Source organism: Pecten maximus, chromosome 7 (genome assembly GCF_902652985.1).
Source record: "Pecten maximus chromosome 7, xPecMax1.1, whole genome shotgun sequence".
NCBI lineage: Eukaryota > Metazoa > Mollusca > Bivalvia > Pectinida > Pectinidae > Pecten > Pecten maximus.
In genome coordinates this window covers 17,249,430-17,537,787 of record NC_047021.1, presented here as the reverse complement: position 1 = coordinate 17,537,787, position 288,358 = coordinate 17,249,430, and the positions used below count along the sequence as shown (strand labels likewise).

Here is a 288,358-nt window from a genome sequence, read left to right as displayed (position 1 = left end):
AAATTTTGCATGGACACCAATCTATTACATGTATCAGTACTCTGTAAGGAAGCACTGTATGAAGTTTGAGTTTGATGTGTCCAAACTCACCAATGACAAGATACTGATCCTTTGTTCAACAAATGGACGACTGATGCCTTCATTACCTTTTTAAGTGACATTCTCGTATTAAGACTTCTGTAACAATATGGAAACTATCATTCAAATTATCAATAAGCAAATAAACCACTGACTGATGCTGACATAGAAATCCCTCTGAAAATTAAAATGTTTATACAGAGTCTCTCAGTTAGATTCCAAGTACTACCCAAACATCAAAGTTACAACATTCATCAGCTGTCCAGATTCCAAGTACACCCCACCCATCAAAGCTACACCACCCATCAGCTGTCCAGATTCCAAGTACACCCCACCCATCAAAGCTACACCACCCATCAGCTGTCCAGATTCCAAGTACAACCCACAACACTCATCAGCTGTCCAGATTCCAAGTACTCCCCATAACACTCATCAGCTGTCCAGATTCCAAGTACACCCCACACCACTCATCAGCTGTCCAGATTCCAAGTACACCCCACAACACTCATCAGCTGTCCAGATTCCAAGTACACCCCACAACACTCATCAGCTGTCCAGATTCCAAGTACTCCCCACAACACTCATCAGCTGTCCAGATTCCAAGTACACCCCACCCATCAAAGTTATAACACTCATCAGCTGCCCAGAGATTATGGCACGAACAAGCCTAACAATAGCTTGAACATTGACCCCCCACTCTCCCCTTGCTTTGACTTTGGAAATATGAACTTTGAAATTGTGCCATAAACCATAGTCATTTAACAGTTTATATATGGAGTTTCAACTACTGAGTCAGTCAGACGTTCTATTGGGTTATTGGTCTGTAACACACAGAGTAGCATTTAAACAATTTCATTTTGTACCTTTTCTTATTTATCCACCTCCCCATCAATTTGTACTCTACCTTTGTCTATCTGAGACAGATGTACATACCCAGGGGTGTAGCTTTGTCTATCTGAGACAGATGTACATACCCAGGGGTGTAGCTTTGTCTATCTGAGACAGATGTACATACCCAGGGGTGTAGCTTTGTCTATCTGAGACAGATGTACATACCCAGGGGTGTAGCTTCCCTCTTAGCCAACAGCTGGGCCAGTCTCTCCTTGCGTTGCTGCTGAGATAAGACAATCACTTCATCCAGAAGTTCTCGGTTAGCATTCTCCAATAACAGACGGTGAAACATACCATGTTCATCTCTGTGTTTCCTTTCCAGCATCTGTACCACATTGCCCTAGTGATCCAGAAGATTTCACAGTAATCGTTACACATGATTGTTGCAATCAATTGGTAAAATTAGAAAGACGAATTAAAAAAATATATGAAAACAACTTTACATTTTCTAAGAATAGTGAAATTTCCAAAGACCAATCTGAACTCTAGACTAGATTTTACAAGTGATTGCTTTCAATTACTACTCTTAGCATTTCAAGAAATTTCTTCCTCATATGAGAGGGTGACCATTAATGTCCCGATGATGGACAGTTTGTTAACCTACCATCTGAGACACCTTCACAGTGCTTTTGTTGATTTCATCTTTCTGTTCTGGTGATTTTTTTTGACCAGAAGACAAAGCCTCCATCTGTGTTTTGGCTAGTCTACTATAACGGCCTCTGTCTCCAGCCAGCCTAGGGAATAATAACAACACATCCATCATTAAAACCAGCTATAATTCTCTTTTAAAGATGTACAATAGCCACATAAATGACAAATTGCAGATATATAATTTACAAGAAGACCACATGGCTTGTATTGGATATTTCCAAGTCAAAAACGTTCTTGTTTATAGTGATATAACAAAGATTTTCCTATTCTAGGATCATCCTCTCAGTACCGTGTTACTAGATAAGCTTATACCTAGAAAACATATTTAGCAGACTGTTCAGAGTTACATCCCTTTAATATTCTTTAATTTTTAATTTAATTTGGTCATGTAAATTTTATGAGCTATCATCAACTTAGGTTATTTTTGGACATGAATATGGTAAAAAGCATTAGAATACAAATTATGTCAGACGAGTTATACATAAACAATGTAAGGCTTCTTTACCGTGGTTTCCCATGAGGATTCTGTCTCTCAGCCAGGCCTACCAAGATGGCCGCAAAAGAGAAGTTGATGTCACGGCAACCAAGAAGGTATTCCCTGTGGAGCCTCACTAGATGTAGTTCCTGATCCCTCTCCTCCATATACTCCTCTTTTAGTCCTACACACAACAGACAGTATTAAGTAACATGAGATTCCTCTGACCTCAAGATCTTCTTTTCTTGCATCTTCTCTTGAATCAGATAGTTTTTTTCAGGAATTTTCTATTTCTTTTAAAAAAAATTTATTCTGTACTTTGTTCCCTTCATTTTTGCAGCACTTTTTAAACAAATAACCATAGCGCACGAACTTTGTAATTTTGTTTTTTATTTATAATTTCTTGATACAGGTAATAACAGTGTATCTGCTTTTCCAACCTAATGGTGTTTATATATTTGATGTAATATTTAGGCTTATCTGGTAAATATAACAGTACTAGCATTACTATATGATACTACCGGTTGACTTGTTTCAGCTGGCACTCTCACACAGTATCTATATATACTGTTCATTGGTTAGCTTAACATGCTGTTACTTTTGGTTTAAAAAAATGATTTCTTCTTCTAAAAATGTACCTAGTTTATCTCTTAATCATCATCTTAATCCTTGTATACTTTTATTTAAAGGTAGCTTAATGTGCATGTATTTTTATTTTATTTTAATAGCCTGAAGGGGAATATTAACTGGTAACTGTGCTTATCAGAATTTGATCTATTGGGTTTTGGTTTCAACACTCATTCACCTGAACTAAAGTATTTTGTCAATAACTAAATTCTAATTTGAATAAAGGTAGCGTTACAAGGCTCTGGTTATATGTCTCTACAATCTGCCATTCTATACAGGTTATTCTATCATTGCTTTTAGTAGCAACAGTATTAATAGATATTATTGTAATAAATCTGTAATCTATAATTTCATTAACCAATAACGACAACTAGAGTTACAAATACAAGATATATCGATCCATTCCAAAGTTTAAAGGAAAGTCCTACCAGGCCCTTTTGGACCTTTCTAATGTCTACATTACAGTGTAATAAGAAAATGACTGTATCAATCATCAACAAGCTCCCTACTTGAGTGTAAACATTTCAGCATTAAACCTAAAATCTGATTGCAAAACGTTATATATATATATATGTATATATTTATAAGTTCCTACAATCTGTATTTTGTAAAAAAATAATTTCCACAGACGGATTTAACTTCATAATTTTTTTCTTAAATCCCAAAGGAACATTCAAGCACTGGAACACTATTTTTGAATGAACCATAGACCTTGGAAGATAAAAAGAACTAAGAGCAAAATTTGTCAGGAAATTAAAAATGTCCTATTTGACCATTAGCTGGACGAATGGTCTGCCTTATTATGAACTAGTCTAACAGAGAAATTGCCTTTAACTGAGTTGGTAGGAAGTGACTTCACCTGGGCTTCATACTCCTTGCAGCATCAAAGTTGTTGGAAGGAAAATCATGTATGTAAAAGAAAAACCATCCAGATTATTTACCATACTGATATACTAATATGTCTCCAATCCATTTTTTCAAATTCAAATTTCACTTATTAGAAATTTTACTCAATTTTAGATTAGAGTAAATAATATTATAAATGAAGTTAAAGTATACAACTTGATAACTATATATATTGATAACTCTTGTTCACCCAGGTGAAGGGTGCAGGGGACTTTACAGTAGGAAAAAATAGTAGTAGTCTGGACAAGATATGTATCATTAAAGGGATTCTTCTGGAAACACCTGATGTCTTACATCATATGTCTTACATTATATATAGGCATTGATAAATGACACCAGTTGACCAAGTTTGAACAAGGTGGCTCAGTAGCTAGTCCTATACCGAGTGAGCCGAGTACACTAGTCCTATACCGAGAGAGCCGAGTACACTAGTCCTATACCGAGTGAGCCGAGTACACTAGTCCTATACCGAGTGAGCCGAGTACACTAGTCCTATACCGAGTGAGCCGAGTACACTAGTCCTATACCGAGTGAGCCGAGTACACTAGTCCTATACCGAGGGAGCCGAGTACACTAGTCCTATACAGAGTGAGCCGAGTACACTAGTCCTATACCGAGTGAGCCGAGTACACTGGTCCTATACCGAGTGAGCCGAGTACACTGGTCCTATACCGAGTGAGCCGAGTACACTGGTCCTATACCGAGTGAGCCGAGTACACTGGTCCTATACCGAGTGAGCCGAGTACACTGGTCCTATACCGAGTGAGCCGAGTACACTGGTCCTATACCGAGTGAGCCGAGTACACTGGTCCTATACCGAGTGAGCCGAGTACACTGGTCCTATACCGAGTGAGCCGAGTACACTGGTCCTATACCGAGTGAGCCGAGTACACTAGTCCTATACCGAGTGAGCCGAGTACACTGGTCCTATACCGAGTGAGCCGAGTACACTAGTCCTATACCGAGTGAGCCGAGTACACTAGTCCTATACCGAGTGAGCCGAGTACACTAGTCCTATACCGAGTGAGCCGGGTACACTAGTCCTATACCGAGTGAGCCGAGTACACTAGTCCTATACCGAGTGAGCCGGGTACACTAGTCCTATACCGAGTGAGCCGAGTACACTAGTCCTATACCGAGTGAGCTGAGTACACTAGTCCTATACCGAGTGAGCTGAGTACACTAGTCCGATACTGAGTGAGCCGAGTACACTAGTCCTATACCGAGTGAGCTGAGTACACTAGTCCGATACCGAGTGAGCTGAGTACACAATAAATTTGTCCTACCTTTTAAAGCCTGTAACACATTGCTCTTCTCATCCTCAAATCTTTGCCAAATGTCAATCAGAGGGTTGCATTTCTCTTCTTCAGAATCTTTCTCAGTCACCAGGCCAACATCTGAAGCCAAAGGTGTCATTAAGTCTCAGTTCATTAAATTTAAAAAAAAACAATTCTGAGTGAAGGTAAAACTTCAACAGGACTTTAACTTTCAGTTAAACAAAGTTATATATATATTTTGTACATATATCGATATTATTTCTATAGAGAGAAATTCAAAAATGGTCAGACAACAAAATTTTCAAATAAAGTCAAATACACAAGAGTAATATGAAAACATCAAAATAGAATTCCTATTGTTAATGCCAGCACATCGACTTACACTCTATATTCTAGTTAGTACTGGATGGTGGTTCGATTAGGATGCTGCACTCCAGCACATAAAATTTTGCCAGGTGTCAGACAACGAAAAAAAAAAAAGGGGGGGGGGGGGGGGGGGGGGGGTATTACTTCATGTATAATTTCTGATAATTCTGTTTACCTGGATCTTCAAGGTCTTGTACGGCAACGACAAACTCATGTCTCATCATTCCCATGAGAGCCAGGATTGTCTCCCTTGAGGAAATGTTTCCCAGAGATTCCCATAATCCAACAGTGTTACCTGTAAAATCATATCACATACAACTAGCAACCTTTTTTAAAATGTTTTGATTCAGATTTACATCGCTTTATTCTGTAAGTCAACATGTTGTGACATTTTAAAACTACCTTCAACTCTTGTCACTAAATTTATGTTAGGGAGGTAACTGTTGTTAAAAATCTAAAGTTTTTTCTACTTTGTTAAAATCGAAACTACCTGGTAAACACAAAATTTAGCCAATGTCTAAGATATGTCAAAATGGTGAAAATTTGAATTCACAGCATTGACGTGTGGCCACAAAAAGCATATACAACAATTCTGCAAAACTTTATAACTAAAAAGTCCAAAACATGTCAAACTTTTAGATAAAAAAGTACATGTTTTTTGAAAATTTTACTGCAAAGCACCGATTATTGGACCTAAAATGACTTTCATGCAAAAAATAAGCTTCCTTTCACAATCAATGTGTACATGTCATTGTGCAATTTACAAAACTTCTTAACTAAAACCTCAGTGACCAACAAGTCTTAAAAACGAGAATTCCACTAAAGTGGATGTGTCGCTTGTGCAGAAAGTTGAGTGATTACAAGAGTTATCATAAGGAAACAAATTTTCTATTTTGAGTAACAGTGACCTTGACATTTGACCTTAGAACCTGAAAAGCAATCCCAAGCAAGCACTATTGGTAAGACAGATCTGCATGAAGTTTGAGTTAAATTGGCCCAGGGGAACTCAAGTTATCGCCTGGAAACCTGTGTGTGGAGGCCGCCCACATAGTAATATCTATATGTTGCCTGCTTCTTTGCAGGCAACACAACAACTATTATTAAATTTTCTTTTTTACTGCTGAGCAGTAAATTTTGTACCCCTCCAAAAAAACTCAAATGCAAAATACCTGTATTTGTATCCTATGCACTATTAATGAGCACATGGTGATCTGCAGAACTTCATATTTTGCAAATTTGTCATATCACTCAGGACTAAAGCAAGTTTGTTCCCACTTTCAGCTCACAAAACAATAAAATATGTGTAGGCAGGCAAACAAATTTCATATTGTCTTTTCTGTGCTATATAGAGACAGCAAAAACCTATACAGTTTGTTTACTTTGGTTGGTTGCAGGTTTATTGTCCCTTTTCATGGACATAGGTGTATGTGTGCTCAGGCAGCGCGAGAGGTATACCCATCTGGTGATTGCATTTACTGGAACTGACAGAGGTGTGGCGGGGTCTTCTTTGGTCCAGTGTCAAACATTATATGCTGTTTGTTTACATCATAATAAAGCTATCATTGGTTAAACTAAAACTGACCTGTTGCTCTGTAGCTGTTGACTTCCTGCCTAAGAGCGAGTTGTTTCTGTTGTTTTTCCTTGTCCGACATTTTGTCCCAGTTGGCCTTCCCAGACCTGTGGACCAAACACTCCAACAGGACACATTCTTGAAGCTGGTTGTATTTGGCCTCCAGAGCCTACAAAAATAGGGATTTAATGTCTGTTTACACTATACAAATCTTCAATCCAGTCTTACATCTATAGCTAAGCTATAACCCATCAGCAACTTCAAACAGATCCTGATGATAATAACAGTAGTACATGTAATATGACTAATGTTGAATAGAATGAAAAATCTACATCATTATTAATGAAATAAAATAAGTTTCATTACAGGCCACTGTACTACACTCATGGATACTCTTTCTAGAAGTATACCTGTCCAGTAACATTTTGAAATAAATCTCATTTGATAGATAAAAATTTCATACCATAAGTGTTGCTTATCATGACACAAAACACCTTAAGAGTACCAACTTTAGACAAATGTATATTTTTTCAATCAAATTAAAAATTTATCAAATGAAATGTACAGAAATTACTGAGCACCGTTCTACCTTGACAAGTTCTGTTTCGTGTGCCTTCCCCTCACTTTGTGTCAAGATGACAAACACATTTCCAATGGATTTTAGCCGTCTCTGCTTCTCCTCATTCTCATGCTGTTTTCTTAAGTCAACTTCTTCCTACAAGATTCAAAATAATGTTGCCAAATAAAATACTTTGTCACATCACACCTTTAGAATTTGCATAAATGTATCTTGACCAGATTTGGAATCAAATGTCACTGATTATCTCAAAATAAGTGATCCTGACATTACAACTAACACTACTGTACTTCTATTATCTGATGTCACCTCAACTCATACTTCAAATAATAAGTTTGGCTATGATGTACATGTATCACAACTGAAACTATTAACATTCTGGATATTAAAACAGTAAAACAATGGAATCTTTTGTTGGTACCAGTACAGCCATTGTCAGCTTTTTAATAAAACATTTTAGAAAACCATTTTATTATTAAAATATATCAAAACAAACAGAAATTTCTCTTTAAGAACGTTGCAGAGATACTAGATATAGTATAATGGCTGCATCCAATTAAATAGTCAATTGATGTATTATTTGTTTTCCTTTTAACATACATGTTTCACTTCTTACTTTGTAAACAACATGTGGTAAAGAGCTAATCAATCTCTGTATTAGATAATATCATCTTATACATAAAAGCTTGCTTTACCAAATCCAAATCTACCAACAAAACATGAACAAACATAAAAAAGGACATTTTGTTTGATCTTGTATTTCCTCACTTTGTCTGTACATGTGGTACAAATTAAAATAAAATTTAATCTTTACATTGAAATATATACAACATATAAGTTATTATCAAACATTGCACTCACCAGCCTCCCTATCATGCCCAACAGTGTGGCCAGTTCTCGGTCCTGTTCCTCTTGGAGTTCTGTCAACAATGTTATGGTGACTTCCTCCATAGATACCGGTTTCCTTGACGACTGCTCCATTTCTGATTTTTTACACACTGCCCGTATGGCTACTGCTTCCTCCAGGATACAAGTATGCTCCTCTTGGTCACCTGTTGTGTCAAAAGATTCATGAAATCTGAAGTTTTGAGCCACTCATACTTAACAATTCTTGAATCTCAGGAAAAATAAAAATAAAAAATTAACTTTCATAGTATCACAGACACTTATTATCAACACAACAAATTAAAACATAATGATGCATTTAAAATAATAACAACAACAATTACACGTAAATATATATGAATCACCTGTCCTGCTTTGTCAATATAATGAGTTTTAAGCAAACTCCAAAATCTACCAGAATTTCAGTATTTTTTTCCAAAAACAACCCAAAATCCTCAACATAATAGTATGGAATCACCCTGTATAAATTGTGTAAATATTGATACATTGCAAAACAAATGTCAAATTTTGCAAAATCAGTAATTCTCAAAATTAATCTAAATATGCCATTTCTACCTCAAAAATTACTTTTTCTAAAAGTAAGAGGAAAATACATCTGATATACAACAGAATTTATTCAAATTTGGCTATAAACTAGTTTGTCAACCACGTTTGGTTAAAGTTAAACTAAAAGTGAAATGTTGACGCCACCGCCTTCAGCCAAAAAGTAACATCATAAGTCTCACTTTGCAATAAAAAAAACGTAAGAACAGAAGACAGAATACACATTAGAGAGAACAGTCATTCGTACCTGGATCCTCCAGGTTGAGCTTTCGACGTTTGCTGTGTAGCTCAGCCAGCCTGGTCTTCTTTTCCTCATCAGAGATCCCGGAGGCAGCTTCTGTTAGGTCCTCAAGTTCTGGGTCCTGGAGAAACTGTAGAAGTTGTTCTCTCTCCTCACTATGGCGCAGCATCACCTCTGACAGGTACACCATCTGCCAGCCGGATATGTCACCTACGTATGTACATGTAAGATATGTCACCTATGTATGTACAGGTAAGATATGTCACCTTCGTATGTACAGGTAAGATATGTCATCTATGTATGTACAGGTAAGATATGTCACCTACGTATGCACAGGTAAGATATGTCACCTACATATATACAGGTAAGATATGTCACCTACGTATATACAGGTAAGATATGTCACCTATGTATGTACAGGTAAGATATGTCACCTACGTATGTACAGGTAAGATATGTCACCTTCATATGTACAGGTAAGAAATTTCATTTGGTGAAATGTTTCACTACACAAAATACACTTAACCTTGCTGAATAGGACAGAAATATTACACAAATGAACTGCTTGTAAGTGTCTATAACAGCAAATTCTGGTAGCTTTTCTTTACATATTTATCCTATTAAAATGTTGTGTACACAGTAATCAAGATTCAGATTATTAGATTTTTGCAGGGTGCACATACAGACCTGGTTGAGCTGAATTCAACGTCTTTTTCAAGGCCCCATTTCAAGTTTTCAAGAATTTTTTTCACAGAATAGGACCTTTTACATAAAATTTTTTGTAAATTCTAAAAGCTTCACACTTTTTATGTAGGATTTCAGTGCTTATTCATCCATTTTCTTCAGATATATCAGCTTGAGACTGGATTAACAGACACAAAATATTACCAACTAAGATTTTCCAATCTTATAGATTGAAAATACATTACCCCATAATCATGTGTATTTACATACATGTATATCAAACAATGATCAGAAATGCTTTTCGATATTTAAAGGCTTTTTAAGGTCAGAGACAAGGATTCAAGACTTTTATGGTCAAAAATTAAATTCAAAGAGTTTTCAGTAACCTGCTCCGAGTAATTCAGCTTTTCAACAATTCTATTTCCACTGATTGAAAGAAAAAACTACAACTAAAGACTTTGGATGAGATCAGCTGGGACCAAAACGATCTGACATTACACTTGTAAGGGTGTTTTCTCTGGGAAATGTTCTGGCAAGAAAGTTGTGACATGTATGGTATGATATATAGGTGGAGCTCTGTGTTTGAGCTTCAGTTTTCTGTGGTAACATAGAAATATTTGATTCCTCAGAATTTCCCCCACGACAATAAGACACATACCAGCATTAGGCTTGCCTGAAGTCTCCCTGGGTTTCTTGTAAAGCTCATGCTGTAGTAGACGTTGCTGTCGGATCTGTACACGCCTGGTAGCTAGTAACTTCTGTCTGTCTATATCACTTGTATGTCTGATGGTAAAGGAACATCCAAAGCATTTATAAAACAGATTGTCTTTTGTTTAAATGGAACACTCATTGACAATACCTGGTAGGCTATTTAGTGTTGTAAGGCTCTATGCATATGTACTTTACATTCACAGATTTTCTCACTTTCAAGAATTTTGTCTAAATGCATGATACACACTATTTGTCATATGCACAGGTGAGAAGAAAATATAACTATTCTGTTCTGCTATGTAATACGAATGTTTTTTAAAATTTCGTAAGACACATGTATACAAACACTTTAGTGAAGTCAGATAATTTACAACATCACAATCACTACACATGTCTCAGTACCATCCGAGAAAAATTCGCTGGTACACAGAAATAAAGTTGAAAGTTTTCACTTATATTCTTATTAATATGAGTTATGTGACAAAAAGAATCTTATACGCATGACTTAACCTTGTTAAAAATATGTATATGCCACTCACCAAGACTCGCGACATATATCAAATTATTGATCCATCGGACACATCCTATATTACAATCACTCATATAAGACACTCTATATGAATTAAATCATATCTAATAAATCCTGTATTATGATCAATGATACAATAAACATTACAATCTCTGTAACATCGGTACCTTCCGTGAAGTGATGCCTCTATCCTCTCAAACAGTCCAAGGAAGAGTGCTGCCACTTCAAACTTATTCTCCATCTTAACCAGAAACTCTTCAAGTCTCATTCTAAGGATCCTTAATCTCTGGATCTTCTTCGGAATTTTACTGGTTTCATCCGCATGTAACCATGACAACAGAGCTTCTTCCTCACCATCGTATCGTGGGATCAAATCAGCGAGATGGTTGGTAGGGATAACACGCCCTGCAGGAACTTCGTCTACAATTGAATTAAAGAAATCTATAAACAGTATTTGAGGAGATGTAATGGTAATTTAGTGCTATAAAATGTTTATAATATGGCAAGGATGTTGTTTGGTTATATTACTATTATTATATACGTGTATGTATATTGAGTAAATGAAGAGACAAACTGCTATCCTGAATATCAGGAATATATCACTATAAGTTTAGAGCATTTAGCAGTACATGTAGCAGTACATTTAGCAGTACTTGTGTTTTAACTTTATAGCAACTTTTACAGGTTTAAATGATTTTTTCTTTTTCAATCTTAAAGATCCTTTGAAGTTTTCGTAGAAATATGTAGATGTAAAAGATGTAACGTCACATTTCAGAATCCAGGCCCGCAAAACCTTGTTATTCATTAATTCATTCACCTCTGTGAAGGAGTTTTGATTTAGGTTTGACTTACCTTCAATTTGACCTGTTGTTTTCTGTCTGGCAAACCTTGCTTCAAATTGAGATTTATCTTCACCAACCATTTTCCTTAGTGAAGGTAGCGTCTAGATATGTAACAATATACCAATATACATTGTATTGTGGCTGTGATTTATAACCTGTCATAAAATATAATTCTTGTTTTGTTACACTATCTGACATCTGTAAAGCATTCCAAGATTACTGATGATAAGTATGCTGGGTTTACTAAAGCAATACATGTTCCCTACTGGCCCCCACTAAAAATAGTAACAGTGACCTTGACCTTAACCCAAAAACCCTGAAGCTCGAACTTGATCTGAAGCTTCTCATACTGATGTTATATACCAACTACCTTGAAGCATGGCTGAGAAAAGTGCAGAAAACTGAGTGGACAGACTGACAGACGAAAGGACGGACCGGGAGGAAACCTAAAGACCCCCCCCCCCCCCCCCCCCCCCCCCCGTTTCACTGGTAGGGGACTAATAAAGGTATTTTGTATTTGGATATTTTACCATAAAGCACTAAGAAGACATGAAATATCTAAATCTAATGGACACAAAAGAGATAAATACTGTTACACTCAGAGAATTTTATGTACATCTATTTACCTTGCTTTTTGGGCCAATGAGTGTTTCCATTTCCTCAAACAATCCTTCTCCTCGCAATTTTTTCTCCTCTCTCTTCTTTTTTTTTAATTCTTCTTTCTTTTTGTCCTCAGCAAGTCTGAAATAAATATAAAGTTTTACTTTCTATTAATTTTTTAACATGTTTTATAAAATATAAACAGAACAAATCTAAATTTACTTTAACCATAATTTTTGAATTGAATACTATGCAACATAAAATCTCCAAATTTGGCTCAACCTTGTTTATTTCAAAATCAAATTTCAGATATAACAAACTATATGCTCTGCCCTGACCAGTGAATTAGTTATAAACATTTTTTACTGTATGACTATGTAATATAGGACTTGAAATACCAGACAATTATGTGATAAGATAACAAAGTGACATCTATTTATCTAGGTAATGCAATTGAAGTAAAATCTTTTTATAATGTTTTTGGTTGTTACATTTTCTCTGCATAAAACCTTTCCATTTTTAATCCCTGATTAAACGTCTATATAACATATATTAAAATATACTGATATAACATTTCTTAATATAACTTTTTTCTGCATATAACGTAAGGATATTCCTGGCCCAGTCAAAAAAAACTGTTGTCTATAACGTTTTACCTGGCGGACAAGGTGTGAACATCTTGTTACACAAACAATATACATTGTACATGTATATATCTACAGGCGTACATATGTACAGCCACCCATTCCAATTACTTGCTTCTCTCTTTACATTCTATTGGCATTATGAATGAATAAAAAAATCATACACGCCCCACATCAAAAAATCTGAAAAGTCTGACATCAATAAAGCTTGCCTTTCTTCCTCCAAACACCATGTCTAAACTTCAGCCTTGTGATCAAGGAATAATGAACAACCTTAAGTGTAAATACCGGCACAGGATGATCTGTAGATTACTAGAAAAGAACGCTGAATGCGATGTTGATGTTTTAAGAGCGATCAACATGATTCATGCGACATGGAACGATGTCTTGTCTGCATGCATACAGAACTGTTTCAGAAAAGCAGGATTCTGCAGAAGCAAACTAAGGCCTAGAAGATGTGGACGCATAAGACAATGTCCCCTTCACAATGTTGATAATTAAAAGGCAAGAGCTGCACGCAGGCAGACTCTGGAAATGTGTGCAAGCGATGTGGAGGATTATTTGTCCATTGATGAAAATGTAGAAACTATTGCAGTGCTCTCAGATACTGATATAATAGACCCACAGAAAACAAAGTTTGATGAACACCTAGAGAGCAAAGACCATCACCAACCTTTTCCATTCACTGCCGAACTGGTCTCGAAGTGCCATGTTGAACACCTTTTCACGTACTGCGTTGTATTTTTTCTCCAGGGCTGACAAGTAATCCTTGTCATCCTCTCGTACCTCGACTTTACCAAGTATCACAAAGGCTACATTATCAAAATGTTGATGGACTCGAGCCTTGTTTTCCCTAATCAAGATAGCCAGCAAAGCTTCTGGTGTCTACAATTTATACAAAGTCTCTTCTTATATGAGTTTTCATAAGTTTTATGTAACAAAAATATGTTTTTAGTTTTATTGAAAATTCAATTGATAATCAAACTATTTTTATTTAAAAAAAACATAGGCTAGATAAGACAAATTATTTGATTCATTAATGCAGATGATGAATAATCCAAACATGAAAAAAAATTGCATGTGCAAACTTACATCAGCTTTTGCCTGCATATCTGAGAGTTTCATTTCTACTTCCACTTCCTGTTGTTGTTCCAGATCTCCCAGAATACACTCATTGACATCTGCCTCGGAAAGTTTGTTGTTTTGTTGACGCATTTCTTCAAGTCGATTTTCATAGCACAATCCAACAGCTGTCAGAAAGACAGATGTAGCTATACATTGTGATGTAACTATGCACTTTATGATGTAACTATATATTATATGATGTAAGGTTTTGGCATTCTTAGGGGCTGCTCATTCTTACAACTAAATAACATCAACTAACAATATTACATAATAAATTTTTACTCGCTACTCAAAAGATACACCTAAACAATTAAGATACTAATTATACTATAGGGGCATGCAACCCCCAAGCTAGAGCGATCATAGCTTAGCTAGCTATGACTAATAGAGAGGAGAGAAACCTAGCTTGAGCGACCTCAAGCCACAGAGTAAGCAGTTGGTAGCTAAAAAGCAGGCAGTTCTGCTAAGACTGTTTCAGATGGGGCGACCCCCGAGCTTGGGCGATCCCAAGCATATCATCTACATAAGAAATAAATACACAAAATATGATATAATGAATTGGGGGCAAGAAATTCCCCGAATTTAAAAGCCCCTTCATTACTGTGAGTGATATCCTCTAACTATTCCTTACTAAGAAGAGCAGCCCAAAATAAAAATAAAAATGTGACAGCTTGCATTGTAACAAAATAAAGCTTATAATTAACCAACACAGATGTACAAAAAGGTGCTGCGAGCCGGCTGCCCCAACCTGAATCAGGGAGGTAGGTTTATCCAATGCTCAGACCAGCTTGCCAGGTGTTGTCTCACCATGAGGCCTTACTTACCCCTAAACAAATGAGCCCGAAACAAGTAATAAAGACATGTAATAAATATAAATATTATAAGTAAACACATATAATAAAAACAACATATACACATGAAAAGTACAGGCAATCAAAACAAAACAACAGTATATAAATATTAAAAGGTAATTATAATATAATATAAACAATTATACACAAACCACAGTAAAGAAAACTGCAAATTATCAAAGGTGGAGGTGGGGCGGATGGTGGATGATGAATAAAACACTGCAGCTACAAATAATCACGCTGCTTGAAAATGAATGCAGGTGGCGCTATCCCCTGACGTATTTCCATTGGTCAAGAACATCACGTGATCAAAGGCGCGAGGTTAGAAATAGATATTTACTAACATGAAGACTGTGACGGGGTTTTTAAATGTTGTGTACAAACAACTATTTAGTAAACAAAATATCATTTTATACACAACACACCAAAACAGTATGAAAGTCAAAAATTTATTGAATGGAACCAAAAAACTTGTTCAGGCTCATATTAAATATTATCTAAAGGTTTTGGCATTCTTAGGGGCTGCTCATTCTTACAACTAAATAACATCAACTAACAATATTACATAATAAATTTTTACTCGCTACTCAAAAGATACACCTAAACAATTAAGATACTAATTATACTATAGGGGCATGCAACCCCCAAGCTAGAGCGATCATAGCTTAGCTAGCTATGACTAATAGAGAGGAGAGAAACCTAGCTTGAGCGACCTCAAGCCACAGAGTAAGCAGTTGGTAGCTAAAAAGCAGGCAGTTCTGCTAAGACTGTTTCAGATGGGGCGACCCCCGAGCTTGGGCGATCCCAAGCATATCATCTACATAAGAAATAAATACACAAAATATGATATAATGAATTGGGGGCAAGAAATTCCCCGAATTTAAAAGCCAAATCGAAGAGGTTACAATAAAGTAACCGAATGAGAGCCCCCAAGAAAGAAATTATGTGTAAGAAGGATATGACAATGTAATATTTTTAAGAGTGTAGATAAAGTGAATCGATGATGAACTAGAAAATTATTGATTATAATCAGTACAACTAAGCACAAATTTGCCTATAGAAATTAATGCACCGTATTACATATATACACACATAATTATCATATGCTCTAAAATGAGACATTAAGAAGTTAAATGTGGTCAGTGGCACAGTAACTGGTATAAAGCTTGCAGATAAACCAAGTAATGACAAGAGTTCAAATGATTGAAAGGTTATATCACGTATGGAATAAAGCTGAAAAAGAGAGGAAAAACATACCTAATACTATAAAGTGAGATAGTATTTAAAGGAGCACTAGATTCTGCGTCTGTGAATGAGACAGATGCAAGAACTACATCCTTCTGATGGAGGTCTAATTAAGGAAACAGTGCCAATGATAAAGTGTTAAGGATGATAATTAGGTACTGGGAACGCACCCTGAAGATGTAAGAGGATAACAAGCTCCGTATGTCAACTATATCTACTAATAATAGACAAAGAAAGGGTTGCAGATGTCCTAAGAAAGTCAACAAACTGGTTGCCAAGACTAAGGAACTTACATACACAGAACAGGTAGTTATAATGAACCTGCCAACACTCAAACTGATTACGATGCATAAAAGGAGATACGATTAAAGTTATAAGTACTTAATGCAATAAGGATACTGAATGTAGTACAGGGCTTATACAGCTAACTTAAATAAACAAGATGTGAGTATTCCGAGAAACACCCAGAGAAGAGACTTGACTCTGTCGGACTCCAGAGAAGCAGCTTGACTCCAGGTATTTCACAGTGAAGAAAGAAAATTGAGTACTCAAAACTAAAGAAGGGGCTTGACTCTACTGAACAGCAGAAATACAATAAGGATACTGAATGGTGTACAGGGCTTAAACAGCTAACTTAAATTAACAAGACTTGAGTATTTGGAGAAACACCCAGAGAAGAAACTTGGCTCTGATGAACTCCAGAGAAGCAACTTGACTCCAGGTATTTCACGGTGAAGAAAGAAAATGGAGTACTCGAAACTTATAGAAGGAGCTTGACTCTACTGAACCGCAGAGAAGCAACTTGACTCTAAAATGCCTGACTTAGAGAAGAAGCTTGACTCTACTTGACAGCAGAGAAGCAACTTGACTCTAAAATGCCTGACTTAGAGAAGAAGCTTGACTCTACTTGACAGCAGAGAAGCAACTTGACTCTAAATCATTCATACTGAAAGGTCCTACTAGAGAAGAAGCTTGACCCTACTGAGCCATAGAGAAGCGACTTGACTCTAGTACCCCTGTAGTGACAAACTTGACTCCTATGTGCTACTGAGAATACCCTTGGCTCAGAGTCGCAGTGACTCATGAGAAGAGACTTGACTCGCAGACACAGCTGAGAAGACCCTTGACTCTTGAGTTGTGATTACTCATGAGAAGAGTTTTGACTCATGATTGGAGAAGCGATGACATGACTGCATAAACTAACGAATCAAAACACAGCGAAGTAGTAGCTGGTGGCATGACAAACTTGACTCCTAAGTGCTACTGAGAAGACCCTTGGCTCAGTGACTCGTGAGAAGAGACTTGACTCGCAGACACAGCTGAGAAGAGTTTTGACTCTGAGTGTGATTACTCATGAGAAGAGTTTTGACTCATGATTGGAGAAGCAAAGACCTGACTACGTAAGCTAACGAATCAAAACACAGCGAAGTAGTAGGTAGCTAGTGCGGGACACTCTTGACTAAGTGCTACTGAGAAGACTACATACTTGAGTCGCAGTGACTCATGAGAAGAGACTTGACTCGCAGACACAGCTGAGAAAACCCTTGACTCTTGAGTTGTGATTACTCATGAGAAGAGTTTTGACTCATGATTGGAGAAGCGATGACATGACTGCATAAACTAACGAATCAAAACACAGCGAAGTAGTAGCTGGTGGCATGACAAACTTGACTCCTAAGTGCTACTGAGACGACCCTTGGCTCTGAGTCTCAGTGACTCGTGAGAAGAGACTTGACTCGCAGACACAGCTGAGAAGAGTTTTGACTCTGAGTGTGATTACTCATGAGAAGAGTTTTGACTCATGATTGGAGAAGCAAGACCTGACTACGTAAGCTAACGAATCAAAACACAGCGAAGTAGTAGGAAGCTAGTGCGGGACACTCTTGACTAAGTGCTACTGAGAAGACTACATACTTTGAGTCGCAGTGACTCATGAGAAGAGACTTGACTCGCAGACACAGCTGAGAAAACCCTTGACTCTTGAGTTGTGATTACTCATGAGAAGAGTTTTGACTCATGATTGGAGAAGCGATGACATGACTGCATAAACTAACGAATCAAAACACAGCGAAGTAGTAGCTGGTGGCATGACAAACTTGACTCCTAAGTGCTACTGAGAAGACCCTTGGCTCTGAGTCTCAGTGACTCGTGAGAAGAAACTTGACTCGCAGACACAGCTGAGAAGACCCTTGACTTCGAGTTATGACAACTCAAGAGAAGAGTGACTTGATTGTGGTTGAAGACATGACCTGATTACCCACAAAATAAACAAATAAAACATGGCATAGGTTGGTGGCTATTGTAAGGAAAAACTTCACTTCTTATGGCTGCTGAGAAGATCCTAGACTTTAAGTTGTGATTACTCATGAGATGAGTGACTTGACTCGTAATAGAAGAGGCTTGATCTGACTGATAACTAATTAAACCTAGTACATGATAATAACAATCTAGTAACAGACTAAATAAAGTGAGGAAGAAACATCATCTCTATATATATCTATGACAAAGCTCTCCTTAACAGTTGCATAATATATTCCGCACAAGTATAAACAAGAATCTGTGACAAGTACAAGGAAAACAATAATGCTAGATACAGATAAAAGGTGTGACAGCTATGCCGTAAACCAATTATTTAGAAATATCTGTGACAAGTACATAGAAAACAGTAACGCTAGATACAGATAGAAGGTGTGAACGCGAAGATATAAATGTTTACTAGAGTAACAAGTATCGAGAATGCTCCTCTGATATCCACGCTGTAACCAAAGTCTGGTCAGGTACAACAAGTCAAAATAGACAGATTGATGAGTAATCTCACCGCTGAAAAGTCCAAGACAACTGAGTTGGAAGCATAGTAAGCTGATGCTACGATTTCCACTTTATCTGCATGTCGCTATCATCGGGAGATGGAAACGCATAATGTAGTTCGGTGAGTTTCCGAGTCGTCTGTATGTAGTTATCAAAGTTGTTCGTTGATTATCCGAGGAGTCTGCATGTCGTAATCGTCGGGAGATTGAAATTCCGACTAGTTAAGTTGTTCGGTTAGTTCCGAGTACACTGCATGTCGTAATATCGCGAGATGGAAATCTAGACTAATAATGTTGTACGTGTAGTTCCTTAATTATTTTTCCTTAAATCAGATAATTACCCCTACAAAATTAACCGTAAACGCCAAAGAAGACGATGCAATGCCCTACAGTGTTCGACAAGACATGGGCGCTGCCATCTTGAATCCCGCACGGAATCCTGGGATCGCGCACCAAGCTGCTGGTAGTGACGCGTTCCTGACCTGCTTGGCCGCCATGTTAGATGACCCGAGACGGTTTACAAACTGATGTCTTTCGATTTCCACTAGCACGAATAAGTCACACACAAAGTTAGATCCCGATAGCAAAGAAAACACATTGTGGTTGCAGAAAGACTGTTAGGATCCAAATAGGAAATACACAGCTCGATGACGAATGACATTCGTCAATGTAAACTAAAGGAAATGTCCTCGACACACGTCGATAAAAAATGTAAACAAACACAACACACGTGTAAATACCGTTATTGGTGTGTACTTCACTGTCGTAGGAGACGACAACTCCAGGCAAAACACTCGTAAGTTCAAAAGTCAATAGGAGTTGTTGCGACGAAAGTAAACAATAGGAGAAAATAATGATGAATAAAACACTGCAGCTACAAATAATCACGCTGCTTGAAAATGAATGCAGGTGGCGCTATCCCCTGACGTATTTCCATTGGTCAAGAACATCACGTGATCAAAGGCGCGAGGTTAGAAATAGATATTTACTAACATGAAGACTGTGACGGGGTTTTTAAATGTTGTGTACAAACAACTATTTAGTAAACAAAATATCTTATACATTATATGTAACTACCGTATTTGACCTAATAAGGGCGCAGGGCGCGGGTAATTGACAGTGGGGGTGCCCTTATTAAGATTAGTTATTCTGAAGTTTAATGAAACAGACTATACCTTATGGCAGAATACCCAAGGCTGCGGAAACGGTAAAATATTCAGTCATAAAAATATTCCAGATGAAGATATCTATTCATTATCATATATTAAGCTTAAACATCACTTGAATATTCCTGTAAATTTGTAAACCATGCCAGCTGATCTTTAGACCAGAGAACTTGTGTTCCACCATTTATGTTCAAATGGAACTCTTTTGTGTTCTATTTATAGACACAGGTGATTTCCCAGATCATATCAGACATGTTTTCTTTGACCTAATAATTGATTTACAATGTCTTTAACTAACTTTTTGTTCTTATAACAACAGTTAGTTTACAACATGGATGAAGTCTTTTACTTTATCTTCAAATAAAGATGGGAAGTTATTATTTGTATGTGTGTTTAGTTTTGGGTGCTCTTTGCACTGACATGTCATCTGTAGGAATAGACAAAATGTGGCGAACTTGTGTTCCAGTTACTTAATTTGCTGAAGAAAATTGAACACATAAAGTAGCAAAACTTTTCACATGAATTATTACTTTTGAACACCATTTTGACACTCAGTCAAAGATTAATTTCCTTGAAAAAAGGTAGGGGCGCCCTTATTAGGGTCAAATACGGTATATATTATATGATGTAACTATACATTATATAATGTAACTATACAATGTAACTATACATTATATAATGTACATTGTAACTATACAATGTAACTATACATTATATAATGTACATTGTAACTATACAATGTAACTATACATTATATAATGTACATTGTAACTATACAATGTAACTATACCTTATTTGATGTAACTATACATTATATGATGTAACTATACCTTATATGATGTAACTATACATTATATGATGAAACTATACATTATATGATGTAACTACATACACATATGTAGATCAAATAAAAATACTTAATTTTGACCTATTAAATTGAGCAACAGGTAGGAACAAGAATTTACCAATATTATGTAGCAGAGCTCATGATTAATTAAATTTAAATCACTGCCTCCGCTAGGGATCGAACCCTGGACCTCTGGCTTACTAGTCCTACACTCAAATGATCGAAGATCTCTCTAGCCGTGCAGTATATTGCTGCTAGTATCTAGGGTTACAATTACACAATAGCTTCAATAACGACATTATAAAGGCAGAAGCCTGGTGTGGTAGGGAAAATGATAGCACCTGGGAATGTCTTTTTGAAATACATGTACTACTCCAAATTGGAGAACAGTTAGCTATGGTACTGTATGTGTAGAGATCTATAGGCCAAGAAAACTTGAATTGTTTAAACATTTAACCCAAGTTATATACCAACTTATTCTCCTCCTGTTCTTATCAAAATTGCCTGAAATAGTCTACCAGCAGTTAATGAATCTGTCCTCACCTTCCTGGAGAATTTTCTCCAGCACGGCTACATCACTATCTTTGTTGTCCTGCCAGCTCTTGTGTTGGTTACGGAGAGTCTTCAGGCGCTTGGTCCTCTGGTCCACACCCAGACGTTTAGCATTAGTTTTGTATACAGCACTGTCACGCCCCTGTAGCATGTTGATCAGCGCCTCAAAACAGAACATGTAACAACGATAACATTGACTTTACCTTTTAAATACTGGTATATTATATAGTCTTACATGTACATACATTCTTATGTTAATTACATTATTATTAGTTACTATTGGAAATACCTTTTAAGATATTTTGTACACAGGTGGCAAAAACTTAGAGAAAATAACCTTTTAAATTTATCAAAAAATATCAAAACAACAAAATTTTACCTTTGATTCAACTACCAGAACAGATTTAAGGGCTGTGTGACATCTTTTTATACTTTGTACACTCATTATGTGAATTATTGTATGACTGACCTTCATTAAATAATAAGTTACCTTTTCAAAAAAATCATCTAAATTAAAAGCTCCTTGCAAAATGTGCATAATGGAATATTTCTATCCTTTAAATATAAAAGAGTGGGAAGAAAATTCCACACAAAAAAAACCCAGAAGAGCACTTAAAAATCTGGATCTAGGTTATCTCCCTTGAACTGTTATAAAATTATGTGTACAATAATTTTTAAAACCAATTTGATCAATTGAACACAGAACAAAAAATATATTTAAAAAAGATAACTGGAAAAGACGATATTAATGCACATTTTAAAATTTTCAAACAGGCTGGTGGATAATGAATTTGAAGTCGGGCTGTTTCGTTACGTTTAAAACAAAGTTTCTAGCATAAACACAGAATGTCTGCTATATAAACACCCTCATATTATAAACCTACAACACAAAACAAGTTCTGACTATATAAACACCCTCATATTATAAACCTACAACACAAAACAAGTTTTGACTATATAAACACCCTCATATTATAAACCTACAACACAAAACAAGTTTTGACTATATAAACACCCTCATATTATAAACCTACAACACAAAACAAGTTCTGACTATATAAACACCCTCATATTATAAACCTACAACACAAAACAAGTTCTGACTATATAAACACCCTCATATTATAAACCTACAACACAAAACAAGTTCTGACTATATAAACACCCTCATATTATAAACCTACAACACAAAACAAGTTTTGACTATATAAACACCCTCATATTATAAACCTACAACACAAAACAAGTTCTGATTAATCTTTGGGTAGCAAAATTTTCTGCATTTACTTCAATACAGTTTGATATACAAATGTAGATTTTGCTGAATGGTTGAATGGGTCTGACCACATATTTGGAAACAGGTTCTGACAAATTGTAAGAATTAATGCATCAACTTTCCCACTGTATTATGTAGATTTAGCAGTCCCGTTCTGCTTGCAAAATCAGAGACAAACAAGTTCTGACAAGCATAAAAATTACTGCATTTACTTCGATACTGCACGACAGGTTTTGCAAATCGACCTTAAACAGCTTTGCCGAAAATCATGTAACTCCATATTAATTGATAAAATATCAAAGTACAGGAGTACTGTATAGGCAGTTAAATAAATATGATTTCAGAATAAAGATTTTTTTTTTCTTTGAAAATACAAAATGTATACCTACCTCTCTTTCATAGGAGTGTTTCTTGACGATTTCTGTGATTATCTCCCTTTGAGTGCCAATGGCCCCACTAGATTCAGCCTGGTCAAAATCCAACAAGTCTCCCCCACTTCTCAGCTGCTTATGTCCTTTCTTTGCTAGCAGGCGTAACTGGGCTAACCTCTCAGCCCTGCTGCGGTCCCAGTCGGAATTACTGGAACAAGTCACCCATACAATTAGATCATTGTAATGATAGATTAATACTGTGTTACGGTCCCAGTCAGAACAAGTCACCCATACAATTATATCATTGTAATGATAGATTAATACTGTGTTACAGTCCCAGTCAGAACAAGTCACCCATACAATTAGATCATTGTAATGATTAATACTGTGTTATGGTCCAAGTCAGAACAAGTCACCCATACAATTATATCATTGTAATGATAGATTAATACTGTGTTATGGTCCCAGTCAGAACAACTTACCCATACAATTATATCATTGTAATGATTAATACTGTGTTTCATGTTAGAAGGGCCTGTGCCGATGAAATTTTCTTTTGTAATTAAGATTCATCCTTCATTTATAAAAGATTAAAAAAAAAAGTTCCTTTGAATGTTGATGCAAGTTCATCTATTATTTTGTTGTAGGCGGGCATGACAAATAAATGAAAAAGAAATCCTTTCCAAATGAAAAATACTGGTATGAAACTTTCATTACAAGGCTGAAAAAAAAATCCAAGCAACTTGCCCATTACTATATATATTTCAATAAAATATATAAAAGTCCAAAAGTCCATATCAAAAATCATTTTTTTGAATACTTCATCAATTAATATTAACCAAGCTGAAAACATTTAAAATCAATAACTGAAAGGAAACAATACTTATTGTAATTTAGATTGCAGTCATATTTTGTATTATTTTCTGTTTCTTTCTGATCTTTTGTTTGTTTTTGTTTTTTGTATATTCCTGAATTCTGGGTCTGGTTTTCATTTCCTCTCCAAAAATTAATAAAAAAAATCACACTTCCTATTTTGATAAACAAAGATACAAAATTCTATCCTCCATGAAAATTTGATATACAAAAATGGAAAATAAAGATAATAATTGTTTAATATATTTTAACATACTACAGAACTATACTCTGGTAAATTCCTTTACCCATGGAATTCAGAAAATTGAACATGAAAATCATATTTTGAGATCTTACTTGTCCTGGGCAAGTGTATGAACATTTTTTACTTTACTTGCCCAAACTAAAAATTTTGGTTGCCCAAGATATCGGACAAGTATATTTTTACACAGCTAGGAAGGAGCTAAATCAACATAGCCTAATTTGTTCATTTTCATGCAGAGCATACAAACCTACTTGTTTTGTACTGTTGTGGATGTTCTGTAATGTGATGGATACAAACCTACCTGTTTTGTACTGTTGTGGACGTTCTGTTATGTGATGGATACAAACCTACTTGTTTTGTACTGTTGTGGATGTGATGTGATGGATACAAACCTACTTGTTTTGTACTGTTGTGGACGTTCTGTAATGTGATGGATACAAACCTACTTGTTTTGTACTTTTGTGGATGTTCTGTAATGTGATGGATACAACCCTGCTTGTTTTGTACTGTTGTGGACGTTCTGTAATGTGATGGATACAACCCTGCTTGTTTTGTCTAAGCATTGAACGGCTTTCAGTTGGCATTCATATTGACTATGAATGCCAACTGAAAGCCGTTCAATGCTTATATTTACCATCTGTGATTTTTTATTTGTCGTGCGATTTTTTTTGCAGTTCATAAGCTGGTGAACTCGCAACTGAATTGGTAGGGTTATATAGTGGCAGTGCCATACAATGGTAAATATACTGTTGTGGACGTTCTGTAATGTGATGGATACAAACCTACTTGTTTTGTACTGTTGTGGATGTGATGTGATGGATACAAACCTACTTGTTTTGTACTGTTGTGGATGTTCTGTAATGTGATGGATACAAACCTACTTGTTTTGTACTGTTGTGGACGTTCTGTAATGTGATGGATACAAACCTACTTGTTTTGTACTGTTGTGGATGTTCTGTAATGTGATGGATACAAACCTACTTGTTTTGTACTGTTGTGGATGTTCTGTAATGTGATGGATACAAACCTACTTGTTTTGTACTGTTGTGGGCGTTCTGTAATGTGATGGATACAAACCTGCTTGTTTTGTACTGTTGTGGGCGTTCTGCCAAACCCACGGCTATAGATGCTCCAACAAACTTCCCCTCTTCTCCCAGCAATAACTGTTGCCGTAACAACCGATTGTACTCCATGGTTACAGAGGAATTGGCAGTAGACCTCAGCCAGGTGAAAAGGCCATCCTTCTCCTCAGTATACCGTTTCTTCAAATCAACTAGTACGGCTCCACATGTTGTGTCTCCTTCACAAAGAAACAAAGAAAAAAACTGAAACCTTTTGCTTCAAAGTGAGATAAGTATTGTTTCCAAGAATTAATTTTACATCCTTTACACAACATGAGCTTTCAAATAGGCCAAAATTCGTAATCAAAATCTCAAAACAATGATGTCACTCAATTCAGAAAGAGTGGCCTAATAGGGATGAGACACAATGGTACAGTAATGGATATATAAATATATTTTGTCTGAATCTTTAAGAATTTTAGATGTTTGTGCAGTAAGGACTATTCCAGTACAATATCTACCCTCCATGAGGACACCTTGATTGTCAAACAGGGAACATCCTTAGAAATGATTTAATTCAAACAGTATTGTATAATAACCTGCATTTTTCTAGCACACAACCATGTACAGAACTTCTATTTTTCTAGATTCCTCCTGTTAGGTATACATTTTACTGCAATAGCCTAAGTCAGATAACAGATTTTCACCTTGAATGACCTTCTGGTACTCTGCCTGAATGGCCGAATCAATATCTTGATCTGACAGACCTTGACCTTTCAAATCTTTTCTCATTTCATTCATTTTCATCTTCTGTTTATCGTTTTCCATTCTGACCTCTCCCATCAAACCTGTCAGAGTAGCATTCAGAGTGACCTTGGACCCAGGTAGTGTGTACACCTGTTCTTCAAAATGGCCTTCCCTGCGGAGTTGTCGTTCCTGAGAACACAGCTGTTGAAATATTTCTGGTTGGTCTCCATCAATGGCTAAATATATAGAAAAAAATATTCGTATGTTCTAGAAACAAATACAATTTGAAAATACATACAATGTATTTGAAAAACAAAGACCTATACTGAAATGCAATTCTTTAATTCTGATAATCATTTAAACCAATATTATTATTCAGTGGACGAGTATGCTCTATTAAGATATTGCTATGTACTGCAGCTAGGTTTCATACAATATAACCAGCCACCTCATCAAACATATATATATCAAAAAGAACAATACTGTACCTGAAGATAGAGAAGCCATGTCATACAAAAGTTTCTCTCTCAGCATCTCATATTTGACCTCCAATGCCTCGATCAGGTCGTTCCTAGTCACATGATCTTTGGGATGTCTCTCTTCCACTGTATCATCTGCCTCCAAGCCATCATCATTCAACATGGCCTCCAGTCCATTCCTCTTCCACCTTGTATAGTCACATAAAATTCCATTTTATGATAAACAATCATGTACAAAAGTCACCAAGGTATTGTAAAAGAGAAGTGAATTGGTAAGAAGTTTAAAGCTTCTATATATAGAGATTATGGTTTGGTAGCATTTATGTTTTGAAAACAATGGATGACAAATTATTCTATTTATAGATGCAGTTGCAATGTGCTAAGAAAAACATTTTTTCTTTAATAAAGATTTGTAATTGGTACACTGTCTGCAAACATACATATATTCTTCAGTGTTCAAATTTACCTGAATTACAAAATTAAAACTTGTTAGAACAATGACAAATTGGCAAATCCACAATATTTGCTACAGAAGCAATATAATGTAGATGGTGCATCATATATCACAGGGCACCAAAATAAGATCATTTAACCTGTAAAATACACTCACAAAGAGTATTATTTCAGACTATTTATAACTTCTTCCTGAAACGTTGAATTAAGATTACAGGGTAAGCTATCTTTCACATTAATATGTATCATCTTCTTTGACATTGTCCATACTTACTTGTTAAGCTTGCGTTTAACATTGTAATTGACAGAATCCCCATAGTTTTTCATGTCTTCTGTGTTGTTCTAGTCAAAAACAATAATGAAATATCAGATAAGTATATCATGAATTTGCCCTCAGTATCACTGCAAGTAACTTGTAATGGTTATTTATAATATGGTCTATAATATTTGGATATGTAAATAAACTAGACAACCAATCTACAATGTCTCAGTGAGGATCCAATGATGTTGTTTAATTATCATGCAGACTTTATGGAATCCCATTTTCCTCCCCTAAATCCAGCCACAAATCATGATAATAATTTACTGGGATTAAGCTTTTTGTTTTTTACATCTGAAACATCCCAACAACATCTTCAGATTATTGTCAGATTTTAATTAATAAACTTTTTCCATGGACAGAACATATTTTAGTAAAACAAATATTTCTACACTATTTCCATGGACAGAACATATTTTAGTAAAACAAATATTTCTAGAGTTACATTTGTTTTATCATAGGATTAATATTGTTCTTGTGAATTTGCATATTTCACTTTGAGATCCTTCACAGGTCTTATAAATATTTTTGACAATTTACATGCATTCAAAATTTTGCAATTTTTGACTATAATTATAATGCCATTGTCAAAGTGTTATGAGGAATGGTGTTATACTTTCTGAATAATTATCTTAAGATATCTTGAGATCAACAATGTATCAGGGGATTTTTAAATAAATGTTAAATGTATGCTAATCATTATTGTCTTTAACAAAGAGAGCATGAATATTTATTTACTCTAAGATTAATAATGGTAACCTTCATTTAGTATTGATCAATATAATACTATGGCAATTTTTCGGTTAATATATACATCCATATCAGACAAGGACAACAATTGTAAAATAGTAGTGTTGATATTATTCTTTGTACCATCATCTTCTTGACAGATTCCATGTTGTCCAGTTCATGTTGTTCCTGTTGTCGATACAATCTCTCCTCCTCCTTCGTGATCGTTTCCTCTGATGCTGGATCTCCAGATGGATAACAACAGAGCCACATCCGAATCTCATCAAAATATACATTAGCTCCAGGGGGTTCCTCACGAGATTCTATAAAATCATACCAAGTTTTCATAGAAAATCTTTCACCATGGAACTCCCTGAAAAGCAGCAGAGTGTCAGGAAGGGAGATTCTATTGGAGCCTCCATAATCAAACGCCTGGAAATCCCAGTAGGATTGCTGTTCCACAGATTGCCTTCTGGAAACCTCTTCCAAGACAGCCAGAAAAGATTCTCTAGAGACACGTCCTCCTGCCTGGTAACCGCAGACATGAAGAACCGATGCCTCAACTTGGTCAAAAGTGATGACTTCATAAGCCATGTTGTCATAGTAAGCATGAAGTTGCTCTATGGTGATAAAGCCTTTACAGGCTGTGTCAATGTTGTTAAAAATTGTATTGAAATTTTGGATACCCATTTTGTGAAAAGAACTTTGATAAAAAAAATTGATATTATGTTGTAAATTCCTTATCTAAACAACTTTCCAAAAGACCAGCTCTGGATCATGTAGTATCTGAAATAAACAAAAAATCTTCATTTTATATACTGCACAGTACTGTAACTGACGTTAAATGATACGATGGATCCACATTGTAGATAAACAGTAAATATGTGTTACCCGTTTACTGCTGACATTACTGTTTCTGTGTACACATGTATTTCTTATCTGATGAAAAGACCACGAATATGTATGGCTACACATTAATGTATGAAGATGGATATGGATTATGAACAATAACAGGTAGCCATTACAACGCGGGAAATGAACTCGTGTATACAGGTGGATTTTGATACCATTTTCGTTAGATCAAGAGTTCTGTTGTAGATTATATTTACCTTAATTACTGTAGAGCGTTAGCACGCCTGCCTTTTAACAAATAACTTACCGTTTAGATCACACACAAAGGTCCAGCCCCGTGATTACAATTCTCAAATAATTCGGTAAATTACATGACTTTTTGGAAGGAATCAAAAGAGAAAGTGATCTAGGTGTTTATGGCGGCCATATTGTATACATAACCACCAAGGTGTTGGGTCAACGTCATTTAAGTTTAAACCAATCGTAATCGAGCTTTCATAGACTTCTTGGCTCGAGCGTACAGGTGATTAGGACTTGTCTTGTCCGTCCCTGTCTGCTCTTAACTCAGTCCGAATCGGGACATAATTGCAACAAAATTTATTTTTCGGTGTTTGGAATAGTGGCTAACTGGGGTAAGTCTACAAAATCGAACCCTGGGGCGATCTTTTATCTACGTTAGATTCTACCTCTTGGAATTATTGAAAAAAAAAATCATATTAAACTATCAATCATATATATGATTCAAGATCATTTTTATAGCTTGACGATGATGGCTTTTATTGTCTTTTAAATGTAGAAAATATCATTAACTTATCTCATAAAGAAAATAAGTTTGTATTTTACTTCTAAAAATAGGCATTTCCAGTGACATACATATACAATTAAATGTACGTCCCTGGTATTTCATTTTATTTTCTAATATGATGATGGCACAATCACCAACAAAAATAAAACTGAGCATTCAATTTGACCAATTTTATTGGGTTTTTTGTCCATATTAATGTTATACCTTTTCCCTACAACCTGTAATGGGAAGCAGATGCTCTAAAGCTTTTTTTTATATCCATTTGTGTATATTTGAATCGCTTATTTGAAATACTTATTTTGGTAAGACAGACATATACATACATTGTATGTGTCGAAAATCTAACAGTAAAACTATCTTTCTAAGTAATTTTACATTAAAACAAAGCTAAGTCCGCTAATTTTGAACAAATATCTTTGTTTATGGAACAATGAAGTTTTATCCTATAACTAGCTAATGACTTGGCAAGAGAAGTAATCACAAAAGTAATGTTTACATTAAATAAGTTTGAAGCTAAACAGTATGCTTCCACCCACTCTGTACTATTGGCCGTAATGGCGGGGAAGAATATACATGTAATATAATTGTTTGCAAAAACAAAGATATATCATTTTAACCTAATTCCCATAATTATAAGAACCACATTATTGTATTAATTCATGCCAAAATATAAAACAATCAGATAAAAAGCAAAATGTACAGTATATACCCATTTATGTTGTTCAGAACGATAAACTTAGCCATTTTTAACGGTTAAAATCACATTAGACGAGAACTGGTATTTATCAACCTGACTTCTTTCACGTTTTCCAGATATCTTAAGCAAGATGTCATTTCATAGGAGAACATGCAACTTTTTAGCCTCATCCTTTCATGTTATTCAAATGCAAACCACATAAATTGGGAAATCATTTAATATGAACTTTGAAACAGTTCCAAATTCGCCTAACTGGCCAACTTGCAAGGTTAATAAATTTTATTGCATGAAAGCAAAGCCTATTGTTTAAGAAAATTAAATACATATACCAATTTCAATACATTTATTCTAAGCTGGTATTTTTAATAACAATCATTAGCTTCCTTAAAATACAATACAAACTTTTATGTTCAACATTTGAATGGCTTTTTTTTTAGTAATATTCACGATGAATGATTTTTTTGATGCAATAGTTCCAATATTTTTTACCTAACCTGTATTATCCATGGGCTTGTCTTGTAGCATAGTCACTAACCGCATATCCATTATTATCCCAGAATCAAATATTAAACTTCAAAGTTGGTCAAGTAAGCAATTATGGACCGAATTTAAAAATAGATTTTGGTAGATTTTTTCTTGTACAACTTACAAAATAATAATTATATATAAAAGCAAAAAGCAAAAATAAATTCTATTTCAATTATTTCCGGGTTAAAACCTAAATTGATTTGACTACTTGGCTTATTACCTGGATAATTTAAAAATGGATATATAATATAATTATGTACATACAATGGACCTGGATCCGAATAACAACTCGCCAATTCATTTCACGTTTTACATTTTTTTTAATAAATCAACATATTCAACAAAAAACATAAAACATATTTACGCAACAATAACACTCGCGCTGTAAACAAACATGATAATCTTAGATAATTTATTAAAGATAAGGTTGATATTCATGAGACACAAATGAACTGCTCCAACTTCACGTATACCAGTAATATCCGTGAATTTTTCTTACAAGAAGTCCTTCCTGAGTTTTGCCTGTGTGTGTTTTCAGCGCTACCACACGCAAAAACGATAGCCAAACATTATAAGGTACCACGTTGAGATGATGTTGCCAAGAAGCGATTCCTAATTAAGCGGTTTGGTTCATCGTTCAAGGTACGTGCTTAAATCCAGTTCGAATTTAGCATATAATTTCGGAACGCGAAATGAATAACCTGCTTTGCAGTTTCTCTCTCCACCCGTGTTAACTGAACTCATCTCACTATCTTTTTGTATTATTGCTATTTATTCTGTCGATTTCATTGTATTTTACTCTTAGGGGGAAAAAGTTTGATGATGATGACGACAACGAACTTTCGCCAGCTATTCCGGATACTGCAAATCACTAAAATCACACAACGAACTATCGCCAGCAATTCCGGAATACTGCAAATCACTAAAATCACACAACGAACTTTCGCCAGCTATTCCGGAATACTGCAAATCACTAAAATCACACAACGAACTTTCGCCAGCAATTCCGGATACTGCAAATCACTAAAATCACACAACGAACTTTCGCCAGCAATTCCGGAATACTGCAAACTACTGCTTCCGCACTAACAGTCTGTCACATGTAAATGGCAGTGATAAAATAGAACGCGGAACGAGAACTACCATCAGTCTAACCTCACGAATGACTATACTTTAAATATTAAGGTAAATACTAAAAACATAAATGTTCTAAATGACCTTTTGATTCCAATCACACAATCCATATAACTTATAAACAATATTATACATTTCTGCCACATGAAATATATTTTTTACATGTACAATTATCATTTCAATTGCAAATGCCAAACATAAGTTGATACATGTATGTAACAAGCAAATGTAACTAATGACCGTTCTTGTAGACAGCGAGATTCTATTCTCATTTAAGGCGAGCTTCAAAGGTTCTGGTCACAAGAAATATACAAATGTTGTATCTTATAAATTATTCATCTAAACGACTTATGCATTTGTTTTAGAACAAAAAACTGAAAAATAACCTTTCGCCCGATAATCACCTCTGCTAGGTATCACGCTGAGCTAGCGTGATCACAGTTTATGCATATTAGCACCACATGAGAGCTGAGTCAGTTTTAAACCATGATACACACGAGTGTCTCCACGTGGATTTTACTTTTTATATTATATCACCAACTTATTACGCAGATCCAGACGCATCGACACCATCTTAATTTAGCCACTAGCCTTTGACTGTTATAGGTAATATGTCAATGTCATCTGCCCTGGTAAACTAACCGATGTATTGCATTGTTTTGTTTTATTTTCTGCGGCGTCTGGAATCCACATACTACTTCTGTTGTCTTCATCAAAGCTCGCCATTGAACTTGTACATGTATCTGAACGTTTCACGATTCGATTGGGGGGTGGGGGTGGGTAGGGGTGATATATACACTTCGTCAAGGTGATACGCATTCCTTGAAAGTTCCGAAGTTATCCTGAAAACAGATAAACAGAAAAGTCATTAGTTAATAAATACAGAACAGATCACATGACAGTAATATGCCGTCATTCACACGAAATTGTTGCCCCAGATACCACACGTTTATTGGTGATGTCAGGGCATTTTTCGGTAATGTAACACACAGGAATGACTTTTATAATTAAAGAAACAGACAAGATTTTTTATTTGAGATAACCCCAAAAAGGCAAATATAACTATGTATTAAAATCAGAGTGTATTTGATTATGAATGTAATCTCGGCGACAGTAATTGTAATTATGAATGTAATCTCGGCGACAGTAATTGTAATTATGAATGTAATCTCGGTGACAGTAATTGTAATTATGAATGTATTCTCGGTGACAGTAATTGTAATTATGAATGTAATCTCGGTGACAGTAATTGTAATTATGAATGTAATCTCGGTGACAGTAATTGTAATTATGAATGTAATCTCGGCGACAGTAATTGTAGCAATGGTAGAGACGACCTACCTAAACAGGTCAACCACTACGGCTCAGTTTTGGATACATCACTTTGACCAACAATTATGATATCGGGGACAGCTGTTGCGCCACTGAAAAAACAACAACAACAACAAAACAATAGAAATGGGTATTGTCCGGGGACCTGCATCGTCGGATACCCACGGGTGATTGTACTACGCTTCACCTATTCTCCGGGGACCTGCATCGTCGGATACCCACGGGTGATTGTACTACGCTTCACCTATTCTCCGGGGACCTGCATCGTCGGATACCCACGGGTGATTGTACTACGCTTCACCTATTCTCCGGGGACCTGCATCGTCGGATACCCACGGGTGATTGTAGTGTAATCAACCGTGAATATCCGATGATGGGAGACCTGATAGAAAAGAAATTAGGCAAACTCGACTTTCAAACGTATATAGTCTCTAGCTAGACCGTTAGATACCACATCAATCAAACACACTAATTGGAGTATAGGATTGAAGTCCTCAATTTATGGATAGTTGTAAAACTAATCAGTTCGTATTATCTTACCCTTGTATTATAATAATAAGTGATCTAGGAACGTGTCAAGCCCCTGTGTTGACAATATATTTGCTCAAGACCAGTTAGATAATACAGTCTAGAAGTGTACAGTATAAGAATGTATACATGACCACTATGTAGGTTACATGTCATATATCCCTGTATCTAATATAAGTGGTTTCATCGTATACTTACAGGAGTTTTTGATCTGATTCCTGTAACTTCCTTTTCCTGATTTTGTTTTGAGTCCAAAAGCACAACCACGACAAGATGAAAGCGATGAGAAGGAAAATCGAGATAAAAGTAGCCAGTCGCCAAAAGTCGATAGCTTCTGAAATATAGACACACAAACAATCCACATATACAAAATAGAAGTTTACCAGGTAGAACAAAAAATAACGCAACGCAGGTATAGGCGCACAACTATATATAATAACACTTACACTAACGTAGGTATAGGCGCACAACTATATAATAACACTTACACTAACGTAGGTATAGGCGCAACACTATTATATAATAACACATACACTAACGTAGGTATAGGCGCACAACTATATATAATAACACACTAACGTAGGTATAGGCCCACAACTATCAAATAATAACACATACACGAGGGTATTTCTGGCCAGGGGCCGCGTTGGCCGAGTGGTTAAGGTGTACCGACACTTTAACACTAGCCCTCCACCACTTGGTTGCGAGTTCGAAACCTACATGGGGCAGTTGCCAGGTACTGACCGTAGGCCGGTGGTTTTTCTCCGGGTACTCCGGCTTTCCTCCACCTCCAAACCTGGCACGTCCTTAAATGACCCTGGCTGTTAATAGGACGTTAAACAAAAACAAACAAACCAAATATTTCTGGCTAGGCGATTGGCCGTAGATCGTGAGTTCGAGGCCCGGTCAGGGCACGAGTCATAAAGATGTCCTCCTTCGTCAATTGTGTTACTATATTATATATCAAATAATCAGCACAATGTATCATATACACTATGTGTTGGTGATCCGAAGATAAAGATTTGAAATTCCTGTCGTAGGTGTGCCCGCTGAATATTTGTAATATGTGTACAATTCGCATCCATGTATGTACAAATGTAAATACATTGCGATCCAGGTATTCATATCATCTAATAGACGACTTCCATAATGATCATGTCAGGATATCGGGCCGACTGTCATTCCGCCATTGAAACGTTCTTTTTAAGAACGCCGATGTGATGCAGTGGTGTAAGATGCCGGTATTTCTGACTAGGCGATTGGGTGCCGTAGATCGTGAGTTCGAGGCCCGGTCAGGGCACGAGTCATAAAGTTGTTTTCCTTCGTCAACTGTGTTACTATATATGATATATAATAGCACACATACATATATAGATGAAGCGTGGGTCGAGAATTCGTGCCAAGTACATGTGGGTAGGCGGTAGTTGTTAAATATGCCAACAATCCATTTCCCACCTCACCTTCCCAAAAAATCACACATTTTTCATTAATTCACAAATATGAAATATCTTTATTTATTAAATGGGTCCACGACGACCGTAAATATATATTAACCGATTTCATAATTAATGTATTCTACTTCAAACTAATTAGTGTTGCGGATAAAAAAAGGTGAACAAACATGTATATGGTTATCAAAATTATCTATAGTTTCATTAGTAAATTCAAGATGGCCGATGTCGAAGCTCTCTCTCATTATCACATCACTTACAGCTGCCATATATACATTTATATCTTATTAAGAAACCAAATCAATACATACCCATCATCTTATTAAGAAACCAAATCAATACATACCCATCATCTTATTAAGAAACCAAATCAATACATACCCATAATCTTATTAAGAAACCAAATCAATACATACCCATATCCAACGAAGTGTCTTTATGTTAACTAACAGCTATGTACAATGTACCTAAATTAGAGAAAAAAACAGCCTGATGTTACTGCCAACTACACCACTAATGCTACCGGAAATCCGGGGATCCCCTCTTGTTAATTTACTCCATTATGTTTAATAAAAAAATCCGCAAGACAAATTGCATACATTTTATTTTTAAACTGATAGATGTCGCCTTTCAAGATTTATTATAAATATATCACTATTTTACAAACTTGGAACAGTCTACACCGGATCTGGACATAGTCGATTCGATTAAGTAGTTAGTCTATAAGGGGGGTAAGGACAATCACACGCCGAACGCATGATACAACGTGATGTACGCTCTGTGTGTTTATAAATTATGACCTGTTTATAAATTAGGAAGCAACATTTTTACAACGTAAATCGAAAGCAATGGGCTACATATGTATCGTAAATAGAAATGTTGATGGCCATTCATGCTAATAAATTATCATGTGGTGTTAGGCAGTAAATTTACGGCATATTATTCACGTAGGTAGAAAAGATGGAGAATGTCCTGATTGATAAATGAGCATGGTACAGTACATAAGCAGATTATGTTTGATGGCCTCGCTGCTGGTTACCTAAGGTATCAAATTAGCAGGTTAAACCATGTAGTTAATTAGCAGGCTATCTTGCGTAAAAACCCACACAGGTATCAAATTAGCAGGTTAAACCATGTAGTAAATTAGCAGGCTATCTTGCGTAAAAACCCACACATGTATCAAAATAGCAGGTTAAACCATGTAGTTAATTAGCTGGCTATCTTGCATAAAAACCCGCACAGGTACTGTATAAAATAAGCATGTTAAACCATGTAGTTAATTATCAGGCTATCTTGGTAAAAACCCACACAGGTATCAAATTAGCAGGTTAAACCATGTAGTTAATTAGCTGGCTATCTTGCATAAAACCCCACACATGTATTACATTAACATGTTAAACCATGTAGTTAATTAGCAGGCTATCTTGCGTTAAAACCCATGCACAGGTATTACATAAGCAGGGAAACTGAGGTATTAAGTTAGCAGTTCTTTTATACATAGTAAAATGGTGGCCGATTATCTATCTTTGGTAGTAAATTAACGCTTATCAAAGGAAATAAATTAACAGGCTATATGAAGAAGTTTTAGTATTGTTTAATGTCCTATTTAACGGCTAAGGTCATTTAAGGGCGGATACTACAACCATTGTACATAATCACTACATGCATCATAATTATAATGCATTAAGATAGAAAGTAGTGACAACCGGTTTTGAATTCATCAACAATGATTTCGAGATGCACTTTCAATCAAAATTCATAGGAAACCCGCAGCATGTACTGCCCATCATGTACGTCGAGGCGTAATTATATTAATGCAAACATAAGTTCATATGGTGTCGACATTCTAAACCAAATTGCATCTATTGGCGCATTTGGGTAAAACAGTTAAGGGTTTAAACATGGTTATGCTGATATTTCTACTTACCTAAACTAAAATGAACGCTCACCTTATATCGGATGTCCTGAATATACACCAATTCTCTTTCGTCCCTGTCCGTCAAGTGAACCAATTAACTAAAAGTCATCTACCTTTTATAATAACGCGTAGTACAAAGTCCGAACATCGCACGGGGACCACGCGCAGACAGTGAGGTGTATCTAAAAGTTTTGGGTAAAACCGAAACTTTATATAGATCCAGCAAACCTTCCGTATGACGCCCTCACGCGAAAGAATCTACATATCCTTGAATCATGGCGAGATAATCGACAACATGACAGTCGGATTTCGAAATAACAATGAAAGAACATTGAAATACTAATTGTTTGAGAGGTTGGCCTATTAACATTTATTTTTGAATCAGATAGGCCAAATTCATTCGATAGATAGTATTTTTATAAATTAAAAACACGAATAGACTCATATGTATTTTTCTTCAGGAATAAAAGTTACTCACTTGACATTATTACCACCCTCGGAAATTTTCATCTTCTTATTTATCTTTAAAATTAAGCTTCTTGGCTTCATTCCGACAATTTTTGACGTTATAAAATTATCTTTTTTATTTGTAGGTCTTAAATAGGCATATATATATGGACTAAATGTCATTTTTTGTTAAAATAATAACAATTTATTACACTCTGTCGGAGGTGTATCATCTTTAAATGTATTTATATGTCTGTTATACAATAATTCATTTCACTCTATACACTTGCTAACTATTTCATTACGAAGGTATGTACCAAAGGCAAAAAGGTGAGCAGTAACCTTCTGAACAATATCCAGCGACATCTGTTGTCAATGACTTGATTATCACGCAAGGTGGGTGGTTCGGTTGACAGTGGTAACACATGTACACTTGTCTTTCAACTAGGCGTTCGGGGTTCGATTCCACAAAGGGTATGGGTTCATTTGCCCTACCACGTGGGTTTTCCCTGGGTACTCTGGTTTTCTCCCACAGTAAGACCCCTCGCGCGCTTCTATCCGGGCCAACAAGAGTGATTAACATAAGTTGACATAACGTGTTTGGCAATTGTTCTACAATACATAAAGTTTCGGTATAGTAGCGATGTAACTCTTTCGGTCATATAACCTGTCATCTCGATAGTTTACGTGATATTCTTGAGGAGGTTATGATTACTCTACCACAATAATGAATTGTAATATGTTCTGAATAACTATTGTTTGTGGCATTCACACATTTCTGCACGATGTTCTTATTTAATTTAGAACACCTTATTTATGACGACATAATAACTTGTACATAAAAATATTGTACATGTAAGGAATTTCCAGTTTTCTGTTCGGTGATTTTTATCGGCATGCATTGGTTAATTCAAGGATAATAGTGATCATTTTACTGGGAAAAACCTATTCACAATGGAAACCTATATCTTCTTTTGTCTTGAGTTAAATGTCAGATATAATAAGGGCAGTAATAACGCAAGCTCTATAAATATGTCTAAGGAATAACTGGACTTTGCCCCCTGATTCCAATACGGCTATATTAGATTAACACGTGACTGACACTTCATAAATGGCATTTGTGTCATAGTTGAAAATTTCACAGAAGCATGTTTCAAATAAAAAAACTTTTGTGTGGAGCCAAAGTACTTTATCATTATCTCGCTTAGAAATAGCATTTGTTTGAATATTGGAATCCGTGTTTAATAAATACGTTTATGTAGACTGTTGTGGAAACGATTCATTATGAGCTAGTTTGACAATTCACAGTGCTCTTGTCGCAGTTTAACATCATTATCTCTTTGTTTAAAATAGAGAGCTAGTGTAGTTGGAAAATCTTATTAATTATGATAACGATATATACGTTGATGTTTGTCACACCTCACCACCGACTAGCTGACCTGTACATTGTTCTCACTTCTACTAATGAGGAAGTTCAGCAGTTTGTCATTGCATGACTAAATCCTTTAAACGATTTGAGAAACTAATAATCTGTCGAACAAAGATATTTTGGCACGCATTTTGATGTTCTTCCAACCCCGCCTAAGCGAGTGTCTTTGATGAAACAGAATATCCTTATCCTTTCGGAACACCTGGTCAAATTCTACTTAGTGCTTTTTATGCATATTTGTGTAAATATGAAGGTTTATTTTGTTCATGTTTTGCCCCTCGAGCTATCAGTTATGTGCAGGTAGTCTCTTGTTGTTCTATACATATTGTACCTTCGGCCAATAGACTGATATATTTGTGGCGATTGAAAGTACGTGATTAATCAATTTAAATCTTCCATAGACCCTTTTAACAATGTGACTGTCGCCTTTAAATATAACTACATGTATATATACACGTACACTACTTAGTACATGCCTAATTATGAACGAAACTCACATCGGATATACAGCTAATTAATGTAATTAAATATATTTGCTATTCCTCACTTTGGAAGTTACTTTTCACCTGTCTACTGTTTGTACTACCCTTTCCTGGTTGTTTTCTCGGCTGATGACTTTTGTTTCGGCAAGCCTTTGCCTTTACCTTGTACTCCATGTTCTTATGAATTGTAGCACCAGCTCAGCTGTAAAGGCGTCTTTCATGTTCTTTTTAAATCATCGAATATAAATCACCCAAACTACCATATTGATCAAGTTAGTACACGCTCCCGTGGGTATTTAACAATTGTTTATGCATGTTTTCAGTATTTTTTAACCTTTTTCTTTCGAATTTTGTCGCTTTTTGTATTTATCATTCGACATATTTACACTATTCACATCTGTGTCTTTAGTACACACATTGATGATCTGTTTACAGACAGTTCTAACATGTCTACTCACCTTTAATTCCTTAAACAAAAATCATATTTTATCATTGGGACAAGAAAATGAATTGACAGAGGAAATGACTTTGAAATCTATATAAAAAATTGCGTAAATTATTACGTTGTAACAAATCCACAAAGAGCCTATACTATGAAATGGCTATGTGATGTCCAGTAGGCTTAAAAAAAAAAGTCTGTTGCCCGAAATATCTTATTTCAGATGATTCGTTATGTCTCGCTCACCTGACATTCTTTGTTTTGTTGTCAGTGTCAAAGAAATAGCGTATGGATTAACAATTGCTAGTAGTAATGCAAGGGCACTGTTTGCATCTTTTGGCTTTACGAGCATCAGCTAGAATTGCTACTGGACATCTGAATTATACCAAGAAACCAAAGACCGTAATATCTGCGGAGTTGCTGAGAATGAAGAACACATTTTCTCTCATTGTCCTCTGTATGAAATACCGAGGGGTCACTGTTTGTCTAGATACCTGATGAGTAATCGTGCAGTAGATTTTTATTTGTTGACGTCAATCCTGTCTTTTAATACTATGCAGCTTATATATATATGCATTGAACATTCTCTGAAACTCTCTAGAATGGGCTTGGGAAAGTAATAGGGCGTACTTCTATCTAATACTGTTCGTGAACTCCTTAATTATAGTTCAATGATTGTTATATTGTTTGTTGTATTTTTAAAAGGTTGCAACACAGGCGTCTGGTTAGTATTTATAGAAACAAGAACCCAGAGGGCCTTTATCACTCCCCTGGACATTTCAGTGATTATGGCAAACACCTTCTTTAAGTTATATAAAACTACTTTCTCCAGTTTGGGATCTGCCATACAGTACCATGTATTGTTGTAAACACCTTATTTAAGTAACATTTAACTTTCTGACTATATTTAAAAAAAACACATTAAATAGAAAAGCAATCAACATTAATGACCAGTGGGGCCCGCCCTTCAGGCAACCGGAGATCAGACACCCCAGCCCTTTATCAACATATTTGACTCATGTGACCTTGAAAGTAGGCCACAGCAATTCCTATTAATAAACTTGGTAGCCTTTCATCGCAGAATGCTACTGGTCCCAATATCATGACCCGAGACATACATTTCAAAAGTCCATAACACTTATAGTCAGATTGGTCCCATTGATAGAATTATTCAAGATCTTATTGATATAAAGCTCATATCATACCAAAATCAAAATTCATTTATATTTACTCACAAAGTATAAATTGCAAAGTGCAAAAATCGTTGTAACAGTTTAATCGGCCGGATTGTCGAAGTCGTCCGATATCTTGTTGATCGTACGTCATGGTATGGCAGCTGATATTGGTCCTTCGGACTAGGTGAACTAAAAGACACATTAGCTTAAGGGTTGAAACAAACGAGCGCACGCTGTTATCACTAGCCTGATCACCGGAAACGAGTGAAAAATTCGCTGATTAGTCATGATAACAAAACCTTCGTTTGTAGTATTTTATGACTGTGACGCAAACTAAAAGTGGTATTGTATTATTTATCATTATTGCCAATGTTCTATTTTTAGATTAAAGATTAAAAACCCACGCTGTGAGAGCAGTTATACTAGAGGATATGACGGCAAACAAGGTACTCTGCATGTCTAACTTTTAAGGTAAGGTATGAGTCCCTAAAGAGCGAATTTAGCTAGCAAAGGTCTTCAATACGATACTCTCCTTTTCACAAGCCAATGGTGTTCAACGTGATGCTCTCCTTTTTACAAGCCAAGGGTGATCAAAACGAAACTCTCCTTTTAAGGTTGAAATTGAAATCCTTTGTTTGCGAAAAGGAGATAATCGTATTGAACACCCTTGGCTAGCGAAGTTGCTAAAGAGCAAGCATACATACTTTGTAGTAAAGATGGAATTAGAGAATCAATTCTGATTCCAAAATCTTGTTTTGGTATACTGTTTTGAAATAAATATGATTCATAATAACATAACCATTATATCACTAAGACATTCATATTTACAAAATATCTAGAATTGCCTTTCACAGAATGCCACATCTGTGCCAAATTTAATACATGTATGCATTGTAAGCATTGTCAGACGTAAACAGTATTATCTACTGTACATTAGTAGATCACCTGGTCTACAGGGGTGATATGCTATACCATATCGTCCGTCGTCCGTATGTAATTTCTTCTTATTAACTCCCTGAATGGAATTCAAATTTAGATTTAAATTTGGTGCTTCCTTAGTTTGTTAGGATTAAAAATTGTACAAATGGTGGGGCTGCCCCCTCCCCAGGACCTAAGATACGGTGCCCAATAAGGTTAGTACAGAAAAATCTTTAAAATCCTTCGTTTCTGTTGTGTAGATAAGGTGAAAAGCTATTTGAATTTTGTACAGGCAGGAAACAAAAAGGAATGTTAAATAAACCATTGAAGCACCTATTTTAAATAGCCTGATAGTTTTTGGTCAAGTGTTCTCTAGATGATTATTTTGTGAAATAACTGGTTCCCAAGGCGCTGAAGGGGCATTGCCCAATAGGGGAAATACGAATTCCTTTGAAATCATTCTTCTATACAGATAAAGGTATTTTTTATCAAGTTCAGTGTACAGCATCATAAAGCAACAAGAATTGAATATGGTTTCACTTTAAAGTCTATTCCCCAGGAGGCAGACAGGCGAGTCCTAATAAAGGTAGTCAAGACTAGCTAGGTGAACGATACGGTCCCTCTTGGACACTTGTATGATTTTTTTCATAACCCTGTCCAAAGGTCTAGATCATTCTCACTAACAATTCATGCTGATATATAACAGCTAAAGAATTCCTGACGTTCTTGGTTAATTAATCAATAATAATATATACTGATAATGATGTATATATTGATTCCTTGACAAGCGTATATATATTGCATAATAAAACACTGCTACCTGTAACACATAATGAGTAAATATTAATCTCACCACGTCTTTATTTCAAGAGTCTATTTTTAGATTTCACGATAACGTAGTTTCCTGGAAACACTAACGTAATACCATTCTAATCAGATTTGGAAGCTGTACTTCTGTACAAGGCAGTATATTGATTGGTTACCAATTATGTCTATGTTGTACTACTCTATAAGGTGGTTACACAGATTTTCAAATATGTTATCTTGTGCCATTCTTTGAAAGGGAGACTGAAAAATAGTATATTGAAATGGATGAAGAAATATGATCCGAAATATCTGCAGTGAATGTTTTCTATCCAGACCTGAAGACGATGACGTATCTTGGGATTAGACACAGTCATACAACTAATATACGATGTGTTATATATAACACAACAAAATAATGTGTGAAGTAAGTATTTTTTTTAATTATTATTCGATCATGTGATATTTTTACATCTAATAAGCTGTACAGGACTGTAACTGTTCAATTATCCTAGATTAATATACATGCGGATATCTCGAATTGCATATGTAATATATTTTATATTGTTGTGCATCCTAATTCACACCTTCGTCTGAAAACAAAAACTGAAATGTTTGCCATACGGAGTAGGTCTATTGTAGTCATTGTAACAGTCTGTGTAATCTGGGTATAAGAGGCCTAGAGGGTCTGTATAGCTCACCTTGAAGTTGTTGGCAGACCCGCTGTTTGCACAGGCGTTTGCTTCTTCTAAGTATAAATATATATTTTTTAGCCCCTACTCCTACTGTATGTAATCCATGTCCTTTATACAGTATTAGAATAAAACAATGTCATCCCTACAAATGAAAGGGAGCCGCATTAGCTCAGTCGGTTATAGATTTCAGATTTCAGATTATTTTATTTCCTTGTGTTACAAGACACATTGGAGAGTAGACATATACATATACAATAATACAATAGTACAGAATAGTGATGGACAATCATATCATTATATCAATCAAGAATATATGTATCTTGATATAGAAGAACACATTACATGGTATATCATTAAAAAATAGCACAATGCATTACATTTACTTAAATTCATATTAAATGATAATCACAGTGTTTATGCACTGATATTTTAACATTCATTACGTTGACCACAAAATTTTCAGGATTTTTTAAAAGAAATTCTTCATACAAATCCTCGATATAAGCCCCAGGATAAAATCTATATGAACGCTGACATATTTATTAAGTATAGATAATATTCATATACATTTATCATAAATGCATAATAAAGTGATATAGTATACAATATGTTTCATTGATAATACAAGCATGATATACTAGTACTATAGAAACGGTAAATAGTGCCAATCCTTACTTTAATTATATACATATACGATTTTACATATTAGCTTTATAAGGACCACTGATTTGTAGACAGGAAGTACACTGATATATACCTTTTATCCTATAATTATACAATCTCAACCATTCGACATGTCTTTTAAACTGATATAAAATTTAAATGAAAGTACAGCTCTGGTATGTTTGTATCAACCTATCTTGAGGCAAAATTATATATAATTATTTCGGCGCTTAAAACACAAAGATATATATTTGCCTAACTTATTTAATTCTCCAATATTCCGGGTATTTAATAGAAGGATCAACTTAAAAACACTGGGACGTCTGTAATAATATGACTTAATGTACTTTTGCCTTAAATCAGTATAACAGTTGCACCTTAGAAGAAAATGAAATTCATCCTCAATATCATTAGAATTGCATACTTCACATATCCTATGATCTCTAGGACGGTTTCTATACCGTCCTTGTTCAATATTTAAATTGTGTGAACTAAGTCTAATACGTGCTATATTCTTTTGGTAAGAACTACTAATAGGTTTAATTAAATAAAATTGTAGTGTAAAATTATCGATAAGATGTCGGTATAGATAACCCTTTGGAATTGCTTGTATGTTTGATGAAAGTTCTTGACGATAAACGTCAGTCACGTAACCTCAGGTGAAGATCGAGGTGCGTGGTTCGACACATCTATCCGAATTGGTTTGTGTTTCTTGGGAGCTGTGAAGCTAATCCGAGGATTACTGATGTTTTATCGGTATTTTTAATATCTGATATTGGCCGACTAACATCAGAACTCCTGCCATAGTGAAAATGGAAAAAAAGGTCGCCTTACCCTTAAATCGGCAACTCGTATGTTTTCATCTATCTTACATCGCTGCGATGATAGGTCAGGTAACATGAACGCGGTCAATACAAATGTTCTACCGCCTTTATAAGCTCTCCTTGGTCCTTAATAAGGTGAGTTAACAAAGGTAAATCAGTTTTGATGTTTTAAATGATATATTCTGTAATAGTGTATGTCTTGACAAGGTCCGATGGAAGGCGACATGTTTTATACATTGTACTACAATATACATATTTAAATCGAGATATTGGTCCAATAGATAAACTGTATAAGATATGTTCCAATTTAAAAGGACTGATGCAAATACAGGATCATAAACATTGTCATGTCTCACGTTTTACAAAACGACTGCTACCATCACAAACCTATGTGTACGATGCATGTCTTAATAGTCACATTTTTGAATCACGACATCATATGTAAAAAAATCCTTATGGTAATTGTATGTAATCATATACATGCACGGACGCATTCATAATTCTAAAGAGCAAGATAAATATAAACGTAAACATGCCTCCTTTTAGCCTGTCTGTACTTGTAATAGGTACGCAATTGAAAAACAGTGACGCAATCGGGGGTAACTGAAGTCGTTATATGTACCATTGAAAAGCTATTCCACAATTCAACTTCACACAAAAGACATTGTATCGTATGAATATTGTTACTAAAACAGTGTTTTACACTATGTCTACCAGCTGAATTAATTTGATTATTAAGTGGTCGCAGGTTTGGCAATGACCAGCCATACTTGGCAGACCTGTTTCAGTTATAGTCCAGACATCCACCGGAAAGGAAGCAGTCTCCATGACTCCGTATCTTGCTAACCGACCTATAATGTAACATAATAGCCGTAAACATTACTATGATTCAGAGGAGCATCCTGCAGTGGGGTTGCTGGGATTTTCTTTATAAAAAGTAATAGTGAGATTAATATACAGTACCATTTCTTTATTCCCTTTTCTTTGATATTTCACAGAAACCAGCAATAATATTCCAGTCATACCGGCTAATTGATCCACCCATGGCGGCGACTCCAATAAGGTAACGACACTTTTTATTTTGTTATTTAAAATCTCTACACTTTTATCTTTAATCTCCTTGAGTGGTTGGATGACATAGAAGATAGTACTTACCTAAGGCGAGGGTTCGTTTACAAGTGTAATCATATGAGGTTACCAGGAGGACCACATGGGCTGTTTGGGGTATTCCATTTACTTAAGTTTTCAATCAGTTGATATTTGATGTCAGTTAGAGATATAGATGGGGATTTTAAATGAACAGAGTTTAGAGGACAGGCCTCATTAGCCTTACTCAAGTCCGAGATATTGAAAAGAGGCGTTTGGTCTATGGAATAAGTTATCTAAACTGCACAATAAGAAACGGGTGGTAAATTTGCTCTATCATGAAGATGATTTTTCTAAAATAAATCATGCATTATTTTCCTGTTCTAGACTGACTTTTACTTTCATTTTCTGTTATTCATTTATGACGTGTTTTTCGAGGAAATTGTAATTTATATCGCTATCGAAATAACCGTTTTTTTGTTCGCGCGTTGAGCTAGATATCTTACATTCATTACATGGGTATAACGCTATGTGTCTTTCAGAAATGGCGGGTGTATTTATAACTATTCCTTGGATTATCGGACATTGTGAACAAAGTGCGGAATTACATTACGGATGGATTATTCACATTTACAGACGCAGGTAGGCAAAACAGAAAGTAAAATATCCTAAATTACTGATTTAGACATTAGGAAGGAGAAATAATGGCGAGACTTATTTCTGTTACACAGATTTGGTTTACCAAAACATCTGGAAAGGAATTCAAATGTACATGAACAGTACTATCGATTCACTCATGGCCGTTTGAAAACAAGGTGACTAATACTACTTCTCTCATTCAGATATTGCTCTCCGGCAACCAAGTGTATTTATTTCCTGCTGTCTATATGTGTAGGGGAATGGCGTCTAAACATATCGTGAACAAACCCAACTGCTTTTAGAACGATACAACATATGCAAAGTATAACAAAATAGTCAGATCGTTCTATCAGAGAAGTAGGTTAATCATATGTAAACACCACTTACATGCATACAAAGGGAGGTAATTTGTGGATACGTTCCCGTTATGTATATTTGTTGTTCGATGTGTTGTAATATATAATATGTCACTTAATGTGTAATAGTCACCGCCATCTATATATATATATATATATATATATATATATCCAATTTTATTTAGGTATAGCCCCTTTCCACAGCCACAACCGCGCTTTACCTATAAAAATAAAATAATGGTAGTAATTTTCACTTAAAAAAAATACAACCGTACGTGTATTTCCCAGCTTATCTCAGTTGTTTTTAATGAAAAAGTCTTGAATATGCGATTTGCACGAGTCACATATTCTGTATGCATTTTGATGGCCATGAATTCTCGAAATGACGATACTGATGTATCAAAATTTCGCGACTTTTTTTTATTTATCACCCGACTGACGCGACAGACACATCGAATGTCATTGTTTAAGTAATAGTATTTTCTGTGAACACCAATTTTGACAGTTCTATTCAACAGCTGTTCTTGTCAATAATATTTAGATGCTATACAAGTAAATACAAATACTAATATATATTTCCATGTATGAAAGTTTTTATTGACAAAAATGGCACACCTACTCTAATAACTTGTTGATATATGATCAATAAAGTTCAAACACACAATGAAGTATTATAATAGTATTATATATGTTGTTTAAAATACATCCATAGCATGTTATGAAATACAAATCCTATACTAATTTACAGCTATAAGCTCTTTGATATCCAAACAGTCCTGACACAAAATACTTTGGAATGCAGTTTTACATTAAGTAATATTTATTTATTCACCTTTGTTTCGTTAATTATGTTTCGTATTAACTGAAAACAACTTTATACATGCAAAGGAATTGATATAACAATGCTATATGGAATTTCATTATTGGTTTTACAAACACATTGTCTTTTGTACATTCATGTATTTACAAATGTTTTGTTCCACGAATAATATCGATTTGCAGAACAGAAGGTACACATTACCTTAATACTGACATGATCGACTACACTCGGATGAGGATACAGAGATATAGTATCCTGGTCAATGTCTTGTCAAAGATTCAACAGTGATGGTAAAATGATAATGGTATACAAAGTTTGTACTACTGTCTAGAAGACAACACAAGTTTTAAAGCACATACGATATGAATATTTAATGGTAGATTCAACATTATTTGTACTTAAGTATGTGTAAGTTAAGATTTTTTTGTAAGAAAAAAATGTTTCTGTGCTCTACCTCATTAAGTATTACAATGATGTTTTTATATGTGATGAATTATGACACCTGATATACAAACTGAAATTTATATAGTATTGTTAAAGACGTTACATCGCCGACAAAGACTAATTGATCGGTCAAAAACAAGGATAGGCTATTGTAAAGTTTTATATCTTACAGACGTTACGTAATTACCACCCTTCAAACATTTGAGCTGCTCTCTATTTTTATAAAGTGCATTACACACAAAGAAATTCTACCGTGCGCTCTCTATGTATTTTGTATGTAACTTTCGGCCTTTTAAGCGATCAATTTCTTGTTTTTGTCATCTTTTTTTAAATTATGTATTCCTTTACCGTGAGTCACACGGATGCTATTTTGTGCATTTAGCAACAAACTGTATACGCTGTCGGCAATGTAACATCTTTAAACATGGTTTTTGTAGATATATCATGTCATTGTTGATACTTCTCTGATTGATGTTGTTAAAATAACCTATATATATATATATATATATATATAATACTCGCGGTAATATCAAAGACTTTTTGACCAACGATGTTTTTGACCAATAATGTAGTACATTTTTACACACACCAACACATATATTTATTATACATGCTTCCTATGTTGATTTACATAGATTTTGATGTTGCCCAAGAATTCAGCTTTTCTGGAATCTCCTTGCTTAGTATCATATGAAGCGAGACAGTTTTATTACAGAGACCTAGCACGACAAAACATATATGAAATTACCATAACGTTATAGTAGGGGTGCTACATCGGTTTTACTAAATGGTAATATCATAGTATTTGTACATGAGTTAATTCTGAGGCCGTGTTGATTATAGAAAAGTACATAATTAAATTGCTAAATTCCAGTAATTCCAGTTTTTTCATCTTTCATTCTTAGGTATCAAAACCACATTCTCTTTGAAATATACAAAGACATTTCTTTTCTATCTTGACGTTTAAATCAAGACTCGTAAATATAATAGTCAGTCAATGGATGAAAAGTATTTTGGTCATCTTATAATAATGATAACTACGGTAAGATACAATACAAGTTTGATGTAAAAAAAATTCCATGAAAAAATATAACACATTAAAAGTAATTAAAATAAGTACTATCTTAAAACCACATACATAGTTACATAATTTTGAATTTAATTATCAAACATTCAACCAAAACACGTTATATGATTAAAATTTTAGAAAATTCATGCTGGTCAATTTGTTCCTGATCGGCTGTTAAGACCACTGAGTGAGCACTGTTTCTATATCGTGCAAGTCGGCAAGATAAAAGATAATTTATGATCTCTTCTATATAATGACTGATGAAACCTTAATTTGAATGGCAAACTGATGTATAAATTTGTTTAAAACACAATGAATAATATTTCTTTGATCATCGTCAAGATAGTACATGACTGCAATTGTATGAATGTATTGAAAATGTACTTAGCATAATTTTCTTGTTTTAATGTTCATGAGATCTAAAAAAAATACCTAAATGATATTAAGTAGCAGAACCATTTAACGAACATCACAATAACATCTTTTGTCCTATAGTTACGATTGTGTTTGTTTTGTATTTTGTTTTTTCCCTTTCAATTTAATACTTTTATATAGGACTCTTGCTTTAATATTAGCTATATTGTAAAACTCTTCCACATAAGGCGAGGAGACTCGTATCATCATTAAAAATGTTCCCTCTGAAAACGGTATATTTCAACTACTGCATTCTTTCCTATCTGTCCCTCCTTCTTCAATATGTCTCCTGACCTCTTCAGTGCCTGATGTGATTGCAATTGCTGTCCTGCTCTCCCTTGTGGTGTGAGGGTCCTCATGATTATTCTGAGGTGGAATCATAGAGTATTTTTCTGAAAAGAACAATATTTCACTTATATTGCGTTACCCCATTGAGTTGAGTTATCTTCGGATCAATATTTTTCTGAATATTTACTGAGATCTATTTTTCAGACAGGTAATTTTACATGTTTAATCATGTAATTAAATATGTTTAAAAACCCCAATATGCGTGGGGATGTGAGAACACTAGTGATAAACATCAAGGAATTTGCACAAATATTCAAACCCATGGTCTATATCAATGTATTAAATACTGTAGTGTATATAATTATATGGCAGTGGGTAGAACTTCGTGCCTAATCCATGTGTGAAAAACACATTAAGATAAGCAGATGTTAATATATATATATTTAAATTAGTTTAAACATAAGAAATATTACGTAATTTCAGAGTATAGCGTTATCGATATATTATCTGCTACATCAGGGATGACACTACTGCTTTGACTATATTTTGCCTGTAAACGTTTATAAAAATAGTACTGAACCTTCAGTCATATTAACATAATTGAAATGGAATATATTAAACTGTACCTATTGATTGCGATGTGGAGGAGCCAATAGCACTGTCAATCTCAGCTTTTGTACTGACAAAATTGGAAAGAACATGCTATAAGATACATCATTATTTTAAAAATCGAATTGTTATTTTCATTCTTATTGTATTATATATTAACGTAAATACCTTTTTTGTCATGCATTATATTAATATAAAAAAAATGGTTTATCCGACATCTGACAATTCAACTCCAACTGAAATTAAGAACATGAACAGTGAATCATGACATTAAAAGAACCGTGATTTTTACTTCTTGTAGGGCACCGCGTATCACCGCTAATTAACGTAACGCTATATAATACATTCATGATCACCATGCTCTTCAAATCGTACGTAAACATATGTGTTATTGATAATAGTAAAGTTAATCAACTATAAATAAAACTTACTTGTTATCACCGATAAAAACTTTAGTCTCTTCTGGGTCAGCCTTTTCCATGGGTTTGGTACAACATTTAGTGACAGGAGGAGTAGTGTTCTTTTTGTGGTTTTTACAGAAGTATGCTATCACTCCGCAAATCATTACACATACTATGGCTACCAAGACCCCTGTCATTATCTTCCATATAAAGACCGTTCCCTCTTCCTGAACTGTCGGACAATTTACTCCTGTGAAACAAAACATTTAACATTACAAGATAATACAAGAACTATAAAAGGTAGAGACATCATTTAAGTGTGATTATGTAACCAGGAATTCTCCTAATACGGTAAGATACCACACACTTCGGAGTAACTGTGAGACAATGTGGAATCCCGGGAATAATAAATGTTGGAAAGACAACCAAATGAGTGCTGATGAATACTACACCAAATGTCAACTTATTTAAAACCGAACTTAAATAGTGCCGGATCTGATTAAACAGGCAATTTCCTAAACAGATCATAATATTATTTAAAAAAGAAGAAGATAATATGAGAATGGATTTAAGCTCTTACCATTATTGTCCCCACAATAGAGACTGCATGCCAGTCGTTCCCATTCTGCATCTCTCATGAAACAAGCTGAAGGATCACACCGACCAACTTGTCCATTCATTTTACAATATTGCTTGTATGGATCATAAAGATACTTGTTAGGTCCACAAGGAAACATGACTTCTCTGAAATACAAACAATTTATAAAATAAACCTACAACTAAGTATGATAAGTACAATAACTGATGTGAAAGATTAAATCTCACAAATTATTTGCATTCATATATATTAATTAATTCGCTTAATGTAAAGCAATTATTTACAAATAATGTACTTGTTAAACGGTAATGACTTCTTTATGGGAATCTCGCAATAACAACAATTGGGTATATAATAAATTACAAAATATACCTATAAAATTTGTCCATACCTTGTCAATGATAATAAAACAGTCAAATGTAGATTATAAATAGAAAAGGGGATTTCTTATTTAATCTATAAATACATGTAGATGTCTTTTGCGTATTATTCAAACAACATGGCAATCATCTAGTTACGTATTTCTACAAAAGATCTTCCTTGAGAATACAATATTATAAAAATTACATAATAATTATCTGAATTAAATAAAATCTATACGATTCTATTTCATATAAATGTTACATTAGTCCTCACTGCGGCGTCTGACTGAGGGTATGTGTATGTCTGTTTGTGTGTGTATACGCCGGCAATCCTGTTTGTGTGTGTACACGCCGGCAATCAATATATATATGTAAGAGATAGATAGGTGGTTATCGAAAAGTAACGTTGCGTGGTTAAAGGGTTAAAAAATGTAGGTAAGAATGTAGACTTACCTTATACGTGAGTACGAAATGGACAGACGTCAGGTTGAGGTGTGGACTATATAAAAGAAATGTAAAACAGTTTATAACAGACTGTCTAATAATAGACCTGACACACTACAGTATTTCGGAACTCCTTGCGCGATATCCGGTCTATGTACTGTACTAAATACAGATATAAATTGGTGATCCCAACAATATAATATAGCAAGGGGGGTTCCCAGTCTGCTATATAAAGCTTGCATCATCATGATATAAGGTCATTTAATGTAATATAATTATTAGACCTTACATTTAAATGTATTTCAGACATATTACCACTTCTATAAATCACAGTCCTTTTCTTTATTAATAATAAATTAAAATGTTAAAATGTTTAAATGCACAATTCTAATTACACAAACAATTTGGTGGCAGTGCATATACAAACATACATAACGGTTCAACAATATAAGTAGACTGCCCCATGTCTGATTGTAGATTCATCCTCAGTTTCAAACTAAGAGAAGATAATCTAGTATTAATAGCCGAGCAATTCTTAACAAAAAAATTAGTGCTGGTGGCTAATCTACAATATAAGCAAGGTGTAACTCCTTGTTCACGCTACCGGCAACTCGCTGTGTATCTAGAACATGTGTGGATTTATAATTCTGGTTAGATTAATAATTACATCGAATTATTTCGACAAGGACATTGTAATAACTCGATTAGATATATATGCCTGTGAAATACATTCTTATTTACTTACTCTTGTGGTGTGGAACGTCTTATAACACCGTGGCGGGAAGAGACACTGTCTAAATATAGATCTGATGAAAGAGTATAAGGATCGGTTCTCGGCAATATTTCCCAGAGTGCATTGCTAAGTGTTGTCTGTTTGAAACTGTGTTTGTATGCTATATTAATGAATCAGGATATGTTTTCGTTGCCTAACACCAAACGGCAATAAATTAAAATTGATAAAAATTTGAAGTCATCCAATATCGATCGCTTGTCGTCCATTCTGATGTGTCAAACATTTCACATGCATTATTGATGATATGATCGCTTCATTTCTATTTTTTTTTTTTTGAATTTCCATTCAATATTTATTCTTATATATGATTCATAGATGGTAAACTAACTTCGCAATGTTAACTAGAAAGTTAAGATGACTATACATCTTAGTCCCGATATATCAGTTTTAATATTAATTAAGCTACGATATTAACACCTGTTTACAAAACACAAAAAAATTAACCACTACGATATCATATCAGGAAAACTAAAAATGAAATTAAAAAAAAATCTTAAAGAATATTGTACTACTGCGATATCATGTCAGCTTTACTAATAACAATCACCAAACAAATAACAACAATCACCCAACAAATAACAACAATCACCAAACAAATAACAACAATCATCCAACAAATAACAACAATCACCCAACAAATAACAACAATCACCCAACAAATAACAACAATCACCCAACAAATAATAACAATCACCCAACAGATAACAACAATCACCCAACAAATAACAACAATCACTCAACAAATAACAACAATCACCCAACAAATAACAATCACCCCAACACATAACAACAATCACCCAACAAATAACAACAATCACCCAACAAATAACAACAATCACCAAACAAATAACAACAATCACCCAACAAATAATAACAATCACCCAACAAATAACAACAATCACCCCACAAATAACAACAATCACCCAACAAATAACAACAATCACCCCACACATAACAACAATCACCCAACAAATAACAACAATTACTCAACAAATAATAACAATCACCCAACAAATAACAACAATCACCCAACAAAGAACAACAAGCACCCAACAAAGAAAACAAGCACCCAACAAAGAACAACAAGGACTGCAACAAATAACAACAAGCAGCCAACAAAGAACAACAAGCACCCAACAAAGAACAACAAGCACCCAACAAGAACAACAAGCACCCCACAAAGAACAACAAGCACCCAACAAAGAACAAGCACCCCACAAAGAACAACAAGCACCCCAACAAATAACAACAATCACCAACAATAACAACAATCACCCAACAAATAACAACACTCACCCCACAAATAACAACAATCACCCAACAAATAACAACAATCACCCAACAAATAACAACAATCACCCAACAAATAACAACAATCACCCAACAAATAACAACAATCACCCCACAAATAACAACAATCAACCCACAAATAATAACAATCACCCAACAAATAACAACAATCACCCAACAAATAACAACAATCACCCAACAAATAATAACAATCACCCAACAAATAACAACAATCACCCAACAAACATAGACATATACGAAGGGAGGCTACTCTTACTTGTATTATGGAGTTATATCTTTCATATCTTGAATTTTATGTAGATAATCACCACAACAAGCATAAACAAATTTTAAAAGGGAAAAAAGGTTATGTGTTTAATTCAATACTGTGCTGTGTGTTGGGAGAAATAATCTGGTAGTAGTTTTTGTTTGTTTTTATTTTTGACAATTGTTTCATTCAATTTTCTACACGCCAATTTTACAATTAAAACCTGACATATTTGCACACTCATTCTCGTTCGAATTATACTTAATTCTTGTTGACATATAAACCATAATCTATACTCAAATCGGAAGTTTATTTAATTCTATATCAGGTTATCATGACATTATTTATATACTTTTTATTTGATGATACGAAGATGATGTGCTTATTCCTTTACACTAACAGTCATCAGAGGTTTAGAACTAAGGACAATGGGCTTTATACAGTTTGATTTTGCAAGATAGTCACGTATAAGTTCTGTTTGTTACCAGTTTTTAGCCATCAAATTACTAATGGAGCTTATATATGTGCCAATAAAGTTCAAATGAATTGAAAAACAAATAAATAAATAAAATAGGTTTTTGTTAAGACCAGATTAAATGACTGTAGTTTAAATAGAAGGATACATTTATTCCTTGTGAACGTAGACATATGGAGCACTTCGACGTACCTGAATATCTACTACAAATTAACAATGAAATACTTGTATCAATTATGAAGCCTAACAGTATTCCAAACAAAAATTAATCCAATTGCTAGCAAAATGAGTCCATAGACATGTATTAGTATTGGTGTGATAATATGTCTTAATAATGGTCTGTTATTATTCATTTATTTTTGAAGAAGTGATAATTAGTTTCTTATTGTTATCATTTCCTTCATGTATATGCTGCATTCACGTTTTAGTGCAAATATAGCTTAATATTGAACTTGATTTTATTGGTTAAGAAAGATATCCCTTTATAAGAAAAAGAAAGTGATCTTCTGGTTAAAGTGATGAACAAATTGATCGAAAAGACTGTTCCACTATCAATATAAAAACAAAATGATGAACGAGCATAATCCTATTGAGATGTAAGTTTTAACGAAAATGTCATTGGAAGAGATAAGCTTATTGGTTGTTGGGCAGTATTGTTTAATTAAGCCATTGTCAGCATTTTACTGCACAGTTCTCTATTCATATAGGGTATGGATAGAAGGGAAATGTAATGTTGATATCAATAAAACTTTGATGAAATATAAATCTGTTATATGGTAAAGAAGATACCAAATGTTCTTAGATCTATGGGCAAAGAAAAATATGTAAACTTGATGAATTACAATTAAATTTGTTATTGAAATTAATGATAATGACTTGTCTGTTGAGTCATCAACTATTCCCGCTGTTTACCTTTAACAGGTTCAAAAATATTACAATAATAATAAAGGAAATTACCTTGACTAACTTATTTACATGTAAAAAATGATGATCTAATTATATTACAGTTTCCATTGCAGCATGATATTAGGGATGCATATATTCTTATTATGAAGCATCAGTATCTTGAACAAATGACTTAATAAACATGTATATAAACGTACCTACATTGGAAATGATACAAATTAATTTCACAAAAGGCTGATACATATAATGCTATGCCTCACCACTACTATCAATGCGTATGACGCGTTCTATAAATAGAATCGAAAGACACAACAGTGCATGATATAACTACAGTAACTTGTTTCCCCATCCCATATGAATGGACGTGTTTTGTTTTTTTGAGTAATGAATAAAATATCGAAGAGGATATAAAGGTGGGGATCAAATATATTTCATTTAATCTGATGTGAATGCTAATATAAAGATATATGTATGTTAGTTCAATTAGATTATTGTTGACCTAATTTCGGGTGTACTGTTTATTTCTTAAATCTTAAATCCTACAATACTAAATCAAAATTATGTTCATATATAAGTGGCCATACCTTGATATTATTAGGATGTTTGCCTCTTCATCGATAATCACACAGCTAACGGAGTTGGCTGTGTGACAACGATTTCATGTATCGGTGTTTATTTATATTCAATTTGCTCGTGTGCTAAAATGGATTTCAACTAACCAATAGGCATCCTTATTGTGGGCGGTACAGAATTACGTACATACACTCTAGAAAATTCTAGATTATCGTACTGACTCATGTATCCGTTGTAAACAGCCTTGCGTAATCATCATTTGCAGCTACGATTCGGTGTTTGTAGATTTTGTTTTTGTTTTTTACAACTCGATACTCTCTTTTATTATTTGTCTCGAAAATTATATATTCTTGTCTTATACTATAGTTAGACGTTACAGAATGTAAGATAAGTTAATATGAAAGAATGCTGATGTAACACTCTTAACGCTTTTCATAATAAATCTATATCAATTGTCGAATAGGCACTCTTCGCATCACAATACGTGTCATTTCAGAATATCTCAAAAGAACGTCGGTGTATGATCGACTTATTGAGTAGGGTAATAAACACTGTTTTTGTTTAACTACAACAATACGGTATATTTATATATAATACAGTATATAACGAATCATGGAATTACACGACTTAAAGTGTTAATGAATTTATCGTTACCATGTATCAACATTTCCATATATATTTAACGTGATTAATAAAGTTTTTCCTCTTTTCATGTCAGGTTATTGCAATGATCTTAAGTTTTAAAACAACAACTTTTACGCCAATATTTTGTAAAGCTCTATCAGCAAACACAAACGGAGCAGTGTGACCCCCACGCTCTTCAACAAACAGTACATATATAATAATTAATTATATGTATTATAACATAATATAAATGGACCAGGTGCCAAGTCCCTGTGACACAGAACACGTGTATACAATTATAATGATCACACATCATGATTATCATCATTATTAGGTATCGTTTATCCTTCATATATTAGAACTTGAAGACTAAACTAAATTGAGTTTTCATTACAATTGTCAAAATAAATTTCGTTCTTGTTGTGAGTCGAAAAAAAACTTAATTTACAAAATATGTTTCCCTTAGCGTTGCCAAATTAAATCTTTGCTTTTGAAACGACTTCCATGTTAAGTACAGAAGATGGCGTCAATAAAACGATCATCAGTAGACAGTATATATACTGTACAAATGACAAATTATTTCAATCGTCAAACAACGTAAGAACGGCCACATCAAAGAAATCGCCTTAGTATATATCAAATTTAATAAAATAATACGTGATATTCATTTTTTTTTCAATTAGAATTTTTGATAAAAACGTGAAGGGAAAAAAGAAAATGATTTAATTCACAAGACAAAACTGATTTTGACAGAATTTCGAAATCATCAGAGAAAAATATAGACTCATAAAAACAGTCATTCACGAAACCATATTATTACGTTACCTGATTTAGGTAACCAAAGATCACACACTTGTGCTTATTCCAATAGTTCATACCATTGTCAGCTCTACTATCGTTCTGGTTCCTTCAACCACTGCATCCACGTATTAATGAATATGCATATAAAAGATAAATACTGTGTGTATTATATATCTATCTGCTGTAGAAACACTTTTAGTATTTAGTCAAATTGCATACTATACATTTAATAGTCATGGATGCGATATCAAAACGCCAAAATAGAAAAAAAAAGGAGTCATCTTTGAAAAAAAACCCAACTTGATATAGTCAGATTGTCAAAACTATGATATTGTACTCAGGGCAATTGAAGACAATGCTAAATGATACATACAAATATAGGCTATAGGACAGCATTATCAGCAGGTAGAATAGTTCCAAGTGTCATTGTTTATCAATGAAATAAGTACATCGAACGACTTTATGATATTGTCTCGCCGTATCACTTTGGCTCTCTCAAACTCTCAAAACATACACATACTTGTACCCTCTTTTATACGTTACTGAAAGGTAGTAAACATAGAACGTATAGAACTCTTAACAATTCCATCTACACTTATAAAATTACATACATTTTCACGACCATCTAAAACATTATGATTACGTTCCATTCCTCTAAAATATCAACTGCTGGGTTATTATTGAAGTAATTGTAACTTTGATATAACTTTTCCCCGTAAAATACTGCAAACAAACTTATTTTCGCGTTATCATGCCTAACGACTTTTTCGTGGTAATCTAGTTTCAGGATTTAGAGTAATGAAGACCTGTTGAACTGTAGTTGAAATTATTTGGGGTCAGTTAAATTCGCGAAATTTAATTGCCCTCGATTGCAGATTTTGTTTGGTGTTATATTATTCCTTTCTTTGACGAACCATTTCAGCAGCATCTTATATAAGTTGTTTGGAGCGACAGGTACTTTCTTTTTCAACATCAGTTGGTTTCACCTCATTGAAGTCATCGCCTTCAATGCAAACCGATTGAAGCTATTTTCTTAGCGAAGTTGTTATTTTACTCAGTAATTGCTTACATGTATTACATTTTGCAATAAGATATAGTAAAAATACGAGCAACTGTTATAAGTTATTATATTTCTCAAGATTTAAAGAAATAAGAGGCCTATCGTCTTAAAAGGTATTACATTTTTTGTATTATAGGATGATTAGCTTGTTAAAGCACCATTTTAGGTAAGTTCCAATTTTTGGATCCTGTCTTTCGGTCCCAAAGGGTCCTAACTTTCTGTCCCCAGGGGTCAAAATGAGTTCATTTATTAAAGAAATGATAATAATCTCCAAATAATGTCAACACCAAAGTTTGGATATATAATACTTGGGCCCCATCTTGCTATCTCCAGTGGCCAAGCCAGCCTCATTTATTCAGGAAATGACTGCCATCTCCGATCAAATGTTTGAGGACAAATTTTGCTGAAATCTGCCTAATGGGAGAAGAATATTAAAGCTTGATTTCTCAATTTCTCCTAACATGCCTCGCGTATTGGCTAATAGGGGCACATCAAATGTCGTATGACGACGGACGAAACAGATGGCTATAAGTCATCCTGATCATTCGGGTCAGATGAAGATGTATGTATTATACCTATCTATCGGTTAAACCCCTGGTCACTATGTATGTATTGTTGACTATTATGCTTTCATGGTCATTTTTAAACAACTCGTTGGTATGATATGCATTAAAAAGCATTTTGAAACTTTTTAAAACCAGATGACTAGCAGTAAAAGTTACCTTATTTGTAATAGAAATCTATATATAACGTGTAATGGTAAACAATTATGTAACACAATACGCGAAACAGAAAATATGAGACAAATCTGCAGTCGTCTAATCCATCGAGAACGTGACCGTTGGATTTCGAATGTAAGTGTAAGGTGATGGCGCGCGACACTACAGAATATCATTATAGGATATAAACCTTGTGTGTATAGTTCTATAGATGGCAGGCGACACTACAGAATATTAATATAGGATATAAACCTTGTGTGTATAGTTCTATAGATGACAGGCGACACTATAGACTATTATTAGAGGAATGAGCCTAGTATTGATAGTTATATAGATGGCAGGCGACACTACAGAATATTAATATAGGATATAAACCTTGTGTGTATAGTTCTATAGATGGCAGGCGACACTACAGAATATTAATATAGGATATAAACCTAGTGTTTATAGTTCTATAGATGACAGGCGACACTACAGACTATTACTATAGGATATGAACCTAGTGTTTATAGTTATATAGATGGCAGGCGACACTACAGACTATTACTATAGGTCATGAACCTTGTGTGTATAGTTATATAGATGGCAGGCGACACTACAGACTATTACTATAGGATCATGAACCTTGTGTGTATAGTTATATAGATGGCAGGCGACACTACAGAATATCATTATAGGATATAAACCTTGTGTGTATAGTTATATAGATGGCAGGCGACACTACAGAATATTAATATAGGATATGAACCTAGTGTTTATAGTTATATAGATGGCAGGCGACACTACAGACTATTATATAGGATATGAACCTAGTGTTTATAGTTCTATAGATGGCAGGCGACACTACAGAATATTAATATAGGATATAAACCTAGTGTTTATAGTTCTATAGATAGCGGGCGACACTACAGAATATTATTAGAGGAATGAGCCTAGTATTGATAGTTATATAGATGGGAGGCGACACTACAGAATATTAATATAGGATATAAACCTTGTGTGTATAGTTCTATAGATGGCAGGCGACACTACAGAATATTAATATAGGATATAAACCTAGTGTTTATAGTTCTATAGATGACAGGCGACACTACAGACTATTACTATAGGATATGAACCTAGTGTTTATAGTTCTATAGATGGCAGGCGACACTACAGAATATTACTATAGGTCATGAACCTTGTGTGTATAGTTATATAGATGGCAGGCGACACTACAGGAAAATTTTTGGATAAATTTTTGATGGAGGCACACAAAATATTTTTAGGAATAACCCGTGTTTAATTATAATGAGGCGACCAAAAAATTTTTATAGGGAAAAAAAAGGTTGTTTTAAAAGGGGCGGGAAAAAGAAATTATTAAGGAATACCTTTTTTTTAGTTTATAGATGGAGGGGAAAACAATATTAAAAAGGATATAAACCTTGTGTGTAAGTTTATAGATGGCGGGGACACTACGGAAAATTTAAAAGGATATAAACCTGTGTTTTTTTTTAAAAGATACGGCGACACTACGATATATAAGGGAATGACCTAGTTTTATGTTTATAGATGGAGGGGGTACGAATATTATAGGTAAACCTTGTGTTATTTTATAGATGTCAGGCGAACCCAGATATTTTATAGGATAAACCTGTGTTTAAATTTATAGTGGCAGGGGGACCCACAGAATATTAATATGGATATTTTAAATTTTTATTTAAAGAGGGGCACACTACAAAAAATTTTGGGGAAGGTATAAAAATTGGGTAATTTTTTTTAAAGGCAGGGGAAAAAATTTTAAAAAGGTTAAATTGTGGGGAAGTTTATAAGGAGGGAATGATAAATTTTAAGGGTTTTAAAACCTTTGGGTTTTTTTTTGATGGGGGTATAGCTATATTAAGGAAAGCAAATAGTTTTTATTTTTTAATGGAGGCGCAAATACAGATATTCTATAGGTATGAACCTTGTGTTTAAATTTATAGATGGCAGGCGACACTACAGAAAATTTAAGGATTAAACCTTGTTTTTATTTATAATGGGGGCGAACTACCCCCAAAATTAAAAGAAAAAACCCGTTTTATAGTTTATAGATGGGGGGACCTACAAATATATTAAGGGAAAACCTGTTTGATAGGGATAAGAGGGAGGGACACAAGAAAATTATATAGGATAAAACCTGTGTTATAGTTCTATAGATGGAAAGGGGAAAAAAATTTAATATGGATATAAAACCCAAATGTTTATGTTCTATAGAGCGGCGACACTAAGATATTACTATAGGTATGAACCTTTTTAATTAAAGAGGGAGGCACACGAATTATTTTGGTATAAACCTTTTGGGATTTTAGATGGCAGGCGACACAAGAATTTAATAAGGTAAAAACCTTGTGTGTTTTATTTATAAGGCGGCACACTAAAGATATTATTGGGAAAGGCCTAGTTTGAAAATAGATAAAAAAGAATTTAATTGGTAAACTAAGGTTTAAGAATAAAAAACAATATTATTAGGGAAAAGACCTGTTTGAAGTTATTAAAGGGGGCAAACCCGAATATTTAAAAAAAAAAAAAAAAAAAAAATTTTTAAATGGGGGGAATAAAATAACAAAAATAAAATTGGGTTTTTGTTTAAGATGAAGGGGGGCACTTTTTGATAATTAGGATGAAACCTTTTTTGGTAAAAGTTTAAAGGGAAAAAAAAAAAATAAAAATATAAACCTTGGTTAATTTTTGGGGGGAAAAAAAAATAAAATAAACCTTGTTTATAGTTTATAGATGGGCAGGGGACCCGACTTTAATATGGATAAAAACCTTGTTTTAATTTTTAAGGGGGGGGCACCAGTATTTTGGTATAAAAATTTTTGTTTTTGTTTTTAGATGCAGGGGACATACAGATATTAAAGGTTTAACCTGGGTTATTTTCTTAATGGAGGCGACCTACAGAATATTTTTTAGGTATGAATTGTGGTAAGTTTAAAAGGGGAAAACCCGGGAATATTTTTTTAAAAAATTTGAATTTTTAATTTAAAACCCCAAATAAAAATTATAAAAAAACCTTGTGTTATAGTTTATAGGGGGCGACACTAAATATTTTAAGGAATTTAAAAATTGTTTTTTAGTTATAGGGGGCCCCCGAATTTGGGGGAATTTAAAATTTTTAAGTTTAAGAGGGGAAAGGCCCTAAGATATAAATTGGTTTAAAATTGTTGGGTTTTTTTTTGGGGGCCCCTACAAATAAAATTAATATTTTTGGCATAGATCGGGGGAAACCCATTGTATTTAGAGGAAGGCCTAGTTTGATGGTTTTAACGGGTAAGTTTATAAGGGGGAAACCTTGGTTTTATATAGATACAATAAAAAAAATTTTTAAAGGGAAAAAACCCCTTTTTTTTTATAGATCAAAAATTTATAGATAGCCTAGTTTTTAGTTTTGAAGGGGGGAATAAATTTATAGGCATGAAATTTTTTATAGTTTATGAAGGGGGAATAAATTTTTTTATAGGCGAACTGGTTTGTATAGTATAAATGGGGAAAATCAGGGGAAAACATTATAGGAAAAAATTGGTTTTAGTTTGATGGAGGCAACACGAAAATAATAAGATATAAACCTTGTGGTTTTTTTTTAAAGGGGGCGCACAAAAAATTATATAGGAATAAACTTTTGGGGTTAATTTTAAATTTGGGGAAACAGAATATTTTAAGAATAACCCCTTTTTTTGTTTATAGATGGGAGGCGACACACAGAAAATTAAATAGGATAAAACTGGGGGGGTTTTAGTTTTTGTTTTGGGGACCCCAAAAATTTATAGGATTAAAAAAATTTTATTATAGTAAGGGTGGTATTTTAAAAGGAAAAACCTATTTTATAGATTAACGGGATAAATATTTAGTCAGAAACCCCGGGGTATTAAATAGGGGGAAAAAAGTTTTTTCTATAGGTTTGAAACCCTTGTTGGATAGTTTTTTAGTAGGGAACCACAAACATTTATAAATAAAACCCTTTTTGGTTATTTTTTTTGGGGGGCACCCGAAAATTATATAGGATATAAACCCGGTTATAGTTCTTAGATGCAGGGGACATACAACTATTATTTAAAGGGGCCTTTTATGTATTAGTGGAGGGGGACTCAGCTATTCTAGGGCATGAACTTGGTTATAGTTTTTAGATGGCAGGCGACACACAGAATTTCTATAGGTATAAAATTGTGGTATAGTTTAAAATGGAGGCGAACTACAATTATTTGGGGGAAAAAAATTTTTTTTTTTTAGTTTTCAGGCGACATACAATATTAAATATAGGTATAACCTTGTTGTATAGTTTTTGGGGGGGGACACTTGGGATTTTTTTTATAAGGCCCCAACCTTTTTGTTTGAATAAAAAAAAAATTCATTATGGAAAAAACCTTGTTTTTGTTCTAATTGGGTAAGTTTTTTAGAAAACCTTTGGAAGTTAAAAGGGGGAAAAAAAAAATTTATAGGAAAACCTTTTTATTAAAAGGGGGGAACTAAATTTTTAAAGGGAAAGAGCCTAGTAGAATATTAAAGGGAAATAAGAAAAAATATGGATAAAAAATTGTGATAGTTTTAGTAGGGAAACCCGTAAATATAGGAATTTAAATAGGTTTTTTTGTTTAAGTAAAGGACAAAGACTTTATAAGGGGGAAAGAACCTGGGTTTATAGTTTATAGTGGCAGGGGACACTACAATATTATAAGGTCGAACCTTTTTTGTTTTAATAGGGCAAAAAATATTATTAAAAAAACCTTGTTATAGTTATTAAAGGGGGGGCAACAGAATTCTTATAGGAATAAAACCTTTGGGTAAGTTTTAGAGGCAGGGGGAACTACAAAAATATAAATTAAAAAAAAATTGGTTTTTTTTTTTAAAAACCGGGACATTTTTAAAAAAAAGTTTTTAAAATTTTTTTGGAAGGGACACTAAGAATATTATAAGGATTAAAAGGGTTATAGTTTAAAAGATGGCGGGGAAAATACAGAAAATTATATAGGATATAAACCCGTGGGATAGTTCTATAAAAAGGCGGGGGGGACAAATATTTTAAGGAAACCCATTTTATAGTTTTAGATGGGAGGGGAAAAAAAAAAGGAAAAACCCGTTGTTTTGTTTTAGGGGGGAAAAAAATATTTATAGGTTTCTTTTGTTTATTTAAAAGGGAAAACAATTTTTTACCCTTTTTGAATATTTTTAAAATGGGCGGGCATACATATAAAGGTTGAAGTTTATAAAAAAGGGAAAAAAAACGAATTTTTTGGAAAAAACCTTTTTTTTTGGGAAAAAAGATGGGGGAAATAAGAATAAAATATAGGTATAAACCTTTTTTGAAGTTTTTAATAAACACAAATAAAAAATAGAATAAAAAATTTGGGGATTTATAAGGGGCGCATATAAATTTTTTGGGGAAAACTAGTTTAAGGGTTTTATAAATAGGGACATAAATTTTTAGTTATAACCGTGGTAAAAAAAAAAAAAATTCATTTAATATAAATTTTTTTAAAATTTAAAAGGGGGGGGACAAAAACAAATATTAAAATTTGGGAAAAATGTTTTATACAAAAAGGGGGGGGCATAAAATAATTAAAATGACCAATTAAGAAAGGGAGGGAAAAACAAAAATTTTATAGGAATTATCTTTTGTTTTTTTTCTTAATCAGGGGAACTACGGTTTTTAATTGGTTTCCCCCGTTTTTTTGTTTTAAAAATACCCGGGGGCACTAGATATTACGTTCTAATGGTAAAGAACAAGGAAGTATTGCAATTGCTATTCGACATAATAAAAATTCCTAACGGAACTCGAATGATATTATGTAAGGAAATGTCATATGCCATAGTCTTACAGGTAAAAAGGTATTGAATTGGTAACATTACTACAAAGACAAGAAAAAAGCCTATAACGATACCGCAGGTATTTTGATACTCTTTATGTATTCTGTAGAATAAAGACTCGATTGTTTGATAGAATGCAAAAGATGTAACAATAACAAATCATGTATACAATTGAAAATTAAAGATTTCTCATTTTCATTCAACATATATGAGTTATATGACAAACATCAGCTAACCATAGTGTAGAACATTATAAGTCATTTTATAACAGAGAAAATGCAAGCCACATCAATATCTTAGAATTCCCCCGATCTATATATACCACAGGGAGTGGTATCTATAAATAGTGATGACGTAAAAGTTATTGTTTCAGGCATCAAAAGGTGTAAACAAACAATAAACAGATAAAATGATATTCATTTAAATGATAAATTTCCTTTAAAACATTTACCACGTCGATAAATCTGAACACCGTACTTTATTGACAAATCTAATACATGAGTAATTTGGTGGCAATACATATACAAACATACATAACGGTTCAACAATATAAATAGAGTATTATATTAGACAGATGCACAGACAACAAAGCTCGTGTTTTCAACCGATTTTATATCATGAGTGTAATTATTTTTTTTTTTTTTTTTTTTCTTCTTTTTATTTTCAATGTGAATAAGCCTATCTGTGTTTGACTTGTCTGGTTTGTCCTGTTTTTGTTGTTGTCTAGTTCAACCTTGTGTATATGTAGGTCCATAAGTGATATATAGATAATACGTAATTGTAGATATTTATTTCGATCATCTTTAAACAATTATGTTTTATTATACGTAAGTAGGATTCATTTGTATGTCTATGTATCTGTGTAAGTTTAACACAACTGTTAAATGCAAGTATAACCCCCTTGTTCACGCTCCGGCAATTCGCTGTGTATTGCAAGCATGTGTGTGGATTTAGAATTCTGGTCAGATTAATAAACGATCGAATTATTTAGATGATGGTAATGTAATCACTGGATTAGATATGCCTGTGAAATATATTCTCATTTACTTACTTTTATGGTATGAACGTCTAGGCGGCAGCGCGTAACAGCGTGGCGGGAAAATAGAATTTCTGAGTGTTCTCTGACGAAGGAGTAAGGATCGGTCTACGGCAATATCTCACAGAGTGCATTGCTAACTGTTGATTGGCTGGCTAAAATAGTGGTGTTCAAAAACCTGCTTGAAACTGTGCTTGTATGCTTTACTTATGAATCACAATATGTTTTCGTTCCCTAACACCAAACAGCAACAAAAAATAAAAGATAAATATTTGAAGAAATCCACTGGCGATCGCTTTTCGTCCATTTGACATGATCGCTTCTTTTCTATTGTTTTGTTTTCATTCTCAATCAATATGCATAATTGTATGATATTCATAGATTATAAACGGACTTTGTAATGTTAACTAGGAAGTTAAGATGACTACATCTTAGTCCGCATTATCAGTTTAAACATTGAACATCTGTATTTACAGTGATATCAATGTTTATAGCGGCATTACAGTGGTGTAATTCTGTTCTAAATTATAGATAACTAATTACTGACTTTTGTGATTCATTTTTAGCTCACCCGGTCCGAAGGGCCGGTGAGCTTATGCCATGGTGCGCCGTCTTCCGTCGTCCGTCAACATTTGCTTTTAATCGCTACTAGTCATAAAATGCTGAATGGTTTTTAACCAAATTGGGTCAGAAAGATCCTTCGGGAAGGGGAACAGATTTTGCTTTAATTACAAATCTGACCCCCAAGGGGCGAGAGGGGCGGGGCTCAATAGGGGAAATAGAGGGAATATCTTTACATCGCTACTAGTAATAAAGTTATTGATGGATTTGAACCCAATTAGGTCAGAAACATCCTTAGGGGGGAGGGGAAAAGATTTTGCATAAATGATGGCTCTGGTCCCCAAGGGGCCAAAGCAGCTGGCCCGATAGGGGAAATAGAGGTCATTCCTTTAAATCGCCATTTGTCATAAAGTAATGAATACATTAGAACCAAATTTGATCAGAAACATTCATAGGGGAATGGAAACAGATTTTACATTAATGACGACTCTAACCCCAAGGGGCCAGAGGGGCGGGGCTATATAGGAGAAATAGAGGTAATTTCTCAGATATGGTGGAATCAAACACTGTTCATAGATGGAAGGGGATTTCATGACCCTGGGGTCTCACATTTGCCCCTGGTGAGGGGGGTAAACTTTACTATAGCTTATATAGGGAAATCACATATTTTACTATAATGTGCTTTGATTTCTATTGGAAATTATTCTAACTTGGTTAAGATTATCAGCTTGTGATGGCAGTATTATGGTATACACATGTTGACCCTGACTGACCCCCAGGGCTGGTTGGGCGGGGCTAAAAAGGGTCAAATTGACTGACAGTTTCCAAAATCTTCTTTACTCTCAGACATGATGGAATCAAATACTCTTCATAGGTGGAAGGGTCTTAAGGTGCTTTACCAAAATTGTGAATTTCATGACCCTGGGGTCTCACATTTGCCCCTGAGGAGGGGGGAAACTTTACTATAGTTTATATAGGGAAATCACATCTTATGACTATGATTTGTTTGATTTCTATTGGAAATTATTCTAACTTGGTTAGGAGTATCAGCTTGTGATGACAGTATGATGGTATACACATGGTGACCCTGACTGACCCCCAGGGGCTGATGGGCGGAGCCAAAAAGGGAAAATTAAATTAACTGAATATTTCAAATCTCAGGTGACCGTTAAGGCCCATGGGCCTCTTGTTTATAGTCGACAGAACAATCATTTCATCATCAATTACAACAATACGGTATATTAATATCTAATGCAGTGTATCAAGAATCTTGGAATTCCATGGCCAATGTTGTTAATGAATTTTACAATACTGGTTATCAACTTCTTCATATGCATTTATGTTGATAAATAAGTCCTCTTTTCGTGTCAGGTTATTGTAATGGTGTTATGTACGGTCTCGTGCAGTTTAAAATAAGTTTACTGTAACTTTATTAAGCGCACTGAAGTTTTAGCGCATTATTTTAATAGATAAGCACATTGATAAATTCGCGCGTTAAGTCAGCTATTTTAAAAAATTGAACAAGTTGTATAACTATGGATCAGGATATATTTATGTAGATACAAGTGCCACATTATTTTAGATTGACGTTTAAAGCATGTTTGTTTTCTTTCAAAACTGGTTTGTGGCAGGTGTTTTTACATTGAATTATCTGATTAAAAATACTGATAATTTAACATTTTATTCCTTGGAATTAATTGTTAGCAATCAAAAGGTTTTTAAGAAACCATGATATTGAGGCTGAAATAGTGCGACAGCCTATAATACCACTTGCTTTAGAAGTTATTTAAAGAATAAAAGAGGGGCAAAAGACTTTCATAATTTTTATTAAAGCTTCACATTCGATGCATATTGACACCAGAAAATGAAATCAGAAGTTTTACTTCGATGATGAAAAAGTGGTCTAAAATATATAAACTTTCCTTTGCAGTAACTCAAAATTCCAAGTTGGTATGGTTTCAAGTCGGAATCATACGACGTATCTTGGTAACAAATACTTTTTTCTATAAAATAAACTTAAACTCCAGTCCATTATGTACTTTATGTAATTTGGAAGATAATACAATTATACATTGCTTATGGGAATGTAAAGAGGAACAAGTACTTCTACAGAAATTTGAAACTTTGTAAGAAAATATTACTTAAAATGATTTATGAAAATAAATCTGGTACATTGTAATAACCATCAATAAATGTAACGTACATGGCGCCGTTTAACAATTTATAACATTTAACAAAAAGATGGAGCTTCCAAAGGAGTAAAATATTACCTTTATATCTGGCGAAACAATAATACTGCCGCACAGATGACTGAGTTGATGAAGACTCCCCGATGCCGCTGCTGAGACAACAGACATGCGCATCTGAGGTCTAGCGTAAAACCGACCGACCAATGACACGACGCGATAAATACAATCAACCATAGCTTAAAACATCAGCAGATAACAAAGATGTCAGCGCCCAGAAGAGGACGTATTAAATTACTTCTGACAGCATTAGATGATACTTAGACGTACACATGACCTAGCGATTGTTGTTATAACAAGGTTTAGATACTATTCTAGATATAATACATAGGAATAGCGTAAATACTTAATAAATAATTAGTAAAACAACAATTTACATAGCGAGCTTCAACCAGCTGATATAACAGTAGGCTAACATTACACATATGTTCGTAACAATATGAATACCTGGGTTGCAATGTATATATATACATGGATGAATTGTTCACACATTACATAAATTTAACACAGTACAACTACGGTAGGAAATAGCAAATCTTTACCTTCGGATAAACACATATACCATAACAACAAAAATGACGAAGGAAGTTAATTTGATGTCTAGCGTGGCCTCGAGCTCTAGCTGTGCGTTCCTTTATTTGGTTCGTACTAGTTGTACAAATATGAATCTGATGTACCGTGTACCAGCAGAATAGAACTGGTTCTCGTAGATCGTTTCCTGAAACACACAACATGGATCCAAAATGGCAGAACTGTGATGCTTCATTTGTCACAAGTATGCACGTTTAAATAAAAGCGAGACGAGGAATCTCCATTTGCGGTGAAAGTGTATAAATTTTACGTGTTAAAATATGACGGAACTATTCAGGTATTGATTTCACATTGTAAAAACAAAACTAATCGCATTTGATGTTTGAAGCGTGTATTTTGTAGAGTTGGTCGCCATCTAGGGAACTCACCTGGGATTGAATTGCATTCAATTATATGGTACCGTACTTATTCAGTACAAATGGTACGAACCAAATAAAGGAGCACGCGGCACCTAATACAAATTATACCACCGTGCCATATCCCTGTTCTTACAAAGAACGTTTCAATGGCGCAGTGATGGTCGGCCGGATACCCTGACATGATCAAAGTGATAAAATGTCTATCAGATGATATGAATACCTGGATCGCAATGTATATACATACATAGATACGAATATACACATACTTCATACATTCATCAAAGTAAAACAAAGACAGGAAATTTAAATATTTGCCTTCAGATCAACATAGTACGTGTATATGATACATTGTGGTGCTAAGAATTATAACATAGTAACACAAATAACGAAGGAAGACAACTTTGATGACTCGTGTCCCTTACCGGGCCTCGAACTCACTATCTACGGCACCTTATCGCCTAGCCACAAACACCAGCAGTTTATACCACCGCGCTACACCCACGTTCTTAAAAACAACGTTTCAATGGCGTAGTGATGGTTGGCCGGATATCCTCATCTCTCGGAAAATAGTTCCGGATAAACAATTTGGAATGGACACTATGTAAATGGCGTATTTCTCCTTTCATGGCGGTACACAGTACAAAAGTACATACAATCTGGATGGACTAGCGATATGGATTATTGTTTGATATCTCTACATAATCCCTCTTGGTTCTTCAAAGTACAGTTCCTGTGGGATCCTCTGTAAATCGTTGGGAACGACAGGGGCCATTTTTTCAGCATCAGTTGGATTCACCTTATTCAAGTCATCGCCTGTAATGCATACAAAACTAATTCAATCGGGAGGTAGTGGTTTTACTCTGTAATTGGTTTCAGGGATTTCATTTTGCAATCAAATATTGTAAATATTAAAGTAATCGATTAATGATATATTACATTTCTACACCATAACTCAAAATAAACAAAAGGTCAACGGGACTAAATTACAGCAGGGAGAAAGATTACCTTCCATTTTCAGTACAATCCCTGTAATAATTTTTGGTCAGCAGCGGGAAGGTACGTTTCAGTAGTCATCAAAAGTATTTAAAGCCAAATTTGAACTACATTTCTTTCCTTTTGGGGCCCTAGGTATCAAACTAACCTTGATTAGAAATGACTACCCCTCTTTCAGTCATAAATTTCTCAAGCGGTCTAACCAGAATAATTTATTGATGGAATTATGGCCCTGAACGACTGTCGAACATATAGGAAGAGGTGGAAAGTTCTAAAAATTTCCTTACGGGCCTTGTTTTAATTAAACTTGACCACTTAAAGATACGCAATATATCCTGGTTTATACTGGTGCAATTTTCATTTGTTTATTTTGATCTGATGTATTTAAAACCTCCCTCATTAAGAGCCATGGTCATAGACAGAGATCATCTTTGTCTTTGAACTTTGGACCCAAATGACCTTGACGTTTAATCCAGTGAGGGGCTATAATAACTCATATCAGTTGGAATGTTGGCTATATCAGCTCAAGTGAGGATCCCAGGTGAGTTGTTCGATACTCCCTACCCATGTTGTTTCTCGAGAACTAAGAAACAGACACTTCAGAAAGACACTTAATCCTTATTGCTCTGGATTGCATGCGGCAGGCCTCAACTATGTTGTTCAGTGAGGTTGACACTATCTACTTAACGGAGTCTCTGCCTCAACGTAACACTAGCTGTTCACGAGGTGATAAACCCAACAAACTATAATCCAGTAACCTTGATCTTTCGTCAGTTGACTTTTAATTCAGACTAAGTTTCATAATGTCAGAACAAAATGTCCATCTCTAAAACGATACAGACCTGGACGTAGACTCCTTGTTTATTTCTACGAAATATCACTAAATAGTGCCACAACAAAATACTCTTCAGTGAACGCTATAAAATTTGACCTTTGAACCCCATGACCTTGACCTTTGGTCAGTAGACGCCGTCTTTAATTCCAAATAACTTTGCTTCATCATGTCATAATAAAATGTTAATCGGTGAAAAGCTACAAAATGTCATCATGACCTGTGACCATGTGACCTAGAACTTTCGTCACCAGAATCCTTGTTTCTTACAAACACTGCTACATAGTGTCACAGCAAGTGTGATTTAATTAAAAGCTACAAAATTAATATTTGACCTAGCGAACGATAGCCTTGGCCTTTTGTCAGTAAACTCCTTGTTTAACTGTTCACATCGTTGCTTTCTCGTGTCATAACAAACTGTTTATCCACGAAAAGATCTTTACCTGTGGCGTTGAACTTTGGTTAGTTAACTCCTTTTTTAATTCTAACAAAAATACTTCAAAGTGTCATAACAAAATGTTCATCAGTGAAAACCAACAAAATTCGACCTTGAACTTTTACCTTAATCTCTGATCCGATGACCTTTACATTTGGTTAGTACACCCTTTTACATATTTTAACACATTTCCACACACTTTTTACACATATCAAACCCAATATTAGCATGTCAACATGATGATTAGCATGTTAGTATGTCTAACAGCACGATAACCTGTCAAAACTAGCATGTTAGCATGTTTATACATCGTACGACAAAAAATAATAACGTGATTAAAACTAACCCGTTAAGCCATAATACATGCTCAGTGTCTTAAAATATAAGCTGTATTTTGGCGAGGGTTAAGAAAGGCAAAGTGGCGAGCCCATGGCGAGCCACTTTTGTCTTTCTGTCCGACCACGTATTCTATGATGTGGCTATGGGCCGTAGGTTTCTACACTGATGACAAATGATAAATCTTACATTTGTGGTCATTATCGTTGAACGCGCTATCTGCTCCATCTCCAGATGTTTTACTAGAAAATTAAAATTATCATAAATGTAGAAGTGGAATAGTCTAACAATTTGGCTGAGTTCAATAAAAAAAATTCTTCTCTTGCACAATGGTCTATACTTGGTATCTTATGGCACTTCAAAGGGAAATTCATTATACTGTTTTGTACTTCAGCACCCCTATCTCCTTTAGGAATGTCAGCAATGATTTAGCATCTGTTACTTCAAAATTATAATTAATCTTAACTTCCAACATTAAAATAATGACAATTTTATTGGGCCAAATATTTCACATAACAATGCTTTTTTATAAGAACAAGTGACAAAATTACCTATTACCCTGACGTAAGTTTTTATGTCAAATATAATATTTACATATTTCATTGTTTATGGTTGAAAAAAACTTACTGTATAAGAGGTTTCTTTATTCCCTTGAGTGACTTCTTAGACTTTCGGTGGTGTACACACTGTGTTCTTGTTAGAATTATCAGGATTAATACGCATACCAGTATCATAATGCCAAAAACAATAACCAAAATCATGAAAATCTTCCTCTCATCTTTCAGGTCTCTATTGCGCTGTTTTTCGTCAGAAATGGCTTTGTTCATATTGGCAAGACTTATATTTTGTTTATTTATTTGATCTTTCAGTTTTGAATTCTCTGTTTTTTGTGCTGCTATCTTAGCAGTTGATTTCTTTTGCACTGTCCTTAATACTGCAACTACAGAAAATAAATAAATAGATAGATTGGATTACAATACAGGAAAAGAAAAAACTTATAGTACACTGTACTAAGCCTATGAATGCCATAATACATTACATAAGTATATATATATACTGATATAACACTGACAAAATACAATACATTAGTATATATACTGACATAAAACTGACTTATTACAGTACATTAGTATATATATACTGACATAACACTGATATAATACAGTACATTAGGGCGACATGAAATATTTATTTGTCACCCAAACTGTATTCATATCGACTGTATACTACCATTTGGTAACAGTTCAATGCTTATATTTACATTCATAAAGTTTTTTTTTATTTACTGTAGGTTAGTACGCGTTTAACTTTGCCGCTTACACTATCACTGACGTCATCAAGTTCAAATACTGGAACAGCCGATTTCCAGAAGGAATAACATAGTCCCTCGTGTCGTTATTAATAGCAAACACATAAATAAAATGGTTTTGCACAAATTTGGCTTTATTTTCTATTTCATATATGTTTGTAGATATCAACAAATTATTCACAATTGCAGAATTTCTTATTGTTTAAAATCTAAAGCCTTTTTTCGGCGCAATGCTATACGGTTAACATTAAGAAGTAATGCAGATTTGAACGGGTATTGCACAGGACAGACTCGATTCCTCGGATACACTAAGTTTCTATCGATTGGATTTACGTTATTTTCAGAAGAATATCAGTTCTTAAATTCTAAATGAAAGTCGTATTGACAGTAGGTGAAAACGATTTCAATGATATTTCGTTCGAAACAGATCCCAGTCAATGAGTCTAACCGGTCACATCTTTACAGACGATTTTCAACTTCACAGGGGCTCGATTTTGTAAGGTAAGCCTTTGACAGTGAATAACCACAAAACTAAAATCCAATATACATACACAACCGGAAACCATGTCGATACTCCCGATTTTTATAAGATTTTTTTTTTTTTTATAAATACTGGACTTTTAATGTTGTCGTGTCTTACATTTCTGAAAATTCGGAAACAAGCCCCTGTGAGTGTGACGACATTGACAATTTGATAATTCCTAGATCAAGAACTGCGCTTATAGTTATTTTGTGTTGACTACATTTTAATTATAAATATTACTCTCATAACTTGTGAAGTTGCATTATTTTTTTGTTGTGGATTATAAATGCTAGCATTCGAAATCTCAAGGCCGAAAGTAACTGGCGGCCATTGTTTTGACCAGCAACACCTGGGGCTGTATTCCTACTTTGACCGAATCACTGTGAATTGTAGTATACAGTCTCATGAATACAATTTGGTTTACTAACGACATATAGGCAAATGCAACACAGAATGTAAATATACTGACATAGCACTAATAAAATACAGTACATTAGTATATACATACACAATAAATACACACCTTCTTTCGGTAGTTGTTCCAATTTCAGCAGAACTGAAAGAAAAGTGAATATATATACATTTCAAACATCAAATTGTAAAATATATATAATTTATATTGTAAAAATATTGAAATGATATGTTTTAAAACATACATGTTATAAAAGTACTATTGTATGGTTAAATATACTATCCTGTATTGAGCGAACGTTTTATGCAGTGTATACTACAAACTTTGTCCCAATGCATGTGCTTCACTATTCTATACAGAATATTATACATTGTATTATGCTGTTGTAATTTTTGATGACCTCTTGTCGCACATAATAGTGTGCCTGAGTGCTGATAAAGATCTCTCTCTCTCTCTCTCTCTCTCTCTCTCTCTCTCTAAATAAAGTCATTCTGATTGGTCAATACTCCATAAAAATTGAATTAGAGTAGCATAATACTACATTTTTAGGTTCCCCTTGGGGCCTAGTTATGCATAACTAGGCACCAAGGGGAACCTATATATGAAATTTGAGAAAGATCCCTTCAGTACTTTCTGAGAAATAGCGATAGCAAACTTCAATTATCAAAATCCAAAAAGGGATCTTTCTCAAATTTCATATGTAGGTTTCCCATGGTCCCTAGTTATGCATATTGCATTTTGGGACCAGTCAGAATACAACATGGCCGACAGGCAGCCATCTTGGATTTTGACAATTGAAGTTTGTTATCGCTATTTCTCAGAAAGTACTGAAGGGATCTTTCTCAAATTTCATATATAGGTTCCCCTTGTTTGAAAAGTACTTGAGGGATGTTTCTCAATTTGCACAGATTAGTAAGAGGAAGGGAAAATAGAGAAAAGATCAATCTGATATGGAACCTATAAAGATCATTCAATGGTGGGCGCCAAGATCCCTCTGGGATCTCTTGTTACAATAAAATATTACTCATTATTCTATAATGAACATTTATCAATATGCTAATGACAGATGAAATTAGAAAGATTTTCATATTAAGAGTACATTTATGTGAGGAATATATATTTTTTGTATAAATCCATGTTATGTTATAATTGCACGGTATTTTTTTTATATATCTTATCTACCCAGTAATTGTAGGGTTTTAGGACGATACCAACTGTCGGAGTCCCCGGGACAAAAATACGTACACTGTAAGCTTTTGATCGATTCCGTCAGAACATATTTCTTTGTCATTCCATCAATTTGAAACCTAATATTTTCAAAGAATGATGTTTTTTTCTGAATAAAAATGACATCAATTTGCTTGATCAGTGATTCATTCATATATTTCAGAACACATCGTTTGCAGTGTCCCTAAGGCAAATCCCGTGAATTGTTACATGATTTCTAAAGAAACTATTGCATCCAACATATGGGGAAAATTAGAGGAATATATTTTATCGCTATAAATTAAATATCATTTCCTCTATATACAGGACTGGATTCAAACACATGCGTTGGGTTCACGAAGGGGAGACTAGAAACTAAAAAGTAGGTTAAAGTATATATTACTGACCATACAATCGTTCACAGCTGTATATCTTTGAGTGATCAGTTAACAATGGTGGGTGAAGAAGCCGCATGAGGAGCTGGCATAAATCGTCGATGAAATAACTCGTATTATGACAATTCACAACAATAATGTAATATCATATTTAATACCTTCATCACAGAAGAGTGCACATCCGATCCTGGAGTCTTCCACTAGACGCTCCATGCAATGGCTCTCGTCGCATGGGACTCTTATTCCATCCCGACAAAAGAACTCAAATGGATTGATTTTGTGTTGACCACATTCTATCCGAAAGTAGTCTCCAATTGTGTTATTCTCCTATATAAATGTAAAAGACAAGAACAACTTACTTATTGTTTTACATAAGTAGAGGAGATATTAAGCCTAGGTGTTCAAGACTCCATTATCAATAAAAGAATAAAAATCAAATATCAAAAATCTAATTTCGAAAATGAATTTAATAATCACGAATACAAAATCCATACGATACATAGCTTGAGAAAATCACGTTCAAGCTGTAAATATTTCACGACTAAATTATCTCTAAAATGTGTTGTTTTGAATGACCATATACCTGGGTATCTTGGTGCTTATATTTCAATGACCATGGGCCTTACTATCTCTGTGTTACTATTAAAAATGACTATGGGATCAAGGATCTTTGTGCTTCTATGTTAATGACCACGGGTCTGAGTATCTTGGTGATACTATTTTAATGAACAATGGCCTAAGTATCATGATATTACTAGTTTTTAATTACCATGGACCTAAGTATCTTTATATTACAATTTATAATTACCATACGCATAAGTATCTTAATGTTACTATTTCTAATTAACATACGCATAAGTATATTTATGTTACTATGTTAATGACCATATAACTGAGTATATTGGTGTTACTATGTTAATGACCATATACCTGAGTATATTTGTGTTACTATGTTAATGACCATATACCTGAGTATCTTTGTGTTACTATGTTAATGATTACTTTACCTGAATAGTTTGGTGTTACTATGTTATTGACCATATACCTGAGTATCTTTGTGTTACTATGTTAATGACCATATACAAGAATATCTTGGTGTTACTATGTTAATGACCATATACCTAAGTATATTGGTGTTACTTATGTTAATGACCATATACCTAAGTATATTGATGTTACTATGTTATTGACCATATACCCAAGTATCTTTGTGTTACTATGTTAATGACCATATAGCCGAGTATCTTGGTGTTACTGTGTTAATGACCATATAGCCGAGTATCTTGGTGTTACTATGTTAATGACCATATACCTAAGTATATTGGTGTTACTAATGTTAATAACCATAGGCTTGAACATCTTGATGTTACTATGTTATTGATTACTTTACCTGAATATTTTGGTGTTACTAATTTTAATGACCATGGGTCTAAGTATCTTCGTTTTACTATTTTTAATGTTCATTAGAAAGGTGGGTGAGGGATATTGTGGTGACAGAATTGTGCCCATTTTCCATGTTAAGAAAATGTAGACATGATTATATCACTTCACAATATCTAGATTGGTTCAAGTTCTTCTAAGCGGTTATTGTAATAAAAGTGGTTTAATCATCAAATACCTCTCCTTTAAGTCCGTTTAGAACACCTAGTAGGATGCACAGCATCAACACCAGCTTCAATTTGAAGTCCATGTCTGCAACTAAGGAATACCTGAGTATATAAGTGTAAGAAACAGGTGTTTATTGACTATCACATACGGTTAACAATATGTAAGTAGTAGTATAATCAATGGAATGATGACTCTTTAATGCCAGTTGATACGTCACTGTCACATGCTCAATAATACTTACGTTCAATAAGTCACATGTTCAATACGTCATTGACGCATGCTCAATAAGTCACATGTTCAATACGTCGCCGCCACATGCTCAAAAAGGCACACGTTCATTACGCCATTGCCGTATGCTCAATAAGTCTTTTGTTCAAAAAATCACATGTTCAATATGTCACTGCAATAAGTCACATGTTCAATCCGTCACTGCCATATGCTCAATAAGTCACATATTCAATCCGTCACCGCCATATGCTCAATAAGTCTTTTGTTGAATAAATCACATGTTCAATATGTCACTGCAATAAGTCACATGTTCAATCCGTCACCGCCATATGCTCAATAAGTATTTTGTTCAATAAATCACATGTTCAATATGTCACTGCAATAAGTCACATGTTCAATCCGTCACCGCCATATGCTCAATAAGTCACATGTTCAATCCGTCACTGCCATATGCTCAAAAGTCACAAGTTCAACCTATCACTGTCATATTCTCAAAAGTCACAAGTTCAACCTATCACTGTCATATGCTCAAAAGTCACAAATTCAACCTATTACTGTCATATGCTCAATGAGTCACATGTTCAATCCGTCACTATCATAAATATTATGTTCAATAAGTCACATTTCATATAAGTCGTCACCACATGTTCAATACATCTCGGACACATGCTCAATAAACCAATAATACATGATCAAATCACTTATACATAATCAGTTCGTAACTGGTTTCTACCAAAATGATGTGCCACTCGACGCCGAGACTCTCAAGTTTGGATCATACCTACATCCCTTTCCAGAACCAAAATAAGTTGAAAAACAGGACTCTATAATCGCTACTTAGGTCACTGCGTTCGAGAGGAAAACACACAGTTTATTCTGTAGATTAACACATGAACACGCCTGCAGGCTGAACTTGGTCTATATAGAACAAGGAGTGGTATTTATAAATAGTTATACCATAACAGTTATTGTTTCAGACATCAAAAATGTAAAAATGTAAAAAAATAAATAAATGAATACATGTAAATAAATTAATAAATATATAAATAAATGTGGTAAATGATACATCAACTATAAAGTAATAGTGTACAATATTTTAACACTACGTGTATAAAAAGTATTACAAACGTGAACCATAAACTAAGATGAAATTGAAATTAAAACTAATCATAATGACGTATATCCATTAAGTTGTTAGCGGTCATGTTACATGAAAGATCGTCGTAAAGAATATAAAAAAAAGTCGATATATGAGATTGCTATAATGAGATGTGGCAGCTCATGTTATCTTCCACCAAATGTAAGATTGTTTCCAATAAACGCACTTTACATCATGATCATGGGCAAAATATTTAGCAGCCAGTACACTAGTGCACAAGATATTTCAGGCTAAATATTTTTGTTTATCTATGTTTGATGTTAACTTTGTAAAGGAACGTGGATTTATTATCAATATACCTTTCGAGGAAATATTCATTTTATGACATTTTTGGTGATTATAAAATTTTGATCTTACCAGGAAAGATGCAATGAAAACTTGTTTATAAACGTATTTGATGAATGGAAATTAATTTTTAAAAACTAACGGGTCTTGCCCCAGGGGCTTTAAAAACGAACGGGTCTTACCCCAGGGGCCTGAAATGCGGGGTCCATTACAAGAAAGAAAACAAAACTCGATGCTTCCATGGGCGAAGGGGAACCTATTATGTATAAACGATAGCGGTTGGGCTCCTATGGCGTGAGGGGCTGGGTCCAAAAGGTGAAAGATATCCTGTCGAACGGAAAAGACTTGGTTCAAAGTTGAAGGGGAGCGGTTTTGCATAAATGGTTGGTCTGACTAGCGCAGACACGTTGTTCACAGGCACTCAGTATGTTTTAGGTCGAGTCGATCGCTATATAAGGACATAAACAAAGATTTACGTCACCGGCCTGTTATCCATGATGTATTTCGAGGTTCAGCCAATCGACTAAATGAGATGTGATCACATGATTTAATACGTGTTTACTATGCGAAAAACACGTGTTGCGTGCATAAATTATTTTTTGCTCTGGGTATTTTACTTACGTAATTCATTGTTCAAAATTTTTTAACAGTAAAGTTTACAAGATTATAAACAATTTCACTTTTGGAATTACACGTGTTTATAAAAGACTGAGAAAATAAAGCAACGAAATCGTTATCCATAATGTATTTACATACATGTGTATCGTGCAAACACGGGTAACACACATAACACGAGAATTAAGCAGTTCTCGTTTTACGGTTATATGTAATACCCGAGTTACATCTAGAAATTGGCTGTATATAAATCAAAGTGACATGTCATTTTGAAGTAACATCATGTACAGGACTCTAGTACTGTTGCTCGGCATATCTATGCCATTTTTGGACGCTTTTTAAAAATAAGTTGCAATCCACTCCATGAGTGTTGGGACAGAGATAAGGTCTCCTTGTTGGACAGGCGACATGTTAAAACAAGAGATCCCAGAGGGATCTTGGCGCCCACCATTGAATGATCTTTATAGGTTCCATGTCAGATTGATCTTTTCTCTACTTTTCCCTTCCTCTAAGTCTTACTAATCTGTGTAAATTCAGAAACAGCCCTCTAGTACTTTTCAAACAAGGGCAACCTATATATAAAATTTAAGATTTAGCAATAATGGCTGTCTGTCGGCCATGTTGTTTTCCGATTGGTCCCAAAATACAATACTACATATGAAATTTGAGAAAAATCCCTTCAGTACCTTCTGTACAATAGCGATAACCAACTTCAATTTTCAAAATACAAGATGGCTGCCTGTCAGCCAGGTTGTTTTCTGACTGGTCTCAAAATCCAATATGCATAACTAGACACAGAGGGAAACCTACAAATGAAATTCAGAAAGATCCTTTCGGCAATTTCTGATAAATAGCGATAACAATCTTCAATTGTCAAAATCCAAGATGGCTGCCTGTCGGCCATGTTGTTTTTCGATTGGTCTCAAAAGGCAATATGCATAACTACCCACTGAGGGAAACCTACGTATGAAATTTGAGAAAGATCCCTTCAGTACTTTCTGAGAAATAGCGATAACAAACTTCAATTGTCAAAATCCAAGATGACTGCCTGTCGGCCATGTTGTTTTCCGAATAGTCTCAAAATGCAATATGCATAACTAGGCACCGAGGGAAACCTACAATTGAAATTTCAGAAAGATCCCTTCATAAGTTTCTGAGAAATAGCTATAACAAACTTCAATTGTCAAAATCCAAGATGGCTGCCTGTCGGCCATGTTGTTTTCAGATTAGTCTCAAAATGCAATATGCATAACTAGGTACCGAGGGAAACCTACATATGAAATTTCAGAAAGATCCCTTCATAAGTTTCTGAGAAATAGCTATAACAAACTTCAATTGTCAAAATCCAAGATGGCTGCCTGTCGGCCATGTTGTTTTCCAATTGGTCTCAAAATGCAATATGCATAACTAGGCACCAAGAGGAACCTTTATATGAAATTTCAGAAAGATCCCTTCATAAGTTTCTGAGAAATAGCTATAACAAACTTCAATTGTCAAAATCCAAGATGGCTGCCTGTCGGCCATGTTGTTTTCCGATTAGTCTCAAAATTCAATGTGCATAACTAGTCACTGAGAGGAACCTACATATGAAATTTCAGAAAGATCCCTTCATTAGTTTCTGAGAAATAGCGATAACAAACTTCAATTGTCAAAATCCAAGATGGCTGCCTGTCGGCCATGTTGTTTTCAGATTGGTCTCAAAATGCAATATGCATAACTAGGCACCAAGGGGAACCTAAATATGAAATTTGAGAAAGATCCCTTCAGTACTTTCTGAGAAATAGCGATAACAAGAATTGTTTACGGACGGAGGGACGGAGGGACGGACGGACGGAGGGACGGAGGGACGGACGGAGGGACGGACGGACGACGGACCACGGACGCAGGGCGATTTGAACAGCCCACCATCTGATGATGGTGGGCTAAAAAAGCTATGATTATTTTTAATTACCTCATTCAAAAGAACAGACATGTGTACATCTTTACTCGGCTGGACCTCTATCGAGGCATATATATACATTATAGAAAATTATTATTCTTAGGTAGATTGTGAAGAATGACTCAAATGACTCTTGTTTATAAAGTTTTTATTACCAGACTCCTTTTGTTTAGACTAGGTAGACCGTACCAAAATGGATTCATCCCTGACATAGTTAGAATATTTAATAGGTATTCACTCCATCAAAATCAAGATAATTTTGTAGAAACAGGAATCTTTCGAAAGAAACGAAAGAAATATAGTATACAATGCTGTGATGAAATATGAGGAACACAATCTAAATGAACGTATGAGAGTTGATAATGATTTCACAAGGTTTCGAGAAATACAAAATAAACTAGAACCTAATGATTTATGGAAGTTAGCGCTACGATTTCCACAATACAGAGAATATGTACAATATATAATGATAATAGTTGTTACCATTCGTAGATTGACTACAATGGAATTACATGTATGTCATAAATGTGGATTTTTTTATGAAGATCCCAATGACACATCTAGTGCTACAGTGTAAGTATACGTCCGAGTTGAAAGACCAGCTCTGGTGCTGTATAATTCACATCTGATGATATTCTGTTTACTTACACTCGCTTCCAGATTTTGAAATGTTACATATATTGATTGGAGGAGATTGCAGGAAACATTACCTTCGAAATTAGTGAAGACGAGATGAAAGAGTTCAGAACAAAATCAGTCATTTTTGTGTACAAGATGTGTAAACTATACTTTGCCTGAAGTATACAATAGTTCGGTTTAAAAAATACTTATATACTTATATAATGTATAATTTTGTATAAGCTATGCGCATGTAGTAAAATATACTGATATAAGATGATATACCAGTATCAGCTATACAAGATATTCAATGTACATGTATTATAATTAAGTGTAATCTCTATTCATTTTACACTTTATATGCAAATTCATACATATAAAGTGTACATATGTAATGTTTATTATGTTATTGTACTGAATGCTTTGTATATATGTTCTATATTCCTTTGTACTCTTCATCTTTGGAGGCAATAAAGAGAATAATAATAATATGGAATTTATTAAACTCGTTCAATTATTTGATATGCAATGAGCCTTTAGGTGTTTCTAATAGAAAAATTAAGTCGAATGATAGTCAAACTGAAATGTGTCAACAACTCACAACTTTTAAATGTGAAAGCGTTAAGCTACTACTTGGTCTTTTGAACTTCTCAAAAAAATAAATTCCGAAAATATCCCTTATATCAAAGACAGATAAGAAAAATCCCCGTAACTGAGAATGAGACAGTGAATTAAGAGAAAGATATAAACCGTACGAAAATGTTTGGGTGACAAGAATGAAAGTTGAGGAAATTAAAACCGCTAGCAAAACAATATTATTGCAATTTTTGACCAGTGTTCGGGAAGTAGTGAATGAACTAACCATTACCGATTTTGCTGAATGTTTTCATCTAAGTTACAAATTCCAAAGGTAGAATCTTGAATTTATGTGTATAGTTAACACTTTAACAACTTTTACCCACTGGATTGTTTTGCAACATTATTGACAAATAATTATCTAATGAATGAAACACGTGACTAATGCGTAGTAAATGTGTAGTAATGATCTGATCACATCTCATTCAGTCGATTGGCCGAACCTCGCAATGCATCTTGGATAACAGGCCGGTGACGTAAATCTATGTTTATGTCCTTATATAGCGATCGACTCGACCTGTTTTAGGTGTACTGACAAACGAGGTCAGTTTTTGTGCCTCGTGAACTGAATATTCATGAGGTTTAGCTGCTGTGTCATTGGCTTTCTATAGACGTTTTGCATATCACGCCGTCACTTTGGGTCAGAGGTCAAGCGGTTAAACTAGAGTTTTGTAGACAAATTATAGCGGCGCCTACTGTCCTCACGTTTCCCATCGACATTTTATGGAGATTGTTTTTGAAAATCGATGTTTGATACTAAGGGAAAACCACTCAAATATTATGTTCTACATATTGTGTCGTTTTAAGTTGAAATACTAAATTCTAATCACTACCGTAAAATCACAATTTGACACCGCGGAAATTCCAATCTCCGTCTGTTTACAAGCTACACGTGAAGAGATATGCCCAGACCCAAGGGCATCACATTTATCAGTAATGCTAAAATATGGACCCACAACTCACATTCAAACTTACCAACAGCAGTATAGCTATAATTAGTATAAAATTCTTCGTGTGCAGTAGATCAATCCCACAGGTATAAGCTTAGATTTTAGATATTTTATTTTACATATTTCATATCCCTGCGTTCCCTACCTAAATGTGCACACACATGTTAGGCAATACAATTAATTGCCAATTAATTTGATTAATGGTTATTCATATCCATGGAGGTTCATCTCCAATAATTATGTCGTGATTAAATTATGGTCTTCAAAGGTTTTTTTGAAAAAATTGCTTGGCTCTATATCATTGAAGGAAGAGCTACTGTATGTGACCGTTTTTGAATCCGAAATATGAAAAAATATCAGTGAAGTAGGGAACTCTGCATGCTGACACATGTGACTAAAAGATAAAAGAGCAGAGCAGTGTCCTGTGAACTCACCTTATTGTCTTTAATATGTATTTTTAATAAAAACAATATATATATATATATATATATAAAAAAAAAAAACAATTTGCAATTTTTGCATTTGTATATCCTTCTCATTCACTCCAACTGATCTCTTGATCCTCAACAGCCAGAACTTGGCTTTACTGAGTTTACTTAGTCATATTACTTAACATTAAATTATTCAATTTAGATATGATTAAATAATAAATATTTCATAAATTGATAACCCTGATATTTATAGGGTTTCAGAATATATATGAACACTTAATTTGTAGTGTTGTTTGTGGTTGTTAACTGGTGTCATATGTTACTTAAAACTCGAAACAGAGCTCCTGTGAACCAGATATGGTGACAGGGCCAGGGGAAACTCGGGCCAACATTAAAAAACGCCTTGAGCTGTTTCAGCTGAAAACGACAAAATATGTTGAACATAGTATTTGATTGGGTTTCCCCTTAATAGTCAACGTCGATTTTTACAATGTCGACGTTCATTAATGAAAAACTGTGAGGACTGTAGCAAAAGGCGGATGTTTTGCTTACAGCTAATTACTTGTCCTCTGACGCAAAATGGAAACCACCTTGTGTATTTTTAGAAACTTGCATTTATGGTCCAAGAACATGCCGTTAAAACCGAAGATTTGAGGCAAATTGGTCTGCTATTTAGATGATCAAATCTGATATCGCAACTATTAGAATACGCTTCAATTGAGAAAATTATGAAAATTGTCCTACTGTAGTACGTACCGTGTGCGGGTGCGGTAATGATCACACACGTGTGTCCGACAACTAAGCTCCTTTCTCCACCGATCCTTATACAATTATTTGGACATGTAGGAAACAAATAATTTGTATTGAAGACATGCGTACATACCTGTATTAAACTGTTCAATCCCTCGTTGTCGGCCACGTCTCTCTCCCCAAATCTTGGTGTAACACTAGTGCAGCCAGTAACCGGCCTATGAGTATTGGGAATTCCCCTTCTGTGTCACAAGCGGACTACGGATTGATATAGGCCTAGGAAACCTATACCAGTCAGTGTAATCATGCATCATCTCGATAGAAAAGCAATCCTCGTTTCCTTACAAAACTTAATATTCAATGTGGATTTATAACATACAGCACTTTTTGGAATTAAGTATTTGATTGCTAACAGTTACTTACCAAAAACAACACTGAGGACCACAATAACTAAAAAAGTAGAGCAAAGACACCTCCTCCTCCCCCCCCCCCCCCCCCCCCCCCCCCCCCCCCCCCCCACACACACACACAACCACCCACATTTTTGCAGTGGAGCGGATTCCCTACCTCGCCAATCATGTTACCCTCGGAAAGGTCCCTCATGGTTGAGTAGCTAGGACAAGTGAGTTCCCATGTACTTCTCCCCACAGGCCCACGGGACTGGAGTACTGCCCAACACGGTCTTACAGGAGGCGGTACTACCCAACCCATGTCTTACAGGAGGCAGTACTACCCCACACTGTCTTACAGGAGGCGGTACTACCAAACACGGTCTTACAGGAGGCGGTACTACCCAACACGGTCTTACTGGAGGCGGAACTACCAAACACGGTCTTACTGGAGGCGGTACTACCCAACACCGGTCTAACAGGAGGCGGTACTACCAAACACGGTCTAACTGGAGGCGGTACTACCAAACACGGTCTAACTGGAGGCGGTACTACCCAACACCGGTCTAACAGGAGGCGGTACTACCAAACACGGTCTAACTGGAGGCGGTACTACCCAACACCGGTCTAACAGGAGGCGGTACTACCAAACACGGTCTTACTGGAGGCGGTACTACCCAACACCGGTCTAACAGGAGGCGGTATACTACCCAACACGGTCTTACAGGAGGTGGTACTACCCAACACCAGTCTTACAGGAGGCGGTACTACCCAACACCGGTCTAACAGGAGGCGGTATACTACCCAACACCGGTCTTACAGGAGGCGGTACTACCCAACACCGGTCTAACAGGAGGCGGTACTACCCAACACCGGTCTAACAGGAGGCGGTTCTACCAAACACGGTCTTACAGGAGGCGGTACTACTTCATCAATGCTGAAATATCACCAATCAAATTAAACTAAAAGGAAAAAAAATCTGAATTAAAATTGAAATGGTAAAAAAAGTGTTGTTTTTTTTTTCTTTCTAAAATGAAACTTTAGGCGAAATCTTAACAAAGGAACAAGCATTTAAACTATTAAAGTCAGATTAAAGAAAACATTACTCTTTCAAAAAGGGCAATATCAAGTTAGCTGAAATTAAGTAAATATCGGAATCTACGCCCAGCTCTCATTCGCTATGAAATTGAAAAGTTATAATCCGAGTATTGTTTTTCTTACAATCCGTTATCCGTTATCGATCGTCTGTTTCTATATTTAGACGTTACTCAATACGTGGTGTGACCAAAGGGGGACAACTCGTGTTTACCTGGGTCGACGTGTGAGTTGTCAATATTGTTTTTCATTCTTTTCTTCGTTGTTGACACTTCAAAAAAGAAATTTCACAAGATGACGCGCTGTATTTTGCCAATTTCTTTACATTTCAATGCACAACTACACCAGACATCTATTTGTCCGAATGGCTTTAGAAGCTTTGAGTCCGGGCCAGGCCGCCAGAGGAAACTCGAGCTAAATCGTTATTTGTGTGTTACAAGTACTACAAACACTTCCGCAGTAAATTTGTGCATTCTCAAATTACTTTACAACTACAAAAGTACAAATAAAGATTGAACTGAATTTAGTATCAGATCATAAACTGTATAGTGTTATTGATGACAGCCGTGGATGATATACTGTAATAATAACGACAGTTTCGACAACTTCTATCGATAAACTCATTTCGTCTGATTAAACCGCAATTATACTATTGGTCAGTCTCATCAGAGACTTGTATATCGGGGTCTAATCTATCTTTATAATTTGCAAAAGCGACGCGTCCACAAGGAAATTCTAATATGATGAGGATAAAATTAATTGGTATAATGTGCATTTATAATGTACGTAATCCTTAAAAGAGAAACTCGTGGTAGAAACGAGTACAATGCTACACAACTGTTAACAATAATCAGAACTTACTCGATTAAGACCGCCAGTATAACAGTAAAAACAGTTAGAATTTTTCTCTATATCCCAATGTTGAACAGTGAGCGGCCGGACTTCGGTGTTTGAAACAAGCACGGACAATTTTCATAAAATGTACAATACTTTTCTGTAAGAACTGTCAATCTATTGACACATAATTTCGATTTAACGAAATATTCGACGTTAAAAAATGGTCGGCATTAGTTCTTGCCCTGTGGTTTAAAATTGTACCTGCTGCTCCCATTTCTACATGATTACAAGAAGAGACATAATTTGGGATCTTATCTTTTCTCCTCTATCTAAACAACTTTCTTCTCCCTAATATCTCCCTTGACACTGCCTTACTTTTGACTGATTCGCCTGGTGTCAGTGATGGTCTGGGTGTCCAGCTGGCATCACTTCTGTGTTTATTGCTACCTCTATGATGGGATATTAAACAATGAAATCAAACCGGTCTAAGTTCCTGTAACTGGTGTTCACGGAATTTGTCTTTAGTGTGACATCTTATCTTTCTGCTTAATTTTGTTTCTGCTTTGTGTATAAGTTCAGATGTATCGCTATTTGTTTAAGTAGTACACACTGTGCCTTGTGTCTCTATAGTGTACACGCTGTGCCTTGTGTGTCTATATAGTGTACACACTGTGCCTTGTGTGTCTCTATAGTGTACACGCTGTGCATTGTGTGTCTCTATAGAGTACACACTGTGCCTTGTGTGTCTCTATAGTGTACACGCTGTGCCTTGTGTGTCTCTATAGTGTACACGCTGTGTCTTGTGTGTCTCTATAGTGTACACGCTGTGCCTTGTGTGTCTCTATAGTGTACACACTGTGCCTTGTGTGTCTCTATAGTGTACACGCTGTCCCTTGTGTGTCTCTATATTGTACACGCTGTCCCTTGTGGCTCTATAGTGTACACGCTGTGCCTTGTGTGTTTCTGTAGTGTACACGCTGTCCCTTGTGTGTCTCTATAGTGTACACACTGTCCCTTGTGTGTCTATAGTGTACACACTGTCCCTTGTTTTTCCATAGTGTACACGCTGTCCCTTGTGTGTCTCTATTGTGTACACGCTGTGCCTTGTGTGTATCTATAGTGTACACAGTGTCCCTTGTGTATATCTATAGTGTACACAGTGTCCCTTGTGTGTCTCTATAGTGTACACGCTGTGCATTATGTGTCTCTATAGTGTACACAGTGTCCCTTGTGTGTCTCTATAGTGTACACACCGTCCTTGTGTGTCTCTATAGTGTACACACTGTCCTTGTGTGTCTATATAGTGTACAAACTGTCCTTGTGTGTCTATATAGTGTACACGCTGTCCCTTGTGTGTCTATATAGTGTACACACTGTCCCTTGTGTGTCTATATAGTGTACACACCGTCCTTGTGTGTCTCTATAGTGTACACACCGTCCTTGTGTGTCTCTATAGTGTACACACTGTCCTTGTGTGTCTCTATAGTGTACACACTGTCCTTGTGTGTATCTATAGTGTACACACTGTGCCTTGTGTGTATCTATAGTGTACACAGTGTCCCTTGTGTGTATCTATAGTGTACACAGTGTCCCTTGTGTGTCTCCATAGTGTACACGCTGTGCCTTGTGTGTTTCTGTAGTGTACACGCTGTCCCTTGTGTGTATCTATAGTGTACACAGTGTCCCTTGTGTATATCTATAGTGTACACAGTGTCCCTTGTGTGTCTCTATAGTGTACACGCTGTGCATTATGTGTCTCTATAGTGTACACAGTGTCCCTTGTGTGTCTCTATAGTGTACACACCGTCCTTGTGTGTCTCTATAGTGTACACACTGTCCTTGTGTGTCTATATAGTGTACAAACTGTCCTTGTGTGTCTATATAGTGTACACGCTGTCATTGTGTGTCTATATAGTGTACACAATGTCCCTTGTGTGTCTATATAGTTTACACACTGTCCCTTGTGTGTCTATATAGTGTACACGCTGTCCCTTGTGTGTCTATATAGTGTACACACCGTCCTTGTGTGTCTCTATAGTATACCCACTGTCCTTGTGTGTCTCTATAGTGTACACGCTGTCCCTTGTGTGTCTCTATAGTGTACACACTGTGCCTTGTGTGTCTATATATTGTACACGCTGTGCCTTGTGTATCTCTATAGTGTACACGCTGTCCCTTGTGTGTCTCTATAGTGTACACGTTGTGCCTTGTGTGTCTCTATAGTGTACACGCTGTCCCTTGTGCGTCTCTATAGTGTACACGATGTCCCTTGTGTGTCTATATAGTGTACACACTGTCCCTTGTGTGTCTATATAGTGTACACACCGTCCTTGTGTGTCTATATAGTGTGCACGCTGTCCCTTGTGTGTCTCTATAATGTAAACGCTGTCCCTTGTGTGTTGTTTTCTCAGCAGTCCCAAGACGGGGCCGCGGTGGCCGGTGGTTAAGGTGTACCGACACTTTATCACTAGCCCTCCACCACTGGGTTGCGAGTTCGAAACCTACGTGGGGCAGTTTCCAGGTACTGACCGTAGGCCGGTGGTTTTTCTCCGGGTACTCCGGCTTTCCTCCACCTCGAAAACCTGGCACGTCCTTAAATGGCCCTGGCTGTTAATAGGACGTTAAACAAAAACAAACCAAACCAAACTAAGTAGTCCCAAAATGTAACACGTACAACCAGGGACTAACGGAAACATACACATAAAATTTGAGAAATATTCCTTTTGTACTTTCTGAGAAGTAGCGATAACAAACGTTAATTGTTAAAATTCAAGATAGCTACCTGTCGGTCATGTTGTTTCCCGATTGGTACAAAAATGAAATAAGCATAACTAGGGACCAAGGGGCACCTGTACATGAAATTTGAGAAAAATCTCTTGAGTACTTTCTGTGAAATGAGAAAGATCCCTTCAGTACTTTCTAATAAATCGCGATAACAAAAGTTGTTTACGGACCTGATGATGGTGGACTATAAAAATAATCCGTATATTTGTGTCTCTTCCGTTGGTATGCTGTTCATACTTTCATTTTGGTGTCTCGACAGTTCATGCACTCTCGCTTTCCTGTCGTTATTTGTCCTCTCAAGTTGGTTGCAGTTTTTATTTTTCCTTTTCCATCTGATCGTTTCAACTTTCCAAGTGAATTTGAATCTGGACACATGGTGTTTCTGTCGTTCAAAGATAAATAAAATAATGAACTAAGCATGATGTCAGAGATGTTAGTAATTTCAGTCAAAGTCACCTTATCAAAAGTGTTTATCGGGTAGATTTAACTATATAGTATCTATATTATAGGGTTAGACAGGTGACGTCACGTTTGATTAAATACAGCAGTCGTTTATTATTTCATTCATTACGGGTATATAAGAAATTCATAATTGAATCGGAATTAAAATTCCATTTAAATTGAAGTCAAGATCTTTGGTGCTAGTGTTACTGTCATGGAACCAAAGGTAGGTAAGTTTACCCGTGTGGTGTACTCGGTCCGAAACACATTTAAAGTACTGTGTGCGTCACTTACCTAAAGACTGAACAGCTTTATTGATATAAGGTTATTAATATAAACAATGCAATGCTGTCACTTTGATTTTACCGTATGTCTTTTTAAAATATCATTACAAGGTACAAGAGTACAAAGAAATGTATTTGATTAAAAAATAATGTTGTTTTTAAAAAAAAACTTGTTTTAGAGTTGTATGTTTTATGATGTTAAGAGTGACTATGCTGATAAAAGACACGCACTTACGTTCTGTGATTAACGTATTAGAGCCGAGAAACACTACTACCATGGACCCTTTTATATGGACCTTCGTTTGGCTTCATGAATAAGAAAATTTAAATCCACAAAGAAAATATCATTATATGTTCACTGTGGTTCATTTATGTCTATGTACGACTGAAATCGACACACTGTGATTCTGACATCGCGTGCTCATTATCTCTTTTGACAATATCTCCCAGCCAATCAATGCCGTCGACACATTTCACAATGCGCCTGTCGTGATTTCCATTGATTCCCCATAAAGTTGGTTTAGTTTGAACCTGGAGTGTCGGAGAGTGAACATGGAAGTTGTTACTTTGTAGGATTTTAATGATTTCTAAATTTATAAACAAGTTGTGATTTCAACTTTTACTGACAATGATGCCAGCGTTAACAATACTATTGGTGTTGGTTGTTTCGTTCTGGGGTAAGTAGACATTGTCACTGTATTAATATTAATATGTTTGTATAGATAGTACATACTTTGTTTTATATGTTAGGTCACACTTTGAAACACGTACGATATATTATATATATCGAGTATATCATTTCTATAGTCGTGTCCTGTAATAACTTAAGTATGCCCGTACAAGCATTCAGAGAATTAACTTGTATATTTAGAATAATACATGACTTATACAGAGCCAGGTAGCAGGTACTTACACTTGTAGTATAACGGATCAGAATCATCATTATTACTATTCTCATCGACACCCAGTTCAAAAAAAGTTGCCCAGCTTCCGTTTTACACCATATCAAGGACAATGTTTCCTTCAACAAATGAAGTTCCTGTATGTAGTTTCAGTACAGATATATAGATACTGATAAGATGAAGGGTATATGGTCCTGTGATAGAGTGATTGAGGAACATACCAGTGATCAATTTACCATTTATTTTCATGAGTTCTTTCCAACCGTTTTGCTAAAAACAATGAGTCCCACAGTGTTAAATTTAAGCATTTCCAGAAATTCTTTGAGTCCCATCAGAATTTTAGGAGTACAAGAACTCGGGACACACATGTAGATTTATCACTGAATAACAAACAAGGCATCCCGAAAGGCATCATTTCACACGCAGAGATGTCACTTCAAAAAGAAAAAAAAATCTTTATTTTCACGAATTAATATTTCCGAGTCTGCAGACAGTGTGGTTAATGAATCTAGAAAACCGATGATTTTTTCATATAAAAATGTTTAAAAGAAACCCTCCATAATTTGTTACCAAATCGCCGTTTATTAATTGTGTGATATTCAAGCTATCAATTCCAAAGCAACATTTTAAATAGGCTACATACAACCTGTTGATTAGCCGTGATTAAAACAATGGCATCGAGTCAAATGTTTCGTGCGTGATATTATCGCTGTTTGAGGATGTGTTGAGTACCAAACAATGAGGTATTGTGATACATGCTTGAATTTTGTCTCTTCAAAAATATTCACGACATAGGGGTCGCGGGTCTCAATTAATTATTTATAGATATAAACCAGTAGGTCAGAGGAGATGTGTATCCTATAGCGCCTGTCGAAAGACAACATTAATTACGTGCAGTCGTATGTGACCAATTGGGATTTAAAATTGTATACAGTGTACGTGGAGATAGATAACGCGCGGCTATTACAACACCTACACACACAAACACATATATATCTATATATACATGTACATCAATCTGATGATACATAAATCTATTCGTTTATCACATATTTTCTTTCTTCCAAAATAAATTTTCATAATTGTTAAAAAAGTGTTTTGATATACACGTACGTGGTCACAATAGTCTGACAGGGGTGTATTCTGGGACACCCTGTTTTAGGCCCCATGTTAAATACATCTTATGCTTGTCTATGTCATGATAATAACGAAAATATTTGTACTGTTCCCTATATGCTTGTTTTGCATTTGGATGAAATAAAAAAAACTAAACTAAATACAGTTCCCACGTGAACTACATGTAGGTGATGACGTATCGTTCGGTATGGGTTTATACATACAGTTAACAAAATTATCGTTTAATTTTAAAAGTAAAAGAACTAAAAACCGAGGTGCCACACTGAAAGGTCTTTTCGTGGTTAAGTTTTTTTTTCTTTTTCTTTTTTAGACATGTACAATATATGTGCAGATTTCTTTTGACAAGAATACTTCTGAAAAGCGAACAGAAACAAGTGTTATCAACATTAAACAGATTATTGGACAACAAATCAGTAAAAAAAAATATATAGGCACAGGGTTTGAAACTTGAGTGCTTCAGTTTAGATCTCTGCATGGATAGACCACTTTATTTTCTTGTTTAAATCCATAAATATATCAACTATATATTATACCATGTTGTAGAAAGAGGTATACAATCTTTTGGTTAACTTTACTGGCGGAGACGGATAATCCTACAGTTGCCTGCAAACCATGAAGTACCATAAAATTTATTACACGAAAAAACCCGTATGTACACGCTGAATTATAGTATAATATGTTATCAGAGTGGGGGACATACGGTTTGAACATGTTATAAATGAAAACATTAAATGATATTTCAAATAGACTAGAATCGTTAAATCGACATTAAAGAAGAATAAATCTACGAATTATTAAGATAAAAATAATGTACGTACCATCCTGATATGTCGCGTGTTTTAAATATATATCTAGCTCAGAGAAAATACTTCTTTACGCACGTACGCGTAAATTAGTGTACGTATTGGTACAACCGAAACAGATATTAAGTGTTACTTTGTATTGGTGTTTTAAATAATCAACAACAACACACGTAAACAACAGTACTGAGCAACACAAATATAGGAACGAGCACGCAGTTCAGCAAAATAAAATCAAATAGAGTATACATACTGAACAAAAATATATTGCACGTGTATTGCACAGATTTATGACTCGTATAACACAAATATATACTTGTACAAATAATATCCTTCATTGGCCAAAATGTGAATTAAATTACTTAGTAAATATAGGGTCTCGTTTTATCATTAAAATATCGTTCACATGACTCCCGTGTTAGGATCGTGAACACGTCACGGAAACGCTTTGAGGGAGGCTTTAATGGAGAAAGCTTGTATAAGAGGTTTTATGTGAGGACATCAAACGCACCATTGAATCAGATGAGTTCTATTTCGGATGTTTCAGTTGCAACGAGTATTCAATAAACGAGAGTGAGAGTGGGATGTTTTGTTTAGAACATCAACGAGATTGTGGCTTGTTATTTGGGTCTTTGGAAGGGTTTGCAATTGTTTCTTGGTGTAGGGTATGAATATATGCCGATAGGTTTCTGTGAATTGGTAAGGATCTGTTGAGGGAGGCTTTGATTTGTATTCAGTTAGGGACGGAAAGGAGTTGTCAGGGTAAAACTTTATGGGAAGGTATGGTTGCTTTTAAGATGTGTGTATTACTGGTACATTATGTTGTGCGAAAGTTGTCAGTATCGCGCACGAAAGTTGCGTTAGGGTGTGAACGTACGAAAGTTGTGTTAGGGTGTGAACGTACGAAAGTTGTGTTAGGGTGTGAACGTACGAAAGTTGTGTTAGGGTGTGAACGTACGAAAGTTGTGTTAGGGTGTGAACGTACGAAAGTTGTGTTAGGGTGTGAACGTACGGAAGTTGGGTTAGGGTGTGAACGTACGGAAGTTGTGTTAGGGTGTGAACGTACGAAAGTTGTGTTAGGGTGTGAACGTACGAAAGTTGTGTTAGGGTGTGAACGTACGAAAGTTGTGTTAGGGTGTGAACGTACGAAAGTTGTGTTAGGGTGTGAACGCACGAAAGTTGTGTTAGGGTGTGAACGTACGAAAGTTGTGTTAGGGTGTGAACGCACGAAGTTGTGTTAGGGTGTGAACGTACGAAAGTTGTGTTAGGGTGTGAACGTACGAAAGTTGTGTTAGGGTGTGAAAGTTGTTACATTGGGTAACGAACGCGACCAACAAATGTTGCGTGAAACATCAAAACACATACGAAGTGTTCCGGCCGTTAAGGTAACGGGGAATAGGTTTTAATTGGAAATCGGGGAGCTTCATTTGGTATCAGAAATTTGTTACCGGTGGTGTGTAGTGAAGTTGTTGATGGGGATCGGGGAAGTTGTCGGGAGGAAGAGTACCCGAGTAACTATTGGTAGTGCTGAAATACTCAGAACCAATGAGTTAATTTTTACTTCGAATTCAGCACGCGTTCCCATATAGAGCATCGCTGGTCAGCTTCCGTCATGTAGAACGTAACAAGAAAAATCAACATCATTCCCATTGGGATGATAATGAAGAGATTAATAGCTACAGTCTACCAAGTATGTTTGACAATGTACATACAATTAAGATGGGTGTGAAAACGATTTTATTGGTAATCTATAAACTTGCTACACGAAATCTCATTGATTTACTTAACAATGTAACAAGCGACACCCGCAGCTAATAGTGTGTGTAAATAGTTCCGATCGATATGGACAGTGTCGTCCATACCCAGAGAAATGGAGGGAAGCACGGGACAACAGGAGACCGGAAATAGGTAGGATTTAGGGGTAGGATGAGGAATAATTCAAAGTAGTGTGAAAATAAAGAAATAATAGGATACTCGCTCTATTAAAGTAACAAGTACTTAGCGAAGAGTGGTTGTTTGGTGGAACCGATATTCTCTCTCAATTCATTTGATTAGTCACTGATAACTTTTGTTCAAATTCCACATCTATACGAAACACAGATGTTAGGTTTTATTGTATATCTGTGAACATGTAGATATACACATATAGGAAAGACCTTTGTATAGTTGTTTGAAGTGTTCGATAAGCTACGGGAACTGTCGAGTTACGCATTGCCGTGGCCGAATTATCATGATTAAGAACCCACATAAGCCGATAATACAATCGTGTGTATTTGTTACAGTAAGTATTGACATTACGTATACATATAGAGGCGATACCTTGGTACGTTGGTGGCCAACTCGCCCTGTTTATCTGTAAGAATTAGAAATACACCTCGACTTATGGTAGCTCACCACTCTCCACCCCTACACTATCGTGAGTATTACGCAATGATAACTCATACACTTCGTCGTGATAATCCACACAACTCTGTGACTCCCACCATATTTGGTTAATCGGTTCTTTAAAACAGGGGATTACTTTGGTCTGCCCTTAGATGTGATTCATAGTTTTGTTAGTTCGATTCAGACTAAAAAAGGGGCATGATGCTGAAATCGTGATACACTGGTGTTTGATTATCATAGGCATTGGTATTGATACATGTACATACCTAAACTTACAAGGTCTCTGTATTTTATCAATGTAACTATCGTTTATACGGAACTCAATGTCGGTGTAGGGGAAAGTTCCCCAGTAAACCACACTCGTGTGTATAACATCACCTAAATGTCTCTTCCCAAGGACCTGCGAATTGATTGTAATTCACTTGAAGATGAAGACAGGAAATAATGTTTTAATTCCTTGTCCGATTTGTTTATTTTAACATACCATTGCATGGTCGAAGAGTTTACCAATGTGAGTATTCCTTTGCGGTAGGGCATTTAACATACCTACCACCTACCTGGGGTTCATTATAAATAAAACTGCTACTCATTAAACATCCCTACCATCTACTCGGGGGTCACTATAAGTAAACCTGCTATTCACTTCTCTCAATTCTACATAACACTTACAGAGTGGTAATCATGGAGTAGCTAGTCAATTTTGTGTTCTTGATTTCGTTTCCGAAATATTTCCTGAAAAAACATTCAAACAAAATAGTCTTTAAGGTCCCTCACGAACCGCCTTTAGCGGTTACTCGGTTACTGATTCCAAATATTTGATGTGACAATGCCTCGTATTTGGCCTTCGCGGCGAAGAAGGCTTTAGGGATATCGAGAGTGTACCTCGACCTAGAGAAACAAAAACAAACGATGCTAAGTAATTCTCAATTCTTTATGTTAGCGAAAGACGTGATGATTGGTAAGCCCGTTTTCGGTATCATGTAACGATCATGATACTATGTACAGTTTTGACATTTCATTATGCTCGCACTTTAATGAGGTCCTTATGTCGGTTGTGTCTTTATATGGCTTTAGATATTACGAAGGCATAAAATCTTAAATAATCATACGTAAAAATGCCCGATAGAAATTTATTTTAACGATTTTATTTAAATAAAATTCTACTTTGTAAATATTATATCATCTGACTATTAAAAACCCTGTTATACTGGTATGACGTTGTATTTTACGCCCTAATTCCGAATGTGATATAGCTGAGCTTTGTCGTACATATGTAGTAAGCAATCTAACCATCAAAGTATATTGTGTATATTGATATTTAACAAACTCGCATTTACTTGTTGAACATACACTTAATTGAAAAAAAATACTTTGAATGACAACCTATTTCAAACATTGCTACACATGTATCAATCGATGAACCTTTTATCTATCTTTTACTTGCTGTGTTTGTCAATATTGAAATTAACATGCAAACACTTTAAAATATATCCGTATTGTGTACTTGTTAGAAATTAAAAAAATCTCGCATATGCATTGAGTAAAAGATACCTCAGTCTATATACATCTACTCAGACATCAAATTTAACAATCATTCATCGTTCAGTTGGTGAATCATTCACGCTATATGAATATTCATTTCTTTCAGATTTTGAGAGCTTTAATCAATTTGTGGACGTCTTAACGCCCCTTTAACGTAAATACACAATGGTGATTTGAATTGGGTCGAATCATGTCTCCGAATTAATTCATGTCCCCGTAAACACACGAGGGATACAAGACCAGTTCCATATTGTTCATACATAACTTAAACATCCTTAATAACACTTGGACCTTTCCTTTAAGAGAAATTGTAAATATTGTCTCATGTCAAAGGATTAGAGGGACGAGAGTCCCGTTGGTATTGTCCTGATTTGACTAGAAGTTAAAAGTCGGGTACCCTAATATTGTGTAAACAGTGTCTGGTTTCTTCTGGTAAGAGGCTTTAATCAGTTGAGTATTGACGCAACAATTCAAGACAGGTATCGCCGCCTAGCGGGAACAGTTGGAAATACACAATGGTAAACATATCTGAAGAGGTATTACGGTGTTTAAAGAGAACCAGACATCTTAAAGCCCTGGAATTGATCACGCCTCTTCAGTTCTTCTATAACAAAAAACAATCTCTACTGGAGTACTGTGAGACTTTGGGTATATGAGAATCCCATTCCTGCAACATATCGCGTTAGGCAACGTTGCTTTGGTCAATTTCAGTATATCTATTTGTCTGGACAGTTTAGACAATGTTTTTTAAACAAGTGTTATTAACAATCGGTTAGAAAGAGACTTAATTTTCCGGGTCCGATTTTGTGAGTGTTTGACAGTTTGGTCTGTTTCTTCCAAGCCTACTAATGCTCAGTTGGTGACCATTGGTTAAGATTCCTGATATGTTTCTTGAAAGTTATGGTCAGTTCTAGGAATCTTGATGACGACAACAATTAATTCACTTTATTTTATTTGTTCATTTTACGCACAGTAATATAGACATGTGATTAAAAAAATAATGGTGCAAAATAAAAGTTTCATTTTGACGAAATCTTATAACCATCTGACATCAGTTAAATGAATGTAAAAGTACATAAGATATTCCGTGATGGAACCAATGCCGTCATATTAATTAGGCTGTGACTTTAAAGATGACGGATACATCAACAGGTATATAATATCGAATGTCTAGATGTTTTCCCGGCGAAAAAGGATCTCGGGGAGACATTTTTACGCCACATATCTGGTCTGTTCGACACCAAGTTTATGTATGCAAGGCATGTTAGCCTCTTTTATTTTATACCAAAGTCATGAGAACATAGCACGCAGCATTGCATCGATCCATAGGTGTACATACATGCGATGATGACAGGTAAACCTTATGTGAACTAAATTAAGTATTATACCGCTGTACCAGTATCGAGTCGGGTACAAGATCACTCACTCTGTCTAAAAACAATACTTTAAAAATTTCTTGTCAAATATTTTCTAATTATTCTTCAAAAATTGTAAAATAAATTGTAAATGAAGGAGACTTCTACATTCTCCCCCTCCAGTTCCCTCTAATTATCACCCCATCTCCACTCTTCTTGAACTCACAATTTCAAAAAAATTAAATCGCTTTATGTAAATTCTAATGTCATCTTGTGTAAATATTTGTGTTGTATACTGTTTTTGGGAAAGGGCTTTATATCAGTTGGAAAACTTGTTCCCGATCCCTTTGTATAAACTAAAACAGTATCGACGAAAACACTTGGAAAATCAGACTTCCGTAAATGAACATCTGAAATGATAGAGTTATATTACTGTTATCAGAAAATATGCTTTATATTTAATGATATCTGTTAATGATATCCTTTCTAAAATTCTTACTATATATAATGATTTTCCTTTCATTATCGCTATGTAAGCTAATCAATCTCAATATATTAGTGTTTTAAATGTGTTGCCCTTCAGACCTAACCTTATAAGTTTGAATCGCCCCATAACGACTCCTCCACGCCACAATCTCATCTCCAACAATCTTTCAATCAGATGGTACGTCGTGTCATTGTCATAGAAACCCCTCCTCATATACCTCTCTTTTCCTCTATGATAATGGTACAGTGTAGTTGATATGTAAAAAACTTATAAGATGCTTAGTTAAACGATATCATGATTTTTTATCTGTGCATATATGGAGCAGTCTCGAACATTATTGATTTATGGATTTTGAAATTTTGCTATCTTTTGTGCGTGTTAGAACGGCTTTTGTATGGTGTGAGATGTTGGGAATACCAATCCTTTTCTCCTGATATAATTTACTTTAACCTAAAAATCAGGCATAGAAATGATGAAGAGTGTAAACAAATGTTTAAAGATTTTATACATATATATAAAGAAATTTAGGGTTGACAATTGCCTGTGTGTGATTTCTTTTTATTTTATATTTATAAAAAAGAGTTTGGCGTCAGAAAACAGAATTGTAAAGACATACATGTACCAGTACACGACATACCAGTACATGACATCCCATTTACATAATGCCTTTTCAAGTATGTTAATCATACGTTACATTCATTTGCAAAAGTAATATTTTATATTGGATTCTAAGAATTTGTTGGATTAATTCTGTAGTAAATCAAACATTATTTACAAAAGCGTGCGTTGTAATGAATCATATTAAGAAATATTCATTACTAGGTTTAGCGTAATCTGTTTTAATACTGCTTTTGTGTGGTGATTGAAATGGGTGGGTGTTTCAACATTCTATGTGTTCAATCCGTCCAACAGTACGATATATAAACTATAGTCCGGTTAAACATATTTACACGGTGAATTACAGTTACATACTGAAGTATTATATACGGTATGGAGCTGACGATACTTTACCTTCCAAAATACAATCATCTCGTATATTCTATAATAGTCATCTATATTAAAAGTAAACAAATCTAAGAGAAGGTAAGCAGAGACTGTTTATAAGATTAGTAAATCACAGTATATAATTATCGGGAAATTATTGTAAGAAAGGTTTGAGCAGGTGTGTCCGCTGACAAGTTCTAACATTACGGCGTGGTGACATAGCGTATTCGGACTTTGTTGGTTCATGATTTCCCCGATATTCTACAATGCATATATTTTCACGGAGAGTTTAAGTATAGATGAAACAACTTTTATAGGTTTTATCGATCAATGAACGTATTTGTATTTTTAGTTAAAACACTTTCGGTAGTCTGGTTTCCTATATAAAATGGCATTGCCTCTACAAGTTCAGAATTTTGACCGATTTTTTTTCTATAGTATTGCATTGTTAATTGATTATTCAGAAAGTCTATTCTTGTGAAAAGTTATTACTGCCTTGATTATTTCAAGTAACACAAAAATAACGTTTCACGGATAAGATATGAATTTCATTTACGGATAAAAGTTCTCAAAAGTTTTCGTTGAATATTATGTTTTAACCTTGTGGATGGAAGTATATATGGTTAATGCGGTATGCAATTAGGACTATAAACGATCGGAGGTACTGAAACAGAATAGCCATACTTGTTAGCAAAGACGTATAATAAAATCTTCTTTTTCAATGCATTAACATCTTCTGGAGCGAGCTCGATAACAGAGTCGAGTAACAATTTCCCGTATAATGACCAATCAGACCGTAGTTTACTGCCTGCTATTTAAAGTAAATCGTCTGGCCTTAACAGCCGGAAATGGAGTGAACTTCCGCTTAGAAAATAAAATGTCGATTAGCATACTTCCGGTGTTCAAAACAATGCTAATAGTTGAGCCGATCACCATGGCAACTTATTCCACGTGGCTACAAAAGCGGAAGTAAGGTACTGCAACCTTTTAATACTGAGACATAGCTCGCGTTTGATGATTTTCATCGAACATTACATTGCTATCGACAACATAACCTGTTTCTTTTACGATTGAACACTTAATGTTGCGCCTGTCAATATTTCGGTTTGTTAGTGACTTGAAGCATATCGGTTGATTCTAGAAGAGTGACACAAGAATCCTAGATAACAAGTAAACCGCGCTTTTGTATGTCTTAGACTTTTAAGTAAACATGCTATTATTTGCTGTAACAGGCTCGAACTCATTTATTTTATATCGATACAACTGTCAATTCTGGTGGAATTTAAAGGATTGTATGTTGTATTGTGTCCGTATCTAAACGATAATTTATCTATAGCACGGTATCAAATTTTGATTAGGTAATCCAGACAGCTTTGAGACTCCGTAGCCTGGTGTATGAAATTCATATTTGTATATCTGTATACATAGGAAGGAAAATTAGTATGTACAAGTTTATTAGTTATCCACCTCATTCAATATCCTTCATCATTAACATTATGTCCGTCTGCTCCATCAGGTAACTACAATATTAAATCTCACTTCTTTTTTAATTGTTTAAATTTCAAAACCAACACATAATTATTATATTGTGTATGTCTATGCCAGTTTGATTATCGTGTAACTATTTATGGATTAATATTGATTGACTTGTACATCATATCCTCCTTTCGAGATTTTTGTTTTTGAAGTATAGTACATACTCCGTACATAAGTTAGTTATGAAACAGAATAGGGATCACATGTCCTTTAATGTTTTAATATTTATTGGAACATCGCTCGATTTCAAATGTGAAGAATAGATATTGAGCATAAATTGATGACACATGGCTGTTAGCACAGTTGATAGAAACTAAATACAGCAAATCTGGAAATCCAGATTTGAGATCATTTAAGATAAAAAGGGAATGAAACATCGACTATCTTTGGAAATATACAAAAGTGCGTGTATAAGGGTGGTTTTCATTTAATCTTCAAATCTCTCATGTATTATCTCAGAATTGATCAAAGAAAAGATTCCTTATCATTCAAAATATATGTAGTATTAGCAAGCATATCGCACTCTAAAACCCTAGTGAACAATTTCTCCTATCAACTGAACAACGGAAATGCAGAAAGAGAATGACGGGACGGGACGATAAAATGTCGTTAATTTGATTAGATTTAACGTTCATTTTCACGTAGTGTAAACTGTGTATACAACATTCCATATAGTGTTAACTGTGAATACAACATTCCATATAGTGTTAACTGTGTATACAACATTCCATAGTGTAAACTGTGTATACAACATTCCATATAATGTAAACTGTGTATACAACATTCCATACAGTGTTAACTGTGTATACAACATTCCATATAGTGTTAACTGTGAATACAACATTCCATATAGTGTTAACTGTGTATACAACATTCCATAGTGTAAACTGTGTATACAACATTCCATATAGTGTTAACTGTGTATACAACATTCCATATAGTGTTAACTGTGTATACAACATTCCATATAGTGTTAACTGTGAATACAACATTCCATATAGTGTTAACTGTGTATACAACATTCCATAGTGTAAACTGTGTATACAACATTCCATATAATGTAAACTGTGTATACAACATTCCATACAGTGTTAACTGTGAATACAACATTCCATATAGTGTTAACTGTGTATACAACATTCCATAGTGTTAACTGTGAATACAACATTCCATATAGTGTTAACTGTGTATACAACATTCCATACAGTGTTAACTGTGTATACAACATTCCATATAGTGTTAACTGTGTATACAACATTCCATAGTGTAAACTGTGTATACAACATTCCATACAGTGTTAACTGTGAATACAACATTCCATATAGTGTTAACTGTGTATACAACATTCCATATAGTGTTAACTGTGTATACAACATTCCATACAGTGTTACATGTGTATACAACATTCCATAGTGTTAACTGTGTATACAACATTCCATATAGTGTTAACTGTGTATACAACATTCCATATAATGTTAATTGTGTATACAACATTCCATACAGTGTTAACTGTGTATACAACATTCCATATAGTGTTAACTGTGTATACAACATTCCATATAGTGTAAACTGTGAATACAACATTCCATATAGTGTTAACTGTGTATACAACATTCCATAGTGTAAACTGTGTATACAACATTCCATACAGTGTTAACTGTGAATACAACATTCCATATAGTGTTAACTGTGTATACAACATTCCATATAGTGTTAACTGTGTATACAACATTCCATACAGTGTTACATGTGTATACAACATTCCATAGTGTTAACTGTGTATACAACATTCCATATAGTGTTAACTGTGTATACAACATTCCATATAATGTTAATTGTGTATACAACATTCCATACAGTGTTAACTGTGTATACAACATTCCATATAGTGTTAACTGTGTATACAACATTCCATATAGTGTAAACTGTGTATACAACATTCCATATAATGTAAACTGTGTATACAACATTCCATAGTGTTAACTGTGTATACAACATTCCATAATGTTAACTGTGTATACAACATTCTATATAGTGTTAACTGTGTATACAACATTCTATATAGTGTTAACTGTGTATACAACATTCCATATAATGTTACCTGTGTATACAACATTCCGTAGTGTTAACTGTGTATACAACATTCCATATAGTGTTACCTGTGTATATAACATTCCATATAGTGTTAACTGTGTATACAACATTCCATACAGTGTTACATGTGTATACAACATTCCATAGTGTTAACTGTGTATACAACATTCCATATAGTGTTAACTTTGTATACAACATTCCATATAATGTTAACTGTGTATGCAACATTCCATATAGTATTAACTGTGTATAAAACATTTCATATAGTATTAACTGTGTATACAACATTCCATAGTGTTAACTTTGTATACAACATTCCATAGTGTTAACTGTGTATACAACATTCCATACAGTGTTAACTGTGAATACAACATTCCATATAGTGTTAACTGTGTATACAACATTCCATAGTGTTAACTGTGTATACAACAATCCATAGTGTTAACTGTGTATACAACATTCCATAGTGTTAACTGTGTATACAACATTCCATACAGTGTTAACTGTGAATACAACATTCCATACAGTGTTACATGTGTATACAACATTCCATAGTGTTAACTGTGTATACAACATTCCATATAGTGTTAACTTTGTATACAACATTCCATATAATGTAAACTGTGTATACAACATTCCGTATAGTGTTAACTGTGTATACAACATTCCATATAGTGTAAAATGTGTATACAACATTCCATATAATGTTAACTGTGTATGCAACATTCCATATAGTATTAACTGTGTATACAACATTTCATATAGTATTAACTGTGTATACAACATTCCATATAGTGTTAATTTTGTATACAACATTCCATAGTGTTAACTGTGTATACAACATTTCATATAGTGTTAACTGTGTATACAACATTCCATATAATGTAAACTGTGTATACAACATTCCATACAGTGTTAACTGTGTATACAACATTCCATATAGTGTTAACTGTGTATACAACATTCCATATAGTGTTAATTTTGTATACAACATTCCATAGTGTTAACTGTGTATACAACATTTCATATAGTGTTAACTGTGTATACAACATTCCATATAATGTAAACTGTGTATACAACATTCCATATAGTGTTAACTGTGTATACAGCATTCCATATAGTGTAAACGGTGTATACAACATTCCATATAGTGTAAACTGTGTATACAACATTCCATACAGTATTAACTGTGTATACAACATTCCATATAGTGTAAACTGTGTATACAACATTCCATATAGTGTTAACTTTGTATACAACATTCCATATAGTGTAAACTGTGTATACAACATTCCATACAGTGTTAACTGTGTATACAACATTCCATATAATGTAAACTGTGTATACAACATTCCATAGTGTTAACTGTGTATACAACATTCCATATAGTGTTAACTGTGTATACAACATTCTATATAGTGTTAACTGTGTATACAACATCCATATAATGTAAACTGTGTATACAACATTCCATATAGTGTTAACTGTGTATACAACATCCATATAATGTAAACTGTGTATACAACATTCCATATAGTGTTAACTGTGTATACAACATTCTATATAGTGTAAACTGTGTATACAACATTCCATATAATGTAAACTGTGTATACAACATTCTATATAGTGTTAACTGTGTATACAACATTCCATATAATGTAAACTGTGTATACAACATTCTATATAGTGTTAACTGTGTATACAACATTCCATATAGTTTAAACTGTGTATACAACATTCCATATAATGTAAACTGTGTATACAACATTCCACAGTGTTAACTGTGTATACAACATTACATATAGTGTTAACAGTGTATACAACATTCCATATAGTGTTAACTGTGTATACAACATTCCATATAGTGTTAACTGTGTATACAACATTCCATAGTGTTAACTGTGTATACAACATTCCATAGTGTTAACTGTGTATACAACATTCCATATAATGTTAACTGTGCATACAACATTCCATACAGTGTTAACTGTGTATACAACATTCCATATAATGTTAACTGTGTATACAACATTCCATATAATGTAAACTGTGTATACAACATTCCATATAGTGTAAACTGTGTATACAACATTCCATATAGTGTAAACTGTGTATACAACATTCCATACAGTGTTAACTGTGTATACAACATTCCATATAGTGTTAACTGTGTATACAACATTCCATATAATGTAACCTGTGTATACAACATTCTATATAGTGTTAACTGTGTATACAACATTCCATACAGTGTCAACTGTGTATACAACATTCTATATAGTGTTAACTGTGTATACAACATTCCATACAGTGTCAACTGTGTATACAACATTCCATATAATGTAACCTGTGTATACAACATTCTATATAGTGTTAACTGTGTATACAACATTCCATATAGTGTTAACTGTGTATACAACATTCCATATAATGTAACCTGTGTATACAACATTCTATATAGTGTTAACTGTGTATACAACATTCCATATAGTGTTAACTGTGTATACAACATTCCATATAATGTAACCTGTGTATACAACATTCTATATAGTGTTAACTGTGTATACAACATTCCATATAGTGTTACCTGTGTATACAACATTCCATATAATGTTAACTGTGTATACAACATTCCATAGTGTTAACTGAGTATACAACATTCCATAGTGTAAACTGCGTATACAACATTCCATATAGTGTTAACTGTGTATACAACATTCCGTATAATGTTAACTGTGTATACAACATTCCATAGTGTTAACTTTGTATACAACATTCCATATAGTGTTAACTGTGTATACAACATTCCATATAATGTTAACTGTGTATACAACATTCTATATAGTGTTAACTGTGTAAACAACATTCCATATAGTGTTAACTGTGTATACAACATTCCATACAGTGTTAACTGTGTATACAACATTCCATACAGTGTTAACTGTGTAAACAACATTCCATAGTGTTAACAGTGTATACAACATTCCATATAGTGTTAACTGTGTATACAACATTCCATAGTGTTAACAGTGTATACAACATTCCATATAGTGTTAACTGTGTATACAACATTCCATAGTGTTAACAGTGTATACAACATTCCATATAGTGTTAACTGTGTATACAACATTCCATAGTGTTAACTGTGTATACAACATTCCATATACTGTAAACTGTGTATACAACATTCCATAGTGTTAACTGTGTATACAACATTCCATAGTGTTAACTGTGAATACAACATTCCGTATAGTGTTAACTGTGTATACAACATTCCATATAATGTAAAGTGTGTATACAACATTCCATATAGTGTTAACTGTGTATACAACATTCCATATAATGTAAACTGTGTATACAACATTCCATACAGTGTTACATGTGTATACAACATTCCATATAGTGTTAACTGTGTATACAACATTCCATACAGTGTTAACTGTGTATACAACATTCCATAGTGTTAACTGTGTATACAACATTCCATACAGTGTTAACTGTGTAACAACATTCCATATAGTGTTAACTGTGTACACAACATTCCATATAGTTGTCATATTAATATTATAAGTATGAATTGCTAAACTGTTAGCTCAAGATGTTAAAAATAATGTTTTAGCTTGTAAGATGGACGAGTAAGTGTGGATGTCTTTGGCATTTTGTTTTGTATAGATACTATCATCATATAAGTTGAATTAAATGTATACGATATGAGATAACTTGGCATGCCATTAATTTGACAAATCCTGTACCACGCTCACACACACATTCGTCTCTAGTATGTCGTTTTCCCCCACGAAACAGCAATCACAAGATTTTCACAAAACCTATCACAAATTCCCATATCCCGAAACATTAGCTGGTACATGCCCTTACATGTATTGTAGTAATGTAATATATTCTATTTCAAGTCATTTGACTGTCATCAACACTAGTTTATTTCATGGTTTGGAAATTGAAATATCCTTTAAGAAATCACATTTCATTTAAAAGCACTGGGCGCTTCGTTCAGGCTTCACTAGTTCCAAGGTTTTCATTTACATCGCTAGAAAAGAATTCTTTCATTTTGAAAATTGAGATAGTGCTCAATCATGTATGATAAACCTATCTATATACACATACATACATATATATAAGGTGCCCATCAATATATACTTAAGAATCCCATCTAAATAATATTTTACGTTTTGAAAGTTTTTACGTTGTATACCAGGGCCAGCATATATGCATGCAGTATGATTTAAATGAAAAAAAAATATTGAAATAAAAATAGAAATGTACTAAAAACGAACGAAGGATAATATTGAATTTGAAAACGTTGATTTTTATTTTAAAATCTAACTTACTAAATACATATTCTTATACACAAGCATATGATAAATCTACACCTAACAAAAAAAAATGTTTTCTGTCGATACACCGATAAGATTAAGACCTATAATTGATAAATAATATTACATGTATATATAATTAACCATGGCTCTACGTAGTCAGTAATATAATCACTGATCGAAAACAGATAAAGGTAGTATAGACCATAATAAGGTAGCCTGCCCCACAAACGTTTTATCCTGTAATAGATTTCTGAAAGGAAAACATGTTGGTCTAGTACGCAATTAAGAGGAAAATGTATCGACGAGTCCTAGATTAAAGGTTTATTTGGACTGAACTTCTTGATATGACCTTAACTGACAGGAAGGCATAATTACATATGTACGAAGAACATATTGTACCTTTAAGTGTTAACATTAACATTGATTTTTTTTAGTTGAAAATGGTCTAGTAACTGTAGACTGTGGTCCGTTATGCTGTATGAAGCTAACCAGACGTAATAGTCCCTCTATCAGGCGTGTACCAGTCGTGTCCAGTATGTAGTGTTTAGGAGATGATAGAGTGACACCTCATCTAAACCTTGCTATTTTTCGTCTGATCAGTTTCATTGTCCACTTGACTTTTATTGAGCTGTACTCCCATTGTCGACGTACCAATACATATGTAAAATGAAATCCAACCTGTTTAAAAGGATCGTCCACAATAATTCATACAGTAAGATGAATGTTTTATTCAATACCTTATAAAATTGACTTTTTTTATTCCAGAATTATAATGTACTTTATTTCCCTAATATGATATACACTTATACCTATCACCTTTCACACATAATAGCGACAAAGGTGGTGTTTATATATCAATCTATATTCCTATTGTGTGGATTGACTTACCAGGTATATTGTTCATAGTGGTATTCGTTTTAAGTCTGTGAATATAAAGTAATATATTAATGTCACTCCATCAAAGTTTTGAAAAATGTTTTTCTTGTCACCAAGACTACACATTATTCTGGATTTCTAATATAACGGTGTTGGCCGTTTCGGTATCAGAAAGCACAGCCTAGTTTTACTCTTATTACGAATCATACGGCGACCGCTGAATGTCCGACTGTCTGTAAAACAAATTATGGTTTTCTAAGATTAAGTAATTTAACGATTTGTTAACATATTATAAAGTTATGAAATATTATGAAACGTAGCCTGCGAATTCGTATACTAGTGTTTTATACTCAGCAATGGTATATAACACCATAGCTGTTGACGTTAAACAATAGAAAACAAAACCATCTACTGAGGTAGAATCGAACATATGTGTTGTGTTATTGTTATATTTACTTCCTTGATTATTCCCGTGGCATTGAGATCACGGATTCTGCAACCCCCCCCCCCCCCCCCCCCCCCCCAAAAAAAAACCCCGTCATTCCCATTGTTATGTTTCAAAAGCTGTCAAATTAAGTAAACACTATCATATTTTTTTTGAAAGTTGTCTTCATAACACCTCATACATCTATGTAGATTTATTGCTTAACGGAGTTAAAATTTTAAACGGTAAACACGAAATCTTTAAAAAAAAAAACCACTAAGAATACTTTTCTTTTTCAATATCTAACTTGATGTTTCATTACCATGAGTAAAGAAGGCGACAGCCGTAGTATATGCTAGGGTTAGTGTTTAAAAGTTACTACTCTGTTTAGGGAGAAAATGACTGGCGTGTTACATTTGTTGTGTCTACATGTATAATGGGCTAAAACAAAATGCTTTTTTATGAGAATTGTTAATTTGAAAAATGTCTTATGTGTATTGCATTATCAATGGAATGAAAGGAGAAAAGACTGAATTAAGGTAGTAAATAAGACCTGGATGTTTCCCCTGTACGTTGTGTGACACTATTTCTTGATTTTTCCAGCAGGTGTCCTATCGATGACGAGTACCAAGTCGATGACGGCATTATCAAAAGTCAATCTGCCTATCTATGTCAACGACAGTGTCATAGTAGAGCTTACGGAGGAAATATTGGAGGAGAGATCGGACAAGTTCTTACACTGTGCTGTAGACGTTATCACCGATCCCTCACGGCGTCTCATCCTCCACTTTCTCTCTATAGACATATCTAAGGACAACCTGACTCCCGACAGGTAGTCCATTGTAACAATTCTTACTTGATGAATCCATTTAACAAAGAAAGATATTTCTAAATGACGCATCTATCAAAACTCAGGGAGGAACCGCACTGAAGTTTGAACTGATGATTCGTTGACTTATAATAAAATTCAAATATTCCTGATGCTGGATTCTGTACATAACTTACAAATTTATTAGAGCTTTTTAAAGAAATCAGAACGTCCCAAAATCATTTACTGCAGGAAATGGAGAAAAGAAAAAAAGCGGCATGTGCAGGAATGAGTGTAACGCTAATTCAATATTCTGTTTTCCAAATATAGTTCACAGGGAATTTTCAGTATAAATCATTATTATATATGTTTGTTGCTCCTATTTGATGTTCTGGTACAAACATCCATATCACTACCTAATGGAGGACACAATGACAAAGTTAAACCGCCGAGGATAGGATACTTCCGCTTCGTCAGTTTAGTTCAATCAACGTTATTTTTAATTGTTTTGTATATATGGTATTGCTTATTACAGTTACTTGACCCCCTCCTCATGTTAGGTACACAACTTTATATACAATGAAGTAGGACATCAATGGAGACCCAGTTCTGTAATCCCTCGTCACAGTAGAAACATCTTAAGATAATATTTAAAGGGGCATAACTCGTATGGTAGAATGTTCATCGCGACCTGGCACCAAATACCAGATTTTTCTGTAAAGTTCTTTATTACACATTTCAGGCTACATATATACGACTTCCGGTCGGGTGGCGGGGTGAAGCAAGTGACACCTGTGATGGGCCTTTTCGGTGTTTACGACTCCTATTTCAAGGACACCAGCCCGGGGGTGATGGACTACAAGTCCTCCCTCAACAAACTCCGCCTGGACTACATGGGCAAGCCCAACCTTATCTACAGCGGTTTCCGGATACTCATTACGTCATTTACAGGCGAGTTGAATATTTCAGTTGTTTTTAATAATAATGTCACATGTCGGTGTTGAGTAGTATAATATTCACATTTGGGAACTTCATATAGAGTGTATGCAATACAAATATAACTGTGTTAGTGAGAACATTGAATAATTCCCTTTTATTATATCATATTAAGTATAAGAAATGTATTGTCTTATAGGACATTTTTTTACTTAAATAGAAATTCATATGGTGATTTTAATGATAATGTTTGTTTGATTCCTTTGTCTCCAGACATACGTAACGATGATTGTGATCGTTTACACCACCTGTGTGGGAGGACCAAGATCTGTGTACCCCTCTCGGTGATGTGTGATACGGAGTACAACTGTGGTGACGGCGATCTTTCTGACGAAAATACCTGCCACTTGTTGGTAGACACCGACTGGAAAGGGGCAGGTAAGTTATAATCAAGTAACCAATTAAAGCTGGTTGATCGATTAATGACACAATTTGAAAATATTGTCAAATTTGTATATGAATACAGAATAATAAAATGAATATCATGATCCTAGTTTCGAATGCACACCCTGAATAGGTCCAATAGTTCAGAAGGTATGCAACATAGAAAGCATTCCAAATAATGTCATGTTAGGCTGAATTTGAACATAACATCATAAGTTAATATTTCCATCAAAATCGTTTGCATGTGAATGGCAAATAACATGGCTCCTGTGTAACACTGTCTTTATAACAATACTTGTTAACAATAACTACACTTCTATTACAGAAGCTACCATTACGGCTGTAGTAGCCGCCGGTGTGGCCATTACTGTCTTCCTCCTTGTCATCGCTGTTGTCTTCTGTTTCCTAAAAAAATACAACAGAAGGAGGTATGTTGTTTACTGAAATTATTCTTTTGTGTCTAATTTCTCTCATAGATTACAGGGTGATTCCGTGGTTACTGGGAAGGGACAGCTGATTCACTTAACCTTGACAGGGATAACCACCATTTTTCCGATGTGTCGTTTTCTTAACTCATCCTAGGGTTGAGACAAGCAGCACGTGCTCCTCGCACGTTCTCACTAATTAAATGACGTCGCAGCAACAATACAATGACATCATGGCGCAACAATTCAATGACGACACGTCGACAATTCAATCACGTCACGTCAACACTGTCGTTTTGCATTGATGTTGCGGTAATATTAGATACATACAAGGGTAAACAGGGTAAAAGAAAAATAAAGATTCACCCCCCCCCCCCCCCCCCCTCCCCCCCTTGGGAACCCTTGAAGTAGGAATCTTAAGCTGTCAAACACTCGGCAAGCTTCGTGTTTAGCAGCTGAAAAATCATCCCTCTGGAGTTGAGATCCCCGTCTCACTCCCAAGGGGATGAAAGATTCTATTAATTCTCTTACCCTGGGCTAGCATGTGAGTTTTTCTTATCTCACCACAAGCTACACGAGCTCTTTGCACGTTCTCAATAATACAATGACGTCACATCAATAATTCAATCACGACACGTCAATATTAGAACAAGTCTCATGTTTGGTAAGAATCCCCCTCAAGTTGATGTCCCCCTGTCTCACCCAGTGGGGGATGACATATTATTGGTCTCACATGGGGTAGGGAAAGACAGTTGGCACGCACTAACACGCTACTAACAATGGTGTAATGTCATTATTTTACGTAGTATAACCATGTCGCAATTGGAAGCGTCATCAATTCCAAGGCATACTTCATGGAACAATAATGATGACGTGATGAATATATTTCGCAGCAACTTGCATTTTTTAAACTGTTTTTTTTTTAATTTGCAAGAAAGGACTATCACCAACCTCGTAATTGGCTTATTCCTGTGCACGTGACACAATCATGTATTGTTCACACCAAAAATAACAAAATATAAAAACCATTTATTATAATAAATAAGTGTTCACTGAAACGTAATGCGAAATATTTTGTTTTCTTTTACAGTTATATTCGACAGCAGAGTGTCCAAATGTTCGCCAAACGGAAAGCCAATGGGGAGTGGGCAATTGGAAATAATATAGACACTTTGGGCGTAACTGAACTTTATGCCCCGCCCACTTATGAGGATGTTGTTAGAAAGGAGGTCAACGATGAACCTCCTCCTGCATACGATGTCGTGTCCACTCTTCCCCAAACAAACCATCAAGGGTCACCATATTCCATCCGGTCAATGAATAGGGTGACTGTTGTGTGTATCGAACGTCCATGTGATAATGACAATATAGAAAATCTAGAGGAGTGCCAAACAGAAATAGTATGTGTACCTGTTCCCGATCAGGATAGAACAGACGATTATCACAATGTCATTTCTTGCCAACAGGAAAATTGTACTCCTGACGACGAGCCATTGATAGGTATCGCCGACATGAGCGTTTCAAAATCCGATAAATCCGACGATTGTTCTCAGTCAAGTTCTTCCGGTCAGGAGGATTCTGGGACCTACGCAGAAGAGAGTTCCCAGGAGAGTGGAAGCAGCAATATGGATGAGGACTTGATATCTGTTACATCGGATTTTCAGGTAACAGATGGAAAAAGTAACTTGGATAACACTACTTGTAATTCAGGGGAGAAAACTCCTGACTACTCCAATCGGATATGTCTGATGAACTGTGATGATATTGAATACGTGGACACAGTGGATGATTTGAATGGGAATGGTGTGTAACGAATGTCGTGTATACAATACAGGAAGATCCTCTCATGTAGGAAACACCTGATATAAAACTTTCCCAAAAGAGAACAAGGGTAATAGTATATTCTTGAAGAATTTTAAAAGATTATGTATGAGAGGGTCATAGAGCTCGGAAGCAATGATCCTACACATCGTCTGTAACATTACTGAAATGGCGTCAAAATTTATATTTACACTGCGTAAATCCCCCCATCTTATAAATATGTGTTCAGTGTTCAGATAAGAGAACTTGCCAGTTGCGTTGCATTCAAAAGCCATCCGCGATTTGCTTACATACATACATGAGAAAGTACTCCCTATCATGAAGCCGTACTTGAAAAAAACCCAATAATTAACAGCAATGCATATGTACATCATCGAACATTCATTGTGCTTCCTAGCATATACACCCTAGTGTAGTTACAGTTAGTCGATAACAAGACAATAGAAGTCATTTGAATTTTATTCTATTTTGTTTTCATGACGCCGGTGCTAATAACATTTATACATTTATATGATGTTTCGTTGTATGTAGATAATGTGTGTAGCTGATCCTGTGAACAAGTTAGTATTTAGTTCATACATAATTGTATATATGATTTATTCAGACGAGAATGAATTCTGAAAATGTGTTCCGAGTCTCACCAGCCGTCATATATATTTTTGTTCTGTATTTAACCTAAAGGTAAATTTGAAATACAAAATGTATTATTACCGATGTTCCAATAATCGCATTTTCAGTTCATTTTAATCATATATGTTAAGTTAGATAAAAAAAATATGTACTTGAGTGATAATATAATGTTAAATTGTAGATTAATAGTAAAATTTCATCATTTTTTTTATGTCGAACAGCCGTTTGGATTATTTTCTGAATACTGGTGTGTGGTGCTTTATAAACATAATCATTTCTTAGCATTTTGGACAGGATGTTCATATTTAATACATTTGTTAAATAAATGACATGTATCGTGAATATAAATGTGTTTATTCGTAATTTGTTCCAGACGAATTGATGCAATGAGGTACTGTACTAAATACGTAAAGGTTTATTGTCAACAACATGAGTTGCTTCCCCTGATACAGTCATACACTAGCTACCTGCCATGACCGTTTGACACCTTTCCATCTTTGTATTTTAATCACATATACATACTAACATTATATTGATTCAACTTAAGGTAACTCAATTTGACATACGAAAGCGTTAAGTTAGATATCTTGATTACAGCTGCATGGTGCAGTTTAATTCATTCTGATTCAACTGTATCTAACCCCGAATTTGTTTTGAAATGTGCTTATATCATGTTTTTTTCTGTTGTAGAATCCTTTCATTTTAATAATCTACTACAGGATATCAACCTGATTTGATTTTCTCTATTCTATATCCTAAACGTTTGACACATTCTATAATATTTCAGTTACGACCATCTCTCTATCAACTGTCCTTTCCTTTTGCCTATGATATTTTAGGTTGTGGCCGTACGCTAGAATCCTAGATTCAATACTCGAATGACCTATATAACTGCCCTTGTACGATTGCATGGCTCATCAGTAGAGTTTTTACTGAGTAAGTCTGCTTCCCTTGACTTACCAAGATCAGCCTGTCTACTAATAAATTCCCTTCTCTAGATCCCTATACCAATGTATGTAGGTGTATCAGAATGTACTTAGAATGTACTTATCCATGATTTACAGTTATGCTTTACTTACCCCAGTAGCTTCGATTGTTAATAAATATTTCAGTTGATTCACCTCTCAAAACCTTAATGTGTTTCTATCTCGCAATGGTGATCCGTATACACCGGATAAGTTTGATAACAAAGGCTGTAGTAGATTAAGTAATACATTGTCTGAATATCAGTGGTTTTGGACCTAATTGACAGTTGTTTACTACATTGTATTGTCTAATACTCTTCTGGGTAGTTACATACCACTATTCTGTAAAACCTTATATAGCTATCAGGATATCCTGTTTATCAATAACTGCTTGTATTTCTATCTAGTTTACTTTTCTCAGTAGTGGTAAACCAGCGTAAAATACATTGAATAAATACACTAATCCTGAACTCCATATAAGTATATATAGCCTTATATGATTATTAGGGATGTTGACCAATTATCTATTTAGTAACCAGTTTACAACTAGAGATGCTTAAATATATGCTGAAAAACTGGTATCACTTTATTTCGGAGTCATAAAGGTGACTTACGTATCTTCCTCAACTTCCCGGCTGTCGTAAATGATTCACGTGCACATCTCCTCTCTGTTGAGATTGTTCATGTTCTGGTTTTATTTTACATTGACTTGATCTGCATTCAATGTTATATTTCTGTCTTTGTGTGTGATGCATATTCTTACCCTCTGATTTAGTATGCAGACTTCCTCGAAATCTAATAGACTACTTATAGGAAAAGTCATTGGGTGTTAATCTATAGGCATCTGATAAAAACAATAATATAAACCTGGTAGCTCTAAAGCCTTTATTTATTCTAAAAAGCAATAATCAACATTAATAAATAAAGTCTAACTAGCCTCGATATGTAAATACTAAACACAGATATATAATGTACAATAGGGCGATAAATCAGCGCCCGACTAACAATCATATATATCCACGTTAACTAAATGTAGCTCATATTAATGACAGATTACTTTGGTCGTTAACACCTTTGACATGTAAATTGTGATAACTGCTGACGTAGACACGAACTATATATACATCTGAAGTACAAACATGATTAAATCGCAGCTACTTTTATGTTTTCATAACCATACCTGCATGAACTATTAGCAGAAGTAGAAAACTGGCAAAATGATTGCTTCTCTTTTCTTATTTTTTTTTCTTTAAAAACATTTTGCAAATGAATCGTCATATAAATACATGTGTAAACTTCCGTGCTGAAATTACATATTAACATATTTATACATTGTCTCCCTTGTATCATTCTGTTGTAGCAATCTGGACATAAGTTAAAAGTCTGATATATAATTGTTCACGGTACTAGGATACAGACAACAAGAAAGGTCACTACTAGTGTACTACACCACTAATAACATAAAAGTGAAAATACTATAATAGCAAATATATTAGAAATGAAAAAAACAACTAATTGATCATATTAACATAGGTAAATATTACTAAATAACTATTGACTAGAACTACCGCTTAATAAATAAATAATCAATATAAAAGCATACATACTATGTTACTGGTCATTTTTGCGGAAATGTTTTATTTTGTAGTGAGCCGCAAAAATACCCAGTCTCACAGACACTAAAAGCCATCACCAGTAACAAACTCACGGAATTATTTAAATCGTATAGCTAAAGTTCAATAAAACAGCTCTATATGGCGAGTATATGTGTAAAAAGCATGCATCACTTCACCCGTAGAGACACTGTACAACTGGGCACATATACACTGTGAACCATTGTTATTCTGGATAAAAATGAGAATTTGATTTTTTACAGAAACTAATATTTTCTCAGAATGCATTTGATATAAATTTTTATTTTATTAATATTTTGATATTTTATGAAGAATCTTATTGTAGCGATTACTATTCTCGATAGTTCGTCAGTGTAAACAAGAACACAGTGTATAAAGATTACAGCACGAACTCGCAGTAATACCCAATTACGGTGTACTACTACTACTACTACTACTACTACAACAACTACTACTACTACTACTACTACTACTTCTACTACTACTACTACTACTACTACTACTACTACTACTACTACAACAACAACAAAAACTACTACTTCTACTTCTACTACTACTTATTAATATGTATTTAGTACATTGTAAGTATGCACGCCCTCAGGTTCTTACCGTGTAAGTATAAACACCCACATGTTCTAACAGCCACCGTTGTGTTAACAACTGCCCTGTGAACCTGCTGCACGTTTAACTTGATAAGAAATTTAAATCTGTTAGTAACTTTGTTATATTTTGTTAGTATACTACTTCTACGAAAACGCAACCAACACTGATTCTAACTTCTAGCTACCGCTAAACTACTTCTACTAAAGAAAACATATACTAACAATACATGCAAATATATTCAAATGAAACTGTTCCATAAGTGATAATGCTATGTTTTACATTGAGATGCAACATATTCCATATTGAAGATATTAAAAAAATGATGTTTACTCAGGAAATGAACACTCTATTTTGTACTTAAATAACGTTAATACATTTCTAAAATGTGCGGGGAATAAATACCCATAGTTGTTATTTGTGCTTGTTCATATGTCATAGATAACGTCTACAGTCACTGGATTTTTAGATCTCGTGTAATACCTGAGTCGAAACGTATAAACTTTAAAACTTATACCAGATGAACAATCATTAGTTAAGTTAATAATCTTATAGTAAATGAGCTGATTATAACCAGACATCTCCCTTTGGACAAGTCAGAAAATAAAATTGATGTTGTATATTACTTAATTTCCACGAGATTTGGAACTCCAAACCAACACGAGTCGCGGAAATCAAGAGATTTACAATGCATACAAATGGGTATTTCAATATAACGGGCGTGCATTGATATGTTTTTGTAAGTGCTAATTATTGTATTGTTTGATTGATGATAGGCAGTCGACGGGTGATTCTTTTGGTAATTATTTGTAATACACACTACTTATATTACTACGTCATGCTAGTTATGCTTATACAAAATCAAACCATGCAATATCTTGAATATATATATACATCGAAAGCAAAATACTACTACTACTACTACTACTACTACTACTACTACTACTACTACTACTACTACTAGAAAAACCACCACCAAAAAGAATATTTAACTACTTCTAACTATTATTTAATGCTACACAACTGCAAAATGAGCTTAAACCCTCCACCACCACTACTACTACTACTACTACTACTACTACTACTACTACTACTACTACTACTACTACCACTACTACTACAACAACAACAACAACAACTACTACTACTAATATAATACTTCTACTACTACTACTACTACTACTACTACTACTACTACTATTTGCAAACCAAAATAATATGCATGCAAAATACACCAATCATAAGTATACAGGCATGCTTAATGCTATAAGTAATGTGTACTTCAATTTTTCAACATGATGTCGGTAAAACATATCAAGAGTATTCATTTTCATTGTTCTACTGTGTTAATTGTCTTCAGTCACCATCATCTCTTGCATGTTCCATTTGTTTTTCTTTCCAATTTCGATGCCATTTGCAAACCCCTTCCTGAAACAAAGACATCCAATTAACATGTTTGTTAGTATACCTGTCAGGAATCATTCATTATTCGAATGGGAATACACACAGAAAACTTGTTTAAGTTGATTTTAGTATAGGTACGTTCGTAATACATATTGTTTTTTTTTTTTTAAATCAAATATGTTGTGCTTTGCAGTTTTAGATCAAGTGTCATGGCTGTCGGAAATTTGATAAAATGTATACACAACCGGCACAAGCTTTATAACTTAGCTGACGTACATGGGTAATTTATCGTATTTTTACTCGCATAATTAACATACATATTATGAATATAAGTATACCAGAAACATGACTGACCGCTGAAACAAACGCGCTTACAAAGATTTACGACGAGACAGCTGTGATAATGACGCTGTTACGACGAGATCACGTGACCATGTGAAAATGATTTTACGACAAGACCATGAAAACACGTGATGATGGCGCTGTTACGACGAGAACACGAGACCACGTGATAATGACGCCGGTACGACGACATCACGAGACCACGTGATAATGACAGTGTTACGACGAAATCACGAGATTATGTTATAATGACGCTGTTACAACGAAATCATTAGACCATGTGATGATGTCAGTGTACGACGAAATAATGTAGAAATGACGCTGATACGACAAAACCAAGAGACCACGTGATAATAACGCTGTTACGACGAAATCACGAAACGATGTGATAATGACGCTGCTATGACGAGACTAAGAGACCACGTGATAATAACGTTGTTATGATGAAATCACGAGACCATGTGATAATGACGCTGCTATGACGACACCGTAATACCATGTGATAATGATTATTCAGTTGTTACATTAAACTATTTATAATGTATATAGCATTTCTATGTAGACTGTTCAGAATCAAACAAATCATAGTTTTATCATATTTATTGTTCATTGCAAGCGATAAATGATATACTCACCAAATTGATAAACTCCCCTTGTCTGATCTTACATATCTGTATATCTAGTGTGAGAACTGTTTCCACCTTTAAAGGGACCATGGCGAAATGGCATCTTTTGGTAGGAGAAAGGCATCACTAGGATGAAGACGTTGACAGATGAAATAAACTTATCTTCTTCTTAGGTGGCAAGTTGATATGCGAAATATTCCCATTCCTGACAAATCCATAAGTCAAAAATAGTATCTCTGGGAATATAATAATTATATACATCTGTTGTTGCAGTGTTCATAGATAGTTCTAGCAGAAATGTATGAGACAACCAACTACAGATGTCTCCTGAGACGGGTATTGTGCCAAATCCAATGAACCGTGATGTCTAGATGGATGTACCGAACATGACATCCTGGCGAGAGAGACATGTTTCTCCGTCAATGGGCATTGATGATAATAAGCATGAAGTGTTGTATCGTTAGAACCAGATGTTATCGATGAGCTGTACTTGTCAGCCTCCCCTACCGCTTAATGTTCTTGTTCTCTTGTTCATGTCCTGAAAGCACATAAATATCATTTCACAAGTGATACACGAGAAATGAAGCCCTGTATATACTGTATATATAAGAAACAAAACTACCAATAGGCAATTGGATACCAATACTACATAGGCTAAGTAATAAAATATAGTGATATTTACTAGTGGTACACATGAAACAAAACTACCAATGTATAGGCTGTATCAAACAGTAATAAAAAAAAGGTAGTGATATTTTACTAGTGGTATACAAGAAACAAAACTACCAGTGTATAGACTGTATCAAACAGTAATAACGAAATATTGTGATATCAGAATGTCAATTGACATTTCATATCTCTTAACGACACCTTTTTTCTTTGGATTTAAAGATTCGTTGTGAATGTATCCAGATTCAATTTATCAAATAAAGAAAAAAGAACTGCATGAATGATTATGAAGGCAATCTATCAAACTTCTTCATACAATGTAGCAGGGACAAAAAAAAAATAAAGTAAAACTTCTATCAAGTACATTTATATATAAATAATTGCTGCCAGGAACGCAGATACTATTTACGCACAATTAGAACACGTTTTATTTGTCACCATGAAAGATGATGACATATTGAACGCCTGAAGCAGCCGACATGCATTGGTTGAGACGAACATTAAATCTTTTCTTGATTTAAAATACAAAAAAAAATGTTGAATGAACACTGAACAAACTAAGTTTGCCACATTATTTCCACAAATATATTTCATAACTTGAAAAATATACCAAGCTTCCTGGTTAAGATATAGTATTTCCTCTTTCTTTATCAAAACTTCAAAAGTAAACAAAAGCAAAATTAAAAAAAAACAAAAAACAAAAACAAAACCTTCCTCGTAGCAACAAGGAAATTATGTGTCAAAGATACTCCTGAAATTGACACGAACATACACGGAAGTTATCAAAATATTAATTTTATTTTGTGAAATCGAATCATATTCAAAACGTTATGTTGTTACTCATCATAAGGTAAAGTATAAGTAAAAAGAATTAGTATTCAAATAAATTTGTAAAAGATATCTTATCCTAATGACTATGTAAAGATAAACATTTCAACGCAAAAAAAGAGAAAAGAATACTTACATCCGAAATTGTGTAATGCCATGCTGTTCCTTGTAAGTTCTGCTGTCCATCTGTCAATTTTCACAGTATATTACGCTTATGACGGTAGCTTTGTATGTGTTATATAGGTGTGTGTGAGTGGTAGTGTGTGATGGTGTGGAGGTGTGATGTATATGTGAGGGAGATGGTGGCCGTCTGCTGTGTGTGCTGGTGTGAGGTTTATTGCCTCCCTTTATATACGACTAAGATATGTAGGTCACAAGACAGGTCAGCGAAGCTTACTCATGTGTTATAATGTAATGAACGAGGGGGAAGAATATACATTGCGTTTCAGTGAGCATACAAAACAGCTACAGAGCGTAAACGTAAATGTATGATCAGCTTAAGTGTATACAAGTTTCACATTCCTTCCATTTGACTGATTTCTCTGTGATAATAAACATGATCAGATATGTTGTAAATTTACGTTTATAACTTAATCCCAATAAAAAATATATTGATATATACCGGTATATTACTATAATAAATTGACAAGATAGAGAAAGGAAATATGAAAGCTGATGAAATGCTTTTCGACAGATTTGAGTATATATCCGATACACTAACAAAGATAGATATCTAGTATGTGTTGTGACTAGACAAAAGATAATAAAAAACGCATCCTAGTGGAACCTGGCAACACAAAACAATCTCTACCTCGAAATGATCTGATACCAAACAGTTTACACTAAAGTGCAGAAACAGTCAAATGACATCATTGTTAAAAACACATCCATTTGTCATCCATATCGGTCCCCCGGATTCTAATCCATTCACAATATTACCATTTGCCGATATGAAGTATTATGAACTATGACCATCTACCAGTCTAGTATATAATATTCCTCTAACCCTTGACAATGATGCGTAAAGGACAATTCATTGCATTCAAGTATACGGTCTATGAATACAATTACATACCATTTGGCATATGGCTTCTTCGGGGCACAAAGCATAAAGATATAACCGATAAATAACCATTGTGAGATGCATTTTATGGTTGGGTGTTATATTTCCCACTATGTGGGTTTTGAGATGTAGATAAAATTTCTGCTGAATATGCAGAGTCAGAGGCCATTAAACGCGAAGATTATTAATTTTGTATACATATGATAAGCACGATAGTGGTTTCTGTTCCTTAACAATAGTCTGGCTCACCTGCACGTTTGTGTTACTAGCAGATGAGAAACAAAGAGTTAGGATACTTTTCAGATGTATTATTACAATTCATCTAGTTTTTATGTCTATAACTTATAGAAGAATTCGATAACTCAACTGTCTTGCTAAATCTATCTAAAATCTTCCTACCAATGAAGACCACAATGAGGTTCAGGTTATTCCCAGCTGATTCGATGTGATATACAAATGGGCAAGTAGAACAGACAAATGCGCACATAGATATAAAGCTTAATGCCTTTCTTAATATCGTGTTTAACAAAGGTAGGTTGTGTGTGAATACAAAACAAACGCCTTCACCGTGTGTCAGACGTTAAAAAGATAATTTGTTACCTTTCTTATTAAGTGAACAATGTAAAATTTTCGGTTAAATGTCAGTTTTACTGTATATGCAAAAGGGTGTGGTTTATATATTCATCAAATTAGGGTTTTCCATGGTTTAATGGAAAATGGCCCAGCTCAGCCGCCTCCTGAATTGGACATGATTGTGCCACATTACCAGCAACAAGGAACAGTAGGTGGGGAGGGGAAATGGAGGGAGATAGTATCTGTCATTTGTATATACATGTTAGAACATGCGAGATATTTGATGAGGAGTTAAACGACCTCTCCTTATCGTCATAACAGTGTTAATAGAATCTTTTGTATTAAATTAACTCTTAATTAACCTACATCTTTATAATATGAACACTTCATGCGAGACACGAGCATTACCTTATCAAGAAATAACATTCGTATTATAATGGATATAAAAGGTTATTTTGAATTCAAAGAGAATAGTGCCAGAATTGTACCCATCTTGATTGATCAATAACGTATATATACAATACACTAATATTATACGGTCATAAAAATTGAATTTAAATAGAACCCTATTACCGAGTATCAAGCTAGGACGAAAATATGTTTTATTCATGGCCTTGTCCATTATCTGTATGTGTGAAGGCCCTTCTCTGTATAAACCTAACTAACATTATCGGACCGCTTTAGAATATTTACCATGGTAGTGCATAAAATTTAAAAACCCAATACTAAACGATTTAAATGAATCCTTGTATAATATATTCTTTATAAAGGTGACATGTCTTGTCTGAATTTGATACTGACTTACTTGATCAACCTTTGACCGTTGTTATATCATAACATAAGGCACTGATTGGTTAGCTTCCATGTCATATTATATATTACTGACTGATCAGCTTGATTCCATTATTAGTGAATGGTAGCCGAAATTCTATGTCATATTATATGATATCATATAATATATTTTGGAATCGTCAGTATATTTCAATATTACATTACGCGATACAATAAATGTACTACTATCTATATTACTGAATTGTTAGCTTGATTCCTTCATACGCTACCTAATCATGTCATTAGACAATTTCTATTATCAAGTTGACTGAAAAACCAATATATCTAAACTAATTTACCTGTCAGCATACTTATTCAAGTACAAGGAAATATTTTAATGTATCCTTGGCCAATAGATTTTACTTAATTTTCCGACAAATTTGTGTAAAACAAAAAAGATATCCGGTAAAATATTATAATAAAACTATGCCGGTTCTCAATGAAACAGGAAACATTATTTTATTAATATATCATATATTTTAGGATTATTTCCTGTCATATTGGATAGATAATTTCTGTAATGAAACAGGAAACATTATTTTATTAGTATATTGTATAATTTAGGATTATTTCCTGCCATACTGTAATAAATAATTTCTATAATAAGAATACGGTTACCACAAAACTGCAAATTATGACAGCTAATAGACTGCAAGATATGTCAGAAACTTACTTTAATCGATTTAAGTATTATCATATACATTTTACCTGAAGTACATTCAAGCTGATTATTCATTTACATGTACAACTCCATGTGTATCGCTGACGACAGATCTTGGCATGATATGCAATTAGATATAGTATCTGATATACTGACAATGTTATGATAATCAGATGTTGGTTATATTGCCCTGATCGGTATTTCTATTGATTCTACTTGAGGGTAAAAACACCTGACATTTCAGGCATAGACACCTTATCTCGAAGATATGCAGGAACATCCTGCCAATTAGATAGGTTTATTTATCCTGAAGTCAAGTTAAGGTATGAAATAGAGTTTACTTATTACAGGTTTTTACGTATACATACCCTACAAACAAATAAGATAGAACCATATGCTTTACTTACATCGGGTTACTTAGTGTAGCTTGCAGGTTATTGAATTGTCATATTAACAAAACATAGAACGGTTTGGCTACATTTCAAAAGTTTATCCTTGCTATTCCATTGACATTATTGGTTGTGTGTTTGCTATTTACTGTTGAAGTAGCTTTTAAACGTCTTCATATGCCAGTCTCCGTTGATATTTCATGTACACGAGACTTGTCATTGATTAGAAAGAGGAATGTCATGTCTAAAATCGGCCCTCGTGCTCCGCTCTTTACAGAGTCCCTCCGTGTTGCTGCTATTTGTTAATTTATGTTAATTCTATTATCTTTATATAACTAAACTTTTACTTACCATGTCAATCCGATATATCATGTATAACTTTAAATCAAGGACCCTACAGTCTATACATTGTATGATAAACATGAAAATTTCAATTTCATATTATCAATTTTCCATTTTTAGAGAATAGTATCCCATTTCCCAGTTGATTCGATATGCAAGGATTACTATTTTCACGATGCCGGTGAGAGATGGACACTACTGAGGGAGATATTAACAAAACATGGTTTCAATTAAGATATTTTATTTCTTTATGCGATATGATGTCAGACGTGTTCAATGTTTGTTGATATGCCTAGTGGTTCCGTTGTCACCATCCTAGTTATGTATGGTGGGTGTCGTCGTTGCAGCAGAAGACGCCTAATCTGTCGGAACACCTGGGCCAAGTTGTTCAAAAACATTTTAACAACATTTTTCAAATCCTGATATAATAGTTTCTGGTAGAACTAACTTGACAAAACTTTATGAAACTCTGTAATTCTTAATTCACTTCCAACTGGCATAATTGAAAGATGATATACTCTTGATATGCAACAAAAGAAAAATGAAATTTTCACTAATCAAGTGATTAAGCTAATCACTTTTGAACAACTGGGCCCTGGTCTTATTCTCCTTGCACATTTTATATATCTTGTGTTCATATTTTACTCTGGTTTTATAGATTTTGAATTGCGTCTTGGGATGATGAAGTGAATTGAACTAAATAATTCTTCCTTGCGAACTTATTAGTATTTTTGTTTTTGTGTTTTTTGTCAAATCATTAAGTACACCTGATCATCCCTGTATTAGAAAGTGGTTGACACTACACAGTGTTCCTCACGCACTTACTTTCAACGATATTTTTCATGTTTTCCTTGTCCAAGCTAAGTCATCCGTTGGCTAGAGTCAGCATAATATTTATTTTTACAAATATACCTACCCTGAAATATTTTTACCATCTAAATAGGCTTGAAACGATATAATTATTACCCTTCCTATAACAAACTCGGCGATTAATGAATTATGTGTCTCAAAAAACAATCTTTGTCTCTTAAAATAGGCACACAGAAATTAATATTCAAACTCTTTTTATTGATTTGACATTTCATCACAAAAGAAGATACATATAAAAAGACAAGTATTAAACTATGGGTATTAGACAAACATTACTTTTCAAACACGACGTTCCCTTCACAAATAACAAAATCAATGAGGTCGTTTTGGAAACCAAATTGATAGATAATATGTTCCCATCTGAAAAGCAATGAATAAGACATCAGAAAAGTCAAAAACAAATGTACAAGACAATGCCACAGGATAATACGTACTAATACATAGAGGATATCTAACAGTGTCTTCAGTAATACCAAATACAGTCAAACTTGTAATAGCGGACACCCTTATATAGCGGACACCTGTCCATAACGGACACTTCCAGGAATCCCCAATGAAAATCACTATATAAATATCGTGTATATAGCGGACACCTTCCTAATGCGGACAGCGGACACTTATTTTTGTCCGTAAAGTTGTTAAAAAATTCTGTATAACGGACACGTGAAACCATAACCGTGTTGATATTTGTGTGTAAAACGTTTCTAAATAACAAGCAGAGCATTAATTACTCAACTCCCCTGGCAGCAATGCTAACTTAGGAAGCCACTTCATCAGTCACTAATTGTCCTGTTACCTGTAAGTTGCTGTAACAATGGGCAGTAATTACAAGAGAGTGACCGATCGCCATCGGCAGAGGTGTTTGTTTACTCAACCCCACCGGTGACAGCTAAGCTTAGCCATTCAACCATAGCCTAGACAACAAGAATGGTCAGGGGGTAATTAAATCATTATCAGGACCAACAAAAGAGGGACAAAGCAATAGTTATGTCTGTCATAATTGTTTTACTTACAAAATCAACCGTATGCAAATCTGACAGGGCAGGCACATGGTTATAAGCCGCCATTTTCTCTCACTCGGAACTCCTCGGAATACGACTACGTAACATATTAAGAACAGCTGAAGAGTTCCGAGTGTCTTTGTATACACTATACTAATTGACTGAACCAGAAAACGGTATTCATTAAATTAAATCCCTACATGGATTTCAGAAAATATGTCTCAAAATAGATGCTTAGGGATTATAATTATCAGAGGAAAATGCACTTTCATTTATAAAGAGTTAATGTTGTAATAGAAAAGATATTTCAAACATATTTGTTTTCCAAAATATTGAGGATTAATGAAAATTGTTTTACTATGATAAGAATTACCTTTACTTTTTTACTATGTTGAGAATTTGTCTGAATAGATATTCAGTATAGTATGATATTGTGAAGATTTGTTTTGAAACTATAGGCTTAATATAAATTATTAAAAATATCAACTTCAATTTTTGTGTCAGATGAATGATTGAAAATTAATTAATTAAGCATTTATCTTTAATTATTTGTCTTTTATTCATTAGTTTAAGTGTTTAAATATGATAAATCAGGAGACATATAGTGTACTATAAACAGACTTTGGTTTGTTTCTTCGTTTATAAGGGACATAACTCGTTGAACCTCTATATAAAGGACACCTCTCTATAAAGGACACTTTTGTCTTGTCCCTTAGGTGTCCTTTATAGACAGGTTCGACTGTATATTTTACGAGTGGGGCTAATATTTTGATATTTTTCACGAGTGCGCAGCACGAGTGAAAAATATCAAAATATTAGCCACACGAGTGAAATATATTTGGTATTACTGAAGACACTATTAGATATTCTGTTTATTACATTTTTTATCAACGAAACCCCTACCCCGTTTGTTAACTAGGCCTACAGCGATAATTTGTAAACAAAAAAAGTAGTTTCCCCTGTCAAGGTGCTGACATATATGTCGGGCTTTCTGATTGGTCAATTATTTTGGTATTTTCTAATCATTAATTTGATAGGTCAAATCAGCAAAAGTGATATTTTTCACTAGTGAAAAATATCACTTTTATAGAATGAATAATTTTTGATATTTCACTGGTAAAAATGTAATAAATAATTTTAATACTATTTTATATAATCAGATACCTATTTAGCCATTATATCATAATTTCATTCATTTCAAATTCGGGTTAGCATAATTATGGTTTTAGTCATCAAACAAACAAATCACGATAATGGATGTAGACAGAGACCAAATGTCCCCTTACCGTGGAGCGTCAATGATTACCATATTGGCACACTTTCCCTCAATCAGAGACCCGTGAGTGTCGGACTTCCCTAGAGCAGCAGCGGCATTCAAAGTGGCAGCAATCAAGACTTCCGGCATGGACATGCGCAATAACACGCATGCCAGATGCATAACGATAGGCTATATCGCAAATATAATTAAAAAAGTACTACAATTTTCTCTCATCTATTGGAAAAAAAATGGAAAAATGAAATTTGAATGTAAGTCACCAATATTCGAAACTTCTTAATTTGAAAATTAACAATATATATATGGAACCTACCATTGAAGAACAGAATGCATTTGGATTGAAATCGGACCCAAGAGCAACTGCCATTCCGGAATCTATCATTTTCCGGACCGGTGGTGGTTTCAGACGTAGAATGTAGGCCGTTGTTGGGAGGACGACACCAATAGACCCTGCCTCAACCATGGCAGATATCCCCGAGTCGGATATCTCCTCCAAGTGACTTATCGCCAAAGCTCCAAGTTCTGCGCCCATCTACGAAAACATTTTAGTTTATGTTTAATTTGTGGCATTTCTTACCGTCCTGAAGCGAAAAATGATTAGTGATAATCATGTTCGAAAAGGGAAAATGACCAGTATATCTAATATGTTTTCCACAAGTGCACTGGTCAGGCCTACGTCCATATCTGCACACATGTCATATACCTGATGTTCCTAAACAATCATTTCCTTCAGATTGTTCCCATTTATTCGATTCAATTACTGCACACTGTACGTAACTCCAATCGAAAAGACAAATATATCTTTTGCATTTCAATGTCTGTGTGACGTGTTCTGATAGGGACTGCGTCATGCTTTCACTGCAATATTATGCAACTTTAGTATCTGAGTTTTGACATTTTACCATGATGCTCAACATAGGTTAGAAATCCTACCTTAGCTCCGTCTAGCGGATGCAGTTCGTCCCCATGGAAATTGATCTGTAGACCTATGTTTTTGCCCGCAGAAAGAATCCGACGAGATTGGTCAATGTCAAAGACGCCTTGTTCGCAAAACACGTCTATATTATCTACGGTCAGCTCCTTCTTTTCCATCATGTCTCGGATACAGGGCAATTGGACAGAGATGACATCATTAGTGGCATCTTCTGAATTTCCCCCTCTGAAAATATGACATTACTAAATTAAATAATTAGCATTTCCACTGACCAGTCTTAATTAACGTACAAACCAAATCTGTCTTATAAATAAAGAGCTGCAACAACACTCACACGTGTACAGTGTAACATAGTGTCAGAGTATACACCGGATCAACACACGTGTACAGTGTAACATAGTGTCAGAGTATACACCGGATCAACACACGTGTACAGTATAACATAGTGTCAGGGTATACACCTGACCAACACACGTGTACAGTGTAACATAGTGTCAGAGTATACACCGGATCAACACACGTGTACAGTGTAACATAGTGTCAGAGTATACACCGGATCAACACACGTGTACAGTGTAACATAGTGTTAGAGTATACACCGGATCAACACACGTGTACAGTGTAACATAGTGTCAGAGTATACACCGGATCAACACACGTGTACAGTGTAACATAGTGTCAGAGTATACACCGGATCAACACACGTGTACAGTATAACATAGTTTCAGAGTATACACCTGAAAATACACGTGTACAGTGTAACATAGTGTTAGAGTATACACCGGATCAACACACAAGTACAGTGTAACATAGTGTCAGAGTAAACACCGGATCAACACACGTGTACAGTGTAACATAGCATCAGAGTATACACCGGATCAACACACGTGTACAGTGTAACATAGTATCAGAGTATACACCTGACCAACACACGTGTACAGTGTAACATAGTGTCAGAGTAAACACCGGATCAACACACGTGTACAGTGTAACATAGTATCAGAGTATACACCTGACCAACACACGTGTACAGTGTAACATAGCATCAGAGTATACACCGGATCAACACACGTGTACAGTGTAACATAGTATCAGAGTATACACCTGACCAACACACGTGTACAGTGTAACATAGTGTCAGAGTAAACACCGGATCAACACACGTGTACAGTATAACATAGTTTCAGAGTATACACCTGAAAATACACGTGTACAGTGTAACATAGTGTTAGAGTATACACCGGATCAACACACAAGTACAGTGTAACATAGTGTCAGAGTAAACACCGGATCAACACACGTGTACAGTGTAACATAGCATCAGAGTATACACCGGATCAACACACGTGTACAGTGTAACATAGTATCAGAGTATACACCTGACCAACACACGTGTACAGTGTAACATAGTGTCAGAGTAAACACCGGATCAACACACGTGTACAGTGTAACATAGTATCAGAGTATACACCTGACCAACACACGTGTACAGTGTAACATAGCATCAGAGTATACACCGGATCAACACACGTGTACAGTGTAACATAGTGTCAGAGTATACACCGGATCAACACACGTGTACAGTGTAACATAGTATCAGAGTATACACCTGACCAACACACGTGTACAGTGTAACATAGTGTCAGAGTAAACACCGGATCAACACACGTGTACAGTGTAACATAGTGTCAGAGTATACACCGGATCAACACACGTGTACAGTGTAACATAGTGTCAGAGTATACACCGGATCAACACACGTGTACAGTGTAACATAGTGTCAGAGTATACACCTGAAAAATACACGTGTACAGTGTAACATAGTGTCAGAGTATACAACGGATCAACACACGTGTACAGTGTAACATAGTATCAGAGTATACACCGGATCAACACACGTGTACAGTGTAACATAGTGTCAGAGTATACACCGGATCAACACACGTGTACAGTGTAACATAGTGTCAGAGTATACACCGGATCAACACACGTGTACAGTGTAACATAGTGTCAGAGTATACACCTGACCAACACACGTGTACAGTGTAACATAGTGTCAGAGTATACACCGGATCAACACACGTGTACAGTGTAACATAGTGTCAGAGTATACACCGGATCAACACACGTGTACAGTGTAACATAGTGTCAGAGTATACACCGGATCAACACACGTGTACAGTGTAACATAGTGTCAGAGTATACACCGGATCAACACACGTGTACAGTGTAACATAGTGTCAGAGTATACACCGGATCAACACACGTGTACAGTGTAACATAGTGTCAGAGTATACACCTGAACAACACACGTGTACAGTGTAACATAGTGTCAGAGTATACACCTGAAAAATACACGTGTACAGTGTAACATAGTGTTAGAGTATACACGGGATCAACACACGTGTACAGTGTAACATAGTGTCAGGGTATACACCGGATCAACACACGTGTACAGTGTAACATAGTGTCAGAGTATACACCGGATCAACACACGTGTACGGTGTAACATAGTGTTAGAGTATACACGGGATCAACACACGTGTACAGTGTAACATAGTGTCAGAGTATACACCTGGAAAATACACGTGTACAGTGTAACATAGTGTCAGAATATATACCGGATCAACACACGTGTACAGTGTTACATAGTGTTAGAGTATACACCTGGAAAATACACGTGTACAGTGTAACATAGTGTCAGAATATATACCGGATCAACACACGTGTACAGGATAATTAATATAGTGTCAGAATATATACCGTATCAAATTATGACGGAATTTCTTCTTGGTATCCACAATTAAATAACTGCCGCTGTTCTCACAAAATTCTCTGTATTACCATTTGAACTTCAAAACGATCTAAGCACCCTAAGAAAAATGGAACTGAATGCATCTTTGCGACATCTATGAGGGTATGACTTTTCGGATTATGACTGAGATTATCTGCACATTAAGGAATAATTTTGAATCAATAGGACCATGTATGATGGCATGTAACATGTATATTATCTGACATATTCTACCTCCACACGGAACAATCATGAACGTTTCAAATAATACACATTACAATATGTTTGGTTATCAAACTTAGAATCAGTTCCGTTTACACTTTATTTGGTATTAAATGCATGGTTCCTATAACCTGACCGAATATCATGAAACAATACTCGTGTTTTATATCAGCCTAAAATTGTCATAAAGTATCCCTTACTTCGGCACTGCGTGGGCACCACAAAATGTGGACGAAATCCCTATAGGGAGATTCCTTCTAGCCCTTTCAATCACTCTCAGCATCTTTACTTCCGTCGCCTTGTTGAGACCATAACCACTTTTACACTCCACTAGCGTAGTCCCCGTCTTCATCAACGAGTTAAGTCTCTGTTTCAGTCCGTCATATAGTTCATCCTCGGAAGCTCTTTGAGTGTGCTCCACTGTGTAATGTATTCCTCCGCCAGCTTTGTGAACTTCCATGTACGTAGCTCCAGCAAGCTGACGACGAACCAAACAGATTTGTTATAGAAGGGTACATGACATCGTATAACTCACATAACGCAAACACGACTCTTATATTCTTTTATATAATTTTAAGAAAGACCAGGATAGTCCGCGAATATTCTAAAAACAGACACAATCCATGATACCATCGAGCATACATTGGTGATATATAATATGAGGCTGAAACTGGGTACTTGATAAAGCCATAGGAACTTTGGCTCACTTCTCACCTTCATCGCGAATTCATGGACACGATCTCCTGCCCATACAGGATGCGTGTGTGCATCTACAAAACCTGTGTAGTATAAATGTAACTGGTAAATTTTATAATGTGAAAAAGATGACAATGTATTGAATGGCTACAGAGGCTCATATTTTGTACATATTTCTTTTTTTATGAAAGTCTGAACTTAGGTGGCTACATTTGTATTAATGTTAAGTAATCGGCCTGTGTACGTATAGCTGTTGGTACTTCGTGTTATTGGTACTTTGGTGTTTCGTGCTATTCTTATTCGTTTGTAGCATAAGACCATTTATAAATGCATTGCCACGTTACTTGCATAGTAATTTCAAAACATACTCGACGGTTACCTGGCAACACACATTTCCCAGAAGCATCGATGATACGGGTAGTCTCATTCTCGACGTATTTCCGCTTCCGCTCAGATTCCTTACCAATGAACAGTATCTTCCCGTCGCTAAGCACACATTTTTGGGGGCAATAAAAGTAAGAAAATACAATTATGTAATAGTAGCTTTCGAGCTTATTTTACACTTGTTTCCCTCAATTCATTTGCCTTCGTCCTTGACAAAAACTTTATGACTGAGCGAATCAATAATTATCTAACAAATGATGATATCAGCGATATAAGATGATGAAACATCAGAAGAAAGTAATGTTGTTGATTTCAAACCAGTTTGAAGTAACTGACATTTTGGAGACTTTTAATCATAAGAACCAGGTACTCCACAACGATTAGATCATTGCTACCATCCAAGGATAGTAGCATTGTACCAGACATATTGTGGGAATTGGACATGGATAAAGATAGTCTGTCTACTTTAAATTTGATTGGCTCGCTAGCATTATCTATACGCAGGCATTGGATACATGCTGTCTGTTATGTCATCGTGCATCCGAAGAGATACCATTCGGGAAATTATTTCCAAAACAATATGTGATCGATAAAATCACAGAGATCCGAGTGTTCAATCAGGATTGTTGGACGTTGCTCTGCTATTGCACGCACTGTGGCGCTGTTGTTTGGTTATGGTCGGAAATAAGCGTATGACAGAAACTCCACTGACCATTAGCTAGACTGGCCACCAGCCCTTAATTTTTTGTCAGAATTGCTCCACTACATTCTAATACTAAACTATCTCCCCCTAGTTTGAAACTTAGAATCAGACTTATCCTCGAGACCAAAATCATAAACCTCAATTTAATTTATAATTTTAATATTCTAGAGACATGTGGCCAGTCCAACCATTAGCTAGCGGGTCAACAGTTGTCCGCTCGTGGACGCACTTGACACCGAATTATATCTCTCATTAACAAATTCTCATCATAACTACGCAAGTTTTAACATACCCATCTAAACTATGATGCTTCGTTACTAATAAATAATCCTGCTGGTAGCCCTCTTAGCTTTAAAAGCTAACAATTGTTGTTTACCTGTTAGAAACAACACTGATCCCGTCGCCATCTTCTTCTTGTGATATATCTACCTGCTGCATGCCTTCCCCGCACACCTTCAGGATGGGGTACTTCCTGACTTGAACCACCTGACGAGCATTCCTGACAATGAGTTTCACGTCCGCCATCTAACGTTTAGTGCAACGGATGGTCAAGCATTTTTATGTAGAAATACTTTTATAAACATGTGGCAAGTCGGCTGGTCGTGATAAGCTCTAGATAACGCGTATAGGTCGATCTTAAGACTACATTTGTGATATTGTAACTGCAAGGTCAACCATTTATCTATCACTATATATTAAGGGGATATGAGGACGTCCATGTTATCATCGGTGGGTGGAAACAGAGTAGAAATCAACGTTTCAGATGAAATTGTAATTTTTTTAATACTAAATGTAGATTATATCCCTTAAATTAAAAACTTTCATTATAATTTAATGAAGCTGAGACCTATTGTTTTTATCTATAAGATATATCTGTTTATTTGAAACTAGACAGAGAAGGGACTGCTAGCCAGTCTCTGGTAGTGGCGTTGTTAGTGAAAACCAGAGACATTGCTGGCAGGATTTCTTAAAACCCGTGACATCGTCATGAATTTGTCGTTGATAAAAATAAATCCTGATTTTCAAGGTTTGAAGGTTTTAATGTTTATTGGTATCACTCCGACACACTAACGTGTGTAACAAGAGGTCACATATATATATATCAGCTAGCTCAGGCATGCGTGATGGTCAAGGAACCATTACAGACGGCGTAAAATATGTTAAAAATGGACAACAATACATAGCTAAGGGCTATGCTAAGTAGGTCGTGGTGACCAATGACCGAACGTTTTCTATTTCGTTGACTCTTCGGTCTCTGTCCTCATATAACCTAGCTGTCTAATGCCGGAAATACGCAAAGTCCTTTTGTAGTGGACTTGTTTTTTGTGGCTGGGCCGTCAGTTATCTACATTTTGATATATCAGCCAGAGTGTCATCATTTGTTAGAAATATGTGTGGATATAAATCTGGCGAATGTACACGGATTAACCTAAGTATCGATAAATGTATTTATGTCTCAGGCTTACGTATAATCCTTTAACGATCGTAACGAAAATAACCAACAATATGAAAACAAAAGCCAACTTCAACGTTTCCTTATATCTGGAACATCAAATGCCACTATTAACATATTATTTAAAAATTGCTTTCCTATTATTGAATGAAAGCGTTAATTTCAGCAAAAATGATAACTCCGACATCAAAAGAATAGTTAAAAATGAAGTTGGTGTTCCTCCAAAAGTTAGTTTACCACTTTTATCCCTATTATAACAAGCCAACAATAGTTCCGCCCTGTATATCTCCATACATTATGTACCATGGCACGACAACCAATCGTTATTATATGGTAGTTTATACATTGTAATATTATTGTTACAATGTGTAAACTACCAAATCAATATAAAAAGTAAACATGTCAATACTCCGAAAAATATGCATTTTCACACTAAGTTACATTTTGAAACCGTTTAAGCCTTATGGACCGACGCTGTATAAGCAACCAATGGTAAAAGCTATGAAGCTATATATATTACATCTTATACAGGATATGATGCTGGTTGATGTGTCGCTTATAATATTGGCGATTTTCGTGCAACTGGATTTAAGCCAGCTTCGGTTAAGTAAGTAATTGTAATTAAGTATGTAAGTAAAGTATAATTTGAACTAGTTGTGGCAGCTTCCAGCCCCTCCCCTATCCATCTCCTCTTATTAAATGATGAAGTAAACTTTATGACTAGCATCCAGTATAATGTAATATTCTGCTTATATTGTTAAACTGTTACTGGTATGCCAAAACCATTAAAATAATTACAGTGTGCAATTAGAATTGTGCAATAACCATCTGAACTGAATTGAATTTCCATCCATATTATTTTTTTATACGACAGAGAAAGTGTCCACTATATCATTACAGCTACCGATGTTCCTCATGGCTCACTGTGGATGTTGAAAACTTACATTGGTCAAATTTAAGTAGGCCAAAACGTGTACATGTAAATGCAGTGTACTTTTCATATAGTTATAGTGTGGTATGCTTTGCTATTAGTAAAATAACTTAAGTTATTAATTAGTGAAATGCTGTTGGTTTGCAAAAAGTCTTTGTTTGAATATTGTACGAATAATATTTCATATAGTGTGCGATGCCTTCGATAAACCATGGTATGTGCCCTAAAAACAGTTCGGGGAAGAGTTGTGTACCCTTCGCCGTAACGGCATCATTATCCGCTGAGTGTTTTAAAACCGCGGCATTTTGTAAGCGCTTTTGAGACCCAGATGCTGTTGCCACGGAAATTGTAAACAGAATCCGTGGAACTGAACACAAGGTGAAGTTTTCCCGTTTTCTTATCTTTCAGGTGGGCCTTAGAGTTACCGATTTTCTTGAGCAATACTATATTTTTAAAATGAATATTAGTATATATCGTCATCTTAATACCATAGCATCCAAACAAACTAATTGAAAGTATACTAAATTGACTGTCAACAGTCATTGGCCTTTATCGCTCCACATTGTACATTCGTATACGCTTTTGGCTGTCTGGAACTCCTTGATATGTTGTTTCTCCACAATCCCATGGAGCTCCTTAATTTCTTAAACAAATATTAAGTATATCGATTTAGTGTCCTATAAATATATGATGACCTCTTTATTGCCTAATGCACTTATCTTTAAATCTTGCACACTACTCAGTTGCATGTACATTTGTTTATAGTGATTTTTGCATTTGTTATTCGATTACCGTCCTGCAGTAGACAGCTTGTGATTGTACAGCTGCTGATTTATCTAGATACCCTTGTATGAACATTGTGTATACAGCATCTGTCAGCAACACGAGGGGTCTATTTATTTATTTTTTGTTTTCTTTTTTTGCAGAACTGTCTTCATAAGATTTAAATCATGGCTGACTCACCAAACAGGTCCAATCCTGGATCTCCAGACACTGATACCTCGGGCAAAAAATCAAGTGAGTACGGTATACATCTGTATTATTGTTTCCACAAATATGCATTGCATTGTTGTAAAGCCTTACATCCCCTGTAAATGCTTGTCTGGTCCATCCGTGTGCGTGTGTGACATGTTGTAGACACAGAAATATCTACAGTATAGATTGACAGATGTGATGATTCATTATCATCAAATTTACACATAGATAAAATGTACATATGAAATGGAGACACCTGTCAATCCATGTGCAGTTTCTGCCTTGATGTATCATCCCTCACTTAGATTCCTCCCCCCAATTCATATTCTGTATTACTCATTTACAAAGAATATTGAATCCTTAATAACATGCATTGTTACATACAGTGTACCATTGCAATGATTTATTTATTTGTTGAAACACATGCACACAAAATTAAAATCAAAATTAATTCTTGTATATGTTTTTTTACTGTAATTTTTTTTTAATATGCTTATCCAATGAATTCTTGTTTTCTAGGGCAAGCTATTTCAGGACAGTCAGGCCGTGTTACGTTCCCTAACTCTGCAAAATCTGGATCAAGTCGTTCAATTATGTCAGGTATGAGATAGAATCTTATAATATGATTAGCCGTGAAATATGTTATTTTATGTTTAGTAAAAATAAGACTGTAATAAATGTAATAATTGGCTGTTGTTTTTCTTTACATTTTTAAATAAATACTTTCCTTCTTATTTCTCACTCATACTTCACCTCAGTCACCTGGTGAATACAACAGATGTTCTGTTATTAGGAAACAAGATGTATCCTATTTATGTGACTTCAGAACATTTTTTATATTTGTTTAAACATTTTGTTCCAATAGAAATGATTAGATAATTTTATGTAAGTTTCATCATCAAAAATTTTTTTTTTTTAAATTTGTAAAACAAAAAGCACATTGAAAAATGAAGATTAACTTTTGATTTGACTTTAATATGTTACAGCGGATGATGCAGGTACCCAGGGGAATCCATTTAAGATGGCCCCAGACAGTGATATCTTTGTTCTACGTGACAAGGAAAGGCAAAGGAAGAAACAGGTAATCTAATCTGTAGTTAGAAAGATTGTTTTATTTTTTTATTATTCACTCCTTGATTTATAGGGGAGATGATGGCAAAAACATGTATATGTATTTATCTTTTCAATTGTTTAAATTAATTGAATACTGACTATGTGTATTGAGACAATGTCTTTATATAATTATACAAGTGACCATTGTAAAAGTTATTTGTGACATTCAGGAAAGACTTCGACAAAGAGGATTACATGTACATGAGAAAACTACATATTCATCAAAAGTGAACTTCCGCACTGCTTCTATGATTCGACCTGCTGATTCAGATGAAGAAAAAGATGGAGAAGACGGTGACAAAACAGTATCAGTCAAAGATGATCCACAATACACCATCAGAGTAACAAGAGGTATTTAATTATGCTTTAGATTTAAAATAGGAACGGGTAACAGATTAAATTTCCATAGATTACATATAACATACACAAAACGAGTCACTGGTTTAAGCAGTATATTCAATAGAAGTATCTAGGATTACACAAAAGGGAACAACAGCTGATATTACCTGCTGTTCTATGCAAAATGACAATTTTGAAATCAATAAATAATGATTTCATTGAATATGATTATTTTAAGCTTGAAGTCTTAGCGGAAATAAAAATCAAGCAGTAACAATCATCAGATGTTTTATTATGACTTATAAATATCACTTTGTTTTTATATTGCAAGTCATGATACTGATAGAGCTGCCTCAAATGACATAGTATATTGTATTAAAACTGCTATTTATCAATAACACGTTTTCATCAAATGTACCTGTAAATTTAAATTATGATAATGTATTTGCTTGTTTGTTTCAGATCGACATGTTGAGAAGGAGTCCCTGGCAGAATATATTGCTAAGAAGAGGGAAATGTTTCTTGTACAGGTATAAAGCTTTGTATTATTGATGATTACTTTTCTAGAAAAAAAACCCATGACAATCACTTGACTTAGCCCACCTGCTTGTTGTAGTTGACATAGCTGTATAGTTGTGTCTGTTTTACAGTACTCATTGGGCGTGAAGCGTGATGAGATGAAGAAGCTGGAGGAAATGGCAGCAGAAGGAGGAGAAGAAGCTGGAGCTGGCAGAGCAGTACCTGGAAGAAGATGCTGCTATGTTTGATGAATTTCTCAAAGAAAATGATGCCAACTCTGCTGAGGCTGTGAGGGAGTGAGTATACATATAACCCCTACACTTAACTTGATTATAACAATACAAAATATCATAATCATACCCCCTACACTTAACTCGATTATAATGATACAAAATATCATAATCATAACCCTACCCCTGACTCGATTATAATGATATCAATTTGAGTCAAGGTTTCATATTTCATTTATATTCTAAAAATATTTTTTTTTTGAGATAGTCATGGATAAATGAAATTCACTAGCTGTATACCTTGGGCGATAACCTGAATAATTTATACCACGTAGACAGAGAGAAACATTTCGATAGAATATACTTTTTGATATAGCAAACTAGTAAACTGCATGTGTTTAAAAGTGGCAAATCCAAATGATGGCACTATACAGAAAAAAAAGAAACATGCACACTCCACCCGACAAAACTAAATAAAGAGATAATTAAATGATAAATGAATAAAAATAATAATAAATACCAGGTAAATAAAAAAAGATACAAATGTTGATAACACATACATACATGTAGGTTTATTGAGATTGATTAAGCATATTCAGTATATTTAGCCTCTCATATTGTTGTATTTTTTGTTGTGCAGGGCTGAGAATGAGACAAAAGCAAAACTAGAAAAAGTAGGGGAAGTCAAGAAAATTAACACACAGATGATGACAATCAAATCTGAAATTTCAAAATATGAAGACACATTGAAAGAGTATCAGCTTTACAGGAAGTTTCTGGATAGCCTTACGCCTCAGGTAATGTATCTGCTGTTAGTGTATAGATGTTGTTATTGAGTGGTTGGTAAAGTGAACTAGTAGTTAAGGAAATGTGATATACTCTTAAACAAAAATAATCTGTTAATTAATATGCCATTAATTAGGACCTTATGTGTAACTAACTTTTAGTGTCAAAATTTTGATATCAATATCTATATGCCTGTACGACAAAGAAATGAAATGTCTGCTTATCATGAAATGTTTCCAGGAAGTAAGAGAAGAAAGAGACGTCAAAAGACAAAAGAGAAGAGAGGAAAAACAAAGAGAACAAGAGAAAAATATGCACGTTATAAAGAAAAGTGGTGGAGCATTAGCTGACAAATCGAAAAAGAAGGTGCCATTAAAATCAGATGGCTTACCCAAAACAGGATCAGCAGTTAAAAAGTAAGCGGTGTTTTACTTGGATAACCTTACAGCTAATGACATGTTAGTAAATAATTCTTTCTAACAGTTGAGTAAATAAATCACTTTACTGACCAAACACTGGGGACAGGATGTATCATACAGCATACAATTACCATATATAGTAGGTTCCTTAAAGAGGAAGGGTAGATGGTTTCATATTTTATCATTACTCCTTCGAAATTTTTTGTTGGGCACAATTTTAACGATTTAGTATCCAAAAATTGAAGATGCCAAATTTACTAAAAAAAAAGTAAACAATCTACTATGAAGAAAAGACAGTAGTTATAATGAATGGCTTGGATATTGAACAGAAGGGAAACAGTAATATTTGATGATGTACTAAGTAACTTATGCTGTTTGTATTTGCAGATCAGATCAAGAAAGTGTGATATCAGCAATGATAGATTCGGATGAGGACAGCGATGAAGTATGGGTTTTTATTTTGTTTTGTTTTATCAGTTTTCTACAATTAAACTCATTTGATTAAGGTCAAACATTAAAAAAGGAAATGCTACAAGAATGCTTTTAAATGAGTCATGTTTAACATGAAATGTCTTGCAGGAAAACTAGTTTGAACTGAACTAATTTAATTTATTTTCATCATCTGTATCTTCTGCTTTCTTTCAGACACATTAAGTTATTTTGACTAAAACTATATTCCATAGAAAATAATCAAAGAACACTGGTTCATGTTTCAGGAGTTGGATCTGTACTTTGGCGACCCCCACCAATTGTTAGATATATTTGCTGAATTAGAGGAACAAAATCTATCATTAATTCAAAATAGTCAAGAAACAGAAGAAGCATTAGAAGAAATGAAACAGACTATAAAACAAACAAAAATAAAGATGTAAGTACTTGGATATTAAAACAAAAACATACCGAATTTTTTAAACAAAATATAAATTATTTATTGGTGATTATACATACTCTGGTTTATCTAGTTAAGTGATTGGAGATGATGCTGTTTTAAAAGTCTATTTCCACAAAACTTAGATAATTAAACTGCTTTAAATACGATCCCGTTGGAAGTACGTTGTATTCCATAACTTTTTTTCAAATTTGATTCGTTTATTGTATGTCATCATTGTGTAGTACTTATTTCATGATAAAAAAAATGGATGAAGTTACAGCAGAGAATGAAATCAATTTCAGGGAGAAAGAAACACAGATATTAAAAGATCAAATAGACAAACTAAACACACACATTTTCAAAGAAGAAGCACGAGCAGAGGATTTAAAGATAAAAGCCAAGTAAGTATCTGTGTTGATCATTTAATGGTTTTAAACATGTCACTATAATGTAAATGTTCACGACATTATATATCTATTGTAGAAATGTCAATTCTCAAAACTACATGTGTAGATGTGCCTGTAATATATATCACAGCTGGCACCAAAATAAACCTATGTTTATAATTGTCCTTATCTTTATTTACATGGAATTTTATTGCCAGTATTTTATCATCAGTTAACCGTTTGGAATTTTAATTTGTATATCTTATTGGATGTTTACGGTATTTTTGAATAATATATTGTAATGATTTGTAAATGTACTATTTTCCGTTTTTCCAACTAACATCAATTAGAGATAACTCCTAAATATTATGCTATTAATTTGGTATGTAGTCATGTTTGAGATGTTTAAAAAAATATAATTTAACCCTGCATATAAAAACACAATACCATTATCTGCTGTATAATTAACACTGACTAATGCTTTACGCTATCTGTATGACGTAGTTTACTATATTTTTATAGATTTTGTTGATGATGTGGGATATTAAATCATATTATATTAAATTTGAACAGCTTTGGACTTGTCAGCTTCTGGCTCATTTGACATGTTTAATAAAAAGTTTCTGTGATGGTGCTTACATTATACGACTTGTAACAGTGTTTAACAGTTTATACTATTTGATGTGACATATACTTCTTAAATGGATCTACATGATATATGTTTGGTGTCGTTTTCAGTGGCTCGTCCACTGATAGGCCGAAAGGCCGCAATAGTGGACGTTAAACCAAATGATAATAACTCTATGTGTGTGTTCCTACCAAACAAGTATAGACATTTTGTTTGAAAAAAGAAAGTCAACTAATAATGTCGTGTTATATGTTACACAAAATCCTGTACTAAACCAAATTCGTTCATGAGTCAAAATACTATTTTTGATTTTATAAAAGTTTAATACATACCTTTAATGCGTATTTAAATACATGCGTCTAAAGTATCCAAAATACAACCTTGTGTGTAAATGACATAGTTTCAAAACATATCATATAAATGTAATTGATATCAATATCATTCCGTTTGCTAAAACTGTGCGTACTACATTTAATCTGAATGTGGAAAACGTGTCTGTTACTTCCCCAGTTAGGAGTGGGACGAGGCATGAGTTATATCAGCTCTGCAGTGTATTTTTTTTTCTCTACGAAATACTGATGTTGTATGTTATGTGTTTGTTTTTAGTTCAATGTTAGACGAAGTAGAACATTGGGGGTTTGTACAATAAACTCAAATCTTTTACTACTTCTGAATTTAGAACTTGAAGCTGATGCTTTTTATTCAACAGAACGTTGTATTATATTGTTAATTAATTCATAATAAAGTCATTGCTGAGTTTATAGTGTTGTGGACAATTGGTAAAGGTTAAACACTGTTGATATTCCTTAGAAATGAGATACATGTTTTCGACAGTTTCTATGAGTTTCAGCTTCAAGAACTAGAAATCTAGTTAACAAATATTAGAAAGTTAGAAGAGAGAATACCATTAAATATATAGTTTCCTTTTCAGCATGAATAGAAAAGAGAAACAAAACGTTTGCGTTCCCTGTGTATAATCGCCCACATCTCCCCAACCCAAACAACATCCGTTTTCCATTCTCCCGTCTTTTCCCAAACTTAAGTGTTTATTTCTTTCAGGTTTTGGCAATGGGATCTTATTTACTTCAACTCTATGCACATATATTCACAAATTCCTTAGCTTTATATAGCTTCGGTGACTCTACACATACACAATTGCATGTTCTTTCAGCATATACATTCTAGCTCTTTTATGTTTTAATAAAATCCATAATATACCGATACATTTCATCTTTTGCAGATGTTGAAAAAAATTCTTTCATTAAAAATCACACAATTTTGATAAAATTGATGATGCTAGGTGTATCTACCTGGAACTAGTGTTAAGAGTAGGATATCATCGATATTATTTTAATTTGATATTCTATTCTCTATAAATATACCTTCTATAATTTCCATTCTATATCATCATCAGAAAGCATGTCATGTTCTGATGGTAGTTTTACGACCTTTAGTACACATCATAAATGAATTAACAAAAAATACACACAGTACTATTATTTGTATAATTATTGATTTTTGAAATGTTAATTTTCGTTATATGTTCGTAACATATCATTACCGTTACAAATACGATATGAGAGAATACAATTAAATGATTTTCTGAAAACTTTACATAAAGTTCTATTTTATCATTAATATCATCATATAACTTTTTACTAAATTTCTATCCTTCATATCGGCATACATCTAATATTTCTGCCTTACCTTCCTCCCACAGAATGTTTTCATACGGTGAGTTCAAGGCGGAGGACCAGGAGAAGATGTTACAAGCTCTCAACAAGAAGGTGGAGGAAGTGTACAGGAGTTGTATTGGTGACAATGAGGCAAACATTAGGTTAGTGAATTTTATGTTTTCATGACATTTGGTTAGTTGAGAATTCCTTATATAGACTCTAAAACAGATATAGCAAATTTTACTAGATTTATATTTCCGTGTTGTTGGTACATGAGTGGAAATATAATTACATGTGAAAACTTCAGAATAAAAAAGTGTACACACATAGATATTAAGCATGATGTCATATCAAATAATTAACAAAAGTTTAAACAATGGCATTTAACGTAATCTTTCCAACGTATTATTACGACGTGTAAAAGTAAATAGATTCACATTATTTGCTATTTGCAATGTTTTAGAGTTTATGTATGGATGTATATAATCAGGTTTTGTCCAGGTATTGTCTAGGTATTTAATTTCCAATACTTCATGATAATAGCTTTAGTTGCATGTTTATTATTTATGTTTGCTTTACTTACCGTTATGCGCATGCCTTTACTAATATAATATTTACGTCATTATGCATGTTTATTATTTTCAACTTATTAATCATATTGTGCAATATATTTTCAAATGTAGCCAAGCAGAAAGCAAAGCATCATATCTATAATCCCACTCAAATGTTTAATTACTTACATTAAGAATGCATTAAACACATTTAAAACACAAAAACGGTTATGCTTACTAAAATGATATCCATCTCATTATCATGATTTATCGATATGACATGCCTGTATTTTTTTTAACGAACAGTCATGCTTGTCTAAGTGTTCAGCTTCATATGCTTATTTACATGAATCTTTGTGTTCGTATTCACTATTCATATTTACGCTCAAATCAATTTATTTTAACTTTTTGCATCGTTGCTAAATATGAGTTTTAAAACATTTATTTTCTAATAAACATTACTGCAGTGCTCTATGAGAAAAGTGTGGTGTTCTTCGTCTGCCTTCGTGTGGTATTACGGAAAAAAAGTATGTGAAGAACCAGAAATTTTTTCTCCCTTTTTGGATAACAATTAGACACCTGAGCGCAATAATGTACATGTACCTGGAAATCTTTCGGTAGAGCTGGTCTCTCTACATTTTTAGTGATGAAAAACAACAAAGTGCAAGGGTGTCAAATTCAAAGTATAGCGAATCATCAACACAATGGTGAAACTGGATAACAATTCAGTAATTCAGGGGTAATTATCGGCGTTTTAATTATTCCTTTTACACAATAACACGTTAAACGCATTCTGGAATAAATTTGGTGACAGTATTGTAACAAAGTCACTCATCAATGGAACCATATGTAAGTGAATGGTTCCTATCAATAATTTTGTAATAAAATTCGTTGCAAATTGTCGGTAAATAAATATAAAATAGAGAAAAAGAGAAGTAAACGAATCGATTATTTATAAATATTGCACTTTGAACCTGCAATATAAGGTTCCCTCAATATGGTTAAGTGTTTGTAACAATTCGTTGTCGAAGAACTGATATATATACTGTGTGTATATACATAATTACATTAATATATAACCAGCCTATAAAGGTCACTTTTCTCTGCTCCGCTGAGTGACCTTTATAGACATATTTGAGTGCATATGATGCTTTCTTAATGTGCTTCGCCGCAGATATGCTTAAAAGCTTTTATATGAAACATGCTAAGGTTTAAGGTAGTTGTTCTCTTTTTTTTCAACAATAATTGATAAATAACTTTTATACTGCGAAATAGCGATAAAGAGTAACAACTACTGTCCTATACATAACGAATACCAGATCGTTATATAACCTTCATGTTTCTGCCTTTTTTATTCAGATACTTAACTTTTACATAGCTGGACGAAACTTTGATTACATTGTTCTTCAACTATCTCACTGTCATGACAGAATCTTCACTGAACTATTGTGTTATGTCTTGTTGGATCCGGTGTATTATCAGGGAAATGATATGTCAATACTTTATTGATCAGAGAAAGTCACAGCAAAAGGACTCTCGTCGAATGCTGTGCATAAAAGGATTTATTTCCCTGATAATATGACCGTGATTTTTGGTGATTTGGGATTAGTGCACTCTGGAGCTACACACTGTATCTTAACAACTACCACAAGTATTAGTTTCTTAGTATATATGGATACAGATCGGAAATACTACTGCTTTTTGAATGTTGGGAAAGAAAAAAGAAAAACCAATCCGGTTATTTCGTGGATGTAATCATTTCTATTGCAAACAACACTGGGCGTGGTAGAGGACTCAGATTCCTATAGGCACGTGGTGTCAGCAGACGGGGCTGTACGTTCATGGTGATTACGAAACAGTATATTATATTGTGGTATTGTGAAGTTCGTGTGTAGTTGTATTGTGGAACTAATGTGTATAGATAGTTTCGGTAAGTAAATGGTGTTGGATGTTTCAATTTGTTCTTTTTACTTATTGTTAGTTCAAACTATCTTTGATTAATATATTTCATTGATATGCATGAAATCTATATACTGTATATATATATTGCTATCCATTATTGACACTATTAATAGTTGAACTGAATATTGACGATCTACAAACCCTCAAAAAACAACATTTTCGCAATTTAATGTCTTTTTAAGATATGTCGTTACATTGTGAGCATATTTTCAAAGAATAACATAATTTTCAACAATCCACTTATAGTGTAATGTTCCGGTACAATAAAAGATATTGATGCATTTTTGGAATATCTTGGAAAATAGGTCCCTACTTTTATATTTGCACGCCGGAATTTCATGCAGAAGGGCTATTGATAAATGTAATGTATCTGACATTATCATAATGCGTGGTAATGGTACATAAAAGTGAATATTTTAGCGTAACAGATTGTATCTATTCCTGAATACAAACCAGTATATACAATAATATATGTTTTTTAAATTTACATAATGTGTGTGTGTTTGATATACCCTATCTAATGAGCCCAAGTTTGGGTGTTTTATAGTACATTACAGATGCTCACGAACATAGAAAATCGGCTCGAGGAATTGTTTGAACAAATTGAAACAATGCCTCAGGACAAAGTGGAAGCAGCAGAAAAGGTAGGGCCAGAATCAACAGATTCTGAATGATAGTTAGCGGGATGGTGAAGTTTTAGGGGAACTTTTACTCATAGTAACCTGAAACAATGAATGTACATTGTATATATGTAGTTTTACAACATGTATCATAGTCCAGGCAATTTTAATGTCGCTGATTGGGATTAATTCCCTTTCAGTTCATTTGTTTTTATCTTATTATTATTATTATTAAAAGACACTGACAATCACACTATACATTTTCCACAGTTGTTGATCGGTAGATTTCATCTTTTGACTACTTAACTGTAAACTTCATTGTTGGTAAATGGGACACTAGGCGATAGTACAGACCAGAACGTCAAAGGAATTCGTTTTTAAAGCAAATATTGGAATTTCTGCTTTTGTGTTCTCTGAATATAGCTCGACACAAAAATATGTTTGTACAAATGCAATGTCATAAAAAAGCTTCCGCTTCTTTGCCGTCACCCGCCATGTTAGTCTGTGTTAAATGTAACATCAGGTTCTCAATATGAGAACCGGGGCGCAATGCAATCACAATGCAACCATCAGTCATACATAGTATCAAGTAGCATCGCAGTCGTCAAACTTCACATTGATAATTTTAGATGACGCCTATTTCTTACATATTAACGAAAAAAATATGGGTAACTCATTAAGAAATACTATTGGCAAAAAGCCTTCAATGTTCAAATTTTTTTTTTTTTTTTTTTTAATTCGTAAGAATTTATTTGTATAAAAGAAATCACCACGCTATATAAACACGATTACATTTTCATCACAGAGGCTACTGGGTCAATATGTTTAACTTTTTTTTATTCTTAATACGAAACAGGTTTTTGATTGATACATATAACCGGCATTTAACAAAGAAAGACATTAGTTTTTAAACCCCTTTTGTATTATATTTACAGTTTGTATTAACATTTTGTAAAATATTCAATGGTTTTGATTTTGATTGTAACATGAAATAAATCACAGTTGATACGTTCTTGAAAATCACAGGTTCTAACATGGTATAAGGCGATTATAAACTAACCAACGACGGACGGTGAGACAAAATATTAACCTGTGTTAAATCACACGTGGATATTGACCTGTGTTCAATAACGCGTGAAAAACACACTTATAAATAACAAACTACAATTAGTTAGTTATCATATCAACTATCACAGTCTCTTTTGGGACTATATTTCAACACACAAAATAACAATAATTTTATATAATGTCAACATGCGTTAACAAAGATATTAATTTATACAAAATATCTACAGTATAAAACCATACATATCAAGGTTACACTTTAAAAGAAACTAATTAATGTTTTTATGTCGAAAAATCCTAAGAATTATTGAAAGTTTAAATATTGTAGCATAAAACGTTACTTTGACATTATTTTGGCATTTTTTCATGTCTTCTTAATTCCTTTCATATAAACGTTCTACGGTTAATTTGAATCACTGAAGTCAGAGCATGGATTTATATATATGATATATATGATTATAGTAATATAAACGCTATTTACAGTTGTGTACAGATTGTATACACTATGTTCAAATTAATACAGTTATTAAGTGTACAAAATATCAAAGAATTAAGTCGCTTCGGCAAATTTATATTTTAAGCAAACAAAATTCGATCTTTATATCTTTAATCCGTACTCCATTTTGTATTTGTACTGTAGCATTGCTGTTCTATGCCATTATCATGTATTGTTTTGTTTATAATATGTACTTATGGGCCGTATGGCCTACAGTCATTAAAGAAATTGAGAAATTGAACGCCAAACTTGCAAAGGCACAGCAACCACAACCATGCTAAAACAACAATATCAGTTTTAACGATAGAAAATAAAATAGATAAATTTCCACTACGAATTGTGATCGCCACTAAAAACAAAGGTATAATATCATAGTATTTAATGTCACTGTGTGGTACTCTTTGAAGCATTAGTGTCTTAGACATAAACGGTTTTTCATCAAACATGCAAATGATATTTACAACCTACATATCTGTCGAAGAACCAATGACAGCTGATGTTGATAGTCAGTGGTCAAGAACTTAACATTTGACCAATTTACTTTTTTGATTGTGTATTTAATTTTAAGTTAATTTAATATCGCCATTCTTTGTTTACATGTGATGTTTAAGTATTTCAATCACAATAGGCCAAGGAGAAGGAGAGGCGACTGAAGCAGAGGGAGGAGAAGATGGAGCAACAGAGACTCCACCAGGAGGAGCGGGTCCGGAAGGCGCTGGAGAGGGCCAAGGCAGAGCCAAAGAAACAGGTGTGTTCTCTGTAAAATCTAGTTAAAATGACTTAACTACAACTTAGAATACAGTTATATATATACCTTTATCAATTATTATGTTAAAAAAAGCAGTGTCTTAGTCATTCACTTGAACGCATGACTTTATCAATTCAGTAACGCCCTTTTGGCCGTACCTTTGAGGAACGCTAAGCCTGTTGTATCATAATGTTCTAGTCATACTGTTATATATATTTATTTACTCTATATATAAAGGACAGAGTTTAAATGTGTGTCATGGAAAATGATTCTCGATATTTATTATTTGTATCTTAGACTGGAAGGAAACTTGTGTTCCGATCAGAACCACCCAGACACAAGAAGAAAGAGGACGAGAGAGATGACCAGGCGTCTAGAGAGGAAGAGGAGCTAGCTTATTTCTTCCAATATTAATTACCTTAGTCATATTTTTAAAAACTGAGAGAATTTTACAACGCAAACGAGACTGGACAATCTTGCCATCTTTGAAGGTTTCAAAGAAGTTGGTATCAGGGATTTAAACAGTTTCAAATGAACTTTTTGCAACTGGAATATAAAATGTGCTGGAATTTTCATTTGTTTCCCTCACTTGGGACATTAACATTGCCATTGATCATTTCAAACACATTTGCAAGTCAGTATATGATGTATTTTATGAATTAAAATGACCATGTTTTATGTTTTGAAATATTATTCATGATGTCATCTCTGTGATAATTAAATGTATGTATGTAATTAGGAGTTGTCATTGGTATTTTTAATGTAAATATCATCTCCTCTTGTGATTGTCTATAAAGGCAGAATCACAAGTTTTCATTTACTGCCAAACAAAAGGAAAAAAAATAAAAATTTAAAAAAACGAAACATTTTCTTTACCTTATTAGTGTCGTTATTACCTACTTTTGTAATATAGTAATCACTTAGTCTGTGGGTACGTCCGTTCGTCCGTCATATTCAAATTATGTACACATATCTCATGAACCCCTGGACAGATTTAGTTCATACCACAAGATCAAATTAGACTTTGGTGATCATCGGTCAAGGTTAAAGGTCAAAGGTCGCGCTTGGCCACTTTTAGAGAAAACACAGGATGTGTACAGAATATGACAGCAATACAGGCAGATATAGACCATAGCATAGCGTTACCCACAGGGTTCTACTAATTAATTTCTGGTGGTCATCGATCAACGATAAGGGCCAGAGGTCGCACTTGACCAATTTTAAAATAACTACGTTGTGTACACGATATATCATAAATCCCTGGACAAATCTAGTTTCTATTAACACCGGAACATTGCCCCATCAAGGTCTACAACTGATTAGATTTTTATGGTCATTGGTCTAGGATAAAGTTCAACGGCAACACTTGACAACTTTTGAAATAACGAGCTTGTGTATACGATAATTCACAAACCTTTGTATAGATTTATAAATCAAAGTCTTAATTTCTAGCACAACCATCATCCTCAATATGCCTCACATAACAGGCAACTATTAATCTCATTCTCATCATTTCATCTTTATCTCTCGCAATATACTTATATAAACAGCATCATCAAGTAACGTCTCGATCGTACTTGTTAGATTATCACATCCATAATATCAATATGTATCACTCGTTGAAAAGGAAACGTTCACAAACACATACATGTACGCACAATTGAGAAAAAGAAGGAGAGAATTAAGGTAAGTAGAGCAAAGGAAGAGAGATAAGAACGGATAGGCACGGTTTCGCGATATCTTAATAAAAAAACTGAGTGGAAACTGAGTTATTTCAGCGAACCTGGGGTTAAAATGGTCATTAATAAACTGTGCTCAAATTTGACAACTAGTCCAAATTGATAAATTATTGGTAATTTGATCAGTGTTATATTGATGCTAAAAAAGATACTTTAATAGTCCAAAAAGAGGTTACAGATGTAGGTCAAATTCACATTTATACCAGCAACATCAAGCTCTACACCTGATTAGAGTTTAACTGTCATAGGTCAAGCTTAAGGCCAAAGGTTACACTTGACCGCTGTTACGTGCTGCAGTGTACAATGCACGTTGGACTTTTAAATGTATTTTTTTTTTAAATATAAGTGATTATTCTATTGCAAGTACAGACATCCTCTTAAATTTAGTTGACTATTCTTTTAAAGTAATGAGTTGGAATCATATTAATTTGGAAATCGGAGTACCTCTATCTCATTGCATTTGTATTTTGTATAAATAATGACCAAACCATATTGGGTACGTTATACTGCTCCAGGACACAAGATATTTTCTTTGTTTTATGGAAGATGATTACTGAGTGATCATTATTTGAAAAAGAGAATTTTTCGCTGAATGACTAAAGTATGGAAAACTTTTGTTGGCATTTTCCTGATTAAGTTAGTGAAATGACATTCTAATCTACTACTAGAGTTATTTCCCTTTGTTTCACTCACTCTAACCATTTCTTATCGTCAAGTAACAGTAAATTATATAATTTCATGACAAAAGTAGACAAAGAAGATTATTTTCGACACGGATACGCAGTATTTACATCTTGTTAGAGATTCTTGATTGATTTGATGCAAGCACGGAGTTAAATTATTTGCAAACAGACAGAAAAGTAAAACCGCCGTAGATTGAAACAGAACATCAAGATGCATGTACATGTTGCTTCTGAAAGTGTTGCATATACATATGTGTATGTCTACAGCCACTGCAGGTGACATTCCTTCCATTTTTTGAAATATCTCAACTATGCAAAGGTAATTTGATAAATAATACACTTTATATTGTTTGATAATAAATATTTAGAAAATGTATTTAATCTTTGATGATGGGGTACAATTAGTTACATTTCATTCATTATGTTATATATTTCTGCTGCAATTCGATTGATAATGCAATCATGCCCAGAATAAGTAGCATCAATACAAATATTGCACGACAGCTCCCTCACAACAATAACCTAGTTACAACCGCAGGTGTCTGCGATACTACACGTTGGCATATTGTATTTACTCATTATGACGTCATAATATACCCGTCATTATAAATAGACAGTATTCCTGCTGGCACCGAACAACATTCATTTTGAACATCATTAAACGAAAAAGTGAAGCCGTCTACGCAAACATAGATGATGAGTGGGAAAACATAACCTGCACATGACATAGGTGCCACACAAGATGGTGTATTTTGAATTAAGTGGATATCCTTTAGAAAATATTAGAAAATTTAGAATGACAAAATATAACTGATGGATTCGAACAATTGCATTGTAAAGACTGCAACTGGGTTCATTATATTGAATAGTGTCTTTTCTCTCTTGGATATAATGCAGATGTATGGACAAATCACTATTCTTTTAACTATAAAAGTATTTTGTATTTGATAAAACAAAGAATTAATATTTGACCAAAGTCAACAACTGAAAGAGCTATTAGAGGTCATACCTTACTTGATTTATATGAACACTTATCAAACCAACATGCACTTCAATACTATTTGACAAAGTATATTCCTGTGAAATACTGAATCTATTTACCGAAGCCTCTGCACATAATTTATATCCATTGAGACTGGTAGCTAAAATAATACAACGAGGGAACAAAGACTCTGTATGAGCTGCAATTTAGATATAGGAGACGAGTATTATTTAATTTTGAGATGCAGGAATGATAATATTTTCAAAGTAAAATTCATCAAACCATACCGACGAAATATTTCCGTGTAAAGACTTTAACAGTTACGAAATGTTGATAATATCATTGAAACAAATATACCGATGCAAAGAGAGCAGTACATATGGCATGTGGATATGCGTTGGTCAATGATACTTTGGTTTGGTTTAATTTATTTTGTTTAACGTCGTCAATGATACATATACATGTAAACTTATAGTATTGTGTTATTTTGTGTGTCAATTTAACGCTAATTTCCCCCCATAAAATTGTATATGTCCATGCCCCGGTCTCATCAATTCAAGCTCCTTGTGAAATAGAAATTCTTTTTTCTCCAAAGGAAATCACTATTGGATTTAAGACAAGTATTATAGTAAGAACATTTCCTTAAATTCGGAAATGCAACAAAAAAAGTTTTAAATAAGTTGAAATGAATGTTGATGAAATACCTCATTGAGATGAAATAGCAATAAATAGTACCACAGTAAATAAAACTTCACAAAATAAACATTATGTTGAATTAATCTGACCTTGTATATCTTTTTTATAATACTCAAACATATGGACTACATATTTTTTTGTCCGCGATTCACCAGATTCGTATCGTTTATTACTTTGCCACTTTCCGGAATTTATTTGCAGTTCCGCATTAATTTTGGAATTCAAATACGCATATTTTGATGACGTAGTCCACTGTTGACTGTGGGAAAGAAGAAGCATGTACTTGATCAAATGAAGAATAAACCTAATTAGGATGCCAACTCCCGCTGCAAAACGACTCTACACACAGGCACCCGAACCTGTATCAGAGGTAGTTTATATTTAATGATAAGTAAACCATGGCTGTTATGGACAACAATAACATGAAGTAATTGATAACAAAATATTAAACCGTCTCTTATAATTAGTATTCGCCTAATCTGGCCACAGTAGTTCGATTTCGGCATTTTGAATAACATGTACATATGCTATCAATTAACAACTACAACACTATACATTAAGTATTCATATAAAAATAGGGGGTATCGATGTACATTTATGAAAATCTATAACTCCGGTCTTCGAATGTATATGATGTTAACTAATGTCATACATGTTATTCAAAATCTCAAAACCGAGCCCCATGTGAAGCTAGCCTGTTCACTGTATTCCTATACAGTATATTTTAACAGATTGCTGGTCGGTCGATTTGTTGTCTGATGTTACTGTGCCGACTACACGACGCCTATCATTAATTTCTTGTCGTGTCAACCAGCTGTCAACCTCTAACATTGCACGCTGGGAGAACGTTTTCTGGTTCTCATCTGACGATGACCATCTGTCAGAAAGTGTCCGTCCGTCGTCCAGAGCTACGTTATCGCAGCTAGTTCTCATCTAATAACAATTGAGGAAATTAACACCTGCTGAATTTACGAAGACAGACTGAAAAACTCTGATCGACTGTGAAAATTACCAAACCAATGGTACAATTTATAAGCAGTCACCGATGATTATGTGATTGTATGATATAATAGATGTACATTTTATATTTAAAATGAATTAATACAAATTGCAATAAGTGACTGGTAGTGGTATATATATATAGCTTTAATCCTGAATTTCCTCCGGCTCCTATACCAGACGCTCGATATTTAGTGTATCTGTCCATCAAAATGTCACCTCTAACTGTGTATGTAAGGGCCATTCTTATGATTTTTCACCAAAAATTGTTTTCTAATAACATTTTCAGCCTGTGCAAACAGCAACAATTGTTGTTATTCAACCTGGATCTTACAACCTAAGAATTGGTAGGGCTGCAGATGGATTGCCTATCACTATTCCACATTGTATTGCTCGTAAGAAGAAAGATCCCAGTAAACCGCTCAAGTCTACTCCATGGATTCTTCGTCCAGAATGCCAGGTATCAGCAAAGTTGAACAATGGTGATACATGGTTAATTCTTTTTTTTTTAAAATTGTGTAGATGTGAACTGAATTGGGATATTTAACAAGTTCCTAACTAAGGCAAATGTGACTGTTTCTAAAAATAAGAAATGGGGTTAACGTATATTATGTATAACCTGTTCTATTTTAGGAACTTGTTATATAATTACATATCCCTATTCATATGAAATTGTATACATGGCCAGTTACAAATGTACACAGACTAAGAACACAAGAAAAAATTAGTCCATTTATACCCATTTACTGTTGTACATTTTACAACTCTGTGTTTACAGCATCCAGAAAGTAAACACCAGCAAAGACAAGGGCTGAAGCAGGCAGAGGAAGCTCTGGCCTACAAACCAACGTCAACTGGGGAGTACAGGCAGCCTACGTCACACAAACTGGTAATAAATCATTTCTTGTAGGAAGGAAACTCTGTTTAAGCACACAATATAATTGATTTTATGCATTTATGTTGATGAAATTTATAGGAAAATAATAATAGATTAAATTTAAACTCTGTCTTTCTTTGGAATTTCTGTTGAAATTAATATTTGTCTTATTTTGGAATCCTTAGGGATACATTGAGATTGTAGTGCAGTTTTAAATTTATTAATGTTGTTAAAATATTCTGACCTCACAGGAATAGGAAATATTCTGACCTGACAGGAATAGGCCTTTAGATTATGTTTTACTGGAACAATATTAGCTTCTGCTATTATAACTTTTTAAACAATTATTAATCTATGATTGTTTTAGAAGTAATAATTGTAAATTCTGTATGCCACATACATGTACTTGTTAAAGGATGTACATCATGAAATACATTGAAAGTACAGAACAGTAAACTAGCTGTTCTCAGTTGAAGTATAAACCAGTCATATAGATTACTGCAGCTTCATTTCCATTTTACAGCTGTATTCTCACAATAGTAATGTCCGTGGACAGTTGACAGAAGTCATTTGTCCTCACAAGTGGACACCCATTAACCAGAGTTCACCCTATATAATAGGAGAAGAGGTGAGGAGAAAGTCAAGTTATGTTTGTTTTTGATAAGCTTAATAAGTCAGTGACTCAAAAAGCATATCATATTGTAGATGAACATGTATCCTGAAATATGCAAATATTTCTAGAAAATTTACAAATATCCTGAAATAATTTCAGTAAATCTATTTGTGAGAAATTCTCATTGATAACTACCTTACTGATGCAAAATATTATGGCAACATGTTATGGCTACATACATATTAAACAGAATAAATCCCTCATAAATATACAATTATCTAATAATATGCCATCAAAGAAATGTTTAATGACCTCACATTACCATAACCAGTAGAACTGATTAGTGACTGATGTACTTACTGATGTTATTTGTAATCACCATTAATATGAACTTAATCCACATTCTTTTTTGGAAATCTATATAAAAAAAAATATGAAAAATTATATGTTGATGATAGACCATACAGTTATTTGTATATATTAAAATTAATAATGTTTCAGGCATTATATTTGAACCCTGCAGACAACTATCACCTTCACTGGCCAATGCGAGGGGGACACTTGAACGTACACGATGGACCAGGAGGAACACTGACCGCCGTCATGGCTGATATTGAGACAATATGGGGCCAGGCCATACAGACACTGTTGGATATACCTCTAAAAGATCTCAAGGTCTTTATTTATCACATTCAAAATACATATACTAAGTAGTTATTGTACAACAAAATTAATATATTGCTTATTGCAAATATTGGAAATGTAGTATAGGTAATGAAGTCATGTGTCCGTCTTGGTGAGGAATTAAAGATCTTCAAACACAGTCTAGTTGTAATAAATAAGTTGTCTGGATTCCTTTGAGATTACTATTGTCATGGTTATGTTTACCGTTTTGTATATCATTTATTTGACGATTACTACTTGCAAAGCTTAACACATTCTCCCCTAAAGACACATTTGAACTTTTCCAATTCAAACATTGGAATAGTTCATTATGGCACTTCAGGGGTTAATGAGTTAAAATGTCTTATCATTTAATATTGCCCTATCCTATAGCCACTGGGTTTGTTCTTCTAACATGCATGTGTTTTGTAAGCTGTTTCTCTTGTGTGGTTTGAAAACTTTTAAACTGTAAAATGATTCCTGTATAAGACCTACAAACAATTGTTTTACAGCTGTATAAAGCCCTTCTCCTGATACCAGATGTATACATCCATCAACATGTAAAACATATGATGGATATTCTACTGGAGAAGCTTGGTTTTGGAGCAGCTGTCATACACCAGGTAGATTACAGTACATGTAATACTTACAAATCATAGCTTACTGAAGTGTATAACGAGAAATTGAATATCAAATTCCTTCATCAGATGGGAAGTTTCAACTATGAAACAGATATTAACGATAAATTATTTTTCCCCAAGTGCTATTTGAGTTTTTTCCGTCCATCTGTCACACTTCCTTTCCACGCAATCAATGCAACAAATGTTAATGGTTTTCTTCAAACTCTGTAACAACGTCAAGGTTAAATGCCTTAAGGGGTTGGCCAAGTATGATTGCCACTTTTGCCGGACGCTATTTGGCAGAGTTATGGCCCCTTGATTTCTGCTGTTTCCATGCCATAACTTTCATAAATATTATCTGATTATCATCAAACTTAGTAACAGTAATCATCCTTTGATTCATGAAAAACATTGTTTTTTGCCATCAAATAAATAATTTCCAAAAGTCATCAAACTTAGGAACAGGATTCAATGTATAAAGGGCTTAGCCAAATTTGTGATAGGGTTGGGTGATGGCAGATGTGAAGAGAAGTCTTGCAAAATCAGTTTACTTTATCTCGTAATACATGTCTAATAAAACATATAACTTCTGTATAAGGCTTTACCTTTTTTTTTTAATTTCAAGTAAAGTATTATGGCTCAAAAGAATTTATCATCCTGTCAAACTGGGGGCCGCAGTGGCCGAGTAGTTAAGGTGTCCCGACACTTTAACACTAGCCCTCCACCTCTGGGTTGCGAGTTCAAAACCTACGTGGGGCAGTTGCCAGGTACTGACCGTAGGCCGGTTGTTTTTCTCCAGGTACTTCGGCTTTCCTCCACCTTCAAAACCTGGCACGTCCTTAAATGACCCTGGCTGTTAATAGGACGTTAAGCAAAAACAAATCAAACCAAATCCTGTCAAACTATAATGACATGTTTACTCCCAACCTCAAAAATGTTTACTATGTACCTACAATATGTCTGGAAAGCGAAGGATATAAATTCCACACTTGTTTTCCTATATCTTATGTCCCAGATTTAGATACATTGTTACTATGGTTTTCCTATGTTTGTACAGGAGTCTGTGTGTGCTACGTTTGGTGCTGGTGTTGGCAGTGCCTGTGTGGTAGATGTTGGGGACCAGAAGACCAGTGTGTGCTGTGTGGAGGATGGAATATCTCATAAAAACACCAGGTATAGTGATCAATCATGTCATTGGTTACCTTCTGCAATTAACATTATAAATTCTGTGTTTTTACCAGATATGATCAAAAAGGTGTGTGCTCTTGAATTTCTGAAGATAATTTTCAGCTAATTCGCAGATTCTCTAAGGGTGTAATGGAATCATAAGGTTATGATTTAAGCAGAAATAAAACTATTTGAAGATGAAAGATGATATTTAAATAGGAAATCAGATGATTGCTGAACTCCTAATGAATTTTTATAGCCTACTGCACTGGTTATGTATGTAGCATACCTCTTATTATAAAATGAAAATACTGTTACAGTAAATGTTATTTTAGCTGAAATCCTATTTTAGAGCTTTTCTCCATAGGATCATTCTGCTGAATTATGATAGCAATGATTGCGCTTTATATGCACTGTTTCTATATAAAATAGTTTTGGTGCACCGATTCATCATTGTGCTAAAATTTCAGTGTGCCAAATAAAGTTTACAGTAACCTGTTAGTAAATAGCTGGCATGTGATGCACGTGAAACAACCTGTTCTTAGATTCCCTACCTTTAGCCTTGTTATCTGTACACATGGAGTGTACAAATCACATTTATGTGTCATAGTATTTAAGGAATCCCGTTATCACTTTAAAATACTCTATTGGCAGAATAACGATGGAGTATGGAGGAAGTGATATCACAAGATGTTTCCATTGGTTACTTGGGAAGTCTGGTTTTAGCCCACGTGAACTTGACCCTAGAAATACAATAGATGGACTGTTGCTGCAAGAGTACAAGGAATCATACTGCCATCTAGACCAAGTAGGTCCTACACAAAGATTTTACATGTATCTTAAAAAACATAAGTATAATTCAGGGACCTATGTGCTATTCACTGTTAATCAATCTTCTCTTGAAACAACATCTTCCTTGTGTAAAAGAAGGCAGGGTCTCGATAGCTGGTAGCTACCATAATGAAGTTTATTCAATGAGGTTTGAAAAAATGACGATATATATTCAAGGTCTTGATATCAAATCTGTAAACAGTTGATGTGTTCTTAAGAATGTTAAGTCCTTGATTTATGAAATAATGCTGGTAATTTTTTGCGTTGAAGTTAGATTTTAGAAAACCTTGAATGCCTTTGACCTATACTCAAGTTGACCAACTTCAAGAGATCAAAATTAATTATGTTAGTTCACATTTCTTACTTTGATGTCCAAGGCCGAGACTAATGTTTGGGCAGTAGCTTGCATATTTCAGAATTTATGTTTGCAAAAAGAAAATACTTTGATCCCATTTGAAGGTCACATGACCTATATTAATAACAGTATTTTCATAATAAAAGTTAATCAAAAACCAGAAGTAATGACATACATTTTGTATTTCCTGATAAAAAGAAGTTTATCCTAAACTCTATTTTTCAGGACAACTTTGGAGTGAAAGACAGATCAATTTTAATACGGAAACCAGAACAGAATATCATCAAGTATGCCATGAAGTTTGGAGATGAGACAATACTGGCTCCAATGAGTGTGTTTTTCCCAGATATGCTGGGTCTACAGGGTTCTAATCTCATCCATGTCCAGAGTCGATCAGATGGGGACCCACAGGACCCACATGATGAGTTCTTCCTTCGCCAGACCACATCAAGGGAGGTAACTTATCTTTTTTAACAGAGGATTCCTTATAATTTTTTTTATTTTATTTTATTTTCTTTATCAAAATACTTTTATTTTCTCTAGACTTTTATTATAGTATAAAATTTAGAAAAAAAAAAAAAAATTTTCACTTCAAATGAGGCTATATCTATTAAAGAAAAAATAAAGTTTGCAATTTTCAAGAAATTAGATCTGCAAGTACATTCTTAACTGGTAAATTTTTATCATATTGCAATATACACTGTTTTCACTTGTATCATAACAAAATTGTTTTATAAAATCCTTGGAATCAGGCAAAGTTGGCAAAGAAAAAGGACAATACTGAGATGAGTCGAGACAACTCTGAGGCGAATCTAGGTCAGCTGGATGATACACAGGCCCAGCAACAGATGGACGAGGACTCCAATGATGCTCCGGACAATCTCCAAGTTACTGGGGACATCAACAAGGGCACAAGGCGACTGGACATTGAAGAGGAGCAGGAGATGGAATCTGAACCGGTGTTACAACTGATGGGAGTTGACCAGGCTATCCTACAGAGCATTGACAGATGTGGTGAGGAGTTTGGAATTTGTTGTTGATTTTTTTCTAATTTCAAAATTCATTGTTCATATTATATGCAAAGAATATGTTATTAGTCAGAATTTACATAGAGTTGAGATAAAGAATGATTTGTGATCCAAGGAATAAGTTTGTGATTGCAGATAGTCATAAAATGATTATTTCAATTTACTGTATTTGACCTAATAAGGGCGCCCCTACCTTTTTTCAAGTAAATAAATCTTTGACTGAGTGTCAAAATGGTGTTCAAAAGTAATAATTCATGTGAAAAGTTTTGCTACTTTATGTGTTCAATTTTCTTCAGCAAATTAAGTAACTGGAACACAAGTTTTCGCCACATTTTGTCTATTCCTACAGATGACATGTCAGTGCAAAGAGCACCCGAAACTAAACACACATACAAATAATAACTTACCATCTTTATTTGAAGATAAAGTAAAAGACTTCATTCTTGTTGATAAATAACTTTTGTTCAGAACAGAAAGCTAGCCTAAGTAAAAGACATTGTAAATCAATTATTAGGTTAAAGAAAACGATGTCTGTTATGATCTGGGAAATCACCTGTGTCTATAAATAGAACACAAAAGAGTTCCATTTGAACATAAATGGTGGAACACACGTTTTCTGGTCTAAAGATCAGCTGGCATGGTTTACAGGAATATTCAAGTGATGTTTAAGCTTAATATATGATAATGAATAGATATCTTCATCTGGAATATTTTCATGACTGAATATTTTACTGTTTCCACAGCCTTGAGTATTCTGCTATAAGGTATAGTTTGTTTCATAAAACTTCAGAATAACTAATCTTAATAAGGGAGCCCCCGCTGTCAATTACCCGCGCCCTGCGCCCTTATTAGGTAAAATACGGTATATACTGTGTAATCAATTGTTGGTAAAAAAGGCTTTAGTTTTCAGTGTTGATGCATATTTAACTGTTATTTAATGGTTGTAACATTGATGAAAGAGGCTTCAGCATCATATCAGTCTTACAATTCTTCTGGGAAACATTTTGGTATTAATAACATTACATAATTACCTATGTGAAATATTTTTTTGATATAAAACTCAAAAGTTAACAATATAAATATGTTCAAATTTGCATTTACATTTTTCATAATAAGATATACAAATGTTTTGATACATTAAGTTAAATATCATTGGTATACATGGTATACATGTAATAATACATGTACTGTACATGTACAATGTATATAGAAGGTAACCAGTCTACATTAACAGTATTGGTACAGGTATGAAATCAGTCATTATACCACAGGTATAACAGGTACTATAGCTAGGTACTACAAATTGAATATGTTGATTCATCGATTCTTAGTCTGATAAATGTTTAAGTCACATAATAATAAACTGTATGTGTGTCCTTCATTACACAGGGAGTGATGAGGTGAAGAAAAAGATGTACAGTTGTATAATTGTGGTCGGAGGTGGGATGATGTTTGAGGAGGCCCAGCAGTGGCTACAGTACCGTGTCTGGGTGGGCATGCCTCCCCAGTACAGACTCATGTTGGAGACCATGGATGTCCTCACACGACAGAAGGTAATTACATCAAATTAAAACCTCAGCTGGGATACCAATATATACCTATTATGCAGACATTATAATTTATTTATTTAAAACTGAAATAATCATTTCAAAGCCATAGACCATGAACTTTCCTAAGAGTCCCATTTAAGATTGTTTAATGTGTTCTAAAACTTCATAACACAAGATGATAAGTCAAACCTGCTTATAAGATCTCACTTCTGCTGCATGCATGTAAAAAGACCACTCCTAAAGTAAAATAAAAACTTCCAGTACTTTTTCATGATAACCAAACATGTATTAACAGACTAATTTATGGACTTCTCATCTACTTTCTACACTACTGATGTGTTCTCATAACAAAGCGAGGGTTACTACTACAAAAAAAATAATTCTCCTCCCATTTGGCATTTCTTATTCCACATTATTTTCCTCACTTTTCTCTGCTATAGGACATGGACCCAACACTCACGTGTTGGAAAGGAGCATCTGTTTTAGCCTGCCTAGACACCACTCAGGAACTCTGGATCAAACAACACGAGTGGCGTCAATTCAGCGTGCGCATGCTGCGGGAGAGAGCTCCCTTCATGTGGTGATAGCATACAGGTTCCATTCCAAGGACAGATAAAATGATGCAGCATCTGTGTGCCAGATGAAATCCCAAAAGACACCATCAGACATCTGAGTTCATTGCATTGGGAAAGCTGGAGATACCGGATTCAATTAATGATCAGTGAATATCTTAAGATCTGATCAGTGAAAGGACTGATTCATGTCGAGGACTAATCAGGATTCCTGTTTGTTGTAACTGTTTTATTGAAGTTAAACTCTAAATATGGTGCTAGTAAAACCTCTCACTCAAGGTTTATATATATGGTACCTAGAGCAAAAGTAGATTTCTAAACATCAATATCAATGTACTGAATTTGGTAGAAAAGAAAACTCTTGGCATCTCCTTAATACAAGGATACAATAATGATTTGCAATATTTTACTGGAAAATGAAGTAATTAAAATCAGTGTATCAGAGAGTTAGTCTCAACATACAGCTGTAGTACAATTTCTATTTATTTGTCATTAATGACCGATGTATTGCACAATTCCATACATGTACATAAAAATCAAGAGCTGTTAAAATGATGGTAAGTTGGTAGGTAAAGTGCTAGAGCTCTCATTTCATATTACAGTATTTCATTTTGGTATCCTTGAGGAATTTAACCATTTCATATAATCTCTAGTTCTTTATTCCAATGCCATTACACAGTATAATGTATGGTATATTAAGACTAATAAGTTCTTAACAGTATGCTATCTAAGGTATATCATATAATTATTGTATGTAAGAGTGAGTGTTAGTTTTGTGACCAGATATGAGAAATGTATTAAATGTGTGCTATGGTTGGAAATGTTTGAAAGGAAGTACATGTATGACAAATTTGAATGAAGATGTCAGTTATGAGTGTAATAAAAATATGAAAACAAAATTATTGTTTGTAGTTGGATTTTTGTTTTCATTCATGTTAATTTTGAAACAAGATAATTCATTTTGTGAACAAAACATTACTGTCTCTAGTTATGAGTGTATAGTTGCTGTTCATTATGAAGTTAATACAGTAGCAGTTAAGTTATAAACCACTTGACCTTGACCTGTAGACAGTTAACTTTGCTCATTATGTCATAAATTCTTTTAAAATATCAGAGAAAAAAAATTGGTAAAATTCTAGTTTCAGTAAAACTGACCTTCAGCTAAAGGCTGAGGTGACCTACATACATGTATAATAGCAATGGGCAAAACTTTTACAAAGTAAGCGGTATTGTTGAAAATAGGAGCATCATTGAAATAAAAAATTTCTGATTATGTGTCTTTTAAAAAAGAATCTGAATGGTACATTACTAATTTTGGAAGGAGTACATGTAAAACACAACTCATGAATCAGCGAATTACAGTTCCCCAACGAATATGAAGTTATATGCCGAAGTTGCATCGGTGAAAAATAAATCCAGTGGATATTTACTGATACTTTTTTTTGTAAGTGGTGTTCTTTTACCAGGACATTGGATCTAGTGACACCTAGTCATTATTTGATTGAATTTTGTGGTGTGAATTTTAGTAATATCACTAATTTAACATTGGGATTCAGATGTGAAAAGGAAAAATTCAAAGAGTCAATGTGACTTATTTGATCAGTGATATCACTCATTTCAGGGTTAAAATCAACCAGCCGTGCTTATTTGAACTAATAATATTATATAACTTTAAAATATATTATACTGAAACTGCTTCCTGAATTGGAAATAATAGTTACCTGAATCTGGTAAGTTGTAATTATATAATTAAAAGAAAATATTATACCTTAAATGTGCATACAGATGTATTAGGATTACACTTACATGTATGGAGACTGAATATCTAAAGTATTATAAACATACATGGAAGAAAGAAGATGTTTTTTATTGTTTCCGTGTGCATGGTCTCCATCACAACAGTTCTGTAGGTTATATAGGAACGACTCTGGGTATGTAACAACTGCATCATTTGGGTGAACCCATGCCCCAAGTATGAAGTGCCAGCATTAAGTGTAGGAGATAGAGCCCAGAAAAAAACCAACTTTGATGTAGGTCAAAGGTCGCAATGTAGGTCAGTGACCTACTTTTGGTACAACCCATGCCCCAAGTATGAAGTGCCAGCTAGTGCTAAGAAGTGTATGAGATAGAGTCAGAACAACAATTTGCTTTGATGTAGGTCAAAGGTCACAATGAAGATCAAGACTGAGATAGAGCAGGGACAAGACAATGTGCTGAAGGACAGAAGGAGGACGGACGGATGGACACATCAGAAAACTATAGTTCCCCCCAGTTTCTGGTGGGGGACTATTAACATTGTACAAGATCTGATCTCCAGATCTATATCTTGATCACTGCAGCTGCTAGCCTGCTACTACACAATGGATATAAAATAACAAATGTCACAGAGATAATATAGCAAGAATTTGTCTTTATTCAATTCCTTTGGAATTAAGTAACACTCAGTTTTCATTAATCATTTTCCTTTATCTCTACATGCCAAGTACACACACACACACTCGCACATACCACACATACAGTCTCTTCAAAAATTATAGGGCCACATCCTTTACGAAAAGATCAAAAATAAACGGCTATGATGGGTGCTGAAAAAATTTGGCTTCTTATGTAAACTATAGAGTACTGAATTACTTCTGTTGGCGATTCCTGATTGAGAAACCCATAATACTATTGTCTGGCAGACATTTTACTGGAATAACCATAAAAGAGCATCTTACGAGGAATCATCAAGTCCACATACACTCTTTACCTTCAATGTATTGATTAAATTCCAAGAAGTACAACCCATCAAGATTTTTACAATAACTGAATATTAATCACTTTTATAGGACTATGCTGAATTCTCCATGCCTTCAACTTCAGAAATGTTCTTTATCAAAAGTAATATAGTGCTATTTCTGTAATATATAACGTCTGTGCACAAACTCAATTTCCTTTAGATGTAATCCAAGTCCATAGTCTGTGCGGTCAACATCATAAATTATTTTTGAATGATTGAAATAATACAACAGTTTACATATCACTTTTTTCCGTTTTTGCCTTTGCCTTTGGTCTTAGATTTGACTCTTCCTGATTTCTTTAACTGTGTCTTGTGCCGCCTTATCGCTCTTTGGTTCATCCAAGCTGGGTAATTTCCATCTTCGTCTTTTAATGTAACTGGATGGAACGTTTTTCCACTGTGTTCCATGGTTTCTTCTATAAGTAAAATTTCAAATTTCTGATCAGAAAGTTAGCACGTCTAATTGATAGCTGAAGTAAGGCTAAAAAACTCCAGACTGTTACACTAACATTTGCAAAATGTGAAACAGGTCATAACAAAATTCATCATGCAAAGTTTTGAAGAAAGTTATTTAGTACTTAAGGGTCATCTATATAGCAGAATAATGTTGAATTTCAAACACGAATAAATAGCTTAAAAATTGCACAAAAATAGTCATGTAATATACCAAAATGTTTGTTTGGACATGTAGTGTCTTAAAATCACAAATAATTTGATGTAGATGCTAACAATTTCTTCTATAGAGTTACTTTGTGGTAAGTTGTAGCATGGAATAATTCTAATCCACAAAAATAACCAAACCTGAAAAATAGCCCAGATGTCATGCTCACAGGTGTCTATAGCACAGGGTAGGAGCATTTGTTTGACCAGATTTGACTTTATGTAGGTATAAACACATATTTAGTTTTGACCTTGAAATGCAAATGGCGGCTGTGGATGATATTACACAAATATGGCATAAAGGGAGGCATTTCAGCCATTAAAAATGCTCCTATATAATACATTTAAGACATCTGATTATAGTAAGAATGACCATTTTTAAGACAAATTGTCAAACTGGTGAGTTTTGGGCCTTTTTCAGAAATATATATCTTTTACCCCAAACTCAACGGATGAACATTTTTTCCTAAAAACAGTCTTCCTGCCATGTCTAGAGTTCTCTATAATAGATAATATGAGCATTTTTGACGTTTGAAATACCTTCTTATATGCCATAATTGTGTGATCTTATTCACAATCTAGTCAAACCAATGCTCCTAGTTTGTGCTTTAGACCCTTGTGAGCAAAACGACATGACTGTTTTGCACAATAAATGAGATACAAATGAGTTAATTATGTCCCCCTGAAACATGCATTTTTCTCATGTTTTGTTGAAATTTACGAACTACTGAACAAATTGAATGTCAACAGCAAGGCCCACAGTTTGACATGATACATATCAAAATTTTATCAAGTTATTTCTATTAAATAACACCCTAGTAGGGATGTATAGCCTTGTAAAATATCAACTGGTTTGGCTGGATTTGCTGTTTAGATGCCCCTTAATACACTCAACAAAACATTGCAGACAAGGGGCATAACTCTGTAAAAATACTCTGTACCCTGCTAAATATTGTAATTTTATAAAGTGTACTGAATCATAAACTTAGAATGGAAAATATGATTTGTCTATCCACATATGTCAACCTTTCCTACAATGACAGATATATTATCCTCACAAAGAACCTTTGACCTCCACCTGTTAAGAACCAAAGAAGCAGCTAGTTCTCACTTATGTAGGTACAGTAAACATAACTGCTCTCCTGAAAACGATCATAACTGCACTAAATATATTTACCCGACTTCTTTTCCATTTCTGCCTTCAGCTCTGTTTCGGTTTTTACTGAAAACCAAACACACATTTTTTTTCAGCTTGTCAAGCATTCAATACCAACATAAAATTCCAACATTTCATTTGTATGTAAAAAGTTAAAATCAAAGTCGCATGCTTACCTTTGTAGATCTCTTTTATTTCCTGATCTTGTCCACCTTTTGTCTCAATCATTGTCTTCAATCTTTCAAGCTCTTTCTTTCCGTATTTTTCTCTTTTCACATTCCTCATCCTCTTTCGGAACTTGCAACGAAGACCTTTGGCCATTGTGGTGAATTAATTTATTAAAATTGAGCACAACTGAAATATCAAATACACATATCATTTTTAAAATTGCTTATCCTCATCACTAGTTACAGCCTGATTGAAAAGAAAAGAAGTTTGATGATATAAATTATAGTTTCATACAATTGTTTTCATGGGGAAAAAATGTTTTTTACAAATTTCTCAACTTTGTTCATGTGTTCAGCTTTAGAAAGTGAACACAATATATTTTAGCTGCCCGAAAAATATACCATCTTGAGATACAACATAATGGCACAGGAAGATCTACATGTATATGAGGGATCGATCCATAATAGTCTGCAGGTATGATAGCGAGGTAAATTGTACTAAACTTACACTTCAAATCTTAAATCCCCTCCTTCCTGTTAGAACTTCACTATCAAATTAGGGAATTAGGGGTTTGAATAACAGCAAATGATTTATTTAGATTTGGATTCCTTTCTTGCGAATATATGATTGGTAGCATACAATGATCAAAGGGTCATGGGGTCAACTTAAATTCCATTATACAGCAGCTGTGTATTGCTTTTTTGAAACACACAATGTACATGTATGTATTACAAATGCACCTGTATATACATGTATTAAACCCTAAATATTATATAATAAGGTATATAATTAGCTATATTGTTGTAGTCGAAAAGCAATTACAGTTTTGTCTACTTTTAGAAAAGGTGTCAAGCTTTTCCTCTAAAACAGTAGCTACTACAGATGTATATACCTCAGTGATCACCACGGGCTGTTTTACTATGGAGCAGCGCCATAGTAAAATGTCTACCCGCCATAGTAAAATCATGTAGCGCCATAGTAAAAAAAAATCTGCCCCGCCGATCTTCGTATTCAAAACTCTGTTAATCCCGTGGTGAGCCCCAGATACCGCCGACTGTGTAGTGTTTTACTGACTGCAAAGGTAAGAGCTTGAGGCCAGTTAATTACCTGTTCACACGCCAGGGCGACTTTTGACACTTCATTCAATGACCTGGACGTCCAATACCCCGACGAATTAACCGATGTAATTATATCAATCATACCAATATTAATTGATGGCTTAATTGATCAGGCCACGAACCGCGTGTTTGTGTTTTGACAGCGGTCGATCTGTGTCGAATAAAGGCTTCAATGGCTTCGACAATTAAAGTCAAACGCATATATGACCCCGATTACTTTATAACACACGTGACATGGATGTTGCGTTTGTGAAGAAATGAGGAGTTTGCAAAACGAAAGTAACATGAACTGTAGAACAAAAAGACCGATGATTATAATTTCATTCTGTAATCATGAAGCGACAACTAAAGCAGCAGTCTATTGAATCATTTTTCGAGAATTCGCCGAAACGACAGAAGGCTTAGCCCGGTCTGTTCACCGACAAAGTCAAAACACAGATCGTCATTTTTACCGACTGAATGAAGAAATATTTATGGCTAAAGTACCACGAAGATGAAGGTAAGTTATTTAGGTGTCAAATGGTTACTAAAATGTATTTTGTATAATATAAATCTCTTACATGTCATAATAAAAAATATAATTTTTAAATTATTTTTTTTAAATGTTATTGGCTAGTTTGTATATGACTGATTTATAAGCCTGTACATATTTAATGTAAACAAACTTAATAGTTGATATTTGATAAAAAAATGTATTATTTCCAAATTTCACATTAGTGACTTATATACTGACTTTGTTTAATCATAAAACCAAAAATTAAAATTAATTCTTTTTCAATATTTTCAGTGATTAGGTCCTAAGTATTTACCTAGAGTGAAAGTTTCATGTTTAAACATTTCATTAATTTATTTTTATTAACTTTGAATGTTTCATTTGATTTGTAGGCATGTTTTGTAAACAGGACAGCAGACCTATGGACACAGATCAGAAAAAGAAATATCACCATCACCACATTGTTTGATCCTGAGGACAATGAAGTGTGAAGTTGGGCTGTAAAAAAAAGGACAATTTGTGTGTGAAAATGACTGACAATTGTGAAATCATATTATATTAGTGCTGTGACATTACATATTGTTATTGTGTTTAGTGTGATATCATAGTGCTTATTATTTTAAGAAACTTGAGCTTTGGAAGTGTATCAGTAACATTTAATTGGTAATCTTAAAGAGAGAGAGACCACGAGTCTGAGAAAGTCTGAGTTGGTAAAGAGAATGAAGAATGAGCAATGTATTAATTTAAGGATGTACAAATATGGATGAGTCAGAGATTGGTAAATGCTGTATTTATTTTTCTTACATATTGAATAAATAAATTCATATTACCATGATTAAAATAGTTTATCATTATTTCTCAAAACAATTTCTAAGGGGATATAAATATAACTACTGTTCAATAAATCATCTTCCTAAAAATGAAAAGGGACATAACTCATGTAAACAAATTATCTCCCTTTAATTAATTAATAATGGTCTTGCGGCGCGCTGGGAAAATGTCCCCGCAGGTTCCTCCATAGTAAAATCTGAAGCCATGGTGATCCCTGTACCTGTAAGGTGTGTTAAATTAAATATAGAGAACCTCCCGACTAGAGAAATTGTCTTAGCATGATCTATTGAGAGCAAGACTAGTAACTAGCCAGAGAGTTAGTAGATTTCGAAGTAGCGTTTCATCCCTAGCAAATTAAATTAGCCTAGGCATTGAAATAACAACAATATATCATGCCCTACAAAGTATCTGTCACACATTCTTTCTGGTGTCTGGGCCAGAGGAAACTCGGGCTAACCCTTAATTAATTATATGTCCCTGATACAGATATAGTGTGTTGTGGATATAAGATATTTAAACACAGATATTAGCTGCAATAATGTTACGCTATCTCTGGACAACGGACCACAGGTACTTGGGGTAAATTTCTTACCCCAAGTACCTGTGCGACGGACGGGCATTTTCTCACAGATGGTCGTCCTCAGAGAGCAGAGTTGGCAAGTAGGTATGTATAGGCAGAGACCTATATACTATAGTATATAGGTCTCTGGTATAGGCCTATCTTCGGATCACCAACACATAGTGTATTACTCCAATACTATTAGAGGTTTACACGACAGGAAACTTTTGACAGGCTGTCATGTAACCTCTATCCACCAATGTAATCAGGTGGAATAAGACCTCATATACGTATAGGAGTAATAGTGTATATGACCCAATGGGCACATTAATATTGAATCTATACCTTTACATGCATATATGTGCATGTATATTTTTGCCCGTGTCCATACTTGTAAAATGTACACATGGGGCGCTGTTTTACTTTTTATTTCCATTTAGCAAGTGATATCACTTAGAAGTTTAAATAAGTGATATCACTGAGACATTTCTATCACTCATTGGGAATAAAAAGTAAAACGTCGCCCCCATAAGCATGCATATAATAACTGTACATGTACCTGTAGATGTGTGCGTAAGCAGCTGTAAAAGTACGTTCTGTAATATACTTGGCCCAATTTCCCGTTTGTTTGAAATAATATCTACAATAACAATATATTGGCCATCAATTTAACTAAACAACACATCATGATCCCTACCTGTTGAAGTTGCTTCTGTCAAAGAAGTTGGAAGTAGTCCTACCACGTGTTTTGCATCAAAGTTACAGAAACGCTTGTAAATAAAAACATTGGTATTCAAAACAAACGCTTAAATAACTAAGATTGTCTTCCATCACATCACTCACATTTCATTGAGCTGGTGCAAACATCGAGGTGAGAAAACGGCTCATTAGTTCATTAATGACTTATGTCCTTTCATTTTAATTTTGCATTCTAATATGATAACTGGAAAATTACCCGTGAATATGAGCACGATTTCCATAAATAAGATTCCAGCACCTGAGTTTGATTTTTATAGATTTATGGAATCTTTCACGTGAGACAGGGCAATCTCAAACGTCGGGGTAAGATAATTAAGCTACCAAAACCGAGGTCACTTCCATGGGAGTGAATGATTGTCTCTTAGCCTGTTTACTCTCTTATGTATCTAATATTGACGCTACATCAATGCAAGGAAATGTTGACGTTACATGCTTAATTGAATTGTCGACGTGACGTCATTGTACTGTTGCCTTGACGTCATGATATTGTTGACGTGAGAACGTGAAAAGAGCAGGTGTAGCTTGTCTTTTCCCTTGGGTGAGATTAATAGAATCTTTCACCCCCTTGGGGTGAGACAGGGATCGAATCTCAACCCGAGGGGAAGATTCTGAAGTTGCCAAACACGAGGCTATCTTACCCCGAGGATTGAGATTCCCCTGTCTCAGAGATTCCCCTGTCTCACTTCCATGGGAGTGAATGATTATTTTTCTCTTACCCTGTTTACCCTCTTATCTATCTAATTAATATTGACGGTAAATGGAACCATCATATAACAAATATCCACGATAAAGCATACAAAAGAATGAACATATTAAGATTACTAAAACATAAAGTTGATAGAAAAAGCCTTTTGACTATCTATATCTCGTATATAAGACCAATTTTAGAATACGGTGATGTAATCTGGGATAACTGTACAAACCAAAATAAAAACTACTTAGAATCAATCCAAGTAGAAGCGCTGAGAATAATAACAGGATTAAGAAGGGGGACATCTCATGATAAATTATATACTGAAACTGGCATTGAAACTCTTGAATGTAGAAGAAAGAACCATAAACTTATATTAATGTACAAAATACTGAACAAAGAAACACCAAAATACCTTGCAGACATTGTTGAACAACACATTAATGATAACACATGTACACATGTTAGATATCCACTCAGGAATAATCGACTATTCAATCCTCCATTTTGTAGGACGGAAAATTACTCAAATAGCTTTTTCCCATCAACACTGAATGAATTTAACCAGCTAGATAGAGAAGTATTAAATGCTAGTTCATTGAACAAATTCAAAACACTTATTAAATCTACAGGTAATAATAATAATAATAATAACATATTAGAGATAACTGATACTTTCAAGTATTACGGACTAAGAAAATATAACATACTACTCTGTCAACTAAGAAATAAAGCCTCAAACCTAAACTCTGATCTTCACAAAGATCATCTAGCTGAGTCTGCAGCATGTGCATGTAACTATGAAGATGAAAATATACACCACTTTATGTTTGAATGTCCCATATTTATTGATGCTAGACAACTTCTAATTCAGAACTTATATAATTAGCACAAATAAACCATTTAGATGATCACAACCATTATAATGCTAGTACTCTTCTAAAAGGATGTAGTTTATGTAACACTAATGTCAACATAAATATTCTAAAATTTGTAACACAATATATACAAGAAACTGGAAGATTTAACATATAATCTAACATGCAATATATATCCCACCCATGCCACACACTCCCACACACAAACACATATATTTTTATCAATTAGTAAAATTCATAGTAATTTAGTTATGCATATGTTATATATGACAATTCTATATTGATTCTGGGTAAATCTCAATTATATATATATGTAGCACATACAGTACCCTGCAAGCAATATAACATTATGCAAATGGGCAAGATTGGACTGGATGGAAGTTGTCATAGTATTATTAAGTTATATAAAGTAACAAATTTCCTAAAATAATTAAGGGTAGATTGATAACACTTTTGACTACTCCAGTTTTTTTTGTTTTTTTTTATGTAATATGTATTAGCAAAAATGTGTATAACATAGTTGTTGATGAATTCTCATACATCTTTTAGGGTGACTGGTCAATGTGTTTTAACACGGGGACTTTATAGGACCTGCAGCCCAAGGAAGTAATGTATGAAAATTCTATCAACAAATATGGTGTACAGACAATACCTAAATTCATATAATTTGACTCAATTTATACACACCAAAAAAAATCTACCTGGAGTGATATATACTTCATTATTTAAATTATACTCTAATCTACTGTTAATTTATGATTTGGCAATTGTATGTATCAACTACGTAAATTAATATATATATTCATATATATGTTCCTGTTAATATATATAAAATTATGTATACTACTTCTGTTATATTCGAGATTAAAAAATTGTTACCTGTATATATGTTTATATGGAGATGACTTAAATAGGCTATGCCTGATGTCAGATCCATTTGTCGAATTAAATGACAATAAAATGTGTTGAAATTGAAAAAAATAATATTGACGTTACATCAATGCAAGGAAATGTTTATGTGACCTGACTGAATTGTCGACGTGACGTCATTGTAATGTTAACGTGACGTCAACACTGCAATTGTTGAGAACGTGCAAAGAGCAAGTGTAGCTTGTCTTTTCCCTAGGGTGAGATAAGAAAATCTCACCCCGGTAAAACTGCAGATATCCCTGTCCAGGGTAAGAGAAATAGAGGATATCTAACAGTGTCTTCAGTAATACCAAATATATATTTCACGAGTGGGGCTAATATTTTGAATATTAGCCGCACGAGTGAAATATATTTGGTATTACTGAAGACACTGTTAGATATTCTGTTTATTACATTTTTTATCAACGAAAACCCTACCCCGTATGCTAACTAGGACTACAGCGATAATTTGTAAACAAAAAAAGTAGTTTCCCTTGTCCAGGTGCTGACATATATGTCGGGCTTTCTGATTGGTCAATTATTTTGGTATTTTCTAATCATTAATTTGATTGGTCAAATCAGCAAAAGTGATATTTTTCACTAGTGAAAAATAGAATATTCTTCACTAGTGAAAAATATCACTTTTATAGAATGAATAATTTTTGATATTTCACTGGTAAAAATGTAATAAAAGAAAATCTCACCCCGGTAAAACTGCAGATACTGCAGTGCCAAACACGAGGATTAAGAAGTGCTGGAGGAATAAGATTTTTGAAACTTCTCCGCACTCCCTTGTTATGTTTATTATGTCCATTTAATTTTGAGAACAAAATTGGGGACTGGCAGTCATCTTTAATCCAGGGTTAAAATTACTGTCTTGCATATCCATTTTTTCTTCTATTACATGTACGTACAGTACATATGCCCAGGGATGGTGGTGTACCTGGGCTTAATTTATGTGTCTGCAGTCAAGACATTTCTGAGGGATGCATGCAGTAGGGCATGTAGAGGAACTGGACTAGACTTATCGCTGATGGTTTAACATGTACAATTGCTTGCCTATATAAAGTGTAGCAATTCCTGTAAATTTAAACATAACATTGATTTCATAAAATGTTGAACTTCAATTTACAGATGACTGCTTTAAACACCAGTTTGTGTTGTATGCGAACCTACTCCATGATGAGAAGTGTTCGCAGAATAAGGAAACTACAAGACTTAAAGACATCTGTCAGATGTCTTTCTACAGAATGGCAGCAACAATACTTCAAGGTGGATTCATTACATGCACCAGTCTTTGCAGATAGTAAAGACTTGTATCGCCATGTCCAAAAAAATGTCCTGTATGACAATGGTATATAATTACAATTTTTATGAAAGATATATTTTACTGTACATAAGTTCAATTAGAACCTGAAATGTGAAATTAATGTAACTGTACAGAGAGTTTGAATTTCTATCGCATATTAGAGAACGAAATAAGGAACATGTTGAAAACCCAAACAAACAACAAAAACTAAATTCAACCACTGTAAAAATAATAATTTTGTTTGAAATTTTATTTGTAGAAAATTTATTGGCACTAAATAAACCCAGTGGAGTTCCTATGAAGGGTAAGGCGTCGCCTTGTATGATTTATCTCCCTTGAATAAAAAAAGAAAGAATGAAAAAGTTGATAATTCTATCTATTTTATAAATAACTTGTATTTCATTCATACAAATACCTCTATAGCCAATTGCATTGGCCCTGGAAATACACAATCAAGTTTATTGCTATACTGCGTATTGATGAATTCTTTCTTATACACGTGTAAGGATACTAATTTATTGCATAGACAGAGTGGTCAACCTCATTAAATTACTTGCTTATGTTTAAAGGCAAGGCAGTAACATAACAGATTAATAATCAACCTTAAACTACATACATTTATCTTTAATTATTTGTCTTTTATTCATTAGTTTAAGTGTTTAAATATACCAATGTTCATAGTTGAAATAGATCTAATTAACTAATTTTTGCTATTTTCACTTTTACTTTATGTTTGCCATTTCAGCTGTTCATGGTGAGAATGTTCCCTCAATGTTTGATATCTTAGAAGATTTAAGGGAATGTTATGATGCCCCAGAACTGGAATATATGCTAGGATTATCAAGGTAACAGATAGATAGGACAAACTTCCACTGTATCAAATATATTTAGTCTACCGTAAATATGCGTGTATAGTGCACACTTTTGTTTTCTCAAAAATTAATTGACCAGTGAAAAAATCCACTGTGCACTATACACAGTTTCTTTTTGATTGTTTCATGCAGATGTATATACATGTATTCGATTTCCTGATCAGACTTGAAAAGGTTAGGGGTCGATCACCTGCCGGACCATGTGGGTTTTCCCCTGGTACTCCAGTCTATCACACAGTAAGACCCCTCGTACACTTTCACTTGGGCCAATAAGAGTGATTAATATAAGTTGATATATTTTTACATGTACCAAACAAACTTGTTTTATGCTACAGTGAAGTGATTGTCACATTAAGATACAATGTCATTATTATGATGGTTTTAAAATAAAAGCATAAAATAATGGAATGTTCTTTTGCTTTTGTGGAACTACCTATAGGCTATATTCAGTAATTGTACAAGGTGTACAGCTGTACCTCGACTGTTACCTCAGTCCTGATCATTAATAAGTGGAAAAGGAGGGCAATCAATCTTATCTTCTCTTAAACTAATAGATGTGTAACACAGGGCTTTTTCTCACTGGTTTGGGAGAGGGCCTTTTGGTCTCATTTTGGGAAGAAAATTGGTGAATTGGGAATGATTTTTTCAGGAGTAACTGCAAATTTTGGGAATTTGGCTTAAATATGAAATAATTCCAATTGGGAATGGGGCCCATTAACGTCCCCAAAAAGCCCCCAGAAAAAGCCCTGTAACATTTAGTATATGAATGTATCTTTAAAACAATTTATATATATTCCAGAATTATCCATGTGGGAGGCGCTTGTATTAAAGTTTGATGGGTGGTAGGGGTAAAGCCTCGTATTTCTAGTATTCTTTATACTAAAAATATTTTTATATTTGATGGACGGTAGGGGTGTCTGAAAAAAATCCTCCCACCCTCCTACATGGATAATTTTGGAACAGCCTTTATGAGTTCTGAGCCATTTTTTTTAGTTTGCTCCTTTTTTTCAGAAACCAAAGTGGCATTATTCTATTGGTGAAGCATGCCCTAGCTAAAGTAAAGTTAAGGAAGTCACTACAAGGACAAAGACCACATGGTGACATCAATCATGAATTTATGTATGTATTTCAGTTTGTGTATTGACATTATATCTTACTCAATAAAAGTAATTTGATTTCAAATGCATAAAGAAGCATGGACAGATTTTAGAATTGAAGCCTAATGCCATCAATGTTTAGTTTATTGTTATAACCAAGAAGACATGGCAGTGGCATGTTTTATATAAACTTGGTTTGTTGTTTTGTATAAGTAATGCAATATATTTACAAGTCACTTTCTAAAGAAATAATGCCCTGCTGATATTAAGAAGTGCATTTTATTGTGACATTGAAACATTAAAAAAGCTATGATGTTTTTAAGCATGGAACCTTCATTGCTTGTTTGTAAAACTTGTAAAGTTTCATATTACTGATACACAACAGATGTGTTTGCTTGGGTGAACCAACATTTAAAACAGAAGTTGAGAAAGTTCGCTACCTGCGGAAAGAAATCAATGGACGCCAACAGGTAAAGTTATTGAAATTTCAGTGATGCATTACCGTGTATATTTGATATATTTGTATAAATGCAATGTTTTGTCTCTCATAATTCTCAGATGCAAAACCAATGAAGGGAAAATATTTGTAGGATTACTGTGATTACAACAAAGTTTTGCCATGTCAGACTGCTAAAATTTGCAGATGAGTCATACAGGCCCTCTGACCTCTTGGTAGTTTGTTGTTGGCAATATGTTTGAAAAAAAAACAACAAAAAAACAAGAATGACTGTTTACTGTTGCAAGGCAGTATTTAGGTATAATATAAATAACAGTGTTTTATACCATTGTAGTCTGTCCTTGTGCCATATTACCATAAGCACATGAAGAAAGGACCACTCTCAAGTTTCAATGTTCAAGCAGAGGTGTTGGCCACAAGCCCGCTGCAAACATCTCCAAGGATTTCTCTTGTAGGAATTACTTGTGACAGCGGTAAGTATCAGTTTTAAGTGTTACAATATAGTCAAGTGTGTACAAAGTTTTAAATGTATTGCTACATTATAAATTAACACGTACAGGCATGCATGTATATGTGGAGGCCAGAGTCTTCATGTTCAGTGATGTGGAGGCCAGAGTCTTCATGTTCAGTGAGGCATGTTGAGGTCAGAGTCTTCATGTTCAGTGAGGCATGTGGAGGTCAGAGTCTTCATTTTCAGTGTAACTCATCAGGTCGTATGGCCATGTACAGTTACCATTAGTCTATGAGTACTTGTACATAACATTCATATTGTAACAAAAATTTTACAAACACTTCCTCCTCCTGAATATTCATGGATATAATGTATTGTAACTTGGATACTATATCATATCATAAACATGTAAAGTTATCATTTTTATAAATTGGGTCTGCGGTAAGACCAAGATTTATGTCTTCATGCAAATTAGAATTCAAGAAATGATAGGATCAAGTTCAATGATTGATGGATATCTATATCTCAGATTATACAATAAACTGTTTGAGGATTTCTATAATCAATATACATAATTAACGCATGTGGGTTAATGTTGCATTTATAATTAAAAAGAACAAAAAACATCATGTTTTAATATAAATTCAATATTTAATGATTTCCCGGGTAGTTCTGTTTGTTTTTTTGATCGGATTTTAATGTTAGGTGTCCAACGTCTTTATCGGGGTGTTTTCGTCGTTCCTCGTGTTCTCGCGTGGTCACGTGACCGGCACGAAGGACTACATTAACACTTGGTCGGTAAATATGGCCAGAGCACCCGACCAACGTATTTTGTCGTACAAACAAATAGGATACACTTATTCATCGTGCTAAGAAACCGAGAAAAAGTGCTGTACATTCTTCTATTTATTCAAGTATGGTTACATAACGGCGTTATAAACTGGTGTTAATTGAAGAAATGCCGATTAATTGACTACTTTTTAAGTAATTTTGACGATGTTTGTCATTTTCGTAAGAATGTACAGCACTTTTCGTTGCTATCATACAATTACCTTCACGCTCGTACCTGTTTCATAAGTATTGATTTAGGGTAGTCGGGTGCTCTAGGACGATTCATAGAGCAAGTGTTAATGTTCATTCTCCAATATTGGAACTCTTCAGTGTTTTAAGTATCGAAATCGGCATATAGAAACGAACAAACGTTAGTTAATAAACGAATGCAATGGATCGTAATTAATTCAATTAATTATTTACAGATGATTTCCAAAGACATAAGGTATAGTTAGAAGTTTTCGGCTGTAGACATGCAAGTATGTAAATTCGTCACTGTGATGAAACCACCGTCCTCGTCGTTGCCATGACAGCCAATCGAAGCTGCGATCACGAATGCACTGACAAAGTGAAAGTTGAAGTATTTTTCGCAACATGCGGTTTAAACTTAAAATTACAATCACACCTCATATTGATTGGGGTTGTTTAATCATACCTGATCAATTGAATTATCAGAAAACTAACAAAAACATTAAAAAACACAGAATGAAGCCTTCGTGTCAGGCAGTGCAGACACAACGCGGGATCTGTAAACAATGTGACGTCATTGGAATGTACAAGTTGCAACAATGTACAACAATGTATATTTTACATGAATACACTAATGAGCAACAAAACGGGACGCAACATTAACCCACATGCGAAAGTCTTTATAAATCAAATTTTAATCAAGTACATATAGATGTTTCAGTGGGCTCTTGCTAAACATTTGTTCTTGGGCAAAAATGCCCCAATTGTGAATCTTTTGTAATGCCAGGTTTTATCAGCTGAGTGAGCAGAATATTATGTTCCTTGATGACATAATTACATATGTTAGTGACAGATTAACATTGATCTAAAATAGAACATCTATTGAAGACAGGAAAAACCTTATTTTGTTGAAAAAACAATGTCCATGTATTCATAGTCAACACAAATTATCCTCATTAGTTATATTGGGCGAACTTGATTCTAGCTTGCTGTTTGTACCGTTTTCCGGTTTTGAGCCTGCCACCGGCACGTACATTCAAGCAAAGCAGCTCAGTTGCAATATGGCCGACATAGACCAAAACATATTTAATTATATTTGTTTTATATATTCATATATGAATAAACACATTTCAAAAGCATTGTAAACATTGAACTCTGCAGATCATTCAAAATCAACTTATTTTGCACTATATATGACTAACATAGCATGACAGACTCAAAACAAGTTGAAATTCTTTAACTTCTCACTTAATTTAATCTTTTGGTTGAGTACGTCGCCATCTTATTTGCCGGCGCTTCCAAACCGGCAGGAATTTAAGGCAATCGGCATGTGCCGAAATTGCGCGCACATATTCGGGACACAATAAAGTAATTTTGCCCCCTTGCCGCCTTCCCGCTGGCACACCGGCACGTCAAAATCAAGTTTGCCCATTGTCATAATGTCATTAAGGGACATAACTCCATTCTGATCAATCATTTTATAAAACATGGCAGCATGTATGTAAACAGATTAAAACTTTCCAAAGAATCAGAGACAATTTTATATCAGCTAGGATGTCTTGTACTTATGTAATGCCATGTTTCTCTTCAAATTTTTCATGCAGATGTTCAAAGGTACAAAATATGTTCAAAATTATCTTGTGTCAAGCTTCTCTCAGTATTAAATGTAATATATGGGGCTTTTTTTACAGGAAAAAAAGAGTGTTTGGAGATGTACATGGCCGATCATTTGAGTCCTATCCTTGGTGATCATGTGTATTCTCATCGTGTCGTAACAGTATCTGGAGAACCCATAAAAAATGACACAAATGTAGCAATCAGAGGCCCACAGGTAATAGTTCCTTTTGCTGTATTTTGCCTATTTTGTTGATTTCTTCAAATATAACAGTACCATGCTTTATTTAAAATGCTGAATTCTATTATCAAGACATAGATAATATATATTTTGTATATTGAAGAGGATAGATTAATTTTGATATGTACTAATCTAATAAATTATTGTCAAGGGCAGTATAACTATAAACAGAAAACTAGTTTTCAACAGAGTAATAACTTCCTCTTCAAAGTGTTTTGGCGGACTTACTTTGGATTACCAAGAAAAGAGGTCAAGGTCGTCTTAAATGTAAATAGATGTAGCAAATTAATATACAGTGTATATATTTCAGAATTATGACGATAGTAACGTTATTTTTTATTATGTTTTGTAGGTTATTCCAGCAGAGGTTAAAGATCTACTTCAGATAGGGAAGCATGTTTACCAGGTTCCCTTACATCTACATAAGAGTGGACTGATCTTAAACAGATTTCCCCATAAAAAGTCTGAGCCCTTCACTATTGAATCACCATTGCCCGGATTCTTTGTTGATACCATGAGGAAATTACAACTGCTACCTAATGATCAAGATATTGATGAATTTGATCAGGAAGAATTCACAGACTAGAAATAAAATTCAGGGAAATGCAATGATGTCTGGACATGGAAATTAATATTTCTGAAAACAGGTTAATAAGTAAATCATTAGCTGTAAATCAAAATGTAAAAACTTCTCACAGGAGTATAATTTTAGTTGATCTGAGAAATGTGAAACCTATCAGTATCTCAATGAGTATCATTGATCTGAGAATATGGAAGTAACCTCTATGAATATCATTGATCTGAGAAATGTGAAAGCAATCTCAAGAAATAAACATGTATTGACCTCATTGTTGGACACCCATGATTGATTACATTACAATACCCTATCAATTATGTGGGTATCTGATGAGACATTGACCTGAGAAATGTGAAAATGTGAAAGCTTCCCCAAGGAATATGACAGGACCATTACAAATACAAACTAATGTCAGAAAATAATAAAAAAAAACAACAAGACAATCTGTTGAGTTTATTTTTGTGTCATGTGATATCAGTTTATTACATTGAGTTTTGATTTCATACAGGGTCACAATAGCTTGGTTAGTTAGATCGCCAGCTACGTAACCTCAGGTGAAGATCCGAGGTGAGTGGTTCGAGGCTTTACCCGTGTCATTTTGTGTTTCTCTGAAGGCTGAGAAACGTTCTGGTCTGTGTTCTTGTGGTTGTGTTCTTGTGCAAAATACTTTACCCTAATTGCTCTGGATGACATGGGATGGGCTTCCTGTATGTTGTTCAGTGAGGTAGTCATCAACTACTACAAGGACACCTGGCCTCAAAATGAAAATCTAGTTAAATAGTTATACCATATACATGTATATATATGTCTTGCTGAAATGTCATAAGACCAATTACATGAAGTGTAATGTACTATAATACATGTATATGCCGTAGTAATAAATCTTGAATAGATTCATAGATTGGTTAAAAACAAAGTCGGAAGATCTCAAAACTGACCTTCTAACCTCTAGTTTCAGAGACCAGTCAAAATATCTGCAGGTTGGATTATACTGTAATGAAAAAAATCAATGGTAGTAACATTTCAAAAAACCGAAACTTTTCAAACCGCCACAAGGAAACCAAAACTACATACTGATTATGAAAACTACCAAGTTCCATAACTTTAGATTGGTCAAAATTTAGAGAGGCTACATGTATATATAGAGAGGCTACATGTATGTCGGGCATGTTTTAAATACTGAAATAAACAACATTCTTTTTAAAAATGTTTAATTGAAATGCTGTCCAGGATAAAAACTTTTTAAGATTCAAAGAGTTCGAAAATGGACAACGCTATACCATCATGATCATACTGCCATCAAATTAAAAGTCATAGACATTATATTTGAACAACTAAAAAGTATGTCTGTTTGATTGTGATGTCAAGAACACCCCTCACCATCTGCGTGGTTATTCGTGAATGTGCATTCAGGATGGCATCTAACAGTTGTATCATTATTTAGAGGCGCTAAATTACAATAAATACAACTTTGATAAATACTTGCTTAATAAGGAATCTTTATCTACATGTTATCCATTTCTCCAAAGATTAAATACTATTTAATTACAATTTAGTATTACAATCTTAGGAATCGTGCATATAAACAATGTTAACTATTATTGGATTGTCGAATGCTTTAAATACTGAAATAAACAGTACAATTTGGTTTAGTTTTGAATCGTTTAATGTCATATCAGCAGCTATGCTCACCTGTGTACCAGCTGCAAAGCATGCATGTGTTGAATGCGCGTGTTTTGGGAAGGGCGGAGCTGATGCCGATTTCATAGTAAATCAAAATGTACTGCCTCCCTGAAGCATATTGCAGAAGCCATCGTGTTTAGCCGCACCCCTGTCACAATACTTACAACGGGCGAAGCAGTTATCCACTCCGAAGATGCTGAGTGTAGTGTAGGATCATCAACTACCATGGTAACAGAATTTGTTATACATTTATCGGCCGGAGACAGAACTCGAAACTTTTATCATAATGGTAAATGGACCATGCGGCAGGTGCTATACCTGTGGGGCTGCCAGCCTTTTTACTGCCAGGTTTCTTGCAATTTTGTTCGTCCATTGATGTAAAAAATATTTTCGTGACACCAATGTCTTTCTCCTGCTGTACATTTTCCATTTTTGTGTTATCAAGTGTGTACTCACAAACATTGTCCGAATCCTTCCCTATAGTCATTACCTTACATTTTCAGGATGAAAACTAAGTAACCATGTGTCACCCCACTCCCCTAATTTCCTTAATCCTCTTTTAATGTTTCTCTGTCCTTTCCGTCTTTTGTAATCCTACTGTCAGGAAGGCCCGAGAACTGATTTTAGAGTATTCCGGATAAGACATTGTGCCATGCCGATGTAAACTTGTACTTCTATTTAATGCCACCTGCTGTTTTCTTTTAGTCTTGAATCCATGGAAGGAGATCTTTACCCACTCGATATGCCTCCATTTTCTTTAGTAACCTCTTGTGAGGGACAGTGTCGAAGGCTTTCATTTAATCCTTATACACACTCCACCCAATATCCATTGTCTAGTGCCTCTGTCCAGTCGTCAATACCTTAAGTAGCTGTAGCTATGTAGATCGTCCAGGTATATGAAGCGCTGTTGTCTAGGAGAGATGAGGAAGTTAGGTGTGAAGTGTGCTTTCTGATGTGATCTCTCATAAACCTCTAAGTTGTCTCGCACATACCACTGATGTAAGGCTGATATACTGAGATAGGCATACAGTTGCTGGCAAGGCATTTACTCTCCTTCATAAGGATGGCTGTGGTCTTGGCTCTTTTCGAATCTTTTGGGACTTTTCTCTCCTCTCACGATTTTCTGAATATAATGACTTCACTTGTGGTATTTAAAGTTCACCTCTCAACAGTTTCAGCTACATGATATTATCTATACCTGCTAGTTTTAATGCGTCCAATGCTTTTGAAACGTCCTCTTCTGATACCTGTAAGAATCTATTGGTCAACTCGAAACCAAACATTACATTCTCTTCTACATCAACTGCTCACCCTTATCTTTAAGTACAATGGTCAGATAGTCAACAAGCTGTATGATGACAAGCGTGATGAATTGGATTTCTCATTATCTACATCGTAACATCCCTGATCCCCCAAACTACGGTATAGGCATGTCGGCTGATTCAATACTGGAGGGTTTGATGTAAAAACGCACAAGTGTTGAAGCCGTCATTCACCGTGAGTTAATTTTAATTTTAACTTTGTTTTATTTGTCAATTTCCATTTAACAATATGTATACAGCATATAAATGATACAAAAAGAAATCGGAAACAAGTGTCAAGACACTTGTATAAATCTGACACCTTTAGTTAGTTTTCATTATGGTAAAATAATTTATAATGAATTTCATGTATGTGTATCCCTTTTTCAACTCTGCTTCCAATCAGTCTCAAAATTAAACCATCCAGAGTTTTTCAAGACGTTAGAAAAAAACATGTTTAAGGATGGACGACGGTCCTTTGACGAAAACAATCAGTGAATTTAAGCACATACTGAATTATTGTTCAAATGAAGCAAAGACGTTGTCAAAGTTTTCTTACGAGACAATATGTATCTATCTGTATGTTATGATGTATCTTGACCAAAGATCGTGTTAAATACTTTGAATGATGCAAACGGATTGGCCATATAACAAATCCTGTCTGAAATATATTTAACAATAAGTCACAAAGATAAAAAAAACCATATATCAAATGAATTAGCGCAATGGCTAGAATATAGTCATACTGATTTAGTTCTACATATTGTAGCTGTGTATATTGTATAATGAACTAGTCCATTAATTGCAGTGTACAATGTATATTGTATAATGAACTAGTCCATTAATTGCAGTGTACAATGTATATTGTATAATGAACTAGTCCATTAATTGCAGTGTACAATGTATATTGTATAATGAACTAGTCCATTAATTGCAGTGTACAATGTATATTGTATAATGAACTAGTCCATTAATTGCAGTGTACAATGTATATGTTCTGTAAGTCAGCGGCTGGCAGCAAACCACTATAGAATAAATGATATAAGACACAAAATTTTTATTTTCATTTTGATTAGGACTTTATTGGAATTGAGTACGTGACATCTAACTATTCGGGTTATTTCGTCTAGATGTACATATTTCATCGATTCTAGTCGAATAAAAAGTTTTTAGACTAAACTGTCTTTTTAAGGGAGCTTCATGTTGGAAAAATTACATAAACATCCAAGGTTAACTGAAGTTTGTCTCCATATTTTCGTAATAAAACAGCAATAGTTTCAATATCACAATACCTTATACTTACTATACATACATTTGTCCAGGATCTTCTCATTCATTCCTCAATTTCTGAGATGCATAATATTATAAAAACATTATACATTGCTCAGTACCCTTATACTATTACACGGATCTCCTGTTACATGGATAACAATGGATCATATATCACAATGGTACACTTTGCTTGTTCATATCAATTTATTACCTTACAGGGAACTGTGAATTGTTAATGAAATAATCACTCCTTAATATCTCGATACATATAGAAATCTATATCATTATATTGTACACAGATCACACGTAAACATACATATCACAGATTGGCAGTAAGCACACAAGTACTTAATTAAGTCTAATTGTATAGTATACATAATAAGACGTCTTCATTGAAAATATTTGTGTCTTTACCATTTAATTTACAGAATAAGGCACAATTTTGAGCCATAAGACGAAGTTGACAAATTGACAAAGTTAACTAAACAATTCGGCGAATTACATGCCAAGAATGCACAGATGATAAATTCGTAATACATAAATTCCAGTGACCGGTAGTGTAGGAGGCAGCCGGGATAAACAATTTATTTGATGCTAGCTAAAGGCCAAAATATAGGTCAGAGTGACCTAATTTTGATACATAACACACCGCAACACTAAGGTGAACCCATCTAAGTATTAAGTTCGAATCACTTGTAGTGTAGGAGATGGAGTCGCATAAACATTTTTTTAGGGTGTATATCAAAGATCAAAATGTAGGTCAGATTGACCTTAGTTTGATACACTCTAATCTTCATGGTTTTAACATTTACTTGTGTACAGAATACAACAACGCAAGACTATACCAATCTACACATTTTTTCTGGCTATCCCAGACATCTAAATTGTACGAGCGAAATTTTTTATTTCCTCCCGTACTTCAGAATATTTGGAATTAAGGACGGTCGTGTGGATCGATGGCCATTTAATGGATTCCTGAAGGGGAAGATGCATAACTGGACTAGTACACATTTCTTGAAGTTTCTCAAACACTTCATTCGGCTGTTCGTTCGGGATATCCAGGCCAAGGAAACTGGCCACATCAGGTCCAAATTTTGCATAATGTGCTGTGGAGGCAATGACCATTGGACACTCATTGTTGTTAAAGCGATCACCGACAGCTTTCGCGACAGCGGTATGAGGATCCATAAGGTAGCCTGCCAGGTAAAATCGTGAAATCAACAAATGATATGCAACACACTGCAAAAGATACACAAGGAATGATCACCTTTAAATATTATATATATATAATGAATACACGGTTCGATCAAACGGTTGTTTCATCCTGCAATTACCATCCTTAGAAGGGTAAGAAGAAGTAAGTTACGTTTTAGAATATAAACGAATAAAAGGTATCTTTATTTCCCTTCCAAATAAATGTATACATGTATTTATCTGAGATATATTTCGATGTCATAATGGCTGAATATTTTCTGTGGTCTCGCAACTTCCCAGATCATCTGAATATGATGTCGATATATATCACGGGGTCTCAGTGATCTGTTAGTTAGAAAACTATATCATTATTCAACTTCTTACACCTCTTAATCCAATACCTAACTTCTTACACCTGTTAATCAAATACTTAACGTCATACACCTCTTAGTCACATCATACATCACTTCCTCCACCTCTTAGTCACATCATACACCACTTCCTCCACCTCTTAGTCACATCATACACCACTTCCTCCACCTCTTAGTCACATCATACACCACTTCCTACACCTCTTAGTCACATCATACACCACTTCCTACACCTCTTAGTCACATCATACACCACTTACTACACCTCTTAGTCACATCATACACCACTTCCTCCACCTCTTAGTCACATCATACACCACTTCCTACACCTCTTAGTCACATCATACACCACTGACTACACCTCTTAGTCACATCATACACCACTTCCTCCACCTCTTAGTCACATCATACACCACTTCCTACACCTCTTAGTCACATCATACACCACTTCCTACACTTCTTAGTCACATACACCACTTCCTCCACCTCTTAGTCACATCATACAACACTTCCTACACCTCTTAGTCACATCATACACCACTTACTACACCTCTTAGTCACATACACCACTTCCTACACCTCTTAGTCACATCATACACCACTTCCTCCACCTCTTAGTCACACCATACACCACTTCCTCCACCTCTTAGTCACATCATACACCACTTACTACACCTCTTAGTCACATCATACACCACTTCCTCCACCTCTTAGTCACATCATACACCACTTCCTACACCTCTTAGTCACATCATACACCACTTACTACACCTCTTAGTCACATCATACATCACTTACTACACCTCTTAGTCACATCATACACCACTTACTACACCTCTTAGTCACATCATACATCACTTACTACACCTCTTAGTCACATCATACATCACTTACTACACCTCTTAGTCACATACACCACTTCCTACACCTCTTAGTCACATCATACACCACTTACTACACCTCTTAGTCACATCATACACCACTTACTACACCTCTTAGTCACATCATACACCACTTCCTCCACCTCTTAGTCACATACATCACTTCCTACACCTCTTAGTCACATCATACACCACTTCCTCCACCTCTTAGTCACATCATACACCACTTACTACACCTCTTTGTCACATCATACACCACTTACTACACCTCTTAGTCACATCATACAACACTTCCTCCACCTCTTAGTCACATACACGACTTACTACACCTCTTAGTCACATACATCACTTCCTACACCTCTTAGTCACATCATACACCACTTCCTACACCTCTTAGTCACATACACGACTTACTACACCTCTTAGTCACATCATACACCACTTCTTACACCTCTTAGTCACATACACCACTTCCTACACCTCTTAGTCACATACACCACTTCCTCCACCTCTAAGTCACATCATACACCACTTAGTCACATCATACACCACTTACTACACCTCTTAGTCACATCATACACCACTTCCTCCACCTCTTAGTCACATCATACACCACTTCCTCCACCTCTTAGTCACATCATATACCTCTTCTTACACCTCTTAGTCACATACATCACTTCCTACACCTCTTAGTCACATCATACACCACTTCCTCCACCTCTTAGTCACATCATACACCACTTACTACACCTCTTAGTCACATACACCACTTACTACACCTCTTAGTCACATCATACACCACTTCCTACACCACTTAGTGACATACACCACTTCCTCCACCTCTTAGTCACATCATACATCACTTCTTACACCTCTTAGTCACATCATACACCACTTCTTACACCTCTTAGTCACATACACCACTTCCTACACCTCTTAGTCACATACACCACTTCCTCCACCTCTTAGTCACATCATACACCACTTACTACACCTCTTAGTCACATCATACATCACTTACTACACCTCTTAGTCACATCATACACCACTTACTACACCTCTTAGTCACATCATACATCACTTACTACACCTCTTAGTCACATCATACACCACTTACTACACCTCTTAGTCACATCATACATCACTTACTACACCTCTTAGTCACATACATCACTTACTACACCTCTTAGTCACATCATACACCACTTCTTACACCTCTTAGTCACATACACCACTTACTACACCTCTTAGTCACATACACCACTTACTACACCTCTTAGTCACATCATACACCACTTCCTCCACCTCTTAGTCACATCATACACCACTTCCTCCACCTCTTAGTCACACCATACACCACTGACTACACCACTTAGTCACATCATACACCACTGACTACACCACTTAGTCACATCATACACCACTTCCTCCACCTCTTAGTCACATCATACACCACTTCCTCCACCTCTTAGTCACATCATACACCACTTCCTCCACCTCTTAGTCACATCATACACCACTTCCTACACCTCTTAGTCACATACATCACTTACTACATCTCTTAGTCACATCATACACCACTGACTACACCACTTAGTCACATCATACACCACTTACTACACCACTTAGTCACATCATACACCACTGACTACACCACTTAGTCACATCATACACCACTTCCTCCACCTCTTAGTCACATACATCACTTACTACATCTCTTAGTCACATCATACACCACTTCCTACACCTCTTAGTCACATACATCACTTACTACACCTCTTAGTCACATACATCACTTACTACATCTCTTAGTCACATCATACACCACTTCCTCCACCTCTTAGTCACATCATACACCACTTACTACACCTCTTAGTCACATACATCACTTACTACATCTCTTAGTCACATCATACACCACTTCCTCCACCTCTTAGTCACATCATACACCACTTACTACACCTCTTAGTCACATCATACACCACTTCCTACACCTCTTAGTCACATCATACACCACTTACTACACCTCTTAGTCACATCATACACCACTGACTACACCTCTTAGTCACATCATACACCACTTCCTACACCTCTTAGTCACATACATCACTTCCTACATCTCTTAGTCACATACATCACTTACTACATCTCTTAGTCACATCATACACCACTTCCTACACCTCTTAGTCACATACATCACTTACTACATCTCTTAGTCACATCATACACCACTGACTACACCTCTTAGTCACATCATACACCACTTCCTACACCTCTTAGTCACATACATCACTTACTACATCTCTTAGTCACATCATACACCACTGACTACACCACTTAGTCACATCATACAACACTTCCTACACCTCTTAGTCACATCATACACCACTTACTACACCTCTTAGTCACATACACCACTTCCTACACCTCTTAGTCACATCATACATCACTTCCTCCACCTCTTAGTCACATACACCACTTACTACACCTCTTAGTCACATCATACACCACTTCCTACACCTCTTAGTCACATACACCACTTACTACACCTCTTAGTCACATCATACACCACTTCCTACACCTCTTAGTCACATACATCACTTACTACATCTCTTAGTCACATCATACACCACTGACTACACCACTTAGTCACATCATACACCACTTCCTCCACCTCTTAGTCACATCATACACCACTTCCTCCACCTCTTAGTCACATCATACATCACTTCCTCCACCTCTTAGTCACATACATCACTTCCTCCACCTCTTAGTCACATCATACACCACTTCTTCCACCTCTTAGTCACATCATACACCACTTCCTACACCTCTTAGTCACATACATCACTTCCTACACCTCTTAGTCACATCATACACCACTTCCTCCACCTCTTAGTCACATCATACACCACTTCCTCCACCTCTTAGTCACATCATACACCACTTCCTCCACCTCTTAGTCACATCATACAACACTTACTACACCTCTTAGTCACATCATACACCACTTCCTCCACCTCTTAGTCACATCATACACCACTTCCTCCACCTCTTAGTCACATCATACACCACTTCCTACACCTCTTAGTCACATCATACACCACTTCCTCCACCTCTTAGTCACATACATCACTTCCTACACCTCTTAGTCACATCATACACCACTTCCTACACCTCTTAGTCACATCATACACCACTTACTACACCTCTTAGTCACATCATACACCACTTACTACACCTCTTAGTCACATACACCACTTACTACACCTCTTAGTCACATCATACATCACTTCCTACACCTCTTAGTCACATACACCACTTCCTACACCTCTTAGTCACATACATCACTTCCTACACCTCTTAGTCACATCATACACCACTTCCTCCACCTCTTAGTCACATCATACACCACTTACTACACCTCTTAGTCACATCATACATCACTTCCTACACCTCTTAGTCACATACACCACTTCCTACACCTCTTAGTCACATACATCACTTCCTACACCTCTTAGTCACATCATACACCACTTCCTACACCTCTTAGTCACATCATACACCACTGACTACACCTCTTAGTCACATCATACACCACTTACTACACCTCTTAGTCACATACACCACTTACTACACCTCTTAGTCACATCATACACCACTTCCTACACCTCTTAGTCACATACACCACTTCCTACACCTCTTAGTCACATACACCACTTCCTACACCTCTTAGTCACATCAAACACCACTTCCTCCACCTCTTAGTCACATACACCACTTACTACACCTCTTAGTCACATCATACACCACTTCCTCCACCTCTTAGTCACATCATACACCACTTCCTCCACCTCTTAGTCACATCATACACCACTTCCTACACCTCTTAGTCACATCATACACCACTTCCTCCACCTCTTAGTCACATCATACACCACTTCCTACACCTCTTAGTCACATCATACACCACTTCCTCCACCTCTTAGTCACATCATACACCACTTCCTCCACCTCTTAGTCACATCATACACCACTTCCTCCACCTCTTAGTCACATCATACACCACTTCCTACACCTCTTAGTCACATCATACACCACTTCCTCCACCTCTTAGTCACATCATACACCACTTCCTACACCTCTTAGTCACATCATACACCACTTCCTCCACCTCTTAGTCACATACACCACTTCCTACACCTCTTAGTCACATCATACACCACTTCCTCCACCTCTTAGTCACATCATACACCACTTCCTACACCTCTTAGTCACATCATACACCACTTCCTCCACCTCTTAGTCACATCATACACCACTTACTACACCTCTTAGTCACATCATACACCACTTCCTCCACCTCTTAGTCACATCATACACCACTTCCTCCACCTCTTAGTCACATCATACACCACTTCCTACACCTCTTAGTCACATCATACACCACTTCCTCCACCTCTTAGTCACATCATACACCACTTCCTACACCTCTTAGTCACATCATACACCACTTCCTACACCTCTTAGTCACATCATACACCACTTCCTCCACCTCTTAGTCACATCATACACCACTTCCTCCACCTCTTAGTCACATCATACACCACTTCCTCCACCTCTTAGTCACATCATACACCACTGACTACACCTCTTAGTCACATCATACACCACTTACTACACCTCTTAGTCACATCATACACCACTGACTACACCTCTTAGTCACATCATACACCACTGACTACACCTCTTAGTCACATCATACACCACTTCCTACACTTCTTAGTCACATCATACACCACTTCCTCCACCTCTTAGTCACATCATACACCACTTCCTACACCTCTTAGTCACATCATACACCACTTCCTCCACCTCTTAGTCACATCATACACCACTTCCTCCACCTCTTAGTCACATCATACACCACTTCCTACATCTCTTAGTCACATCATACACCACTTACTACACCTCTTAGTCACACCATACACCACTTACTACACCTCTTAGTCACATCATACACCACTTCCTCCACCTCTTAGTCACATCATACACCACTTCCTCCACCTCTTAGTCACATCATACACCACTTCCTACACCTCTTAGTCACATCATACACCACTTCCTCCACCTCTTAGTCACATCATACATCACTTCCTCCACCTCTTAGTCACATCATACACCACTTACTACACCTCTTAGTCACATCATACACCACTTACTACACCTCTTAGTCACATCATACACCACTTCCTCCACCTCTTAGTCACATCATACACCACTTCCTACACCTCTTAGTCACATCATACACCACTTACTACACCTCTTAGTCACATCATACATCACTTACTACACCTCTTAGTCACATCATACACCACTTCCTCCACCTCTTAGTCACATCATACACCACTTCCTACACCTCTTAGTCACATCATACACCACTTACTACACTTCTTAGTCACATCATACACCACTTACTACACCTCTTAGTCACATCATACACCACTTCCTACACCTCTTAGTCACATCATACACCACTTACTACACCTCTTAGTCACATCATACACCACTTCCTACACCTCTTAGTCACATCATACACCACTTACTACACCTCTTAGTCACATCATACACCACTTACTACACCTCTTAGTCACATCATACACCACTTCCTCCACCTCTTAGTCACATCATACACCACTTACTACACCTCTTAGTCACATCATACACCACTTACTACACCTCTTAGTCACATCATACACCACTTACTACACCTCTTAGTCACATCATACACCACTTCCTCCACCTCTTAGTCACATCATACACCACTTACTACACCTCTTAGTCACATCATACACCACTTACTACACCTCTTAGTCACATCATACACCACTTCCTACACCTCTTAGTCACATCATACACCACTTCCTACACCTCTTAGTCACATACACCACTTCCTCCACCTCTTAGTCACATCATACACCACTTCCTCCACCTCTTAGTCACATACATCACTTACTACACCTCTTAGTCACATCATACACCACTTCCTCCACCTCTTAGTCACATCATACACCACTTACTACACCTCTTAGTCACACCATACACCACTTACTACACCTCTTAGTCACATCATACACCACTTCCTCCACCTCTTAGTCACATCATACACCACTTCCTCCACCTCTTAGTCACATCATACACCACTTCCTCCACCTCTTAGTCACATCATATACCTCTTCTTACACCTCTTAGTCACATACATCACTTCCTACACCTCTTAGTCACATCATACACCACTTACTACACCTCTTAGTCACATCATACACCACTTCCTCCACCTCTTAGTCACATCATATACCTCTTCTTACACCTCTTAGTCACATACATCACTTCCTACACCTCTTAGTCACATCATACACCACTTCCTCCACCTCTTAGTCACATACACCACTTCCTCCACCTCTTAGTCACATGCACCACTTCCTCCACCTCTTAGTCACATCATACACCACTTACTACACCTCTTAGTCACATACACCACTTACTACACCTCTTAGTCACACCATATTCCACTTCTCCACGTCTTTTTGTGGTTACATACAGTTTTACTAATCACATCATGATTAAATGTTTTACCAAAGCAGCATAAATGTTTTCTGTATGTAACAGAAAGAGTTTTCTATTTCTTCAGTGAAGATTACCTGTTTTGTCTAGGGTAGACTTAATTGTCTTCTTCGCTTCCTCTTCGGAACACCAGTCCGCAACGAATAACTCGTTCATAGCAGACAACATCTGGAAAATTTATGAAAATATGTATATAAGAGAAATAGTAATTATTAAGAAAATCAATTTAATAGTTTAGCTGGATTTATGAACTATCGTGATATTTTATCTTTCTATCAATCACGACATAGCAAATTTGCCCTTTTTTGTATGTATCTCTCAAACGTTTACTTATATATTTATACTGCCAATCACATGCTAAACAGCAGCTTACAACTATCTATATTTGCTTTAAATATCATTCGAGTAATTAAGTTTTAAAATCATTTTGACAATGCCATTCATGTTCGATATGTTTAAAACATCAGAAACCAACTACTTTGGGAATTGTAGAAAGCAAAATATAATTAACTCTTTGTACATAAACAGAGCAATTCAATGTCCCAACCTTTCCTGGTATAGAAAAATGCTTTGACGACTCCAGTTGTTTAAAACAATCCGAGATAAATTCGGCAGATCCGCCCGACAAGTGGTATAGATAGCGCTCAAGATTCGATGAGACCAGGATATCTATTGCAGGGGAGGTGGTTTTATGTAACTTCCGGTTCCGAAGATCGTAGGTTCCAGTTTTTATAAAATCTGTCAATATATTGTTGGCATTTGAAGCACAAATCAATCGCCGGTACGGTACTCCCATTTGCTGCAAAAAAGAACACGAGAATACTTTTATATCAATTCATTTACAACAAGCTTTTATTTGTATTCACTCAGCGTTCCTTTCGCATCTCGGTCATACAATTGGTTAAGAATGATTCTTCGTACGTATACGTCGTATATCATTACTAAAACATTCTTTACATAATTAATTACATCTTACGTCTCGGACTGTGTTTTGGTCATGCGTAATGGTGGTACCGTTTTACCTCATTGTCTGCATGGGTATCCATATATCCAGGTCAGATTCATCTGAGAACACCTTCGGGGAAACAAAGGATCCTTTGTCGAGCTAGATAAGTTATATATCGGATTGATGTTCCAAACTACAATCATATACTTTCATTTTCTATTTCAACTAATCTTTGTGTTGTGACTATATTTCTAAACCTGTAGTAACTGACCACGTCTATCAGGTTATGAATATGCCTGTCGCAGTAGACTTTTTCTATACCTGCCATATATAGCTGGATATGTCTATACCTGTCATAGTAAGCTATGTCTATACCACAGGCGCTTACATATAAAATGTTAATATAAAAAATAGGTATGACGGGGTCCAAGTTTATTGAGGAAAGTACAACGTTGGCAACTCCGCCACGTACGAAACCACACCCACCTCACTTCACTAAAAACACAAGTTCAGTTCTTTATTACTTTGAGCTTATTCGCTTATCAGTTAAGAGTATAGGCATATAAATAGAGTCGATTTCTCACAAACATAGACATATATACATAATATACATAATGTACATACAATATGTTCAGCCGTGGAATCGACTTAAAAACTCACATTTATTCAAACTGACACAGCGCATACTATATTCGACCGTCATCAAGAAACATTTATCTACCGTGTCACTAACTGCGAATTTCTACATCCAAAACACCATAATCCGTGAAAACATCGCCCCGAATTCTTCCAACAGGACACCATCCTCCAAATTGCTCCCTCAGCCTATCCAGATTCATCATTTACATAAAGGGTTGAAAGATCATGTGGTTATATAATCGGCTGTCGCCAGGTGCACTTTTTGGGGTAATATCGACATTCTTTCTTACGGGTACAGGTACAGGACGTCGTTTGCGAGATCATAGGCTAATCAAACAACATGATTTAATTTGTACATAGCGTTACTTCTGAGGTAGAGATGAAAACATATCCCTATGTACACTCGTGTTTATGAACCCAAAGGTCTTTAGTGATTGGATTTTCTCACATAATGTTTGTGTCTGTATTTATCAAGTTTCAATTCATTTGCATTAAAATCGAGTTGATAATACATTACCTTGGAGTAATATGCAGCCAAGATATTCCCAAAGTTTCCTGTAGGTATACAAAGATCGACTTCTTTTCCGAGTTTGACGACACCATTCTGGACAAGATCGAGGTACGAGGACACGTGGTACACTACCTGTGGTAGGAGACGTCCCCAGCTGATCGAGTTAGCCGCACTTTGTTGGCAACAGAAATTATACATTTGAACCATATATAAATTCAAGTACTTATAATAATTCTATTTAAATATTGTAACAGGAAATGCTATTGAATTTCGACAATTTCTTACATATCCATCACAGATTACTTCACATGGGGATATTCCTGAACATAATTAGATGTGTCCAAACTGATTTACGTGTTTTCGTCCTTTGAAAGGGATAGAAGAGGGAATTATTGCTTCTTAATACTTTCTTTTTTGCGACTTTCATCACTACATCTGATATGTATCCGTTTTCTCAGCAGATATTGTGCAGAAGCCAAACAAATATCAGTTATTAAATGACAAGAAGAAGAAGACAATCTTTAGTAAGCAATCTATTTCAGAGATTGTAAATCACAAAGAAAGAGCAGAGAGACAATACGGAACAGAGCAAGAGACCAGGTGTTGTAGCGGATCAATCGGTACCGTCGATGTCCCCTTTGCAGAACACATTGAAGACAATTAACGATTCTACAGGGATACAACTTCCAATCGCCTCCTACTATTAACATGTAACAGGCATGAATCTAGGATCTTCAATAGATAGCCTCTGGTCCTTTAGGGAACTCAGTTATTGGTCGCCACATACGACATTGTATTACAGCAGGCATATTCTTTTCAATCACGCCTTTTTATAACGAATGTAACTAAAACGGAAAGGAATAAGCTTCCGTTGTGTTATAAAAAATACAACATACCTGAGTTTACAGTTCAGATTGTCTATCAGATCTTTTTGTAGGGAATGATCATTAAAGGCACGCTTAACGAAAGACTGACACGCGTCGAAATCTCCTCGAACACCTAAATGAAAATGGATGAAATCGATGACAGGAGCCTAACTCATATTTTGGCAACTGCATCAGGTCACAACACCAGGGTTGTAATAACATACAAGACTATACAACGAAAAGTTATTTTGTAGTTCTATCAAACCGAAGTATCACCACACAAAGACATCGTCACAACTTCCGATATATATATTCAACTTTATTTTATAGAACTTATTATTACCTACGATACAGAATGTATTACGGGATAAAACGTCATTTAACCTTTTAATAAATACTCAATTGATTTATATTAACATTACGTGAGAAAAATATATGGATTCAATCACTATAAATGTTCTCACACCTGTAACCTTGATGTTTCTGCCTGCCATTGACGTCATCTGGTGTTTCTGCACATCACTGATGCCCTCATCCGGGTACAATACCAGAACTCCGACATTAGCATCTCCTAGGATATAGGTTGATTTACTTTTTTATTTTTAAAGATATGTTAGGTTACCTGATCTTACATTATCAATATTTCACTGAAATACAAAGTAAGGATTCATTTAATCATAACATACAGTATTTCAGCAGTTCTATTATCATCCCAAAATTATCATACTGAAATCAAATCCATTAATGCAGGCCAACATTATTTAATGACGTCCTATTTTATTAAACATACAAATGTAGCCACTTAAACTCATGGTGCAGTGGGTTTTTTTTCAGGAAGAACCACTGTAGTTTGTTATTTTAAATGATCTTAACCGGTAACTTAACACTGCTGATAATACAATATCTTATGACGCAACAATGGCAAACCTGCATGTCGGGTAAATCCATCCAGAACTGCTCCACCCGTATCACCGGAAGTGGCAACGATGATGGCGTACCTGTTTATACAATCATTACCGCAATCAATACACGAGATAGGATATATTAACAAAATTCATATTAACAACCGCAGTATTATTTCAGTAATCGGGTAATTATCTGAATTCGGTGTACGATTATGTCAAAAAGATAGTTTTTACAGACAATTGGATTGCTTTCTGCAAAAACAATCAGCAAAATCTTTTAACTTTTTTTTCAAAGCGACTTACTTTGATGTGGTATTTGAAACCTTCAACGATTCAACAAAGAATTGTGGCATCAATTGCAGGGCTGCGTCTTTGAAGGAAGCTGTTGGTCCGTGGAACAGTTCTAGAAGATATTGATTATCATGTAGATGACGTACCGGAAATATTTTGGAACATCCGAAATTGTCTGAACTATAAGCAGTAGAAAGAAAACGTGACAGCAATGACGGGTGGAGGTCGGAAGGATGAATACACTTCTCTAAAATCCTAAGGGCTCTCTGGTTATACTCAGTGTCAACCATTCGTTTCATTTCCCCAGTAGAGAAAACAGACAAGCATGCCGCTGGTACATATAGCCCGCCATCAGGTGCTAAGCCTTTCAGAATAACATCTGAGAAAGACATCCGGTGTTCAAGTTTTGCATTCTGTCGAGTTGAAACATATCCGGGTTTCGTTTTCATTCTACTCAGAGCTAAGAATATTTTGTTCGTTATGGATTCTGGTGTTTCGTTTTCCTCAACAATAACACGAATGTCGTATGAACCTTCGTAGAATTGCTGTCGGTACTTCAGTAGAGATTCCATGGACATTCCACCAGTTTGTCCGACAATACGGTTGACTTTCATTTCCTCTAGTCGTTTGACAATATCATGTGAAGGTGTATCTAAAAATACGACTGTACCAGTCTTCGCCACGTGATCCATGGCAGGTTTATACATAGGGTTCGAACCGGTAAGGGAGATAACTTTGCCACGTTCATTAAACTCTAGAAGTGCCTTCCCTTCGACTTCGATGAATGAATTTGATCCAACTTCTTCTAACTGAAAAGCAGAAGGGAAAATGGACGAAGAAAGCATTTAGAGAAAAAGAGACCCGTACTTGTCTATAGTGCAGTATGTTCTTATCACGCATGCTGATTATAAGACTATTCTCTTTATTTTAAATGCTAATTTGGAAACAAGGTAGGCCAGTAAGGATGTTACATAGAATGACATCTAACTATAAAACTATAAAAGAAAATTGAAAATTAATTAAAGACTAAGTTAATAAGTAAAGTGCCAAACCAATGGATGCTATGACCATGTATGCGGTAAGTGCAGGTTGGTGACAATGCAAATGTTATTCAAGATAAATCATTCATTCGAACATAGCGGATAAATTCTTACCTTCTCTGCTACACTCATACCCCAATATGGTTCGAGATGATGGTCATCTACATCCAATACATCCATACCTAGTTTAGGACCAAGCAGTCGTCCCACTGTAGTTTTACCGGACCCAGGACTGCCAATCAATATGATATTATCCTACAAATAATAACCATTTTTTCATTAATCCAAAGTTATGTAACATGTATAGGCCTATATCTCAATACCGTAGCATTTAATTTTATTTAGGCAGATAAGCCAAATGGTCAGTTTACATTTTTTACACGAATGCCATTTTTCATTATTTCCTTTATGAAAGAAATAAAAATATATAAATAAAACCTCTATGAAACTCTAACAGTCAATAAATCTAGAAGAACTGACATTTACTAGAGACGTATAATGAACGTTTCTGCATTACTTATTTAAACTAAACAATTCGAATGCAAATAGATCTACTTCATTCGTTGTAATGATACAAGTTGTTTCATCAGCGTTCTGCACTTCTCAGTTCTGAAACGATTACAATTTTCGCGTAGTGTCACGAGATAAAATCAGTTTTTAATTTAATTTTCCCGCTAAGCTCGTTCATAGCTATATCCGGTGTAATTCAATAACACCTCGATAAAATAGATACAATGCTACATGTCTGCATGCGTTATATATATATATAGTACCTGTATATTTCCATTCGCTATATAATGGGATGATGTTTTGGTCACCGTTGCAGGAGTCCACCATTTTTGCAGGGATTTAAATTTGGATATTCTTCGAATTATACCGTACATGTTCTATATAGGGCAATGATTACTCTAGCTGTCGAGGTCAAGGTTGTGTGATATACAGGTTGTGATGCGCTACCGCAAAACATAGGAAATTGACTTGCTGTGTTTTTGTTTCAATGCCTGGTTAGCAGATTGGGTACCACAATAATTTCGACTGTGCTTACATATTTGTTATCAGTATTCTGCACACGAAAATTGCTTTATCTTTCAACTGTGTATTTTATAACAAAAAATCGAGCTTATTTTCTTATATCAGAAACTACAGTTTGTTAATATCAAGAAATCATTTTAATGTTCAAAAGTCGAATTATTGATAGAAAGAATAATCACCTGACATTAAAAAATAGATGGAAACTTTATATTTATTATCTTTTTACATCAAGAATTATGTTAAGATATCAAGATTGATTTTTTTAAAATAAAATAAAATAAAAGTAATATTGTGAATCAATTTTATAGCAGTGCCGGATGCATGATAAATTAAATATAAATATATACGGTTTACCTTAAGTATTAATTAGAACCAGGGTGACATATGAAATCACACACATAAAATATGCATGAATGGCGAACTTAAAAAATTGGAAGGATTTCATGTTCAAGTTATGTTTTCATAAGCATGTGTTTCACTTTTTATTGAGGCCGACACCTGTCCCGGTGTCTATATGTTGGTCTTGCCTTGAAATGGTCTGGTAGGGAAGAACTGATTTCTAGTCTACCTTCGAACCCTCTCCAACAAAAACCAAATAAAGTAGATGTTAACGAAACGTTTAATCACTTTCATTGTGAACATTGTTAGAAACGTCGGTGAATACATTACTTTTAACCATGATACTCAAAAAAATATTACAAACATATAAAGAAGAAAATCGATCTAATTAAATAAATAAAAAACAAACAAACAAAAAAAGCTGGATAAAAAACCCCAACGTCACTGTATCACATCTAAACACGAACAAATATTAAGCTTGACAACTCCATCCCATTCAGAAGAAAAGAAGCAGATTGGACGAGTTAGCATGTTGACCATCCATATCCAATTTTTTACTGACACCTTTTGTTTAACTCAAAACTTGTTTCGACCTCATTTGTAAAAGTCTCTTATGTGATTTTTCGTAATGTTATATATACCAACCTTTACTTCTTTTATTATCAACCGATAGTGTTTGGGAACTTTTGGTTAAAGCTGGAGGAACGTAATCTAACAAAACAAAGACACTAAAAATCAGGAAGTATTCAGCAGCTGGAGCAGTATAGAGAGATTGGCAGCTCTCTATTTGCCCTTGTGTTTACATAGTGGCCCCTGACCTTCCCACAATCCTTTGCGGTCGCTCGGTTCAGTCTTCACTAGACGCCATATTGGAGAAAACTTGAAAACCAGACGCATAATTATCGATAATTTCTATTTGAAATCATCACCAAGATCCAATTATGTGCTTTAATTTTATTAATATCAAAGTGCAGAAGTGTCATCAATATGAAATATATCACAATTTGCTGTCCAAGTGTTTGTATTTTGAGTATGAAAGTCAAGCACAACGCAGGAAAGATCGGCGGGAATCTCCAATTTTCGAAAAGTCCCTATGGGGTTTTCGAGAATACGGATAAATGACAACAATGTGCATGATAATCAAGACCACATTCCATAAGTATGATAGTTTTTGGTTAATGTGGTAACTTTTGTAGTGGTCTAGATAAAACAATGTGCTTTTTTTTGTGCGTTTAAAATTGACGATGTTTTGGTCGGACGTTATGGCTGCTTAATTACAAAACATGGACATGTCGAATAGGACCCAATGGATTTTAGACAATACGGATAAATGGCAACAATGTGCATGATCAATAAGACTATATCCCATAAGTATGATAGTTTTTGGTTAATGTGGTAACTTTTGTAGTGGCCAAAATAAAACGATGTGCTTTCTGTGTGTATTTAAAATTGACGATGTTTTGGTCTGACGTAATGGCGGATTAAGGTAGCACACCACAGTAAGACAGCCTGGCCATGGGCAATTTTTTTGTTAAGCAAATAACTCCTGTATTATGATATGTATAAAAAATGAAAAAATAAATGTACACTATAATTGGTATATCCAGTATGAAGTAGTACATACAGGCTTCACATTTATTAAAACAAAAATCAATAAATTGGTTCCGGATTTTAAATATCCGGATTTTCCGAACGTGTGTTTACACAGGAAATTTAGTTTCGCCTACAGCGCAAAATGGAAGCCCACAGAAAAGGTAAGATAGCGGGAAAACTTAATTTACAACATATGTCCAAACAAGATTAATTCTGTCTTTGGGATAGAGATATTTAATTTTATATAGGTTTCAGAAAAAAATTGTGTAGAGAATTGTGCCATTTTGGGTCAAATATCATAATATTTTGCAATTTTTGAGAAGTTTTTAAGCTGTTACCATGGTATTCACAGCTCTAAAAATCACAGAAAATATCAGTTTACTTATCCTTCAGAGCTCTATTAAAATTGCAAATGTTGTACAGATTTCAAATATATATACTTTATTAGAGGTTATATGTAAGGTTAACTGGCAATGTTTACATATCTAAAGCATGTGCCATATTTTTCAGAATTTGGCATTTTTACTGTACACTGCTACCTAACCAGAACATGTCGAATAAGTTCCAATACTACGATACACACATGCGCATAGCCCGATTTACCTGCGCTCGCGTGTGTTTGATAGGAGACAGGACGCTCTCGATAAGGGATATGCTTGAGTGGTCACGAATAAAGGGAGCCACTATGTGTACGGGGAAATAGCGATGTTACTAATCTCTCTGTATATATGTCTCTGGGCAGATAAGCCAAATGGTCAGTTTACATTTTTTACACGAATGCCATTTTTCATTATTTCCTTTATGAAAGAAATAAAAATATATAAATAAAACCTCTATGAAACTCTAACAGTCAATAAATCTAGAAGAACTGACATTTACTAGAGACGTATAATGAACGTTTCTGCATTACTTATTTAAACTAAACAATTCGAATGCAAATAGATCTACTTCATTCGTTGTAATGATACAAGTTGTTTCATCAGCGTTCTGCACTTCTGAAACGATTACAATTTTCGCGTAGTGTCACGAGATAAAATCAGTTTTTAATTTAATTTTCCCGCTAAGCTCGTTCATAGCTATATCCGGTGTAATTCAATAACACCTCGATAAAATAGATACAATGCTACATGTCTGCATGCGTTATATATATATAGTACCTGTATATTTCCATTCGCTATATAATGGGATGATGTTTTGGTCACCGTTGCAGGAGTCCACCATTTTTGCAGGGATTTAAATTTGGATATTCTTCGAATTATACCGTACATGTTCTATATAGGGCAATGATTACTCTAGCTGTCGAGGTCAAGGTTGTGTGATATACAGGTTGTGATGCGCTACCGCAAAACATAGGAAATTGACTTGCTGTGTTTTTGTTTCAATGCCTGGTTAGCAGATTGGGTACCACAATAATTTCGACTGTGCTTACATATTTGTTATCAGTATTCTGCACACGAAAATTGCTTTATCTTTCAACTGTGTATTTTATAAAAAAAATCGAGCTTATTTTCTTATATCAGAAACTATAGTTTGTTAATATCAAGAAATCATTTTAATGTTCAAAAGTCGAATTATTGATAGAAAGAATAATCACCTGACATTAAAAAATAGATGGAAACTTTATATTTATTATCTTTTTACATCAAGAATTATGTTAAGATATCAAGATTGATTTTTTTAAAAGAAAATAAAATAAAAGTAATATTGTGAATCAATTTTATAGCAGTGCCGGATGCATAATAAATTAAATATAAATATATACGGTTTACCTTAAGTATTAATTAGAACCAGGGTGACATATGAAATCACACACATAAAATATGCATGAATGGCGAACTTAAACAATTGGAAGGATTTCATGTTCAAGTTATGTTTTCATAAGCATGTGTTTCACTTTTTATTGTGTCCCGGTGTCTATATGTTGGTCTTGCCTTGAAATGGTCTGGTAGGGAAGAACTGATTTCTAGTCTACCTTCGAACCCTCTCCAACAAAAACCAAATAAAGTAGATGTTAACGAAACGTTTAATCACTTTCATTGTGAACATTGTTAGAAACGTCGGTGAATACATTACTTTTAACCATGATACTCAAAAAAATATTACAAACATATAAAGAAGAAAATCGATCTAATTAAATAAATAAAAAACAAACAAACAAAAAAAGCTGGATAAAAAACCCCAACGTCACTGTATCACATCTAAACACGAACAAATATTAAGCTTGACAACTCCATCCCATTCAGAAGAAAAGAAGCAGATTGGACGAGTTAGCATGTTGACCATCCATATCCAATTTTTTACTGACACCTTTTGTTTAACTCAAAACTTGTTTCGACCTCATTTGTAAAAGTCTCTTATGTGATTTTTGGTAATGTTATATATACCAACCTTTACTTCTTTTATTATCAACCGATAGTGTTTGGGAACTTTTGGTTAAAGCTGGAGGAACGTAATCTAACAAAACAAAGACACTAAAAATCAGGAAGTATTCAGCAGCTTGAGCAGTATAAAAAGGGTTGGTTTACCCCGAGACATAATACTCCAACTACTCATTTTCAACATATTCAAAATATAACTTTGGCTAAACACTGGACATCACCCATCACGCCTATCTTAAAACATAGAAAAATGAAATATCGTCAGTAGAACAAGACATTTTATACATTGGTTCAAAATAAATAAGATAAAAGTAAATCCCAAGCAATAGCTCTGTACATACGATACATCTATTGCCTGTGAAGAAAGTGTTAATCATTAGACGTTTATATCAAGTGTAAACTCTATTTAGATATCCATATCAAAACTATATGCTTAAGGAAACATTATATTAGAAAGAAGTCGACAATGAATTCTATAGAATCAGAAAACATCTTGGCTGACTAAAGACTGCAATCTTTTCCAGTTTTTATTAGTCACCCAGACGCATTAAAATGCGTTACATGGATTTTCAAATACAATACAAATGTTCTCTCGTATTTCTAGTTCCATCGCTTTCTTGCCACTTCTACTCTAAAACTCATGTTTAAGCTTAGAGAAGGCCCAATACCAGACTAAACCACTCATACACTATGGCTTCAAAAGCTTGTAGATAGTTGCTTAAAATTAGAAGAGTGAGTGAGATAAATGGCTTTAGAAACAGAATTATTTTTAAAAAACCCACATCCCTAGGCCTATGCCACCACAATAATTTTAGACCTAAAACTAGAAAACATTTTGAGCATATCCTAGTTAAAAACACGAAATGGTGACACATTTTCCACACACTTTTCGCTAAGAATAATATTAAACTATGAAAAATTTATGTAATGAGTTTTTTTTTTTTTTTTTTACTTAAAAGCAGGTAAGGGAGGGTCTGATAATCAAGCAGTTACTTTTTTTTAGCTTACAGATAAGTAAGTAAGTTATGTAACTAATTAATGTGGAAAATATGACTATGTGTGGAAAAAGATAAAGGATATACATGTGTATGTCTCTGGTTCAAACAACTACAACAATTGGAAGTTATTGCACGATGATTGGTTTGATTGGTCAGCTATTGAGCGAGCTTGTTAAAAACCTGAGTTATTGATTCAATAGGATAAAACTGAGGATATCTCCTGAAATGACAATTTCACATTTTTACAACTCATTTATCTTCATAAACAGGAACGCTATCTTTAAACGATTTGCCTATCAATCAATGTCAGATTTTTAAAAAATTAAATAAAAGTACTGCATACTGCTTTAACTCATTCAGATATGCAGCAGCCTGCCAATGAAAAAATCTACCAGAAAGAAAATAGGACCACAAAAAATATAACCACTTTAAATCTCTAGTATCCCTAACTGAATGTGTAGTGTTATTACCTCCCTAATCACCTCACTATTCTAGTGCTATTTATTAACTCTACTGGGAATTTATTGTTTTAACACAGTATTTACCTCTTCTATACTGATACCAATAATAATCTTGTTCATATCAACCACATTCTCAACAACAGCCATTTATAACAAATATTTTTTTATGTAATCTGTACTTTTATAGGTATTTACGATTGTATGTCGGTCAAACCTTCTTTCTGCACTTAGAATATTGTTCTGGATGAGAGAATTTTCGTATTGATAATTGATGTCTAATTTGACATGTATACAAATCTAAAAATACGTAGTTTAAATATATCTTCTGTTCAACGAAGAGGAAACAGAGTTATTCTATCAAATACGCATCACTTAATGGCACCGTAAGGGTTTAGAATATTTATCTAAACAGTAAACTTAATACCTTGACAATGGGACTTGAGTAAGACTAGTGTTTACTCAGCGCATGCTAGCTATTCGAGAGACCATAGTCAGGAAATGAAGTAGAACGTGTGTATATATTAGGTCAGTTTAAACTACCGTGTCAGCCATACGGAAATCAGCTGGGAAAGAGGCAGTGGAATTCGGAGTTTAAGGTATTACAGCACATTTTAAATTAATCTATTGACAATTGATGTATGGATTGGTCGGAAACTGTGTCATCTGACACGCATTGTATACATGTACTGCTACTATTACCATAAAACAAAGCGAAAGTACTGAAATAAGGTCAATTTACCTTTATATATAGCTCTAGGGAGTCAATGAGTGATTCACATTAGAAACAACATAATGAAATCTACAAACAGACTACTTAATGTTTGTTTAAGATCTTAAGTTTATGAAAGAATGTCATGGTTGATGTAGCACATTTTGTACGTAACGGAAGAGGAATGGCGATTAACGGATCTGTATAAAATGTAAACAGATATTTTTAGCTAAGAAGCATGATTTACCTTAGGATTCAATTTAAGAACCTTTTGTTTTAAGTGGCTGTTTCAATTTAGCTACTGGTCAGGTTAGGACATGCATACATATATGTAAACTAATAACCGTTTAATTTTTGCAATGTACATATTTAGAGTTGGCTCCCTTTGTGTTAATAGAATGTGGAGCTAAATAGCAGCTTATGATTAAGAGCAAATTGTGTTTGATCTTTAAAAAAAATAATTTTTAGAAAAGAAGCGAAACAAGCAAATTGAGTTTAAAAATATTTTTGTCTATGGTAAAAATAAATTGAAAGTATGAAAACATAATAGTTTAAAATATTTTGTTTTGAAGTTGCCATGTTTCTGACTTGCCTCTTGACAGGACATATGAAGAGTTCCACATGTTGTGCATTTCCGGGGTAGACAGTCTTCCTGGTGTCCTCCATATTTAGTTTTCGTTTAACTTTTGAACTTCCACAAGTTTAGATACTTGCTATTGCATTGTAAACTAAGAACAGTGATACGGTGGCTTGTTAGGATAGTTGTCTACAATCCTATAAATCCATGCTGTCCAGTCTCGTTCTTCCCACCCAACAAAGATAATAATTACGGAATGAGGTTGACCTTTCCAATCTTAAGTTGCAAGTAAACCATATATTCATTAGTTAAAAGGATGGATGTTGCTGGCTTGGTACACTGTGGAGGAAGATAACTAGATGATGTTCGGTAAAGGAAGACGAAGAAACTATATTCTTAACTTCGAGGGTGGCCTCTTTTAAGGGGATGTTTTTCAAGGAAAAATAGGCATGAACAGTGTGTAGCGACATTTACTCACACATCCATACAGATCCAATGGTGCACATATCCACCAACATTTGGAACACCAACATTCGGAACACCAACATCTGAAATAATAAACCGGTCTCCTATCATATGTGCATGTCAATGAAATATTTGTATGGCATTTCTTTGGACATCAAGGACGAAATGTAACGTTGTTAATTATACGCTTCCAGAGATTCTATCCATATTCGAAAATGTGGTTACCTTTGTAATACTACTTGTACTACAGGCATTGTTTTCTTATTTGGATGAGGAATATGTCATATAACTCTCAAGCTGCATTTTAGCAAGTTTATATACGCTGTCCTTTGGTGGTGCGACTCTCCTCTTACAGTACGTCATTAGTTTATAGAAACATTGTTCAAATTTCAAAATACAAGAACATCAAAGAACATCCAAGGGGTGATCTTATTGATCTCTCAGAAATTATAAATCAACCTGTTATATAATGTATAAAAATGAATCATAAAATATTTAAAATTATTTGGAAAGGTTCGGGAGTGCCATTGTCACTTATCTCATTTGGTTTTCACATAACATTGTTGTGGGTTTTTTCTTTTTTCTTTTATAGGATCATTTGTCAATGGATCGTCAGGACGCCGCTAAAATACGTGCTCATATGGATTATATCATCGGAAACCTGGACGTTACAGATTTTCAGACTGAACTTGTAGGGAAGGGATTGACACTGGATTCTATCAATGAAATTGAGGAGTTAGAATCAGTTCGTGATAAAAATGAAAAATGTCTAGAATATTTAATGCAATCTGAAAATAGTTCATATCAGACGCTTATTGACCTCCTAAGAAAAAATCATTATTTTAAAGTTGTGAACAAACTCGAAAGTGGTCTGCCGCCTGAAACAGCATCAAATAAGGGTGAGTACAATTATTTGTACTGATTACTTCCAATCATTTGATTTTAGATCCGACCAAGGAAGCTATAGCGACAGTTCGGACAAATATTTTGTCGCATTTCGAGGCAACCCATCCCTTTGTATGGTATCGTACTCTCAAATCTAAATGTATATTTCATATTGATCTGTGATTCATATTAACATTTTGAATTATTCATCTACTTAAAGATGTATTATGTACATTTTAAACTTTAAATGTGCTATGCCGTTGAACTAAAACGAGCGACGTTCTTGTCATGATATCTCACTTTCTGTTTGCAGAAGAACTTTGCAAACCATGTATCCATGTACCTGAAAACAAACGGAACATATGCCTTCGAGAAGTGGACTTGGTGCATCTGTCTGGTACAGTTTCTCCAAAGGGAAAGTTAGCGTGGTCCACATGTTTAGGTATATCTCAATACGATGTGGAACACATAGAAATGGACAATCATCACAGTCCTACACAAATGATGAAAATTCTGTTACATTGGAGGAATATACATGGAAAGGGTGCGACGTTAGGTGTGTTAATGGATAAGTACAATGAAGCTCTAGACAATGGTGTTAACATTAATATAGAAGAATTGGACAAGCTCATCGCTGACATAAAGGGATGACAGCGATGCGCAGAAGATGCTGATCATTCTAAAATGGCCGAGAGCCGTTTCGCGGTTTTTACCTATATTTTGCTTTTACACTCATCTTTTGTAACAAATAAAAATAAAGCAATCTATGAACAAACCACAGTATTTCCATGACAACCGTTTCAGTGTTCACGATGTTCCTATTGTTAAATTGACTAGCTCTTCAACTGTCTTATGTTGATAACAAACATCTTGGCGGCCCGTTTTTTGATACGCAAGTACGTGTATTAAGAACGTTTTATAACATATGATGGGACCAGGATTTGTGTAGTCGCTGTCTTGAGACTCACGATTACTGTAGACATTATAGATCATATAACGAAATATTAACTTATTCAATTGTATTTATAACGTAACCATGATAATATCATGTCAGCAAACATTGTAAGTAATTTAGTACAGTAAAACACCAGACAATAGATATCAAAATGAAATTGATTAATTACAGTAATGTAAAGTGAAGTGCCTAGTACAACACATGATGAGAATCGTTGATACAGATAATATACATTCTCGAGCTTAAAACAAGTATGCTGTATACAGAAGTTTACAAGAAGTTTATATGCTTTATATTTTATTAACAAAATCAACAAAAACAATATGACTGATAAATACACAAATTATAACATTTAATAATAAAGGGTTTCTTCACCAGACCAGGTATCAGGACTCTGTTTCTGGCCTTGAATAATATAATCACCTTCGCCACCTGACGTACAGTTGAAATATTTCGTACCATTGTTGAAAACATCAATGACTTGTTCACTTATCAAATCCAATTGCATTCATTTCATTATGTTTCACCTTTTGTGATAAGAATTAATTTTATATTTGAAGACAAAAATTATGTCCATACACATACGCACTCATCACACACATGCATGTACATGCAATGTCCCACGCACGGGATGCTGTCCTTTAACGACCTTAGCTATTAATAGGACGTTAAACAATAATAAACCAAAACCTTAAAGATTCGTACATTGTATTTGTAAATTCGGTATTGAAATCACACTTAAAAGATATATAATCCATATATTTAGGTACATCTTTGAATATGTTTAAAACAAGTCATGTTTTCTGTTATTTATCTGAGATTAACGTAATCCCGACCTGCATTTTTCTTATTTGATATCCAAATAAGGCATTCTTCATATCGCCATTGTTCTGTTAAAAAGGTATCAGATTATGTTTTATACGAATATTTCCAATAACTGGGACAAATATTCTGTAGTTGTGCCGATGCTAACAGTATGGTGATTATATTATTTCTATGTACCATCAGAGTGTGTTCATAATCTGGCCGCCATTTCCTGCTTTATAGTGGCTACGACACTCGCTCCGTTCGTAGATTAGTGTGTAGGGTTCTGGCAGTGTATACCCGAGATTCATTATTAACTCTGTCATGGCTAATAGTATTCCTTTGTTAAAAAGTGCATAAATGTCGATTATTCAAATCATATTCATATAACTCACAACAGTGCAACGAAATTAATTTTCTAGATCTTCAAGTTACGAAATGCATCCGCTCATTTTCTCCGATAACCAGTTTCACATAAATCCACGGGTGTTGTTGACGAAGCGAGATATGTTGCCTGATGACAACTCTTGTTACCATTGATACAGAGTGGGAAGCGTATTCTAATCCTACTTGCATGTGATCAGTATTGTTCCATGACCGTACTCCTATGAAATACTTTGTATTATCAATACTAATACCATTACTATGGGGCTACAGTACAATGACGTCGACAATTCAATCACGTTACGTCTTGCATTGATGTAATGACAATAATAGATGATTAGAGGGTAAACATGGTAAGAGAAAAAAAAAAGATTATCCCCCATGAAAGTGAACCAGGAGAATCCCAACCCTCGGAGAAAGATTCTAAAGCTTCAACTTCAGAATCCCCCTCCCCCTCGGGTTGAGATTCCCCTATCTCATCCCCAAAGGTCAATCTCTCCCAGAGTGCATTGCGGTTCCCTTCATTACACTATATTTACATTCTGTGTTGCATTTGCCTATATATCGTTAGTAAACCAAATTGTATTCATGAGACTGTATACTACAATTTACAGTGATTCGGTCAGAGTAGGAATACAGCCCCAGGTGTTGCTGGTCAAAACAATGGCCGCCAGTTACATTCGGCCAGGAGAGATTTCGAATGCTAACATTTATCTACGAAAACCACCACAAAAAAGCAACGCAAGTTATGAGAGTAAAATTTAATAATAGAAAAAATGAAGTCGACCGACTCGACACAAAATTATTATAAGCTCTATTCCTGATCTATAGGAAGTAATAAAATTGTCGCTGTCGTCACACAGGGGCTCGTTGTCGAATTGTCAGAAATGCTAGACACGACAACATTTAAAGTCCAGCATTTTTTTTAATCTTGCGAAAAATCGACAGTATCGACACGGTTTCTGGTTGTGTATGCACACTAAATTATTATTATGTGGTTATTCACTGATGTCAAAGGCCTACCTTACTCCAAAATCGAGCCCCTGTGAAGTTGAACATCGTCTGCTAAGTTAGCGACACTGATGTGACCGGTTAGACTGGATTTTGTTTCTAATGAAATATCCTTGGACTCGTTTTTACCTACTGTCAAGACGACGTTCATTTAGAATATAAGAGATTATATTCCTCTGAAAATAACGTAAATCCAGTCGATAGAAACATAAGTGTTTCCGAGGAATCGAGTTTGTCCTGTGCTGCACCCATTCAACGCCGCATCACTTCTAAATGTTAACCGTATATCATGCGCCGAAAAACGGCTTTATTTTTAAACAATCAGAAATTATGCAATTGTGAACAATTTGAAGATATCTACAAACGTTTATGAAATATAATATAAAGCCAAATTGTGCAAAAATCATTTCATGTGATTGCTATTGATAACGACCTGAGGGACTATATTATTCCTTCTGGAAATTTCGGCTGTTCCGGTATTTGAACTTGATGACGTCAGTGATAGGAGAAGCGGCAAATTTAAACGCGTCTTAAGCTACAGTAAATAAAATAAAATTATGAATGTAAATATAAGCATTGAACTGTTACCAAATGGTAGTATACAGTCGATATGAATACAATTTAGGTGACAGATAAATATTTCATGTTCAATGCTTAAGTAATGAAGGGAACCGCAATGCACTCTGGGAGAGATTGCCCCAAAGGTGTGACAGATTCTAATAATCATCCACGGGTTAGGGAAAGACAGCCGGCACGGACTATGAAGTAGAACTGGTCAGCATGAGACTGCGAGTGTTGCGGGGATAAAGACAGCCGGCACGCGCTATATGACACTGCTCACAATAAGGTAACGTCATCATTTTACGTTGAGTAATCAAGTCGTAAATGATGACGTCATAAATTTGGCGCACATTCCAAGAAGAATTGATCGATGGCGCGATAAAAAACTTTCATAAAAAATTTGGTTTTGTTGCAAGTATGTGAGAAAAATAATCAATCATGAGTCTGTTCCGGGAACAAGGATATCTCAACCCTCGTGTAAGAGTTTGGCTGGCCAGCACTCGGCAAGCCTGGTACTGACTGGCCAAACTTTTACACTTGGGTTGAGATATCCCTGTCAAAGAAACAGACCCATGTAGGGTTATATTAGTATATATTGAAATAGGCGCTAGTATGTTCCGAATAGCTTGAGTATTAAATGAACAATTACAATTCGTTCCCATTGCATAGCCCCATTCAATATGATGACAATATTTACTAGCTGTCTCTTATATAACTGTGTATATTTTTACAAAAAGTACATATCGACTGTGATCTAGTAATAATTTCTGTAAGTTTCAATAAATTGTATACATTGTCAAAAATTGAACGTGACCGGACATGCTGTAATGTTAATCTTAATATAAACATGGTTACAGTGAGAGGCGAGCTATAAGTTTACGGAAAAGGGACTAAAGCAAGACTAACATGATCACTCCAGCGCTTGTCGATCGCGAGAGACAAGGAAATTGAATTCCATGTACCGTTATAGGGTGTATGTGTGAATTACAGTGTGTATGCTGGCCTTCGAAGATAAACCGGAATCAGCAGAGAAGGCGGGTGGTATTTTGAGTTAAATGTGCTACGTACGATAAAGACAGGTACGTTACGTTTCCATGCATAGTTTGATCTGGAATAGTGTCATACGACAAAACAAAGCGAAAGTACTTTAACTGAAGTCAGACCAGTATATCATTTGCGAAGTTCTAGTGAGTCATCAAGAAATTTGAGACGGATATGCATATTTGAAATCGAAACATAGACTACCCAATTTTTGTTTTAGAACTACATTTTATGAAAGGATGTCACGGTTGATACCTCTGCATATGGTATGCGGAGCGCGGAATGGAGGAAACGGATCTGTACATAATGTAAAATAAATAATATTTTAAAGGGGCATTCCTTCGTTCGGACATCAGAAACGTGCACAATTTCTATTAATAAACTCTATGCCCGACTGAGGATTATTATGAGTTTTTGTGCCTACCAGTAATGAAAGTAACGCCGAAATGTACAGCAAAATGACGTTTAGTACACAAAAACGTTTGCCTTTGCGGTAATTAGTGATACTTTGGGTCGAATTAAGAATTTTTATGATTTAATACTTGAAGTACTTTAGTTTCCTTTGACAGTAAATCTGCCGTATTGATTTTAAGATTATAACTCTTAATATTTGAAGAAAATACATATATTTCCCATTAAGTTTCATTTTGGCGACATGGACTTTATTTAAACGAAGGAATGTCCAAAAGTTCTAGTACAAGCTTATCCCATGAATCCATTCATATGCTGTCGGTATGATTGGGTTAAATGTAATTGTTTGTCTGTTATCACTATTCCGAAGCTCCACTTAACTCTTTATCCGTAACAGTTTGATGTACATGGTTACAGTGATACAGTTTCCTTCCTATGTAACAGTCGTTTGATATCTTGGGTTTCTTTTATCTACAATGTATATAACTATCTGCTTCTCATGTAAATTCATTATTGTGACCTTCTGTTTTGGCGACACAGTATAGTATATTGCCGGTTATTCAGTGTAATGCTTGTCTACAAGAAAACTTGAGTTTTACTGTAAAAGACTCGTGCTATAGCTATATCTACTGATGGTGGGTTATTACTGATTTCAAGCTAACCTGGACCGAACGTCCGGTGAGCTTAAGCCATGGCTCGGCGTCCATCGTCCGTCAACATTTGCTTTAAATCGCTACTAGTCATAAAATACTGAGTGGATTTTAACCAAATTTGGTAATAAACATCCTTGGGGGAAGAGAAACAGATTTTGCATAAATGACGAGTCTGACCCCCAAGGGGCCAAAGGGGCGGGGCCCAATAGGGGAAATAGAGGTAATTCCTTTAAATCACCACTAGTCATAAAGTTATGAATGGATTTGAACTCAATTTGGTCAGAAACATCCTTAGGGGAAGGGATCAGATTTTACATAAATGGTGACTCTGACCCCAAGGGGTCAAAGGGGCGGAGCCCAATAGGGGAAATAGAGGTAATTCCTTTAAATCGCTACTAGTCATGGAGTTATGAATGGATTTAAACCCATGTTTAGACAGAAATATCCTTTGGAGAAGGAAAATAGATTTTGCATAAATGGTGACTCTGACCCCCAATGGCCAAAGGGGCTGGGGCAAATAGGGGAAATAGAGGCAATTCCTTTAAATCGCTACTAGCCATATAGTTATGAATGGTTTCGAACCCTATTTGGTCAGAAACATCCTTGTGGAAGGGGAACAGATTTTGCATAAACGGTGACGCTGACCCCCCAGTGGCCAAAGGGGGTGGGGCCCATTAAGTAAATCAGAGGTAATTCCTTTAAAAAGCTACTAGTCATATTCCTTTAAATAGCTACTAGTCATGTAGTTTTGAAGGGTTTTGAACCCAATTTGGTCAGAAACATCCTTGTGGAAGGGGAACAGATTTTGCGTAAATGGTGACTATGATCCCCAAGGGACTGAAGGCCAAGGGGCAGGGCCCAATAGGGGAAATAGAGGTAATTCCTTTAAATCGCTTCTAGTCATAAAGTTATGAATGGAATTGAACCCAATTTAGTCAGAAGCATCCTTTGGGAAAGGGGAACAACATATTTTGCATAAATGGTTGCTGTGACCCTCCATCCCATAACCATGTATAGCGTGGACGTTAAGGGATAAACACGATTCTGATGTAAAATTATGCCCAAGGGTCTTTCCCAACCCTAAGGGACTTAGTTTCTTTAAACACAAGCATGTTGTAAAAACAATCCTTGAGGTCCTTCAGGTGGTGTTAACTACCAAAACAAGTCTGACTGCTGATGCATAGTGTTCTATTCTTACTTTTCAGGATTACGCCAATGGATCGTCAAGACGTCGCTAAAATACGTGCTCATATGGATTATATCATCGAAAACCTGGACGTTACAGATTTTGAGACTGAACTTGTAGGGAATGGATTGACACTGAACACTATCAATGAAATTGATAAGTTAGAACCAGGTCGTGATAAAAATAAAAAATGTCTGGAATTCATAATGAAATCTAAAAATGGTTCATTTAAGACGCTTATTGACCTCCTGAAAAAACATCATTATGTTGAAGCTGCGAACAAACTCGAGAGTGGTCTGCCACCCGAGGCAGCATCAGAGGAAGGTACGTTTTCAATGTGTTAACCCCCCCCCCCCCCAAAAAAAAGTTTACAACATTCTGATATATATATATATATATATATAAATAAAAGACGAGAAAATAAAATTAAGCAAAATTAATGTAGTAACCAGACAGCAAAGAGTTTATTTTGGTTGTCTGCCTTCATTTGAATTGAAAATAACTCATCCGTTGTTGTTTCAAATCTATAATTTAGAATCAATAATTAAACGGATCACTGATCTAGACTAGGTTCTGTGTCGTAATAAAATTACTGTTTCATTGTTTATGAATTGTATTGTTCCTTACCTTACTTTCGAGTCGTTAATATATATCATAAATTCACGTGGTAATTGAAATAAACCCAACATTTCTATTGTGCTTATTAACGTATTCTAATTGAGATACCAAATTATCTTTTACAGCCAAAGTATGCGCACAATCTATCCACGTACCAGACAAAAAACGTAACATACGCCCTACACAGAAAGATTTGGCACATCTGTCTGGTACAGTTTCTCCGAAGGGAAAGATAGCGTGGTCCACATGTTTAGGTATATCTCAATACGATAGGGACCACATAGAAGTTGATAATCAAGACGGCCCTACACAGATGATGAAAATTCTGTTTCGCTGGAAAACGAAACTAGGAAGTGCTGCCACTTTAGGTGTACTAATGGACAAGTACAACGACGCTCTAGACATTGGCGTCAGAATTGACACAGAAAAATTGAAGGAGATCATTGATGACATAAAATAGTGATAGCCATGATCAGAGACGTGTAGACGATGACGAGTATTCCAAAGTTGTCTTGAAGAGTGGTTTCTCGATTTCCGTTTGTTTTTAGCATTGTGTTATACTTCCTATCACATGCATCTGATTCTGGTTAGCATCAATAGAAAAAAATAGCCCTTCTACTATATCAACAAGGTGTAACACTTGAGATCTACGATGCATCGGCTATGGAACGGAAGTATACTTGATTGGTCGACAAAATTAGTTATTGTTTATAGAGTTGTCGACCAATCAGATTACCCCTGCATACCACTCTTATATAATGTGTATACAGACTACTTCTGTTCCACAGTCGTCGCATCGTCATCTATCACGGTCGCTTTTGGTCCATCTTCTCATCTTTAAATCATTGTCATACCACAAAAGAATAGCATGCATTGATATATAAGAATTCTTAACCAAGATACGTTACCTAAGTTTACGAGTGATGGCCCATGAGATATTGTATCATATCTAGTTTACTTTGTAGGCAAATTGTTCAGACAGATCAATCAACTAATCATTCCATCTTATAGTATCTATATTTTCTTGTATCTTCATAACATGATAATGACGATATTTAAATCCATAGCACCTATGACAGTAGCCCGAGTTTTCTCTGGCCCTGTCACCATGTCTGGTGTAGCACCAGACATGGTGACAGGGCCAGAGAAAACTCGTGCTTATGACAGACTCACAATAGCATTGTTCGTTTAGATTGATATACCGGTTACTAAATAAAATCAATGTGTAGTAGATAAAGTTTAGTTCCTTTTACCTTGATATGACGCAAGTAATGTTATGTTTGTATGTTGAAAATCGATAGGTAATGAAAACTCGATAAAGAAAACATTCGTCAACATTTCTTCAACTATGATTAATATATGAGAGTGAAAACAAAACAATATATTAAGGTATTTATTCAATTTAGGCGTTTGTTCAACTTCAGACTTGTTTCCTTGAAAACAGGACATATATGTTTACACAAGTATCGTAGACTGTGACTTTAATCTTCATATTCCATTTATTACAAGCGTACTGAAAAAAATACCAGAAAACTATATTGAAATAATTTGAATTCCTGCTTGAGTTTGCCTCGACCAATCATTTAAACATCTGCCGTATACTTATGTAGGTACTTTTGTATGATGTATGTATGTATGCATGTTTTGTGTATGTATGTGTGATATGGGTCAATCAAGTGCGATTACAAGTTGTGAGTCAGTCATGGTAAGTGTGGATTTCCACGCTAGACCATAACACGACTGGCTCACAGCTGGTGATCATGATTGAACTATCCAACTATCATGAACTGTATGTATATATGTATATATGTATGTATGTATGTACATGTATGGTATGTATGTGTGGTATTTATGTAATTATGTACGTGTGGTATGGTATGGGTCAATCAAGTCCGATTACAGGTTGTGGGTCAGTAACGGTAAGTGTGGATTTCCACGCTAGACCATAACAAGACTGACTCACAACTGGTGATCATATTTGAAGTATCAAAATATCACACGGTGTATGTATGTAAGTATGTATATGCGAAATCAATGTGCGAGATGCAATCAAGCATGAGGACATATTTGTCAGGATACTGAATCCAGGGCCTCAACCCTGGCAGCAGTCCAAATTGTTAAATGTTCTGTGGCAATAAAATTTCTTGAGCTGTTAAAAAAAAAAAAAAAAACCTGCTTTATTTGCCCGTGAGAATGACGAGATTAGGATTCAATGAGGGAAATATCTTATTGCAACACTTATAGCTGAATCAATTGATAAAGAGGTAAGTTAAAAATGATTTTAAGAAGATATACAACATTTAATTTTATTCAAACAAAACTTGTTTTGTGCCAATGTTTCTTTTCATTATTAAGTTTGTCATGCTTCATCACATGACGTCACTAGCTGAATGCCGTCTTATTGTTTCTAGTAATAAGGAGAAATCGTATGTTCCTTTACAAAATTCACCAATATGCGTCTAGTTAATATCTTTTCGCAGACTTTGTTTGCCAAAGTTAACCCTGTGGCCTTGGAAATGTGTCGAGATTGTGCTGCAAGTACATGTCGATGGACGACAGACGGATACCACCTCATGGCATAACCTAATATGACCCATCGGACGAGTTAAAAATAATTAAACGTGTACGGTGATTTAATTATAAAACGACCGCTGTACCAAATCTCGCGAGAGCTTCGTCAAAGTAGGCCTACCAGAAGCAATTGCGATCACTTTTCAGAATCGGACAAATATAGATAAGTAAATGGAGGGATGTTAACATTATTTCAAACGACGGGTTGTAAGAACAAATCGGAATTTATTCTGAACTTTACTAAGTACACTGTCGTCCCAAAGTGATATACAATATGTTCCGTGTCGGGATGTTGGTCTGGTGCAGTATCATACATTATTGAGATCTAAATGTGCTGAATGTGCATGGTTAAAGCGAATGGAACCACAATTCAGACTATAACCGTTTAGACAGCAGGGAAAATGCCAACTTCCGTGGTAACGACCGTTGACAGGACGTTTATAAACCGTGGTATGTCAGACTTAGGGAGTCCTGATGCTACTTCAGGGACAGTGTAGCAAAATAGGAAAGGCCTGATTAAGACGACAATGTGGGAGAGGGGAAACAGAAGGTCGTACTCGGAACCTATGTAAAACCTAAACCAGCCTCGATTCTGCATTTAACCGTATTTGATACAAAATGCAGCGAGCTACAGCAAGCAAATTCTTTCTCCATTTCAGTATTAATATAAATGAGATGGGGGTTCTCGCTTCCATATTAGCAATGATAATACATGTATATTCAATATCCCACGTCCTTCCTCTAACAATCACTTTGCAAAACAAAATGTCGTTGATATCGGGTAAAGGTCTCTTATGTTTCTTCAGAGTAATTTCAAAGAAACTTTCCACCGATATAAGTAAATTATGCTCTTCCTGCCTCTCCACCACAACTTGTGTACTACCGAAGACAACTGGCAGGACATGGCCACATTATTCACTTTACTGACAGCTCAACGCACTCTCAAAATACTAAGAGCTAGACATGAACAGTAACAACCAGATTCATTGGTTCTTGAATGTCTCGGACAAGGCATAGAACCCAAAGTCTTCGTCACGCTCATCTATAGGCCAATGGAGACAAGGAAATATAAATTCGTTTTGAAAGAAGAGAAAAAATAAGACTCCATGTTTAGCCACTTCTTACGAACCATGTTAGTGGGTAGCAAGTTCAATTTTTCACGCCCTACCTGTAGGAGATGAACACAATATTACATTTGCTACACATCCATTGATAAATCCTGTCGGCTTGTTAGTCATTAGCCATGTTATTTAGACTGATGTCATTTGTCCTCGTGATGATTTAGATCTGTTTTCTAAATCCTTGAGGTACATGATGATGTTATCGTCTGTGGGATATTTGCGGTCGTTTCAAGATTGCTCGTTTTCAATTGGATTCTATATCAAACAGAAATGTGATACGTAATCCATGAAGTCTCACAAATCAGATTTGCATGTCCGATCTAATCCTGTGTCAGTTTGAGACGTTAGTCGATGCGTCCGTCACCGAGATCGCACCAAAAAGGCGCACTTTTTAGGCTCGCTGACTAATCCACTTCATTTGTTAATATTGAGGAAGCTCCGTTATTACATTCGGTGTATAACGTACTATCTACAAGAAGAATAAGGAAACAGAAGAGATGATGAACTCAGCCAATTGTGCTCACTATAACGTGGCCCTTTGCCGACCAGTAAGACGACAATAAAGCTTGTCTGCCATTGAACATTTACTTATTTATTTCAATTATTAAAATATGTTTATATTCTATGTTATGGTCTCTTTTATAGAAACTTCACCAGAAAAGGATATTGTATGATATGACAAATATGACCCAGTTCCATGCTACGTGATCACGGAAACATTCAAACATATAAATAAAAGTAATAAAACTTTGATTGTTGTCATGGAGTAACGTGTTGCAGATCTTGATCTGAAACAATTGTACTTATTTCAAAATGCATATTTACGTTATGGCAAACAGAGCTCTAGCATCGATGATATATTTCGTGATGTCGCGCCTAAAAAGAACCTTCAGGGAGCAACGTTAACGGAACGATTTTTGATCCAGTAGCTGAGCGCCGGAACATATCCTTAAATTTGCAATGCAATGTTATCAATCGATAAACTCTCCAACAGGACCGAGTCCCAGCACCAAGCAGTAGTTTCATCATTGCTTATTGATTTCCGTAAGAAAGCACTGTTTAGTTTACCCCAGGCGTCCGCGTCGGCGTCCGCGTCGGCGTCATGCCCCCCCCCCCCCCCCCCCCCCCCCCCCCCCCCCCCCCCCCGACGTTGACAAGAAAAAAATCCATGTCAGTAGTAGCATCCAATGCGGCGAGATGTCGAGAAAGCGACTTCGTAAACGCATTAAATTATCTCGCTATGTCGTTTTATTATCTCGCTATATGGTATATTTATCTCGCTATATTGACAAAATTATCTCGTTATGTGATGGCAGATCCATGCCACCATATGAAAGTCCAAAAGTATACACCTCACAACCTTCTAAGTTGGTTTATACATTCATAAGAGGTCTATGAGTGATGTTCTGGCAAAAACATGCAAAAACAATTTATGATTTTTGATCCAGTTTAAAGTTTTTGAGATAAGTTTTTGGAAAGCTTGTAAGTCCAAAAGTATACACCTCACCCACATCTAATTTAGTTTATACATTCATTAGAAATATGAAAATTATGCAGAAAAAAAAGTGATTTTTTCGCATTTTACTATTTTGTGGACTTAACTTTTTTGGCACCAAAACTCACTTTAAAGTTTTGGGGTTAAGTCAAAACATTTACACCTCACACCCTCCTAATTTGGTTTATTCATTCATTAGAGGTCCTTGAGTGATATTATGGCAAAATCATTATGAAAAAACGAACTTTTTTTAAAAAATTTTTTTAAATTTTTCAAGATTTTTTTCATAAATACAAAACATTTGAAATATATAACACTTAATCATCATCATCTTCTTTCATGATATCATCATCCATACTTAAATTATTATCATTTTTTTTTCATCACAATAAAACATCATCATCCTTATCATCACACAAAAAACATCATCTTCATCACGATTATTTTAAGCTTGAACCACAAGCCTCACATCTACTTACATCATTTACATATTAACACACATACATAACCTAACCTAAATTTATACCGAGTGAGAAAGAAGCAGACAGACATACCATCACACAGTCAAGACCGACAGATAGACACAGACAGACGCACCATTACACAGACACAGACACACACACACACCCACACACCCACACACACCCACACACACACACACACACACACCACACACACACACACACATAGACACACCATCACACAAGACAAAACAGACACACACACAGACAGACGCATACTCGGACCCATCACACAGAGAACGCACACACACAGACAGACAAAAATAAACACGACAGAAGCATGGGAGAAAATTCCAATTGAGTTCAAATTGCCTTTTAATTGTCTCACATTTACTGTAATTTATATATTGTTGAATAAAAAAATGATCTTTGATGACATTAATAAGCGCATTAAGATTTAAAGAGTTGCTGAGACATCTAGTTTTATAAATATAATGCTTGATAAGAATTAAAATTTCGTTATCAACATTAATGCAGTACTGTGATACTATACCAAACAGGAAGGATTCTTTATTGTAAGCAAACGGAATTAAAAGTATATCAAGTAGTGCTTCAAATCTCTGTAATAGTGACTGAACCTCTTGGCATTCCCATAAGCAAAGCACTATTGTTTCACGCTCCATACAACATAAGTTACATAAAATACTAGGACTTAAGTTTATTTTAAAAAGGAAAGTGTTTGTTACCAAAATATGGTGTATAATTCTCACTTGGAACCACTGTAATTTAGAACTTTTGGTAACTATAAAAGGAAGTTTGAATATTTTGGCCCACTTATTTTGATTAATAATGAATTCTTGGTTCCATTTCCTTGTTCCAGTAGGTATGGATATTGGCGCAATAAGGCATTTGTAAAAATCTTTTGAACCCTTTTCACTCTTAAAAAATATGTCAAATAGAAAAGGTATAAAAGGCTGTTGAGGTCTTTGTATCAGGTAATCAATTTTTTTCAAAAAGCGTTTGATAGCTAAAACTAGTCCATTGTATTGGAGAAAATTTGTGTTTATAGTTCGAAAATTATGTCTGAACTCTCCAAAAGAAAGAAAAGCTAAATTATCTGAATCATTAATTAAATCATTTATTGTTAATATGCCCACATCAAACCAGTTTTGATAAAAAAACATACTTGTTGTTTACCTTGATATCATTATTATACCAGATGGGTGATTTTAAAATTGAGTCTGGTTTGGGAAGCCTAATAGAATCTGAATTATTAAGCCTATTTAATGATTTAAACACATCCCTCCAAAAAAAGTTGTTTACAATTGGATCTACACAAATCAATATATTCCTTTCCACAGTTACATAGTTTTCTAAAATCAACATATGTATTTAAAATTAATTTCCACCTACCAGATGAGTGAAATAATCTTCTTACCCAACCTAACTTCAGAGAGTCAATAAAAGAATGAACATCAATCATCTTTAAACCCCCATCAATATAGTCTTGAATAACATCTTTTTTTATTTTATGACATTTACTATTCCATAAAAAATCCAGAATCAGAGAATTTAACTGGGCAATCATCTTTTCTGAAGGGTTTGGCAAAGTAATGAACAAATAGTTAAGTTGTGAAATCAACAGAGATTTAATAATATTAATCTTACCTAATGGTGTCAAATTCCTTCTTTTCCATAAGTTAATAACAGATTTAAGTTTTACAATTTTTTTGTCACAATTCATTTTAGGAATTTTATCCAGATCAACAGAAAATTCTATCCCTAAGAAAGTGAAATTGTGTTGTCCCCACAACAAATTTACTTCAGGCAAAAACGTTTCTTCACAATATTTCCTACTTCCTATCCATATCACCTGAGATTTATTAGAATTAATTCTTAGACCAGATATCTTAGCATAAGTAGTTAGTTCAAAAATAGATTCTCTCAGCGACTCTTTAGATCCATCCAATATCAGACTTGTATCATCTGCATACTGTACATTTAGAATAGGAGAATTTTCAATATTAATTCCCTTTATGAGATTATTATTTTTAATTTTTGCAGCTAAAACTTCGGCACAGAGAATAAAAATGTATGGTGCGATTGGATCGCCTTGTCGACATCCACGTTGAATCTTAATATGTTTTGATATGTTTCCACCTTGATTGATAGATGCACTTGCATTATTATGAAGAGTATTAATCCATTTCCTTATATCTTTCCCAAAGTTAAAATAGCCTAGAACCTTATCTATGAACGCCCATGAAACCGAATCGAAAGCTTTTTCGAAATCTACCATCAATAACATTCCTGGTATGTTGTGTTCCTCTGCATACTGCATTACATCATAGACTGTACGAATATTTTTCCCTATATATCTACCTGATAAAAACCCTGTCTGATCCTCATTTATAATGTTACCCAAAACTGTTCTTATACGATGTGCGATTATCCCAGAAGCTATTTTATAAGTTATATTTAACAGTGTGATGGGTCTCCAATATTTTAAAAAATGTCGAGGTTCATCTCCCTTGGGAATACACGTAATTATACCATGTCTTTGAGTTACTGAACATTGACTGACTGAAAACCCATAATTTAATGATCGAACAACAAAATGACCTAAATACTTCCAAAATACTTTAAAAAAACTCAGATGTGAAACCATCAGACCCTGGACTTTTATTATTTTTCATCTCTTTTAGTGTTTTCCCAGCTTCATCAAATGTTATAATACCCTCTAGACTGTCAGAATCATGATTACTTAACCTTGACATGTTACAATTTTGGAGATGTGCTTCTAAATCTATATTTTCCACATCCCTATATCTATATAAATTTCCATAAAATGACTGTACCTCTGATAAAATGTCTTCTTGTTTCGTCATAAAATGATCATGTTCTGTCTGAATTTTTGGAATAATTTTGGAAGTATAATTTCTGTTTTCAAGATTAAAAAAGTAAGAAGTAGGTTTTTCTCCCTCCTCTATCCATTTTGCCCTAGATCTAATGATACGGACTTTTAAATTTTTTATTTTTACTTCCATTTGAACTTTTCAAAGTTAAATGGTAAAATGGTGGTGCCTAACTAGGAATATTGAACTTTTTTTACAGTCTACGTGTATCTGGACCTTTCCTAGTGTATATAGCACATTTTCAGACACTTTGGGGTGCTAGGTTAACATTTAATAGAAATAACACCCCGGTGTTACTTTTATAGTCATGAACACCGGGTGTCATTTTCACCGAATTTCAAACACCAGTAATGATCCAAGTACACGTAGACTGTACACATTGTCAGGTCCCTGTGGAATAAGCCGGGGCCTGATAATTTATTTCTCTTGATATGTGTAAGACAATTCAACAATTAGAATATATGTTTCTGCTTGACCGTTACCATGTTACATTACCCTACACCACACATGCTTAACACGGAAAAGGCGCCACACATACCAGCTGAGTTCACAAGTCCAAATTTGCAGATGATTGTACACTGATGATTTATTGAGTCTCCTAAAATTCTGAACTCGTGACCAGACGCTCGTCCTATGCACTGCAGTCGCACATCGTCATGAATTATTCAAATGTCTGGACATAAACTGAAATGCCACCAGGAAACGTTCTTGGAAAATTGCGTTGAAAGATGACAATATCGACCTATCAACAAAACCTGGCCTGAAGAACCACAGAACGAGCTGGCGTAGCTCACACCATATAGTACGATGGCCGATAGCGGCCGCCAAATAACAACTACAGAGTAATAGATTTGTGTACATGTACATTTTCTAGACGTACAGTACATTTACTCAATATTGCAAAATGCGTACATGTACATTTTACAACTTGTCATGTACAGTACAACTACTCAATATTGCATAATGCGTACATGTACATTTTGCAACTTGTCATGTACAGTACAACTACCTAATATCCATTAACATTCCTAACATTCGAATCCAACATTCCACGATTTGACAGTATGAAATTGAGGTTACTTGGTGTATAGGAGGATACATGTTACACAGGGTAGAGCACGTGGTGACAAACTTATATTCCGAATGCCTTTTAGTCCAAAGGCACAACAGCTCACTCACGCTCTCCGCATTTATATTAATAGCGAGATTTATCACGGAGCCGAGAACGAGGTTTAACAACGTGTGCTGAACATAAACTACATACATGGTCGTTGTTTACATGTCGAGCATACATGTACGTGAACTTTGCCTTATAATGCTTTCATTTAAACATATTAACATAATATTCACGTAATACCAAGGTAACTGAACGAAAAAAACAAACATGGTTAACATTTAAATACTTGATTTTAAAATGTAGCAATATGCATACAAAACAAATAAAATTTTAGACCGGTGAAGTTGACAATGTTCAAAATGTAATCAGCAATCCAATAGCCGTCCGGCAAAATCGGAATTTGAGTCTTTTCCTTTTCTTTTCTCAATAAGGTCCAACGAATCATTTCCTTTCCTAAGGATATACTCGGGTTTTGCCGATTCCACTCACTTTTGGCAGAATCTGTCTGCGTTTTCCCAGGTCCACGCTTTCGGTGTCTCGCCATTTCGTATGGACTGTAAAACCCGCCGTTGCATTGAGGGACTAATTTTCAGAGAAACTTGGCCCGGCATTTTTCTTTTGGGAATACTTTCATAAATACACATTTTCTTTCAGTTTCTGATTCACAATAGTCTGTTAGGTATTATCAAGTCCAAGAACTGTAAAAAGCTCAAAATGTTTGTGTTTACGCGCCAAGAACTCTTTCTGCGCATGCCATGCATGCTTTTTTATTCTGTCTATTTCTGTTGATTTTTTCGCTCCAAATCTTTATCTGTGAAAGTTTCTTTTGAACCATTTGATTTTGAATCTGTCTTTATCTTTAATTTCTTATTTTTCACAATAGGATTAAAAAAAGATTTAATAAAAAATTTGAGTAATGCTAATATAAAACTAAATATCAACACTACTACACAACGTGTATAAGTATATTACGGACTAGCGGCCCTTCGGACTATCGAGCCTTTGGACCGTTGGGTCTTCGAACTATTGAGTCTTCAGACTAAAAGGCATTCGGAATATAATTTTGTCACCACGTGCTCAACCCTATGTAACACGTATCCTCCTGCACTAAGTAACCTCAATTTCATACCGTCAAATCGTAGAATGTTGGATTCGAATGTTAGGAATGTTAATGGATATTAGGTAGTTGTACTGTACATGACAAGTTGCAAAATGTACATGTACGCATTATGCAATATTGAGTAGTTGTACTGTATGCCTAGAAAATGTACATGTACACAAATCTATTATATTACTCTGTAGTTGTTATTTGGCGGCCGCTGTCGGCCATCGTAATATAGGGCCTAACACCTCTATATTAATATTTCTATACCATTTGCTCTTTGGTTTCCGTCTAGTGCCTCGCAACACTATACATGTAGCTGTAGTCAACAACAACAACAACAATTACAACAATAAAGAGTGTTCCCCGACAAAATAATGTAAAAAAATAAAAACTGAAAATATAAATGCAAAAATCTTAAGAGACTGTGTTCAGTCGAAATTCCACACGTGTGTAGGCGTTTGAGTCTTACATCAGCATTCTATTAAAATAATTCCGTTTATGTGACCTGTAGTTGTTTAATCAAGGTATTAAACAAATTGGGATATTACTTCTGGGCCTAGTGACCGCTATGTCTGAGAAAATACACCGAGGATGAAGTCATGAAAATGACCGAATTTCTGGCCGACAACATCTTTGTTGAGTTTATATATATAGTATTATACATACAGGTATATTTATAATATAAAGGTGTCAGAGTGTGTAAAGGCGTTAACTCGACACGACAACACTTAACTTAGTAATATAAGTAAAACTTAGTATGCAATGCTCCTGTAATAAATGAGATTGCTGTGTTACAAACACCGTAAATAAATCCACTGTGTAATGGGTTATAACATAGCTAATTAATGGCAGCATTATGACACACTAGATGTTACAAATGTCTTTGTCTCATTGCGTTTGGTGTGTCATTTATAATATTGTGAAGATTTATGGTTTGGTATAGCTGCCGGTATGTTACTCCATTAATGTTAGAGGACAACACGGCCAGACATATATGATGTTTTACCATGCATTATTGTTTTCCATTTGTTAATATTCATATTCTCTACACTATACTGTTAACGAGAATAAGCAATTGCCATTGTCACAGACGCCGTGCAACTTCTAACTTCCAACTGCGAAGACTGAAGTCAGGATTTTGATTATATTAAAGGAGAATTCCTTCGTTCGGACATCAGAAACGTGCAAAATATCTATTTATAAAATCTATGTCCGAATAAGGATTATATGAGTTTTTATGCCTACCAGTAATGAAAGTAACGCTAAAATGTACAAAAAATGACGTTCCGTACATAATTACCGTCTGCCTTTGCGATAATTAGTAATACTTCGGGTCGAATTGAGAATTAAAAAAAAAAATTAAAAAGATTTAAAAATTAAATCACTTTTGTTTCCATTGACAGTAAAACCTTCGTATTAATATTTTTAAAGGTTTTATCTTTTTACTACTAAAATACATTTTTCCCATTTAGTTTCATTTTGGCGACATTCACTTTATTCGAACGAAGGCAATTCCCTTTAAACAGCTAAATTACGTTTAAATGTTTAAAGGTGTCATGTTATTACCGCTTTTTCATACATAGATAAAAACATTCTGCATTCCATGCATATGACTTTCAGGTATGGTATGCAGTAGGAGAATTTGTCAAAAATCAGTTTAGTTTTAAGTTGGATAGGACATAGTGATCGACATTAAAGATATATATTAATCAGATTTTCTCCATATGCTTAAAGAAGCAGATTGTGATAGTAATTTTGATAGAATTACATATAAGGAGAGTGTAGGAAAACGTTGGTAGCAACTAGACCACATCACCTCTTTCAGATGACAAAGTACAATGTAACTTATATCGTCACTTTCTCTTAGTAAACATCTCAAAAAAAAGACGCTGTTAAAAACTGACACTTCAATCACTAAACAGAAGAAGCCTAGCCCTTATTAGCCTTGACTTTTGTTTCTGATTGGGCAAGTGATCACACCTTCACGCCTGAGTGAGCCTCCCTAAGTTCTTTGCTCCACAGGTAAATACCAACACCAGTATAAACAGAGAAGGATTAGACACAATTTCCATTCTACATGTATTAATATAATATATAGGTGTTAACATTTCCCTGAGGAGCAGGGGACTGAGGGAGGCCCACTGAGGCGTGAAGGTGTGACACATGGGCAAACCGAAACAAAAGCCAAGGAGAGTAAGGACTACACTTCTTTTGTTTAGTAATTGAAATGCCATTTTAAAGGGAGTAACTTAATATCAATTTACATATGCTTAAGGAGTTTTGTATTATATCATGAAATAAAATAATACTGTTATTAAAAAAAAATAGTTAAAACGTTAGAATTATATTTTTTGGTATTATTAATTGAACTGAGTAAATTGAATCTGCAATAAATTATCATTACAAAAAAATAATCAGGTGTTTATATGATTATTTTGATCCCAAAAAGTGGAAGAAGGGAAAACAAACCCTTAAAACAGGCTTTCATTTTAGGCTGTTTATTAATATAAAATGAGGATGTATTATATGTCTATGTGACTATATCTTCTAGATATCTTCTATATCTATTTCATGGCTAATACAACTCTTAACTCACGTGTTTCTCTAACTATATATCAAAAATGAATATGTATAAACGGAATGCAAAAACTTTAAATATTACTATCAATAATTAATAGCCTATTACTAATCTTGCATGTTTTTACAGGTACTGATGCGAAATAAACAAAACATCAAAAATGCACATGAACACTTCAACTTTGAATCTTGAAAATGATAAGTTACTGGCGAATGTCACTTTCGATGAAATGAACCTGGCGGTACTCTGTAATCTTGCAGTAATTATTTATCTTTTCCCCCACATAATCATATAACGATTATTTGGTTTGTTTGTTTTTGTTTAACGTCCTATTAACAGCCAGGGTCATTTAAGGACATGTCAGGTTTTGATTTCAAGATTTTTTTCATAATCACAATGCTGGATGATAAAGGTGTGTTATAATAACTTGACTAGTTTTTGGATAAATAAACTGACATTCATATACAGTTTCTTATAAAAGATTGAGAACATTCCTTTCATTTTAAAGTAATTAGGATTTCTGTAGTAGTAATTTGGGATATATTTACTACGCAACTGGAGTACATTATGATTGTTACACACAAATAAAAAATGGAACTCATCTCCAGTACCAGCGTTACAAAGTGGACATGCTCTATCTTGTCTTGTCGCTGGATTCCACTCCATCTTCCGGTTTCAACCGGAAGTTTGATATTTGACGTTCTAAATTTACATATAGTTTTCCTATCTTTTACATTTAGTCGCAGAAGATAATCTTCAAAGCCAAAATGATATTTAAATATAGAGTATGTTTGTCCTCTCGACGTGTTTTCTAATTGATTGAACCATGTTTGTATAAATTGGTCTTGTAATTTTTGAGTAATGATTGACTGTAGATATTTAATATCAGGTACACAATTTCTCTGTTGTATCCAGACAAAACTTAATCCAACGCTGTCTAAAATATTTTTTAACATATTTCATCCATTTAAACTCATTCTGACCAGTTACATGGAGAGTATACATCAATTTGTATATAGAACTAGACAATTTGTTTTTATTGGTTAGAAGAGTATACCAAAACTTGATCATTCGTAGCTTAATATTAACAGTAATAGGATACCTGCCAGTTTCTCCGTAAATCATCAAATTAGATGTATTTTTTCGTAGACCAAGAATTCTTTTACAGAACTGTAGATGTATGTTTTCCAACATACTTGTATTTTCGTATCCCCATATTTCACATGAATATAATAATATTGGGGTGACTAGTGAATCGAATAACTTCAGTTGTAACAGGTAAATTTATATTTCTTATCTTACGATAAAGAGCAAAAAGTGCTTTATTGGCTTGAACACACAATTGTTTTTTGGCAGCTGTAAAGCTTCCATTATAGTTAAATAGTACTAGGTTCTAGGTATGAAAAGGTATCTTGAATATCTAGTTGCTTATTGAACACCATAAATCGATTTCTTCCTTTCGTTTTTCTTTTTGAAAAAATTACTACTTTCGTTTTCTTTGTGTTAACCTCAAGTTTCCATATCTGACAATATTCTTGGAACATATCTAACATAGTTTGTAAGCCAGTCGCTGTTTCCGACATTAAAACAGTGTCGTCAGCGTATAGAATTATAAACAGTTTAACATACATATCAATATTGTCACGACATAGTTCATAAATCTTAGACAAACAATCAACATTTTTTAAGTTTCAAAGTCGTTCAAATACAAAGCAAACAAAAACGGAGAGCAATTTTCCCCTTGTTTTAAACCGATGTTGGAGGTGAACATTTGTGACATTTCATTACCATTTTTCACACAAGATTTAGTGTTTGAATACATACCATATAAAACATTGAATATCTTCTCAGTTATGTTACTTTTTATGATTTTTTGCCATAAACCTATACGCCAGACCGAGTCGACGGCCTTCCTGAAATCAATAAAGGCACAATAGAGTTTTTTACCCGAAGATAGATACAAAGATGTCAGTGCGTGTAAAATGATAATATTATCTATGGTCGAGTGTCCTTTTCTAAAGCCCGCCTGAGCGCTACTAATAAGATTAACTTCATCTGATAGAGTGTAAAGTCTGGAATTTATTATCGACGTAAAAACTTTACCCAAGCATGAGACGAGCATTATAGCTCTGTAATTATCTAGTTCCTTGCGATCACCTTTGTTCTTAAAAATTGGTTTAATTATGCCTGTTCTCCAACTTTCTGGTATTATGCCCGTGTCCAATACAATATTAAAAAGTTTATGGTATGTGGGCAACATTTCATCAATGGTACTTTTAATGTATCCGTTATATATATCATCAATTCCGCACGCTTTATTATTATCTAATTTTTTAACAGCGTTTAATATTTCTTCACTGTTAATTCGGCCGTTCAGTATATTGTCATATATCGGTATATCAGTCTCGACCGGAAGTTCAAATTCGTCTTCACTATTATTGGGATTCAGATTTAAATTTCTTAAGTAAGCATGTAGCTCATCAATTGGCATGTCAACTCTCAGTGCATTATCTTGTTTATCAATTCTATTTAAGATATCCCAGAATGCTTTCGGTTCATACATGGAGGTTTTCCTCATTTCGTTCTCAGATTTTTCTTGGAACTTTCTATAATTTGCATTGATTACTTTTTTATATTCTCTACTTTTCTTGATTAACTTTTTACGATTCTCATTATTTTTAAGGATTTTGTACCGTTTCTTAGCTTCATGGAATTCCTTTCTTTTATCTGCGCATTCGCGTGTAAACCACGGTTTATCTTTCCCTAGTGTAACCGGTTTTTTACCCATTCTCGTCTGTTTCGTACCCAAGACACTTTTTGCCGTTTTCTTAAATATGTCTGTAAGACTATTCACAACATCGTTCATATCATTTTGCGATATTGGTGTGGGGGACTCATGCATTCTCTCGATTGCGTCATTTATATCGCGCAGTTTACCGCCGCTCTCAGACGGCGGATATGAATTTTTCTTCTTTTTCAGTATTTATCTCCGAGCATTGGATACAGAATACTAATCTACAGTGGACATCTGATATTAGAGGATTAAAATCCAAAACTTCGAAATCGTTCAGCACAGGAAATACATTCGACGATACGATCAAATAGTCTACAAGACTTACATTTTTACATGCATTTTTCCCAGTAGATTTGTCATTGCCGACTCTGCCATTCGCAATATACAGGTTATTGTTTTTACAAAGTTCCAGTAGTTTTATGCCAAATGCGTTTGGTCTTGAAATATCTTGGCTAGATCTTTGTAATGGTACTCCTAATTGAGGGAGAACTTCATAATCATATAAATAGTTATGCATTTCATTCGTTTCAATTAAATTTGACACTTCAATAAATTGTTGGTCTGGTATTACATAATCATCGCAACATTGGGTTCTGGCGTTAAAATCTCCAACTAGCACATTTTTTTTGTTCATTTTTCATAAGATTAATCATTTCATTTTCAATATCGTGAAACGCTTCATTAGAGGTATACTTTGATGTTTCTGGTGGCACATACACACAACCTACAAGTAGACTAGGTGATTTTTTACAGGTACGAATATCTACCCACTGTAGATTTAAATTTATTTTATATATGACGACTATTCCACCTGACTTATGCTTTGCATGTGACCTGTTTTTCGCTATATAACTGAAACCTGATTGTAACTCTAAAACATCGTAATTATCAGTTTTTGTTTCAGCCAATAATGTGACGTCATTAGACGTTATAATATCAATAAACTCTGGTGACACTATTTTTGATCTGATACCACATACGTTTTGGAAAGTAAATTTCAAGTCCTCGATCACCCGACCTCTTGTCGCGTGACGCTAATGGCGGTCAGCATTTCCGGGAGGCGGTGGTTCAGTGGGTGGATGTCTGGGAGGCGGGGCTCGATGGAGATCCCCATTTATGTACAACGTATCATAGTTCAGTACAGCCCTGTGCCCACGACGCTTGTGCTCCCTCATCAATGGGTACAGCGCACCCCGCCTTCGCGCGATTTCTGGGGGGAACTGCCGCTGGACGCTGAGCTCGGGTTTGTCCCGCAGTTTGTTTGGCGCTGCTTTTAGAACTTCCTCCAAGTCACTGAACTTGGAGGTGGAGGAAAGCCGGAGTATCCGGAGAAAAACCACCGGACTACGGTCAGTACCTGGCAACTGCCCCACGTAGGTTTCGAACTCGCAACCCAGTGGTGGAGGGCTAGTGATAAAGTGTCGGTACACTTTAACCACTCGGCCACCGCGGCCCCATATAACGATTAACTACTATTGAGAGATATGCTGGCTCTATGGTTTTTTTTCTCTCCCACAATGCCTCATTCAAGATGGCAACCAATGTTAGCAGCCATCTTGAATGATGCATTCTGGAAGGGAAAAAAACCCATAGGAGTCATCAATTCTCTCCCCTGTATCTTGGTTTTCAAATACAGAAGTGACATACCTTTCTTTAGTTGTATTTTCTTGAGATTTTATCTTTTCAAGTTCGTTTGAACATCTTCTTCTTTCAATATCTGTTGTTGATGATTCATGGCTAGCCGGGTTGGATTTCACGACGTTATTGACTTTCGGCATGCTAGTATAGTATGTAAATGGCTAGCCGGGTTGGTTTTCACGACGTTATTGACTTTCGGCATGCTAGTATATTATGTAGATGGCTAGCCGGGTTGGTTTTCATGGCGTTATTGACTTTCGGCATGCTAGTATAGTATGTAAATGGCTAGCCGGGTTGGATTTCACGACGTTATTGACTTTCGGCATGCTAGTATAGCATGTAAATGGCTAGCCGGGTTGGTTTTCATGACGTTATTGACTTTAGGCATGCTAGTATAGCATGTAAATGGCTAGACGGGTTGGTTTTCGTGATGTTATTGACTTTCGGCATGCTAGTATAGTATGTAAATGGCTAGCCGGGTTGGATTTCACGACGTTATTGACTTTCGGCATGCTAGTATAGTATGTAAAGACTAGCCGGGTTGGTTTTCACGACGTTATTGACTTTCGGTATGCTAGTATAGTATGTAAATGGCTAGCCGGGTTGGTTTTCGTGACGTTATTGACTTTCGGCATGCTAGTATAGTATGTAAATGGCTAGCCGGGTTGGATTTCACGACGTTATTGGCTTTCGGTATGCTAGTATAGTATGTAAATGGCTAGCCGGGTTGGATTTCACGACGTTATTGACTTTCGGCATGCTAGTATAGTATGTAAAGGCTAGCCGAGTTGGTTTTCACGACGTTATTGACTTTCGGCATGCTAGTAGAGTATGTAAATGGCTAGCCGGGTTGGATTTCACGACGTTATTGACTTTCGGCATGCCAGTATATTATGTAAATGGCTAGCCGTGTTGGTTTTCACGACGTTATTGACTTAAGGCAAGCTAGTATAGTATGTAAATGGCTAGCCGGGTTGATTTTCACGACGTTATTGACTTTCGGCATGCTAGTATACATGTAAATGGCTAGCCGGGTTGGATTTCATGACGTTATTGACTTTCGGTATGCTAGTAAAGTATGTAAATGGCTAGACGTGTTGGATTCAAGTCATTATTTATCATTTTTGTTATGTTTTGTCATGTTTTGTCATGTTTTTGTCATGATTTTGTCATGTTTTGTCATTTTTGTCATAATTTTGTCATTTTTGTTATGATTGTCATTTTTGTCATGATTTTGCCATTTTTGTCATGTTTTGTCATGATTATCTCATTTTTGTTGTGATTTTGTCATGATTTTGTCATTCTTATCATGATTTTCATGTTTTGTCACGATTTTGTCATGTTTTGTCATGATTTTGTCATGTTTTGGTCATGTTTTTATCATGTTTTGTCATGATTTTGTCATGTTTTGTCGTTTTTGTCATGATTTTGTCATGTTTTTGTCATTTTTGTCATGATTTTGTCATGTTTTGTCATGATTTTGTCATGTTTTGTCATTTTGTCATGATTTTGTCATGTTTTGTTATGATTTTGTCATGTTTTTGTCATTTTTGTCAGGTTTTGGTCATGTTTTGTCTTCTTTGTAATGATTTTGTCATGTGTTGTCATGATTTTGTCATTTTTGTTATGTTTTGTCATTTTGTCATGTTTTGTCATAATTTTGTCATTTTGTCTTGATTTTGTAATGTTTTGTCTTTTTTGTCATGATTAAGTCATGTGTTGTCATGATTTTGTCATTTTTGTCATGTTTTGTCATGATTTTCTCATTTTTGTCGTGACTTTGTCATGATTTTGTCATTCTTGTCATGATTTTCATGTTTCGTCACGATTTTGTCATGTTTTATCATGATTTTGTCATGTTTTTGTCATGTTTTTGTCATGTTTTGTCATGATTTTGTCATGTTTTGTCATGTTTTTGTCATTTTTTTCATGTTTTTGTCATGTTTTGTCTTTTTTGTCATGATTTTGTCATGTGTTGTCATGATTTTGTCATTTTTGTCATGTTTTGTCATTTTTGTCATGATTTTGTCATGTTTTGTCATAATTTTGTCATTTTGTCTTGATTTTGTCATGTTTTTGTCATGTTTTGTCATGAATTTGTCATGATTTTGTCATGCTAATTTAACATACTAACATGTTATTTCAACATGCTAGTATAGTATTTCAACATGCTTACATACTGTTTTAACATGCTAATTTGGTGTTTTAACATGCTGATTTGGTGTTTTAGCATGCTAACATGCTGATTTGGTGTTTTAGCATGCTAACGTGCTGTTTTAACGTGCTGATTTGGTGTTTTAGCATGCTGACGTGTTGTTTTAACGTGCTGATGTGGTGTTTTAGCATGCTGACGTGCTGTTTTAACGTGCTGATTAGGTGTTTTAGCATGCTGACGTGCTGTTTCAACGTGCTGATTTGGTGTTTTAGTATGCTAACGTGCTGTTTTAACGTGCTGATTTGGTGTTTTAGCAGGCTAACGTGCTGTTTTAACGTGCTGATTTGGTGTTTTAGCATGCTAACGTGCTGATTTGGTGTTTTAGCGTGCTAACGTGCTGTTTTAACGTGCTGATTTGGTGTTTTAGCATGCTTACGTGCTGTTTTATTATGTTAGTTTGACACTTTTTAGCTTTTAATGTGTAAAAAGTTTAAAATAATAAAAAAAATGACTAAAATATGCAAAAAAAATGAGCAAAAAAATAGTAAGAATATATGGTGAAACTTGCAAATTTGATGTGGAAAAAAATAAACCAAAATAATGGAAAATTTGATTAAAAATTCTGCAAAAACTGGTTTAGAATTCTGCAAAAACTGGTTAAGAATTCTGCAAAAATATGCAAAAACAAAAAGTATAAACAGATTTTTTTTTTTAAATTTCATCATTTACATCTTCATACGAAAGCCGGTTGAGACCATTTTCGTAGAAGAAAATAAAAAAATGTTCGCGTTATTACGCGAAACTAACGCGTTATATCGCGAAACTTTCGCGTAATTACGCGAAACTAACGCGTTATTACGCGAAACTAACGCGTTATATCGCGAAACTTTCGCGTAATTACGCGAAACTAACGCGTTATATCGCGAAACTTTCGCGTTATATCGCGAAACTTTCGCGTTATTACGCGAAACTATCGCGTAATAACGCGAAACTAACGCGTTATATCGCGAAACTTTCGCGTAATTACGCGAAACTAACGCGTTATATCGCGAAACTTTCGCGTTATTACGCGAAACTATCGCGTAATAACGCGAAACTTACGCGTTATTACGCGAAACTAACGTGTTATATCACGAATATATATAGATAGCTATAAGAAGTATCGACTACTTTTGAAGAGTATTGACATGAGGCACGACAGTTTAGTGAGATTTTATTTTGAGCTTGGCCTATCCCAAGCTGAAATTTTGAGTTTTTTAAACAAAAGTGGATAGTGTTGTTTTCCGCAATTCAACACTTAAACGATATTTGAAACGATAGTGTTTAACAATAGGGAAATTAGTTCTCGGATATATCCGATGTTGCATTATTCATTCTCAATGAATTACAAAATTCTGGACAGAAAAACAACTTCGTTCTCGCCCTCCATCTTTAGAGTCATTATCTGATTCTCTGAAACCATTTCATCGTCTGATATAACCTGCTGCGCATTATAACGCAAAAGTTTCGTGATACTATACAATTATCGACCTGTTTTCAGGTAAATATGATGATTTATAAACAACTCGAGAAAATGATATTTCCCGAGGCCGAAGGTCATCGTATTCACCTGAAAACAGGTTGATAACTGCTTTATTATATGACAAAACTGCAACATTTTCATATTACAGAATGATTATCATTACCTGTCATAGGATTGAAAAAATAATAGTGATCGACTGGAGAAAGGTTCAAAATGACATTTAAAAAGTCAAAGTCAACAATGAATTTAAACTTCATTATTTATTATTGCTTAAAATTCAACAAAATGTAAATGCTAAAACATCTAAAAATTCAGTCTATTAAACTCTGTCCGGGAGCACGTACCTACACGTACATGTAAGCATGCATTTTTGACGACACGGATAGTTGGACATTCCCTTGTTACTATATTTGGGTGTGTAATCGAGTTGTTGGATTGTTATGTCACCCTGGATTTGACGTCACGGATTGCGGGAGAGTCCCTGTTATTATATTTGGGTGCGTTTTCGAGTTATTCGGTGGTTGTATCACTCTGTAGCGAGAGAGGGTACGGACAATATATGTACATTTTCATTGATGTTGTATTCTCATGAAAAGAAATATATCATTAATGTCTTCATGTGTATCAACAGTGAAATGTCTTTATTTGCACAGGTATCAATTTGTTTTTTATATGATTTCTTTGATTTTAATCATTCCTAAAATTAAAATGATTACAAGACAGAGCAACATGTTTGGTAAGGCAGTCATTATATTATAACTTGAGACACAGATACTGAAAAAGGAGATGTTTTAGGAACCTGATGGCACCATGTAATCGATGATTATTGATAAAATACTATTAAAAAATACAGATTTACTAATAGTATATAACGTATACCAACTAAATTTATATAGAAGGGGCTTTTGTCCGGGTGAGGGGGGTAAGGGACGGGGGTGTTTTGTCCTACACTGAGGCACGGATTCGGGGTTGATAATAATATTTGATCAAAGGGATAATGTTTAGAATTGCCCAATCTGGAAAGGGGGGGAAATCACAGTCATATAATAATATTTCGCATAATTACGCGTTAGTTTCGCGTAATAACGCGTAAGTTTCGCGATATTACGCGTTAGTTTCGCGTAATAACGCGAAAGTTTCGCGAAATAACGCGTTAGTTTCGCGTAATAACGCGAAAGTTTCGCGATATTACGCGATAGTTTCGCGTAATAACGCGATAGTTTCGCGTAATTACGCGAAAGTTTCGCGATATAACGCGTTAGCTTCGCGATATAACGCGATAGTTTCGCGTTATTACGCGAAATTTTTTTTATTTTTTTCTACGAAAATGGTCCCAACCGGCTTTCGTATCTTCACCATTAGTTTGTCTATATATAAATCTAAAACACCTGTATATCCTTTCTTACTATACCATAGGTACCAATTTATCCCCAATACATACATTCTATTTACAGGTTTTCTGGGATTTGAATTAACTTTACCTCCTCTGTCATACTCACATGCCTAAATATCATTATTGACTTTTTTCTTCTTTTTGTAGATTGCATCTGAACATGAATCTGATGAATTATCACAATACTTTCCTAGAATGCCAATCTAATCACCAGCATCACCCACCATGCCAACTTCATCACCATCCAGACCATCAAACCCAGCATTGATGAACTCCCCTAGAATGTCAGTCTGATCACCAGTGTCACCTATAATGCCAATATTATCACCAATATCACCTATAATGCCAATATTATCACCAATTAGGCTAACTTCAAACACTTCACAAATTGCTGGAACATCTAACACTTTTGGAGAAGATGGTGATGATGATAATGATGATGAGGAGAATGTGAGTAAATTTTTGAACTCTATATTGTCCTTTTTAGTTCATTTTCAGAAAAGTATAAGATGTAAATGATGAAATTTAAAAAATTCTGTTTATACTTTTTGTTTTTGCATATTTTTGCAGAATTCTTAACCAGTTTTTGCAGAATTCTTAACCAGCTTTTGCAGAATTTTTAATCAAATTTTGCATTGTTTTGGTTTATTTTTTTTCAACACAAAATTTGCAAGTTTCACTATATATTCTTACTATTTTTTGTTCATTTTTTTGCATATTTTAGTCATATTTTGCAGAATTCTTAACCATTTTTTGCAGAATTCTTAACCAGTTTTTGCTGATTTCTTGCTTAATTTTTTTCAACACAAAATTTGCAAGTTTCACTATATATTCTTATTATTTTTTTTTAAACTTTTTTGCATGTTTTAGTCATTTTTGCAGAATTCTTAACCAGTTTTTGCAGAATTTTTAACAAAGTTTAGAATTTTTCTTGCTTAATCTTTTTTCAACATAAAATTTGCAAGTTTCACTATATATTCTGACTATTTTTTTGTTCATTTTTTTTACATATTTTAGTCATTTTTTTGCATATTTTCAAACTTTTTACACATTAAAAGCTAAAAAGTGTCAAACTAACATGCTAAAACATCAAATCAGCACGTTAAAACAGCGCGTTAGCACGCTAAAACACCAAATCAGCACGTTACCATGCTAAAACACCAAATTAGCACGTTATAACAGCACGTTAGAATGCTAAAACACCAAATCAGCACGTTAAAACAGCACGTTAGCATGCTAAAACACCAAATCAGCACGTTAAAACAGCACGTTAGCATGCTAAAACACCAAATCAGCATGTTAAAACAGCACGTAAGCATGCTAAAACACCAAATCAGCACGTTAAAACAGCACGTAAGCATGGTAAAACACCAAATCAGCACGTTAAAACAGCACGTCAGCATGCTAAAACACCAAATCAGCACGTTAAAACAGCACGTTAGCATGCTAAAACACCAAATCAGAATGTTAAAACACCAAATCAGCATGTTAAAACAGCATGTAATCATGTTGAAATAGCATACTAGCATGTTGAAATAGCATGTTAGTATGTTAAATTAGCATGACAAAATCATGACAAAATCATGATAAAACATGACAAAATCATGACAAAACATGACAAAATCATGACAAAAATGACAAAAACATGACAAATCATGACAAAACATGACAAAAACAAGACTAAATCATGACAAAATCATGACAAAAACGACAAAATCATGACAAAAATGACAGAATCGTGACAAAATCATGACAAAAATGCCAAATCTTGACAAAAACGACAAAAACATGACAAATCATGACAACACATGACAAAATCATGACAAAACATGACAAAATCATGACAAAAATGACAAAAACATGACAAAACATGATAAAACAGGACAAAATCATGACAAAACATGACAAAAATGAGAAAATCGTGACAAAACATGACAAAATCACGACAAAAATGACAAAATCATGACAAAACATGACAAAATCATGACAAAACATGACAAAACATGACAAAAACAAGACTAAATCATGACAAAATCATGACAAAAACGACAAAATCATGACAAAAATGACAAAATCATGACAAAATCATGACAAAAATGACAAAATCATGACAAAAACATGACAAATCATGACAACACATGACAAAATCATGACAAAACATGACAAAATCATGACAAAAATGACAAAAACATGACAAAACATGATAAAACATGACAAAAACATGACAAAACATGATAAAACATGACAAAAACATGACAAAACATGATAAAAATGAGAAAATCGTGACAAAACATGACAAAATCATGACAAAAATGACAAAATCATGACAAAAATGACAAAATCATGACAAAACATGACAAAAATGACAAAAATGACAAAATCATGACAAAAATGACAATCATGACAAAACATGACAAAATCATGACAACAATGAGAAAATCATGACAAAAATTGACAAAAATGACAAAATCATGACAAAAAAGACAAAATCATGACAAAATCATGACAAAACATGACAAAAATGACAAAATCATGACAAAAATGACAAAACATGACAAAATCATGACAAAAACATGACAAACATGACAAAAATGATAAATAATGACTTGAATCCAACACGTCTAGCATTTGCATACTATACTAGCATACCGAAAGTCAATAACGTCGTGAAATCCAACCCGGCTAGCCATTTACATACTATACTAGCATGCCGAAAGTCAATAACGTCGTGAAATCTAACCCGGCTAGCCATTTACATACTATACTAGCATGCCGAAAGCCAATAACGTCGTGAAATCCAACCCGGCTAGCCATTTACATACTTTACTAGCATGCCGAAAGTCAATAACGTCGTGAAATCCAACCCGGCTAGCCATTTACATACTATACTAGCATGCCGAAAGTCAATAACGTCGTGATATCCAACCCGGCTAGCCATTTACATACTTTACTAGCATGCCGAAAGTCAATAACGTCGTGAAAATCAACCCGGCTAGCCATGAATTATCAACAACAGATATTGAAAGAAGAAGATGTCCAAAAGAACCTGAAAAGATAAAATCTCAAGAAAATACAACTAAAGAAAGGTATGTCACTTCTGTATTTGAAAACCAAGATACAAGGGAGAGAATTGATGACTCCTATGGGTTTTTTTCTTTTCCAGAATGCATCATTCAAGATGGCTGCCAACATTGGCAGTCATCTTGAATGAGGCATTATGGGAGAGAAAAAAAACCCATAGAGCCAGCATATCTCTCACTATTTTCTCTCATCCCTACCGGTAACATACTGGTCTGTCCAGGTAAATACACCCATGCTTGCTGTGTGTGTATTACCTCGCTTCCGGTGTAGGATAGCCACGCGCGCGCAATGATACAAAAGTAGGTCGCCGGTACTTTAAATCTCTCCATGATTTAAACATTTCAACAATACATTGAATTAAGATATGTAATCAGATAATAATTTTTTATTTATGATATAAATTATGTAAAAAAAACTACGTTCTTTTATTGTTTTTTATTAATAAAACATGGAACTATATTTTCACGCGAAAGGACACACTAGCTTGGCCGACATCAAGTGATTTGGCTTCGCTTGCAATGACAGGGCTGCTGAAACAACGTTAGACTGTGGAAATGAATGGTTTCCTTCGTTTTTAGAACAGCAAACGACTGTTTGCATATATGGGGTATGGTAAATCGATTGGCGCTGTTCTTTTTTTATTATATGCAGTAGAAAAAAAGTTTGGATTGAGAAAAAATGGCGTATATCTGAGAAAGCTATTGACAGATAGTGCCTATTTTTGCATATTTTAGGTTGAGGAATGAGAGAAAAATACTCAATCATATGTGTTTCATGTAGGATAGGGATATTTCACCCTCTGGGTCACAAAATGTGGTAAAACCCTCGGCTCCGCCGAGGGTTTTACCACATTTTGTGACCCCTCGGGTGGAATATCCCTATCCCACATGACCACATATGATAGAGTCTTATAATATTAACTTTATTTTTATAAAGTTATATTTCAAGCTAAGATCTATCAAATTGGTCAGTGTTTAAGAGAGAAATAAAAAGAAAACAATTAGAGAATAATAATTAGTTTAATACTGATCTGCTTATACTGGTGATGGTATTTACTTGTAGAGCAAGGGACTAGGAGAGGCTCACTCAGGCATGAAGGTGTGATACCTGGGTGAGCTGAAACAAAAACCAAAGATAGAAAGGTTACACTCCTTTTGTTTAGTGATTGAAGTGTCACTTGATAACAGGGTCTTATTGGGTTGTTTACAAATAAAAATTGATATATAAGTCACTTTGTAATCTAAAAAAGTATACTTACACCCTGTTTTTTTAAGTAATACTATCAAAATCTGCTTCTTTATGTACATGGAGAAAATTGTAATCATATATCTTTAATGTCTATTTCTATGTATTTTTGACAATTTCTACTATTCTACTCATGATAATTACTACATTTCATTTCAATTTCAAAATATTTTATTCAATCAAGCATTTGAATTAATTTACATACAATATTTCATAATAGAGATAGATTTTAGATATAAAGTGGATTGGACAACAGGCTAAGCCTATACAGGTCCTTTCCGTAATTACTATATACCTAATACCAAGTCCTTTACATGGAATACAAAAAGTTATAACTTTTAATATCAATAATAATGTAGCCTATATCACTGATAAATTAAGCAGTCAAATAGTCTATTACATATCTCCCCAGCTATAAGATAACTCGAAACTGATACAGGGGGGCTTTTGTCCTACATGTTATTCACGTATGTATTTTTCTATATTTTTATATTTTCATCATCCGAGTATTTTAGATAAAATATTTTGTCCTACATGTTACGGTCACGTATGTATTTTTCTATATTTTTTGATATTTTCATCATCTGAGTATATAAATACGGAATTCGGTTGTCCGGGTTCGATTTTAAACATTAGTATAACCACTATGATTACAATCAGCGACAGGTAGATGACCATGTTCGATAAACTTCAGAGCACAAACGACAGATTGTGCTCAAAATTCAGACGGTGGAGCGAGCTATCTGATGACCCTGCCAAACAATCGTTGTAAAGGCTGTATTGTAACTGCTCTTTGTGAGCACAAGCTTACGTCCTGTGTGGACAATATTATGCTGGGTTCTGTGTGAGCCTCATTTACATTTGTAACTGTTCTGTGTGAACATACCTTATGGTTTCGTACGCCTTATTTGGTGCACGCAGTTGGATGATGGTTTCTGTGTGAGCTATCCTGCTGCCTGTTCTTTACTTCGGATTGTGGACAGATTGTGTCTGTGGCAGACATCGACATGGTGGAACAGACGGCGACGGCGTGACCGCGGACTACAGACCACGGATTTCATAACTTCACCAAGTGTTCGATGTACATACATACTTGTGACTATTTGCGGCTGTGATCAGTAACTTTATTGGGGTCTTTTGTCTTGTGATTGTAGTTAGATTTATCGTATAGTATACTAGTACGCTGTATATAATCATTAGCGTGACATTGTGTATTTAGTTTTATTTAGATAAAATAATAAAAAGACATGTATATTTTGTAAAAAATAAATATTGTATGTATTGTATATCAGGTTTGCGTCATTCTTCACTATGCTCGCACTGTCAAGCTCGTCCATAATTACAATTTTTGGTGGCAGCGGTGGGATGGAGAGACTTTGCAAGCTTGGTGAGGAATAAATATTGATGTATACTTATAATTTTTAGAAATCACTGTCAGATATCGTTGGAAGATTTTATTGTATTTTTGAAGTGTGTAAAGTATTTTTGCTGTTACCAAAGCAATTTTTATAACAACATTTTCATTTTTGTAAGACTAAGCCATGACTTCAGTAAAAGATTTAGTAGACTTAGGCAAGGATATGGGTCTGGATGGGGCGGATCTGATAGCGTTTGTCAAAGATGAACAAGCAAGGGAAAGGGATGAACGACAGAAGGAGCGAGAGACAAGGGAGAAAGAGGCTGAACGACTTCACTAGTTGGAATTGCTTAAACAGGAGAAAGCCTATGAACACGAAAAGATTACTCTTCAATTACAGTTGGAGAAGGAGAGAGAGGAAAGGAGCGCTCAGGAGCATAAGCGGAAAATGGAGCTTTTACAGGAAGAGGCGAAGCATGAGCCAAAACCAACTGCAGTGAATACATCCTTGTCTAGCGCAGTAGCTAAGGGACCGAAACTCAATTCGTTCGACGAAGATAGAGATAATATGGACTCGTATCTTAGGCGGTTTGAGAGATACGCAGAGATGGGACAAGAAGCTGCATTGGGCGACAAATCTAAGTGTGCTGTTGAAGGGACGCGCCTTAGATGTTTTCTCACGTCTACCCGTCGAGAAGTCCCTTGACTATGATGTTTTGAAAGCCGCACTTCTTAAACGTTTTGAAATGACAGAAGAAGGATTTCGAAAGCGCTTTAGGATAGGAAGACCAGAGACAGGAGAAACATTTTCTCAGTTTGGAGTGCGGATGGAGAGTTATTTCACCCGTTGGCTGGAAATGTCAGGTACTGCATCAACCTTTGACGCATTGAAGGATTTTGTTGTCAAGGATCAGGTTCTTCAAACCTGTGGGCATGATCTGACACTCTTCATCAAGGAATGGACTCCCAAGACATTGGCAGAGATGACAGAGATGGCTGATCAGTATGCAGAGGCCCGAGGAAATCCGACGAATTTAGTTAAGCCCAAGTTCACTGGTTCTAAGCACAGCAGAGGCGGAAATCGCGCGCAGGTGGCAGATGGTAAATCGTCAGACAAGAAAGATGTCAAAGTTTCTGGGAGCAATATCAGACATTGTTATATTTGCAAGAAGACTGATCATTTGGCTAACAGATGTCCAAAGAGGGATTCAAACAAAGTTGGTGTGGTAGATGTTGAGACTTCGACAGGCCATGCACCCGTTTCCTGTGGAGCGGCGGGTGTTAAGATGCCGGTAGTCATGGGGTATGTTGGCAATCACCGTATCTCTGTGTTAAGGGATTCAGGATGTGGAAAGGCAGTAGTGATGAAGAGTTTAGTGTCTCCAGAGGAAATGACTGGGAAGGTTGAGGCGTGTAAACTTGCTGATGGTACCGTATTACATCTATCTACGGCTAGAATCATGGTCGACACCCCTTATTATACGGGCCGAGTCGAAGCCTGGGTTATGGAAACGCCTATATATGACCTTATGTTGGGCAACATGGTTAATGTCAGGCCAGCAGAGGAACCCGATAGCGCATGGGAACATACTCAGGAGGCAAGCGCGGTTCAGACGAGAGCACAAGCAGGTCAGGATACAACTTATCGTCCCCTGAAGGTTCCGAAGGATCTGGGAGATATTGATCCGGGCAAGTTTAAGGATGCACAACTGACTGATGGTACTTTGGCAAAGATTCGTGAATTTGTAAAAAGCGGGCAAGTAAAGGAGAGGCAAGACGGGAGTTCGTCTAAATTTACTGTTCGACAGGGTCTGATATATAGAGAATACAAGGGTTCTGCAAAGCTTCAAGGGCGTACATCCAAGCAACTAGTGGTTCCATCACAGTACAGAGGCATTGTTCTTCGGTTGGCTCATGACTCAGTCATGGCGGGACATTTGGGGGCCAAGCGAACCGCAGATCGGATTTTGTTAGAGTTTTACTGGCCAGGGATCATCGCGGATGTGTCGCGTTATTGCCGTTCGTGCGATGTATGTCAACGTACTTTCCCTAAGGGTAGAGTAACCAAAGTTCCCCTTGGGAGGATGCCACTTATTGATATACCCTTCCAACGCGTCGCCATCGATTTAGTTGGCCCACTTCAGCCAGCCACTGACCGTGGGAATCGATATATACTTACGTTAGTGGATTACGCTACACGGTACCCGGAGGCGGTCGCTTTAAAAGGTATCGAAGCAGAGAGAGTCGCTGAGGCTTTGGTAGACATATATAGCAGGGTAGGAGTCCCGAGAGAAGTATTGACTGACCAAGGGTCCCAATTCACGTCGGAAGTGATGAAGGAGGTCAGCATGTTGTTGTCAATTCGTCAGCTCACAACCACCCCTTACCACCCGATGTGTAATGGCCTGGTGGAAAGATATAACGGGACACTTAAACAGATGCTCAGGAGGATGTGCAGTGAACGTCCAAAGGACTGGGACAAATACCTCAACGCGCTGTTGTTCTCTTACCGAGAGGTTCCACAAGAAAGCCTAGGTTTCTCCCCGTTCGAGCTACTCTATGGAAGAGTGATTAGAGGGCCAATGAGAATTCTTCGCGAATTATGTGCCAAGGATGTTCCTGATCCAGAAGTGAAAACAACCTACCAGTATGTGGTTGATCTTAGAGAACGGCTTGAAGAGACCTGCAAATTGGCACGGGAGCACCCGGAGACAGCTAAAGTTCAACAGGCTCACTGGTACAACAAAAAGGCAAAGGAAAGGAAGATGAAGCCTTGAGAAAAGGTTCTTGTTCTGTTACCTACCAAACGGAACAAGCTTCTCATGCAATGGAAAGGACCGTATGAGGTCCTTGAGCGTAAAGGGCCCATGGATTACAGCGTTTATATCGATGGGAAGTCCAAGGTTCTTCACGCTAATCTTCTACGGCAATACATCGAAAGGAAACATTTGCCAGGAAACACGGATGTACTTACGATCGCCTGTGCTGGAATCGTCGAGGATGATACTGATGATGTGGATGACGAAACAACGCCACAGGATCTCGTCCAATTGCCGAGTCATATTAGGTCTGAAACTGTTGAGGATGTAATGGTTTCTGAAGATCTTACATCGGAGCAGCGAGATGAAGTGAAATGCCTCTTGGACCAATATGACTACGTACTATCTGATGTTCCTGGAACCACACATCTTGTGCAGCATGAGATCAAGACTACGACCAACGAACCGGTGAAAGCAAAGAACCACCCTCTACCCTATCATATGAAGGAAACTATTCAGAAAGAAGTCGACAAAATGTTGCAGATGAGGGTCATAGAACCATCTGATTCGCCATACTCAGCTCCAGTGGTGATAGTCCGAAAAAAAGATGGTACCAACCGCTTCTGTATTGACTACAGACAGCTGAATCGAGTGACAGTTTTAAGATGAGGCTTGTTATAAATGATATGTACTTAATGCTATGCATAGAGATGAATTTCATAAGTTCCCGTTTATCAGAACAAAAAATATTGCTATGTCCTACTCCCGACCGGAGAAGACTCCGCTTCTTTATACTGACTAGAACAATCTGCTTTCGTTAATTCGGACATAATCTGATTTTTTCCAGTTCGAACTGGAACAATTGAATGCTGGTTAATAGGAGTAAGAACAGTACACATTCCTTAATCTAGACCAAAGCGCAAACATTCTCCCAGACAAAAAAGTATTCGTCGATGAATCTGTAGCAAATAGTACAAGTTCGTTAATCCGTACGCGAACCCTAAAAGTTCTGACGAGAACAGAAAAGGTTAAATAATCCGGACGAGAACAGCGCATGAGCTTCTCAATTCAGACGAAAACAACAAAAGCTCCTTCATCCGGACGAAAACAGTATAAGTTCCGTATTCCGGACAATCACATTATGTTCTTAATCAACGAGATGTGTACAAGTTCCGTAATCCGAAGAGAACTGCGTGTGGGCTCCTTCATCCGGACGAGAATAGTATAAGTTCCGTAATCATCGGATTATGTAACCCAGGTGAAGATCCGATGGTTCTGAGATGACGGACCGCCCTGTGCAGACAGCGTTGCCTCCTTAGGGAAGACACATCTTGATGGTGTGGCGGGCCTCTCGTATATTGTCCAGTGAGATAACCATCAGTCAGCAGGCAATCCATGGACACCTGGTTGTTCATAGGACCATACACCACACATATATTAGTCTCTTACTCTAGACTATAGAACAGTATACAATCCCATATTGACAGAACCATGGAATCTCTTTATCTTTGTTAGAAAAATAGAACTTGGTGTTGGAGTAATAAAGCAATATAATAGTGTCCGAGTATAATTATATCATATGATAAAATTGCAGATGGCGTTTTCAATGGACAGTGGTTTCTACTTGGGTCCGTTATGTATCAATCAGAGACTTGTATAACAGGGCGGCGTTTCCCGACTGTGCAGAATTGCGCGCTACACATGTACATGTACGTACACTACTGCACTAAGGAACATCGTTAGTATAGAGTTTGTGCTTTAGATATGATACACAAAACTTCAGTTTAATCTGTCTGTGGAAGGACAACAACGTTAGCTACAGCCCGAGGTATATTTAAATGGTAACACGTGAGTGCACACCGGTGTATACAGGTGAGAACAATAGACACCCGTCGGCGTCACGCTTCTTAACCTTACGTGGTACTGGAATGTTGATCACTATCCTTGGAATGACTTTGACTCAAAACTAATGGCTGCTACATATACAGTGTTACGCCATTGTGAACCTATGACACGATTTCTCGTGGATTAGTATACGTGTACTTAGCATTATCGATTGTACGTATACAGATGTACGTAGTCAATAGGCGTGGCGTCATGGGGTGTGTTTTACTATTCTAAAAATAGTACAGGGAAGCCCTAGATTCATTATACATGATCTTGTATATACAACATTGATTCCTGAGTGTGCAGACCATTACCACACCACCGCCATGGGTGCCGGCCAATTCCTACTGTTGGTATGGAAGAATTTCACTGTGTCCCGTCGGAATTACTGTGCCACTGTTTTTGAGGTGATACTACCTGTGGCATTTTCATTGTTGCTGCTGATGCTGCGGTTCTTGGTAACCAGTGTAGACCACACCCAGCCCTTCCTGTGGGGCGCATTCCCGGTGGATGACTACACGATATTTATACAGGCCAGTAACGGAATTTTGTATTCCCCGAACACCAACTCGGTCAGGAATTTGATGAGCAATATTTCGGCAATTACTGGTCCAAATGTCAACATTACAGGTAAGCTATACAAGTATTCCCCATTCCCAACTACCCCCTCTCACAACCGCACGTGCGCAATCCCTCATACAATCCATATTCATATCCACTCATAACACCCCCCCCCCCCCCCCCCCTTATACACCATATTTTCACATTATACAACTGTCAATGTCTTTGAAGTTTGACCATCCCCAGAACTAGTTTCCATTATAATAATGGCACCGTATGGCCATCAAAAACAACGGAATCACATAGTGGATAATTCATAGCACATACTTTACACAAAATACAGATCGATAAGTGTGTCTGGTCGTGGAATAATCAACAATAAGACGTACAAAATGGTTCAGAATGGTCGTTTTATAACAGCATGCATGAGGAAGCAGCTGGCGGCGTGCGTCCTATATTTTGACCCGGTATATCTATTACGCAATTTGAAAATTAATTAAGTCGTGTAAGATTTAAGACATAACATGTTATATCTATGGTATAATGAGGTATCTAAGGGAAAGATGTTCGAACAATATTACCTGCATAGTGGAGGGGATGTAATTTTTTAAGAGTAAGGTATATAAAGGGTGTTGAGTGGGTGGGTGGGGCTTACCTTTTTTTGCATTACAACGCTTTACATGCATCACCTGCCTGTGGACTGTCCCACTGTTACGACGGAACGTTTCTCGGTGAAAACTACACTGCCAGCTGTTATTCTGCACTTTTTGTACGTTGACATAACACATCTATTTAGTGCAACACCTAATGTCACTAAACGACGCGTTATCTAACGTCCGTGTTTCAGCGTTGGTTAGAAATTAAAATTAATCTTAATATGTTTTCTTTAATGATTTCGTATGACAGAAGACATAGATTTTATTATATGTTATCAATAGGCTTTGCACAGCTGGTGGAAATAATAACAAAAAAGATCCTCTTTTGGGCTTGTCTGATGAATAATTTAGCCGACTTGTTGATGACAATTGTCATGTTGTTATTCATCATTAGATCACCTACTTGGTCGTCCGTTTGTAGTCCGTCAACTTTTCCTAAAATTGCTACTTGTCATAAACGATTGAACAACAGTGTGTCTGGTCCCCAGGGGCATAAGGGGATGTTAAGTGAATTATATAAGATCCTCCTTCTGTAGGAATGAAAAGATTTGATCCTCATCAACAGTGTGTCTGGTCCCCAGGGGCATCAGGAGGCAGATACCTATAGGGGATATTAAGTTAATTCCTTTTTGTAGGAATGCATTGATTTGGTCCTTGATTTTATGTGACGATGCATCCTTGGGTAAAGGGAAACCGATTATGATGTACATAGACGGTTATAAGGATATTAGACGGACAGATAATATGATTATATTTAGACGGACAGATAACATGATTACATTTAGACGGACAGATAACATGATTACATTTAGACGGACAGATAACAGGATTACATTAACATGATTTTATTTAGACGGACAGATAACAGGATTACAGACGGAGAGATAACATGATTACATTTAGACGGACAGATAACAGGATTACATTTAGACGGACAGATAACATGATTATATTTAGATGGACAGATAACATGATTATATTTAGACGGACAGATAACAGGATTACAGACGGACAGATAACATGATTACATTTAGACGGACAGATAACATGATTATATTTAGACGGACAGATAGCATGATTATATTTAGACGGACAGATAACAGGAGTACAGACGGACAGATAACAGGAGTACAGACGGACAGATAACAGGATTACAGACGGACAGATAACAGGAGTACAGACGGACAGATAACATGATTACATTTAGACGGATAGATAACATGATTATATTTAGACGGACAGATAACATGATTACATTTAGACGGACAGATAACAGGATTACAGACGGACAGATAACATGATTATATTTAGACGGACAGTAACAGGATTACAGACGGACAGATAACATGATTACATTTAGACGGACAGATAACAGGATTACAGACGGACAGATAACATGATTATATTTAGACGGACAGATAACAGGATTATATTTAGACGGACAGATAACAGGATTATATTTAGACGGACAGATGACATGATAACATTTAGACGGACAGATAACAGGATTACAGACGGACAGATAACATGATTACATTTAGACGGACAGATAACATGATTACATTTAGACGGACAGATAACAGGATTACATTAACATGATTTTATTTAGACGGACAGATAACAGGATTACAGACGGAGAGATAACATGATTACATTTAGACGGACAGATAACAGGATTACATTTAGACGGACAGATAACATGATTATATTTAGATGGACAGATAACATGATTATATTTAGACGGACAGATAACAGGATTACAGACGGACAGATAACATGATTACATTTAGACGGACAGATAACATGATTATATTTAGACGGACAGATAGCATGATTATATTTAGACGGACAGATAACAGGAGTACAGACGGACAGATAACAGGAGTACAGACGGACAGATAACAGGATTACAGACGGACAGATAACAGGAGTACAGACGGACAGATAACATGATTACATTTAGACGGATAGATAACATGATTATATTTAGACGGACAGATAACATGATTACATTTAGACGGACAGATAACAGGATTACAGACGGACAGATAACATGATTATATTTAGACGGACAGTAACAGGATTACAGACGGACAGATAACATGATTACATTTAGACGGACAGATAACAGGATTACAGACGGACAGATAACATGATTATATTTAGACGGACAGATAACAGGATTATATTTAGACGGACAGATAACAGGATTATATTTAGACGGACAGATGACATGATAACATTTAGACGGACAGATAACAGGATTACAGACGGACAGATAACATGATTATATTTAGACGGACAGTAACAGGATTACAGACGGACAGATAACAGGATTACAGACGGACATATAACATGATTACATATAGACGGACAGATAACAGGATTACATTTAGACGGACAGATAACATGATTACATTTAGACGGACAGATAACAGGATTACATTTATCCCATAATTCCGTGTATTTCATACCATATAAATGATGAATTTTAGTTTTTCGGCATAGCCGTATAATTCTCTTTTGGCCCCGGATATGACGCGACAGGTGGTGTTAATGGTCAAGATGAAGTATGTCATTGGTCAATGTAGCGGTAAATGCAAAATGCAGATATGCAGTTAAAAACGAAACAAAGATCAAATTGAATGCAAGCTGAATAAGTAGATTATCTTTTTTAATGACACATTAATAAAATCATATTCCTGATTTAAATGCAGTCTTATTATTACCAAACATGATTCAAATTGATATAATTTCGTTATTCCTGCTAAAACGCTTTAGTTCGTTAATTTAATTATTTCACCATCAGTTTTACATTATAACCATCAGCATTAAAACTATGCCGTTTATCTTTATTAAAGATATTTCTTGTTTAGGTATATTTTAGAATCAAAGCCTCCTTGTGTTATTAACAATTTTAAGTACATTATGTTAGAAATGAAATTTGTCTCCATCATTAAAATCCTTTGATTCATTCAATAAGAAAAGTTTTATTCTGATTCAGGACTATTTAAAGTCCTCTATACCAAACTTACAATAGATACACAATAAATAAAATATATTAGATTCTTTCTCCTGTGACATGTATATTGTTCTCTATGTTCTGATTGTAGCTTTGGAATTGAAATAAGGACCTTGATTTTTTCAGAGATTGCCCAACTTATTTTTAAAATGATTTAAATGATTGATATTTATTGCTGACACTTCATGCTCTGGCAATTCATTCCAAATTCTTGCTGTTCTGATCGAAACATTGTTTTTCTTCTTAGCATGGTAGTTACTCGTTTAGGGAACATTCTTTTTGTGTGTCCTCTACATCTGTGGCAATCGGATGCATCTTTCCAGAGTGATATGGCAGTAAAACATTCCTTATCATAAATCTGACTTGTTATTTTGTATAGTTCAATCATATCTCCTTTGATTCACCTAAAGGCCGGGCGTTGGAAGCTTTAGTGTCTCCAGCCTCTCACTGTAGGTTAGAATCTTCATTCCTGGTAGACACTTTGTCGCTCTTCTTTTGATTACTCTCTATTTTATCAATTTGTTTTTGTAGTTGTGGTACCAATACAGAACTAGCATAATAGAGCTGCGATCTTACTAAATATTTAAAAAAGTGGAATGAAGGACTTTATGTCTATGAACTGAAATGTTCTCCTGAGAAGTGCAAATGTAGAGTTTGCTTTTTAAACTTTTTCCGATATATGTTCATCAAATACGAAATCTGAGTCTGTAATTACACCTGTGTCGTTTTCTTGGTTGGACCTCTGAGCACAGTTCCCGTTGAGATGGTATACTGGTTCAATGTCACGTCTGCCTTACACCTTTCTGGATGAATTTTAAGAAGCCATGTGTCGCTCCACCAGAGCATCTCTTTCTGACAATTTAAACTGTCTTTTCCGTTTTCTATTATTCTAAATAGTTTTGCATCATCTGCAAATAAGTACAGATCGGAGTTACCGCTCCTGGGAGGTCATTTACGTAAATTACAAACATCAGAGGTCCTAGTACTGAGCCTTGTGGGATTCCTGATGTAACGTTGATTCATTCAGAATCTGTACCATTTATAGTTATATAATGTTGTCGGCCTATCACGAATGATGATACCCAAGGAATCATTTGACTTGAAAAGTTATATGAACAGATTTATTGATGAGTCTGTTGTGTGGAACCGTATCAAAGGCTTTTTTGGTAGTCCATGTAATCCAGAGCTTCTGTTTATTTATCCAATACTTCTAAAAGCTATAGACATGTAGACCCTGATATAAAACCGTATTTCTTGTCCGAAAAGTATTTTTTATTCCTCGTGAATTTAGTTATACATATCCCCTTACTATGGACTCTAGAACTTTACATACCACAGACGTTAAGCTTCTTCACTTGTAGCTCCCTTCTTAAAGATAGCAGAGATTCGAGCTTTCTTTCAGTTTTCTGGTAATGTTATTGTTGACATTGATTGGTTGAAGAAACATGGGGTGGAGTTCGTCCACTCCAGGCGACGTTTCTGGTTTCAAACTGGTAAGCAATAAGACGAAAACACCGTCAAAGTTACGAGTATACCAGGATCGTCTTTGAATGTTTGAAACTAACACATATTCTGTGAATAATCTAATCCGTTGCCAGTTAATGAATCTTGGATGCATCAAATGTACTTTGTGTAATGCCGGTCCAAGATGGCACAGATCGAATGAGCAATACATTTGCTGATACACAGCTTTACATGGCGTATCTCTTTCAAGTTTTCGTTTGGTAGTCTACTGGATCAAAATTATACTGAAATGATAGAAAATGATTTGGAAAATGATTTTGAAAGTGTCGCATTTTTCTATGTTTGCTGTAGATTTTTCTCTCTCTCGGCCTGTTACTTCCGTGCATGCGCAATCCTCCTGTTGAAACTCTGTGATAAGAAAGTATATGTCACATAGATGCTACAATTGTAGAAAATGCTTATATCATGGAATCCATTTATTTCACGTCAGTTGCTTTCTTGCTGGCGATGAAGTGAATTCGCTTTCGTTTTCCAATCTTGCAGGTTTCCCTTCCTCAGCCGACGCCATCAGCGAGTACGAAAATAATCCAGAACAAGTGTGGGCTGTCTTAGAGTTTGATGGAGATTTTTCCGGCGCATCTCTGCCTCAAAGCGTAACATACAAACTGCGTGTGGCCACATTTGCAGATGATAAATGGAAAACGGATAGAACATTTCAATTTTATCAGGCGTTTGGACCAAGGGACCAATACTCCAACTATACCAGCGAACCATGTAAGAATTAATACATATAAATACTCACTTATCATTTATGTCATTATCAGACAACGTACTGATGAAATTGCTCCATTCAACACTGTCGCTTTTACATTTCAATTTGTTAGACGCTTGATTGACCAAATCATAAAGTGGGATATGTACATATATTTGATATAAACAAGTAATGTGGATTTTACATTGAATGATAACATGTATTGCTCCAAACTAGAGCACACTGGGGTATTATCGACCACTGGGTATTATCGACCATTTGTCTCATTAAATCTTGATATAAGTCGTAAGAAGCTTTGTCTTGTCATTCAATCGCTTCTATCACTTAGAATACTCCATTCGGAATAACTTGAGGTTTTCCTTTGATTTCTGAGAGCCTTTAAATTCCTAATGGATAACATTGTTGAAACTGGCAAGCGCGGGTCTTTCAAAACAACGTAACGTTATGCGGGATAATTTAACTGGAAAGGGAAAATGAAAGTGTTTTTTTTAACATGCACACGCAGACAGTCTGCCAGTTTTTATTGTTTGAACTGTATATGAATGAGTATTTTTAATGTTTTTGATGAAAAATGGGATAGTCATGTCAGCTACAAGAAAAATGGGATGGTCGATAATACCCTGATGAAATTATAATCGCAGGGTATTATCGACCGTTGACTAAATAAAAAAATAAATGGGAGTTCCGCACGTATGATTTGACATTATACAGGCTATATAAATATTTGACTCATTAGTAAACTATTTGTTCGATAGTGTCATGGTTAAAAAAGAGAAAATAAAGTGATAGTTCCACGAATTTGTTCTGAAATTGAATACGAGTTCGAATACACTCACCAGCACGTATTTCTTTTTTTTTCTGTTGTAATTGATCAATTAGAATTAAGATATGCAGCGCATTGTAACCAAAATAACCCGTATATTCAAAATCAAATTGGCAATTTGATGGATTTAAACTTACAATAAAAGGATTTATTTATTAGATTATATCTTTTTGATATACACTTGTATTAATATTTATTTACCAGAACAGTCCCTAATGAATCAGATACAAGCTTTAATCCCACTGTAACATATTAACATATCAACAAAACAGTTGAAAATAATTAGCACCTGGTTACGTATCAGATTGATGATAAATATCAGTTTATGGTAGTAGATTCCGTACAGCAACGATGCAACTCTCATAAACCTGAATCGGGATGCTGATATTCAGGCATACTGCAGGTCCTGGTGCAACTTCTGTCTGTAAGGCCTATATACATGTAGCTTGAAACAACTTACATTTTGTATTTGTTTCCATAGTTTGTTTTCGACACCCTATACCTTATACATTTCTGTAGTTACAACTATGATTTTAAAAGAAGATTCGTATATGACCGAGGAGTGTATTATAGCAAGTTTGGATGAAAATATTGTCGATAAAAAAAAATTATACTATCAATTCTTTAAAAAGTTTTCTTACGGTCGATAATACCCGGAAGTGGTCGATAATACCCTGCGTATATTATTGAATAACACCGAAGGTTATCTCAAGGTCATAACACGTCTGTGCATCCAGTTGGTCAATTAATATGGCTCGTCAATGAGGCTATCGGATCATCGATGTTTGAGCAGTATGTGACAGTGCAACTCTCGGATGCAGTGAATTTACCCTTAAACGGTCGATAATACCCCAGTGTGCTCTATCATCCATTTAACAAGTGTACTTTTCCCTTCAGTCTACAGGGAGAGGGGATTTCTGTATCTTCAGTACACCATCGATAAGGCAATCATCGACCAAGCAATCCCTGGTAATGGCATAGGAAGCAAATACAACGTGAACCTTCGGAAAATGCCCTATCCGCCATATGTGGAGGATACCCTCCTGACCGTACTGAGGTCTAGCCTGCCCTCAATTGTCCTCTTCGCCTTCATCGTAACGGTGTTTCAGACAACCAAAAATATAGTGTACGAGAAAGAAAAGAAACTCAAGGTGGGTTACACTTAATTCACAATCCTAGGTTTGTGGGGCTTATTAAATAACTCACAGTTCTTTGTAAGTATAGAACCAATCAAATCCTTGACTAAGAACTTTAAATTTTTATTCAAATTCCATTTATCCAGAGAACTATATCGAAACCTTCGGATGTCAAATATTGTGAGAGATAGATTGATAGACTATACTATTGTAGGGGATAGGATATTGTACAATTTACATGGCATAAATTTTCAGTTGGAAAGTTATGTTTGACAAGAAACAATATATGCTACATTTATATCGTTTGGTAAAGGAAAAGTAACCTTTGACTTTTCAGTTTTATACGCGACATTTCAGTTTTAACCTCAAATGTTAGGGAAATATGCACTTTTTGTTTGTAGGAATAGACATCACGGTTAAGACAGAGACGACACTTGATATCCTGTACCATTTCAGAAATGATTCTCTGATACACCTCAGGTGCTGATTTGATTCCAAATGGGAGTCGGGTGAATCGATATCTCCCAAATGGGCTGTTAAATGTACATAATTTGGAACTCTCCTCGTCCAGGCAAACTTGCCAAAATCCGGAAGTTGCGTCCAATTTTGAGAATATCTTTGCCTCTGGGATTTCCAGAATTATATCTTCTACCGTCTTCATTGGGTAATGTTCCCTCAAAATTGCTTTGTTGAGATCCCGTGGGTCCACACAGACGCGTATTTTTCCGTTGGGTTTGCTTACCGTTACCATGGAGTTTACCCAAGGTGTTGGTTCAGACTGTTTTACAATTACCCCTTCTTTCTCCATACGATCTAGCTCTGCCTTTACTTTGTCTTTAATGGCTATGGGAATTTTCCTGGGGGCATGAACGACTGGTTGGACAGTATGATCAACTTGTATTTTGTGTATTCCTGGTAGACACCCTAAACCCTCAAATACATCAACAAATTGTTCAAGATCAGCAGGTAGGACAGACTTACTCAGGTTGTTTACACGCTGTACCAGCTCCATTTCCTTGCATGACTGAGCTCCTAGGATAGGTTTAACATCTCTATTAACAACATGAAATGTTAAGTTCTTGACATGTTCCTTGTATTTACACTTCAATGTTGCCTTCCCTTCAGGTTTGATTACGTGTCCTGAATATGAACGGAGTGGTATCACCGATTGTGATGTCAGCTTGTGAAGAGCGTTGATCTCTGTTAACGTCTGAAGACTGATAACGTTGCACATAGCTCCTGTGTCTAACTGGAACAGTAGCGATTTGTCTTCTACTGTGATGTTTTCACTCCATTCCATTTGAAGAGAGTTTATTTCTGTCTCCAGGTATCCGACGTAGAACTCGTCCTGCGAACTTTCTTGGTCTAATGCATGAACTATTTTCTTTTTGATTTTGAAGTTCTTTGTTTTGCATAGTTTTGCGAAGTGATTTTTTCCTTGACACTTCAAACATGTCTTTCCAAAAGCTGGACAATTTTCATGCCTACTACTTCCGGTGTAACTATATCCACATCTTGTACACGTGTTTTCCTTTATTTTAGCTACTGTGGGTGCACGTTTGGATTTATAGTTGCTAGTTGACTTGGCTTTGGTGATTGAATGAACTCTTGCATCTTCACCAGACATAGATTTTGCTTGTGCATGCGACAGTTCATGTGTCCTGGCTATGTCTAAAGCTTTGTTCAGTGTAAGTTCATTTCCAATATTGATCAGCTTTTCTCTGATTTTCGAATTTCTCACACCAATAACTATCCGATCCCGGACCATTTCATCAGAGTTTTCATAATTACAATCTCTTACTGAAATCTGTAATTGTGTTGTGAACTGTTCAAATGTTTCATTTTCACCTTGTGTTTTACTGTGAAACTTATATCTGTTGTATATTACATTTGACCGTGGCTTGACATATTGTTCAAAATGTTCATAATAATACTTAAGTTCTTTCTGTTGATCCTCTGTGAGGTTCCATGTTGTGAACATGTTTCTTCCCTTTTCTCCTGCCCAGATCATCAGGTAGGCACATTTTTCTGGTTCTGTTTTCCCCAGCAGCGGTCCCGAGAACATACATGTCACATGTTGCTTGAAAGTTTTCCATGCAAATTCCAAATCCTGGCTTTGCCAGTCCATCATCGGTGTTGAGCCCACTAAAGCTTCCATGTTGGATGCAATATTACTTCTTGAACCTTTGTTCAGTGTTTCTCAAGACCGATGTCTTGTAGTTGGGCGGATTCTTTCCGATTCTGACACCATGTTATGTATTACCAACTCTAACGCATGGCGGCTCTCAAGTAGTTCTGTTTAATCAAGATCAATCAAACGTTTGACATATACATTGATGATATAATATAATCAAGCTTGCATGTGAATCATACGAATGGTACTATGCACAAGTAGTACTTGTTTATAACTGAACCATTATACATGACACTAGAACTTTACATACCGCAGACGTTAAGCTTCTTCACTTGTATCTCCCTTCTTAAAGATAGCAGAGATTCGAGCTTTCTTTCAGTTTTCTGGTAATGTTATTGTTGACATTGATTGGTTGAAGAAACATGGGGTGGAGTTCGTCCACTCCAGGCGACGTTTCTGGTTTCAAACTGGTAAGCAATAAGACGAAAACACCGTCAAAGTTACGAGTATACCAGGATCGTCTTTGAATGTTTGAAACTAACACATATTCTGTGAATAATCTAATCCGTTGCCAGTTAATGAATCTTGGATGCATCAAATGTACTTTGTGTAATGCCGGTCCAAGATGGCACAGATCGAATGAGCAATACATTTGCTGATACACAGCTTTACATGGCGTATCTCTTTCAAGTTTTCGTTTGGTAGTCTACTGGATCAAAATTATACTGAAATGATAGAAAATGATTTGGAAAATGATTTTGAAAGTGTCGCATTTTTCTATGTTTGCTGTAGATTTTTCTCTCTCTCGGCCTGTTACTTCCGTGCATGCGCAATCCTCCTGTTGAAACTCTGTGATAAGAAAGTATATGTCACGTAGATGCTACAATTGTAGAAAATGCTTATATCATGGAATCCATTTATTTCACGTCAGTTGCTTTCTTGCTGGCGATGAAGTGAATTCGCTTTCGTTTTCCAATCTTGCAGGTTTCCCTTCCTCAGCCGACGCCATCAGCGAGTACGAAAATAATCCAGAACAAGTGTGGGCTGTCTTAGAGTTTGATGGAGATTTTTCCGGCGCCTCTCTGCCTCAAAGCGTAACATACAAACTGCGTGTGGCCACATTTGCAGATGATAAATGGAAAACGGATAGAACATTTCAATTTTATCAGGCGTTTGGACCAAGGGACCAATACTCCAACTATACCAGCGAACCATGTAAGAATTAATACATATAAATACTCACTTACCATTTATGTCATTATCAGACAACGTACTGATGAAATTGCTCCATTCAACACTGTCGCTTTTACATTTCAATTTGTTAGACGCTTGATTGACCAAATCATAAAGTGGGATATGTACATATATTTGATATAAACAAGTAATGTGGATTTTACATTGAATGATAACATGTATTGCTCCAAACTATCATCCATTTAACAAGTGTACTTTTCCCTTCAGTCTACAGGGAGAGGGGATTTCTGTATCTTCAGTACACCATCGATAAGGCAATCATCGACCAAGCAATCCCTGGTAATGGCATAGGAAGCAAATACAACGTGAACCTTCGGAAAATGCCCTATCCGCCATATGTGGAGGATACCCTCCTGACCGTACTGAGGTCTAGCCTGCCCTCAATTGTCCTCTTCGCCTTCATCGTAACGGTGTTTCAGACAACCAAAAATATAGTGTACGAGAAAGAAAAGAAACTCAAGGTGGGTTACACTTAATTCACAATCCTAGGTTTGTGGGGCTTATTAAATAACTCACAGTTCTTTGTAAGTATAGAACCAATCAAATCCTTGACTAAGAACTTTAAATTTTTATTCAAATTCCATTTATCCAGAGAACTATATCGAAACCTTCGGATGTCAAATATTGTGAGAGATAGATTGATAGACTATACTATTGTAGGGGATAGGATATTGTACAATTTACATGGCATAAATTTTCAGTTGGAAAGTTATGTTTGACAAGAAACAATATATGCTACATTTATATCGTTTGGTAAAGGAAAAGTAACCTTTGACTTTTCAGTTTTATACGCGACATTTCAGTTTTAACCTCAAATGTTAGGGAAATATGCACTTTTTGTTTGTAGGAATAGACATCACGGTTAAGACAGAGACGACACTTGATTATTTCATTTAGGAGAAATAAAGAAGTTGACAGAATTTCTGTTTTTTCCACAGGAGACGATGAAGCTGATGGGATTACACCCGACCCTCTACTGGCTGTCATGGTTCACCAAAGTCTTTATCTACATGCTTATTGCATGCTTCTTCTTCACTCTGATGATGTCAATCGACACGGGAGAAACCGGAAGTGTCCTGCCGAAGTCATCACCCACCCTTATTTTCGTCTTCTTTCTTCTCTATACGCTAGCAATCATCGGATTCTGCTTCTTGGTGGCGTCCATATTCAGCAAAGGTAGATACCAAAATAACATGGAGTAGTTTTGTCTATCAATCATCGATCATGAGCGATATGATTGGAAAGTCGTCTTTTGTTATGGTGGTAGGTTAGGGAAACCCAAAATCATTGGTCCATCTTAAATCCTTCTTTACGATAGCTTTTGACAGGACGATAAACAATATGAAACCTTACCATCAGTCTAATGCAGAACTGTGTTAAAGTTCCTTGCATTAATTCATTGATCTGTTTTTATGTGTCCCATTTGTGTTTTGCACAAAATATATTGAATGCATGTCAATTTCACTTATGCCTGCGTCAACGTTTCACTTTCACCTTTTGCGTTTAGATCCGTTGCTCAAAAAGTAAAAGTCCATCCTTAATCAGACAGACTTGGTGTATAATTGGATCACGTAGTGGACATCTCAACACAGCCTGCATTTACGAAATATCACCAAGAATCCAAGGTCAGGCGATTCTGAACATTAAGGATGCAGCGAATTTGGACTTAATTTTAAGTTTTAACATTGTCTCCTCACAGTTACGTCGCCCCGAGTGTTAATTTGATGTTTTATTAACATTGTCCCCCAACAACTACGTCATTCCGGGTGTTAATTTGACGTTTTATTAACCCTGTCTCCCCACAGCTACGCCGTTCCGGGTGTTAATTTGACGTTTTATTAACATTGTCTCCCCACAGCTACGCCGTTCCGGGTGTTAATTGGACGTTCTATTAACCTTGTCTCCCCACAGCTACGCCGTTCCGGGTGTTAATTGGACGTTCTATTAACCTTGTCTTCCCACAGCTACGCCGTTCCGGGTGTTAATTTGACGTTGTATTAACACTATCTCCCCAAACTACGCCGTTCCAGGTGTTAGTTTGACGTTCTATTAACCTTGTCTCCCCACAGCTACGCCGTTCCGGATGTTAATTTGACGTTTTATTAACCCTGTCTCCCCAAACTACGCCGTTCCGGGTGTTAATTTGACGTTCTATTAACCTTGTCTCCCCTCAGCTATGCGGTTCCGGGTGTTAATTTGACGTTTTATTAACACTATCTCCCGACTACTACGCCGTTCCGGGTGTTAATTTGACGTTCTATTAACCTTGTCTCCTCTTCCCCTACCGTAGGTTAATTGACGTTCTATTAACCTTGTCTCCCCAAACTACGCCGTTCCGGGTGTTAATTGGACGTTCTATTAACCTTGTCTCCCCACAGCTACGCCGTTCCGGGTGTTAATTTGACGTTCTATTAACCTTGTCTCCCCACAGCTACGTCGGCCGCCTTCGCCGCAGGTATCCTGTACTACCTGTTCTTTGTACCTCAGTACTTCCTAGCGTCAGACTATGACACCCTGAGTCGATCCGTGAAGATGGCCACATGTTTACTTCATCCTATGGCCCTCACGTGGGGTATAACCACCATCACCATATACGAGGGTACCGGTAAGTATTCGATGAGCAGTTTTACAAAACTTGTTGTAACGTTGTTTCGATTATATATGAATGATAAATGATTGTGTTGATCTTTTTTATGCTACTGCTTGTTCCTCTGGAATTTCGAAAAGAGCAGTTAAGAAATTGAAACAAATCGCTCGCAAGCAGCAATAAAATATCACTAAGGCCTACCTAAAGCATTACTCGGTCGGACTATATCCATAATTTTGCCAATCTCTACCCAGAGTTGTCTTTCCTTACACTTAAGACAAGTCTGGGTAGAGATCGGGTTTTGCACATCATTTTCTATATTGAACTTCGGATGGCGCTCATTTATTTATTTGTGTTTCATTTTTAAAAATTAAACTTTTGCCATTATCATATATCAGAAATAACGAAATAACATACATGTATACATGTTAAGTAGTTTATAGATTACACGTATATTACATGTACATGTAGAAGCCTTGTTCCATCTGTAAATCTGACCTAACAGGTGCTGGAGCTCAGTGGACAAATTTCATCAGTCCGGCCACCACGGACGATAATTTCTCATTAGGTATAGCAATGGGTATGCTACTTTTAGACAGTGTCATCTGCTTCTTCATCGCCTGGTACCTGGATAACATCAAGCCGGGCGAGTTTGGTGTCCCGAAACCATGGTACTTTTTGTGCACGGTGAGTATGTCAACATTAAGTGAATATATTGTCATTATTGAGACTAATGTGTGTACTCTTAGTAGAGGCATTCATATAATTAACAAGAAGTTATTTTTCATGGTATTAGTTCACGTAATCAAGCACCTACAAAATGCTATTTTTAGAAAGAAGGAAACAAAAAAACACAATGGCAACTGATGAATTCTGTTTACATTGTGTTTATTCAATTTACAATCCTTTGGGGTACGCAGTTGACAATGCTGTCCTTTGAGGTAGGTAATTGACACTACTGGTCGTTTGAGGTAGGTAATTGACACTACTGGTCGTTTGAGGTAGGTAATTGACTCGCTGGTCGTTTGAGGTAGGTAATTGACTCGCTGGTCCTTTGAGGTAGGTAATTGACACTGCTGGTCCTTTGAGGTAGGTAATTGACACTACTGGTCCTTTGAGGTAGGTAATTGACACTACTGGTCCTTTGAGGTAGGTAATTGACACGACTGGTCCTTTGAGGTAGGTAATTGACACTACTGGTCCTTTGAGGTAGGTAATTGACACGACTGGTCGTTTGAGGTAGGTAATTGACTCGCTGGTCGTTTGAGGTAGGTAATTGACACTGCTGATCCTTTGAGGTAGGTAATTGACACTGCTGATCCTTTGAGGTAGGTAATTGACACTACTGATCCTTTGAGGTAGGTAATTGACACTACTGATCCTTTGAGGTAGGTAATTGACACTACTGATCCTTTGAGGTAGGTAATTGACACTACTGGTCCTTTGAGGTAGGTAATTGACACTACTGGTCCTTTGAGGTAGGTAATTGACACTACTGATCCTTTGAGGTAGGTAATTGACACTGCTGGTGAATGTTTTTGTCATCAAGGTTTATCATGACCTACTTTACACGTTAGAGTTCATTCGAATAGTGATACGGGGAAGATTCAGAATATACACATGCACTTAACGATCTTTTAAAATCTAATGTTATAATTGATGCAAATCTGATATTATGAATTATGGAGTTGTTAAAATAAGATTGTTGACAAGATAGCATAGTCCTATATGATTGTTTGCTCCACATCTCCTGTAGAAAACGTACTGGTGTGGTACAGATGGGCCAGATGAAATGTTTGATGTCACTGTTAGTCACACACACCCGGACAAGTTTGAGGGCGATCCTTCTGACCTCAGTGTTGGGATCCATATAAGTCACCTTCGAAAGGTAATTTAGCCTCTCTGTATATAACAATGGATGTGTTCATAATAATTTTCGTTATACATCGATACTACAGTATATTGTAGAAGTTACTTTCATAGGGTCATAGTATCGCTATGAGAAGGTAGATAGGGAGAAAATATTGAAATTACATAAATTGGAATCGGTCGAGAAAATTTCGGTCCGTTTGCATAATTTTCTCAAATGAACCATGACCTTACGTTACCAGGGGTAGTGTCATGGCCAAGTGAAACGCTTTTTGAGAGCGAGATAACCACGTGATTACCACTGATGTTTCCATGCGAAATTATAAAAACAAATTCGCACAGTTTAGATTTACCGCTGTTTTAACGAATTAACACGTGACTGATGTATGAATACCCTTAATCAATTCTGTAGATCTTTATTGTAATTACCTAGAACAATTGAAACCCGCCTTGTTTTTGGAATATATAGGTGTTCGGCAGCGGAAAGAAAAGAAAGGCAGCCGTAGTGGACACCACACTGAACATGTATAAGGGTCAGATAACTGCCTTATTGGGACACAACGGAGCGGGCAAGACAACTACCATGTCCATGTTGACGGGTACGTGCCTCATGTAAATCAGTGTGTAGTAAAACAAATCTCATAATATCCATATACAATGTAGATCTATTTACTTCAAATTTTTATTTTACACCTCGACTTTTTGTAGGCAAGCCACGAAAAAGTTTTAAATAGCATATCAACTGTACAAAATGTACATGTATATGACCTTAAGATAGATTTCTCCGAAATATTGTGCTTATCAATGGGGGCCAAAGAATGATCCAAATAACAACACTCTTTTACAACTTGTCTTGCATTCGTTCAATATCCAAACATGCCAAAACATTTATTAAGAGCTCCTTTCCTATTACTTTTGAACGTGTAAACTTGTTTGAAAGTTTGTTTTAGGTGAGTATGGTGTGGTGGATAGGGTTGGTGGTGGGTACAGAATTGTTAGTAAGTTTTGTAGTTGGCATGGACCTTACCGTACTGCCTTTACAGGAAAGGTAATTACGAGGAATTCTTTGTTTGAGATACCGATTAGTTTATCAAAGTATTTTGATTGCAGGATTTATACCTCCATCAAAAGGGACAGCCATTATTAACGACTGTGATATTCGGAGGAATATAGACGGGGTTCGGAAGAGTCTTGGACTTTGTCCTCAGCACAACGTTTTGTTTGATAATCTCACTGTAGAAGAACATCTGTGGTTCTTTGCAAAGGTAACCTACTATTGTCAGTTATTTTGATATATGTAGTAGTCTTAATTATTTTCAAAGCAACATCTCTCAAGTCTCAAATAAGAACGAAGTACCTCATTGTGAATCTTTAAGTTTTCTTAAGAAGTTTACTTTAGATAACTGCTGACCTGTACTTTTGTTCCAAGTCAGAGTTATTACGTCAGAGTAATTTTATCTATACCGGAACATCAGCTTACATATCCCCGAATGATTATCAAGTCAGTTGCACCGATCTTTGCATTTCTTTGCATAAAAAGGCAGATACTAGTATCATCCTATAGTTGTTGATTAACGTCTTTTCTTTCCCTGATCTAAATACATGAATATGATGTATGCCATTATTTGAAAATGAATATTATATTTCAGTTAAAAGGTTGCCCGGGAAATATTTTGAAAAAGGAGATATCGGACATGATGAAGCTGCTAGGATTAGAGAATAAGGGCAGTATTCTGTCCTCAAATTTGTCTGGTGGACAGAAGAGGAAGCTTTCAATGGGAATAGCACTGATAGCTGATTCAAAGGTACAGTTAATTATGGAAAATATCAAAGATAGCTGACTCTAACACACTGGAGAATATCGTTAATGCTCGTGTGAGTACGGATCAATGAAACAGCCTTAATAAAATAGTCCTCTGTCACACTTACAGGTCCTCATATTGGACGAGCCCACTTCGGGGATGGACCCGGCCGCACGCAGGGAAACATGGGAAATCCTACAGAAGTATAAAGCAGGGCGAACTATTCTGTTGTCAACTCACTTCATGGACGAGGCTGATATCCTTGGCGACCGAATCGCTATCATGGCTGAAGGCGTCATCAAATGCTGTGGGACATCACTATTTCTGAAGAAAGCATATGGTAAGATTTAGGATTAATCATTAAGGGTGTAAATTGTAGCTTCTGAAATGGATATGATAAAATTGAGAATTTGAGAACAGTATTTTATGGAGAAAGTGGTATGACCTGTTTCCTGATTTAGACAACCGCTCAAATTGTTACTCTGGTTATGTTACTGATGTTTTGTATGTGAACTTGAATGTCAAGCAAAGTCAGATGTTCAAATATAAGTCAAGGCCAATTAAATATAATGATTATATATATTAACTTTTTACCTCAAATGCTGTGCATTTGGTGATAACTTATTGTATGTATACAATAGAAATCATCCATATTAGATTGGCAGTAATTGCTGCATAGCTAATAAATCATTGTGATGCGTTGTTTTAGGTGCTGGTTACCATTTGGTGGTGGTCAAGTCTAAAACCTGTGACGTAAATCGTCTAACCAGTCTAGTAACGAGCCATATACCACGTGCTGTAGTTGAGAGTGATATCAGTGCGGAACTCTCCTATCTTCTGCCCTTTGAGGAATCACCAAAGTTTGAAAAGCTTTTTGAAGATATCGAAAAGAACGCCTCTTCTCTAGGCATCAGTAGTTTCGGTACCACTGCAACAACAATGGAGGAGGTCTTTCTCAAGTAAGTTAACATGTATGCGTTTAGGTTGCGACCATAGCTGTTGATGGGACGTTAAATAAAACAAAATTGCCCCATATAAGATGATTTTCATTGTCAAACCAAATATTTCTATAATACAAAGAAAATGTATTGTTATCAATTGACAAGGCAGATTTATCACCGTATGTGTAATAACACTCTGTCCACTATAGTGTTTTCGTGCTCTACTGGTATCATGTTACTCATGTGTGATTCCCCTTAGCACTCAGAAGACGTTTTCCCCATTAATTTCGCGTAGTAAATGACATTCTTCTCGTTAAGATTCAATGTACTTAAACGACATTTTCATTAATATAAAGTGTAATCAAATAACGTTATTATCTTTAAGCTAGTGTCATCACATGTTAAAGTAAGAGTTTCTCATCAATGTTGTATTATGATATCCTTAAGGTGGGGGAAATTAATAAATCAATAATTATATACATATGTATTCCGATTTACATTCCAGGGGACATGTTTTTGTTTTCTTGTGTTCATTAAGACAATTATGATTTTAGTAATAAACTGTGCTCTGGTTTACTCTTGTATGATAAGAAAAATATATTGTTCTCCTACGATTTAAAAAATGTCAAGTAGATAAACGAAACACACAGGATTTTCATTTATGGCAGTGTGAATGTGCTGTCCTTATGTGCCTATTATTTATCAATCATGGACCTTTGATGACGTCAATAAAGTCGTTTATGACTTGATAGAATCACCTTCGGCAATATTTTAGATTCTTCCAGGTCACCGAATCAAAGTTTTAAATTTTTTTATATTTGATATAAAACTTGATTATATTTATCTGGATAACAGGAAATTTACATTGGAGCATGGTGATGTCACAATGATTATGACGTCAAAAAGTAATATTGACTTGGTGTTTCTAAAATTAGAAATATAAGGTTAAAATTTTAACACCACGTGACCATGTTTAGCCGATGAGAATATTCGAAAATCGGACATATCTAATATGTGCTAATACTGGTAAAACGGAATTACAGAGTGGGTGAGAGTTCTAAATCTGAAGACGATGTTGAAGACGAAAATGGAAAAAACGGTTTCTCCAGCCCCATATGTACGGCTGACAGACAGAATATTGTAATGCAGCCTAACAACGGTGCCGGTCAGTCCACAAGTAAGTTTTATGTTTATGTCTGTCTTGGTTTATGTTACTATGGTATAGATTAGGTCTAGCAACTGGACGAAATTTTTGTTTTGGCTTCGAGGAAAAGTCACGACCGCGAGGCTAAAGTGTTACTTCATCGATTGCGTCGTCCTCGACGTCGTTGTCAAAATTTCTCTTTAAAATTTTGTGTTAGTTTGCTCAAAACGTTCGTTCAACTTTAACCAAACTTCGTATTTAAGATTACAAATTACAGCAAATAGCGGGCATATCACTAAGAAATTCGGCCAAAAAACAAAACAAAAAACTCGTCTGATATTTTGATATGTATGTTTTACTTATACTTTTTTTACTAATAAGAGTAAAACAATACGTTAGACGTATTTAAGGTATTAGTGGAGAAAATAAGTCTTACATGAACATTTACTTTGTGTAAAACAATGGAAAGGTTTTGAGTTAATAGAATTTGGTTTGGTTGGGTTTATTTTGTTTTAAGTCCTCTACAGTTAATAGAACGAATGTACTTGATAACGATATGAGTTAAGGAGTGTTATTGTAGAGACAACAAAAAAGTCCAGTTATGCATTATAGATATTAATGAATCTGATCGCCGACTTTAGATTTTTTGTTTTGCTGATCACATCATATTTCTAGATTGATTTTAACCACTATGTAGAACCCCACACTGTTCCTCTATTGTGAGCACAATGTACGATAACCATTTTCTCCCAGGCTTTCTACGTCATGCGCACACCTCACATCCTGCATCTAGAACTAGATATATTACGTTGCTTAATTTTTTTTATAAAGTGCTGCTTAACTGGAAAACATGTTCTTCTTTCGCAGATATTTACGAGACGTTTGAAAAGAACATTGGTCTAAAAAGAACTTTTCAACAGTTTTACGGAATGTTCGTGAAGAAGGCCATCAACACGTGGAGGAATAAGGCTGTTACAGTAACTCAATTGAGCCTTCCTGTGGTGTTCACCATACTGGCTTTCCTCTCTATACAATCCAGTCCCAACCAGGGCAAAGCCTCTGCTGAACCTGCACTTAAACTTGACATTGCACCTTTCACTTCAGACTATAGAGTCATGTATAAATTTGAAAAAAATCTGGATCAGGAAATGGCGGACATAAAATATCAATTTAGTAATTTATTTTCCGCGGATTCTACAGAAGATGCTGGAGACGTTAACACTATGGAAGAGGCCCTTTTGTCGAAAGCGAATAGCATTGGGATTTCCACATTTAATCAGCGTTATATTGTAGCCGGGGACTTTACAAATCGCAGTTCGGCATTGACGGCCTACTTCAATGGTCAACCTTTCCATTCCTCGGCGGTGGCATTGTCTTACATGATGAATGCATTGTACAAAGGGATAGCCAGCTCGACCAGTTATTCCATCACGACCATAAACCACCCTCTTCCGCCCACTGTCTCAGATCAGAGCGACAGGGCTAGCGTTACGGCTTCTGCCGGTGGATTCACTATCGCATTGCTCGTCTTGTTCGGAATGGCCTTCTTGTCTACAAGTTTTATTCTATTCCCAATAAAAGAGCGCTCTACTGGCGCTAAGCACCTCCAGACAGTTAGTGGTGTTAGTTCTTTTGCTTACTGGCTGTCCAACCTCTGCTGGGACTTCTTGAACTACCTGTTTGTAGCAATATGTATAGTGATAGTATTTGCGGCTTTCCAGTCTCCGGCTTACGTGGAGAACGGACGAATTGGCCTAGTTGTCCTGGTTTTCCTTATATACGGATTATGCTGTCTACCTTTTGTTTATCTGCTGCACTTCCCCTTCTCTACACCGTCCACGGGTATGGCAGCCATCACAATCCTCAATATTATCTCGGGTAAGTCCATCCGCATGTTCTGTTTGGTTAGTACATATGAAAAGTGACACTGTCGTGGTACATTTTTTTTAATATCTGTAAACATATTTTTGGATACATGCAATCCAAACTCAAGACACGTGTAGTAAAACATGCAATAACGTATATCTTGCGTATGAAAATACATTACTGACATTATTGAATAAAAATTATGAAGAAATATCTTGGGGTAAAAATACAACATACACTTTACTTTCAACAAACTATTAAAATCGCCATAACTGAGCAATCTGCGAATTCCCCGATTGCTTTTCACAAATTTTTTCATCAAAACTTTGATCTGGCAGGATTTGGAAAGGTTTTATAAGGCATACTGGCACCTGGAGCCAGCACAAACTGATATGTTATTTATCGCAGTCTATATTTCAAAATTAGTTTGCAGTAATTATGTCCAAACCTCCTCTATGAAATGATAAGGACATCAATTGTACGTCTGTCCATGTCGTGTCCTTCGAAGAATATATGTGAGTGGACAGACTACATTAAATAAATAATACTCTATGTTATCCAGTCCTTATGATACCAAGTGTGTCTTGATCTCATCGTGTAGCCATGCTTTGTGTTATAGGTATGATTGCTCTTTTGGCGGTGTTTATACTCGAGCTGCCTGGCCTTGGCACAGAGGAAGTGGGTAAAGCCCTAAACTGGATATTCACTATTCTAGTACCACACTACTGTCTGGGCAGGGCCTTGAACAACATCTATGTCAACTATGAGGTTACTCAGACGTGTGAAGAGTTTGGGTATCAAACATCATGCATATTCAAGAATGATGGACCATGCTGTTCAGGTAAATCTATATGATTATGTGTATGTGAAAAACAAAATCTGGACATATTAATCTTATTTTGGAGTTGCTGTCGGACCCAATTTTATGTTTGTTAATTGCTTTGTTAGAATATAATTTCCTGTTTATAATAGGTTGCACGTCGAACTGTCTGGTGTTCAGCGATAACTACATGATGTGGGAGTCCCCAGGAATTCTCAAGTATATCGTCTTCATGTGCATCCAGGCCGTTTTCTTCTTCGTCGTCGTCTTGGCGATAGAGTATGGTGTACTTGGACAACTCCTATACTGCATCTGCGGCACATCTCGGTCCGATGAAGAGCATATGGCGGGCGATGAAGAGGACAGCGATGTTAAATCCGAGAGGGAGAGAATCTGGAACTCACCACTCACAAAACTCATGGAGACAGACGCGCTCATACTTAAGGGTCTGTCCAAGTCGTATCGTCGGGTAAAAGCGGTACGGGGCATCAGTGTGGGTGTGTCCAGTCAAGAGTGCTTCGGGCTGCTAGGACAGAACGGCGCTGGGAAGACGACCACTTTTAAGATGATAACCGGCGACGCGTTTGTCAACAGTGGGAATGCCTATCTCAACAGTTTTGATGTTAAACGACATCTTAAACAGGTACACTTCCTTTTTATACGCCCGTCAAATTTGACTGGTGTAATATGGTATGGCGTTTTCCGTATGTAGGTTTGTATAACCGGCGATCTTCTCCTTCATTTTTTGACCGGCCTGTTTAAAACTTTGAATACATTATAATCATGACATGAAGCTGAGTATCCCTGCGTTTCGGTACTCTTGTATAGCATACTGCAATTTCATTCATTTAAACTAAGTCATTTCAGACATACTATCAAACACCCAGTTTGTATAATGAGTCGATAATGCAAAACAAATGTCCTTATTCCGTCTTTGTCTTCTGTTCTCAATTTAGGTTCAGCAGAATCTCGGCTACTGTCCACAGTTTGACGCCCTGATCAACCAGATGACTGGTCGGGAGACGCTGACCATGTACGCTAGATTACGCGGGGTACCGGAGAACCGTATACGGGATGTAGTGGACGATTTGATGGCTTCAACGATGCTGACAAAATATGCTGACAAAAATTGTGGAACGTACAGGTATGTAAGGAAAGGGAGATGTAATACATGTATTAGTAAAGAATTTATTCTTGATTTTAACAAGCATTTTCATTGGCTTAATTTGTTTTAATCCTAATGTATCCATAGCGTAAAAAACTGACGTCGCTGTTTGAATCGTCGCTTTTGATTGGCTGATAAAGCGGCGTAAAAAGGGAAAAGATGTATTCAATGAATTTAGCAATAACATTCATGTTGATAACTATTTTTATTCTTCTTGTCTACCTCATCAGGTAAGACAAAGAATATGAGGTTACTGGGGAGAGAGAAAAGAGACAAACAGACAGACAGAAAGACGGACGGACGGACGGACGGACGGACGGACGGACGGACAATAATAAAATTGATTAAAGTTTTGTACAATAGAGGTGTGAAGAAGGATTAATAAGGAATTAAAACGTTATCAGAATATAAGTAGATAGGAGTTAGACACGCAGAGGAAGAAGGATTTCAAAACTATGATCGTCATGTTGGTACGGATATCATCGGTGGAGTGGAAGCATGAGGGAGTTAAATAGTAATAAGGGAATGGTAGGGGGAAACATGGAATGGAGAGACAGTACAATAGAGACAATGTATCAAACATAATGTTATAGAAAACTTATATAATGGAAAACTATTTGTGACACATAATGGCTTCTAGAATTCGGTTATGGTATTTAACATCATAAGAATGAGAGATGTGCTTGAAGCTATATAATGAAAGTTTTAACATGTAAGTTGTCAAATTAAATGTTTTGCGCTTAGATCCGTTGCAAAAAAACCTGGAATATAAAAAATCTCATGTCAATTTTTTCAAATGAAAAAGATAAGACCATTTTTAAGCCAGACTTCCTGTATTACGTTTTTAACTGTTTTATCAATCCTCATATTGACTACTGTGCTACTGTCTGGGGCAACAGTACAAAAAAGAATATTGTTAAGTTGGAGCGCCTTCAGAAGAGAGCAGCCAGAATTATTTTAAATTGTGACTTTTTAACTCCATAAAATGACATGTTTAAATTACTAAGCTAGCTGCCTTTTAGCAAAAGGATTTTATATAGTCAGTCCGTTTTTATGTACAAGATACTTAACGATCTAGCTCCACATTATTTAAATTGTTTTACTAGCATGTCTGATGACCATTGTAGGTCTACCATTTTCTCAACCACAAATGTTTTTACTTACCATCTCATAATACAAATACTTTCAAAAAGTCTTTTAGATATCAAAGAGCTCATACATGGAATCTTTTACCAAGTAATGTGAGAAACTGTTCAACACTTTTATCTTTTAAGAAAGCAGCAAAGAGCTTTTATTTTAGTAATCTGTAATCCTGCTGTGGTTGTACTTTTTATCCGTTACATTTAATGACAGCTAAAAAATTATGTATTTTTTTTTATATCATATGTGCCTTGTTTAATGTTATAGTATTATTCTTTTATATGTTGTTAATATTGTATATTCTATTACTTATCTTGACCATGTGTAAGACGAGTTTTTAAGCTCAACATGTTATCAAGTATAAATAAAGACTATTATTATCATTATGGACATCTCCTTCAAATTACACGGATCTTTAATAGTTTGCTAAAATCTTACATTTTGCGATATTGATCAAAAAATGTTATTGCTACTCCAATTGATTTACAGAAACGCAGATATTAGATATTTGTTCTTTTAACTTTATAGAAAGAGTGATTTGTTGGGTAAAAAACACATATTCATGTGAATTTTGGGAATGAGCGATTTTGCCAAACTCTCAAGCGAAGTTTTATTACGAAAAATTTGTGAATTTTGTGCTTAAAGCTTACAATACCGACAAAGTGGGACAGGTGAAAATTTTGATTACGTATCATTCTCGTTAAATACATATTCTGCATAGTATATTATATTACTTAGATTCATAGATGTAGGAACGAAAAGTATGGTTGAGTTATAGGGGTTATACCAAAATAATTCACTACTGTTGTAAGGAATGATCCCAGATCTCATCATACCTGGCAATCCTTCCTAAAAATGATACAGAGTATAGAGACGAGGGCAAGAGGAAAGAGGACACAGACAAGACAGACAGAGAGAGGTTAAATAGTACAGAATAGAGACGAGGGCAGGAGGAGAGAGGACACAGACAAGACAGTCTGGGGGAGGTTAAATAGTACAGAATACAGGCGAGGGCAAGAGGAGAGAGGACAGAGACAAGACAGTCAGAGGGAGGTTAAATAGTGTACAGAATAGAGGCGAGGGCAAGAGGAGTGAGGACACAGACAAGACAGTCAGAGGGAGGTTATATAGTACAGAATAGATACGAGGGCAAGAGGAGAGAGGACACAGACAAGACAGTCAGAGGGAGGTTAAATAGTACAGAATAGAGGCGAGGGCAAGAGGAGAGAGGACACAGACAAGACAGTCAGAGAGGGGTTAAATAGTACAGAATACAGGCGAGGGCAAGAGGAGAGAGGACACAGACAAGACAGTCAGAGGGAGGTTAAATAGTACAGAATAGAGGCGAGGGCAAGAGGAGAGAGGACACAGACAAGACAGTCAGAGAGGGGTTAAATAGTACAGAATACAGGCGAGGGCAAGAGGAGAGAGGACACAGACAAGACAGTCAGGGGGAGGTTAAATAGTACAGAATAGAGACGAGGGCAAGAGGAGAGAGGACAGAGACAAGACAGTCAGAGGGAGGTTAAATAGTGTACAGAATAGAGGCGAGGGCAAGAGGAGTGAGGACACAGACAAGACAGTCAGAGGGAGGTTATATAGTACAGAATAGATACGAGGGCAAGAGGAGAGAGGACACAGACAAGACAGTCAGAGGGAGGTTAAATAGTACAGAATAGAGGCGAGGGCAAGAGGAGAGAGGACACAGACAAGACAGTCAGAGGGAGGTTATATAGTACAGAATAGATACGAGGGCAAGAGGAGAGAGGACACAGACAAGACAGTCAGAGGGAGGTTAAATAGTACAGAATAGAGGCGAGGGCAAGAGGAGAGAGGACACAGACAAGACAGTCAGAGGGAGGTTAAATAGTACAGAATAGAGGCGAGGGCAAGAGGAGAGAGGACACAGACAAGACAGTCAGGGGGAGGTTAAATAGTACAGAATAGAGGCGAGGGCAAGAGGAGAGAGGACACAGACAAGACAGTCAGAGGGAGGTTAAATAGTACAGAATAGAGGCGAGGGCAAGAGGAGAGAGGACACAGACAAGACAGTCAGAGGGAGGTTATATAGTACAGAATAGATACGAGGGCAAGAGGAGAGAGGACACAGACAAGACAGTCAGGGGGAGGTTATATAGTACAGAATAGAGACGAGGGCAAGAGGAGAGAGGACACAGACAAGACAGTCAGATTGGGGTTAAATAGTACAGAATAGAGGCGAGGGCAAGAGGAGAGAGGACACAGACAAGACAGTCAGAGGGAGGTTAAATAGTACAGAATAGAGGCGAGGGCAAGAGGAGAGAGGACACAGACAAGACAGTCAGAGGGAGGTTAAATAGTACAGAATAGAGGCGAGGGCAAGAGGAGAGAGGACACAGACAAGACAGTCAGGGGGAGGTTAAATAGTACAGAATAGAGGCGAGGGCAAGAGGAGAGAGGACACAGACAAGACAGTCAGAGGGAGGTTAAATAGTACAGAATAGAGGCGAGGGCAAGAGGAGAGAGGACACAGACAAGACAGTCAGAGGGAGGTTAAATAGTACAGAATAGAGGCGAGGGCAAGAGGAGAGAGGACACAGACAAGACAGTCAGGGGGAGGTTAAATAGTACAGAATAGAGACGAGGGCAAGAGGAGAGAGGACACAGACAAGACAGTCAGATTGGGGTTAAATAGTACAGAATAGAGACGAGGGCAAGAGGAGAGAGGACACAGACAAGACAGTCAGGGGGAGGTTAAATAGTACAGAATAGAGACGAGGGCAAGAGGAGAGAGGACAGAGACAAGACAGTCAGAGGGAGGTTATATAGTACAGAATAGATACGAGGGCAAGAGGAGAGAGGACACAGACAAGACAGAAAGGTGGGAGAGGGAAATAAAAACAGTAAAAGTGCTTGGACAGGGAGAGGAAGAATAGAGTTAGCAAGCGATATAATCGTAACTTATATACGACATATAATTAGATGAAGGGAGTTAATCCTTCCATACTTATATACTGTGTGCATTTAGAATTCGGTAATCATTATCAGATGTGTTTTTGTATTAGATGGCACTGTTACGATTTCACTTAATTACAAAAATAAAACCAGTAGAAGTCACGTGCATTGTGTATTTTTAGTGGTGGTAACAGAAGGAAGTTGAGCACAGCCATCGCTCTGATTGGAGACCCACCCTTTATACTACTGGATGAGCCGACCACAGGGATGGATCCTGGAGCTCGACGGAAACTATGGAATTTGTTATCTGATGTCAGAGCCAGAGGAAGGACTCTGGTGCTTACGTCGCATAGGTGGGTAGAATTTATGGACACACAATTTAACATTTACAGTTTCTTGTAATTCAGGAAATGTATCTGCAATGTTATATTATTGGTTCTATAAAAAGAAATCACCCTTCATAGTATTTATAGTAATCGCATTGTCTGTACGTCCGTCCGTCATTCCGTCTGTAACACAAGGGATGTGTACAAAACATCTCGGGAACCACTTAAAATATTTATTAATTTCATATTCGTACCTTGGTATCAGCATCAAATTCTATATCTGATTATAGTTTCGAGGTCCATAGGTCTAGGTTAATAGTTCAAAGGTCACACGTGACCACTTTTATGGACATATTTATGACTAATAATATAATCATTAACACCATAATTTTAATTTTACTTCATGTATTTACAGACAATACTAAAGAAATAATGTTTTCCGTAATTATCGTTTATGTGTGCAATTGTACAATATTTACAATGTATTTATTTTCGTCTTATTTCAGTATGGAGGAATGCGATGCACTTTGTACCAAGATTGTCATCATGGTCAATGGAAAGTTTGTGTGTCTGGGAAGTCCACAGCATCTCAAAAACAAGTTTGGCCAGGGTTACACGCTCACTGTCAGACTAGGTTTGACGTCGAGTGGTGAAACCATGTCATCAAATGACGTGAAAAACCACGTGTTACATCACTTTCCTAACACAAAAGTGTTTGATGACCTGTACCAGGGCTATCTCACTTTCCAGATTCCTGAGTCGGGTATACCTTTGGCAAAGGTATTCGGTACAATGGAACGGGTAAAAAAAGACTTTGGAATCGAGGATTACTCCGTACAGTCAACAGCTTTAGAGCAAGTCTTTCTGGCTTTCACTAGGAATCAGGTATCAGAAGACGAGAAGAAAAAGCGAAAGCGTTGCCTTTGTTGTTGTTAACTTTGTTTTAAAACAAGAAACACAAGCTTGTTCCTGTTAATCGTTGATGTCACCAAACAACAAATTATATATGTTGACAAGTCTTCGCTAGCGGTATTACCACACTTAATCAAAATAAAACATAACAAACAAAAAGACAAACTAGACGTGGTGTATAAATATACTGACATATTTTTTTTTACGAATTATAATACTTTATAATAGAGTATAATATTGATGCAGTATTTGTCATTTTTCATTCATTCCATTTAACGTATTTTGAGCTGGACTCTCGATCTTGTTGGTAGGAAGTTTATTAACATTGAACTTTTTAAAATTATGTCACTAGAAAAGTCGAGATTTTATATTTCAGCTTTAGGAATCCTACATCTAGTTTCTTTACTGAAACATTGTGTTCAGTTGTTTCAGTTAGTGGAGGTGAAAAAGAAAAACTCGACAACGCTTCTCTAGCTTTTCCTCTCATCTAGGCGATTCTTCTGACTGATTTTTTCAGAATAGAAAAGAAAGAGTTGCTGTTGACGTGTTATCGAGTTTAACGTTTTCTTTACGCACACGTATTGTTAAGTTTGTCTTTTCCTTTATGTATTACTTCGTCCGTCGGGATCATGCTTAACAAGTTTATTATATATATACATGTATATATACATGTGAAGCCGGTGTTTGTAGAGATTCCTACCCTAGTAAAATAAATCGGTGCACGGTACTCTGGTAACGACCTATAAATGAAAGTAATGATAAGCTGATCATTTAATGACGTTTTCTTCAGACATTTTTTCTTGGTTTCATATTAGGTATCCCATTGTAGTTTTATCAGATAATCAACACAGAATTTTACATGCATAAAAAACGGAAAATATATATAAGATTAACTTCAAATTGTTGTCAACTCGTCAACGTGATTTGTGCACATGTTGTTGGTAACACACATATTGTTGAATTTCTCTTTATTGTTGGTAGAACACTAATCAGTTATATACTACTCCAATATTATATGTGCAGTGTAAATATATATTGCTGTAAACAATGTCAATGTACATGTACTATTGAACGTGGGTAGATATTCTGTTGTAAAAGATTAAACGTCCATGAACTATTTTATTAAATTTAGACTACTTAATGATATATTTACGATATAAGTATAGTTATGTTTATTAAAAAATCTATTTTGAAACATTTATATAGAATAAATATGTCTTGCTTTATTAAGATTAGACACTTCTTTGGATTTCTTTTTTATATTTAAAGTTTATATAACATTCCTCTATTGCATTCTGTACATCACATAGATATCGGAAATATATATAGAAAACTTATGTATATTTACTGTTGATAGCTTACCTACACGATGTCATTACTAATCGGCGTTTTACACCGATCTGCTGGCCTTCACTAAACGTTATATTTTACTTTTTATAAGCTCCTTAAGTGTTCCAACGGAAGTTGTAGTAGACCACTTCGTTATTAAGAACTTCAGACATCAGCCGGTTTTCTCCACGTGTCGTAGTCACGACCCTAATGATTGCTGGGTCAAACGGTCAGGAACATATTGCTGCTTTAATGATTTTACGGTAATTAATGGGATGTACGACATTGGAATTACTTATCATCAGTGCCTATAATTTGGACCATGTGGTGTTGTATTCGGAGGAAACAAATTGTTTAATATGGTTTAAGTGTCCCTATGGAAAACAAAATTATAATATTACAGGTCAGTTTGGTTATTTTTCCATTTAAATATTACTATATTATTATACAATTATCTGTTATGAAACTTTATCATGTTGTTTAGTATGTACAATGTAGGTGAATAAGATGTTGCTATATCACAACCAGTATTGGATTTCTGGTGTGACATCGTTGTCTACTTCCTCACATAAATTATCAGTGAACAGTACGTACTCAAGGTGTACGAAATTGTTTCCAAACTAAGAGTCGTTTCAGCTACGCAAAAAATGTGATGTTCTCAAGGATAACAGATATTTTTAATGATCCATGGTAGTCGATTCGGCTTACGCCTTCCATTGGAATTGACTCAGATCAATTTAGACATGGATCGTTCAAGTTAAGGCTTTTGTACAAACAAATTCACTACAGTCAACACCACATATACTATCATTGTTTGTCGATATAGAGAGTGGTAGATAACCTTTATTTAAGTGTAGAGGGCAATGATCAAAGACTTGGTGTTGGAGACGTTTTAACCAATAGCTGCAATACCATAATAAACGAATGACAACTTTACAAAGTGCTTAAAGTGACCTCTAGATGGAAATCAAGCTAGGTTTGTTTCCGTCCCTTTGTAAAAAAATTACATGCTTTATGTTAGGTTTGTATTGTTTAATTAATCTTACCGATTGATGTATGTCATGTACGTCTCTCCTACGACAAAATGTTGCGATAGACACTTTGATATCACTTTTCCCGTTGGCATATCCCTTCACCGAACAGTATAAGTCCAACTTTAACCTAACCTGGTGTATTGAGCTAACTTCTTAGACACCTCAATATGGCCTTCCATTACGGAATATCATCTACAATTTATGGTGAAGTGACGCTGAATTAGAAATTATTGGAATATGGACTTTGGAATTTTGTGTTTATCTAAGTTTATCAGAAATTATCAGTGATATTCAACCAAATCTGAATATAGTTGCGTTGTAGTGTGGAAATCTCCGTACACACTATAGATTTTTTTGCTCTGGTTTATTTTTAGGTAAAAATGACTTGGATATGGATAAATTGATATAAGATAATTGTGACTTCTCCGAATGACTAAGCAATTATTTTGTTGACAAATTGTAACAATTTCTGTAATATATCAGATATTTTCTCCTCTCACTCTGCAGGAAGAATATTTTTGGGTAACAAATATTTGTATGAAGTTTGAGGATTGGTGATTTGAGGAAATTTGATATTTATTTTGCAATGCGTCAATATCACACATATGTCCATAATGTATTCTGGCTACGTCCATGATATTAATTTATTAATGTGGAGGTTAGTTTGGCTACAAACAAAATACAAATATTTTAGTGAAATTTGGCTTGAATTTAACTGCTGGAAAGGCGGCAGACAGACATAATTATAATTACGCGTTAATCTTGTATTATATTTTGTTTCGGAATTGAAGTCTCGATACATCCCAGCTTCAAACTCCTTAATAACAAAGATTTTATCAACTGATAAGGATTGTTTTCGGACACAGTTCTTGTCAAAAGGAAAAAAAACTTGGCCATCACTGATGACATCGTGTTGATTTAAGAGTGATCAAGAGTTAATGCACGCCCACATGGACTTTATAATGCTCAAAATCCTATTTATTTTCATTAACACTCTATAACGATTATTCATATATACTAGTACGTTATGTAGTATTGACATTAACATTTAATGCAGGATTTCCATTGCATGGCTATTTATGGCATCAGAGATGTGAAGTGTGGTACAGACTGCAGTAATTGACGTAAGTGAAGTGAGAGGTTCTGTTAAGTCGTGGTCAGTCGTGATTTGTACAGCTTTGTTCAGTCTGTGAGATGATGTCAGTATTTAAAATAAACAGTGAAGTAAGGCTACAGTAAATGATCTATTGTAAATCGTAGTATCCGCTGTACAGTATGGTGCAATATTTCAGCTACTGGTGTACTATAGATATGTTGCATTTTGTCCATATTATTGTGAATGCATAATAAAGTTTACTGTTGATGTCGCTTCGTCAGACTGTGATTTATCATGAAATAAAGACATAGACTTATCTTTTATTGTAATGAATTGTTTATTCACCCAATAACATATCACAGTTTAATTACTAATACATACCCAAACTACGATAAGGCTGTCCTATAACAGTACAACATTCAGTGTATACATTGTTTTGTGTTATGATTTGGCCTGAAGCACCGAACATTTAGGCCACAACATCAATTAGTTGAAAGTCTTTCAATTTGTCTTCACTTTGAAGTAATTTTGTTATAGTTTTGAACATAAAATGTCCTGTAATCTTGTATTTCAACATCTGTTATCAAAGCTATCAATCTCACTTGCCTCCGTCATTAGGTCCCCTCCGTTTGTACAGTGGTACACCCACCCTGTACAATATTATTTCCTGTGGAACAGTATCCCACCCTGTGGTACAGTATCCCAACCTGTAGTACAGTATCCAAACCTGTAGTACAGTAACCCACTCTGTGGTACAGTATCCCACCCTGTGGTACAGTATCTCTTCCTTTGGTACAGTATCCAACCCTTTGATACAGTATCCCAACCTGTGCTACACTATCCCACCCTGTACAATATTATTTCCTGTGGAACAGTATCCCATCCTGTGGTACAGTATCCCAACCTGTAGTACAGTAACCCACTCTGTGGTACAGTATTCCACCCTGTGGTACAGTATCTCTTCCTTTGGTACAGTATCCAACCCTTTGATACAGTATCCCACCCTTTGATACAGTATCCCACCCTGTGGTGCAGTATCCCACCCTGTGGTACAGTATCCAAACCTGTTGAACAGTATCCCACCCTGTGGTACAGTATCCCACCCTGTGGTACAGTATCCCACCCTGTGGTACAGTATCCCATCCCGTGGTACAGTATCCAAACCTGTTTACAGTATCCCACCCTGTGGTACAGTATCCCAACCTGTAGTACAGTATCCCACCCTGTGGTACAGTATCCCAACCTGTGGTACATTATCACACCCTGTGGAACAGTATCCCACCCTGTGGTACAGTAACCCACCCTGTGGTACAGTAACCCACCCTGTGGTACAGTAACCCACCCTGTGGAACAGTAACCCACCCTCTGCTACAGTATCCAAACCTGTGCTACAGTATCCCTCCTTTTGTACAGTATCCCAAAACTGTGTACAAAATCCCTTCCTGGTTACAATATTCCTACATATGTACTATATCCCTTCCTGTGGTACAGTATCCCTCCCTGTATACAGTACTCCCACCTGTGTACACTATCCCACCCTGTATACAGTACTCCTCTGTAGAGTATCCATCCTGTGGACAGTATCCCACCCTGTGTACAGTACCCACCCTGGTACAGTATCCCACCCTGTGGTACAGTAACCCACCCTCTGCTACAGTATCCAAACCTGTGCTACAGTATCCCTCCTTTGGTAGCTATCCCTACTGTATACATACTCCCTCCTGTAGAGTATCCCTCCCATGTATCAGTAATCCCTCTCCTGTATACAGTATCCTCCCGTATACAGTACTCCCTCCCTGTATACTAGTACTCCCTCCCTGTATAGTATCCCTCCCTGTATACAGTACTCCCTCCCTGTAAGTACCCTCCATGTATACAGTACTCCCTCCTTGTAGAGTATCCCTCCCTGTATACAGTACTCCTCTGTAGAGTATCCCCTTCCCTTGTACAGTACTCTACAGATCCCTCCCTCGTATCCGAGTATCCCTCCCTGGTATTACCAGTACATACCCTCCCTCTGTAAGTATCCCTCCCTGTATACAGTACTCCCATCTGTAGAGTACTCCCTCCCTGTATACAGTACTCCCCTGACAATCCTCCCTGCATCCTGAGAGTATCCCTCCCTGTATACAGTACTCCCTCTGTAGAGTATCCCCCCCTGTATACAGTACTCCCTCCCTCTGTAGAGTATCCCTCCCTGTATACAGTACTCCCTCTGTAGAGTATCCCTCCCTGTATACAGTACTCCCTCCCTGTATACAGTACTCCCTCCCTCTGTAGAGTATCCCTCCCTGTATACAGTACTCCCTCCCTCTGTAGAGTATCCCTCCCTGTATACAGTACTCCCTCCCTGTATACAGTACTCCCTCCCTGTATACAGTACTCCCTCACTCTGTAGAGTAACCCTCCCTGTATACAGTACTCCCTCCCTCTGTAGAGTATCCCTCCCTGTATACAGTACTCCCTCCCTGTAGAGTATCCCCTCCTGTATAACAGTACCCCCCCCCCCTGTATACAGTACTCCCTCCCTGTATACAATACTCCCTCCCTCTGTAGAGTAACCCTCCCTGTATACAGTACTCCCTCCATCTGTATAGTATCCCTCCCTGTATACAGTACTCCCTCCCTCTGTACAGTATCCCTCCCTGTATACAGTACCCCCTCCCTCTGTAGAGTATCCCCCCCTGTATACAGTACTCCCTCCCTCTGTAGAGTATCCCTCCCTGTATACAGTACTCCCTCACTCTGTAGAG

The 288,358-nt window shown here is 35.4% G+C and overlaps 14 protein-coding genes and 3 long non-coding RNA genes across 28 annotated transcripts in view; 9 read left to right on the top strand and 8 right to left on the bottom strand.

Moving 5' to 3' along the window:
• Positions 1-29,539, bottom strand: part of LOC117331792 (trichohyalin-like) — a 67,772-nt gene extending 38,233 nt beyond the window's left edge. For all 5 annotated transcript variants that reach the window (XM_033890677.1, XM_033890678.1, XM_033890676.1 and 2 more), the window contains exons 1-23: positions 29,423-29,539; positions 28,408-29,049; positions 27,490-27,557; positions 26,772-26,950; positions 26,244-26,519; positions 25,553-25,775; positions 23,377-23,566; positions 21,703-21,874; positions 14,211-14,368; positions 13,792-14,003; positions 12,501-12,615; positions 11,885-11,975; positions 11,200-11,452; positions 10,451-10,575; positions 9,115-9,318; positions 8,280-8,470; positions 7,431-7,556; positions 6,854-7,010; positions 5,447-5,566; positions 4,915-5,025; positions 2,126-2,279; positions 1,574-1,703; positions 1,135-1,309 (exon numbers count right to left, since the gene is read on the bottom strand). In XM_033890677.1, the coding sequence (XP_033746568.1) occupies positions 1,135-1,309; positions 1,574-1,703; positions 2,126-2,279; positions 4,915-5,025; positions 5,447-5,566; positions 6,854-7,010; positions 7,431-7,556; positions 8,280-8,470; positions 9,115-9,318; positions 10,451-10,575; positions 11,200-11,452; positions 11,885-11,975; positions 12,501-12,615; positions 13,792-14,003; positions 14,211-14,368; positions 21,703-21,874; positions 23,377-23,566; positions 25,553-25,775; positions 26,244-26,519; positions 26,772-26,950; positions 27,490-27,557; positions 28,408-28,953 (3,976 nt within the window). In that variant the 5' untranslated portion in view covers positions 28,954-29,049; positions 29,423-29,539. The remainder of the gene's footprint in view (positions 1-1,134; positions 1,310-1,573; positions 1,704-2,125; positions 2,280-4,914; positions 5,026-5,446; positions 5,567-6,853; positions 7,011-7,430; positions 7,557-8,279; positions 8,471-9,114; positions 9,319-10,450; positions 10,576-11,199; positions 11,453-11,884; positions 11,976-12,500; positions 12,616-13,791; positions 14,004-14,210; positions 14,369-21,702; positions 21,875-23,376; positions 23,567-25,552; positions 25,776-26,243; positions 26,520-26,771; positions 26,951-27,489; positions 27,558-28,407; positions 29,050-29,422) is intronic.
• A 1,906-nt stretch (positions 29,540-31,445) lies between these two features.
• LOC117331791 lies at positions 31,446-37,688 on the bottom strand. Of its 2 annotated transcripts, XR_004533652.1 has the most exons (5): positions 37,540-37,688; positions 36,007-36,057; positions 34,338-34,473; positions 33,621-33,703; positions 31,446-33,121 (listed from the first exon to the last, which is right to left on the bottom strand). It is a non-coding gene; the product is annotated as an uncharacterized LOC117331791 (long non-coding RNA). The 2 variants fall into 2 exon arrangements; XR_004533653.1 differs by lacking the exon at positions 36,007-36,057 and having other exon boundaries at positions 37,540-37,686.
• Positions 37,689-46,055: 8,367 nt separating this feature from the next.
• LOC117331786 lies at positions 46,056-115,965 on the top strand. Of its 4 annotated transcripts, none has more exons than XM_033890669.1 (7): positions 46,056-46,447; positions 47,013-47,112; positions 111,993-112,218; positions 112,937-113,145; positions 113,404-113,568; positions 113,900-114,002; positions 115,090-115,965. In XM_033890669.1, the coding sequence occupies exons 3-7, from the start codon at positions 112,004-112,006 to the stop codon at positions 115,808-115,810; spliced, it is 1,413 nt and encodes a 470-aa protein (XP_033746560.1). In that variant the 5' UTR covers positions 46,056-46,447; positions 47,013-47,112; positions 111,993-112,003; the 3' UTR covers positions 115,811-115,965. The 4 variants fall into 4 exon arrangements, with proteins under 4 accessions (XP_033746560.1, XP_033746559.1, XP_033746558.1 ...); XM_033890668.1 differs by having other exon boundaries at positions 111,990-112,218; XM_033890667.1 differs by lacking the exons at positions 46,056-46,447; positions 47,013-47,112 and adding an exon at positions 92,932-93,207.
• LOC117331789 lies at positions 48,037-57,273 on the bottom strand. Its single transcript, XM_033890673.1, has 6 exons — positions 57,231-57,273; positions 52,924-52,969; positions 52,091-52,254; positions 51,541-51,760; positions 51,127-51,179; positions 48,037-50,604 (listed from the first exon to the last, which is right to left on the bottom strand). Exons 3-6 carry the CDS (start codon positions 52,245-52,247, stop codon positions 50,453-50,455), a joined length of 582 nt encoding a protein of 193 aa, XP_033746564.1. The 5' UTR covers positions 52,248-52,254; positions 52,924-52,969; positions 57,231-57,273; the 3' UTR covers positions 48,037-50,452.
• Positions 69,654-87,048, bottom strand: LOC117331788. 2 transcript variants are annotated; one of them, XM_033890671.1, is made up of 7 exons: positions 86,834-87,048; positions 79,100-79,190; positions 77,640-77,808; positions 75,992-76,024; positions 74,264-74,576; positions 73,826-73,878; positions 69,654-71,852 (listed from the first exon to the last, which is right to left on the bottom strand). In XM_033890671.1, exons 2-7 carry the CDS (start codon positions 79,169-79,171, stop codon positions 71,734-71,736), a joined length of 759 nt encoding a protein of 252 aa, XP_033746562.1. In that variant the 5' UTR covers positions 79,172-79,190; positions 86,834-87,048; the 3' UTR covers positions 69,654-71,733. The 2 variants fall into 2 exon arrangements, with proteins under 2 accessions (XP_033746562.1, XP_033746563.1); XM_033890672.1 differs by having other exon boundaries at positions 79,100-79,179.
• Positions 115,966-118,282: 2,317 nt separating the features above from the next.
• Positions 118,283-123,857, bottom strand: LOC117331790. The gene is made up of 3 exons (XR_004533651.1): positions 123,655-123,857; positions 122,031-122,559; positions 118,283-121,077 (listed from the first exon to the last, which is right to left on the bottom strand). It is a non-coding gene; the product is annotated as an uncharacterized LOC117331790 (long non-coding RNA).
• A 4,567-nt stretch (positions 123,858-128,424) lies between these two features.
• On the bottom strand, positions 128,425-136,878 carry LOC117331787 (probable imidazolonepropionase). Its single transcript, XM_033890670.1, has 8 exons — positions 136,634-136,878; positions 135,550-135,656; positions 135,189-135,253; positions 134,675-134,952; positions 131,458-131,683; positions 130,838-131,056; positions 130,535-130,695; positions 128,425-128,607 (listed from the first exon to the last, which is right to left on the bottom strand). Exons 1-8 carry the CDS (start codon positions 136,780-136,782, stop codon positions 128,520-128,522), a joined length of 1,293 nt encoding a protein of 430 aa, XP_033746561.1. The 5' UTR covers positions 136,783-136,878; the 3' UTR covers positions 128,425-128,519.
• Positions 136,879-138,948: 2,070 nt separating this feature from the next.
• Positions 138,949-152,457, top strand: LOC117331785 (cilia- and flagella-associated protein 100-like). Its single transcript, XM_033890664.1, is given in 17 exon segments — positions 138,949-139,019; positions 139,568-139,658; positions 140,136-140,216; positions 140,603-140,697; positions 140,900-141,080; positions 141,531-141,598; positions 141,719-141,769; positions 141,771-141,883; positions 142,458-142,614; positions 142,844-143,019; positions 143,410-143,467; positions 143,739-143,890; positions 144,196-144,294; positions 146,628-146,744; positions 149,644-149,740; positions 151,906-152,025; positions 152,323-152,457. Coding segments are annotated over 16 exon segments (1,749 nt in total). The 5' UTR covers positions 138,949-139,019; positions 139,568-139,591; the 3' UTR covers positions 152,440-152,457.
• Positions 152,458-156,378: 3,921 nt separating this feature from the next.
• LOC117331784 (actin-related protein 8-like) lies at positions 156,379-166,302 on the top strand. Its single transcript, XM_033890663.1, has 12 exons — positions 156,379-156,495; positions 157,414-157,584; positions 157,903-158,013; positions 158,525-158,629; positions 159,116-159,289; positions 159,790-159,900; positions 160,955-161,070; positions 161,719-161,872; positions 162,476-162,706; positions 163,003-163,264; positions 164,668-164,831; positions 165,269-166,302. The coding sequence occupies exons 1-12, from the start codon at positions 156,439-156,441 to the stop codon at positions 165,410-165,412; spliced, it is 1,800 nt and encodes a 599-aa protein (XP_033746554.1). The 5' UTR covers positions 156,379-156,438; the 3' UTR covers positions 165,413-166,302.
• Positions 166,303-167,790: 1,488 nt separating this feature from the next.
• LOC117331782 (18 kDa learning-associated protein of slug-like) lies at positions 167,791-173,953 on the bottom strand. Of its 2 annotated transcripts, none has more exons than XM_033890661.1 (4): positions 173,862-173,953; positions 170,172-170,349; positions 170,017-170,061; positions 167,791-168,595 (listed from the first exon to the last, which is right to left on the bottom strand). In XM_033890661.1, exons 2-4 carry the CDS (start codon positions 170,314-170,316, stop codon positions 168,420-168,422), a joined length of 366 nt encoding a protein of 121 aa, XP_033746552.1. In that variant the 5' UTR covers positions 170,317-170,349; positions 173,862-173,953; the 3' UTR covers positions 167,791-168,419. The 2 variants fall into 2 exon arrangements, with proteins under 2 accessions (XP_033746552.1, XP_033746553.1); XM_033890662.1 differs by having other exon boundaries at positions 173,724-173,891.
• LOC117331783 lies at positions 171,091-172,610 on the top strand. Its single transcript, XR_004533650.1, has 2 exons — positions 171,091-171,780; positions 172,167-172,610. It is a non-coding gene; the product is annotated as an uncharacterized LOC117331783 (long non-coding RNA).
• A 19-nt stretch (positions 173,954-173,972) lies between the features above and the next one.
• Positions 173,973-184,479, top strand: LOC117331781 (mitochondrial RNA pseudouridine synthase rpusd4-like). Its single transcript, XM_033890660.1, has 9 exons — positions 173,973-174,035; positions 177,536-177,755; positions 177,970-178,014; positions 178,456-178,555; positions 179,594-179,701; positions 180,065-180,149; positions 180,471-180,609; positions 183,299-183,438; positions 183,815-184,479. Exons 2-9 carry the CDS (start codon positions 177,536-177,538, stop codon positions 184,046-184,048), a joined length of 1,071 nt encoding a protein of 356 aa, XP_033746551.1. The 5' UTR covers positions 173,973-174,035; the 3' UTR covers positions 184,049-184,479.
• A 3,581-nt stretch (positions 184,480-188,060) lies between these two features.
• LOC117331780 (threonine synthase-like 1) lies at positions 188,061-206,837 on the bottom strand. 2 transcript variants are annotated; one of them, XM_033890659.1, is made up of 10 exons: positions 206,685-206,837; positions 202,678-202,818; positions 201,536-202,332; positions 201,255-201,325; positions 200,794-200,898; positions 200,358-200,460; positions 199,468-199,633; positions 197,913-198,164; positions 197,443-197,533; positions 188,061-189,491 (listed from the first exon to the last, which is right to left on the bottom strand). In XM_033890659.1, the coding sequence occupies exons 1-10, from the start codon at positions 206,793-206,795 to the stop codon at positions 189,175-189,177; spliced, it is 2,154 nt and encodes a 717-aa protein (XP_033746550.1). In that variant the 5' UTR covers positions 206,796-206,837; the 3' UTR covers positions 188,061-189,174. The 2 variants fall into 2 exon arrangements, with proteins under 2 accessions (XP_033746550.1, XP_033746548.1); XM_033890657.1 differs by lacking the exon at positions 206,685-206,837 and adding an exon at positions 203,337-203,489.
• Positions 206,838-209,802: 2,965 nt separating this feature from the next.
• LOC117331779 lies at positions 209,803-212,799 on the top strand. Its single transcript, XM_033890656.1, has 3 exons — positions 209,803-209,960; positions 211,708-212,014; positions 212,314-212,799. The coding sequence occupies exons 2-3, from the start codon at positions 211,720-211,722 to the stop codon at positions 212,649-212,651; spliced, it is 633 nt and encodes a 210-aa protein (XP_033746547.1). The 5' UTR covers positions 209,803-209,960; positions 211,708-211,719; the 3' UTR covers positions 212,652-212,799.
• A 3,828-nt stretch (positions 212,800-216,627) lies between these two features.
• Positions 216,628-221,768, top strand: LOC117331778. Its single transcript, XM_033890655.1, has 3 exons — positions 216,628-216,794; positions 219,026-219,330; positions 219,750-221,768. Exons 2-3 carry the CDS (start codon positions 219,036-219,038, stop codon positions 220,082-220,084), a joined length of 630 nt encoding a protein of 209 aa, XP_033746546.1. The 5' UTR covers positions 216,628-216,794; positions 219,026-219,035; the 3' UTR covers positions 220,085-221,768.
• A 27,150-nt stretch (positions 221,769-248,918) lies between these two features.
• LOC117331096 lies at positions 248,919-250,949 on the top strand. Its single transcript, XM_033889691.1, has one exon. The coding sequence runs from the start codon at positions 248,919-248,921 to the stop codon at positions 250,947-250,949; it is 2,031 nt and encodes a 676-aa protein (XP_033745582.1).
• A 1,901-nt stretch (positions 250,950-252,850) lies between these two features.
• Positions 252,851-285,923, top strand: LOC117331776 (ATP-binding cassette sub-family A member 3-like). The gene is made up of 19 exons (XM_033890654.1): positions 252,851-253,448; positions 259,065-259,295; positions 261,014-261,267; positions 265,579-265,816; positions 267,072-267,245; positions 267,733-267,914; positions 268,984-269,115; positions 269,566-269,695; positions 270,207-270,361; positions 270,746-270,901; positions 271,028-271,238; positions 271,608-271,857; positions 272,883-273,016; positions 273,851-274,861; positions 275,469-275,690; positions 275,822-276,312; positions 276,626-276,813; positions 281,091-281,261; positions 281,741-285,923. The coding sequence occupies exons 1-19, from the start codon at positions 253,145-253,147 to the stop codon at positions 282,168-282,170; spliced, it is 5,064 nt and encodes a 1,687-aa protein (XP_033746545.1). The 5' UTR covers positions 252,851-253,144; the 3' UTR covers positions 282,171-285,923.
• The last annotated feature ends 2,435 nt before the right edge of the window (positions 285,924-288,358 follow it).

Bases quoted from the DNA above. Each gene is read 5' to 3' on its own strand.
- LOC117331789 (XM_033890673.1), bottom strand. From the start codon at position 52,247: ATGTTTCCTTGTGGACCTAACAAGTATCTTTATGATCCATACAAGCAA. The intron at 51,761-52,090 runs GTAAGAGCTTAA...TTTGTTTCACAG, and splicing joins CTATTGTGGGGACAATAATG to GAGTAAATTGTCCGACAGTT. The intron at 51,180-51,540 runs GTAAGTTTTATT...CAATTTTGTCAG, and splicing joins GTTTTTATCGGTGATAACAA to TACAAAAGCTGAGATTGACA.
- LOC117331788 (XM_033890671.1), bottom strand. From the start codon at position 79,171: ATGGACTTCAAATTGAAGCTGGTGTTGATGCTGTGCATCCTACTAGGT. The intron at 74,577-75,991 runs GTGTGTATTTAT...TATTTTCTGTAG, and splicing joins GGAACAACTACCGAAAGAAG to TTGCAGTATTAAGGACAGTG. The intron at 71,853-73,825 runs GTAAGATTTATC...TATGCATTACAG, and splicing joins CAACGATAATGACCACAAAT to GCGATGACTTGAATAAGGTG.
- LOC117331786 (XM_033890666.1), top strand. From the start codon at position 93,159: ATGATGCCAGCGTTAACAATACTATTGGTGTTGGTTGTTTCGTTCTGG. The intron at 93,208-111,989 runs GTAAGTAGACAT...TGATTTTTCCAG, and splicing joins GTTGGTTGTTTCGTTCTGGG to CAGGTGTCCTATCGATGACG. The intron at 113,146-113,403 runs GCGAGTTGAATA...CTTTGTCTCCAG, and splicing joins ACTCATTACGTCATTTACAG to ACATACGTAACGATGATTGT.
- LOC117331787 (XM_033890670.1), bottom strand. From the start codon at position 136,782: ATGGCGGACGTGAAACTCATTGTCAGGAATGCTCGTCAGGTGGTTCAA. The intron at 134,953-135,188 runs GTGAGAAGTGAG...GTTCGTCGTCAG, and splicing joins TCCATGAATTCGCGATGAAG to CTTGCTGGAGCTACGTACAT. The intron at 131,057-131,457 runs GTAGGATTTCTA...ATGTTTTCGTAG, and splicing joins ATCCGCTAGACGGAGCTAAG to ATGGGCGCAGAACTTGGAGC.
- LOC117331784 (XM_033890663.1), top strand. From the start codon at position 156,439: ATGCCAACTCCCGCTGCAAAACGACTCTACACACAGGCACCCGAACCT. The intron at 158,014-158,524 runs GTAATAAATCAT...TCCATTTTACAG, and splicing joins AGCCTACGTCACACAAACTG to CTGTATTCTCACAATAGTAA. The intron at 159,901-160,954 runs GTAGATTACAGT...ATGTTTGTACAG, and splicing joins GAGCAGCTGTCATACACCAG to GAGTCTGTGTGTGCTACGTT.
- LOC117331782 (XM_033890661.1), bottom strand. From the start codon at position 170,316: ATGGCCAAAGGTCTTCGTTGCAAGTTCCGAAAGAGGATGAGGAATGTG. The intron at 170,062-170,171 runs GTAAGCATGCGA...TTTGGTTTTCAG, and splicing joins AATAAAAGAGATCTACAAAG to TAAAAACCGAAACAGAGCTG. The intron at 168,596-170,016 runs GTAAATATATTT...TTTTACTTATAG, and splicing joins AGAAATGGAAAAGAAGTCGG to AAGAAACCATGGAACACAGT.
- LOC117331781 (XM_033890660.1), top strand. From the start codon at position 177,536: ATGACTGCTTTAAACACCAGTTTGTGTTGTATGCGAACCTACTCCATG. The intron at 177,756-177,969 runs GTATATAATTAC...TTTTATTTGTAG, and splicing joins AAATGTCCTGTATGACAATG to AAAATTTATTGGCACTAAAT. The intron at 179,702-180,064 runs GTATGTATTTCA...GATACACAACAG, and splicing joins GACATCAATCATGAATTTAT to ATGTGTTTGCTTGGGTGAAC.
- LOC117331780 (XM_033890659.1), bottom strand. From the start codon at position 206,795: ATGTACGGTATAATTCGAAGAATATCCAAATTTAAATCCCTGCAAAAA. The intron at 202,819-206,684 runs GTACTATATATA...TATTATTTGTAG, and splicing joins TAGCGAATGGAAATATACAG to GATAATATCATATTGATTGG. The intron at 189,492-197,442 runs GTAATCTTCACT...TTTACCTGGCAG, and splicing joins GTCTACCCTAGACAAAACAG to GCTACCTTATGGATCCTCAT.
- LOC117331779 (XM_033890656.1), top strand. From the start codon at position 211,720: ATGGATCGTCAGGACGCCGCTAAAATACGTGCTCATATGGATTATATC. The intron at 212,015-212,313 runs GTGAGTACAATT...TTCTGTTTGCAG, and splicing joins TGAAACAGCATCAAATAAGG to AAGAACTTTGCAAACCATGT.
- LOC117331778 (XM_033890655.1), top strand. From the start codon at position 219,036: ATGGATCGTCAAGACGTCGCTAAAATACGTGCTCATATGGATTATATC. The intron at 219,331-219,749 runs GTACGTTTTCAA...TATCTTTTACAG, and splicing joins CGAGGCAGCATCAGAGGAAG to CCAAAGTATGCGCACAATCT.
- LOC117331096 (XM_033889691.1), top strand. From the start codon at position 248,919: ATGACAGAAGAAGGATTTCGAAAGCGCTTTAGGATAGGAAGACCAGAG.
- LOC117331776 (XM_033890654.1), top strand. From the start codon at position 253,145: ATGGGTGCCGGCCAATTCCTACTGTTGGTATGGAAGAATTTCACTGTG. The intron at 269,116-269,565 runs GTAATTTAGCCT...TGGAATATATAG, and splicing joins ATATAAGTCACCTTCGAAAG to GTGTTCGGCAGCGGAAAGAA. The intron at 270,362-270,745 runs GTAACCTACTAT...ATTATATTTCAG, and splicing joins ATCTGTGGTTCTTTGCAAAG to TTAAAAGGTTGCCCGGGAAA.